Source organism: Neodiprion fabricii, chromosome 2, assembly GCF_021155785.1.
Source record: "Neodiprion fabricii isolate iyNeoFabr1 chromosome 2, iyNeoFabr1.1, whole genome shotgun sequence".
Taxonomy (NCBI): domain Eukaryota; kingdom Metazoa; phylum Arthropoda; class Insecta; order Hymenoptera; family Diprionidae; genus Neodiprion; species Neodiprion fabricii.
Genome location: NC_060240.1, coordinates 27355848 through 27605991, shown reverse-complemented (window position 1 = coordinate 27605991; position 250144 = coordinate 27355848). Strand labels below are relative to the sequence as shown.

The following is a 250144-nucleotide window of genomic DNA, read 5'->3' as shown; positions in this document are numbered from 1 at the left end:
TAAATTATTTGTGGCACTATTCCGACGTAATTTTGCGAGAGAAATCGATTGGGCACAGTCCCAATATGCTGCGATCAACGCATCGAAAGTTACAGCCAAGAAACGAAAACCTGAAATTTCGACATTTTTCAGCAGGTGCTTTTTTCCTCGTATCTTCTCTCCCGTTGATCCCACGCTCCTTTTGCTGCGTTTTCTGAGTTCCTTGGGGTCCAATTGGTCGGGTAAGAGTCATACGAATCAATTCTGAGACGAAAAATTTTTTGGTCAAAAATAAAGGAAGGTTAACCCCTTTGTATTTTTGGCGGAAATTTTCGCGATTTTCAAAAGTGCTGGAATAAATTAATTGTGGCACTATTCCGACGTAATTTTGCGAGAGAAATCGATTGGGCGCAGTTCCAATACGCTGCGATCAACGCATCGAAAGTTACAGCCAAAAAACGAAAACCTGAATTTTCGACATTTTTCAGCAGGTGCTTTTTTCCTCGTATCTTCTCTCCCGTTGATCCCACGCTCCTTTGGCTGCGTTTTCTGAGTTCCTTGTGGTCCAATTGGTCGGGAAAGAGTCATACGAATCTATTCTAAGACGGAAAATTTTTTGGTCAAAAAAAAAGGAAGGTTAACCCCTTTGTATTTTCGGCGGATATTTTCGCGATTTTCAAAAGTGCTGGAATAAATTAATTGTGGCACTATTCCGACGTAATTTTGCGAGAGAAATCGATTGGGCGCAGTTCCAATACGCTGCGATCAACGCATCGAAAGTTACAGCCAAAAAACGAAAACCTGAATTTTCGACATTTTTCAGCAGGTGCTTTTTTCCTCGTATCTTCTCTCCCGTTGATCCCACGCTCCTTTTGCTGCGTTTTCTGAGTTCCTTGGGGTCCAATTGGTTGGGAAAGAATCATACGAATCAATTCTGAGACGAGAAATTTTTTGGTCAAAAAAAAAAGGAAGGTTAACCCCTTTGTATTTTGGGCGAAAATTTACGCGATTTTCAAAAGTGCTGGAATAAATTATTTGTGGCACTATTCCGACGTAATTTTGCGAAAGAAATCGATTGGGCGCAGTCCCAATATGCTGCGATCAACGCTTCGAAGGTTACAGCCAAGAAACGAAAACCTGAAATTTCGACATTTTTCAGCAGGTGCTTTTTTCCTCGTATCTTCTCTCCCGTTGATCCCACGCTCCTTTTGCTGTGTTTTCTGAGTTCCTTGGGGTCCAATTGGTCGGGTAAGAGTCATACGAATCAATTCTGAGACGAAAAATTTTTTGGTCAAAAAAAAAGGAAGGTTAACCCCTTTGTATTTTTGGCGGAAATTTTCGCGATTTTCAAAAGTGCTGGAATAAATTAATTGTGGCACTATTCCAACGTAATTTTGCGAGAGAAATCGATTGGGCGCAGTTCCAATACGCTGCGATCAACGCATCGAAAGTTACAGCCAAAAAACGAAAACCTGAATTTTCGACATTTTTCAGCAGGTGCTTTTTTCCTCGTGTCTTCTCTCCCGTTGATCCCACGCTCCTTTTGCTGCGTTTTCTGAGTTCCTTGGGGTCCAATTGGTCGGGAGAGAATCATACGAATCAATTCTGAGACGAGAAATTTTTTGGTCAAAAAAAAAGGAAGGTTAACCCCTTTGTATTTTGGGCGAAAATTTTCGCGATTTTCAAAAGTGCTGGAATAAATTATTTGTGGCACTATTCCGACGTAATTTTGCGAGAGAAATCAATTGGGCGCAGTTCCAATACGCTGCGATCAACGCATCGAAAGTTACAGCCAAAAAACGAAAACCTGAATTTTCGACATTTTTCAGCAGGTGCTTTTTTCCTCGTATCTTCTCTCCCGTTGATCCCACGCTCCTTTTGCTGCGTTTTCTGAGTTCCTTAGGGTCCAATTGGTCGGGAAAGCGTCATACGAATCAATTCTAAGACGAAAAATTTTTTGGTCAAAAAAAAAGGAAGGTTAACCCCGTTGTATTTTTGGCGGAAATTTTCGCGATTTTCAAAAGTGCTGGAATAAATTATTTGTGGCACTATTCCGACGTAATTTTGCGAGAGAAATCGATTGGGCACAGTTCCAATACGCTGCGATCAACGCATCGAAAGTTACAGCCAAAAAACGAAAACCTGAAATTTCGACATTTTTCAGCAGGTGCTTTTTTCCTCGTATCATCTCTCCCGTTGATCCCACGCTCCTTTTGCTGCGTTTTCTGAGTTCCTTGGGGTCCAATTGGTCGGGAAAGAGTCATACGATTCAATTCCGAGACGAAAAATTTTTTGGTCAAAAAAAAAGGAAGGTTAACCCCTTTGTATTTTTGGCGGAAATTTTCGCGATTTTCAAAAGTGCTGAAATAAATTAATTGTGGCACTATTCCGACGTAATTTTGCGAGAGAAATCGATTGGGCGCAGTTCCAATACGCTGCGATCAACGCATCGAAAGTTACAGCCAAAAAACGAAAACCTGAATTTTCGACATTTTTCAGCAGGTGCTTTTTTCCTCGTATCTTCTCTCCCGTTGATCCCACGCTCCTTTTGCTGCGTTTTCTGAGTTCCTTGGGGTCCAATTGGTCGGGAAAGAGTCATACGAATCAATTCTAAGACGAAAAATTTTTTGGTCAAAAAAAAAGGAAGGTTAACCCCTTTGTATTTTTGGCGGAAATTTTCGCGATTTTCAAAAGTGCTGGAATAAATTAATTGTGGCACTATTCCGACGTAATTTTGCGAGAGAAATCGATTGGGCACAGTTCCAATACGCTGCGATCAACGCATCGAAAGTTACAGCCAAAAAACGAAAACCTGAATTTTCGACATTTTTCAGCAGGTGCTTTTTTCCTCGTATCTTCTCTCCCGTTGATCCCACGCTCCTTTTGCTGCGTTTTCTGAGTTCCTTGGGGTCCAATTGGTCGAGAAAGAGTCATACGAATCAATTCTAAGACGCAAAATTTTTTGGTCAAAAAAAAAGGAAGGTTAACCCCTTTGTATTTTTGGCGAAAATTTTCGCGATTTTCAAAAGTGCTGGAATAAATTAATTGTGGCATTATTCCGACGTAATTTTGCGAGAGAAATCGATTGGGCGCAGTCCCAATATGCTGCGATCAACGCATCGAAAGTTACAGCCAAAAAACGAAAACCTGAAATTTCGACATTTTTCAGCAGGTGCTTTTTTCCTCGTATCTTCTCTCCCGTTGATCCCACGCTCCTTTTGCTGCGTTTTCTGAGTTCCTTGGGGTCCAATTGGTCGGGAAAGAGTCATACGAATTAATTCTAAGACGGAAAATTTTTTGGTCAAAAAAAAGGAAGGTTAACCCCTTTGTATTTTTGGCGAAAATTTTCGCGATTTTCAAAGGTGCTGGAATGAATTATTTGTGGCACTATTCCGACGTAATTTTGCGAAAGAAATCGATTGGGCGCAGTTCCAATACGCTGCGATCAACGCATCGAAAATTACAGCCAAAAAACGAAAACCTGAATTTTCGACATTTTTCAGCAGGTGCTTTTTTCCTCGTGTCTTCTCTCCCGTTGATCCCACGCTCCTTTTGCTGCGTTTTCTGAGTTCCTTGGGGTCCAATTGGTCGGGAGAGAATCATACGAATCAATTCTGAGACGAGAAATTTTTTGGTCAAAAAAAAAGGAAGGTTAACCCCTTTGTATTTTGGGCGAAAATTTTCGCGATTTTCAAAAGTGCTGGAATAAATTATTTGTGGCACTATTCCGACGTAATTTTGCGAAAGAAATCGATTGGGCGCAGTTCCAATACGCTGCGATCAACGCATCGAAAGTTACAGCCAAAAAACGAAAACCTGAATTTTCGACATTTTTCAGCAGGTGCTTTTTTCCTCGTATCTTCTCTCCCGTTGATCCCACGCTCCTTTTGCTGCGTTTTCTGAGTTCCTTAGGGTCCAATTGGTCGGGAAAGCGTCATACGAATCAATTCTAAGACGAAAAATTTTTTGGTCAAAAAAAAAGGAAGGTTAACCCCTTTGTATTTGGGCGAAAATTTTCGCGATTTTCAAAAGTGCTGGAATAAATTAATTGTGGCATTATTCCGACGTAATTTTGCGAGAGAAATCGATTGGGCGCAGTCCCAATATGCTGCGATCAACGCATCGAAAGTTACAGCCAAAAAACGAAAACCTGAAATTTCGACATTTTTCAGCAGGTGCTTTTTTCCTCGTATCTTCTCTCCCGTTGATCCCACGCTCCTTTTGCTGCGTTTTCTGAGTTCCTTGGGGTCCAATTGGTCGGGAAAGAGTCATACGAATTAATTCTAAGACGGAAAATTTTTTGGTCAAAAAAAAGGAAGGTTAACCCCTTTGTATTTTTGGCGAAAATTTTCGCGATTTTCAAAAGTGCTGGAATGAATTATTTGTGGCACTATTCCGACGTAATTTTGCGAAAGAAATCGATTGGGCGCAGTTCCAATACGCTGCGATCAACGCATCGAAAATTACAGCCAAAAAACGAAAACCTGAATTTTCGACATTTTTCAGCAGGTGCTTTTTTCCTCGTGTCTTCTCTCCCGTTGATCCCACGCTCCTTTTGCTGCGTTTTCTGAGTTCCTTGGGGTCCAATTGGTCGGGAGAGAATCATACGAATCAATTCTGAGACGAGAAATTTTTTGGTCAAAAAAAAAGGAAGGTTAACCCCTTTGTATTTTGGGCGAAAATTTTCGCGATTTTCAAAAGTGCTGGAATAAATTATTTGTGGCACTATTCCGACGTAATTTTGCGAAAGAAATCGATTGGGCGCAGTTCCAATACGCTGCGATCAACGCATCGAAAGTTACAGCCAAAAAACGAAAACCTGAATTTTCGACATTTTTCAGCAGGTGCTTTTTTCCTCGTGTCTTCTCTCCCGTTGATCCCACGCTCCTTTTGCTGCGTTTTCTGAGTTCCTTGGGGTCCAATTGGTCGGGAGAGAATCATACGAATCAATTCTGAGACGAGAAATTTTTTGGTCAAAAAAAAAGGAAGGTTAACCCCTTTGTATTTTGGGCGAAAATTTTCGCGATTTTCAAAAGTGCTGGAATAAATTATTTGTGGCACTATTCCGACGTAATTTTGCGAAAGAAATCGATTGGGCGCAGTTCCAATACGCTGCGATCAACGCATCGAAAGTTACAGCCAAAAAACGAAAACCTGAATTTTCGACATTTTTCAGCAGGTGCTTTTTTCCTCGTATCTTCTCTCCCGTTGATCCCACGCTCCTTTTGCTGCGTTTTCTGAGTTCCTTAGGGTCCAATTGGTCGGGAAAGCGTCATACGAATCAATTCTAAGACGAAAAATTTTTTGGTCAAAAAAAAAGGAAGGTTAACCCCTTTGTATTTTTGGCGAAAATTTTCGCGATTTTCAAAAGTGCTGGAATGAATTATTTGTGGCACTATTCCGACGTAATTTTGCGAAAGAAATCGATTGGGCGCAGTTCCAATACGCTGCGATCAACGCATCGAAAAATACAGCCAAAAAACGAAAACCTGAATTTTCGACATTTTTCAGCAGGTGCTTTTTTCCTCGTGTCTTCTCTCCCGTTGATCCCACGCTCCTTTTGCTGCGTTTTCTGAGTTCCTTGGGGTCCAATTGGTCGGGAGAGAATCATACGAATCAATTCTGAGACGAGAAATTTTTTGGTCAAAAAAAAAGGAAGGTTAACCCCTTTGTATTTTGGGCGAAAATTTTCGCGATTTTCAAAAGTGCTGGAATAAATTATTTGTGGCACTATTCCGACGTAATTTTGCGAAAGAAATCGATTGGGCGCAGTTCCAATACGCTGCGATCAACGCATCGAAAGTTACAGCCAAAAAACGAAAACCTGAATTTTCGACATTTTTCAGCAGGTGCTTTTTTCCTCGTATCTTCTCTCCCGTTGATCCCACGCTCCTTTTGCTGCGTTTTCTGAGTTCCTGGGGGTACAATTGGTCGGGGAAGAGTCATACGAATCAATTCTGAGACGAGAAATTTTTTGGTCAAAAAAAAAGGAAGGTTAACCCCTTTGTATTTTTGGCGAAAATTTTCGCGATTTTCAAAAGTGCTGGAATAAATTAATTGTGGCATTATTCCGACGTAATTTTGCGAAAGAAATCGATTGGGCGCAGTGTCAATATGCTGCGATCAACGCATCGAAAGTTACAGCCAAAAAACGAAAACCTGAAATTTCGACATTTTTCAGCAGGTGCTTTTTTCCTCGTATCATCTCTCCCGTTGATCCCACGCTCCTTTTGCTGCGTTTTCTGAGTTCCTTGAGGTCCAATTGGTCGGGAAAGAGTCATACGAATCAATTCTGAGACGAAAAATTTTTTGGTCAAAAAAAAAGGAAGGTTAACCCCTTTGTATTTTTGGCGGAAATTTTCGCGATTTTCAAAAGTGCTGGAATAAATTAATTGTGGCACCATTCCGACGTAATTTTGCGAGAGAAATCGATTGGGCGCAGTTCCAATACGCTGCGATCAACGCATCGAAAGTTACAGCCAAAAAACGAAAACCTGAATTTTCGACATTTTTCAGCAGGTGCTTTTTTCCTCGTATCTTCTCTCCCGTTGATCCCACGCTTCTTTTGCTGCGTTTTCTGAGTTCCTTGGGGTCCAATTTGTCGGGAAAGAGTCATACGAATCAATTCTAAGACGAAAAATTTTTTGGTCAAAAAAAAAGGAAGGTTAACCCCTTTGTATTTTTGGCGGAAATTTTCGCGATTTTCAAAAGTGCTGGAATAAATTATTTGTGGCACTATTCCGACGTAATTTTGCGAGAGAAATCGATTGGGCACAGTTCCAATACGCTGCGATCAACGCATCGAAAGTTACAGCCAAAAAACGAAAACCTGAAATTTCGACATTTTTCAGCAGGTGCTTTTTTCCTCGTATCTTCTCTCCCGTTGATCCCACGCTCCTTTTGCTGCGTTTTCTGAGTTCCTTGGGGTCCAATTGGTCGGGAAAGAGTCATACGAATCAATTCTAAGACGAAAAATTTTTTGGTCAAAAAAAAAGGAAGGTTAACCCCTTTGTATTTTTGGCGGAAATTTTCGCGATTTTCGAAAGTGCTGGAATAAATTATTTGTGGCACTATTCCGACGTAATTTTGCGAGAGAAATCGATTGGGCACAGTTCCAATACGCTGCGATCAACGCATCGAAAGTTACAGCCAAAAAACGAAAACCTGAATTTTCGACATTTTTCAGCAGGTGCTTCTTTCCTCGTATCATCTCTCCCGTTGATCCCACGCTCCTTTTGCTGCGTTTTCTGAGTTCCTCGGGGTCCAATTGGTCGGGAGAGAATCATACGAATCAATTCTGAGACGAGAAATTTTTTGGTCAAAAAAAAAGGAAGGTTAACCCCTTTGTATTTTGGGCGAGAATTTTCGCGATTTTCAAAAGTGCTGGAATAAATTATTTGTGGCACTATTCCGACGTAATTTTGCGAGAGAAATCGATTGGGCACAGTTCCAATACGCTGTGATCAACGCATCAAAAGTTACAGCCAAAAAACGAAAACCTAAATTTTCGACATTTTTCAGCAGGTGCTTTTTTCCTCGTGTCTTCTCTCCCGTTGATCCCACGCTCCTTTTGCTGCGTTTTCTGAGTTCCTTGTGGTCCAATTGGTCGGGAGAGAATCATACGAATCAATTCTGAGACGAGAAATTTTTTGGTCAAAAAAAAAGGAAGGTTAACCCCTTTGTATTTTGGGCGAAAATTTTCGCGATTTTCAAAAGTGCTGGAATAAATTATTTGTGGCACTATTCCGACGTAATTTTGCGAAAGAAATCGATTGGGCGCAGTCCCAATATGCTGCGATCAACGCATCGAAAATTACAGCGTAGAAACGAAAACCTGAAATTTCGACATTTTTCGGCAGGTGCTTTTTTCCTCGTATCTTCTCTCCCGTTGATCCCACGCTCCTTTTGCTGCGTTTTCTGAGTTCCTTGGGGTCCAATTGGTCGGGAAAGCGTCATACGAATCAATTCTGAGACGGAAAATTTTTTGGTCAAAAAAAAAGGAAGGTTAACCCCTTTGTATTTTTGGCGGAAATTTTCGCGATTTTCAAAAGTGCTGGAATAAATTAATTGTGGCACTATTCCGACGTAATTTTGCGAGAGAAATCGATTGGGCGCAGTCCCAATACGCTGCGATCGACGCATCGAAAGTTACAGCCAAAAAACGAAAACCTGAATTTTCGACATTTCTCAGCAGGTGCTTTTTCGCTCGCCATTTCTCTCCTGTCGATCTCACGCTCTTTTCGCTGCGTTTTCTGAGTTCCTTGGGGTCCAATTGGTCATGAAAGAGTCATACGAATCAATTCTGAGACGAAAAATTTTTTGGTAAAAAAAAAAGGAAGGTTAACCCCTTTGTATTTTTGGCGGAAATTTTCGCGATTTTCAAAAGTGCTGGAATAAATTAATTGTGGCACTATTCCGACGTAATTTTGCGAGAGAAATCGATTGGGCGCAGTTCCAATACGCTGCGATCAACGCATCGAAAGTTACAGCCAAAACACGAAAACCTGAATTTTCGACATTTTTCAGCAGGTGCTTTTTTCCTCGTATCTTCTCTCCCGTTGATCCCACGCTCCTTTTGCTGCGTTTTCTGAGTTCCTTGGGGTCCAATTGGTCGGGAAAGAGTCATACGAATCAATTCTAAGACGGAAAATTTTTTGGTCAAAAAAAAAGGAAGGTTAACCCCTTTGTATTTTTGGCGAAAATTTTCGCGATTTTCAAAAGTGCTGGAATGAATTATTTGTGGCACTATTCCGACGTAATTTTGCGAAAGAAATCGATTGGGCGCAGTCCCAATATGCTGCGATCAACGCATCGAAAGTTACAGCCAAAAAACGAAAACCTGAAATTTCGACATTTTTCAGCAGGTGCTTTTTTCCTCGTATCATCTCTCCCGTTGATCCCACGCTCCTTTTGCTGCGTTTTCTGAGTTCCTTGAGGTCCAATTGGTCGGGAAAGAGTCATACGAATCAATTCTGAGACGAAAAATTTTTTGGTCAAAAAAAAAGGAAGGTTAACCCCTTTGTATTTTCGGCGGATATTTTCGCGATTTTCAAAAGTGCTGGAATAAATTAATTGTGGCACTATTCCGACGTAATTTTGCGAGAGAAATCGATTGGGCACAGTTCCAATACGCTGCGATCAACGCATCGAAAGTTACAGCCAAAAAACGAAAACCTGAATTTTCGACATTTTTCAGCAGGTGCTTTTTTCCTCGTATCTTCTCTCCCGTTGATCCCACGCTCCTTTTGCTGCGTTTTCTGAGTTCCTTGGGGTATAATTGGTCGGGAAAGAGTCATACGAATCAATTCTGAGACGAGAAATTTTTTGGTCAAAAAAAAAGGAAGGTTAACCCCTTTGTATTTTTGGCGGAAATTTTCGCGATTTTCAAAAGTGCTGGAATAAATTAATTAAGGCACCATTCCGACGTAATTTTGCGAGAGAAATCGATTGGGCGCAGTTCCAATACGCTGCGATCAACGCATCGAAAGTTACAGCCAAAAAACGAAAACCTGAATTTTCGACATTTTTCAGCAGGTGCTTTTTTCCTCGTATCTTCTCTCCCGTTGATCCCACGCTCCTTTTGCTGCGTTTTCTGAGTTCCTTGGGGTCCAATTGGTCGGGAAAGAGTCATACGAATCAATTCTAAGACGAAAAATTTTTTGGTCAAAAAAAAAGGAAGGTTAACCCCTTTGTATTTTTGGCGGAAATTTTCGCGATTTTCAAAAGTGCTGGAATAAATTATTTGTGGCACTATTCCGACGTAATTTTGCGAGAGAAATCGATTGGGCACAGTTCCAATACGCTGCGATCAACGCATCGAAAGTTACAGCCAAAAAACGAAAACCTGGATTTTCGACATTTTTCAGCAGGTGCTTTTTTCCTCGTATCTTCTCTCCCGTCGATCCCACGCTCCTTTTGCTGCGTTTTCTGAGTTCCTTGGGGTCCAATTGGTCGAGAAAGAGTCATACGAATCAATTCTAAGACGCAAAATTTTTTGGTCAAAAAAAAAGGAAGGTTAACCCCTTTGTATTTTTGGCGAAAATTTTCGCGATTTTCAAAAGTGCTGGAATGAATTATTTGTGGCACTATTCCGACGTAATTTTGCGAAAGGAATCGATTGGGCACAGTTCCAATACGCTGCGATCAACGCATCGAAAGTTACAGCCAAAAAACGAAAACCTGAATTTTCGACATTTTTCAGCAGGTGCTTTTTTCCTCGTATCTTCTCTCCCGTTGATCCCACGCTCCTTTTGCTGCGTTTTCTGAGTTCCTGGGGGTACAATTGGTCGGGAAAGAGTCATACGAATCAATTCTGAGACGAGAAATTTTTTGGTCAAAAAAAAAGGAAGGTTAACCCCTTTGTATTTTTGGCGGAAATTTTCGCGATTTTCAAAAGTGCTGGAATAAATTAATTGTGGCACCATTCCGACGTAATTTTGCGAGAGAAATCGATTGGGCGCAGTTCCAATACGCTGCGATCAACGCATCGAAAGTTACAGCCAAAAAACGAAAACCTGAATTTTCGACATTTTTCAGCAGGTGCTTTTTTCCTCGTATCTTCTCTCCCGTTGATCCCACGCTCCTTTTGCTGCGTTTTCTGAGTTCCTTGGGGTCCAATTGGTCGGGAAAGAGTCATACGAATCAATTCTAAGACGAAAAATTTTTTGGTCAAAAAAAAAGGAAGGTTAACCCCTTTGTATTTTTGGCGGAAATTTTCGCGATTTTCAAAAGTGCTGGAATAAATTATTTGTGGCACTATTCCGACGTAATTTTGCGAGAGAAATCGATTGGGCACAGTTCCAATACGCTGCGATCAACGCATCGAAAGTTACAGCCAAAAAACGAAAACCTGGATTTTCGACATTTTTCAGCAGGTGCTTTTTTCCTCGTATCTTCTCTCCCGTTGATCCCACGCTCCTTTTGCTGCGTTTTCTGAGTTCCTTGGGGTCCAATTGGTCGAGAAAGAGTCATACGAATCAATTCTAAGACGCAAAATTTTTTGGTCAAAAAAAAAGGAAGGTTAACCCCTTTGTATTTTTGGCGAAAATTTTCGCGATTTACAAAAGTGCTGGAATGAATTATTTGTGGCACTATTCCGACGTAATTTTGCGAAAGAAATCGATTGGGCGCAGTTCCAATACGCTGCGATCAACGCATCGAAAGTTACAGCCAAAAAACGAAAACCTGAATTTTCGACATTTTTCAGCAGGTGCTTTCTTCCTCGTATCTTCTCTCCCGTTGATCCCACGCTCCTTTTGCTGCGTTTTCTGAGTTCCTTGGGGTCCAATTGGTCGAGAAAGAGTCATACGAATTAATTCTAAGACGGAAAATTTTTTGGTCAAAAAAAAAGGAAGGTTAACCCCTTTGTATTTTTGGCGAAAATTTTCGCGATTTTCAAAAGTGCTGGAATGAATTATTTGTGGCACTATTCCGACGTAATTTTGCGAGAGAAATCGATTGGGCACAGTTCCAATACGCTGCGATCAACGCATCGAAAGTTACAGCCAAAAAACGAAAACCTGGATTTTCGACATTTTTCAGCAGGTGCTTTTTTCCTCGTATCTTCTCTCCCGTTGATCCCACGCTCCTTTTGCTGCGTTTTCTGAGTTCCTTGGGGTCCAATTGGTCGAGAAAGAGTCATACGAATCAATTCTAAGACGCAAAATTTTTTGGTCAAAAAAAAAGGAAGGTTAACCCCTTTGTATTTTTGGCGAAAATTTTCGCGATTTACAAAAGTGCTGGAATGAATTATTTGTGGCACTATTCCGACGTAATTTTGCGAAAGAAATCGATTGGGCGCAGTTCCAATACGCTGCGATCAACGCATCGAAAGTTACAGCCAAAAAACGAAAACCTGAATTTTCGACATTTTTCAGCAGGTGCTTTCTTCCTCGTATCTTCTCTCCCGTTGATCCCACGCTCCTTTTGCTGCGTTTTCTGAGTTCCTTGGGGTCCAATTGGTCGAGAAAGAGTCATACGAATTAATTCTAAGACGGAAAATTTTTTGGTCAAAAAAAAAGGAAGGTTAACCCCTTTGTATTTTTGGCGAAAATTTTCGCGATTTTCAAAAGTGCTGGAATGAATTATTTGTGGCACTATTCCGACGTAATTATGCGAAAGGAATCGATTGGGCACAGTTCCAATACGCTGCGATCAACGCATCGAAAGTTACAGCCAAAAAACGAAAACCTGAATTTTCGACATTTTTCAGCAGGTGCTTTTTTCCTCGTATCTCCTCTCCCGTTGATCCCACTCTCCTCTTGCTGCGTTTTCTGAGTTCCTTGGGGTATAATTGGTCGGGAAAGAGTCATACGAATCAATTCTGAGACGAGAAATTTTTTGGTCAAAAAAAAAGGAAGGTTAACCCCTTTGTATTTTTGGCGAAAATTTTCGCGATTTTCAAAAGTGCTGGAATAAATTATTTGTGGCACTATTCCGACGTAATTTTGCGAGAGAAATCGATTGGGCACAGTTCCAATACGCTGCGATCAACGCATCGAAAGTTACAGCCAAAAAACGAAAACCTGAAATTTCGACATTTTTCAGCAGGTGCTTTTTTCCTCGTATCATCTCTCCCGTTGATCCCACGCTCCTTTTGCTGCGTTTTCTGAGTTCCTTGAGGTCCAATTGGTCGGGAAAGAGTCATACGAATCAATTCTGAGACGAAAAATTTTTTGGTCAAAAAAAATGGAAGGTTAACCCCTTTGTATTTTTGGCGGAAATTTTCGCGATTTTCAAAAGTGCTGGAATAAATTAATTGTGGCACCATTCCGACGTAATTTTGCGAGAGAAATCGTTTGGGCGCAGTTCCAATACGCTGCGATCAACGCATCGAAAGTTACAGCCAAAAAACGAAAACCTGAATTTTCGACATTTTTCAGCAGGTGCTTTTTTCCTCGTATCTTCTCTCCCGTTGATCCCACGCTCCTTTTGCTGCGTTTTCTGAGTTCCTTGGGGTCCAATTGGTCGGGAAAGAGTCATACGAATCAATTCTAAGACGAAAAATTTTTTGGTCAAAAAAAAAGGAAGGTTAACCCCTTTGTATTTTTGGCGGAAATTTTCGCGATTTTCAAAAGTGCTGGAATAAATTATTTGTGGCACTATTCCGACGTAATTTTGCGAGAGAAATCGATTGGGCACAGTTCCAATACGCTGCGATCAACGCATCGAAAGTTACAGCCAAAAAACGAAAACCTGAAATTTCGACATTTTTCAGCAGGTGCTTTTTTCCTCGTATCTTCTCTCCCGTTGATCCCACGCTCCTTTTGCTGCGTTTTCTGAGTTCCTTGGGGTCCAATTGGTCGGGAAAGAGTCATACGAATCAATTCTAAGACGAAAAATTTTTTGGTCAAAAAAAAAGGAAGGTTAACCCCTTTGTATTTTTGGCGGAAATTTTCGCGATTTTCGAAAGTGCTGGAATAAATTATTTGTGGCACTATTCCGACGTAATTTTGCGAGAGAAATCGATTGGGCACAGTTCCAATACGCTGCGATCAACGCATCGAAAGTTACAGCCAAAAAACGAAAACCCGAATTTTCGACATTTTTCAGCAGGTGCTTCTTTCCTCGTATCATCTCTCCCGTTGATCCCACGCTCCTTTTGCTGCGTTTTCTGAGTTCCTCGGGGTCCAATTGGTCGGGAGAGAATCATACGAATCAATTCTGAGACGAGAAATTTTTTGGTCAAAAAAAAAGGAAGGTTAACCCCTTTGTATTTTGGGCGAGAATTTTCGCGATTTTCAAAAGTGCTGGAATAAATTATTTGTGGCACTATTCCGACGTAATTTTGCGAGAGAAATCGATTGGGCACAGTTCCAATACGCTGTGATCAACGCATCAAAAGTTACAGCCAAAAAACGAAAACCTAAATTTTCGACATTTTTCAGCAGGTGCTTTTTTCCTCGTGTCTTCTCTCCCGTTGATCCCACGCTCCTTTTGCTGCGTTTTCTGAGTTCCTTGTGGGCCAATTGGTCGGGAGAGAATCATACGAATCAATTCTGAGACGAGAAATTTTTTGGTCAAAAAAAAAGGAAGGTTAACCCCTTTGTATTTTGGGCGAAAATTTTCGCGATTTTCAAAAGTGCTGGAATAAATTATTTGTGGCACTATTCCGACGTAATTTTGCGAAAGAAATCGATTGGGCGCAGTCCCAATATGCTGCGATCAACGCATCGAAAATTACAGCGTAGAAACGAAAACCTGAAATTTCGACATTTTTCGGCAGGTGCTTTTTTCCTCGTATCTTCTCTCCCGTTGATCCCACGCTCCTTTTGCTGCGTTTTCTGAGTTCCTTGAGGTCCAATTGGTCGGGAAAGAGTCATACGAATCAATTCTGAGACGAAAAATTTTTTGGTCAAAAAAAAAGGAAGGTTAACCCCTTTGTATTTTTGGCGGAAATTTTCGCGATTTTCAAAAGTGCTGGAATAAATTAATTGTGGCACTATTCCGACGTAATTTTGCGAGAGAAATCAATTGGGCGCAGTTCCAATACGCTGCGATCAACGCATCGAAAGTTACAGCCAAAACACGAAAACCTGAATTTTCGACATTTTTCAGCAGGTGCTTTTTTCCTCGTATCTTCTCTCCCGTTGATCCCACGCTCCTTTTGCTGCGTTTTCTGAGTTCCTTGGGGTCCAATTGGTCGGGAAAGAGTCATACGAATCAATTCTAAGACGGAAAATTTTTTGGTCAAAAAAAAAGGAAGGTTAACCCCTTTGTATTTTTGGCGAAAACTTTCGCGATTTTCAAAAGTGCTGGAATGAATTATTTGTGGCACTATTCCGACGTAATTTTGCGGAAGAAATCGATTGGGCGCAGTCCCAATATGCTGCGATCAACGCATCGAAAGTTACAGCCAAAAAACGAAAACCTGAAATTTCGACATTTTTCAGCAGGTGCTTTTTTCCTCGTATCATCTCTCCCGTTGATCCCACGCTCCTTTTGCTGCGTTTTCTGAGTTCCTTGAGGTCCAATTGGTCGGGAAAGAGTCATACGAATCAATTCTGAGACGAAAAATTTTTTGGTCAAAAAAAAAGGAAGGTTAACCCCTTTGTATTTTTGGCGGAAATTTTCGCGACTTTCAAAAGTGCTGGAATAAATTATTTGTGGCACTATTCCGACGTAATTTTGCGAGAGAAATCGATTGGGCACAGTTCCAATACGCTGCGATCAACGCATCGAAAGTTACAGCCAAAAAACGAAAACCTGAATTTTCGACATTTTTCAGCAGGTGCTTCTTTCCTCGTATCATCTCTCCCGTTGATCCCACGCTCCTTTTGCTGCGTTTTCTGAGTTCCTTGTGGGCCAATTGGTCGGGAGAGAATCATACGAATCAATTCTGAGACGAGAAATTTTTTGGTCAAAAAAAAAGGAAGGTTAACCCCTTTGTATTTTTGGCGGAAATTTTCGCGATTTTCAAAAGTGCTGGAATAAATTATTTGTGGCACTATTCCGACGTAATTTTGCGAAAGGAATCGATTGGGCACAGTTCCAATACGCTGCGATCAACGCATCGAAAGTTACAGCCAAAAAACGAAAACCTGAATTTTCGACATTTTTCAGCAGGTGCTTTTTTCCTCGTATCTTCTCTCCCGTTGATCCCGGGCTCCTTTTGCTGCGTTTTCTGAGTTCCTTGGGGTATAATTGGTCGGGAAAGAGTCATACGAATCAATTCTGAGACGAGAAATTTTTTGGTCAAAAAAATAGGAAGGTTAACCCCTTTGTATTTTTGGCGAAAATTTTCGCGATTTTCAAAAGTGCTGGAATAAATTATTTGTGGCACTATTCCGACGTAATTTTGCGAGAGAAATCGATTGGGCACAGTTCCAATACGCTGCGATCAACGCATCGAAAGTTACAGCCAAAAAACGAAAACCTGAATTTTCGACATTTTTCAGCAGGTGCTTTTTTCCTCGTATCTTCTCTCCCGTTGATCCCACGCTCCTTTTGCTGCGTTTTCTGAGTTCCTGGGGGTACAATTGGTCGGGAAAGAGCCATACGAATCAATTCTGAGACGAGAAATTTTTTGGTCAAAAAAAAAGGAAGGTTAACCCCTTTGTATTTTTGGCGGAAATTTTCGCGATTTTCAAAAGTGCTGGAATAAATTAATTGTGGCACCATTCCGACGTAATTTTGCGAGAGAAATCGATTGGGCGCAGTTCCAATACGCTGCGATCAACGCATCGAAAGTTACAGCCAAAAAACGAAAACCTGAATTTTCGACATTTTTCAGCAGGTGCTTTTTTCCTCGTATCTTCTCTCCCGTTGATCCCACGCTCCTTTCGCTGCGTTTTCTGAGTTCCTTGGGGTCCAATTGGTCGGGAAAGAGTCATACGAATCAATTCTAAGACGAAAAATTTTTTGTTCAAAAAAAAAGGAAGGTTAACCCCTTTGTATTTTTGGCGGAAATTTTCGCGATTTTCAAAAGTGCTGGAATAAATTAATTGTGGCACCATTCCGACGTAATTTTGCGAGAGAAATCGATTGGGCGCAGTTCCAATACGCTGCGATCAACGCATCGAAAGTTACAGCCAAAAAACGAAAACCTGAATTTTCGACATTTTTCAGCAGGTGCTTTTTTCCTCGTATCTTCTCTCCCGTTGATCCCACGCTCCTTTTGCTGCGTTTTCTGAGTTCCTTGGGGTCCAATTGGTCGGGAAAGAGTCACACGAATCAATTCTAAGACGAAAAATTTTTTGGTCAAAAAAAAAGGAAGGTTAACCCCTTTGTATTTTTGGCGGAAATTTTCGCGATTTTCAAAAGTGCTGGAATAAATTATTTGTGGCACTATTCCGACGTAATTTTGCGAGAGAAATCGATTGGGCACAGTTCCAATACGCTGCGATCAACGCATCGAAAGTTACAGCCAAAAAACGAAAACCTGGATTTTCGACATTTTTCAGCAGGTGCTTTTTTCCTCGTATCTTCTCTCCCGTTGATCCCACGCTCCTTTTGCTGCGTTTTCTGAGTTCCTTGGGGTCCAATTGGTCGAGAAAGAGTCATACGAATCAATTCTAAGACGCAAAATTTTTTGGTCAAAAAAAAAGGAAGGTTAACCCCTTTGTATTTTTGGCGAAAATTTTCGCGATTTTCAAAAGTGCTGGAATGAATTATTTGTGGCACTATTCCGACGTAATTTTGCGAAAGAAATCGATTGGGCGCAGTTCCAATACGCTGCGATCAACGCATCGAAAGTTACAGCCAAAAAACGAAAACCTGAATTTTCGACATTTTTCAGCAGGTGCTTTTTTCCTCGTATCTTCTCTCCCGTTGATCCCACGCTCCTTTTGCTGCGTTTTCTGAGTTCCTTGGGGTCCAATTGGTCGGGAAAGAGTCATACGAATTAATTCTAAGACGGAAAATTTTTTGGTCAAGAAAAAAGGAAGGTTAACCCCTTTGTATTTTTGGCGAAAATTTTCGCGATTTTCAAAAGTGCTGGAATGAATTATTTGTGGCACTATTCCGACGTAATTTTGCGAAAGGAATCGATTGGGCGCAGTTCCAATACGCTGCGATCAACGCATCGAAACTTACAGCCAAAAAACGAAAGCCTGAATTTTCGACATTTTTCAGCAGGTGCTTTTTTCCTCGTATCTTCTCTCCCGTTGATCCCACGCTCCTTTTGCTGCGTTTTCTGAGTTCCTTGGGGTCCAATTGGTCGGGAAAGAGTCATACGAATCAATTCTAAGACGAAAAATTTTTTGGTCAAAAAAAAAGGAAGGTTAACCCCTCTGTATTTTTGGCGGAAATTTTCGCGACTTTCAAAAGTGCTGGAATAAATTATTTGTGGCACTATTCCGACGTAATTTTGCGAGAGAAATCGATTGGGCACAGTTCCAATACGCTGCGATCAACGCATCGAAAGTTACAGCCAAAAAACGAAAACCTGAATTTTCGACATTTTTCAGCAGGTGCTTTTTTCCTCGTATCTTCTCTCCCGTTGATCCCACGCTCCTTTTGCTGCGTTTTCTGAGTTCCTTGGGGTATAATTGGTCGGGAAAGAGTCATACGAATCAATTCTGAGACGAGAAATTTTTTGGTCAAAAAAAAAGGAAGGTTAACCCCTTTGTATTTTTGGCGAAAATTTTCGCGATTTTCAAAAGTGCTGGAATAAATTATTTGTGGCACTATTCCGACGTAATTTTGCGAGAGAAATCGATTGGGCACAGTTCCAATACGCTGCGATCAACGCATCGAAAGTTACAGCCAAAAAACGAAAACCTGAATTTTCGACATTTTTCAGCAGGTGCTTTTTTCCTCGTATCTTCTCTCCCGTTGATCCCACGCTCCTTTTGCTGCGTTTTCTGAGTTCCTGGGGGTACAATTGGTCGGGAAAGAGTCATACGAATCAATTCTGAGACGAGAAATTTTTTGGTCAAAAAAAAAGGAAGGTTAACCCCTTTGTATTTTTGGCGGAAATTTTCGCGATTTTCAAAAGTGCTGGAATAAATTAATTGTGGCATTATTCCGACGTAATTTTGCGAAAGAAATCGATTGGGCGCAGTGTCAATATGCTGCGATCAACGCATCGAAAGTTACAGCCAAAAAACGAAAACCTGAATTTTCGACATTTTTCAGCAGGTGCTTTTTTCCTCGTATCTTCTCTCCCGTTGATCCCACGCTCCTTTTGCTGCGTTTTCTGAGTTCCTTGGGGTCCAATTGGTCGAGAAAGAGTCATACGAATCAATTCTAAGACGCAAAATTTTCTGGTCAAAAAAAAAGGAAGGTTAACCCCTTTGTATTTTTGGCGAAAATTTTCGCGATTTTCAAAAGTGCTGGAATGAATTATTTGTGGCACTATTCCGACGTAATTTTGCGAGAGAAATCGATTGGGCACAGTTCCAATACGCTGCGATCAACGCATCGAAAGTTACAGCCAAAAAACGAAAACCTGAATTTTCGACATTTTTCAGCAGGTGCTTTTTTCCTCGTATCTTCTCTCCCGTTGATCCCACGCTCCTTTTGCTGCGTTTTCTGAGTTCCTGGGGATACATCTGGTCGGGAAAGAGTCATACGAATCAATTCTGAGACGAGAAATTTTTTGGCCAAAAAAAAAGGAAGGTTAACCCCTTTGTATTTTTGGCGAAAATTTTCGCGATTTCCAAAAGTGCTGGAATAAATTAATTGTGGCACTATTCCGACGTAATTTTGCGAGAGAAATCGATTGGGCGCAGTTCCAATACGCTGCGATCAACGCATCGAAAGTTACAGCCAAAAAACGAAAACCTGAATTTTCGACATTTTTCAGCAGGTGCTTTTTTCCTCGTATCTTCTCTCCCGTTGATCCCACGCTCCTTTGGCTGCGTTTTCTGAGTTCCTTGGGGTACAATTGGTCGGGAAAGAGTCATACGAATCAATTCTGAGACGAGAAATTTTTTGGTCAAAAAAAAAGGAAGGTTAACCCCTTTGTATTTTTGGCGAAAATTTTCGCGATTTTCAAAAGTGCTGGAATAAATTATTTGTGGCACTATTCCGACGTAATTTTGCGAAAGAAATCGATTGGGCGCAGTTCCAATACGCTGCGATCAACGCATCGAAAGCTACAGCCAAAAAACGAAAACCTGAATTTTCGACATTTTTCAGCAGGTGCTTTTTTCCTCGTATCTTCTCTCCCGTTGATCCCACGCTCCTTTTGCTGCGTTTTCTGAGTTCCTTGGGGTCCAATTGGTCGGGAAAGAGTCATACGAATCAATTCTAAGACGAAAAATTTTTTGGTCAAAAAAAAAGGAAGGTTAACCCCTTTGTATTTTTGGCGGAAATTTTCGCGATTTTCAAAAGTGCTGAAATAAATTATTTGTGGCACTATTCCGACGTAATTTTGCGAAAGAAATCGATTGGGCGCAGTTCCAATACGCTGCGATCAACGCATCGAAAGCTACAGCCAAAAAACGAAAACCTGAATTTTCGACATTTTTCAGCAGGTGCTTTTTTCCTCGTATCTTCTCTCCCGTTGATCCCACGCTCCTTTTGCTGCGTTTTCTGAGTTCCTTGGGGTACAATTGGTCGGGAAAGAGTCATACGAATCAATTCTGAGACAAGAAATTTTTTGGTCAAAAAAAAAGGAAGGTTAACCCCTTTGTACTTTTGGCGAAAATTTTCGCGATTTTCAAAAGTGCTGGAATAAATTATTTGTGGCACTATTCCGACGTAATTTTGCGAGAGAAATCGATTGGGCACAGTTCCAATACGCTGCGATCAACGCATCGAAAGTTACAGCCAAAAAACGAAAACCTGAATTTTCGACATTTTTCAGCAGGTGCTTTTTTCCTCGTATCTTCTCTCCCGTTGATCCCACGCTCCTTTTGCTGCGTTTTCTGAGTTCCTGGGGATACATCTGGTCGGGAAAGAGTCATACGAATCAATTCTGAGACGAGAAATTTTTTGGCCAAAAAAAAAGGAAGGTTAACCCCTTTGTATTTTTGGCGAAAATTTTCGCGATTTCCAAAAGTGCTGGAATAAATTAATTGTGGCACTATTCCGACGTAATTTTGCGAGAGAAATCGATTGGGCGCAGTTCCAATACGCTGCGATCAACGCATCGAAAGTTACAGCCAAAAAACGAAAACCTGAATTTTCGACATTTTTCAGCAGGTGCTTTTTTCCTCGTATCTTCTCTCCCGTTGATCCCACGCTCCTTTGGCTGCGTTTTCTGAGTTCCTTGGGGTACAATTGGTCGGGAAAGAGTCATACGAATCAATTCTGAGACGAGAAATTTTTTGGTCAAAAAAAAAGGAAGGTTAACCCCTTTGTATTTTTGGCGAAAATTTTCGCGATTTTCAAAAGTGCTGGAATAAATTATTTGTGGCACTATTCCGACGTAATTTTGCGAAAGAAATCGATTGGGCGCAGTTCCAATACGCTGCGATCAACGCATCGAAAGCTACAGCCAAAAAACGAAAACCTGAATTTTCGACATTTTTCAGCAGGTGCTTTTTTCCTCGTATCTTCTCTCCCGTTGATCCCACGCTCCTTTTGCTGCGTTTTCTGAGTTCCTTGGGGTCCAATTGGTCGGGAAAGAGTCATACGAATCAATTCTAAGACGAAAAATTTTTTGGTCAAAAAAAAAGGAAGGTTAACCCCTTTGTATTTTTGGCGGAAATTTTCGCGATTTTCAAAAGTGCTGAAATAAATTATTTGTGGCACTATTCCGACGTAATTTTGCGAGAGAAATCGATTGGGCACAGTTCCAATACGCTGCGATCAACGCATCGAAAGTTACAGCCAAAAAACGAAAACCTGAATTTTCGACATTTTCAGCAGGTGCTTTTTTCCTCGTATCTTCTCTCCCGTTGATCCCACGCTCCTTTTGCTGCGTTTTCTGAGTTCCTTGGGGTACAATTGGTCGGGAAAGAGTCATACGAATCAATTCTGAGACGAGAAATTTTTTGGTCACAAAAAAAGGAAGGTTAACCCCTTTGTACTTTTGGCGAAAATTTTCGCGATTTTCAAAAGTGCTGGAATAAATTATTTGTGGCACTATTCCGACGTAATTTTGCGAGAGAAATCGATTGGGCACAGTTCCAATACGCTGCGATCAACGCATCGAAAGTTACAGCCATAAAACGAAAACCTGAATTTTCGACATTTTTCAGCAGGTGCTTTTTTCCTCGTATCTTCTCTCCCGTTGATCCCACGCTCCTTTTGCTGCGTTTTCTGAGTTCCTGGGGATACAATTGGTCGGGAAAGAGTCATACGAATCAATTCTGAGACGAGAAATTTTTTGGCCAAAAAAAAAGGAAGGTTAACCCCTTTGTATTTTTGGCGAAAATTTTCGCGATTTCCAAAAGTGCTGGAATAAATTATTTGTGGCATTATTCCGACGTAATTTTGCGAGAGAAATCGATTGGGCGCAGTGTCAATATGCTGCGATCAACGCATCGAAAGTTACAGCCAAAAAACGAAAACCTGAAATTTCGACATTTTTCAGCAGGTGCTTTTTTCCTCGTATCATCTCTCCCGTTGATCCCACGCTCCTTTTGCTGCGTTTTCTGAGTTCCTTGGGGTCCAATTGGTCGGGAAAGAGTCATACGAATCAATTCTGAGACGAAAAATTTTTTGGTCAAAAAAAAACGAAGGTTAACCCCTTTGTATTTTTGGCGGAAATTTTCGCGATTTTCAAAAGTGCTGGAATAAATTAATTGTGGCACTATTCCGACGTAATTTTGCGAGAGAAATCGATTGGGCGCAGTTCCAATACGCTGCGATCAACGCATCGAAAGTTACAGCCAAAAAACGAAAACCTGAATTTTCGACATTTTTCAGCAGGTGCTTTTTTCCTCGTATCTTCTCTCCCGTTGATCCCACGCTCCTTTTGCTGCGTTTTCTGAGTTCCTTGGGGTACAATTGGTCGGGAAAGAGTCATACGAATCAATTCTGAGACGAGAAATTTTTTGGTCAAAAAAAAAGGAAGGTTAACCCCTTTGTATTTTTGGCGAAAATTTTCGCGATTTTCAAAAGTGCTGGAATAAATTATTTGTGGCACTATTCCGACGTAATTTTGCGAAAGAAATCGATTGGGCGCAGTTCCAATACGCTGTGATCAACGCATCGAAAGTTACAGCCAAAATACGAAAACCTAAATTTTCGACATTTTTCAGCAGGTGCTTTTTTCCTCGTGTCTTCTCTCCCGTTGATCCCACGCTCCTTTTGCTGCGTTTTCTGAGTTCCTTGGGGTCCAATTGGTCGGGAAAGAGTCATACGAATCAATTCCAAGTCGAAAAATTTTTTGGTCAAAAAAAAAGGAAGGTTAACCCCTTTGTATTTTTGGCGAAAATTTTCGCGATTTTCAAAAGTGCTGGAATAAATTAATTGTGGCATTATTCCGACGTAATTTTGCGAGAGAAATCGATTGGGCGCAGTCCCAATATGCTGCGATCAACGCATCGAAAGTTACAGCCAAAAAACGAAAACCTGAAATTTCGACATTTTTCAGCAGGTGCTTTTTTCCTCGTATCTTCTCTCCCGTTGATCCCACGCTCCTTTTGCTGCGTTTTCTGAGTTTCTCGGGGTCCAATTGGTCGGGAAAGAGTCATACGAATCAATTCTAAGACGAAAAATTTTTTGGTCAAAAAAAAAGGAAGGTTAACCCCTTTGTATTTCTGGCGGAAATTTTCGCGATTTTCAAAAGTGCTGGAATAAATTATTTGTGGCACTATTCCGACGTAATTTTGCGAGAGAAATCGATTGGGCACAGTTCCAATACGCTGCGATCAACGCATCGAAAGTTACAGCCAAAAAACGAAAACCTGAAATTTCGACATTTTTCAGCAGGTGCTTTTTTCCTCGTATCATCTCTCCCGTTGATCCCACGCTCCTTTTGCTGCGTTTTCTGAGTTCCTTGGGGTCCAATTGGTCGGGAAAGAGTCATACGAATCAATTCTGAGACGAAAAATTTTTTGGTCAAAAAAAAAGGAAGGTTAACCCCGTTGTATTTTTGGCGGAAATTTTCGCGATTTTCAAAAGTGCTGGAATAAATTAATTGTGGCACTATTCCGACGTAATTTTGCGAGAGAAATCGATTGGGCGCAGTTCCAATACGCTGCGATCAACGCATCGAAAGTTACAGCCAAAAAACGAAAACCTGAATTTTCGACATTTTTCAGCAGGTGCTTTTTTCCTCGTATCTTCTCTCCCGTTGATCCCACGCTCCTTTTGCTGCGTTTTCCGAGTTCCTTGGGGTACAATTGGTCGGGAAAGAGTCATACGAATCAATTCTGAGACGAGAAATTTTTTGGTCAAAAAAAAAGGAAGGTTAACCCCTTTGTATTTTTGGCGAAAATTTTCGCGATTTTCAAAAGTGCTGGAATAAATTATTTGTGGCACTATTCCGACGTAATTTTGCGAGAGAAATCGATTGGGCACAGTTCCAATACGCTGCGATCAACGCATCGAAAGTTGCAGCCAAAAAACGAAAACCTGAATTTTCGACATTTTCAGCAGGTGCTTTTTTCCTCGTATCTTCTCTCCCGTTGATCCCACGCTCTTTTTGCTGCGTTTTGAGTTCCTTGGGGTACAATTGGTCGGGAAAGAGTCATACGAATCAATTCTGAGACGAGAAATTTTTTGGTCAAAAAAAAAGGAAGGTTAACCCCTTTGTACTTTTGGCGAAAATTTTCACGATTTTCAAAAGTGCTGGAATAAATTATTTGTGGCACTATTCCGACGTAATTTTGCGAGAGAAATCGATTGGGCACAGTTCCAATACGCTGCGATCAACGCATCGAAAGTTACAGCCAAAAAACGAAAACCTGAATTTTCGACATTTTTCAGCAGGTGCTTTTTTCCTCGTATCTTCTCTCCCGTTGATCCCACGCTCCTTTTGCTGCGTTTTCTGAGTTCCTGGGGGTACAATTGGTCGGGAAAGAGTCATACGAATCAATTCTAAGACGAAAAATTTTTTGGTCAAAAAAAAAGGAAGGTTAACCCCTTTGTATTTCTGGCGGAAATTTTCGCGATTTTCAAAAGTGCTGGAATAAATTATTTGTGGCACTATTCCGACGTAATTTTGCGAGAGAAATCGATTGGGCACAGTTCCAATACGCTGCGATCAACGCATCGAAAGTTACAGCCAAAAAACGAAAACCTGAAATTTCGACATTTTTCAGCAGGTGCTTTTTTCCTCGTATCATCTCTCCCGTTGATCCCACGCTCCTTTTGCTGCGTTTTCTGAGTTCCTTGGGGTCCAATTGGTCGGGAAAGAGTCATACGAATCAATTCTGAGACGAAAAATCTTTTGGTCAAAAAAAAAGGAAGGTTAACCCCGTTGTATTTTTGGCGGAAATTTTCGCGATTTTCAAAAGTGCTGGAATAAATTAATTGTGGCACTATTCCGACGTAATTTTGCGAGAGAAATCGATTGGGCGCAGTTCCAATACGCTGCGATCAACGCATCGAAAGTTACAGCCAAAAAACGAAAACCTGAATTTTCGACATTTTTCAGCAGGTGCTTTTTTCCTCGTATCTTCTCTCCCGTTGATCCCACGCTCCTTTTGCTGCGTTTTCCGAGTTCCTTGGGGTACAATTGGTCGGGAAAGAGTCATACGAATCAATTCTGAGACGAGAAATTTTTTGGTCAAAAAAAAAGGAAGGTTAACCCCTTTGTATTTTTGGCGAAAATTTTCGCGATTTTCAAAAGTGCTGGAATAAATTATTTGTGGCACTATTCCGACGTAATTTTGCGAGAGAAATCGATTGGGCGCAGTTCCAATACGCTGCGATCAACGCATCGAAAGTTACAGCCAAAAAACGAAAACCTGAATTTTCGACATTTTTCAGCAGGTGCTTTTTTCCTCGTATCTTCTCTCCCGTTGATCCCACGCTCCTTTTGCTGCGTTTTCTGAGTTCCTTGGGGTACAATTGGTCGGGAAAGAGTCATACGAATCAATTCTGAGACGAGAAATTTTTTGGTCAAAAAAAAAGGAAGGTTAACCCCTTTGTATTTTTGGCGGAAATTTTCGCGATTTTCAAAAGTGCTGGAATAAATTAATTGTGGCACTATTCCGACGTAATTTTGCGAGAGAAATCGATTGGGCGCAGTTCCAATACGCTGCGATCAACGCATCGAAAGTTACAGCCAAAAAACGAAAACCTGAATTTTCGACATTTTTCAGCAGGTGCTTTTTTCCTCGTATCTTCTCTCCCGTTGATCCCACGCTCCTTTTGCTGCGTTTTCTGAGTTCCTTGGGGTACAATTGGTCGGGAAAGAGTCATACGAATCAATTCTGAGACGAGAAATTTTTTGGTCAAAAAAAAAGGAAGGTTAACCCCTTTGTATTTTTGGCGAAAATTTTCGCGATTTTCAAAAGTGCTGGAATAAATTATTTGTGGCACTATTCCGACGTAATTTTGCGAAAGAAATCGATTGGGCGCAGTTCCAATACGCTGTGATCAACGCATCGAAAGTTACAGCCAAAATACGAAAACCTAAATTTTCGACATTTTTCAGCAGGTGCTTTTTTCCTCGTGTCTTCTCTCCCGTTGATCCCACGCTCCTTTTGCTGCGTTTTCTGAGTTCCTTGGGGTCCAATTGGTCGGGAAAGAGTCATACGAATCAATTCCAAGTCGAAAAATTTTTTGGTCAAAAAAAAAGGAAGGTTAACCCCTTTGTATTTTTGGCGGAAATTTTCGCGATTTTCAAAAGTGCTGGAATAAATTATTTGTGGCACTATTCCGACGTAATTTGGCGAAAGAAATCGATTGGGCGCAGTCCCAATATGCTGCGATCAACGCATCGAAAGTTACAGCCAAAAAACGAAAACCTGAAATTTCGACATTTTTCAGCAGGTGCTTTTTTTCTCGTATCTTCTCTCCCGTTGATCCCACGCTCCTTTTGCTGCGTTTTCTGAGTTCCTTGGGGTCCAATTGGTCGGGAAAGAGTCATACGAATCGATTCTGAGACGAAAAATTTTTTGGTCAAAAAAAAAGGAAGGTTTACCCCTTTGTATTTTTGGCGGAAATTTTCGCGATTTTCAAAAGCGCTGGAATAAATTAATTGTGGCACTATTCCGACGTAATTTTGCGAGAGAACTCGATTGGGCGCAGTTCCAATACGCTGCGATCAACGCATCGAAAGTTAGAGCCAAAAAACGAAAACCTGAATTTTCGACATTTTTCAGCAGGTGCTTTTTTCCTTGTATCTTCTCTCCCGTTGATCCCACGCTCCTTTTGCTGCGTTTTCTGAGTTCCTTGGGGTCCAATTGGTCGGGAAAGAGTCATACGAATCAATTCTAAGTCGAAAAATTTTTTGGTCCAAAAAAAAGGAAGGTTAACCCCTTTGTATTTTTGGCGAAAATTTTCGCGATTTTCAAAAGTGCTGGAATAAATTAATTGTGGCACTATTCCGACGTAATTTTGCGAAAGAAATCGATTTGGCGCAGTTCCAATACGCTGTGATCAACGCATCGAAAGTTACAGCCAAAATACGAAAACCTAAATTTTGGACATTTTTCAGCAGGTGCTTTTTTCCTTGTATCTTCTCTCCCGTTGATCCCACGCTCCTTTTGCTGCGTTTTCTGAGTTCCTTGGGGTCCAATTGGTCGGGAAAGAGTCATACGAATCAATTCTAAGACTAAAAATTTTTTGGTCAAAAAAAAAGGAAGGTTAACCCCTTTGTATTTTGGGCGAAAATTTTTGCGATTTTCAAAAGTGCTGGAACAAATCATTTGTGGCACTATTCTGACGTAATTTTGCGAAAGAAATCGATTGGGCGCAGTTCCAATACGCTGCGATCAACGCATCGAAAGTTACAGCCAAAAAACGAAAACCTGAATTTTCGACATTTTTCAGCAGGTGCTTTTTTCCTCGTATCTTCTCTCCCGTTGATTCCACGCTCCTTTTGCTGCGTTTTCTGAGTTCCTTGGGGTCCAATTGGTCGGGAAAGAGTCATACGAATCAATTCTAAGACGAAAAATTTTTTGGTCAAAAAAAAAGGAAGGTTAACCCCTTTGTATTTTTGGCGAAAATTTTCGCGATTTTCAAAAGTGCTGGAATAAATCATTTGTGGCACTATTCCGACGTAATTTTGCGAGAGAAATCGATTGGGCGCAGTCCCAATACGCTGCGATCAACGCATCGAAAGTTACAGCCAAAAAACGAAAACCTAAATTTCGACATTTTTTAGTAGGTGCTTTTTTCCTCGTGTCTTCTCTCCCGTTGATCCCACGCTCCTTTTGCTGCGTTTTCTGAGTTCCTTGGGGTCCAATTGGTCGGGAATGAGTCATACGAATCAATTCTGAGACGAAAAATTCTTTGGTCAAAAAAAAAAGGAAGGTTAACCCCTTTGTATTTTGGGCGAAAATTTTTGCGATTTTTAAAAGTGCTGGAACAAATTATTTGTGGCACTATTCTGACGTAATTTTGCGAAAGAAATCGATTGGGCGCAGTCCCAATACGCTGCGATCAACGCATCAAAAGTTACGGCCAAAAAACGAAAACCTGAATCTGAAATCGATTAAGGGGGAAGTCCATGTAAAAGCCCCAAAATCGGTAATTTTTTGAACATATTTTTCAAGGTGATTAAATAATACCATTGTTTTTAAACTTCAACATGACTTTATTGAAGCTTTTCAGAGTACATATGTAATTTTTTTTTTTTCATCTAAAATGACGGCTCAGCATAATGTTCTGTCTGCTGCCTCCGACGCGAGTTCCCAAACTGCTCTTTCCATCACTCGTCAACCATTGATCTGAAACAAAAAAAAATCAAAGTGTCTTTTTTTAGGAAATATCAACGGAATGGAGTAACCTATAAAATCAAAAAAAAGTATAAAATTCAGTGTAGAATAAGCCTATGAAAAAAAAGTCAGAATTTAGGTTTTTTTTTTGACGTATGTGTCCCCAAAAAAGTATTTTATCAACGCGAAATATCTGAAATTTTAGGTTTATCCTTCCGATAGTAATGCAGAGAAAGGCCGCCCCAAATTCCAGACAAATCAGTCTATAACTTTTTGATTTACAACACGAGCAGTTTTCAAAAATCGAGATAATCGCGTTGAAAGTTTCAGTACAAGAAAATGACCACTCTTAGTTACTTACCGATTAATCTGCAATCCCAGTTCCATACAATAGTCCTTAAGTCTTCCCATACTCTTCTCTCATATTTTCACTACAACTCAGGTAGACAACTCAGGTAGCAGCTTCTTTTCTACGATCAATAGAACCATTCACTCAGTGGACCGACCCTCCTACTTACTTTGGCGCCGACCTTCAATGGGCTGTAAAACTTGAAATACTGTGAATATCATTAGCAAATTTTCCACAGTATATTCTTAAGATACTATACTTTCGAAATAAGGAGAAAAAAATTTTTTTTTCAATCAATCAAAATACGATAAATTTTAAGCGAAACGTCGATTGTCGGCTATTGTTTTTAATGGGAGATAACTAACGAAGTTGTTAAAAATTCCAACTGTATTTTCACTCATATTTGGGCAGTACGAAAAAGGGGGTGGTAGGAGCTGGTAGAAGGTGCTAGGGGGTGGTTGGAGGTGGTAGGAGGTGGTAGGAGGTAGGATCGCTTGTTCCTCAAGTGGCTGTCTTCCAGGTAGCTGAACTGAAGCATAGGAACCACGGAGCGCTTGTCCTGGCAGTTAAGTTTCACCACGTAGTGGACCTTGAACGCAGAATCTTCGGAGCGCTTGTCCCTGAAGTCGAGTTCTACCAGGCTGCGGACCTGGAGCGCAGGAACCACGGAGCTCTTTTCTCGAATGTCAAGATCCACCAGGTGGAGGACCTGGACAGCCAGAACTACGGAAAATTAATCCTGAAGGCCGAAAGTCACCAGATCAAAGACCTGGATAGCCAGAACTACGGAGAGCTTGTCTTGAAAGTTGATTTTCACCGGGTAGCGGACCTAGAGCGCAGAAATTACGGAGCGCTTGTCCCTGATGTCGAGTTTCAACAGGTAGCGGACCTGGAGCGCAGAAACTACGGAGCGCTTGTTCCTGAAGTCGAGTTTCACCAGGTAGCGGACCTGGAGCGTAGAAACTACGGAGCTCTTGTTCTGGAACTCGAGTCGCACCAGGAAGCGGACTCGGAGCGCAGGATCCACGAAGTAGAGAACCCGGTACTCAAAATTTCCGGAGCGCGATTTTCATACGTCCGCTCTACTGCGCGGTTGTTTCCAGACTGAGGAATTCGGCTAGCTGATTTTAGATTGGTGCCGTCACGAGAAAAAAATTTTGGGTGACAACACTTTCTGAACGTCCGAACAATTGAACATCCAAACTTTGGTTTCGACCTTTAATACTATGTATGATGTATGAGGTATGATGTATGATGTAGGATGATATGATATGATGTATAATGATTTCAGTTTTTACATTTCAGACAAGAAATACGCACTTCATCTTTCCTGCCGATTTCAGACTCAATTGCCTAGGCCCTTCAATGGTCAGCCGTTGACCAAAGATATGTTCTCCAGTCAATGGGTCAGCCAATAACGCTGCCGTTCCGTGGCAGTTGGATGATAAAAATCCTTGCTTGTACCTTTCAAATGTGTGTTAAAATACACACGAAACTTCAAGAAGCTTTGTCCCAACTGTCCCTATCAAAAAATAAATAAAAATCGCCGACAATTACCTTTTCAGGTCTTCAAAGTCGGACACTGCGTTAAATACGCTCTCATATACGGAGCATCTGTTTCATCTCGACCAAAATTAGCGCATCCGCGATGTATTACAGTTACTCTGAATTTTTTTCCATACGCGCACGTTTCGAAACCAATTCTGCTTCTCTACCCAACGTCGATACTTCATTTGCGACTAGCTAAAACAGCGCTCCGATTCTATGCCTACGAAAATTCAAGATCGAGAGAGCAAATGAAAAGTTGTTGGACGAATTATGAATATTAATGTTATGGAATACATCGAGCGCGTGTCGAATAGAATGCCATTTCGAAATGTATAATTCTTCTTATTTCATATTATAGCCGGTTATCGTGGAAAATCTCGTTTGTCTCCTGGAAAATCATGATATTTACAGTATGCATCACGTATTAATCGTAAATGGATCATATATATTCATACCGTACATGGAACGCTTATACATATATACTTTTTGGTCTCTGCATCATTATTACATCTGATCTATTATTACCTATGATCTATGTATACATTCTTTTCTCGGGTACCTACAATTCAATTACAATTCACTGTTCATCTACGAATTTTGGAAGAATTTTATTCTCACTATTAATTTTTTGTATCGCCGACAAGTCGGTAAGTACACACAGGCCAAGTACTGGCTTGGGCTTACCATTGCAAAGACTGAGTTACTCGGAAGGTGAAAGCAGCCAGCATCATGTCGAAATCGGTAACTCTGATGTTCTGCAACAAGCTCTCGACTTTACCGTCGGAACATCTGAGGAGACGCAAGCGCGCGACGGTTTTCGGTTGTCGTACCAAAAACCCATAAGGGCAACTGTCTTTATATTCTTCAGTCAACGACCTAATCCACTACGGTGTGGGTGTATACTATATAATACACATTATTCGAAAAGGTACCTTGGGTATTGGACTCGTAGTGATTTATCTTTATGATTCGACTGCAAATAAATAAATGGCAAGGGATAGGGAAATTCCCCAAGCCGGTATACAATGGACACAGCGGTCAAGGGGACGACTACCTGACGCTCCCCAACGCACCGCTGTCTTAATGCCTCTGTGACAATTGGAGTTCCATGAATTTCAAATTATCCCAAACTATAAAGAAATGCAAGTGAACATCGAATTTCTGATGTTTCTAGATGGTAATACTCCCATAAGCCTGTGATTTTCATGAGCGATATTACTTAATCGCCGACGCTTGTCTCTACCCAAAGGTCAAATCGTGACCGCGACCGCTAGAGACCGCTACCATACACCGCATGAGCTATTCTTTGTCAATACCACGCTAATTCGCAACAATTCATTCGTGCTCAAGCGTTTGATAATAAAAGATAGTAATCATGTATTCCGAGACTGCGCAGCGGCGTGAGGCGTGTCGAACAAACGGCAGCGATCACATGGTTCCACTGGAAATTGCCACGTCCGTTTATCAAAAATATATTCATATTTCATTAGAAGATTGACGTGAACTGATAGGCGCGAGTCTGATGACTAGCCATCAGTTTGTCGATGATCCTCCGAGCGCGTTCATAACAGCTATTCGCTGCTATTGTTTTACTGGCAGATGCTGATTTTACATTCGGCAGAAGTTGACAACAACTGCCAATGTGCGCCCTTACTGATCAAAATGTACGGTAGTTTAAGAATCAAATATTCTTGTACACCGTTACTCATACCTACTATCTACAGTTATGTTTACCCAAGGTTTATGATCTTACCCTTACCGCGTCACCGTCGGCTTAGGTATTCACGGAACAATAGAGTTCTAGATAATTACTTAACGGGATACTGCTTCGAAAAATAAAGTCTTTAGATCAATGTTATCAGTTCAAGCAGTATCAACTCCAACTTCAAATTAATACTTTTCTTGACACAGTGCTTCTCTGTTTAACATAATTACCAAATTGCGACAATACGATAATCATCAAGATTTCATTACCAATCAAGTATCAGAGACTAATGGTATTGGAATAATGCATTAATTAAATTAGAATATTGCAATTAGAACACCTTTCATATTGACATATAATGGCTTAGAAGCAATACATGTATACATTTATAATTTAGTGCACTAAGATTCTGTTTTAGATTCAATTTGAAGATGACTTATTGAAAAGAAATCATGAATATACACCTTATGTTATACATTATTCACGGAACTGTAATAAAAGATATTGTAACTACATGGTAATTGTTACACAAACAGTCTGATAGTGTTTTATAATCTATCATTATACATGTATATCAAGATATTGCATTGTTGTCATTACATAGTAGAGGTTGATCCAAATTTTACAGAATTCTACAAAATGCATGGTATAACACGAATTGTTATATTTTGCACACTGACTACTGTACTGCCCGTCATGTTACTGGTAATTCCGTTGTATCTGCGTCACAGCTTATATGCCAGCGTTGTGTACACAGTAGCAGAGTCCGATGTAATCGAAATTGAAGATGGAATTTCCACAATATTTTGCTCTGTAAGATGATAAAGAAGAATTGTTTCAGACAGTGAATATGTCATTTTATGAAATTGGAATAAATAGAAAATAAGACAAATATAGTTTTTTTTTTTTATACAAACAGTATATTTTAATTACTCAGAGTTATTTTTTCACTTACAGGAGCACACTTTGACGATGAACACACCTTTTCATGCATTCCAAGTACCTGAGCGACCAGAGGTAACATCGTACCGAAAGCATTTGAGACTTAAAAAGAGCATGACATTGCCTGATGACACCTTGGAGTATTGGGGCTTCTATCTTCTCAAAGGAGCAACCGTAGTTCTATCTGTTTGTTCCAGGTACTATGAAAAAAAAAACAAAAAAACTATCAACTTATATGATCACTTAATGTACATGCAATTAATAGTTTCGACATCATGAGAGCTTCCAGTTTTAATTTGTACCTAATTCTATCGTTTTCAGATTCCCAGGTGGATCTATACTTGTTGTCAAAGGAGAAAGAAGTCTGCGAACTTGTGGTGTGATGGAACACGCTGATCAAAAAGTTTTGAATGAAGAAAATTACTTAATCATGTCGAAACAAGTTCACGTTACGGTTGAATCAAATACTCAAAAAATGAGTAGGCAATCATCAATGAAGAATAAGAAACCTAATCAAACTGTATCAATACCTCATTCCAACAGTCTACTTGATTCAAAGAATGAAAATCAGTCAACATTTCGTGGAAAAACCAATATGGGCAAAAGTAATGATCATGACCAAATGAATCCAACGAATCATCCAATTCGCAATAGTGTCTCCAGCTTAAACTTATCTCAAATTTCAAACAATACAGATCTTCAAATAGCATTGTTACAAAAAGCAGCTATTAGTCATATACAAAAACATTCTACCGTTCGTGAAAGTTCAACCCAAAAAGGTATCGATAAGCTTAGGCACATGAGAAAAAAAATGAATTATATCAACAGCAAGTGGGATAGCAAGAATGAAACTAAAATTTCAACTTCTGATGGTCAAAAAAGAAAAGAAAATGAATTACACCCAGTAGATATTGATCGCAAGAGTGTAGAGAAACGTGAAACCCATTCCCTTAATAAAGAATTGTTCTCAGAGCGTGAAGAACGTATACGCAAGCTGGAAACTGAGTTAAACTCTTATTCGCAAGGTATAAATATTGAGGATGATGGAATGGACATTGAAAACAATAATCATCATGTAAATAAAAGACAGCCAAAGGCCATCGAGCCTTCGGTATTATTAGATAGAGGAGTAGAACATGGTGGTAATGCTTTCAATTTTACGAGTACAGGCGAAGATTCATCCATTTCAAGTTTTGAAAATGACTTGCTAACGTGCTACAATGGACAAATATTGCTTACTCAGGAATTTGATCCCTCTGAATTATGTACGAACATCAGTTTCTTAGTGAACAGCAAACGGATCCATACTCAACACAATGTTGTAGAAAGTGGCTACTACTACTACATATTCTACAGTGACAATGATTATGTTTCGAACGATATGCATGCCATTTTTGATATATACAAGCCAACTTATCAATTCGAAAATGTCACTGAGTCATGTATTAACCAAACCGAATGTTCATTTAGCATTGAATTGCTTTCTGGAGATCGTGTTATTGTAGAAATACCAACTAGGAATGGAATCGATCGCGAAGACAACAACATGACGCTGCTCACTTCAACGTGTTACCCCAGAGTGGGCATGTATACCGTGTTTCCAATTGCTGTTCTACTGTTAATACTGGGGTGTGCTTTTCTATGAAACTGTATTCAAATCTTCTTTAAGGAGCTCAATACTTATGTTGATACAACAATTGACTAATTGTTATTTTCTCGTGCCACGAGCATGTGAAAAATTTTTAAATCAATATTTTCTATGCAGTCTAAGGATAAAATATCTAGGAACAATATCTTTTCCTGAATTCAGCAATTTTCGTAAACATATTCGTATGTTGGTATTTATTTTTTGAAGTTGTAACTTTGCAGAGTCACTCTGTATTTTGATAGATTCACCAAAACTATTTTAATACAACGAATTTGATACATTTTTTCCATCACAAAGGTATGCAGTAATCAAAAAATGAGGACGAGAATTTATTAATTCTGAAACGATTAAAATCCAACAATATGTGTGTGGCAGGTTGTGATAAAAGCCGTGAGCAAAGACGATGTTATGTTTATAAATATTTCTGTCATTTTTAAGCTATGTATACACTTGTTGAATAAAGATAATTATTTTACACACAGTCTCAAATCTATTGAAAATTTTCAGTCACACATTATCCATTAATTGTCAACTGCGAGATAAAAAGTCATTTGAATTCAAGTATACTATTCGACAAGAATCGGTATCACTAAATTCAGATTTGTTGAGTTGGAGCAGGGCAGCGATGGTTAAAAATATGTTTCTTCACATGTTGTACCCACAATAAAAACAAAACTGAATCTGTTGCCAAAGGCTTCTATGCCTAGCTTGTACCTCTTGAACGTAATCGATCGTTCCAGTTCTGTGACAAATAAATAAATATATAGTAGAACATTTTGGCCTCAATATTTACATCGTGAAATATCGTGTGATAATTAATTCATATACTAGCTAAAAACCGAAAAGTGAAACAAACATCTTTTAAAAGTGTACGAGTGATGTGTCTGTTGGTTTTGTGAAACGTTTAAGCATATTATTTATAAAGTGAAACAAATTATTATTCCGCATGTACGCATATATAACCATGACATCACGTAGGAAAGTTTACTGTGATATAACAACGGATGAATAACGCATAAAATGAAAATTTCTTCATCAAATTTAAAACCAACAGTTTCCGTCGAGTGAAATTGGTGGTGAGAAATTTTGAGTCTAGCGCTATTTGGTATCGTTCGTCCTCTCCCGCGCAAGGAGACCTGGGTAATGACGTATTTCCTTTTATGCGCAGAAACATTAAAGTATTATAAAAATAATCTAAAATAATAATACTCGGTATAACATATACTGAATATTTTTCAAAAATTAATCAATAAACAAATTTATTGAACCTCTAAACGGTACCACGAACGATTTTAAAGAAATTTATTAAACACAACATTGACTAGCTACAGTATCAGTACCGTTAGTTGGCGGACGGCGTGCGTGAGTAGGAAATTCCCTGTGACGCATTAAGCCTTCGTCCTTTCCGTCGCGCTACTGTGAGTGGAACATGTCGTATACGTCCGAAAGAAGGTAAGTTAAAGTTTTCAAACCGTTTCAACCCCCTGAAATCAGCACCGAATCGATTAACAATACGAAGCTAACGGGAGTGGATAAATATCTGGTTAAAATTAACACGATTCTAACCGTATTGTGCTCGATATTGTATTTTTGCAAAATGAAACTGGTGGCGGCGGCGATGATGATGCACGAGCGCAGGCCGCCTGACAACATGGCGTGCGATCAAGCTTTGGCATATTCGGATAATTTCGCTCATTAATGCTGCATTCTATTTCGACTGTTTTTACAAAATATTATTTTCGTTCGCACCTCCAAATATCAAATCATTATAGTCGATCCACCGTGCTTCGAGTCACAACGATATCCCCGTTGTTAAATTCGACAATTGTCTTACTCACGTGTCAATCGTATTTTTCCCTGCCACTTCATTTCGCATTTATTAACAAAAGACGGTTAGCTACGCTATTGCAGTTTACCTTTTAATTTATTCTTCTATTCGTATCTTGTCACTAAATCGCGTCTTAGTTGCACGACTTTTCCAATATCTTTCGAATACCTACCGTTTTTCATCTGGCATACCTATGGATGAGTTTTCATTATCTGGGGTTCATGATTCATTTGACCTTAGGTAGCAGTAGTCTGCTAGACGTGGCTAATTCTTTCTTTATGCACCATTGCTAAAGAGGAAAAATTATTTTATAGAAACGAGGATCAATGGTCGGGCGACTCTAAAAATGGTCCGAGCGAAAGCGAGCAGCCCGCCTATGATGGCCCTCCGGGAATGGATCCCGATGGCATTATTGAGTCAAACTGGGAAGTCGTAAGTTTATCAGTATTTGATTTATCTTGGAAAACTTTGTTAACAAGTTATTATTCTCATGAGCCTGTCATTTGACTATTATTTGGACAACTCAACAGGTTGTTGATAACTTTGATGACATGAATTTGAAAGAAGAGCTATTGCGTGGAATATATGCTTATGGATTCGAAAAACCATCTGCTATCCAACAGCGTGCTATCCTTCCTTGTGTGAAAGGTCATGATGTCATTGCCCAAGCCCAGTCTGGTAAGAACGAAAATTGCTTATCTGTCGAAGCAGGCGTTGGATTAATAAGTCACTGTTAAACTTGAGCATAGATAATCAAGGTCCAATCAATCAAAAATTTCAGAGCTCATTCTTTTGCAATTTTACTAACTCATTGTACCGAATTTATTCTCATTCCAAAAGCCATTGATAGGTGTACGAAATGAGTATATTCTTGCTAATTCAACATGGCTGTACCGTTAATTATGATGTCATGTCTGTGCATACAGATCAATTAGCCAAGTTGATAGAAACATGATCACTCGTTCATTTCTGACCTCTCGTATATCCTTTTGATTCATGATTGTTACTTTTTCATATCTTTTTACCAAGCAGTTGAATTTGGCCTTGCGATTCAAAAAATTGTGAATGGTGATAAACAAGATGAATATATTAATTACATCATATCTCATTTCACAGGAACTGGGAAAACGGCAACCTTTTCTATATCTATTTTACAGCAAATAGATACCAGTATTCGTGAATGCCAAGCTTTGATTTTGGCACCAACTCGAGAGCTTGCTCAACAGGTATGTAGATTTGGGAGGGTTTGTGGCCATATTCAACGTGTCGAATCTAATTACTCTATTTCATCATTGACATTTCATCATCTTTCGTTACAGATTCAGAAGGTAGTTATTGCCCTGGGCGATTTTATGCAAGCGCAATGCCATGCCTGTATTGGAGGAACGAATGTACGTGATGATATGCGTAAATTGGAGCAGGGCATTCACGTTGTTGTTGGCACTCCAGGTCGCGTCTACGACATGATCAGTCGACATTCATTGCGCGCAAACAGCATTAAGTTGTTCGTATTGGATGAAGCCGACGAGATGCTTTCCCGTGGGTTTAAAGATCAAATTCACGATGTATTCAAGCTACTCCCTACCGAAGTTCAGGTACATATTGAAAATATTTTGCTCCTTAGAAAATATCAAAGCTGTCCATAATAATCCACTCTTATTTCATTGAGTAAATATGAATAATATGTTATGCTTATCATTTCAAGTATTTTAGGATTTCTTTGATTTATATTTTCTTAGCCATTATTTCTGACAAAATTAAACGCTATCAAATCTGAAGCTCCAAACCTGTTTACACACGGATATCATGAACACAAAATTAATTCGTCATTTTTACTTATCATTCCAGGTGATACTGCTTTCGGCAACAATGCCTGCGGATGTGCTTGATGTGTCAAAGTGTTTCATGAGAAACCCAATTCGTATATTGGTGAAAAAGGAAGAATTAACACTGGAGGGTATTAAACAATTCTTCATTTATGTAGAGCGTGAAGATTGGAAATTGGAAACACTCTGCGATTTGTACGATACGTTAAGTATTACACAGGCCGTTATTTTCTGCAACACGCGGCGCAAGGTAGACTGGCTTACAGACAATATGCATCACCGTGATTTCACGGTATCTGCCATGCATGGCGATATGGAACAGAAAGAGCGTGACGTCATCATGAGACAATTCCGTACTGGATCTTCCAGAGTTCTCATTACCACTGATTTGTTAGCTCGTGGTATTGACGTCCAGCAAGTTTCTCTTGTCATTAACTACGATCTACCTTCCAACAGAGAAAACTATATTCACAGGTAATTTCGAATTCAAACATCAGTGTAAGACTTACAACCCCATATGAACTGTAACTTGATGTGCATAATTTGTTTAGTGATCAATCATATTGTTACTTGTTTCACGCATTTACAGAGTCTAAATAACTTCAAATATTTTACATACAAATAATTTTTCAGAAAAATCGGAATCCTCGGAGACTTATGTTTTACATTGAATATATTGATTCCAGAGTTTGAATATACACTACAAAATTATTGTGGTGGTTTGAGTGTAATTGAGAATTTTAGCCAAATGCTGTCATAAGCATCAGTCACTAACAAAGTGACCGTTCAGTGTAACAACCAAAAGTTTCCTATGTCATCTACTGCAATTGAAATAATTTTCTTTTTTCATAGAATTGGACGCGGTGGACGATTTGGCCGTAAGGGAGTAGCTATAAACTTTGTCACAGAGGATGACAAGCGTACTCTAAAGGATATCGAGCAATTCTATAACACCCATATCGACGAGATGCCAATGAACGTTGCAGATTTGATCTAAAAAGAACAAAATCCGACTAATTATTGGCTATAATCAATAATAATTCATTATAATACAAATAAAAAGTGGCAAAATAAGAGCTCTCAACCTTGATCTCTCTGATGGTGTGAGTATTCAGAAGCGAGTGCTTGTCTACCTGTTCATTACGGGATTTCGAGCGACTTTACATATACATAATATTGATATTTATACATTGTACGGTTTGCCGGCATTGAAAAAATAATCAATTGCAAGTAATAATAATAATAATATTGATTTAAAAAAAGAAAGAAAGAAAGTGAATTAAAAGGAGAAGAGGGATTCTGTACGCGCGCGCGCATCCGACATCCCGGCATCTCGCGATTTTTACTTTAGGGCCTGAGATAAAGTCCAATAAATAATATTCAACGTTTGTTATTTGTAATAATTGTAGAATCGTTCTTCTATATCTAGAATAGCTCTGCCAATAACTTGTGTTCTTTAACCTATTATTGGTGAGTGAATAATAATATATAAAATAATTGTTGTTTGATTTTTTTTTTTCTTTTGTTTTTATTTTCTCTTACATTCTGATTCTATTATATGCGTTTAAAAAAAAAAAAAAAAAAACTTTCAACCTGCGCGCGTGATCTGCTTAACAGTGAATTGTTCTTCACTTAATTTTTATCATTGTTATAAATTTATTTCGAATAGTATCGTGAAAGGTTACCTAATTCTACACTTGTAAACTTTAAGGATATTGAATATTAGGTGTTCACAGTAATCGCTAAATTAATCGTTCTCGCAGTTATCAACGCTGAAGTAAAATTTTAGAGCATTCAATTTTACGTAGGCCAAAAATATTTTGTTCGCTGTTGTCGTTGGTCCTGCTCTTGTCACAAAGTGTTTTCACTGTATTTGTTGGAGTGAGATATTTGACGAAATGTTCCCTACCTCCGAAAACCGATTTTTTTCCAATGCTACCCCCATAAATCGATTCCTTCTAATTTTTCCGCTCTTCGTCTCTTCTGTCAAGCGATTCACTCGCTGCAATTGGGACGGCAGTTTATATTACTGTAAAATGATATCTTCCTATCACTACGTCATTTCAATGAACCTGCTACCGCGACTCCGACTTGTTTGTCTGGGCAGAGGTTTAGTTGGGTATTGGAAAGGCTATTTTAATCACAAACGCTGCAGAAGGAGAACTTTTTTTTTGAGAATGCTTAGAATCGTATATGAATTTTTTGTATAATTCTATCTATATTAGCAATACGATATTTCAAATAAAGTACAATAAATACTTTAATCTGAATCTTTATTACGTTTACGGCAATTTTCTCATTTCTTATTTTGTGTCGTGGCTGTTCCAATAATACCATGATGAAACCCTGAATGGACAAACTGAAACTGCTGGGAATTTTTATTATATTACTCTATGATTTGTTACATATTACTATAAAACGCAAGAAGACGAAAACAAATTTCACAAATATTATTAACTGTATTTCCAGGCGGTTTTGGACAGTCCACCAGCGGAGAGATATTTTTGGAAATAAAGACCAAATTTCCAAATCAATATACTATTTATATTAAACTTTATTGTATTTGATACCTCCTAAACTTCCGCCCTCCATACAGATATCACACACTAATTTCTGTACATTTCAAATGAACTTATATCGCGTCATTTTATTTTTCTATTATCAATTATGTTATATACAGTTTCTCTTATATTTGTACAAATTTAATTTTTTGTTCGGTGCTTGGTTAGATCAAGTTTTACCTTATCTCCTGACAATGTGTAAAAAAATTCTGCAGATCGTAATTATTTTATATTTTGTCAATAAAGTTTTGTGCAAATTCCTACATACTATATTCAATTCATTTTTCCTTTTTTCATTCGTGCGTAATATTTCTTTCACAGTATTTTTCTTTAGGAAAAAAGATTTAGAAATAAGTAAAACTGGCAGTCATTCCGATCTGATGTTAGCTACAGACTGCCTAAAACCGCCAACACTTATCAATTTGCAGGCCGCGTTCTACTATATTGTACTAAATTAGTGAATCATGTTGTTACAGTCAGGTTCAGAAATCATTTGCTTACTATCTGCAGGTTCGGGCAAGATGAATTGTTTCATTAATTTATCAGGAGATAGATTGCAAAACACACGGAGTAGAACTAGCATGCGTAACTTCTGATTTTTGTTTGAATCATATGGGTTGTAATTGAATGGAATTTAAATAAAATCGATACCGAATTCTAAAAGGTGTACAAATTGAATTCTATCAATTGGAGGATTGAATTCAACTGCAACTACAGTCGGCGATCTTTCACGGGACCATCGGTCACGGTGATGATCTAAGCGTAAGTTACGGATAGTAAAAAAACTCAATTGACTGATCGGGGTCGTTCTATTTTTGGAAATTTTCTAAAACGATCGACCATCGTTGAAGAGAGCGACGTGTCCGACGGATCAGTTAGTCTACAGAAGCGCTCGGTTTTTAAAGAATGGTACGTACACATAACTTCCCTTCTGAGAAAGTCGATTTCATACGGCTATTCCGTAACATAAACGAGGCTTAACGAAACTGATGCGCCACCTGGCGTGTAGACGCGACGTGTCATGCCTGGAGGGAAGTAAGTCCGCGCAAAAAATCTAGTCCCCGGTATCGAACGTTAGGATATGAAAACCGTCCTTACAGGTGTGAATTGGTCACGAAGAGAAGCGATTTTCATACATCGATACGATAATCCAACCCCCGTGTCAGCAAATCCCGAATTGTACGGGCAAAAATCGAGGGTGAAACGAGCCGGCGGCATTGTGCTGCGGCCGCGTATGAATACAGATGTAAAAAGTACGCCGCTGGGGGACAAGGGCGTGAACGTGCGTGTGTGCGCGCATCCGAGTAAAGTGTGAGTCAGAAAGCCGCGTATCGCGACAAAGCTAGGGGAGGCCGTAGTCCGACTGCAAGGTCTGTACCGCACCAGCCAACGACAGAGTAGTCGAAGTTGAGTTTGAGTCAGTGACGGGTTGTGTCTCTCTAGTGACGTAGCGAATAGTTTTCTTTCCCCCCGTTGTGTTCAAAAATGAGCTGGCAGGATTACGTTGACAAGCAATTGCTCGCTTCGAGATGTGTTACGAAAGCAGCTATAGCTGGACACGATGGAAATCTATGGGCGAAATCGGAAGGTTTTGAAGTGAGTACAAAATTAATCCATCACATCGTTACCGCTCGTTGTCTCTCTCTCGCTCTCTCTCGTTTTTTTTTCACTCTTTTATCTCCCTCTTTCCTTCTCTCTCTCTCCACAACCGCTGCATGATCATAGCCTGCGTGCGTGTACACGACTTTTTACTATACTCTAATAACACACGCTAATATTTACTGCCGCCGCTGGTACATCTGCGTCTTATATCCTTTGGGGTTAGTCCGTACAACAGGACTAAAATGATCAGGAATAAAAAATCCCGTTCCTTCTCGACGTTTCCAATTGATTTTCATTCAATCCCATCCCGGCTATCCCGAAGGCAGACAGTTTTATTCAAATTATTCCTACATTCTTGATGAAGTAGTCATAATCGATCCGTCGCGCCTTTAACCGCGTGCGAAAGAGAAATGAAACGATCCACGACTTACTCAGGTATTTTCAAGTTATCCTCGATACATCGGAACAAAGGGTGTGGACTCGGTTCTACCAATTTATACTTTTGTTAGTAACGATGTTGCCTGAGGTTACGATTTCGCCAGATAGTTATCCGTGCCTATCCTCTACATCTCAGTTTCCTAATCGACCGTTAACCGAACGCTTTTAAGTGAAAGCCCAAGTCGTGTTCCTCGGCCGAATCGTCCTCAGAGTCAGCCGACTGCTGCTGCACTTTCCCGTAACCGAATGTCAAAATGGCGACCGCCGGCTACGTGGGATTTGTGCACGGGCGAAAGCGCGAATTATCGTTTATACGTAAAGCCGTTTCAGCAATCGATCGACGTTAATAATCATTCCATTTTTTCGTTTCATTTTCAAACGTTATTAATCAAAAGGAATATTTATTCATTAAAAACTTCCAATTTCTGGTAATCCATACCTGGTGTACGTGTTCTGTAACGCGTAGTTCTTTGTATACCGGAAAATTCCTTAGATCGATCGTTCTTCGATTCACTACTGTTATAATTACTTCCAAACATGTTAAATAATCAAATCACCGTGGTAAAGCGAACGCCTGTGCACGGCACGTGGATTATTTTTCACCATGATGATGCTGCATGGCCATGTGAATTGCATACGTGATCGAGAAGACAAGATTCGAAATAAACCTTGGGTTGGTATTTTTCTCTCTTTTTATTCCACGTTTTATTTCAACGAAAAAATCTGCCACCCTTGCGGCAGCCAAAGTCATTCCCTTTCATGTCTTTTTACCTTTTGTTTCTCTTTCTTTTTCAAACATGCATCCACCCAGGTCGCAGGATAACGTCGACTCCCGATTTCCCGCATGGCGACAGTCGGGGGGCGCCTTGAGCACCGGCCGGCCGGTTGGCTCGACGGCTCTGTAGTCGGTTGGCTAGGCTCCCGGAGCTAGTGAGCGGGATGCCAGACAAGAGATTAGGGCGACTGACTGTGTGATTCATACAACACGGTCACGACTGCACACCACTCGTCGCTCGGGTGACTCATTTTCCAGGCAGCTTACCCAGTTACCCCGGTCCTCGTATTATCACTTTCCAAGTATCTTCCGTATCGCGAAGACTTTACTCGAAATCAAAATTGTATGCTACCGGAAAATTCCCCTTTTCAGTTACAGACACTCAATTTATTATCCAACCTTGAACGTGTAGTTCGGGAAAAATTATGTGGAAAATGGGCGCATCTGTTTCCAAGGCATTAAAGCAACAAACATTTCGTGTAGACACTCTTAATTTTTTTTAACTACCGGCATTCTAGATCTGCCGTTGACCGTTACGATAAACAAGTAGGAAATTATCATTATTCTCTGCAGTGAAACAATTTTTCTTATCGATCATTTATCACTCTTGCGCGGTATACGTACCTATATGTATGTATATATTACCTACTGTACAGGTGCAATCTCAGACTGCGCGAACAATGAGATCGTTTGACTAACTGTCCTTGAACCGTATATCAGAAAACGAACTATTGTACAAAGCTGAGACTGGGATAAATTTAAAACTAAGGCGATTACGTGTACAGGTATGTCACATTTTGGTGTCATGCGCAAAAAGTAAGAAATAATATTAAAAAAATTGAACAGCATGCGCATAATTATAATTATTTTATATGTGAAGTATATTAACGTACTTGCTTTTGTCTTTGCCAAATCACATGGAGAGGACAAAAAGCTATCAATGTTGAAAAATCGCGGAAGGATAGGGACCTGGGCGGTTTTCCTCTTTCAGCGAATAGTAACAACATTGAGGAATTAAGATTACATACTTTCGCCGTATCTGTTTGATGATAAGAGAAAATAATTTAGCGCACACTTTTTTATCTGCGAAATCCGCGTCCATTAAACTGAGTATGTGTTTGTTCGATACGTTCTGCGAGGCACGTTCATGATTATTTCTACATAATTGTCTGTTAATCAGATGATTGAAAAGATTGCATTATATTTTTGAAGTTCTTTTACTACTCCATCCGCATTGAACGCGAATGCTTCTATAAAATCGATGGTAATCTTTGCAATGTATGTATCCTGCATGCATTAATAGAAGTGGTTTCCATGAGTTGTACGAAACAGGATAAAAAGATGGAACCGAATCCAATCGGCATCGTAAACGCGAAAGAAAAAACTCAGCGACTGACATCATATTGAAGATAAGAGTATAAGCGGTGGATGAGAGGACAAGGAACGTATGACGTACGTATGAAGGCGTAGAAATCGCCGAGGCTGAGTGACGAACGATACATCCTAACAGTCATTGCATATTTTGGTCTGTAATGTGCGTGTGACGCTACGCGCCTAACGACTCTGACAGTGAGATCACTTGGAAAAATGTGTACAAATTAGCTGTTCAGGTATGCCTTTTGGGTATTCGTGACTGACGTCACCTTATACCTACTAACGAGAAAGTAACAACGGTTCTTTGAAAGTGATAAATTATTCACCCGCGCGCGCCCCACACCGTCATGTTATACATGACGGAAAGTAAGTTGCGAGATTCCTGATGTCAGATGAAAAAAAAAAAAAATGACAAATCAGAAATATGAATCGAAAGAGACAATTGGTCTGAAATTCTTTTTTCTTATCCCTTTTTTTGTTTCAAACACCTATTCGCTCACGTATTTTAATTCGTATGTTAATTAATCCACATTCCCTTTGTGATGTTTTTCTATTTACGGGACGAGGAAATGAGAGACATTAGGTCGATCATAAGTTTTAATACAATTTAATAACCCAAGATTTTTCGCGCAAGTTGCGGATTAAGAAGAGACTGTATCTAAAATTAATACCATATGTGAAAATCTTACAGTTGATAAAAGTGAAGGAACTTAACTTTGTTGCAAATAGAGGGGTACCTGCGATCATTTCCGCTGGGACTGAATGTTGTTGCCTGGTGATGGCATTGATGAACCACTCGCCTGATAAATTGACAAAGACGAAAATTACGTTAAATCGGGCCTGTTATTCAAAAATTACAAATTAAAATTGACCTCTGTGATATTCGGTTCGCTGCTTCTCGCGATTCGAAGTTAGATTCGGGTGTGGGGAGTGGGGAGAAAAATACTCTGTATGCTTATTAGAAGGTGGGATGACCTATACCTAAATGTAACAGCTGATGAGCGTTCCGAGCTGACATTAATAAGCCGTATTCATATATACACGTGGAATAGGTTGTATCGTGCACCTTTGACAGATGTTACCGCACCATTATAATTCTGGCCAGATTTTTCATGGCAATCGAGAATGAAAACAAAACGCACGGTTCCCTCCTCGTATCAGTTCGAAACAGCTCTTCCTCTTCCTCTTCCTCTTCCTCTGAGTAATCGATTAATGCCGGCCTGTCTACCGTCTTTCAGTCAAGGCCAGCGGCTTACAGGGTCGAAATACACGCTGATAGTATAACAAGCGTAAATTATTACGTATAGGTATAGATGCTGCTCGGACGGCGGTCGGTTGTGGACTGATTTGTCAGACTGCTTTGACTAGATTACGATAGTTGGTGGTTCCGTTTGGCTCGTTGGATTATGTGCGCATACACACATACCTATAACGTACGAAAAATATTGCAAATTTATCGGCCGACAAGTTGCCAGCACCGTTATAACCAAGTTCAAACAAATATTGAACCACGCGATAATCGCTTTGATCATATGCCATTTTTCAATCTGTAGTTTGTAATTATTGTGCTTAAATTGTATCAATGATGTCGTTCACTTTTGGTGAATTTGGGCGCAATTGTAGATTGTTTACAATTTTCCGGTGATAAAAAGTATGATGTCAGAAATTCTAAATTCATTATCAGTAAAAGGATGAAATGTTATTTTCGTATGCGCGCGGTAGTCTGCATTCAATTCGAATGGTCGCGCTATTTTTGCATATGTGATTCTTACATCCGGAGTCGTGATTTTACTTAATAGCCTTTGATGTCTTCCGAACTCAAATTACAAGCATACTAATATGCAGTTGCAGCACAGAAATAACGAGTTAGGTATAAAATTAGGCAAATATAATTCTTGCAAAATTGTTACGTATATCGAAGTTCATTTCTCAGCACGGTGGTTGTGTTCTGACTTATTGGACATACAGAGTCTTCGACTAACGGAATAATTCGTAGTTGCGAAAATGTTAACTTTTTTCATTGGCATCGCAGTTATAATATCATGTAAATAATAATAATAATTATCATCATCATCATCGTCGTCGTCGTGGAGATATTTCCCTCATTTACTGGAGAGTATTTTTATAATACCGAATAATATATAATACCGATAACGAATCTATTGTTTCTATAAACTAAAGTATACGCGCTGTCTGATGAGATTGCTGTGATTAATTATAATTGATGGATTGCGCATTTATTTGTAATTTAAAGAATTGGTTGTAAATTCTTAAAATAGTCTGATCGGACAAACGAATAATTGTTATGAATAATGAAATTAAATGTGTATAAATTTCTTGTGTTCCAGGTGAGTAAAGACGAGCTGCTCAGGCTGGTTCAGGGCTTTGACAAACAAGACATTTTGACGTCATCGGGTGTTACCTTGGCGGGCAACAGATATATCTACTTGTCCGGTACGGACCGGGTGATCAGGGCGAAATTGAACAAGGTCGGTGTCCACTGCATGAAGACGACGCAGGCGGTTGTAGTTTCGCTATATGAAGATCCAATCCAGCCGCAACAAGCTGCCTCAGTCGTCGAGAAACTTGGCGACTACCTTGTGTCCTGTGGCTATTAGGTTCGTTGCTCTAATTAACATTTTTTTCGACGAGTGATTTTTGACAGTTATCGAAATCAAACGGAAGAAATGGCAAACATTTTTCATCAAAGTAATTAATAAACTGCAGTAGTTGATGACTCAAGTTATAAAGTATATTATAAACTCACAGTCGGGGCGTAAAGCATTCGAAAATTTGAATTGTAAAACCGAATTTTCCTTTTTGTACAGATGTGAAAATCGATTATTTCTGTCCACCGGAATATTTTCATCACATCGATTTAATACGTGCGGTTTCTATGTTGACTGAAAAATGAAAAGCAACATTTAAAATTAAATATTCAAGCGCCCTGCGAGGGTTGCTTGAATTTGTCTGTAACGTCCCTCACATGAAATAGACGTCTTTATAACACTTTGGTCGGTTATTAAATTCCAGAAACCGGAACCTGACGACTGGCGTCAGCTGTTCGCTCTATACGGATCTAGTTCTGCAATTTCTGTCAAATCAGCAGTGACGCGAGACACTTTAGATTTACGCGATGCACTTTATACTTAATGCAATAACGAAAAGAAATATAAATTGTGTTAGATTTTAGTTCCAACAGTTATAAACTAAAAGAACGCACACGACAATGATACAAATCAATTTCTTAAACTTACTTATAGTCGTCGGATAAACTCGCTAAATAAATTCACGCAATGCATAATTTCTTTCTTCAGTTTTATACGTATGTTGCATTGTAAGATATTACAAGGAAAAAGAAAAACGCAGAAAAAAACACCGATGAAACGTATGAGAAAATTTGTTGTATGTGTTTTTTTTTTGGTTTTATGTTTCAGTAACCTCTGGGACCCCAACAAAATATCTAATATTAATAATAATGATACGGTCGATTATTTTAATGACAGTGAATGAGATGCGCCAAAAGCCGTATGGTCCGCCACGAGACTGCTGCCCAGTCTGCCTCTTGATGTGACGAACAAACAGCGAGAAAAACAGCGCGAGAAAGGGGAAAAAAAAAAAATCTAAGAAGAAGAAAAAGAAGAAAAATGAGTAGGAAAAAAGATGCTGCATTACGAACTGATAGCCAAAATAATAATATTAATATTAATAATAATAATAATGATGATGATGGAAAAAAAGTTTTTAATAAATAAATGATAAAAAAAAATATGTAGAATAAAAAAAAATGCATCGCGAGTAATTTGCGTTAGCGAGTAATTACATTTTGGAGAAATATTGACGTACGCAAGCACACACGTGTCCGCGTCTGCTGCGGTATTCGGTGATTACTGTAGAAAACGTTAGGAGAAGAAGAGTCGAAGTCCCGAAATGGAAAGAGTAAAGAAAAAATTAAATGAAATGAATATGAATATCGTGTTAAGCTTGCCCTTGTTTGTATACTCCACACACCGACACATCCGGATCAAATGTCAAGCAGCAAAAGTTTATACATACCTATATAACAACACACGTATAAATGAATAAATAAATAAATGTATACTGAAACAGAAGAAGTAACAAGAACAGAAATCAATTTACCATCACTGCAATAATATTGCGACAGAATATGATGAGACACACACGACTGATTAACCGTAACCCCTTTCCCCATCCGGCCTCTTCGTATTATACACGTATAAGGTGGCAAATAATAATATCCACAGGTTTATACACGAAACTCGTAACTTTACACGTGTAAGCGGCGCTTGTTTGTTGCTTTTCATTATATATATATATATATATATATATATATATATATATACGCGTACGAATGAAGTTTAAATGCACAACGCAGAGACGAGAGAAAAGTTCTGCAATACAAATCTCCATTGCCGAGAGACATGTGCGCACTTACTTAAAATCCATACTCCGAATTTCATCCGTCTACTCCATCATTAAATAAAGTAACTAACAATCGCATACAGCTAAATCATCAATTTTACACCGCCTGTATTTTGTGCGTACGGCGCTTTTTTGCTAACCACATACACACACCTTAATTATAAACCTAATAATAACAATAATGATAAGTTAATGATGATAATAATAACAGTAATAACGACGATATTGAATAATGGTAATAATAATAATAATAATAATAATAATAATAATAATAATGTATTGCAGTCAGTCCGATAGAGTAGAGGATACGGAAAGAGAGAAAGAGAGAGCGAATGTAAAGTGAATCGGGCGACTCGGTTAAAGGTACGTCCAATCCTGAATCCGTTTCCGCCGTTTCATCACCAATATCATCTGTTCCTCTCCTTCGATGGTTTAATCATATTTGTTTATTTATTTATTTTTTTTTTTTTGGGTAAGCGCTTTCGGATGCTTCAAAGTGATTATTACTATCATTATTATTATTATTATTAATAATAATTTTGATTTTATTACTACTATTATGATCGATATTTTATAATTATTCCATTATTATCATTATTAAGAAGGTTACAGATATGCTTGTGCGATGGTTCTTTTAATATATACAATAGAATGAATTTCACCAAGAGCGTTATCGCGGCGCGGTAAGAGAGGATGTTGCGCAACGGGGATAAGCTTTGCGTGTGATTGTGGTTATTTTTGTTATTTATAACTTTTAATTTTAATTTTTAATCTTTAACTTTCAACTTTTCTTTAAATGTTCAATTTTATATAGATGAAAGAAAAGTAGAAGGAAAGAAATGAACAAAACTGACAATATGAGGCAGAAATTTACAAAGGAAACTGTTAATTATCAAACGAAAGAAAAGTGTCAAAGAGCTGCGCGCTATCCGATCGTGTCACGTGTGCGTATGTATGTGCATCCAGAGCGTCTTGTGTGGTCTTAAGAAAGGGTGGCGCGAAACAAGATAGACTGCGGAGATATTTTAAAATCTGCGCCGAGCGTGTAATAAAACAATGCTTATACGTATCCACGCTTTGATGTAGGGTTGCGAATGAGAAGCGATCGGACATAAGAGAAATTACGTCTTCGGAGTAAAGGGTAAGGGCAGGGAAGGCGAGCGAGCTTATTTTTAAGCTTGTTCGGAAAATCAATAAGTATATTATTATTCTCAAATGCTGAAATGAAAATAATTTCACACGTATAAATTTTTTCACCCTAACCCTTGCAGCTTCGCTAAACCTCTCTTCACGCCTGCAATGCTTTGTTCTTTCTCTTCTCCTTTCTTCTTTTCTTCGTTTATTTCGTTCTTTCTTTCCCTCGAGCTGAACACGTAGTAGGGGGTTTTGGTATGTTATATACATATATTGTAATAATAATAATAACAATAATAATAATTGATTATAAATATACGAATCATTATGTATGTATAACAATGCCTCACTGCACTCTGTTTGTTTGATACGGTAAGCAAGAGGAGCAGCAGTACATTAGCGGTGAGAAAAATGAAAAATGAAAAAAAAAAAAGGAATAACATCAAAGCAGCAGCAGCAGCAGCAGTAGCACCTCAACTATTATGTAACGATTTTTATTGATAATTGCTAATTAATGATAAATAAAAATAATTAATGATTGATGATTGATAATACAAGGATTAATGAATGGAGAATAAAATTCAAGTAATTGTATAACTCTCGTTGTCAGGCAACCATTATTTGTCCCTTCGGATGCGCAATCTGTGTCTTGAACTTAAAACGTGGATATTAGATATATTAGCTTTGTAAAACGTATAATTCCTTTTAAGCGTAGTGTTATTTCTTTTTTTTTTTCTTCTTTTTTTTCTATTTCCTCGATTTGCATACATCAAAATTAAGAATGTGTTAAGAATAATAATAATAATAATAATAATAATAAATTTGTATAAAGTGGTGTACATGCGTGTGTTCATCATTCGATTCAATCCCCAGTTTCTTTTACTTTTTATCCTTGGGTAGAATAACAAAAGACTGAGATTGAAGGAGCAAGTCAGCGAAAATTCCGATTGCAAACTAGAACTCGGGGAAAATAGAGCGATTTTGGTTTCAATTTGTGGCGAATGTTTGAACAAAGAGTTATATTTGATTTTCAGTCATGGCCATTTTGGCAATCATGAATAATATTGTTTCTTATGTTACTTGTTCCGTTAGACAAAATCATTTGCATATTCCCTGAAATGTTGGAAGTACGAAGCTAAATTTTGACTCGCTTTATTTTTTCGCAACCCGGACTAATGCTTCCGACGAATATCGTTGAAAGTATTCTGCTAATCAGACAAACACTGCGCGAAAACGTTTTTAATTTTCATATGTCAAGTAGAACTATGATGAAAAAGTTTTCACTTCACCGTGAGATGTATAATTGGTTCCCGATAATGGGGAAATGACTTGCTCCTATAGAACACAATCGACCTACGATAATACAACTCGAAGGTAAGTATCTGTAGTTTATCGTGGATTATTATTTGTCAAACTACGAAAATATTGGTGAATATTTATTTTAACGTGGCAAAAAAAATTGATCGGTCAGCGAATATCATCGACGGTTTGATGCTGTACGGATTTAATGTACATACGTACCTCATTTCACGATCGGCACACTGAGATCATTGACCGATTTTAGAACGGGTAAACCGGTTATATACTAGGTATACGCATAGGCATACGTACGTATGTGTAAATACTTATATAGGTTTTGTCTCGTCATATCGACTTCAATCGAGCTTGGCGCAGCCTTCTTTCAGACCAATCCGTGAAATTTAATATCGCAACGTTTACGGAACGATATAAAAGAACTGTTTTTTTAGATTTCCTAAAATTTATTCCAATTCATCGGTCGCGAGAAATTCATGGTGGTTACAGAGAAATCAACGAATGCAACAATTTCTGATAAAACTACCTAATCGTCGTAAGATTCAGAAATGAGAATATGAGTTTCACTTCGATTGTAAGGCTCTCGTAACTTTTCACGAAAGAGAATTCTCGTGCAATGAACGGGGGACTGATTTTCACAGAGAGTTAGTTGCACATGCACCGATTATTCTCAAAATGACACGATGTTTGACAAAATTTTCAAACTTTACAGATAACCAAGAATTTCACATCCGACAGAGTATCATTTGAAACAAGTCTCTCGATCTCGTTGATTGGTAAAAATAACAAGAAAAGAAATAAGGATCAAATCAAACACGAATAATTTTCATTCAAAAATCCGAAAAAATATTTATCAATAATTCGAGGAATTTTGATGTGTCGTGCGAGTATCTGTAAGCATACAACGAATTAATTCCTTCATAGATTATTGATTTATTTATTTTATTTTTGTTTCATTCTTATAAAATATCTATGCAGCATTTTAACGGCTCTACTACGGTAGGTATACAAAATTGCATAATGTGCGTATGTATTTTTTTAAATGTCTTTTCTTTGTTAATAAAGTAGTATAATGAATCTATATATCGTCTGATTGTGTGTCTGCAGTGAATTATTATAATAATACGTATTTATGCACGTGTGTTATTACATAACTACCTAGATTTTGATGATAGAAAGTGTTATTATTTTAGTGTTAATACTTTGTCCCTAAACACCAAATATACATGCAAAAGTCTAGGTCCTACTTTTATAACAATTGATTGAGTTAACGATAATTATCAGTTATTAATATTAATATTATTATTATCATTATCGTTATAATTATTATCTTGACTATTACCTCGTGGGAACTTAAAAATTGCAATCTACAAACTCGTTCGTCTTCTGTCCCGTACCTATAAAGTTACTTACGCCCAACGTATAATACTATACAACATTATATAATTATCAATGTTACTGTTATCATAATATTAGACAATAATTATACACATATATTTCTTCTTTTTTTTTTTTTTTTTTTCACCTCCGATTCACAAACTCACTTGGGCAGTAGTAAAAACGGTGCTAAACATATTGATATACACGTGATGTAGTATGGCATATGAATTGTTTTTAGTTGTTCACTTCTCCCTTATATTTTTAAACTAGATCATTCGTTTTTTTTTCAAATTAATCTCTTTATCCGATGGATAATTTATTTTTAAATTCGAAGAAACGCAGCTATGCGCCCAAATTCACGAAACGCCGCAGCATATTTTCAATTTTTACGTTTTGTTATACTAAAGTTTGAAACTATTCGATGGTTGTTCGTTCGCGAGTTTGGGCACACGGTTTAATTTTTATTCTTTACGTCGTGCAAAGTAATTTTGTTTTTCTTCGAATTGTAAACAATGATTACACAAACTATTTTCGCATAATATTAAATATACATTAGAGTGGTTATCGCGTGGTTTGTAAATGCCGATGATAAAGTTTAGCTACATGTGTGAAAAAAATTATTCGAATAACTTCGAAAATAAATTGTATGCATTCTATATTACAACCATAAATACCTAGGATCTATAATAATTAAGATTTTTTATGCAAGTATATCGTGTCAAGAATCATTGTGAATGATTTTCTTTCGTTTTTCCCCCCTCTCATCTAATGTTTTTTTCTTTATTTATTTATTTTTTTCATTTGATCTACAACCTGAGGCTGAAACGGTGTTTAGTATCTAGGAAGAATTATAGATGATGTCTATAGGTTATTCTAATGTATGATACGTGGATTAAATATATAGTATTTATTTATAAGGCATGTAGTGAAGGTGATTTTGAATTGGCTACTATTTGAGGTATTCTATATACTATAACACGACGATTGTGATTTTTTAAATAGGTAACAAGAATGAGCTCAATAAAATTTCTCTCTCTTTTGCTATCGTGTCGCCTGAAATCGGAGCAGCGTTTTTCAATGACAATTTTCCCCCCTGAAAATAAACAAGTCGTTTTTCAAGTTGTTGCTATTATTTTCTCTCTTCGCGTTTCGGCAGCCTTTAGCATGTGTGTAATATTAAACTTTGCTTCTTGTTTTGTTTCTTTGGATTTCATTTGGAAATTTGAATAGATGACAAAACTTCGCGAAAAATTCTATACTGTAATTCAATCTTAATAGAATACACGCAGCATATAAGTATACAATTCTTAAATGAAAATCTTTCGGCGTATTATGCAATTCACGTTGTACTTATTTGCATTTATATACTCGACTGAAGTTTACTCTAAAACTGATGTATCGATCTAGTACATCGTCAAAGTTGTAAGAGCTACTCCTCCAGTTTCCGGATAATTATCTCATTGTTGACAAAAAATAGTAAACTCGAAAAACTATTTAATCGTAATGCCCATTGGATAAATTCAACTGAATTTGGATTTAAAAAAGAACTTAATAAAGCATAACAGTAATTATAACGATTGGAATTAATTGAATGAAGTAAGAGTTGGCTAGCAACAACAATAGCGAAAAATGAACAAAAATAATATTATAATACTAATAGAATAAGTGTCAATAATTCATAAAAATAACTTTGGTATTTAGCTATTTACCTTGAATGTATAATGTTTAATTCCGAGACAGTATATTCGCAATTAGTGGAAGTAACGAATGTTACGAAAGTAAGCGTTGTGTTAATGAAAGTACGTGGCGCAGTACAGATTAAAATTTCAAAGCTGTTTTCAGGTTGACTACACAGTGAGTAGATTATGAGTTTGCGAAGTGCGCGGTAATTTATGAAAAAATTAAAAAAAAAAAAAATACAAATATAACAACACATTTATTCTCATACGCGCGTAAAATATAAAATTGATCATTTGGAATTTTAGAAAATAGGTGGGTATATTTCACGTATTTCAATTGTTCGAAGTTCGTAATAACGTAATATGAATTGTAATATACGAAGTCTAATCTTCATCACGGTTGTTTTACTGCATTCGACCAATTAAAACGAAAATAATATAATATTACTGCGCGAAAGTTATGTATTGATGTGGATGCATGAAGAAAATTGAAGAGAAAGAAAAAAAAAAAACAAACCAAAATTGAGAAATCGGGTCAAGGAATTATATACACAGATAATAAATTACCATAAACGGGACGACGGAATGTTCAGATGATAATAATAGATAAATGTATTGCGGTAAAAGTGTATGTATAATGTAACATACACACGTAATTCGCGGTTAACATTTTGCAATGAGCGCGGTATAAATAACTAGACAAAATCGTAACTTACCTCCTATATACATACATATAATGCGTGGATGTGAAATTTTTCCGAATTATACATATCACGTGTTACATGTGACCGGTAATTTAATTTCGTTTGAAATGTCTGACGAGAAATGATCCGGTAAAACAATTTCTATACTTAAATAAAAAAAAAAAAGAAGGGATTTGAATTATCCGTTGTACACACGGCAAAAACAGAAAAAATGACACCAACTGGTTTCGTATAATTCTGAAACACTCCGCAGCGTACATGCATTATACGTACACATATAATATGCACACATGTCTTATACGTATATATCGATTATCGATTAGTATTTGGTATTTAATATTTAATATTCAATGGTTTTTAGTATTCAAATTTGTATGTGTAATATGTGTATATGTATGGTATGTAAATAAATATACCTACGATTTAGATTTTAGCGCGCGTGCTAAAGATATCAAGGTGATTGGTGCCAGCGTCACACCACCACCTCTATTCGTTCCTTCAGCAGTGCAGAGCCTATGTCAATGATTTAATGCAACATGATATACATCTCCTCAATACGCTCATACGAGCAATTTCACGAGCGTATGTATAATAGATAATCGATTAATTCAGCAATTAATTCATTAAATCTATATTAAGTATGTCGTATGTAACGTTGTAACTTTAAATCTCGCACGTCATTGTATCGTTATATTTCATTGCGTTATACTGAATATTGTATTATAATTTATTATATAATGTACCATATTGTTCATTAGTAATATTACAACATGTTAATGATTCTATCAACTTATATATCATAATAATATCAATATAGATATATATTATCGTTAATAACGCTCTCTTCATTCGTCCATATTCGTGTATATATATATTAAATATTTCACGTATTCTACGTATAATATATATATATATATATGTATGTATGTATATATGTATATATATATATATACATATATATATACATTCACATATTATACGCGTCTATATCTCCGTTAAACGTATCCTATACAAATATATATATAATACACCGCAAGTATATATTCACTTGTACGAGTTATTAATTACAAAGAAAGAAAAAAAAATACGAAAATGAATAGAAATATCTTAGAAGAAATTTGGATTAGATTCTTTGCGAAAATTTCACCGCAACTTAGAGTGATTCAGAATCATTTTACACCAACTTTTTACTAGGTTCACTTAGACGGTGAGTGTTGAGGAAAAAAGGTATTACACAACGGAAAACATTAAGTTGAAATTTGTATTAATACTTTTTTCCATCACACCGTATAATTTTTAGATCATTCGTTTACTTTATTTTATTACAGTTTGAGAAAAAAAAAAAAAAGAAAGAAACGAGAATTCATTTATTCGTCAAAATCGGTCGATCAATTACCTGATCCAACTTTTTTTCTTCTCTAGCATGGTAACGATCTTTAATACGTGCGACATTTTTGTAGAAATTGTCGCAATCTTGTTAAATCTTTCGGTTTGTATACACGAAAAAGAAGGGGAGAAAAAACTGCAGTACATCGTGATTTAATATACAACATTATAACGCACTCGCGACATTTTATGCAAATGCGATATTAAATTCGATTTGCGTCAGTATAATTATGTAAGAAGGTGATTACTAACTTTGCAGTTTAGAACACTTTCAATTTTTTCTATTTCATCACATTACCATAGATACAATATATAATTCGGTATAGCGTTAATACTCACGTAAATGAAAACAAAATGTCATCCCAAAAGACAAAAATCTTTCCTTCACCCCCCCCCCGAATAAGATAGCTCGGCATAAAAACCTTTGGCAATTCTAACTTTTCCTTTCATATTCTTCAAGCTTCGAATGATAAGATAGATTTCGAAGTTTTAACAATCATTAAATCTTTCAAATCCTTAATAATATCCAGCAGTAGGATTATTACGTAAAATCGAAGTCAAGCGGATAAACAAACGACGAAAATATCGAAACAGTGTTGTATAATATAAAAAATCGTATCGATTCGTAAGATATTTGACGTTTGTTCGTGGTATAAAAAGGTATAAAAAAAACTCCCGTTCACTTGCACCGTTCGTCGTTTAGGGAACAACAAGAATGCAATACGATATTTGTAAATTTCGCATATTTTGAGCCGATCTAATGATAAGTACAGATGGATCGATGGCGAGATAATAGAAGAGAAACGAAACTCAACATTTGTATCCACCGTATCTTGAAGAAGGTCCGATGTATAGACACCTTGCAAGTCACGTCAGTTTAAGATCGATCGAGTGCCTCCCTCATTTGTCCGAATAATGCGATGTAGGTGTTTACAAGAAACTTCCTACGAGTAACGGAGGAGCTAGGAAATTTGAAAGGCTGAAAGACGATTGCCAAAGTATATTATACGTAAAGTCGAGGAACCGGCTTACATTCGCAGACGCGATAAAAACCTAAATAAAACCTTTCTCCGCAATCGCGTTCTTCGCGGGGACAAAAACAGGTACATTACTTTCGCGTTAGAAAAAGCACGATAAATTATTCCTATTACCACCACGGCGCTCTTCTCTCTGACAAGAATTTAAAAATAAGAAGAAATAAAACAAACAACAATAGCCCTTACCAATACCGCGTGACGGTACAAAATTGTTGTTGAAATTTGACGAAAGGGTGACATTTCGCTAAACTTGTGTTTCCGCGACGAGATGGGACACAATTTCAACGACAACAACAATAATAATGATGGTTATAATAATAACAACAACGGTAATTATGACAATAAGAAATACCGTGGAATTATCGCGGGAAATAATAAATTGGGCAACGTTTTTCATTCGAATCTTCTCGCCGCAATTCTCCTCTATGCCAGAGAGAAATTCTTTCCCCTTTACTGTACGATACAACAGCACGGATTCGAGAGAGTAGTCGAGGTATTGGCGACGTGTCCACTGCCGCGATGGTGATGATGAAGATTATTATTGGTTTGACGGCTCGTCAACCGGCCGCACCTGGGCTATTGGTTTTCAAGAGAATAATGCCTCGAACGTTTCCAGAAGCTTTTGAAAAAGCCTTTCTTTTTCGGCGCGTCGCTACTTTCGCCCCCTGGAACAAAGAAAGGGAAGAAAAAAAAGATGATAACAATCACACGCTTCAGGTTATAACGAGGACAATTATCGTCGACGAGGATCGATCGCCAGACGTGAGGATTCGAAACTTTGAAACACTCCAGTGCGGTAATCTATCAGAATTGTTCCAACTAGCGAGAAGAGCAAATAATAAAAAAAAAAAGAAACTTGTTTCGTTTCATTGATAATAATCATTTATTTCCGACAATCGTTATTTAACTGTAAATATTAATACTCACAATCGGTGTCCGTCAAATTCGGAGATGATTAATTTTTCTCGCCAGTTCTCTGCGAGATTAAGTCTTTCTAATGGGATATTTAAACTACAATCGAATCTGTGTATTTTTCGTATTTTTCGTTATTACCGGTATGAGAAACTGGACTAGAAATTTTTCTGATTAAATGTGAAAAATTCTCCGACAGGAGTTTGTTCAAAATTGCAGCATCAGAGAATGAAAGCTCCGTGTAACGAAATTGCAGGGTGTGTGTGTTCGTGTGTGTGTGTCTATAGCCATCAAGTTCCTCCCTTCCGGTTTCGCGACACCTAAACGTACAGGCATAAGTACGTTTGTGTGCAAATTTACCTGCCAGTGTGTAAGTATCGGATCAATACGCCTATAGGTTGTAGTCTCTTGTGTATATAGGTGGCCGCACGGTATATGTATACGTATACCTATAGTGAGTGGGTAGGCAGTCTGAGCAGCCCTTGCGTCAAATTATCTCGTTTAAAAAGAAAGAAAGAAAGAAAGAAAGAAATAAAGAAAGAAAGAGGTAGCGCAACTAAAGCGAGGTCCACTTCTCCCTTGAATGCATCTTTCCCCGACTCGAATATTTAAGCTTATTTCCCTTCCTCGTTATACTTTTTTACAGCCGTTCTTTACGTTCCTACGTTAATGAGGTACGACGATATTTTCACCAAGGCAGCGACCATTCAACGTCTCCGTGTGTTCGGAAATCGCGTTGCAGAGAGACTTGCATTTTTTCTTTTCTTGCCAGAGAGGCAAGGTAATTTACGCCGGTACATTCTTGTGATAAAGTAATTTTCTAATCTACTACGATTTCGGACTTTCGTCTTACGTGAAAAAAAACTGCGCGTGTATTGTTACGCTAATTGAGAACTGGCGTAGCGATAATTTCTACACACAAGTACGAGTATGTAAACGGTTACAATCTACACCATGACCGCAGGAAAATATCATATCTTATCGTATAAGGAAAACCACCGGTTTCCTTGGATGTGGTAAAAAAAATACTTTCCCTTCATCCTTGCAGCTCTTATATAATTGCAAAGAACCGTCTCCTAGTTTTTAAAACCACCTATTGAGAAACGGCGAACAGTCCAGCCGCAGGAAGAAGTTACCACCGGATATGAGTGGTCAGTTAGAAAAAAAAAAAAAAAAAAAAATTGCCTTCCCGACGGTTTTGTTACTATTAAATGCAATAATCTGAAATTTTTCGTTTCAAATCGAATTTGTATTGAAAATGTGTTTTATTCTTTTTTGTAACTTTTTCGTAATAGTAGGCGTAATATAAAAAATCAAACGAAAATCGTCGAATAGTCTAAACTTTAAAAGTCCGCAATTTTTAGCATTAACAGCATAGAGATACCGATTCTTTGACTATAACGAGTAAATTAGGGTAACCATTACGGTTACATCACATCACGCTATTGTGCAGTCATATTTTTCTTTGTTACATTGAAACGCGAGGTGCTTGATACATGGAATTGATACCGATAAAACGATATCAGAGCGGCTGCCATAATCATCGAATTTACGTCACTGCGATACATTCGCGTGGGGGGGGGGGGGGGGGGGGGGGGGTGATAAAAAAGTGAATAATACGGCACCAATAACATTGTTGTTCACCGTTGTACATGTGTAATACTCACTGTTACGTCATTAGACCACAATTCGTATCATTTGTCTTAATTGGAGTATGTATTATAAAATAAAGAAACGCCGAATTCTTTAAATCTATCCTTTACATAACTAGAACATTAATGATTTGGTTTGCTGTCACGTAAAAAAACGTATTTTCTCTCTATTATTCTTCTTCTCTTTTAGTCAAACTGTTGCGTTTTCACAAATACTTGAACTTTCGTTGAGACTGCTTTATATGTACATATAAATTCCATCGAATAAAACATGAATAAAAATAACGAATGGTTAGAGTACTGTTATTTTCAATTAGACTTTCAATCGGCATAAGTGAGAAAATTTAGCGTAGCAGCACCTCGAATAAACATGTACCGGTATAAATAAGTGAAAAAAAAAAAACATTCATCTATGAAAAAAAAAATTTTCATAATTTTTCAATTTCGAAAGTATAATACCAAAAATTGGCCAACTTATGATAGTAGACGCGAGGTGAGAGCGCGTAAAGCGTGAAGGAACACGTTGGCGTTCCTAGTAAGAGGTCCGTTACAGAAATAACTATGTAATATTAATAGTTTAGGAATTTGAGGAGGCAACTCTGTGCAGCCGGCTTCTTACCGAGAGAGAACGAGAACGACGCCGGCGTCGCGTCGCGTCGCAACATTCGAGAGAAGTCAGAGACGACCCCGATGGGAGGATTTCAAAGATATTTTCAAACGCACCGATGCCTCGTCGTCCTCGCCTTAGATGTAAATCTAATCTCTCTAACACTTACCGAGAATATGCCATCGGATTAAGAAGAAACAACGTTTCTTTTCTTTTCTTTTTTTGTTCTATCCTTTTTTTTTCTTTGTTTTTACAAGCACCCTCGTACATCCGTACGAGAAATTATAGAGTACCTACGTGCATACGAACAATGCAGGAGTAGTACATGTCGGAAGACGAAGAAGTACGATCGATATGAATTAATCGATGCGATATGTCTACGGAGCGAGATTTGAGTGAATGAAAATTGATTGTACGCGAAAGAGAGAACCGTGAAATTATGTAGTGCCGACTAACGCCGAGAAAGATGCGTAGGCATTTAACGATCTTCCAAACGGATATAGAACGCCCCGCAAACATCGGAGAGGTTTTTAACATACTAATTTTAACTCGCGCATTTTTATTCCACGAATGACGTAACGACGTTCTTGCGAATTTTCAATTCAAAACTAAATCACGTATTCGTAACGTCAATAATGAAACAATTATTTCGCACGATTAATGAGGATCGTTAGGATGAAAATTAATCGTGTAGCACGAGAATGACACGATTTTGGTTCTTTCGTCTTCTTCAAACAACGCGTGCCATACGAATATGTCATTGACTCTTAGATCTCTGAGTGCAGGGTGTTGAGAATGTGAAAACTTTACCAAATTTCCACATCTCCGAAACATAAATAGATAGTTATATACATATATACATATAATATATTAGGTTGATTCTCGTTCTCTCTCTGGGGTGCACTGGACTAAAAATACTAATATTATCACAGGAAATTCTCAAGGCACCGCACAGTCACCTTTACACAAACACGCACACGCGCACATATACATATATATAGTGTTACGAAGTAGCGATAATAATTTCCGACGCAGTGCATAAATTCATAATGGTTTTTTTCCGTCCTGCAGTAACCGGGCGTGTCTTATCAAGTGAATCCATATTAAACTTAAACTTACCAGGATAATGTCCCGACGGTGAGATATCCTTGGCTACCTTGTTGTCCTTGCTGTTACCTCCTGTAACATCGAAGAGAAAGAAACGTCGTGTTGTTCTGTAATACTTGTTACTTTTTTCAATTTTTTTTTTCTTCCTTCCATTCAAAGAAAACTATATAAATTTTTCTTTTGTTACGTGATAGAATGTTAGCGTATGGTTGTTAGAGATAGTTGAAAACGAGCAATGCAATTTTATTATCAGACAGTATGCGAAGGAGAGAAGAACCTTGACTGAAAGACGCGATAAGAAGAAGAGAGAGAAAAAAGGAATAATATGAAAATCACTGCATTAGATGGTAATTCTGTCGCACTCTCGATAACGTTATACATATATCTACGAACTGTATACCTATATATAACCGAATGAGTAAATAATGATAAGGAGAGAATAAAATAAAATAAAAACAGACGGATAAGAAGGAGTAAAAAGATTAGACTCGGGGTCCGGCGATAAGGATCAGCTTTTCGCCCGATTAAGGTATGTGTATGAATTATATCTAATCGTCAGTTAATCGTTACTCTTCGTTATCTTCACATACAGACGTTCCGGTTTTCAAAGATTACATTTTTACGCCCGAACGTTTCATCGAGTCCAAGTATTGAACTTTGGCGAAACTCTACGACGATCTGACTCAACGATCGGGGCAATTCATATTTTGTCGCTGTTTGTTGTTTTCCGGAAGGGTTCTGCGTTAATTTTTCAACCGCGTATAGTTGTATGTACACAAAGTTACGTATGTACAAAACGTGCAACAAAACACTGGCTTGTTTTTATCATATCAGAGAGCTGCCTCAGCTAAAGCGTCTCGCGGAAGCTGGCAGCGCGTCCCCCCGACTCTGATAGCAACACCAAAGTGTAATTATTTATGAACATGTGTACGCATGACGTATGAGTGCGACGCGTGTATGACATACATGTATAACCTCAACTGATAACGGTAAGAAAGAAAACATGTAAAAATGCGTCTAAACGAGAACACGCAACAGACGATCAGGCGTCACCGCGTTACCGATTACTGTATTGAAGCGTGTGTGTGTGTATATATATATATATATACAATATATATATATATATATGTGTGTGATATATATTATAAATGTGTACACACAGGCATGTACGCATTGTGCATATTGATTTGAGGCGACGAAATTTCATTTCAATTGCAGCTTTACATACGTAGACGAAATCTAAATCAAGTATTTAAACGAGAAAAAGATAAGGATGTTCGTCATATTTATACCCGAGTCGATATTTTTGGACGTCCAATTTTAGAATGTTACGGATCTGGTATGTCGGAGAGTTTTTTGAAAATGAGATGCTGATACTTGATTCATTTATTTATTTTTATTTTCTTTTTTTTTTTCTTTTTTTGTCGTTCGCCAACTTGGCAAGCGATACTGTTGTTTAATAGGACAATGATTGGACGTAGTTTAATTCGTGTAATCTTAATTAACCGTATTATAGTTGACCAATTTGTCGCCGCTATTCGTTCTCCGCTTTTAACTTTGTTTTTTGTTTTTTTTGTCTTATTTTTTCTCCACAGATGTAACCATTTACATTTTTTTTTACCCGCCAGTAAACGAATTATTTTCCAATATACGTAAGAGCCTGACGATTTTCAGCTAGTACGAAATTATAACTCGTCCTTTTTCATCTCTTTCCGCATCTTAATTATCGTGTTACAGCTTTGAAAAATGAATCACGGCAGTTTTGAATACGCTAAGTTATCGTTATTTCCGCTCTATCGCGGGACGATGCATCAACTGAGAATAATACATGTACTAGAAACTTAGCATCCGGTGTATTCGGGGAAGTACACTTGTATAACGAAATTACAACAACAACACGACCAGTAATTGTATACGGAATGATAAGAAAAGTAGATAATTGATAAAATGTCGTTATCCAAACGTTAAAACATAAATAGAAGCAGACGATATTACACAGTCATGCGATTAACGATGACAGTTTTTCAAACATTATTTTTAATATATCGTAAGAAAAAAAATATGTGATAATTTTCGGAATTTTTTCACAATCTCATCTCGTTTGCATACCTTGGCTTATTGTTAGGTCATCGCCCGGCAGTCTGCAGTCAGTCGTTCGATTAAATGCTAATAAGCACCTTTCGATCTCACACGCTAAAACGTTGACCGTCAATTGTAAAGCCATTAATTTTCCATCGATATTACATGTATTTTCCCCGACGTGATATCGAATCGACGAAAAGTGCAATGCAGGGAACATTTGATTGATTGATGATCGGTAAAAAGGGAGAGAATTTGGCAAATTCGAAAGATATTCCATAAGTATGAAATAACGAGGAGAAAATGCATTCCGGATCGGTTCTTTCTTTCGGCGTTAAACGGTTCGTTGAAATAATTTTTCAACCTTGCGATTAACTTGTGTTCAATAATATATTCGGAGATTCATAATTCTTGATGTTCAACTAGCACGAATCATAGACTGCAACAGGTATAGAGATAAACACATACAACCGGGGTACATATATACAGGTATATACGTATATCGTACACGAATGATGGAATCGTTTCAGTTACAAATACCGGTCTACCCGATTACCTACATAACGTTTTATGGAAGTATACCGAGTAACATTCATCCGCCATAAGTATGACTATGTGTGTTCACAGTCCGTTGATCGTCGAAGAAAAAACTAAAGTCTTGATCGGTAAAACTTTTGATTCGAATATCGGATTTTGGAATTGAATGTAGAGAGCTGCTTTTACGAGTCAAGGTAAAAAAAGTATTCCAATTCGGTCGCGCTGTAATTTAAATTGTGTTTCAAGAAGACAGAAGCATATTTTAGAAAGTAAAAAATCAATCAAAAAGTAAAAATAATATACAATCGTTGTAAAATTCGAACTAGTTTATCGCTTACTGCAGATAATTACGGATAAAAGGTACGTTATATAGAAATGGAAAAACTGCGTTTTTCCTGCCTGATTTCAACGGTTAAGAAATCGAATTATTTGATTTTGAGCGTGATGGGGAAATTGAAAAAAAATTTCACACCCATTGCACAACTGCGGTAACGAAATTCGCCTAATTTGGAAGGAAATGATTGACCGAATGACTGAATCATTGTCAGTTTAAAACGGAAAGCCCCGCAGCTATATTCGAATGTCTCTGACTTGCATACCTATTTATGTGTACATACGCACACATACATATACATATATACCTGTGTGTATAGCTGCGGATATCGCGAAACCGAACCATTTCTGTCAAGTCATTAGTATAGATGTGGAAAGAGATTGTTTTAGGCCAAGGACTCTACTATAGCCGAGAATACAACACGGTAGTAAACTCTTGGCGTTACTACAATATTTCTATGACCGGTTTTTCTTTTTTCGAATTTCCAAGTGGGCAGAAATTACAATTATATCACAGTTAATACAAAAAAGGGGTATATAAATCGATGTTTGTCGTGAATCGAGAAACTATACGCGGCTCTGCCACAAAGCAGACTCTGCCGAATTATATATGTATACGTATACGTATGATACAAATATTTTTAGATTACGGTAGAAACACGGGATTTCGAAGTCGTACCATTACGTTATACTCTCGACCTCACCTCTATTCATAGATTCGACAACGAAGCTGCCCCGAAACTTCTTCCGGAGGAACTTTATTCAAATCCCTGGAGCCGTGTAAAAACGAATTTCTACATCTTGCTGCACGCTTCGTTCATCCGTTGTGTATAATAAAAACACCAACAATAATACGAGTATTTAAATGATAATGCAGCGATTTGGGGAGTTAGCGATTTAATCGACCGACGACATGCACGAATTTCCAACTTCGTGCGATACTTTCACCATTAATCGTATAGTATTGTGAATAAATATGAGATAAAAAAAAAAACACTATTTTCGATTCAACACGGTGAATTTTCTACAGACATCCTTACGGATCGTTTGAGAAATAAAAATACCCATGTTTTATTTACGTCGAGGGTTCGGCGAAACCTTAACGCCACCCAAGGGCTGCTGGGGCTCCTGTTGCCCTCGACGCAAATCAATAAGATTTAACCCGGCAGCTCAACCACCAGAGGGTGTGGTTCGCCCTTAGAATAAGGGTGCCATCAAAAAGTAGGGAAATCTTGAAATTCTCACTCCTCGAAATCGTTATAGCGTATCGCACACGTACATGTATACGTTCGATGGGTTATGCCGAAGGAAAGAAACGTGAAATCATGATTTTATCTTCCACTTAATTACCCCGTGTCAAATTATTTTCGATAAAATTCAAGTATAGAAGAATTTTGTCCCGTGTCGAAAATTATATATTTCTCTTTTTGTCTTCCTCGATTTAACTTTGATACGAGATTGCGTGCAGTTGAAAAGAAAGATTCAAAAATGCTTCACTTGTAGAAAGTGTGCTCGGAGCAAAACTCGACCTCCTTAAAACGTAGCGAAGAATTTTGTCGAAAGAATTGACCGAATTTGATTCATTCAGCTGAGTGAAATAGGAACGGCGGCAGGTGATGTGCGATAATGTGTATTTATGTACGTGTTCAAAGTGGAACAGTAAGTATCAGCGTCACTGGTTCACGGTTCGAAAGAAGGACAAGGTCGGTGAACACGTTATGCTTATAAGTATGTGTTATGTGCCAAAGTAAGCAGATCCTTTGAAGCGATGATAAATCGATCGATTTCAAGATAGAGAGTTGGAGGAATTAAAAATCTCCAAGAGTGTGCACTGCGCGCGGATTCAACGGAACTCGAAACCCCGTAATTACCATTATAATGTCGCTGATACACGAACATGTGCGTTTAACAAAAATCCGCCCATTTTGGTAGATTTTAATCGAGCGAAGACACGCAAATTTCTCATGTGAAAGTATCAGTAGTAAATGATTTTCTCAGATTTTTACTTTTCACTAACTCTTCGTCACAACTGCACTGAGAAAAATTTCATTTGCTATATACTAACTAGAAAAATTCAGTAAGACAGGTTAACGATAAAAAAAACTGTTTGAGTATTGATGGAATTACGAAAAACGAGGTACGCCTAACCATTTTGCGCTATCGTCGATCCTTATTTGGTTATTGCAACGCAAAATCAGTTTTTGTGGTTTACTCTAATTTTTTAGTTAAACAAGGCTCTAACGTCAATTTATTATTGCAAAAGCATAAAATTTTCGCAACGGTTGCAAGAAAATATAGCAACAGTGATCGTAATAAGAAAGAATAGTAACGGATACTAGACTTTCCGGTAACAGCTACGAAACTAATTTTCATTTTGTACTTAGAACAATATTTTTCAATTGTGGTAAGAAATAAAAATAGTCAAGGACTGAGCGGTAACCGGAACTAAAAATTTCCGTCAGTGTACCGTCCGTACATATTTGAATGTTTTTCAATTTTCCAAGTCATCGCCGCAGGTCGGAAACGCCCCCTTGCTTCATACACTATATATCGTTCAAAACTCTAACCGCTGTCCGTAGAATAACGGAAACTCGTTAAAAAAAAAATACGGTAAGAGATAAGTTGTCAGATAATCGTCAGTGTTTAACAGCTAACTGATTAAACGTTAGTCACGAGTCGAATCATTTCGAAACATTATTGTTTGTTCTCGACGATTCCTGGACATGGTTTCGGGACGCTAATGAATTCTACAAAAATCCTTATCTCTATTACACAGAGTTGTCCAAACTGTGAATAAATCTGTACGATTTCAGGAAGTTTGGTTCTCGTCATTTACTCCGAAGAGTACGGTGTTTCAGAAAATAATAATTTTCCAGCAGAAGCCGCACATGGTTCAGGACCGATAGTACATTCCCATTTACGCGTGATAATTTAACGTCGTCTGATCGGTCCAGACTGCGTATAACTGTAAACTTACAGACGCAAGTACGAGAGTGTGAGAATCGCGGAGACGTAAACTGGTGGTAAACGACGATTGCATCTCCTGGTCGTGTACAACACGTATACGAGGTTCTTATAACCAGCGGGCACTGGTCAGCCTTATCGAGGAGTGAACGGCTGCGGCACATATATCGCGTCATATGTAAACGTTCACCTCTCGCCGCCGACAAGAACAAACTATTTGCAATTGATGTTATTCGCATCGAGACGAGGAGGTTAACGTTATACGTATGATAAACACGTGCATCATGCGTCTGCAGGCACGCGTTATACGCGCGAACAAAGTGCAAAACGATTTGTAAAAATCATTTCAATCATTTCCCACGCCCTTATGTAAATTTGAATTTCATTGAAATTAATTCTCCGTTAGATGTACGTATACCCCCGTTGACACTGACGCGAGATTCGATTTTCGTCTCGTGCACACTGTTGAAAAAAGATTCTTATGATTGGTGAAAAAGTGTACAATTCTTCGATCACCCTCGTCGAGGTGAAAAAATTTCATATCGAACAAAGCCTTCGAAGGAAATTTTCCATGTTGAAAAAAAAACATCGATGCATTAAAGCGTTCGGCAATATGTAAAAATCAAAGTGTCGCGTTGGTTAATTGATGATTTCGATTTCGTGAAAAATGTCATATCATTTTCACGATAAAGACAAAATTGTTGATAATCTTCAAACCAGCTTGTAGCTCAGTATTTGTAAAAGCCTTCGTATTCCGGACTCTGTATGACGCGTACTTTCTACATTCACGTGCCGTATTCAATCGGTTTTCGGTAGGGTACAAAGTGCGCAGTAGCAGGACGGATACTTGAAAAGAACGATATCCAGGCTTATCCTTGCCTCTCTCCAAGAAACCTCCGGCATATAACGTACATTTCGCTTGGAAAATCCCTGCGTATCCGTAGACATACGAGCACCGAGTATTCGTCGAGAGTTGGAATCCTCGAGAAAGATTGTGAGTTTGAAATCGAGTCTCCGAATGAACGCGCAAAAGCGAGAATCGGTCAGTACGGACGGCACGGACAGCCTTGTCGCCTGCATTTCGTCGTTTTAACGTCTGCTGCATGTAAGCGTCGTACGGCGCGAACAAGGAGACATATTAATGCATGCAGGAAACGTCCGCGTGTGTCGATTGCGGGTAAAACGCGTGGACGCATGCGTGTGCGTGCATGTACGTACACGCGAGTTCCGAGAATCGATATCACGTACAACGCGGGAGAACCTAGCCCGTGACGTTGGAGACGCCGCGCCGAAGGCGTCGCGACGCCCGGAGCATCGTGAACTACGCCAAGCCGTCACCTGTTGTCGTAAAACGGATGTCCGAAGGGCAAAAAGACATGGACGAATACATGTAGATGATAAATGAATAAATGCGTTAGGGAAGGGAAGAATATCGAATATTAATTGGGACGTTAACGCTCCGAAGTTCGTTATAACGTCGTCTTTAATCGGCGCTAATAGTTGACCGAGAATGGTTTTCAGAGAAAATTAAAATGACTGTTGATAGGGAAATGACACGGTATATAGAATAAGCTTTATAGAGAGCCCGAATCTCTTTTTTGTATTTTCTACACAAGGAAAATAACAATATAGATATATTATACATCTATTATATTTAATGATATATTTGATTTGTCTGCAAACTAATTACAGTCAAGTTACAAGTATGTACAATGCTTCTAACAATACTCAAGTAACAAAAATGATTGAAATTCGAAGAAATCAATGACGTGCCTTACGAAAATAAAAAATAAAAAATATCGTTTCACATCAGTTAATCCATTGTCCGGAGGTGTTGATCGATTGCCGCGAATTAAAAAGAAATAAATGAACAAATCGAAGATTAGAAAAAGAAAGAGAAAAAAAAGAAAAACTAAAATTATGATGTGTCCGTAGGTGACCGCAAGATGGCAAGTTTCGAGAGCGAGTATTAGATATCGTTCTGACATTCTATAAATAAAGCGTTGATAAGACAAGCGCATTGTGTGGTTGAAAAATATTGTTCGTACGAACAATTATGTATATCATAAGACAATACGATACGATACATAGTGCAGCGGCGAACGGTATAAATCTACATATCGATAGTACAAAAGAGACACAGAGAATCCTCCGTCTATTCTTCGCGACGTAAATTTTATTGCTACTAATCCGTAGGGACTCGTCTTTCGGCGATTTTTGTTCACGAACAAAAATACCCCTTACGTTACACATTCGTATACGATTCGTTAGGTTTGTCGATCAAACGAGCCAAGAATCTAACGAATTCAAAAAATCTTCAAATCAAAATGGAAGCAGAAAAACCCACAATATACATTTCTATAAATTGTTGTCAAACTTTACTTTTTTTTTCTCGTGATTATACACGTAGCCACAGTTATATTGGGGGAAAAAATAATGGAAATAACAAATCAAATACAAAGATAAAAAAGCACGATGCGTATTGCTTCGAACTAGGTTCAAAAACCTTGATTTGCACATGAGTACATACGACATAGGTATATTCATACACACAATCTAACGTAAGATGTTGTCAATATTTCTAAAGTCGTTTCAAAACACAGGTTCGTGTGGTGTTGTTTTTTCTACTTTTTCTTTTTTTGTGCTTCTACTTCGTAGCTTTTTTTTTTCCATCCGACGACCAACAAATATACCGGTATTTCAACTTGAGTGCCGCTATTCGCCGAAGTCGTCGTCAAGTCGGTACTTGCGCAAAGTATAATACGCATACACACGGGGAGTAAGTACCTTGGCATGCAAGAGTAACGGAGGTACCATTAAAATACAATATACCATACCAATACCAATTCTCGTCGACGAGAAAAGGACAGTTATTTACACAGCGTATGGCTTGTGTTCAATGGATACCTCAGGAACCATAAAACCGTTGTAGATACTTTTAAACGTACAACGATAAAAAACATTCCGAGCATTTTTCTACCGCGGCAGGCTCTCGTCAGGATGTGTTAACTTCCACCCGTTCCACGGGACCACGCGTTTTTCTCTCCTTTTCTGTTTTTTATCCGTTTTTATTTATTTATTTTTTTTTACTTCTCTACGACGACGCGTCAAGTACTTATTTTTCTCGTCTACTCTCTCGCGTTTTCTTCCTTTTCGTTTGCTTCGAGATAAAATTAATTCCATCGCACGGCGAGAGACCCTCGGCAGCAGCATACTGCGAAAGAGTCCTTGTCCGCTGTCGCTGTTTCAAGGTCGCTCACGGTCAGCGGAGGTTAGTTCAACAAACGATCGTCTAGATGTCGCCACCCGACGGTGGTGATAATTTCACACTGACGTCACGATAACTGCATACAAGTTAGACATTCCTAGTATAGGAATTATGCGTCATGCGGGGGATTAGATGACAAAAGTCGAAGCGACGTGTTAAGCGTTGTAAAGGGTGATAACCTAAATCTAATTAGCAACGATTAATGAATAGTGAAAAAGGTAAGAAGGACGTGTGGGTAGATCGTTGAAATACCGACTGAAAACTTGTAGCCCAGAGTAGTTTCAGGTAGATTCGTAGTACGGTGATAAGTCGGAGCATTGAGTTCATTCTACGAGCTACTGTCGATAAAAAAGATTGTTACATCATTCTTGTATACATCTATTGTTGATAATTGAAAAGAAAAAAACACATGCGGCAAGTAAGGAATTATTATCGTCATTACCTCACAAGATTTAAATATAATTCGAAAGGCCTTCTTCCGCTGTGAATCTCTTTTCAAGAAAAATAACCATCAAGTTATTAATCTTCACTCACTTTTTCCAAAAATTTTACTTTTAGCATGCAAAGTCCCGAGACCGAGCGAAATTTCCTTTCATTGTAAATACAGAAAGAAAAAGGAGGGGAAACTTACTGAATAATCAGAGGTCATGATAACTAGAAAACTTAGTAGAGGTGAAAGTGCCAGAAATTTTATAGGATAGAAAGTTGCAAAAAATAATGTAGAAATGCTGTAGCGTCGTAAGTAGTCCCGAACTCATAATCGGTGTATTAAAGCTTCATGCAGTAAATTTGTGAGTAACTGGTCCGATTACTGATACAAAACCTTGTTTCAAATTGAAAGTGAGGAGAGGCCTGTCATAGATGTTGTTAGCTCATTATCATGGGAGGCGAAAGTTCTTATTTGTTTACTGATAGTTAAATGAATGAAGAATTAGTACAGTTATGTATACTATGCATATGCCTACATATCCGTATACGTAAAGTAAGATTATGCCACGAAAGGTCACATAGGAGATAGCGAGATAGACTTATTTGTTTTTACTCATTGTCAAGAATTTACATTACGATTTGAAAATGGTCGGAAAGAGAAAAAAAAGCACACGCACATACACGCAAAGAAACAATTTATAGTTGCAATCGATATGTGACGGCTGGAATTTCGTCAGGGTCAATGTATTTCGCGGAATTGAATGTTCATATGCAAAATATGAAGTAAAGAGGAAAGCGCTGATTGAAAAAATTTTAATGTTTCGAGATATTACAGAATTACTTTTGTTTCGTTAGTAAGAATCCCATACGAAATACCCAATGATTACCTATTAAAAAAGAAGTGTTGGTAAGTTTTTTTCTTCATACTCGTATTTCTGAGCTTGTGAACGTTGTACAATTTCCAAATGAATTCAGGTCCCGAACTGACTCTGGTGTCGTAAGAAATGATTGTATGACATTCAAGTATCTCGCTTACGGTTCAGTATTGCGAAATATCGATTAGCGGAAAACTGATACATTTCACCCTGTACGAATTTCCTCAACGTCGTGATACAAGAATTGAACGAACGAATAAACGAACGAACGAACGAGGCACTCAATAATAGCGTAGACGTGTAAATAATTTCTTCGCTTTTCCTGTATCGGGAAAGAGTTCAAAAATTTATTCTAACCCATATATCGAGAAAAAGTTTCTGATTTTCTTTGTTCAGTTCTTTTTCTTTTTCATTTTTTGCTTCTTTTTTCTTCTTGTGACGGAAAATGGATACGCTGATTCAGACTGAGAATTTACAATAGTTTAGGAATAACTGTAGTCTTAAAATTCGTCGGAATACAGTGGTATTTGACTAAAATATTAAATCAAGGAGAAAGCCTTGATAAATCCAGAACAATACTAGAAATCTCTGAGGATTGGTAGTAAAATCCTCGAAAATTGAAGTTTTAATATCAATACTTGTAAAATTCTGAAGAATTCAATCAACCGTCGACGCGATTCGTAGATCAAAAAAGATCAGACGTAATTCTGTAAACTTGAATAAAGTTTCATGTAAATTAAGGGAATTCGAAGTTAAACAAATCCTGTGATTTTATTGAGACAGGAAAAGGTTCACGAACTCACGGTGAGTTTTTTTCAACGAAAACATATCAGCGATATTGAATTTTTGAAATGCTCACCGACGAGAAGTTGGAAATTTCAGAAACTGTGGTTCAATGTGGCGGGTGTAAAATGATCGCCATGTAAAAGCATAGCTCTCCGATGTTTGAACAATTTCCGGATAAAGCGATACAAGCGAGAACAAGTCGTAACGTCTAAAATAATATTGAGTATCAGATAGTAGACACGAGTCGCGAAGTTCAAATATTACTTTATACTTTTCGACTCCCGTTGAATATTTGCAACGTATACAAGTATAAAAAGAAATCGATATGATGTTCGTAAATCTTCTTTGTTTCTTTCCGTATAACTTTGAAGAGCGCACAAATATCGGCGCTTACCTTTCTTGATGAGCAAGCTAGTGACCCTCCGTAAAGCTTCGCGGGTGCTGGAGGCAGAGCTGTGCTTACTTTGGCCGAAGTATTTATTTGGCGTAATGTTCGTCGGCAGAGTAAGAGGCTTCCTCTGCTGTTCTCCACCACCCGGCAAACGAGCGTCGTAGAGGTTGTTCAGCCTTTCGAGATGCTCGATGGACGCGGGTCGCGGCTGATTTCCCTTCCTCGTAGGATACCAACCTCTGTTCGGTCCTCCGGCCAGTCTCAGCAGCTCCGTACCGATTATGGCCTGTTCGAGGCCAACGTTGTTTCTCCTGTACCTTAGAATCGAATTCCCCAATGAAATTTAGCTCACCTCTGCGTCGTAAATATAGTCAAAATCTTCGAATTTTTCCGCATCTCACCCAGTAGTCGCGGTCGTTGGGGCGTACCATCCGGGCTGACGACGCGTTTGTTGCCCAGGGTTTCCGGCGTGCTGCGGAGTCCGAGGAATGTCGCTGCCTCTGGCGAAAACCGGAGTTTCCGGGAGGGAGCACGACGTCTGCATACCGGAAACCGTCGTTCCGGCACTCGGGGAAGGACAAGACGGTTCCGCGGACGGTGAATGCCACTTTGCAAAGGGTCTCCGCCTCGACGGACCCGGCAAATCGGTGGGCAGAGTTCTCCGCTCCACAGGAACCTTCGTAAAGAAAGAGAGAAAAGGACGGAAATTAGTGAAGAAAATATCGAGCAAGTCATCTTTCGTATCTTCGTTGCGCTTATTTTCTTCCGTTCGCAAGATAAATTCGATCGAACCGGCAAGAAAGAATAAGTCTCAATCATACTGATAATAGTTAATACTGATTTACTTAAATTACTCACACCAGTATAATCTCGGTAATTACGTCGACGAGATAATTATTAAGTTAGAATAATGAAAACAGACTTGAAGATTCTTATTCGATGAGTACAACAATTACTCCAAAATTTCGAATTTTCCAACAAATCTCAACGAATAAATTTTTGAATGATGGTAATAATAATAATATAGTCACGAGATCAATTCGAAGGTAAAAAAGTAGAGAAATCCACAAGTTATCTTTTGGACGGAGAAAAAGGTGTACTCGATTCGAGTCGATTTTCCAAGTGAAATAACTCGGTGGAAATGCACAGCGGTGCGGCTTCAACTATCGACAAACTCTGGCTAGAGGTTCTGAGCCACGAAGCCGGTTTAATGTAAGCCCTGCAGTATAGTGGCTGATACAACCTCTTTCTGTAAATCTGCGACAGTTTAAACTATCAGTTTTTAACACGAGATTTTCCTCTCTTCAGTTTATTCATTCGTCCGCATCATTTCGCATAATGTACAGTATATTTGTATATCTTTATTCACGTGCCTACATTACTCGCTATTCGCGGCAAGGCAATCCCCACCTTTATGTTGCCATTAAAGTTAGAAAAATAGAACCATACTTTACGCGGATAAGCCAGGAAAATCCTCCACAGATGACAGTATTACAGCTATAGATGCCCGGACGTATCATTGCTCTTCCTCTTCATACGCGGGATGCAGGAATGCATTTCTACCGTATACACTGCACGTTGCGCGTATGGTCAATGGGCTATTCAATGTGTGTAATACGTATATGTATATATTACGTACATATACGTATATCAGTTTCATTTTGGCAAAGTTTTCCCCAGCTCGGACGGCTTTCCGTTTCTGTGTACAAGTATGGCTGTGCGTATAGCTCGTTCGCTCGCTCGGTTGGTTTAACATCAAGTTAGTACGAATTTGGTACGGGAAAAGCTTCGCCGCGCCTTGACGTAAGCGTAACTTCCATTATTGGATTAAAAATGTTAACCGAGCTCTTTGCAATATCCGATATTGCGAATGAAATAGGTGCAGCACTACCATCGCCGTCGGTAGTCGGTACGTGCATCAATATCGATTATGTATGGTTATAATGGATGGTGATGTATTATTTGCACGAGTGCGTGAGTGTGTGTCGAGGTGCAGAGGTCGAGTATAGTCAACCTATTTTTTCCATCGTTTTTCAATATTCTTTCCATTTCAATTGAACTACCATGTGCAGAGCTTTTATCCTTTTTTTCCCTCCCGTTTCCTCGATGCTTCACGTTTCACTGAAATCAACAGATGTTATTTCTGTGCGTATGATATCTCTCTTTGAGAAAGAGATACAGTATACGAATTCTATATGTTGAAACGCGCTCTTACGCGTGAATTTGTTTTCTTTTTCTTTTTTGCACACTCGTAAATTATCATATGAAACGGCTTAATCGGGCGGTAAATCGTAACAGACCAACAAAATTCTCACGGAGGTTTTATTCTTACTTGACGAATTTTCAGAAGTAGGAAAAATCCGCATTTCCATAGCAAGGTATCGTATAATAAGTACGCCAAATTTTGAAATCGATTTAACTCCAACCAAGAGAACATTTTTCTGTTTCCTTTTTCTTAAATGTTTTCCGTGTGTAATGAACGATACAATATTAGACTTCTACATGTAGCTAATAATCGTATTTTCAACAACACATATGTCGAAACTGAGTCAATATTACTTTCACATCTTCTAACTAATCTGCAACGCGATATCTAAATATAAATTTATACCCTTATACCCTTGAATAAACTACAAGGTGAATATCGCAAGTCAAATATCACTGGCAATTTTTCCAGACATCGAAAGAGAAAATGTAACTCCGTTTCCCGTTACATAAGTTTTTTCTAAGGTAAACGTTTTGGACGCTCATAAAAGTGAAAAATATAATCTTGAACGGGTAAAAAGAAATGAAAAAGAAAGAAACAATGTGCGCCGAAATAATAAAAACTTACTGTAGAACGGTTAAACTTTTCAATATAACCAATCACTCGATTTGGTATTCGTCGCAGTATGGATAATCAATGAACAACTTATAGAACGATTTTATTCTTTGTTCCAATTTGCTCTCCCGAAATCTCCTACGTTTCATTTCATCGGATATATTAGTTATAATAATAATAATAACAATAATAATTTACTACAAATGAAACGAGCCATTTTAACGAACTTACGAAAGCTTTTATACCTTTCAATGCATACTATACAAAAGGGTAGACAAGGATAAAAGTTTAGCAAAAAGGTAAAGTGGAATAGGTATAACGAGAATTGTGTAATAAAAGTTTATCTTTGTTAATTTGATTCGAAGGTACGTACGAGTACGACGATCTCTTTACGTACATACCTATATATGTACAGAGAGAGAGAGAGAGAGATATTTAATCTATTTAATTTTCTTTCGGCGCAATCTATATCTACTTATATATCTCACCCGTACACGTATAAAATCCGCTCAAGTTTACCCCCACGATAAACGATATGAATTTGATAGATTACTCAATAATTCCATCAATCTATAAAACAAACTTCAAGAGATATTTAATCGAGTTTCCCAAATCTCGGGATTAAACTTGTACCTCGAGTTCCTGAACAGTTGTAACGTTATACCCCCAAGAAGTCGGGGTTTTTTTCTTTTTTTATTCTTTTCATTGGAAAATTTTTATTCGACGAATCAATAAAATGCTTCAATATAAACGTAAAAACTCTGAAGATTACTCTCGGAGACATTTATACTGCACTCTTATATCTCTTTATACGCGAAAAATGAAGACAACAGGCGCGTCAAAACAGCAGCAGCAGCAGCAGCAGCAACGACGACGACGCGATGGTGAAACATGGATAAGTATTACATGCGTGTAGAGGGTGTATCGTAGAGGTACGATGCTAATTCATAATTTAGAAGATAGGGTGGCGTGTAGACGCAGGGCGATGTTTTATTTATCGTTACAGCCAAGCACACTCGTATCCCCCGCCCCCCTGTTTTTATCCCTCCCGAGACAATCAAGCACGCGAGCCTTCGATGCGATTTCATGTTATAACGGTAATGTTCATGAATGCATTTCCCTACCGGCTAACTTGTTTTCGGGATCCCGAACAATCAAAATGCGGGTTAAATTCTATACGAATTGTGTGACGATGCATCCTACTCTCTCACGTCAGATGCATAGCCGGTCATTGTCACGTAACTCGTATAGAATCGAACTCGCGTTTTGTTTCGTACCTAAAACAAGTTAGTCAGAAGGGGAGTGCATTAGTGAACAATACCGTACATAAATAGGTATATAAATCCGATCTAATACGACACGGGAATTTCCTGACGTCTTTCCAGGACATTTGTAGTTTATTTTTATTCTGATTTTTTCTTCATGTTAGAAAAATTAGAATGATAAGAAAAAGAAAAAGAAAATTAGATTTCCGAATGGGTCGATATATGCGACATCTTTTACATGTGTTTTATTCAGTTGTGGACGTTTCCCTTGAGCCAGCACATACATACATATATCTCTCTTCCCCTTTCTTTTTCCCAGTGTCCTACTTTGAACGTCCCTTTTCCTTCCGACTTCTGATTTAGACTCCTGCACCGAATCTCTTTTTTTGTATTCTTCTCTTTTTTTATTCCCTTTCCCAAGTATACACGTATATTCTCGGGCGTGTAAAAGTGGATCGGGGAATTGGAGAGACGGCCGTTTTGTTGCTGTATCTAGATGGCAGATACCGAGAGAAGGATCCTTCGTCGTATATACGGTACTGGAAGACTATACCCGCCGTCACACATCCAAGGGGGACGAAAAATAAATTGCCGAGGAATGATTTCTGCCTTGGTATCTATACATACACACGTACGTACGTAGGTATGTACACAACTGTGCGTACACATAAATTTATTTATTTTTCAAAACAAATCTCACTCGGCGTCGTCTTTAATTCTCGGTATTTTTGTTCTCTTTCCATTCCCGTACAACGTACGATAAATCGGAATTTCAATTTCATCATAAATAACTATGACGGTGTAATAAATTTTACGAAAATTTGCGACATCTGTCACGTTTATTAGTTTCAATATTACCCACGCTGAAGAATATGATTGGTATTACAAAAAATTAATACTTTTGATAGATTTGGCGAAGAAAATCAATCGGTGTATAAATTTTCGAAAAACTATGTCGGATTTGGTATTCGGTTTATAACTACGATCTCCCGCGAACTTTCAGACCTTGTATAATCGATCCGCGTGAATTTTTCACGACCGTAATAATCGCCGCGTTGAAATCGGGACTCACCTCTCTCCTCGATCCGCTACCGGCGGCAGTGCGTCTTCCTCTGGAGAATCCGGCGTCCATTGACCTGGTATTAAGGGACGAGACGTGGCCATCCTTAGCATCGATTGCGGCGCGATGAGGAGGAACTCTGGGTCGATAGTCGACCGTTTTGGTACCGTGGCTCTTGGCCTTGTTGATGTTGTTGTTGCTGCTGTTGCTGCTGCTACCGTTTCCGAGAGTTTTGCTGGACTTGGTTGTCACCGAGACGCCGACACCGACACCCACGTCGGAGCTCTCCTCGTCGGCTTCCTCGACCGGAGACGGAGGAAGCGGCGGAAATTCGAGAACTTCGACGCTGACCTGCGTGTCGAGGAAGAATTGATATGCGACATACGGGCGAGGAGGACGAAGGTTTAGGTGCTTCGAGGGTGAAAAAATAATAATAATAAATATAAGTAACGAGTTGTAATAAAATCTTACCTGAAATTCAGGATTCTTGGAATCCTCGAGTATGGCGTCTATCACGTTCTCGATTTGTTTCTGATCGTTACCATTCTGCCTGATCCGTCTTCCGGCACTGTAAACATCGCTGCCATTTGTTTTTCGACGATCGAACTCCGCAGCTTCCGACGAGCTAGTCTTCGACGTCTCGGAATCGGAACTATTCTGTTTCCTCGGTCTATTATCGAAGGGATTGTCGATGACTTTCTTATCATCGTTACTACTCTCGTAGCTGTTACGCTTCGAATTAGATTTAGTGTCTGAAGAAGCGGCGGCGTTTCTTCGCCTCTTTTCATACGACTCGCTGTTCCTAACATTTTCAATTTCCTTTATAGCATCGCTAACTTTTTCCAACTGTCTTCTATTCTCGTTCAGCGCCTTCTTCACTATCTGATCCTCAATAAGTAGATTCACCGGTATTTTCGCGTCCATACTTTTCGACATCGATATCGCGGATGCCGGACCGTTGCACCGTTGATCTGTTTCCAACGCGTCCAGGGTAACCAGAACGGGTCTGATTTCACCACCGAAATTACCGACGCCCAACGATTTCTTCTTAATCTCCGATTTATCCTTGTCCGATATATCGGACGACGTCTCCTCCTCCTCTACGGTCATTTCCAATTGTGCCCGACTTCCCGACTCGTTATTTATCACCGGCAATGAGACGACCCTAACTAATTCCGGGGGTAACGGTGGTGTGAAATCCGGCGGCGGTTCGTCCAGTCCTTCCAGTCTTCCTTCTATGAATAATGAAACAACAATGAACGTTAATAAAAAGGAGAAAAAGGGGCAAACAATGATCACGATGATAAAAATGCGCGGTAAGTACCCTTAAGGAGACTCTTGATGTTGTCGAAGGTACTGGAGTATCTTTTTGCGTCAGGAAGCCGAGCCTCCTCGCAGTTATCAAATGACAGACTCTTCGTTTTTGTCGGTGTTTTGGGCAAGAGTTTTCGTTCCTTTTTACGACCTCGTCTAATAACGTAAGTACCATTTTTGGTAAGATCCTGCGGGCGTATTTGATCGAGATCGTTTGTCGAAGAGTCGGAATACGGTGATACCAAATCATCCTCAGTCGCTGACAGCGGTGGGTCAGGCCAGTCGTCAAAATCACGCATTTTAGAAGCGGATCCGACGCCTGAAGCAAAGAAACTTCCGGTAAAGAACAAAGAACAAATAGCTGAGAAAAACACCAACGTTAATAAACAAAAAATACACTTAATGCATATCAAGGAGCGCGAGGGCATAGAGTTTATCATAAATGAACATTTATGCGCAAAGTTTTCATACAACAATAACATTTTCGCTGGAAATTTTTTAAAACGTACAATCAAAATTGGCAAATAGGTGTTAAAAATCGAATATTGCAAGTAATGAAACATGATATGTACCAAATTACAGAATAAGATCAATTCCATTTGCAAATCTAAGTGATAGGTTGTTTCCCTTTGCCTTGAGGAGTGCGATAAAATGAGCGATAAAATTCAACGTCAACAGAGGCAACAAATAAGAGAGGACATCGTCGGGAAGTATGTAGTAATAAATAAATAAATAAATTAAAGGTAATCATTTGACTAATGAAAGTGTGTAGAATCACGGTTTTACGTACTGGAGACGTCGCTGCTTTTTCTTCGTCTTCTACCAACGACCTTAGTGCTCCCCGGAGCGTAAAGAGGATCATCTTCGAGTGAGACCTCCCACGCGATGGAGTGTCTCTTACCGATCGGAGGTGGCGGTGGTAAAAGTTCCTCGAGCGAATCGTCGGAGAAATGTTCCTCCTCTGACTGAGTTCTAAAGTCGGTAGAATTCCTTGTCGAGAAGTCAGAGTTCCTTGTTGAGAACATGTCCGAGTATCTCTCCTGATCCGAGCATCGGTCCGATGTCCGTCCCGAGAACCTCTCGTCGCCGGCCGATTCGGCCCTTGGCAGGGAGAATGAGAAGTCCAAATTCCTAATGGAAAACGGATCCGACGTAGGTACGGACGCGTGATCGTTCGAACTTACGCTGGCAACGGCTATAGAGAAGTCGGAGTGAAACCGTTCGTTGGACGTCGAATTGGCGCGTGAAAAATCTGAGGAATCACAATTCGCCCTGACCGAGAACCTCTCTACGCTCACGGAGCTTGATCTGGGTATCGAGGATCTCTCGGACTCCGAGTTCCTCGAAAATCTTCCCTCGCTCGAGTCCGAGTTGTTCCTGCGTCTCGCCTCGCTTTCCGATCTGTTCCGGTTCATCAGAAGTCTGTCCTCGACGCTGCTGGATTTCACTATCTCGTTTTGTCGTTGTTTCCGCAACATCGACGCCCGGTCCTTGTCCTGACTACCGTGGTGGATGTTGTGCCGATTGTTCGTCAGCTGCTGGTTCAGAACCTCCTCCGACGATCGACGCCTCACTTCCCGGTGCTTTTCTATCGCCCCGGGATTCGTCCGCGGTGGTATCCAGTTGAAGGACACTTTTCCGTCGTACGGAAGACTGGCGAATTTACTCGGCGGACTCGGCGGTTCCGCAAGACGAAACGGCTCCGCGATACCGTTTTCCCATCCGTATGGCCGCTGGTGACGAGTCTTTGGCTGAAAATATATCAAAATTCAAATACCGAGTGAAATTTCATTCCGAAACGATCCTTTCGCAAGGACGTACAACGAGGAAAACGTTGGAACTGCAGAAAAAGTTGCGGTAAAGTGAGGTGAAAGAAAACTGGTACTGGGACCGGTACCTGGTATAAGGATAAACCAAGTCAAAATTTGACATTAAATTTTCGTCAAATTCGACATTTCCAAATAATCAAACTTGCACCTAAACACTCTAAACCGCAATCACATGGCTAACGAGAATATTCAAATTTCAAACTAATGGTAGCCGGTTCGGATTCTCGAAGAGCGAATAACTAAAAGGAATTAAGATCTCAAGCTCAAGGTATTTGTTCAATGGATGTGATGATCACTGTTATTATTCACTCCAACGACAAGAGAGAGACAGAGAGAGAGAGAGGGAGAGATCAAAATGCTCGGCAAATGTTTGAACGGTTCAAGATGTGATTTCTGCAGTGGAGATACGGCTTCAGGATTTGAAGGTACGAATTTGGCGAGGGCGTGATGATGATGACGATGATAGTCCTGCGGATTGAAGAGATTGTTTTAGGAGAGATTTGCATGCGTTTACTACGTACCAGAGTAGTTTGCGTCGTAGCAACGTGTCCGTGCCGTTTGTGATCTTCCATGGCAGCCATCCATTGTTGTCTTCCGTTCTTCCGGGAAGACGACTGCGAGTTCCTCTTTGCCGAGTTACTCGGTGAAACCCTGGGGGCATGGAAATACCGCGCGCGGCATGAAAATCTAGCTAGGTATGCGACTAAAAAAAAAAAAAAAATTTAAGAAAGGAAAAGGGGCCGGGGAAGAAAAATCCTTTGAAATGTGTAAAGCGACATCCGCGACCCACCCGAGTCTAGGAAAAAATAAAAAATAAACTCTTTTGACGTGACGCGTCGTACTTCGTTAAAATAACGACAAGTAGATAGTTATGTACAGGCAAGAAAAAGAAAAACAATATATTTATTGATTATATTATGTATTAACATCCTGTATAACATGTTATAAAACATTGATTATTATTGAGATTAATAATACAAATAGTTTCTTTTTAAATTTTCAGGAAAGATTATTCAAGTGAATAAACGTTATATGCCTACCCGCTTCCAAATATAGAATTTCGTTCGAGCGAAAAACTTATTAGAAGGATATAAGAGAGCAAAGTTTTCGGTCGCTATAAATACACGATGAGAAATATAATCGAAGTAGAAATTATCGGGATATCAAAGTTTCGTCGGATGAACATCCCCTTCACGCGTCAAAATTTTTTGCAGAGTCGATACGACGCTGACGTTCAAGTTTTCTGGTACATAAGAAATCGATGAGCTTTGGATTAATAATTGATGGATTACGGCATCACGGTATCTCTGCTATACGCGGTGGTTTTGTGTATGAATAATCCAACATCCTCGAAACTCGAGTAACCGCAGACGCACGCTTTTCCCGGCAGAGAGACAATCAATACCCTCAAACTTATACAGAAGCAGAATATGTATCGCAAAATTTCATGCGGCAAGGAATAATTTGTTCCGATTCAACACCGCGAAGTGGTAGAAAAAAGTTACCCAGACTCGTGCTATCGGTGTTATAATATCGCAAGCGAGTAACCAGCATCGAACATTATTTACAAGTCACGATTCTGTGATCTGACAATGAAAGAGCATTCGACAAAAGCACGATTTCGTCTCTGCCAAATTTACACCGTTCGCATGTAAATCTCGTGTAAAAAAGAAAAGTGTTCCCGGCAGCGTCTCTTTTGCGTAATTGAAATAAGGAAAGAACGAAAGGGGACACTTTCGACGGACTTGACTCTCGGCGTTCAAAGTGGAAAGAGGATCGAGCAGCAGAATTTGAACTTACATCGGAAGTAGAGTCGATATGAGACGTTCAGCTTCCTCCGGTGGTGGAGGAAATTCGGAAACGAACGATTCCCCGTTGTCCTGTGGTTCAGGGCAGTCCGGAACCGGACGCAGTGCTACAAGTGCCATTTTCGCCTTTCTTCCATTCATACTCATGTACCCGTCGTCCTCGGACTGATGCCCTGTTTCCATAGGTATACAATCCGGTTACAATTAATATATAGGTTAACTGGAGAAATTTCTCTAATAACACATTATTATTATTATTATTATTATTATATATAATCGCATTGCGTTTAACGTGCTGTTGGAGATAATTCTTCACGGAGTCGTGATTACAAGCAAGCAATTATAAAGCATACGTAGGTATATGTTTTACACACTAATTTGCAAGCCCGAGGAAAGACGATTTTTTTTACTTTTTTTTTTTTTGTTCTAGAAGAGCTCGAAACAGTTCTGTCTTTGCAATATCGACTGAATGTTGTCGACTTTTCTCTTCTTTCCAATTTATCTCATCGTCGGTGAAAATGAAAACTTCCAAGAAGATCTTGACAAACAAACCGTGAGGAAAAAAAAAATTCATTTTAGACTAAATGTAATATTATACATCAAGATCTATTATAAACCAGGCAAACATACCATTGAAATGATTTTGCACAACAATTTGAAATTTGTTTTCAACAATAATGGTGTCGCAACAAAACGTTGGAAGTGAGTTCTTTTCCTGAAATATCACATTGTTCACATCGCGTTTAGAGAAAAGAAGAATGTGGTAGATTTGGAATACAAGACTGTCAAGGGTAAGGCAAGAATTTTTAATTTTCCGATAGCTTCTGATCTTGGAGCAGTAAAATCTTTATCATGTACCGGATCTACGGTTGTTATCGTTGTAATTATTATAAATCGTTCACCTCGATGTGTCGTATTGACATTAATAAATACAACGATATGGCAGATCCTTCTCAATTCTCTGTCGTATTTGTAAAGTCTTAGTGGAATAAATAAATTATTTACGATCAAACTTTACACGTATAATGTGAAAAGTATTCGTTCCAGGTTAATCGCAGAGAGAGAAAGACAGGGAGGGAGAAAAAGACAGACAGTGAAATAAAGCCAAAGTACTACTTGAGAATATGCATAAAAATTTCTCCATCATTCGTTGCGAGTTGTTGCGTTATTTTCAACACCCTTCGAATATTCATGGTATCGCACGTTTTCCAATGTACACCCTTCTACGTGAATAATTTCATATCAAAAAGTATGAAGTACCAATTCAAGATTCGATACATACGTACAAGCTGACCTTGTTCGCGCGAATGTGGAATGGTAAAAGAAAGGTAAAAAACTAGAGAGAAAAAAAAAAATGTTGAAATAATTAAAATCAGGCGGAAAAAGATATTACGAATGAGGCTGGAGTTAGTAACATTGACGTAACGATACGTCAGGATAAAAAAAAAACAAAAATTTATTGGGTAATTTTAGGATGACTCTCAAGGAGTTGGCGTTTCCGAATCAGTGTATAACATATTTTGTTTACAATGATTGATTAAATTTTGGAAAATCACAAAGGTGGAAATAAGCGCTTTTTTCAAAACATGCATCGTTACGCTAACTTCATCCTCACTATTATGAAATACTAAGTTAAATTTTGCAACAAATGTTAAAGTGTCGAACCTAGAGATGGGCTTTCGTCGTCTGGTGTGAGGCCGATACTCGGTTCTGTGCTGCTTCCACAATTCCCTCCACCGCTCCCGGCGCCTCCGTCGCCCTCGGCCTCGTTCTCGTCGTACTCTGAGAGTACCTTGTCCAGCAGTTCAATCGACCGTTGAACATCGTCACCTCTGGAACAAACGCATTGTTCAATTCTATAGAGATTGCGGTACGATACTCCTCGTCCGAAACCGGCACGTCGTGAATAAAGACACTCCCGCCTTCTCCAAAAACGCATCGAGCGCAGCAAATGTAACGAAAAGAAAAAAGAAAAAAGAAAAGAAGAAGAAGAAACGAAAACAATAAAATGAACCGAAGGAGAATCTAATCGGGGAAAAAAGGAACAAGCCAAATATAGCAAAAAAGTGAATCATGGGTCGAAAGCTCGCGTATCGTAAAAGGGAATCAATCCGTAGAAGGTTCATTTTTATTTCCGTATTCTCTATTCCCGATGCTTCACAGGATCAAAGGAAGTAGCATGGGCATTAAATCGAGCGTGCATGGAAACCAATCGCGACTACTTTCTTTTACAACTTACAGGTAACGTCTTCTCACAGACACGCTTGTATATAAATATAGCTACGTTGATATACACATATCGTATACCTTGTGCCAAAGCCGAGACGTGTATTTGAACATCACGTAGAAAATCAATCCTGTAACCTATCAAATATCAATACGACCCTATACTCAATTCGAAGATCAATAGTTCGGTATTGGTTTTTTCCTGCTGCCGCTGCAGATTCAATTTCTTCCGGATTATAACCGAAATATCAGATTACAAACAGATGGTGGGAATCCGGGTATAACCTACCTATGATATATACCCGGCAGCAGGTAAGGGATAATGAATATGATACGATTTTGGTGATCAAATTATCAGCGAAAATCAATTTGGTACCGGACGAGATAATACAATTTTTACCAATTTCTAAATTCTTATAATCATAACGAGGATTAAGTACATTCCTTTTTCAACAAAAAATACCATTTTTCCAATTCATCCTTTAATAATAATAACAATAATTTTAACAGGGTAGATTGAAATGCCCGGGAATGAGACTGAATTCGGTAGAGACATTTCAAAGCCGTAAATATTTCATAATTTGATAAAAATCGTCGCCAGCCTAACTAACAATACACTGAGAAAAATTTCATTTGTTACAGTAACTAGAAAAATTCGGTAAGACAGGTATCGGTAAAAAAAACCGTTTAAATATTGTTAGAATTAGGAAAAACGAGGTACGCCTAACCATTTTGCGCTATCGTCGATCCTTTTTTGGTAATTGCAACGCAAAATCAGTTTCTGTGGTTTACTCTACTTTTTTAGTTAAACAAGGCTTTAAGGTCAATTTATTCTTGCACAAGCATTAAATTTTCACAACAGTCACAAAAAAATCTAGCAACAGTGATCGTAACGAGAAAGAACAGCAACGGAAACTGGACTTTCCGGTAACAGCTAGAAAACTGATCTTCATTTTCTGCCTAGAACAATATTTTTCGATTGTAGTAAAAATTGAAAATAGTCAAGGACTGAGCGGTAACCGGAACTAAAAATTTCTCTCAGTGTAAGACGGGGTCGCTCGAAACTTTACAATGAGCAAAAAGCAACAAATTAGAAACGGTGCTGACCACGTTTAATATCTCCGTGACCGTGAAGTCTTGTATAATTTCTGTATTATACCAACCGCGTTTTGATATTATCGTTACTGTACTTACAATACACAGCTAGGTCAATATCAACGACAAATTCAACATCGCTTATTTTCATTTGTTTATTTCATTTATCCAACCTTGGTAGAATCTGGGTTAGTCCGCGGTGCTTGCCTAGTGTTAAGAAAACGTCACGTTACGCGACGAAAACTCTGCGAGGTGGAGAATTTTCAGCTTCCATCATCGGTGCGGTAAGACAACTGGAAAGGAAACTTGCTCACCCATTTTCAAACACGCTTATAACGCATACTTACGCGATCCTCCTTTAAACGGGTATCGATAATCGAATCGCTATCGACGATATTTCCCCAACGTGATCTCGATTTTCGCACAAGTAGGCTACACGGGATGCAGACCCGGGATTATCGCCTCATGCGTGTATTCCTCGTGACAATCTACGACTGCAACGTTTTACCAGGTTGAAGTTGGTAACGTTATCGTAACGAAATTTTGGGAAAAAAATAACTATTTTCTTAATTTTACAACGATTTTAAAGGAACTAAAATTTCGAAATACGAGTGTGGTTTGGTTTATTACGATTTACCAAATTTCCGACAATTCCAAAATCACGAAACAACGATTTTTCCTCATCATGAATCGTTACGGTAATATTTCTAACTTCAATATGATAACGTTTTTATTTCTTACTTTCCTCGCTCTGTTCTAAGCCAACAGCTGCTACCGTATTGGCCAATTTCAAACGTCTACAACTCGCAAACGACAAATTTTTTATGAGAAATAAAAAAACGTTCCAATTACAGATATCGCGATAAATAGCCTACCCTTGGGTAGCCTATGGAGTGGATAGTCCCGAGTGACCCCACGTATAATTACAAATTCCGATACTTAGGATTGTTTATAAAATCACGAGAGGATCGAATTAAAGGTCGGTAAATGAGCGAATGAACGACGCTTCATAACGAGTTACAGTTACGAGAGGAACCCGTATTCGGTTTGCTTGATGGCCTGCCAGTCGGCATAGCGTGTTTTAGTCACGAGAGAATAAAATGAAGACGAAGAAAGAGTAAAAAAATAAAATAAAAAATATAAAGAAGAAGAAAACTCTGCTGCATGCCTCGAGGGTAATGATTAGCTCGCATCAAACTTCTTTTCTGTGTCTCGTCAGGTATAACTCGTCGGGTAAACGGCAGCGCAATAAGTACATACATATATGCATATATATATTTATATATATATATATATATATACATGTACACACACACACACACAAAAACTGTTCCCATAATAGTCTCGGCTCTCATCGCCGGGATGAAAAGCTGCATCTTTTTGACCGAGGAAATCGACTAATCAACTGATAAGCTGATCTCTATTGCCGGGATTATATTTAGGTACCTACGTTATATGTACATAAGTATACAATATACATACATATAAACATATTCCTAACCATTTGCATTCTACGAATGAAACGTGCAAACGTCGGAATAATTTCCTTTCCAAATGGAATTGAGTCGCTAATTGGTAAGATTGCGTGGACGTGTGTATGTCAGACTGTTTTAAATTAATTTTCAATTAGTATCAATTAGGTAGTTGAATTAACAGAATACGTTTCGAGACTTTCGCACACGATTTAAATTTACTTAAAATTATTTGCCTTCTCATCTTCTCATCTCTCTAATATTACGAATATTTCCGTACAAATGATATCAAAATTTTACCGCGTAAATTGGAAGAAAAAACGAGAGAGAGAGAGAGAGAGCAAGTAAATTTAAATCATTCAGCGCAGAAATGAAAATGTAAGAAAAAATCTGGAATGTATCGACAAACAAACACTCCTTTTTTTATTCTTCTTTCTCTTTTTTCTTTCAAACATTAAATTTCGCCCTGGCAACTTTAAAAAATAAGTCGGTATTCCGTAATGAGAAAAAATAAAAAATAAGAAAATAAACAATCTCCGACTCCCGTTATTATATCCTAATTACAGATCCTTGCGTAGGAAGCACTTGAGAAATAACTGTTACATCATACAAGTACAAGACAATAATATTCTTCCGGTGAGATTCAGTCACTGTTACACAGTTATGTACGACGTACGCATACACGGTGTGTTGCAATAATTTCGCTGAATCGAGGCGCGTCTATACATGCTTTTATATATATATATATATATATATATATATATATATATATATTTTTTTTTTTTCTTGGGTTAATTTTAGATTCAATATAAAATCGGATACCTATAGAATACGCTCGGAGGCACAGCGTTCACTATCTTCTTCGTGCATGTAGGACGTGGGATAGGTGAATATATATTATACATATATGCATACGCGCATGCTGGAATTAGATTTTAGCGGAGCTTTTACCGGGTCAGTTCAATTCATCAAATATCGGACGTATCCATCCCTCTATCCCAGTTCATCGGAGTTTCGCACGAATTGGGTCGTCGCCACTTCTGTTACCACCTCGAAACTATATATGCCAGAAATTGAGTTATAGTATATCGATCCTGATCAACGCCGAATACGTTTACAGGTATACACTGTTAGAAATATTTGACTAAAGAAAATGTTTCAGTAGATCGGTTTTATATTTGTGGTTTTTTTTTTTTTTTTTTTTTTTTTTTTTTTTTTTTTTTTTTTTTTTACACTTCTGTCAGTGAGTACGACGCAAATTTTTTCATTTTTAACAAACAACATGTCATATCAATATTTAATTTCTAGTATTTACTTAATAATATATGTAAAAAATTTTAAAAACGCTTCAAACGGAAATATTTTAGCGGACTTGCCGAGATATTTTTTTTTTTCCAGCCGTGTATAAAGTAGATATATTACTTTTTATACCGTAGAACATGTGGGAACCTCGAGTTTTTCTCAATTTTTTTCAACTTCGACCGGTTAATTATTTATAAATACCGAGATTGATTTTGAAGAGCACAATTATTTTCTGGACCAGGCCCACGATGGCCGAATTTTCTTTCTATTCTCTTTCAGTACTTGTAATTTTTTTCATCGACTGAAAAATTGTTTAAACGGTCTGAAAATTCCCGAAAAGTTCTCGAAACTTTTGTTTTTCACTTGGAACATTTCTAGACCGGTTTCATAACGAAATTGATAAATAAAAAACAAGTTGAATGTACCAAAAAAATAAACGAAACTCGCTCCACAATTGCAGAACGCGTATACATATACATAAAATGTATATGTATATCGTTTGCATATATATATATATATATATATATATAGGTAACGCATACCGTATGCTCTTAATGACATGCGCCGTTCGCAAGGCAACCGATTCAACTGTGCATACATATGTATAACGCGTTTTCGGAAAGCTAATCGTGTAAATATAAACCGTTGACTCATTCTACGTTTTTTTCTCCCCCCCCCCCTCCTATTTTTCTTCTTCGATTTTTTTTCTTTCTTTTAAAGACACAGGCCGCATTAGCGCAGATATAAATATAGAGTATGACGCAATGAGCACGAATCTACGATGTGAGTAGTTTTTTGGTACCGTTGATAGTGCAATCGCACGATCGCGTCGCGGAAAATTATTACCCGAGTAAGTACAAGAGACCTTAGTTACGTGGTAAAAGAAGATAGAAAAAAAAAAAAGTTTCTCTAATATCTTTCGCTGATCGCTCTCTCGTGTCTCCGAATGATCAACCTCTCAAAATAACATACCTTTTTCTTTTCTTCGACGATAGCAACGATACGTTGCAACGGCACGAATTTCCGCACTGCGAGCCAACAATAACTGGTTATAATTACTCGCGTGCCATAAATTATAGGAAATAAAAATAAATTGCGGTACCTCTTTCTGTAAAAAAAAAAAACAAAAAAAAAAAAAGATTCTCAGTCACGATCAACGTTTCACGCTTATAGTTTTCAAATTCGTAAAGCTTGAAATCTCGGAATCTGGTATCGGAAGCAACGGTTGCTGGTTTGCATGCAGTTGTTCCGCTGAAAATTCGTGTGAAATTTCACGTCTCCGCGGGCGCACTTGAATCTCGAGTGTCAGACGTAAGGTAAATTTGGGTGAGTACCCAGCCGGTCGTACCTATATGGTTCACAGAGGCTAATTGGACAAGGACAAATTGGCACGTTGTTTATACCGATGTGAAGAGATGGCCTTAATTTCACACCCCTGTTCCGGGGGGCGGGTTTGAAGTTCCGAATTTGAAAAGTTCCGAAAGGGAATAACCCCGAATTATTTGACGGCGAAACTTGAAGTAAAGAGATCAAACGTCGAAGAAACGACAATGTTTCGAATGGTCGGAAAAACCGACGGTTCAAACGTGATTCATCAAAGTTTGATCTCTTTATTTTAACTTTCGGTAGCAAAAAATTCGGAATTTCGTGCTTTCCCAACTTTTCACATTTGTAATTTCAACCCGACCTCCTGCTCTGCCGGGTTAACTCGATTCAAACGATAAAAGTGACACGAGTATTACAAGGTATTGTAAATATATAGGAGGTGCGATAGCATGTGACAATAGTGACAACAATAACAATAACAATAGAACTACACATACATTCATACGACGCCTCTCGCGCATACAGTTTGTTTAAAGATGAGTGAGAAGAGAAAAAAAATTTTTTTACAACGACGAAAGAGAGACAGTTTCCGCGATATTTAATCCGCGTTTTTGTAAATATATTTTGATAAATTACCCAGCGACTTTACTTTACGCGTACGACTAACGGGGGACAAAAGTTGTATGGAAACTCGGTGTGCAGGTTCCGTTTCTTTATACTCTGCAGCAGCTTTCTTCACGCTGCCGTCCGTGATGCGGAAGAAGAAGGTCGCCACTGTGCATGGTAGGGTATGTAGTGGTGTACAGGTATGTATAAGAAGCAGCTCGGCGGCTTGGAAGCCTGCAACAATTTTCTTCTACTTCTTCTTCTTCGAGACAGAGTTTTCCCGCGAAGATTTTTTGGCAGAAAAAAGGGGGGGGGGGGGGGGGGGGCGGGGGGCGGTGATTTATCATAAAATAAACTTTTCCCACGCCGCCTCTGCATCGGGTGGGGGTAAGAAATCAGAAAAACCGAAAATCAGAATGGCCAGAATTCCGAATTTAATAAACTCGAATAACAAATATGAGGGAACAGATACCGTCAGACATTTCAAGTCCCGAATTGCGCCCAATAGAAAGCTGCAGTTTAACTAAAACGTGTTTAGCAGAGGGTTCTATTATCCGAACCCACTTACTTCAGAAAACGTTGATCCAAGAATTCAGAGATGCGGAATTTAATAACGTACAGAGTCAATATTCTAGAGAATGAATTTTCAGAAAATTTTCATATTCTCAAATGTCCAAATATTATAAAAATAAAAGCTAGAACTTGATCGTCTAGAAACGGCAGAAAACAGATATCCAGAATGTAGAAGGGTCATTATTCAGAATCGTACAATTCGGAAAGATCGGTATTCCGAAAGTAACCGTACGGATGGCTTAACACCAGAATTTCACATTCCGAGTCTATCCAACTAATCTATTTTGACTTGTAAAACGTTTTACATACAGAATCAAACAAATTTTGCAATATTTTTGTCTCAGTAAATACCGCATCTCCGTAACGAGATCATCGTCGATAAAATTACACGAACGAAAAAAAGAAAACAAAAATAAATAAATAAACAATTGTAATATATTTCAATTAAATTTCTTGAATTAACGGAGACAACTCGACTCTGTTCTCTGTACTTCAGGTTCAAATTTTCCTCGATTACGATTAATCGATGCTCATGTACATTGTGCATGTGTAACAATGTGATTAAGATCGTCGTTAAGATTGAAATTATCTCACAGGTACAGAGTACGTGTCTCTAATTATATCCCGCCTCTCGACGCCAATAGCCAAGTAACGTACGAATGTCTGTGTCGTTATAATCAACGACTCGCGTATCTTGTACGCCGCAGACGCTAGGCTCGGATGCCTTTTACACGGGACAAGATAATAGAGTGTCTCAATTCACGGTTCACCTGGGCGCTTCCTACGGAAACAATACGAAGAAAGGATAGCGATAAGTCGAGTACGTTATACCTGCCGCACAATAGCCGTTACAACAAGGATCATTATTCGTAGTGCGGATGCGGGGAGAGAATGAAAGAAAATGAAAGGAAAAGTAAGGCGAGATTGAAGATATTTTGCACCTTCTCACCCTGGTACAAATTCGTTCGAAAGCGTGAAAGTAATCGAGAAAAATCATCGACGATCGAAAGAGACACCTTGATTCTTCTACGCTGAGAGAACGTTTGTGCGAATAAAGAGTACGATGAAAATGTAAAGATGTATCAAAGTTTGAGACTAAAGAAAACTAGATAAAAGTCATAATTGTTCGTACAGTTTTATCCAAGTTTGATATTGCCACGTTAGAATTTATCAAAACGATACGCAAAAAAATTAGTACAGTGAATATACGATACCATGATTCTTCGTTTGGTAAATTGATCGTAGAAAAAAAAAAAAAAAATGATATTCTCCTTAATAAATTTGAGAAAATATTATTATTTCACGGTTATATTACTCGCGGATTCTCTTCGAGTAAAATAATGCAGGGAAATTCTTGAAAAAAAAAAAAAAAAAAATGCCATTAAAAATATTTTCAACGTCAGTCACAACATATTAAACTTCGACGCATTTCTACCGTTTATTCCGTTGTCGGTATACCCAATTCCATTCCTGCACTGTCGTCGATGCGATAAATAATCGAGACGTCTCCTCTCTCCGTGCGCGATTGCATCGATATTTCTTCGTTGCTCCCCCGTCGAATGGCTAACTTTACGTGAGGAATATTAGTCTCTGTCCGTCCGAATCTCGCCCCGGGATCTTAGTTTGCTGCTTGCAGTTTGGCCGGCGCTTTTGGCAGGCCGTGCGGGAACTCGGTACGGCGGTATGCTTGTCGGTGCAATTTCGCAAGGTGGATGGATAGGGAACCCTTATCATCAGCGGCATTGTTTACCCACTCATTGAGACGCGCTAGCTGGCAATGCCGTTTTGTAATCAGATCATACACCATCGGTGAAACGAAGAGAAGAGAAGAGAAGATGGGAAGAGAGGAGAGGAGGGAAGGGAAGGTTTCGTTCGTTCGCCAATTCTAGTTCGAAGCTAGTTAGCAGAGCTGCTGCCTCCCAAGCCTTGCTTCCGCATTTCGTCATTGTGCGTTTGACTAGCGCATTGCCTTTGCAGAGTGTCCTCCAATGTTTGTTCACTCTTTGGAACATGACGCGAGCTTTTCTCCTCTCCTCTCTCCTCGTCGCGCCGCCGATCCATCCTGGTTGAATGAAAATTGGTTTAACGAAGCTCCGGGAAGATAATTACCCATCCACACATCCACACATCTCGATTCGTTAGAAATTTATTCGCGCAGTCCCAACTTTCTATTTCCGTAACGTTGTATGAGGTGAAAAATTTATCTGTACACTTCGCATCTTGTCGAGGGTGTTCAAAGCTTTGTTATAAAACACTGCGCGATGCCAGACTAATGAAAATGATCATTTTTCTTCGACATAATATATATATATATATATATATATATAGATACGTATTCTTCCCACCCCGATTTGGGAGTAAGTTTAACGAATCATCTTATATATCGTAGCCCATCGCCCCTCTTAACTCGGTGAAGAATTTATGTATAAAGATCGTGAAAAGATCAAGACAAGAAGATTGCGTAACGTTGCCAACTTTTCGCCTTACGCATCCTGAAAGATAAAAGAGCAGGGGGGAGGCTTTATTAACGCTCTCCGATTTTCAGCGTTGCGAATTCATCTCCGCCCTCGACGCTCGAACCAGTTATTCGGTAAATCATTTCAGAGCAGACAAATGTAAATAAACGCAAATAAGATGCGGATAAATAAATTGACGGATACAGACAAACGAGAGAGTAAAGTTTCCTTCTTTTCACATTAGGCGCGTCACACCCAAACTCGTTGCACATTGTATACGTATATATATATATACATATTACACATAGATATTGTATTTACAGTCGATATTCCGTTTAAAACAAGAATTCTTTCAAAGTTAAACGTTGCAAGAAAAAGAATAAGTTCGAGAGATATTTACGAGGCATTTCAATTTTTTTTTTTTTTTTTTTTTATACAAACTTTTCCAATATTTTTATACTGCCAGTATGAATTCTTGGCATCGGTATCTTTTATTCTCCGAATCGGAAGTATGAATAATTTTTACAGGCGCCATAAAACGAGGAGAATTTTTACATTTCTTGCGATCGTATCGAATAAAAATTAAACATCTGAAATAGAATCTTACCAGGTATAATATAATATATATATATATATAATTATGTTTAATTATATATATAACAAAGATCGATATTTAGATCCGGTTAAACGCCAAGTTTTCAACAAGTTTGATAAAAGAAAAAATTCTTTTGAATAGTCGATAAATTCGGGAACGTTGTTATATAGCAAAAGAACGAGTGGCGTGGAACCCTTCATTTTCCCCAATAAGAAAAATGGTATTCCTCTCGACCCTGAGTCAACTTACGATGCTGCAACTCTTTTCGAGCAGATAGTGGAAATTCATTTTCTTTCTTACTTTTGCAGACGCGTCAAAACAATCAAACAATTTCCCCCCGAACAGAGAGAATAGAATGAAGCAGCGTGGGTAAGAAAAGGGAAGAAAACAAAAATAAACCGTGAAGGAAAGAAAGACAGGCGAAATGATTTGGTCCAGAGCCAAGCCAATTTCATTTTTGAAATAGATAAGAAATATTTACAACAAGTATATATATAGCGACGTATATACATATATACATATATATATATATATATATATATATATATATATATATATATATACATCAGTGCCGGGGGAAAGAAGAAGCGGAGGGTAGGTAAAGAGAGAAAGAGAGAGAGCGAGAGAGAGAGAGAGAGAGAGTGAAAAGAGGGACAAGAATAATAGGAGGGCGACGAGGGAGACAAACAGTATGAACAATTCCAGGAGGAATCTTCGAACTAAAAGTTTACCGAGGCCTCTCCCTTTCTTTCCATCTCACTCGTTTTCGGGGCTATTTGCAAGTCATAGTTTTGAAACTTGTACCACGGTCATAAAAGCTGAGGGTAAATTTTATTAATTAAATATGATACCTACACCCGGGCAAAAACTCCTCTCCCTTATCTATCTCTCTCTCTCTCTCTCTCTCACTCCCCTTATATTATACTATACATCAGACGCACCCGTATATAATATCCACGGTGGGTATTATTATACGTGAAAAGTTATTAAGAAAGTTTTCGTCCCCCCTCCCCCCCCCCCTAAGTTCATTCGTTGACGATACGCGATTACAAAAACAGAACGTTCGAATCCAACCCTCGAGCTGCACGCTCATCTCTCCCATACTCGTCGAGGCGAATTCTTCGATGCTGAGAATAATTCGTCCGAATGATAATAATAAAATTTCTCCGCCTCCACCCCGTTCGGTTGCAAGAAAGAAAAAAAAAATAAATAAAAAATTCTTTTACCACGCCCCATCTTATTCTTCTTCACACAAGATTGTCAAATTGAGCAGGGATGAAAAAAAAAAAAAAGAAAAATTCCATTTCTTTCTACTATAACCGCGACTTTTTCTCGTATTGTTTAATCATCACGATTACAAGGGTGTTAAATTCCGTCGTCGTTCATTACCGTCAATCCGATTGTCTTACAAATCAATTCCTTGCTGGTAAAGCAACAAGAAGAACAAAAAAAAAAAAAAAAAACAAAGACACACGAAGATTATTCAAATACATACGCGAAAAGAAAGTAAGCAATTTGTTAACACACTTTCGTATTACAACGCTTCTTTAATATCATAATGCATATTACGAGCAAACGAAGATGAAACTTGAATTACCGGAGGATTTAGGAAAGCCGAGTTTATTTATCGAGGGTTGCACGCAGCAGGGAAAGCAAGAGAGCCGAGAAATGACGAAGCTGGGATTTGGATTGCTTCTTTTCATCGCTTATACAAATCTGATCTCCCATTCCTACCTCTATATTCCTATTCAGTTTTCACGAGTTTACAGATAATCCGCGGGTGAAGAAAAATAAAAAAAAAAAAAAAAAAAAAAAAGAAAAAAAGTTTATCGCGGGCCAAAGGATATATTTCATATAAATACCGTATACCTACGCGCGCGCGTGTGTGCGTGTGTGTGTGTGTGTATATAGGTATACAGCTTTATATACACGTGTCATTACGTATTAGAGCGTTGAAGAGCAGCCGAAGGTTTTCAATGTAAATTCCTCCTCTCATCTCGCGCGCTTCGCTATCTCTTCAGGCTTTTGGTTCGTTAACTACGAACCATACGGGCTCGTTTGTATAAAGGTGAAATTTGTAACAAACACCCCTTCATTATAGTATCTATACCTATAACGCATAACGTTGTGTGTATCTTTGATACTTTGATTCGCAGTGTCAAAATTCTACAAACGTATACGTTTGTAGAGATGAATCTTCAATTTTTTTTTTTTTTTTTTTTTTTTGGCGATCGTAAATTATTCGTTTCGTTCCGTAACTGTAAAGTAACAAATTACTGAACACAATTGTTTTTTTTTATCGTGTCGCATGATATTGATTTTTCGTTTATACATCCAATTAAATAAACATTCGGTTATACATTTACACGAAAAAAATGAGAAAACAATCCCTCTTGGAAGAAGCTTAAATGTTTTATTTTTACAAGTTACGTTACGTCAAGCGATCAAACAATATGAAAATTGGTCACGTGTTCGATTACATCGTGCAACGCGGGTATAACCGCATTTTAAATCCACATTCTTTCGACGATACTCACAATTTTAATAGAATCATAGCGTGGGAGCAGAGTTTCGTAAAATGGGGCAAAAACTGAGAAGTAAATCGAATCAAGAAACGACTAAAGCGAAGTGGCAGCCGTGAAGCGGAGTAAAAAGTTTTATCGAAAGGTAAAACGTTGCGAGGTCCTTTTCCTCCATGGATAAAGGTCGACCAACCGAGCTTCAGTCTCAACCCAGTTCGTTCGGCTCGATTCTAAGATGACGGTTGTTCAATCTTATAAGCCGAGTAATGGATTTTCTCTGCTAATACCCCGTATTAACGTAAATTAATATTGAAATGACTATACCGTCATTGCCTTGATTATAATCACGGTAATTATTATGCTTGACAATTACTCGGTGTGTAGTTAATTGAAGAAAGAATTAATAAACATTTGAATACGAAATTAAAACAAGGCGCAGTACAGAGATTGTAAAAAGCGTTTCGAAAAGATCGCTGGGGAATTTGGTATTAAGAATATTCGCAGCGATAGATTAACGTGAACGAGAAACGAGAAAAATTTCTGAATTCCGGTACTGCTGGTTTGCAGGCTGTGAGGAGCTCGTTAAACGATATAAATTTTTTTAAATTTTTTATTTTTTTTTCCACCAAAATACCGTTAATGATTCAGATTTCTATGCCGCGCTTAGCTCCAGCCGTACATACATGAATTTAAGCATATTCAAAACCGCGTTGAAAAAAATAATCATCACCGGTTTTCAAATCACCGCTAAAGCCGAAGTGAAGCTGACGGGAGGAAAAAAAGACGAAGAAAAAAAAAAAAAAACTCTTTCGTATATTCGGATTTTAATTGGCATCTATACGTGCTTATCTACGAGGTTGTTACCCGAGACTGCAATCGAGTAACGGAGAGAGAATATGAAAAAAAAAACATAGTTTGCGATTTGCGATATGCTGCGGAAATCACATCTCATGTGATTTCACCGATATCGTCAATCTAAAGACGAATAATAAAAATCTCAAGTCTTCTTTGTAAATATGTATTTACCTATTTATACATACGTTGAAACTTGTCTGTACATATGCAGGATTTAAGAAAAATTTATATATTTCGGTAAAAGTGTGAATAAAAATCGAGTGCGCTTTCCAAGTATAACACGCATCAACCGTCAGCGTCGAAATACGGAATAATAGTGAAAGACAGGTGAAAAGAGTAAGTGAAAGGGGGATGGAAAGGCTGAAGGGTATAAGATTTTCTCGAGTCGTTGCTGGGGCGGTGGAGTTATACGCAATGTGTGTTGTGTGAAAGAATTCGCGATAACTCTAGAAGAGCTTTTCGACCTATAAGAGTGTAAAAGTGCAAAAGCAAAGTCGAACGAACCAACCAGGGTAGGTGGAAGAGAGGCGATAACAGAGTGAAAAAGACGAGACGTGACGGTGACTTCGACTACAAATTTCGACAATGTTTTAAAAAAAAAATCAGTTTAGGCAACGCAATTTCCGTATTTTTTTTTTCTTTTCCAAGTATATACGCGTAACGACAAAATTCTCCCAAGAAAAATAAAAAAAAAAAATTAATCACCCGACAAAGTTCAGTCAGAGTTCGGTGAACACAAGCATCCGGGAAACCGTGTCAGGGTCGTTCGGAATCCTGTGTCCAGGGTTTTCGATCGCGCCCAACGGCGGTTGCGTGGTTGTTAAGGTACGTGCGGTGAAGGACGCAAAGCTGCAAGGACCATGTGGAGGATGGCAGGCAGGCGGCAAGGAAGGGAGGAAGGAAGGAAGGAAGGAAGGAAGGAAGGACGGGATGAAACCAGGAACTGGGTCACGCTCAGCCAAATTCAAATTCATTGCAGTCGGGACCGCTGCTTGTCACGCCGCGACATCCATGAGAGGAGAGGAGAGGAGAGGAGAGGAGGGCGCAGTTTAGGTTGGCGTGAAAGTGCACGATACCGAATTACGCGCGAAAACCAATTAACACTCGGCACAGTCGGCTATTTTAGATCCGTGTGTTGGAATACTGGGACAGAAAATGTGCACGGTGTGACATCCGACGCATCCTACACCTGCTTCACGGTGTGCAAGAACAGGAGGGTGACTTTCGGGGTTACGATGGGAAACTTTTTCAAGGGTTCCGTTCCTGGCTTTGTCCGACATGAGACCGAGTCTGTTGTTCTTTTTCCTTCTGTCGTTCAAGGAGAGAAAGAGCGAAAGAAAGCGAGAGAGAGAGAAAGAATTTTCAAGTTACACAGCAAATTCGAGCCGCTCTTCAGGCGCACATCGAGTTTCAACTTTTAAGGTCACGCTTGGTCTGCAACCCGATGCTTGAACGCACTCAAACCGAGTGTATCGACTGGACCGTACTAGTTAAAAAAAAAAAAAACGAGTCCGTTTTTCTTACACTATCGCAACGTCGAACGATTAATATTTTTTTTTCACTCTCGACAACTAGGTCAATGGTTTTGACTATGTTATGGTTTTAGACTAGTGTCCCCCCGTACTCTCTAATTGGTAGATTTGATACTCCGTGTTCATAGTACAAGACCGAAGAAGAAACTATATCTACCTACACGTATACTTCGGTCAAAGTTTTTGATCTCTCTTCTGAAGAAAAAAAAAAAAAAAAAAAAACAACTTTGTATTACATTATTGTTATTATTATTATTATTTCGACGTCGAAACTTTTGCCTCGTATAATCCGAACGGCGTCTGATTCGCCCTCTAACCGACATAGTTAACATTCCTACGCACACACACCCTCGATGCTTCCTCCCTTCGTAAAAAGGAGGGGGAAACTAACTTCTCAAACTAAAAACACTTGCGCAATTCTAGGGTCAATCCTCATTTTTATTTTCTTTTTTCTTTTTTGTTTTTTTTTTTTGCTTCCTTTTCCTACTCGGATAGATTAGATATATATATATATACATGCTCTCTATGATAAAACGCGCGCTGATCGTGAGCCACAATTTGAAAAGAAGTTAACGATTGAAAATTATTCGTCGCGATCGGTCCGTTTCTGATACGTGATATTTTGATTCGACAGACTCGTTCTGAACTATAATTTTGTTTCATACGACGCGCGATGGAAAATATTCGTTCAATTTTCCATCCAGACATATTATCTCGATCTGTCAATCGCTAGTTTACATTTATAAATAAAGGTACTTCTTTAATAATCATTGGACAGCAGTTGGAAATCAGTTACTTTTTTTTTTTTTTTTTTAAACAAACAGCAATTTGCGATTGAAACTCGTTATCCATCAAACCGTTATTTCCCTACAACCGTTGACTTCTGTAAACCTAAAAATAAAAACAATAACATTTTATAGAGCAAATAAAATACATTTTCGGCAAACAATCTACCCGTCTGACTATACGGTATGTATTTTGTTACACAGGATATGAAAATGTCCTGTTAGTTGCCAGCGCCGAAATCCCCTTTCGGACAATTTATCGTGTGGCCTAAATTCGCCCGCGGCACGATCGAGCGACGGTTTACAAATTGATTTTCGTTAAAAAGAAGCATAACAACAAGCATCTAGGCGTATATACGTTACAGACTATACACAGTAACACTGATTCCGCATGAAAGTAAAGTACATTAGCGCCGCAAAACTGGGCTAGGTTCCCATCTGCACGAGGCGTGTCAAGCTGACTAGCTATTACCGACTACGTCTGCGGTTTTATACAAACATCTATGTATATTGTATATATATGTATATATGTACATATATATATGTATACACACATGTTTATATACCTCTATATATTGGTATGTTCGAAGTTAAGATCGTCAGCGTGGAAAAAAGTCATCTTTTGCATCGCAAAAAAAAAAAAAAAAAATATTCAATATTTATTGTTAATTGGAAACTTCTCGTCGAATGACCAAATAATTATTGTTGGTAATTGCTGGAAAAAGAAAAAAAAAAAAAAAAGAAAACAAACCTCGTACCATAAAATTTAGGTTCATCGTTGCAATTTAGTTCTGCGTAATTAATATGCGTAAAAAAAAAATACGATTGCAATTGCGATCGACAACAACTCTAAGTGAGAATATATTTAAAACCGATATTTTGAAAATTAATTAGGCAGGAGTGCGTACGGTATAGCAGAAAAAGAATAATAAAGGGGGAAGAAAAACGAAAAACCAAAACGGTCAAGAGGTGCTTTTCATTACACGTTTTTTGTTCCAACAAAAATTTCATTCCTCCAGATTTCGTTCCTCGTACACGAATACATATACATGTATATATGTATATACACACGCACGTTTATACATGTTCCATACACGATGAAATGGTATGAATTTTCGTGTATAAAAAGGCTTTAAGGAAGGCGCGTCATTCATAGTCGAGGGTCGGCGATGGCAAAAAAAGGAGAGAAGGTATATAAATATGTATACCTACGCGTACCTAAATATATATACATATATACATAAAGGGTTACGCGAAGCATTTCCCAGCTGTTTTTAGGTTTACACATAACACCCGTATACCGGTATAACATAAACACGTTATTACAGGGTTTACAAATTGCGGCGAGGCAGCGAATCGCCCTAATGAATTTAAATAGTCATCGTTGCGGGTGGGCGATTCCGATTTCCTAATTTTCCTTCATCCTCAAGCACAAGCAAGAGGAAAAGAAGCAGCAGCGGCTGATTATGAGCTGAGTAATGGGCTCGCGGCGGTCCAGATGCGATGTTTACTAAATAAACTCGGGGTTCGCAAATCAGCTGCTACCGTTAACCCTTTGAGTCTAGCGGTAATTATTCTTACCACCTATTTTATATCAATTTTTCGTATACTTGGAGAACTTTGAAGATATATTTCTTTGCGGTCTTGCGCTAGTTCCGATAGTATACTAATTCTTAGAGCTTTTCAATACTCGAGAGTAATTATTGCGATATAATGTGAGTTATTGTTGTTGGAAACAAACTGATTGACAAATATCGTGAAAATTGAAGGGATGATTCATTTCCGAGAAATTTACCCCTTTACGCGTATACATTTTTTACATAAATTATAAGTTTTCTGGGTGGCTGATTACGAGTCTAAAAGTGGAATTAAAAAATTCAAGTTGGCGGATCCAACACGATCGAGGAAAATTTCAAATTCGATAGAATCCGAAGAACGAACTCTGTCCACGGGTTTTTGGGGACGCTGACTCCGAATCTGAAATCAGATTTTGATAATTCAGTATGAAGAATTCAATCATCAACCCCGAAAACATCTGCATAGAATTTTTTGACCGGATTCGATCCTCGAACTTTTCCTCCGTCACGTTGTATCCGTCGTGTTGAATTTTTGTAATCTGATATCAAATTCGGAATCAACGACCCCATAAACCATGGAATACTATCTTGTTGCAAAACTTGACTCAGCACAAAAATGTGTGACTCAAAGCGTTATGCCTCCCTCTGTGTCGTTCTCTGCGCAAATGCGTGTACCTGCAATAAAACATTCCTAATTTCGTTTAGTAATTTATACACAGCCAAAGGATATTGAACCTTGAAATCACAAAACCAGCGGCGAAGGTTAACTCGAAACCCTTAAACGCGCGGTTAAAAACAAATTTCCGCAAGTCACTCGGCACGGAGTAACGCTGACGATGAGAGTTTTTTCTCGCGATCGTTTCCTCCTCCACCTCCTCCTCCTCCTTCTCCTGCATCAATTTTCACACGCGTTTACATATTTTTTTGTGCATAGTTCTCTTGTTTTTCCGCGATTGCTGATTACACTATAGGTAGGTGGTACGTTTTACATTTAACGTTAAATTATATCGAATCGATAACTTTTAAGGTACAAACTGTTTACACGCGGTGAAAACACAAAAATTTCATCCAATCGCAATCACGGTGAAATAATTCGTACCAAAGAATTGAGGAAATTTACTCTCTTAATTTTTAATTCTTCTGTGCAATGCAAAGCAGACTTTATATTTTGTATATATACATACACACACATGTATATATACGAGTATGCACAGAAGAAATTATTCAAGCGCAAGTCGGCGAGACAAAAACCTATGGTTAAGAAATGAGAAAAGGAGCAAGAGAAAAAAAAAAAGAAACTGAAGCCAGGAAGTAAAACTGCAGTCAGAATTCTCTGTCGCATTGTGCTCGATTTTTAGACGGAACAGGGTTTACTTTCATTACATCCTATAATTCTTCTGGTTGCAAAAATTGGGCACTCGAAAAATTGGCTAAATGGGTTGCAGAGAAAAAAAGAAAAAATATAATAAAAATAAAAAAAAAAAAATAACGAAGAGAAAAACACGACAGACAGAAAAGGAACTTGTAAAAAATAATGAAACGACCTGGAAGAATTTGAAAATAAGGGGCACAGTGTTTGAGAATAAGGTTTATTCAGTTCGACGTGAATATAAGCCATTAAATAAAGACCTCAGGGACCGGCAGCAGTTTACCGTGTTTATAGACGTTAATGAATAAAGTATACAGAGTGAAAAATAATGAGCGAATTTACAGCAGCCGAGCAGATACGATATGTAATATACAATTAAATTACACGCACGCGCACGCACAAAACGGAAAATATTAATTATACACCATGGTAACTGGATGATGTTGTTACATATCTAAAAATGATGTACGAAGACTAAGTGAGAGGGAGAAGAGAAATGAAGAGAAGATAAAAAGAGGTGCGAGTATACCTCACTCACACACACACACACACACACACACACACACACACACACACACACACACACACACACACACACACACACACACACACACACACACACACACACACACACACACACACACACACACACACACACACACACACACACACACACACACACATACAATACACGAAAAGAGAAATAATATACAGAAAGAATTCGCTAGAGAGATGGAATAAGAACGGACAAAAGCAGATCATAAATCAGAACCGAAAATTTATTTTTCCCCAGCAAACCCTCTCGCGCGAAGCTATAGAGGGAGAAAAAATAAAATGGACATAGAGGGAGTAAGAGAGAAATGTAAAAGGGTTTATACGGCTGAAATTTCAGTTAACCCTGAGTCAGCTAATTAGGTAGAAGCAAAAGCGTATAAAAAGAATGCGAGAAAGCAGGAGACAAAAAAAAAAACTAAATAAATAAATTTAAAAAAAAAAAAATAAAAATAAATAAATAAACCTTGTTATTAATCCTCGGTTAAACACGAGCCATTATTTATTCATAAAAATCTTCGACCCTCATTAAGTCTGCAGTCATTTCCAGTCCTACGCGTTGTTTGCAACAAGTGAAAAACGTCTGATAAACGATAGTTGCAATTACTGTGTCGGTAGAAAATTGCGGAACTTTTAAAAAGACGAGACGAAATTTAGATCGAGTGAAAATAATGAAATAAAAATTAAATTAAATTACCTAGCAGGAAGGTTTTTCAGTTTTTTCACCGTATTTGTATTCGTAGTTTTTGGGTCGCGGTAGAAGAGACGTGTGCGTTTTTATCAAGGGGGAAAAAAAAAAAAAAAAAAAACAGCGAGAATGACGCTGGTTTTTTTACGATAACGATAGCTGCGAACTCGCCTCGCCTTGAAAGTTTACGGTTATAACCCTGTACACCAGCAGCCAGATGATCCTCCTGCAGGCGACGTCTGCGAAAAGTCTTTTTCACGCATACACAGCGGGTGTTTACGAATTACACGCGACGTTTCACGGCTCCGCTTTGCTGCAGCAAAAATACAATCGCAATTTAAAGTCCGTACATAACCTGTACCTTAAAACATCGTGGAAAAACAAAAAAACGTCGTCAAAGAATTGTTTTCACCCTTAGGTCAGGTACCCTAATTCACATTTTGCACGGATTTTCAACTTTGCGTAATAGCAATGTATACGTGGCTCGTTGAAGAACTTTTCTGCTTGTCCCTGTCTTCAATTCAGTCGACGTTTAACCAAGTAATTATTATTTTCTAATCGCCTCTTCCTTCTCCTTTTTATACGCAACGAAACTCGACGTTGCGCAATTATTGCTAACAGACGTAAAGAGAGAAAAAAAAAGAAAAAAAAAACCTTCGTGCCGTCGTCATACATGTTAAAAATGTACATATACGGAAATTATAACATCGATAGAATCATATCTCTCTACGGAGCTTTACAGGCTGAACACTGCAATTTTCGAGAGAGTGTTCATACAATGGTTAAAATTGAAGAGAGCACGGAGTGCCGGAGTCCAGACAAACGTCGTCATCACAGATCGAAAGCCTGAGTGGCAAGAGGTGGATGGTGTCCAAGGTATACCCGGAGGTAGGTCGTATTATAGTACCTAGCAATTCAATAAGGGAGCTGGAGTCGAGGGGATGGCAAACAGTCCGGTCGGACTGTCGAGTACGAGACCTGCAGAACCGACTCGACGACGCCTCGAGGTTAATTGTAATTTTCGAGGGGGTAGGAAAACTCGGATGAGATTCGCGAAAACACTCGCGCGGAATGGCGTGTGGCGGGGAAATGATTGACGATTGACCATTGACTGCGTCAGAGACAAGGGAAAAGTTGACGACGATGAGAAATATCGATATCGATCGGTATTGAGGACCAAATTTCAATCAATCGATTAAAAATAAATCATTGATTTCTAATTGAAAGGACAAGTAATACGGTCATTTGTAAATCGAGTCATTTTCACCGTAATTGATAACGTAATTGCATGAAAACGAAACGTGGTTAATGAAAAATGGTCAATTAGTGCAGAAATCGATAGACGAAGATAACGCATTGCGTAAAAAAGTAGAAACTAACGAATACCGACAATTGAAAATTGAACAATTATTCCGTAGCCGCAATAACGTTTTTCTGTAATCCTGACTTATAAATATGTATAAACACGAAACGAAATAAACGACTGGATTGATGTCAAATATGTATATGTATACTGATCAACCGTACCCCTGCGGGAACGACAATTTCCACGATATTTTTATTTTAATCGCAAAGGTAGACGAAACGGTTTTAACGAATCCTGCAGGCTTGATGGGATATTATAATTAATCTATCAAGTCTGGCGGGATTCTGGTGGTGGTGCACCACGAGGGAAATTACGAAGGGTGACTAATAATTTTCTCGCAAGCCGCGTTGACGTTCTGCTTTTACCCCGCGGAGTCGCAAAGTCCTCCTCTCTCTCGTTTCGCATGGGATTATAAAAATTGGAAACATTTCAAAATTAAAAATTTTTCCAAACGGGTGGTTTATTTGACTTTGGAGGTGGAGGAGATGCGTCGACGTTATTTGCGAAACACCCTCGTGATTCCACCTCCTCCTCCTCCTCCTCCTCCTCCTCATCCAGCTTCGCGTCTTCGTCGCCTCGTCGTCGGAAGGCGGGAAACGACGACGACGACGTCGACGACGGTGATTACGACACCCAACTCCTTGGAATATTGTTACCTACGAATGAGCGAGCTTTGCTCGGGTGTCGGGATTCGATGTCGCTGCACTCAATTCCTGCAGGCAGGGGATGACTAATTGACTGTCGTTTATACGCCCGAGGACGATTTTATAATTACAGTTAATTAACCTAATTTATAATTACCACCAGGCCGATAACAGCCGCCAGTCGTTCCCCGTATCTCGACTTATCAGCGATAAAGCCAAACTTGCTTTATCTGTGAAAATTCGTTTTTTACACGCCACCACAATTTTTTCAATAATCTTTACGCCGTACTTATTAACGTATATCATTTATTTTTATATTTTTCAATTCTCAATTGATCTTGATCGCCACTTTTGCATATTCGACGATTAATTTCTTCTGCACAATTCGACGAAACTTGTATTCTCAAAGTAAAGTAGTAATTTATTTTTTTTTTTTTTTTTTTTTTTTTTATTAATTAACCAAGGATTTTTCTTTTCACCAGTTCTTGAGACTTGACAAATTTTTGCGGGAAGAACATGAATTGTGACGACGACGACGACGATGAAGAAAGAAAGAACAACAAAACAGAGGTACGAATCAGTTGCCGTCGCAATTTCAATGTATCGTTTAAAATACAAACTGCAAGAACGACAACGACAGCAAAAACAGAAATAATGTTATCAAAACTTTAGGGAGGCAAAAAAACTGTACCCATTGGAAAATTTGGATGTTCCGGTTTAGCAATGTTTCGAAAAATTCCCAACGTATCGTCAAGTGAAAGAGAAGTAAAGACAAATACGTAATATAACGAAGGTTTAAAAGTACGACTGCAGTTGATCGAATTAAAAACTTGAAACAATACTCCGATATTCCCACAGCTTTGACAGAAAAATTATTGATTACTTCGAACGGGATCCCATTACAATGAACAAATCGCATGGTTTAATTGATGGTAAAATAATTTCTTACAAATCTGCAAAATCAGATTTTGGATAACGGTAGAGTATTTTATCTTTTTCTCAACTCGTTAATTTACATCACTTGTAATGCTTATTCATGCTTTTTCGATCAACTGAGAAGCCAAATAAAAAATATGATTTTCATGATTTGCAGAGAATTTATTCACGATCAAAATGACCCCTAATTTGTTCAAGTTGTTCAAACAATGCGATTTTTTCACCGTAGGAAATATTTAATCCTGGGTGTATTTTTAAATTTATCGATCGTTACGTTATTGTTTCTAAAACGTATGATTTCCAAGAAAAAATTTGTTTAAATTCAGTAGCACTTTCATATCTTCGCTATACGAATATTTGGTAAATCTTTGTAACGCTGTTTCACACACAAAGATCTCGCCCAAAAAGTTGAAAAATTTTCTTTCCCGATACTTCTTCAAAGTATCTCAATTTTCAACAAAACTCTGAGAATCCCGTTAAAAACGACGATACTCAACGTCATGTTTTTTCGAATTATTTGAACCGGAACCAATTATCTACGGTTACCACAGTCTGAAAGATTCAAGTGTTGTTACGATAATACGGAAGAAAACTGAGAGAAGAGTCGTTGATTAACAAGATACTCACCGTAAAAGTTCGTTACACGATATATGTATAAAAAATTTTGATGACAATCTGGCTGAGAGATTCTGTGGACAATGCGACTTGAAAAGTAAGCCAAAGGGAGAACGCGGGGAAGACTTGCCAATTTGAAACGGTTGCCGATGAATTATACAGGGTTGCCCAAAAGTCAGCACCCAGTTTTTATATTCCCGCATCCCCGATATTTACTCCAGTCAAAACAGATCTAAATTAAAAACATTCGGAGTTATGGCTGTATTTTTGTACATAAAGATTTTTCGACCCTCGGGAACTCAAATCCGAGGTCATTTTTGAACCAACGCGACAGCGGTTCGATAAAACAGCAAAATTTGACGTTTCTTGCGTTTTCCTCAAAAACCGCCATCAATCGATGAAAAAATGACTTGACCATCGTCGTGTAGAGCGGAATAAATATTCTACATCAAATCATGTCGTCGTACGTCGGAAACAAAGTCGGGTTAACAAATTAAGAAATGATAAATTATTTCACAAAAATTCCTCACTAACCTACGATATTAAAGTAAAATTTCTTTGTTCTTAATTTCTTGATCCGACTCCGTTACCGACATACGAAGACCATGATTCGATGTAAAATTTCCCGCTCTACACGATAAAACTTTTCAACGAAAACGCAAAAACCGTCAATTTTTCATATTCCCTCGAAACGCGGTTCAAAAATGACACCAGACCTGAGTTCCTGAGGTTCGAAGACCCCTTTGCACGCAAAAATCCACCCGTAAACCGAATATTTTTAATTCGTATCTATTTCGACTCAACTAATTGTAAAGCGCAGGCGTCGGACAATGTCGGAACAATAATCAACTCGGCTGTAGCCTTCATAAACAGAACAGAGAGGTTGGGGGTTGGTGGCTCGACACTGTGTAACTGGGTAAAGCGTGTCCCCGCGTCACACGATTAATCACTCGTCCTTCTCACACCCCGTCAACCCCAAAATTCTGATCCATGGGAGGCAAGCCGCGTTAAAGGGTGGAGCATGTTTCCATTCTGTGCGTGCACGCGGTGTGTTTTTCCGTGTTTCGTCCGTTTCGATGCGCATACCGAGTATTTTATTACCCTCATCAGCGCGAAACCGCGGCCGTTTATTCGTTACAGGTAGACCGTTTGTTCTAACAAAATATTAATTATAATACCGACGATGTGGTTGTGTTCGAATTTTTACCTAGTTATTCAACGTTAAACTCGCTTTTGCGTCTGTCGTTACATATTTTTATATCCTATCTATCAGTTCGATATATTTTACGTTTCATTTTTTGTTGTTTCTTTCAGAATATCACGCATACACATATATATATATATATATATATTTTCGTAAGAAATCATTAACTTGAAATTGCATCAATAATACGGATGATCTTTCAATCCTTTTTGTTGAAATGATATATTAATTTGCAATATCATATTTGTAAAAAAATAAAAAAAAAAAAAAAACAATCGAAACGATAGATTGTTTGAAATTTATACCATTCCCGTAAATCTTTTGTAGAAGTACTATTTGTGAAAAATTGTTGTTATTCGAACGATGGAAAATTTTTGAAAATAAAAAAGAAACGAATCCGGCTTCTACAATTTAATTCCCCAGCCTTAACCAAGATTCGAGTGAACTCAACGGCGGTAACGCGATAGATATTCAATACAACGTTCGTCAGCGTTCCCACAACACAAGTATTGTACCAAAACCACGGAGATGCTAAGTTTTTTCATCCTCTCTTTCCCTCCTCTATGATACACATATGAATGTACGTACAAAACCTACGGAAAGTTATTTTACAACGTCTATTCCGAACAGCTGTAGCCCGCCTCACCGCGCTTCTTCGCAGTGTTTATTCTCAGCGTGGGTTTTAGACGTTGTCTGCACAGTGTTTTTCATCCTGCAAGCAGGTGTTACGACTACCGCAGCACGAAGTTTGTCTTCGAGTATCGTGAAAAGTACACGAAGGTGAGAAATAAAAAAAAAAATAGGGATAAAAGAAAAAAAAAAAAAAAAATAGAAATGAAAAACGTGATCAAACGAACGAAATGACGTAACCTAATTGCATCCAAGGACACGTACTATTATACGTACGTACCGAAGAAATTGAAAAAGAAAAACAAAGGTACTGGTAAAAAAATTGTTTCAAAATAATTTTCACCTGCAACTTTCTAGCGCGTAATTATCTATAGGTGTATACATATATATATATATATATATATATATATATATATATATATATATCTTACTTAACTTACTTAACTTGGCCCAAACTTTGATATGTGTGTAACATATTTTGTATCAAGAGTAGCGAGAGGAGTAATTAGCACATCATACAGGACGTTTCTTGATCCCAAGTATGTAACCAGAGTAACTAACAGCTTCGTATTGCGCAGAGAGACGGAAGAAGAAGAAGAAGAAGAAGAAGGAGGAGGAGGAGGAGGAGGAGGAGGAGACAAGGTAGGTAGGTAGATAGGTGTGTAAAACAGCAGCGTCGAGGTGGGCAGACGGCGCGGCGAGGCCTTGCAAGATAAGTAATTCTACCGAAGAAGGCTTCTCCTTCCGTTGCGCTATGATACTTCAGGTAAGTGATCGTACCTAAATTACTTGTACGCAAGAGAGAGTGAGAGAGTTAAAAATCATTCGGCCGTAAATTTCACATTAGATCGTGTAGACTTCGGTGCCTGTTAATAAGTACGTTTATGGTATACGTCGTGAAGTTAAGAAAACCTTGCGCGATCGTCCGCGTTCTCGCCTATTGAATAAATTGACCCACATCGTACAAAATTAGATTTTCATTTGAATTCAAGAAAGAGAGAGAGAGAGAGGGAAACGTGAAAAGGGAGAAAATAAACATTCGTAACATTAAATAATGATTCGCGGACTTGATTGATAATAAATTATAAGCAAAACGGTATGGTAATAAATAACCGTATTCAATTATACCTCGAATAAATTAGCATACATATATACCTGTACATACGGGCTTTGTTTCGTTTTTAAATTTTTAATTACACAGGTATAAAAACTTGTATAGTAATTAAATATGAATTAATTAAAACCTGTGCAAACACCGGCACCAGCGAGAAGAAGGATTGATTGGTTCAATTATAAGACGGACGGTTTACGTACAACAAAAGAATCGATACAGGTATGTAGATAGTTCCGTTGAACGAATCCTGTGAGCGATCCGGACTGAGCAAGTAATAAAGAAACTAAAACAGAGAGAAAAAAATAAAATAAAAAAAAAATAAAATAAATAACAAAACAACGGAAAAGAAAAGAATAAAAACCAATTAGGCAGCAATTGAAGTGAGCGTAACGCGATCGAACGAACAATTACATATCTGAATGACCGCGCAATGTGTTCGTCTGTCCGCATCTAGAGATTTGAATGCAACAGTTTAAATGCAGGTAATTAATCGCGTGTATTATATCTTCTAATTAAACTTTAACGAAAATTGAAGAACAAAAACAATTTACTTTGCTAGTGGTGCAATTACATCGCCAGCAATATCTTGATTGTAACAAAGTTTTATCAACGATTGAAAAGAATATTTATGTTTAAAAGTTCAATAAAAAATAAATAAATGAGTCAAAATTATACTCCATTGACGAATCCATTTTATAAACAACATTATTTCACACACCTCGTTTCATTTTAGTTCAAGTTGTTCCATTTAGCATGGATATTTTCAATCGTAGAGCCCTAAAACTGCATATATCTGCTTTTCTTCGACTTTCACGGCCCGCAAGTACGCGAATTTTTGAGTCTAGAGAATCAACTCGCAGGTCTTATTTTTGGAGAATTTAACGCCCTGCAAGAATATGCCTTGAAATTTTTTTTTATCTCGAACGGTTCAAAAGTTATACCATTTTTAATAAAAAAAATAAATTTGTTTGCTTGTTATTTAAATGGGAAATTTAAAATGGCCAGGGACACCTTTTAAAATTGAGCTAAAAATTTTTCCAAACGGGAGAATTTCATTCTCGGTAAACAGACCCTTTTGAAACCATAGGTTCGATAGGTCAATTTATTTGGCTCACCCTACAATCCATGTTCATGCGGTACGCGTATAATGCGACGTTTACGTTAAACTATAAAAGATACATCGTAATGTATATATTGTATAATCAAAGAAGGAGACCGTCCCGTTTCGTTGCCGCAACTTCCTACGAGGATAATAACTACGCTGCTGTATTATACCTATACAGACACAGCGTTTATACGTACAATCATGCACATACAATCCTTATTGCATGCTCGGGGTAATTAGAAATAATATATTTCCTATATTAAAAGACATTAATTATATCGTCCGCCTTTGCCAAGAAGGATCAACGTATAAATCTACGACTATACGAGGTAGTCGTAATACCGTTGCACATAGATATCGTACATATGTATGATACGTACGTATCTACGATACCAGGGCAGTATATCACTCGGCGCACTCTGCGAGCACCCCGCGCAACATTGCTTGCACCTTTCAACTTCAATTTGGATCGTGTAACAACATTAGTTACTTGGTTTAATTCGGGGAAGGTATTTACACAGACGCGCTACAAGGTACACACGCATACAAGTTATGCTCGACGTGAAAATCGTGGGTAAATTACACACACACCAAAGTGCAACGCATGCGTCGAATAATATCGTTTTATCGAACACAACCGAGGACTGTCGGGTGCGCATTGTCTGGTCAAAAGTTGAAATTAACGCGTCGAGTTGTTGCGTTCCGATCGAGAAAAGTGAGGGGAAAAATATGTTTAACAAATAATCGACTGTGCTGTTCGCGTCAATGATCGTGAAATCTAATGAGACAACATCCCTTACTTACGTACGATGTGATGGAAAACGTGAAATTGCGTAAATTCGATTAACGCAAGTTACGTGTTACCGACAATTTGAAAAATGCTTTTATAATTGAAACTTAGTGTTTTTGATCAGTTGGGGTTGTTTTTTTTTTTTTTTTTCCCCCTTTTCAAGCAGAACTTTTAGATTCGACGGCCGATCGATCTTTAAACGTAAAAAATCGAAAAGCGATATCACCAATCAGCAAATACGGATCCGATCGATCGAACGCAAAAATCGTACTTTAAGCTTGCTCAGTTCAGCGAATTCCTCGATAAATAAAAATTGAAAGAAAAGATTCAGCCTAACGGCAAACGTTTTTTATCGTCAACAAAATTTTCGTTATATTACGTATAACAACAAGACATCATCAACGACTATACACGACTATATATATAATAATGGACAAGCGTGCGACACTGATATCAACGGTATAAAAGCGACTCACGTTATTTTTTTTTTCTCGTTTTTTTGTCTTTTGTGTTTGTTTGTTTGTTTGTTTGTTTTTTTTTTTTTCAAGTGATAGTGGATCCTAGATGGCAGACAACCAATTTCCCCGTATCCTGGCTTTCTTCGCTACAGGAGAACCGAGAGGCCGCAGGATCTCCAGCGAAGACATCCGGAACAGGTTACCACGAGAGCACGACGATCCTTTGGCAGGAAGCGTCCAGGACGATGACTCAATGCGCTGTTATGCAGGATCGATCTGACTAGTTTTCGGTGTACGTACAAAAAGACAAGAAGACAGTCCTACATAGGTTTAGTCGAAAAACCGCGAGTAACATTTTTTTTCTACCGTTGACATTCAGTGCCTCAAAACTTATCGACCAGTAGATTTGTTTAATTTATTTAATACATCGAAAGTCAATTTGTTCGATCACCTGCAGTTTTTTTTTTTTTTTTTATTTTACGCTCTTGATTCAGCGCGACAGGCAGCAACAAATATTCGCCAAGGTTCCTGAAGATTTGGAAAATCAGATCTCTTCTTCTCACCGATTCCCCTGATAATAATTTACCTCGATAGATATTTTTTTTTAATCCATATAACCACTCGTCTGTCTCTCGTGAGGCTTGTGCCAATAAATTTATTTTCACCGAACCGAGCAAGTTATACGAGATTTGTTTCTTTCTCGAATTCGTGATTCCTTTTTTTTTTTTTTTTTTTTAAATTAACGAATCATCGTCATTAATCTGTTATACACCTGCACACCGTCGATTGAATTAATGATGTTTGAATAAAAGTATGATTCTATACGCGTGTGTTTTATTATTAATATAGTGTGACAGTAAGAAACCCTGTTCATGGCATTTTCAAATTCTAATCAACGAGTGATTGTAAATTTAAAGAAATTAAAATTACCACAGTGTTATTATCATCCACAATTGTTAAGATATTCTACTTGCCAACATAGGTATGAGTTTAATTTCGGTAAAACGTAAATTTGTTGAAAAGTAATGTTTCAACGGATGCGGGGACTAAAAAAAATAACCACAAAAAATTTGCGGTCAATAGTAGCACGTTTCATTTCCGGTGTATACTTTTTCTTTCTAAATCAATGTCGAGTACACAAATTTAAGTTAAAATTTATCCTGTCAATGCGTAGCCGTATATACTATCAAAATTGACCCGGTTATTAAACTTCCTCATACGTACGTAAAATCCGGCTTGAATTTATCGTTCGAAACGATAAATCTGTTCAATAAATATCTATATTGTACTATATATGAAATTTGCAATGAAGGCAAGTTGAATAAATTGATTCGTGAAAGTTTCTCTCGGCATCGAACTCGTTCATTTCCATACCGTACCGACTACCTTGTTGTTCTTATTACGAATATTGATATTAGACACAGTGTGAATTCAGGTACAGTCTACGGTTTGTGCATGCGCAGCTGTTGTTGCAGTTATTATAAGAGTGTCGGCATAATTGCATCGGAAATGAAAGAGGAAAAAGAAAAATGAACACCAATTGGGAGGGGGGGGCTCGAGAAGAAGAGAATTATAAACGGGTTAGAATATTATTAAAAGACAAGAATAGTTGCAAAAACTGTGCCAAAGTTTTTCCCCGTCATTCTCTCGCTGCTCTTTTACAATATTCAATCGGTGTGGTAACCTTACGATGGCAATAATTAGCCAAATGGACGGAGATTTTCAAATTTCTAAAGAGAAGAAGAAGAAGAGGAGAAAAAAAAAAAAGAAATCGAAACCCAAATCGTTGCAATACTTACTCCGATGTGGGATTTCTCCAACGCTGTGTTCCAGCACGCGCCATCAGGCATGAAAAATCCTGTCTGCAACAGTTACAATGAAAAACGAAAAATTAAAATCAGTCTGACTCATTACATAATTATACGAAGTGAAATCAAAGGAACTGAAATTTCAAAAGTTGTACAAAATTCATGAACGTTACGAAGATAATGAACGGTAAAATTTTTTTCTAATTCCATTTAATATTGAAACGATTATCTATATCAATTGCACGTCGACAAGTAGATTACGATTGACATGAGTAGAAATTATTACAAAACGAATAAACTGTATCGCGCATGAATGATAAAAAAAAAAAAAAAATAAATAAATAAATAAAAAAACAGAAACACTTGATAAATCACCGCGACATATCGATACCTATAAGTACACTCGGATTACAATATTCATAAATAATCCGTGTCTTAGAATTATTCCGGGGAGAGATCGTGGCAGAGCTGCTGCTGTTTGCGTAATAAGCTCGTTGATTCGTGTCAAGTATCGAGATCGAAAGACACGCATCGATAAGTCTGTTAACCATCGACTGTCCGTTCGTCCCCTCGAAGCTGCTGTCTTATGTATAAATAATAACCGATCGCTACTTCGTGAAACTAAATATATATGTACATCGATCTCTGAAATTTAACGATTACCTAACAGCCACCTATATACGTGTAATACATATACGTATGTACCTACTATATACATGGGAAAACCCTGAGGTGTAATAAAATTCCTGATAAAATAAGAGAAGAAAGACAGACCGGATAAATAAAACCACCACCACCACCAGCATCGCCGATTTTGTAATACCAATCTGTAAAATTATATCTACGATCAGAGTTTACGTTTATTTCCGAGGAGGGGAAAAAGAAGATGAGGACATGGAGAAATAGAGAGGGAGAAAGAGAAGAGAAACGATTCCGGCAAAGAAATGGAATGTGAATTATACCCACGCAAGCGTAGAAGAGATTTATTTGACACATGATTTCTGTGATCCTGTGACAAGGTAATTTTTTAAATTTATTTATTCACCGCCGACGAAAAATCTTTGTAATACAAAATAATCGTTGTTTGACAAGCTTACACACATGTATATTACATTTCGTAAATTTTTGCATTAAGAAATCGCATCTTCGCAATTGCGAATAATCACCTCGAATTTGGTGAATAATTTAACACCTCTTCAAGTTACGTTACACGCGGCATCTAATAAGAGTTTCGAGTGACTGCTGCAGTACAAACACGTATATTTTGTATCTACTCTCACACTGTTCAATTTCCGCTGTAGTTGTACATAAATCATGAGATCGAGTGAAACGAAGCGCGTCCGGAAAGGTGTTCGGGGAATAAGCAGTGCGCACAAGCACCGTGGCCTGGTGGAATGAAAAAAAAAAAAAAAAGAAGAGAGAGAAAAAATAAAAAGAAATACATACTAGTTGGCGAAAATGTGGGAAAGATAAAGAAATGAGAAAGCGGAAAAAGAATCTTCCCCAGAGTATTCTTTTGCATGGATAACGACATGTAAACAGTGCGATTCAAGATACGACGTTATAAAATTTACGATAAAAACTTTTTTATTTTCACACGCAAAATGTTGGCAAAATTATAATATTTACACTGTTCTCATCGCTGTACAAATCAATGCTTGTCGATGCAAAGAAAACAGCAAACGAATTTTAATATCATCGAAACGACGAAAGTTGAAAGAAAAAATAAGCAAAACGAGTGTATTTATTCCGCGGCAAATTACCCAAAAATGTTGAAATAAAATTTGTTGTAAAATCCCGAATGACATATAATCCGCGAGTTAGGACAGACAGAACGCCTGCAACTTACATTACACAACGATACTCGTATTATAACCCGACTGTGTAACATCCGTCGAGTTTTGACTTATTTTATTTTCTCCATTTTACTCGAGTGTGATAATAACGAACCCAAAGAGTCTCAAGGGATCGGCTAACAAACCCGTGCCCTGTAAAATATAAAACAGTAACAGCAGCACCGAGAGAAACGTAACTCAGTAGATATAGAGAGGTGAATGAGAAGAATAAGAATACATGTTTAGCTGTATGTGACCAGGTATAACAATATCCACGTACGTGCGGAAAAGTTTATGATTTTTTTCAATCCAGGTAAATCCCCACGTTGGCTTCTCTCTCTCTCTCTCTCTCTCTTTCTTTCTTTTTTTTTCTCTTCTCCACCACCGCGTAGACGTGGATTTTTCCCCCGTCGTCACCCTCGCTCGTTCCGCACCAGACCCTGTACAAATATAGACATCTATCTATGCGCGGAAATGGTGAGAAGGGGGAGGGGCAGGGGGAAGAGAATTTATAGCGTAGCGTTGCGAAGCGTTGGCAATAGTACAGCTGGCAATGTCGACGTGCATTACGGGGGTGGCCAGAGCCAGAGGGATGCAGGGGAACGGAGAGGTAAGAGGGACGAGTTCTCCTATTGGTAGGTACGGAAGGTTTCCCGACCCCGGAGTCGAGAGGATTCCGTGTTCAAATACTCCAAAGTATAAACTCAAATTCAAGTATCGCAATTACTAATTTTTATCCGTTACGCAATGGCGAAGTTGAGACGTTTACGTTGTTGCGCTGAATTTTTTAAAAGGTATCATACGTCATTGCTCAAGGTTTACGAGATAGCTGATGATTCGTCGTTGCGATTGAACCTGAGTCAAAAATTGATACTCTTTTTTACCGGTGACTCAACAGCGCGACAAACAAATTCGATTCGTTTTCAAATCGTAGCAATTATTTAAAAATCGAATCATCGCTATTCGTAACTTTAATCCTTGCAGGTCGACATATTTCCGTAGAATCACACGCTTGACACACCGGGGTCGTTTTTACCCCGGCGACAAAAATCGTTGTAAAAAGTAAACTGTTCAATATTTTCACTTGAAATTTTTTTTCACGAAATTCTTGAAGGGTTACTTTTTGAAACTATTTTTTTATATATACGGAAAAACATCAAACTACCAGATGGGGGCCACAGACCAGATTGCTTTAGATTTAGGTGCCTTAAATTAACGTAGAAAAGGCTCGGGGTTTTGATTGTTATACCTGTAAAAAAATTTGTTTAAATGGCGCCAACAAATAACGGCAAAAGGGTTGTTGTTCGTTGATCTATTTTTGAATCCTACGACCCTACTTGTTATTCCCAGACGTTAATATCGTAATACCACCGAAAGTGAGACGCCTTGATTTAACGTGTCGACAAATACAGCTTGTCAACAATTTAGCAGCCTTGACAATGAGATCCCGAATAAGTGAGATGAAAGTATTCTCCAGCTTCAGTCAACTCGACGCCTGCCAGATGTCAAGGACAAGAGAGACTGGATGGGAGATTATTACGTATGCAGGGTAATTAGGTGCGAGAGGGGAAACAAGGAAGGAGGCAAGGAGTATCAGCAACACGACTTGGGGCCCCAGGTTGTGTGACCAAGACGTCTTTGTTCCCGGCTTTTCGAGTCTCCGTTGCTAGGGTCGGGCTGGTTTGGGTATAAGATCGACCGAGTACCTAAGAGGCGTTAACGTTTCAAACTTACTTAGTACCCAACGGCTGTGGAAGCTCGTAAACCTGACTAATAAGGGCGAGGGAAAGGGAAACAGAGTCTGATAGTTTATTATTGCACACTCTCTCTCTCTCTCTAGATTTCCCCAAAAACTATAAAAAATGAACGACTGAACGGCGGCATTGGTTCTGGGTTATTTTAAATGAAGCCGAAGCTATATAGCAGCCAGAGTAAGCAGTCAAACGTGTAAAATTTTTTGGAAATATAAAAATGCAGTTCAGTTTTATCCTTGTAATTCTATAAATTCTTTCACGCGAATGAACATTACAACCTTTGACGTTGAAATCTCTAATGCGAATATTTCGAACGCGCTAGTTTTCGTTTCATATCTTCATCTTGATTGCAAGTTGAATTTCAACCACATTCCTTGCTTTCGTTCAACCCTGCAATTACAAACCATCGATATGTGAAATAATCCTAGAGAAATTTCATCAAGTCAGAAGAAGGTGTGATATTTGTCTTTGATTTTTGTTCTGTACGGCCATGGCAGCGGCATCGACAGCCGTGTGGCAGCCCTCTTCTTGCAGTGAGAAGAAGCGCGTCCAGATTCCAGATGTTGTAGTTTCTCATAAAATATGCGGGAGGCAATCACGTTTCGTAAATGACGAGAAGCAGAGAGAGTGAGAGAGAGAAGAGAAGAGAAGATAGAGTGAGAGAGAGAGAGAGAGAGTGACCCGGGGGTAAAAGGGATAGACGAGGGGGTGGAAGATGATGGTGGGATAGTCACGCAAGCCTTGAATAATGCTGAATAGACATCAGAGAGAAGCTACTGTGATATTCGGCATGCTGAATTTGCAAAAAAAAAGTTCATAACTAGCTGACTACCGTATAACGTACAACGTATAACGTATAACGTATAAACCGGGCATTGCGGCGGTGTTTGGCAGTTATGTCTGCATATTCTGCTGAATAGATCGCGCGCATAGTATTCCATACCACAAAAGTTGTAAACCTGTACACGCTCATGGTGACCGGTAAAAAAAAAAGGTTGAAAAAAAAAATTCCCTGACTAAAACGATAAGTAATATCGCCAATAGGAGTAACTAATTAATAAAGTTAAAAATTGATCGGTATTTAAAAATATTGTCACAATCTATTCAATGGTGAGGGAAAGTAATTTGTATATACAAGGGTGTGTTCGGGTCGTCTAGTTTTGATTAGAAATTCTCCCTTCCTGCCCGCAAACACCGTCTTTAGACAGGCAGTTCGATGAATGTAAAATATGATGATCGTACAGATATTTGGATGTATTTTTATGGCTTTATGAGTATGAATTTATTTTATATCGCTTTGTATATTTGTTGCCCCCGTATCGGACTTGCATTTTCCATAGATTTCGTAGATCTTTTTTTTTTTTTTTTTTTGGCGTGGAAATTGGTTAACCCATACTTGCAGGGGATGCCTGAGAATTATTTTCTCATGACCACCACGTTCCCACGAGTCCCGCATCGCCGGCCGAACTCTTGGAAGGCACTCAAGAGTCGGTCTGGACAGTTTCTAGAAGGACAAATGGCAAATCCAAGAGGCCTCAGGTTTGCCTGTAACTTAGCCTAGGTCTGTAGAATCTCAAAAATAGCTTATGGTTAATATTATGTCAGAAGGGCAGGATTAGTCACATAAAAAACAAAAATCGGGTTAAAATATAAAGAAACGTGACTTGGCACGGAGCAGGGTAAACGATAATTTCTAATATATATATATATATATATATATATATCTATATATATTATATATACTTCTCACCCCTGGAATCTATAGATAAGGACGAAAAAGCAGTGCGAATGATTTCAGATTTTTAGCTTGATTGCAAAGGGTGCTGAAATCGATTGGAAATTGAAAAAAAAAAGAGAAAAACTTATTCGCCGAGTAAACAAGAAGTGAGTTCAATTCATTTTGGCTGATCGAAAAAAATGGAAAAATCTAAAATGATGAAAAAAAAAAAAAAAACAATTTCGGCAAAAAGAGGTCTGTTTCAAATAAAATGTCCATCTGTAGTATGTACAAAAGTTAATTAAAACATATCATACTACGCGTCATTGATAGGTTTAAAAATAGTTACGGTAAAGTAAAAAAAAAAAAAAGAAAAAAAGTAAATAAAAAATGCAGCATGATGGGCTCCGGAACGCTTTTCATTAGTCAAATTGATTTCGACACACTTTAACGACCACCCTAATTACATCCGATCTTAAGCACGGAAATATTTATTATTTCGTGACTTTTTTAACCAGCGCTGACAACGAAAATTCTCCAACTTATTATTTCCCAGACCAATTTTAAAATTCCTTAATTTTTCCCTGATTTTCAGATTTTCCCTGACGAGTGGGCGCCGTGTAATTACATACTGATTGATTCGACATTCCATCGTTGTTCATCATCTACGGGTAAAATGGATTAGATGTTTGACTTGCTGAAAAGCATGGAAAACACGATAAAACTGAATATTTGTGAACAGAGTAATATTTAAAGGTGTGAAAATTAATTTCTTGTTTACTTTTCCGCCAATATAATCGACAACCATTTTGAATAGGAATGTCTGTAAGCGATACTTTTGTGATTTAACAATACTGAACCTCCAAACCAAGATTCATTATACAAGATGGCCTCTGGAAGAGAAGAGGAAGGTATTCGACACTATAATCTTTTCACTACCCGGCTAAAAAATAATGGCCTCAACAACCAAAACGTCAATTTGTACCCCTGATATAACGATGAAAAATCTTCGACCGAGAGATTGATCGAACGATTGATTAATTGATTAATGGGAGAAAGGAAGAGAGAAAGAGAAAGTGAAAATTTGAAACGGTTGATTAATTTTCCCCTCTTTTTTTCTCGCATATTCATAATTCGTGACATGATTATAACAACGAAAAGGTGTTTAAAATCTATACATCGATCCTCGACAACCCGACCACCGTCACGACACGAGCAGGGAGATGAGGGTGCGGAAGTCCGGCATCGTGCGACATGATGGATTTAAGCCCGAAGGTTATGCAAGGGATGAAGAGAGGAGAGACCCTCTTTCCCGGTCAGACCTTTACGCCCATCCGTGTGGCGACCACTTGCTAACAAGATTGCCCAGCAGCCAGCGGCCAACGACCAACTTTGCAGGCAAGATGGACAAGAGACGGCGGAGCGTAGGGCAAAACCGTTGGACAGCAGGAGAGGCGTGAGTTTACATTATATGCGAGGATAGTTACATGTACGGACATACTACGATGTCGCGTGTGTGTGCAACGATAGGATAGCGGCAGTCGTCCGTCGATGGTTCTGCAAATTTCACCTTCTTCGATTTTTACCTGCATAAATAATCTCGCAGGATTGATATAGGTATAAATTTTCAGATCGGATGTTTTAATATAGCGTGTCTGATGGTACAAGAACGTTGGCGCCGTAATAAGACCTTTCACCACGCGTAAAGGTGAAGAGGCGGATGTTTTTCCCCTTTGTATTTACGCGAAAGACGTGAGGATACGTTCGAAAACGTTGAAATTGAAAAATGGATCGATTAACGGTAAAAGGTCGCAAGTGTCGTCGATTACGCTCTTTCGTCGCGGATTTTTTGAAAAATAATCACGTTCAATAACGGTGTGTAAGGTCGCGTGTACCGGGATACGAGCTTATACCCTTACGGTTCGTATTATTTTTTGCGAAAATAAACAAATGCTAAACATTATTCCCGAAATCGTCGAATATTTACGTTTCAGGGCTGTTTAAAGCGTTTGCGAAATAAAATAAAAAATGCCGGTTATGAAATACAAAACTTTAAAAATTCTTCTCGAAATCGATAAATCTTTACGTTTCGAAGATATTGTGCGTCCTTTACGCAAAAACCAAAAAATAGCGGAAGCGACCTTATCTCATTTATAAATCTGACAAATAAAAATATATTTTGGTGCAGACAGGTAATTTCCACCAAAAGTCAGGCCTTTTCACCTTCGCTTATTTTATCGGCTAATTTAGTGTAGATATGCGATTAGAGCGCTTTTGTAGCGTTAGCCTAAAAAAAAAAAAAAAAATTATACGCGTTTTACCCACCAAATTCGCCTTTTTGGCGTATAAGTCCTTATACCATCAGACAGGCTATTTATCGTCCCCGTTTTCAATAATCCAACTTGACGGGTAATAATTCCCTCATCTTGAACCAGATTCTTCTTCAATTCGTTTCAAATGCAGAACTTATCGTACGGTAGGTGCGTATCCAATAATCGTTCAAACCAAATAGTTGAAAGACGAGAAAAAAAAAAAGATTCTCCAATTCTGATTGTTTCAGCTAATACAATTTCGACGAGAAGAGGGATGTACATCAAATCCTTGTCACAAACTTCCTCTTACCGAAACTTTCGAACTTAATTCGACTAACTGCAGCAGCTCGACGTGTACGAATTGGGTTTTTCTTTCATCTTCTCAACCTATAATTTGTTTCTTTTTGTATGCCTGTATAAGTATATCGTACATGTATAGGTATACATACAGGCACGCAGTATTACATCAACAACACCGCACCTATCTATCTATTCCGTCTATTCGCGGACCGGCAAGATTGCAGTATAGCGTGGAGCTGAGGCTAAAAACAAGGCAATATCTTAAATTACACTTCCGGGTCGTTGATTTCATCGAGTCGAATGTGCTCACCGGCAGATGTATACCCCCCGCGAATGGATGGATGAACGGAAGCGAAAAGAGGGGGTGAAAAAACGAGGCACAAAGAAGACAGAGAGAGAGAGAGGGAGAGAGAGAGAGAGAAGACAGAAGAGAAAAGAGAAAAGAGAGAAAATGGACGTGAAAAGAAAGGAAAAGGAGGAGCGGATCTTTTACCGCCTTTCTACAAATGGAGCCGCCGACTTATTTCTCTTATTTGTTTCGAGTTCGCTATAAGTATCCTCCCCTCCCTCATCCCTCCCCCATCTATGCGTTCTTTCAATTCTTCTATCACATGTCATACGCTTTCTCATCTGTGTTCACAGCTCGGCTACGTAATCACAATATCTATGGTATTATACGTATTAATTACCCATTTCTTTCTAATAATAAAAACAAAAGAATTTCTTGTCACTTCGATGATGCGTTCAGAGTACATGATATTATACCTATGCTAAATAACAATTTTTGCGGCACGAAGGGAAATGCATGAAAGAAAATAAAAACGAATAGACAAAAATTCGCAAAGGTTTGCAATTTCTCACGAAAACTTTCGTGCCTCTGTATACACATACATATATATATGTATATATAGTATACTGTATAAAACGTGTTATTACGAGTATTATATCATCTTTCAAGCACGATTCACTGTGACGTCATCGGAATACCGTTAGAGTCGCTCACCTTTAAAGAGCTCGAGCAATAATCGATCGTCATTTATTCTCGAGGCAGGTAAGAAGGAAAAAAAAAATAGAAAAAAAAATAAATAAATAAATAATTGAACAAAAAAATATAACGCCCAATTTATCGCTCCTCGAGGGCAAGCAAAAAAACTTGTGCGTATGCGTATACGTATATTATTCGTACAAACGTTCGTATAATTCGTGAAAAGACGGCAATATACTTTTGTCAAATTATTATTTTTCACTAATCGCAACGAAATCGTCGAAATTTTTGCCAATACGTTGTAAGCTTGGATATTCGAAGGACGAAGAGTATCGAGAAACGTGCCAAAAGAAACAAGATTTCAAATATCGACCTCAAAGGTTCTATCGGCATAATTTCCACGTTCAGAAGACGATCCGCGATTTTATCGTGCAACGATACATATTATCGGTGAAAAGCAAAACAATGCATGAAATCGTGAAAATCCTCATCGAAAGCACACCGTGACAAACGAAACTTTCCTCATCCAGAGTAACACTTTTATCATCCTACACAGTATACGTACACCGTTATACTTTCCCACGAATGATTTTCAGGACACAAATTGAGGGCTCCGCTGGTTTATCCCCGAAAAATTAATGCGACAAACGGCGCTCGTCGTCACGGCGGCGTGACGTATGGATATTATAAATGACCGAGGGGTGGCTGCAGCAAAAGCTTATTGGACGAACGTGTGTAGAGGAGCCAAACAGGGACGTGGAGAATTTAAGAGTGGCCTCCGAGGCACTCGGGTGAAAAGTTACAAACCCTGAACGCGTGTTATGCCTTTACCTACAAAATATAGGTGCGTGTGTATATAACGCAAAGTCATGCATACCTATGCATTGTACGCATACATGTTGTATATGTATAACAACACACACACACACACATATGCATACATACACGTACAGACATGCGGGGTAAGGAAGGGATGCGTCCGTTTGTTACACCTACGCACACGCCGCGGATGAAAATAGAACTGATCCCGTAAGCACATACGGACAGATCACCGCCTAAATGCTATCGCCGTCAGCAGGGTGAAGGGAAGAGCTTAGGGTACCCTGGGGGACACGCGTTGGCTTGGCTGACGCCGTCGAGTCTTTGTAACTCGGGAAAATACACGGTGCGTAATATGCCCTACCAGATATGGCCTTACGTATGCATGCATGGATATACAAACGCACGCACACACGCACACACGCGCAGAGGGGTGCGAGGAGAACAACGGGAATTCGACCCTGGAAAAGTGCAAGGAAACAGGGAGGGATTCGTACATCCCGTCGCGTCGTCGTCGTCGTCGTCCTCGACGCCAAAAGCTGCTCGTGCGAAAAACGACTCTTTCAAATTTCCTCTCCCTCTCCCTCTTTTTATTTTTATTTTTATTTCGATCATTTATAACAATAACAACAACAACAACAATTATTATTATTATTATTATTGTTGTTGTTGCTGTTGATATTATTATCATTATCGTTATTAACGAGAGAAAATCTCGACACTGATTTCCTTCAAGAGTGCAATGAGTAAAATTCTTATTAGAGTGGCAAAAATTGAACAAGTATGTTTCGTGTTTTCGTTCGATCGTAAGGATTACATATTCTTAAACATATTTCGTAACACGGTAATTGAAATTGATTTTGAGTAAAAGGTTTCCGTTATATAATTCGAAAGAAAACTTTTCTGTGGCTAATCTTTAGAGGGTCGACATTTTTCCCTTGATATTCGATATTTTTTACAGGCATGATTTATGTGTATAAATAGTCAAAACGTACAGTGGAGTTTCCGAGTTACCTGCCGACTGTCAAAGAGCCAGGACGGCCGGTTCTCTAAGGGTTGATTAAAATAAATCGTCGTTATCATTTCGATATACCACAATTGACATTTTTTGTTACATTTTCTTCTTGTCTTCAGTTTGACTAAAAACAAAAGAAATTACTTGACAATTTTCTTCAAACTTTCTCGGCAAAGATAGTGTAATCAATGACGAGACTTTTTTAATCATTTAATCGTTATCAGCGATGTCTATATAGGAATAACGTAACAGGTGTGTCTAAATATTCCGTTGAATGATGTGTAAAAAATTAATTAAACAAGTTTTATTTCTATCCTAAAAAATCTGGAAAGCAGACTTGAAGTTTCGACGATTGTTTCGCGAAATTACATGATCACGAGGGAGAAAAAGAAGACGATACATAAAACTTATAATTATCAAAATCATTATCCGCAACAACGTGTCAAAGTTTCTTATATAACGACGAAAATCTTCCGTATCCGTGACAAAAGAGAAGAGAAGAGAAGAGAAGAGAAGAGAAGAGAAGAGAAACGAAAAGAAAAACGAAGAAATCTTGTCAGTGAACTGTAAACTGATTTGGGCACTGAACTCGTTATTTTATAACTGACAATCACAACTTTTTATTTTTTTTTTTAATTTTATTTCACCACTTATTCCCTCGCAATAGCAATTACGCGCATGGCAGCAAAGAATCACTTACAATTAAGTAAACTCGTTATATTTATATATATATTAATATAGGTATTAAATACAAATGTCTCGAAAGAAATTGTGGTTTATTATTCTTCATTCTACCTAATATTATTTTTCATAATTTTTTTTTTCCTTTTCCTTTTCCTTTTTCTTTTTTTGTTCCATGTCCGCCCCTAACCTCATTATCCGAACGTTGCGGACGGTTAAGTATTTTATTTATATTTTAAGATCGGAGAGGCGATTTCTTAGTGCATGCGCATATAATGGAGGGAGGGCGGAACGACGACGTCGACGCCAACGTGTTTATAACAAGCGTCACGTTTTTGACTCTTTTTAAGCACGGTGTATACATCGTGTGTATATATATATAAAAGTATAGACGGGCCGACGCTGATGCAGATCGTTATAAATACGTTTGTCAGGCGAATATTCGTCAAGTGATGTGAAAAAATCGGATACAACTTAGCCCGTTGTACGCGAATAACACAAATTGACATATAATGACGGCATGAGAGAGGAGGTAAAAAGGAAGAAAGAAAAAAAAAAAAAAAAAGAAGCATACGTACGTATATGACATACACGTGTACCCGTATACGTATAAAGGAAGGGAAATCGCGTGCTACGTCGAGATAATAATAATACGTGAGTACGACAATGAAACTCGACGTGCGCGCGAACGATTTCGCTGGTATTATATCTGTAATCTAAAAATCGCACCTCGCGGCATCCCCATTCTTTGTATTTTTTTTTTTTTTGTTGTTTATTTCCGCCACGCTAACAGTCGTTGATCGAGACACGGAGAAGGGCGAGGAGAAGAAAGAAAGAGAGAGAGAGAGAGAGAGAGAGAGAAAGAATGGGAGGAAATAATAATTTTCAGATGTAAATCGGATGCGAAATAACGTTTTCGGAGGATACGAGAGAACGAACGGCGCGATCCCTGAAATTTCCCGTTTCTCGAGAGCATCTAGCGAGGGGTAGAAAGAGAAAATGTAGGAAGCAGGATCGGGGGAGAAGGACGACGAGTCATGGGATATGAAATGGGAACTAATTTCAACCCTGCATCGCATCCGCTGGGGTGGATATATTATATAATCTGTACATATATATATATATATACTCGTATATATATATATACGTGTGTGTGTGTGTGTGTGTGCGTGTGTATATACAGACGATTCCCGAAGGCATATAAAAGACATTTTTCAAATTCTTTATCATCTTTCGTTGTTTCTATTACTGGGTATCAATCATTTTCTTTCTCCATGCTCGTTTTTTTTTTTTTGTTTTGTTTTGGTTATTTTTTTTTGACCTCGCAAGTCTCGCGTTATTATGTCAGACATCGTTTTCGAAGTCTCACGTTTTTCTTTTTTTACAAAAATTTATATACACATGGTAAAAATGTTATCGTTACCGAAAAAAAGGGAAAAGAGTCACGAAAATAAAAATTAATTACACTTTTTCAGGCGAAGGTTGCAAAGATGAAAAAAAAAAAATAAAAAAAAAAAATAAATAAATAAAAATGACTTGAAAAATTGTCCTTGCCCTCGCGAATGGTGAAGGGACTTGTGAGGTTTAAGGACGAGACGATTAAGCGCTTCCTCGTCTGACAGCCTCCGGAATGCCTTATCTCTTCTTTGCTCGGCGGTTTCTCTCTCAATTACCAAAAAATCGGCATTTTTTCGTTTTTTTTTTTTTCTCTTACACCGTCGCCGTTAAATTTAATCCCGACGATTTCTCTGCAGCGGCGAGATATTTCTTCAATGATCTGCAGTTTTTGTAAAGAAACCCGTCGTCGTGACGTATGGATAACCTTACACCACCTACGCAATTATTGTAAATTTTATACACATATATTACCCACGTATGGATATCCGATTATGTGCATACATAATTTGTCTGCTATTCGATTGGCGACTCGGTGGAAAGATAATTCGTGTATAGTTATACGTGTATGTAAATTCGAAACTTGACGCAGGTACGTATCGCATGCGTACTTTTTTTTTCGTCACGATTGTCAAAGTATTTTGCTTATCAGCTCCGTATAAATTTTATCGAACCCTTCATTCGGAACTTGAAATTTCGAATTTTAATCCATACCTCTATACCTGTAAGATTGGAAGAGATTAAAAACGGCGTGTCTGATGGTACAAGGACGTTTGCGCCGTTATAAGACCTTTCATCACGCGTAAAGGTGAAGAGGCGGATGTTTTTCCCCTTTATATTTACGGGAAAGACGTGAGGATACGTTCGAAAACGTTGAAATTGAAAAATGGATCGATTAACGGTAAAAGGTCGCAAGTGTCGTCGATTACGCTCTTTCGTCGCGGATTTTTTGAAAAATAATCACGTTCAATAACGGTGTGTAAGGTCGCGTGTACCGGGATACGAGCTTATACCCTTACGGTTCGTATTATTTTTTGCGAAAATAAACAAATGATAAACATTATTCCCGAAATCGTCGAATATTTACGTTTCAAAACTGTTTAAAGCGTTTGCGAAACAAAATAAAAACTGCCGGTTATGAAATATAAAACTTTGAAAATTCTTCTCGAAATCGATAAATCTTTACGTTTCGAAGGTATTGTGCGTCCTTCACGCAAAAACCAAAAAATAGCGGAAGCGACCTTATCTCATTTATAAATCTGACAAATAAAAATATATTTCGGCGCCGACTGGTTCTATCCACCAAACGTCAGGCCTTTCACCTTCGCTTATTTTTTCTACTAGTTTTAGTGTAGACATGCGTCTTGAGTGCTTTTGTAGCGAATGCGGCAGAAAAAAAAAAATATTATACGCGCTTTAACCTCGAAATTCGCCTTTTCGTTGAATACGTCCTCACACACCATCAAACACGCGATGATTTCAACATACAAAGTCAAGTTATAGAGTCTCCTCTTTCAAATCGATCGAATTTCAAATTTAATATCTGGAGAATTGTGCCATTCAGAGGACAGAGAGATTTTCGTCAAAGCGAACGAAGATTCCAAAAGTTCGACGCACGGATCACATCTGGTGGGGTTCAAAATTTTTGAGATGGCAAATACGTGGATTCATTATATCCCCGGACAACACACGAAACGATAGATCGAGTACGGTAACGAGTGAAAGAAAGATGATCCTAAACTCTTTTTCCTTCGACTCCGTCGTCGTATATCAAGCTTCGCAGTTCATCTCACGCCGCGGAAAATTGTGAGTGAGCGCAGGAAGAAGGAAGAAGGAAGAAGGAAGAAGGAGCGGCGTGGATGCAGACGGACGAGGATGGACGCGGCTAGGGTGAGACACGGATAGGTCAAGCACGAAATTGTCTAACGGTAACGTTCGAGTTAATCACGTACCGTAAAACTTGGAGAAAGTATGATTATACGAAACCGGAAACGAGAGTTCGGCCGGGCTGGGTGTCGGTGAGGATGCGATGGTATACGATAGGATAGGATAGGATAGGATGGGATAGGATAGGATGGGATGAGATGGGATATCGCACGTCCAGACGATGATTAAAGAGCTGGAACATCGCTGCCGCGTTCAATCGAGTTCCTCAAGCGATCACTGTAATTTAACAACGATGAACTTCACGGTACGAAAGAAGGCTAACTAATACTCGAGGAATTCATGGAAGTAAGGTCGACGGTTTGTTTAAATATAAACGTGACGTAACAAGGATTTAATAAGTGAAATTGAAGCTAATCCTGCAGTTAAATCTACCGTTGTAAGAAGACAAAAAAAAAAAATGTCACACAACGATTTTAAAACATCAGGCTGGAGTTGGTAACGTAACCGTATCGAAACGTTGAAACAAATAATCAGGAAATTGAATTGGTAAAAATTCCGAGTACTTACATGCTTTATTAACGATTTCCCTAATTTCACGTAATCCTCCACAGTTCCAAAATAACGACTTTTTCTAAAGCCGCATTATCACAATAACGTTTACAAACTTCAGCCTGGTTTAAAAGAAAACACTAAATTTCAATTCCAGACACTTAATTGCTGTATATATATATATTACCAACGTCGGAAAAATCATTACATTATTTTACTATTTATTCACCAAGATACGTAAACAAAGTTTGACCGAACTAAAACTATCTAGTTTACGAGACAAATATATAAGAAAAAGAAAAAAAAAATCACCATCGAAATGTCAATTCCGCAGCTATAACGTTAAGCAATAAATCCAACCCCGAACGTGACATTTTTCACAGATTAATTATTTCGTCAATGAATTTCTCTCAGATTCTCGACGTGTTTCGACAATAACAAATGAAAAAAAAAATGAAACTGGCGTACCTCTTTCGCTGCTCGTGTATCAGCGATACCTCACCATGCGACGTAATAGGAAAATATTTACTTTCCATGAAAGTCTGCACCATCTTAAACTGACTGCATAAGCGGTGCGATGCTGCAGATACGATGTCTTTGCAGCAGCAGCATCACGATTAGATGATACACGCGGCTATTGAATTATTCATCTAGGTGGCTACCTCTCGCTCTCAAAGTTGATATCCCCCCCCCTTCTTTGGCGGGTACATTTAGCTTTGAGGTGAAAATCTATCGAAGGTACGCCGAAGGCGTGTATAACGTTACATGCATTGAACAAAGTCCGCAACGTTTCGCGCCAATTTCTTACTTCGGTATTATATTATACTAGAATTACATGTCATTGTTGGTGCTATGTAGCAACCCTTTGAATTTACCATAATTAGAAATTTTTATACTATCCGGAATTTTACTATTTACTGCTAATTATTTCGGCGTTACGCAAGGTATAATATTCATATGATTCAAAAAATAATCCCACGCACACATGCAACAGGTTGTGCAAAGCGTTATCGATTAATTTACAGCTGAGCTGAAATATATTATGATCGTAATCGAGGTCTCGTGTATAAATGACACGAAGCGAAAAATTAATTGATAAACCAGTTGTTACAAGTTTATACCAATTTTCGAATTCTTTGACGAAACGTGTCACTAACATGAATTTCTATAGTAGTTTAAAAAAACAAAACTGTCCATCGTTTGTACCGCATAGTTGTACAAATGAAACAATATTTAATTAGGACTGCTTACACGTATTTCCTTTTCTTTACGAAAGGAGATATTATTTACAGATTCATCGTCACACGATTAAAAGAATAATGGATCGTTACACCATTTTTACTCTAAATGACCATAAAAATGAGTTCCATGATAATGATAATAGCGACAACAACAACAACAATAAAACGCGACAAAATGAGATCAAACAAAAATAGGTCTCGAGTACAACGCGCTACTTAACGATCCTTTAGGTATGTGCATAATGCATCGTATACGTATAATGCGAGCGAACGCGCATCTCCTTGAGCACGTGTGCGTATAGAATGACGTACAGATTAAAAGTATAAAGTGTGTATGTATATATATACATACAACATTGGGATAAAGAAGGGTTTTTTTTTTTTTTATTTTTTTGAAGCGGTTCGTCGGAGATGCGATAGCTGCAGGAGCTTCAAGGAGTAAAATAATGGAAGAAAATGGAATAGAGAGCATCGCGTTCTCACCAAACCGCCGACATCCGCATTTCACCGAGTGAATAAGTGAGTGAGTGAGTCGAGTCTAGGTTAGTGTCTGTTTGTTACGGTCATAGACGTAGATTATACACAGAGATATAATACCGAGCTGAATATGCTGACATTACTGCCTGAGTAACGCGAATGTTTTTGCAATCCCTCTACGATTTTCATGCTATTTATACTGCCGCACCAACTTTTCTCCCAGAAATTATATACACGCATACTTATGCAGATATTACATACATATATACATATATATATATATATATAGTTGTCTTTTTGATACTTTCTAACATATAATATATATATATATTATGATATTTTAGAAAAAAACATGATTTGTCTGTTTTCTTCTATGACACCCGCTAAAAAAATTGTCTAGGTTAAAAGAAACTTTCTGTCATGTACATATGTATGGAAAATCGCGCTCAATTGATTCTTCACTTTTTTACGTAAAAAATAAATAAAAAAATAAATAAATAATCATAATAATAATAATAATAATAAACAAAAAACAACTTCCGTGGCCACTGCGACGGTTCAATATCCAAACTTGCGGGCCTCCGAGTCGTAATGAAAAAAATTGTACCGCTCAAAAGTAAAAAAAAAAAAAAAAAAAAAGCCAAAAACAAAGTGACATACATTGCACGTATCGTCCGATGATACCTAAAAATTGCCAACATCTGGATTTGAAAACTTGCACACGATCCAGGGGTTCATCCATCCTGCGGTAGCTGACAAGTGAAATTTATACGACGCTGCGCGCACTTTGCTCCGTACAAACTCATGTCGTGCGGTTATAGATTTGCAGAGGAAACATAAAAAAAAAAAATTTTTTTTAAAAAAGTAAATTTTATATATTATACAGATGCCTGTCATGCATTCTCACGTACACCAAAACGTGACGTGTATATATACACACACACGTGTACGTGGTGTTTTTATTTAACCCAAGTCGATGCAGCTGGGGGGGAATGTATATGTTACATAATATCGGTCAGCGTGGAACTACAGTCTAAAAATATATCGGGTTATTGCCGAAGTCATACGTGCAGGGAGAAGCAAGCATTCGTAACCATAAATTGGTACGGATACATGTAAGCGGATACGTGCATTCCTTTGCGAATTTCAATTCCCTTCCTTGCAACCTTTGTCGTTCGAAAAATCATAAAATTCTCCAATTATTCACCGTCGCAGCCAGAGGGAATAATTACACAAACAATTTTACTTCTGCGGAAGGTATTCATTCATTTTTCTATTATTACTTTTTTTTTTTTTTTCTTCCAATGCTGGCAAAGTTCAAGTGGTCTTATTTTTTGTTATTATTTTACGTACAACCGCTGGATACGGGGTAAATCTGCATGTAAATAAACAACGATTTATTTACACACGATTTTTTTTTATTGCATATTATTACACTCCGACCGCAAGCGCGAATATCGTATTTTATAAAAAAAATTTTGCATCTCGTTATTCTTTATTATTACCAAGATTGTTTTTTAAGGCAGGAGCGTACTTTTACGTATAAATACATATCTTTGTTTAGCTGTGAAAAAAACCGCAAAGAGCTCTTTACCGTATATATATATATAGTTTTCAGAGCATGTTATTATAAAATAAATTTTTACCAAGATGAAAAGAAAGAGAGAGAGAGATATATAAGAATGAACCACAATTTTTTGCCGTCCCTTATACTACTTTTCATATTTCATTTCTTACTTGTATACGTGCAACGTAAAAAAGAATAAGACGTAAGTGGATAGAGAGAAAAAACATCATACCCCCCCCCCCCCCCCCCCGGGCACATATTGTTTCATTTTTCACACGCATACAAACTGCGCGGAAGAGAGAGAGAAAAAAATAATGAAAAAAATGCAAAAAAAAAAAAAAAAATCGTGATGAGATATATACACAAACGGTAATTTTTTGCAAATACACGGCAACACAATACCTGTCTTATATAATGAAAAAGAAATATGCATATACTTGTAAGAATCCCCCCCCCCCCCCTTTCTGCAGAGTATACGATGAAAAATGTCGCACGTACGTACCCAACTTGTCTTCTTTGGGGGTTTTTTTTTTTTTTCTTTTATCTCACCCTCTTTCGATTATCAAACAAACAAATGCGTTAGTGCCTGCAGCGTATCATATAATATATATTTACTGGTATGATACACAGAGTAGGTAATATACGAAGCAGTAAATTCAAATTTTTCCCGAGCATACTTTAACAGCAAATAACTATAACCACGCACATGTTTCGCAAAACTTAAACATCTTAGAGTCAGGTGAGAGCGAAGCTGCGGCGTGTCGGTCGTATCTCATATTATATATATATATATATATATATATATATAACATACACAAGAATGTACATTACATTATTGCATAATACAAAAAACATGGTAAAATTAGATACGTATACCTGTAACGTATGTTTTATGCAGATTAATGCGTGTGGGTCCAAACTATAAGAGGAAATTGTGCAAATGAGATACAAAAAATATAGTCAATACATATTATCGAACAACGCTAGTAGACTTTAATCATTTTTAACCTTTACGCTATACAATGCGTGTTCCTCGCAAATTCTATATGAAAAAAAAACATCCCAGCTAATTTGATTTTATCCACAATAAATAACGAAAGAAGTGAAAAGTTGTCGAAAAACATGCGACGTAAAATGGAAGTGGAAAGCAAAAGAAAGAGTATAAAAATGAAGAGAGCCATACGCGACGACATTCATATCCATTCCACTTGTGAGTGAAAATTTCGCAGATGTAGATTCTCGCGAGACGAGACAAGGTTTATAGGAGACTCTCTTTTATTTACGTTAGTTTTGTACGAAGGATAAACGCTAACAATAAGTGAGACTACTTTGCTGGTGCTGTAACATCTCACTCGCGCTTCTGCGTCATCGTTATTTGGTCCGACCGAACGAAAGAATGAAAGAACGCACGAGATGACCGTGGGCAAAAAATGATTTGGAGAAAAAGAATAAAAAATAGCAGTAACAAAAAGAAGAGGAAAGAAGATAAGCGCGTAAAAAGTGTTATAACGTTGACCTTCAACCGAGCAACTGCGAAATAAAGATGGAGGTGAAAAGAGAAGGAAAAAAAAAAACAAAAAACACACACACACAAGGAAAAAAATTAAATTCGACACCGATGGTCAAGTGCGCAGGTTATGCGTAATTGGCTTAACGTTAAAGCCACGCAAGTCAAAGAGACAATTAATGAAAAACGACAAAGTAGAGATATAAAGAAATTGAGGATTTATGAGGCGTACAGTCGGATCAAAAAAGCTATGATTAAACGTAATCGTGATATAAAATTGTAATTAACAAAGTAAAACCGAAAGACCTCGTGGCAGAAGAAGAGAAATTTTGAAACATTGGACCAAATTAATTACGCTCGTAGATATGTCTAAAATTTTTCAGAGAGATGACGTTATTCTTTAAGTGAATATTTTTTTTCACCAAAAACTTTACGTTGCTTGTTCGATTTTTATTTCTTTACACCTCTCTTTTTACACCTCTCTTTTACACTATTTGTCTGACTGTACATTCTTAAGAATAATTATATTCGTTTAAATTAATATAAGAAGACAGAGAGAGAGAGAAAGAAAATACAAGGAAGTATATTAAATGAAACAGAGAGAGAATAGAAGACGACGTACGATTTAATAAATTTCATGCATCTGTAATTGCTGCGCGTATAAATTCTATTCACGAATTTACACATCGCATTCACGTTTCGAAACAGTGTGAAATTGGGAAAGAGTTAGATGTGAGGAGGAAACATAAAAAGAACGAATCCAAAATAAACATTCAGTTTACGTACAGAATACGTGAAATTATGAAAATAAATACTAAACAAAATTTCATACGATAACGATGATGATGGTTCAAATCGAGAGAAACGTTTTACGACATAACGATGAAGAGCGGAAACGAAGCGATGCGGTTACAACTACGCGCAACGAAGAGATGTGATATCTACATCGTTTAATTTCTTCAAACGTTTATTTTCGTAATAAATTTCGTTGAAATTGGACCGATCGTCCAACAGAACACAGGGAGTCCGACCTAAATTCTAAAAACCCTGTTTCTTCTCTCGCTTTCGGTTGCGAGAAAATTTACAATATTTGGAAGAATATATATATATATAATATGTATTTATCGTATTATATATCATGTAATATATCATAAATTCATTCGGATTTATACAGGATTACGTAATAATCGCTTAAACTTTACATAGAACACGATTATGTACGATTTATGTACCTACCAAGCGTGCGTTCACAATAGTAGAAACGTATTTCAACGCCGAGGTCGGGACGATATAAAAATATCCAATATCCGCTTTGCACCATTCGTATATATCTAATAAAACTACAAAAATTTATCGTCTTATCAGTTTGGAATTCATACCGTGCTAATGTATTTTAATCCTTTTATCAAGCTTTGCAAAGTTCTTCACCCCGTACATAGTAAATTACTTTCACATCGCTACACCTTGTATATTTTCATCGAATAAAAAATGTCGATTTTTCCTTCGGAAGAAAAAGATGACACATGTATACGTATAACCGGAAACATTTCTTTGAACAATACGCGTCGTGTTAAAGCGACGTTGTGTAATAATAACGCGTACGTTAGTTTGAAAATTAACACGTGTCGTTATCGATACGAAATATTATAATATCGGGCGGAATAATAATGTTAAATACTTTTCAAGGTAGCTACGTGAAGATAAAAGAAAACAGTGGAATGGGTTAGAATAAATCTCGGTCATTTCTCACTTTTTTACATCTTCTTTTTCTATTCCTTTCGATTTTTTATCTTCTTTTCTTCTTGAAACAGGATACGTATTGGGTATAAGGTAAACCTGAAACGTATATTACCTCTGCGATAGTTCGGCCTCTTTTCGTTAAAGTAAAAAAAAAAAACTCCCTACTGTAACGAGCAAGCAAGTAGGCTGCAGGTAGCCATGCTTTTCTTATTTAAATCATTGTGTTTATAACAAACCGACAATATACGGTAAAAAATTTACACCGTAATTTGCACGAAAAAGGCAACAGCGGTTGGTACTGATAGTTTTGGGACACGTGTGATTAATTTTTTCTATCCGAATAAATGGCATTTCACGCCAGACCGACATTCGTATGATTTTTCGGGTAAAGGGTTTGATTTTCACTGCATTTTCAATTATCGAATCAACAGCCTTGGTCAATTGGCTTTAAATTTTTCTCATGAATTCTTTGTTAAACAATGAAAATTTTGAGACCAAGATGAAAGTGGGCAAGCTTTTGGTTTAAAAGCTACAGGCGAGACAAGTAATTATAAAATGAGAGATATCGAATTAAATATAAATTTAAAACGTACAAATTTATATTTTACACATTGTTTCTCATTTTTCACTTACTTGTTTCGCCTGTACCTTAGAAACCAAAAGCTTGCCCGCTTTCATCCTGGTCTCAAAATTTACATCTTTTAACAAAGATGTTCAGGACAAATAATTGAAGCCAACAATTTGGGGCTATTGATTCATCGTATATCGCTATGACTTGATTATAATACACGTAGATAGATACATACATATACACGTAGTAATGTTTGTGTGTAAAAACCATTTATCACAGCAGTTTTGTTTCGCCGAAGAATATAATAGGTACGTACAAAAATCCACGTCAACTTTGGGACTGATGGAAAATAAAATGAAAAAAAAAAAAAAAAAAAAAAACAGGGAGAACCGTGACAATTTTTTACTCACTTCCAGGGGGCGGTTTTTCAGGTTGCGCGTTCGCGATTTTATCACCCACGAACCCACGAAAGCTTTTTTTTCGGGTATCGCGAGCAGTTTGCAGTCGAATGAACATCGCACACTCCGTCTAACATACATGCATACATGCATACATAAATAACATACATAAATACTTTATACACCAAGAGTCGTTGCGTTTATGGGTGCCTAAATGTAAACGGGGTTTAAGGTCGTGAATAAGTGTTAATAAATAAATAAAAGCGTTACACCGGAAAAAGAAGTCGGTTGTTGTAACGCGGCTAAAAAAAATAAAACAAAAGAAAAAAGAAGCGATAAGTATGTATATGCATGGAGTGCGAGCGGCGTCGACGGCACGAGGAGAGAAAAGTAAGTGTGACCCAAAAGTCAATCTACGTTATATAATAATAATAATAATAATAATAATAATAATAATAATAATAATAATAATAATAAAGTATGCAGAGTGAATTGTTACGACGGTTGAATAGTCCGTCGTCTGCTACAATTTAATACGCATGCGTAAAAATTTTAGGCAGGGCGACCAACCGTCATTATCAATTCAGTCGAAAGTTAAGAGCGAGTTGTCAATTTTTAGAATTTTTCAGGTTATGTTCACGACGGTTGGTCGCCCTGCCTAGAACTTTTGCGCATGCGTATTAAATTTTAGCAGACGTCGGATCATTCAATCGTTAGAAACTTACTCTGCGCAATTTGATGATAAGCGCATGCGATATGTGTAGACACGTTACGGTAAATGCGTAGAAGCAAGACAGTAGCTGTACATTGATTAACGATTATACATGCAGATATTCGCTTGTTGTTCACCTTGGGTTATAGATTTGCAGCATCTCTCGACGCTTACAGGAACGAAAGAATTTCGTACGCATACGTGTATGTCTATATGTGTGTACGTGTTCATTGGCTCGTACAGAGGTGTACGGTACTACGTCTGTACAAGAAAATGACGAAAGACGTCTGTGCGACTACGGTATGACGCGGCATACGTTGACGGCTAAAAATAATACGAGAAATGGTAGGAAAATACGCAGCGAGAGGAGAAGGAGAGACAAGAGACGTCGCTTATAGATTCTCTGACAGAGGAATAAGAAGAAGAAGAAGAAGAAGAAGAAGAAGGAGGAGAAGAAGAGAGCGAGCAAAGCGAGCGAATGAACGGAGCAGGCAAGGCTGCTTGCTTCTTGGCTTTCCGATGTGAGGATGAGTCTCCTCTCCTCTCCACTCCTCTCCTCTCCGCTCCACTCCTTTCCTCTCCTATACGTCTCATCTCGTCTCGTCTCGTCACGCACGCAACGCTGATGCACGTACATAATCAAATTTAACAGATCCGTCTCGGCGTCGACGACGACGACACCACGCTTTTTCTCTCTCCTTCTTAAATTTTTTTTTCACTCACTTTAGAATCGCATCGTATCTGTACTCAGAGTAGGTGGGTTATAAATGTGTCTCGCCACTCCGAAAAGACACGAATACAACATGTCGTGTACAGTTTATCGCATGCTCAGCATTGCGAAATTCAAGGATTCCAACTTCAATCTCTGCGTTCGCACGACACTTGAATTATCGACAACGTAGAGGACGATTGTTCTACACACACGTATATATACATAAACACACATATTTATTTACATATATAAAAAATATGATTTTTGTCCTTACGCTCTGGAAACTTCCACGTTACTTAGACGGGATTGCACAAAATCCAGCCAACTTTGGAACGTTATTACCGTACACAACATCACGTTATGCAGCAGTTACGACTTCAACAAAATTCCGAGTAAAAATTTAACAATTTCGAAATAGACTCCAATCTTAGTTTTGGAGAAAAACGATGGAGAAATTCTTGAAGCAAAAAAAGTTAAACAATACGCAATGCGCACATGGGGTTTTTGAGGTCTTCATTTTGCTTGGAGAAACAACCCTGATTCAAGCACGCCTGACTTAAAAATCGTACGTGAAAGTCGGTTCTGGGATCAACTGGACCCTGTGTTAGCGACTAGGGTTAACTGCGTTGTTTTTTTTTTTATTTTTTCACATTTTTTTCATACAACATGCAATCGTTTGTCTCTTCAATTTTCATAAAAGAAAAGCGGTCGCATTTAATAAGCGAAACGGTCTAACCGCAGTGCTGATAGTCGTAAAGATTAGCCACATTCTACATATTGTTCCATGTGCCTATGCGTATATACTTGTATTTATAGTGTGACGGCTGGTACAATGTTGGTTTGGGTTTGGCGCGAATCGGGGTCATTACAAAACGCGGCTAACGCGTCTATAATAGTATAAGGAAGAGTAGTAAGCGTGGCCCAGCGACTCAGAGAGCTGTCTCAAAAACGAACTGATTTATTCATCCTTTCGTTTCTCTGTCATTCGTATCACTTGTAGAAAGGAGAAAAAAAAAACAGTCTAAGATCGATACGACGACGGTATTATTTTTCTAACAATAAGATAAGTGGTAACCACGGACATTGCCTGTGTTGTACGCTTATACGGAAGTTAAATATTATTCGTGTACGCTGTACACATATGCATTTATAAACGCGTCGTGACTAATTGAACAATTAAATTAGTCATCAACGTCCGCTCAATGCTCAATTCTTACTACCGCTGCAGGTGAAGAGGAGAAAAATGATCGAATAAAGTGTCTGGTGAAGTCGCAGGAGGATCTTCTGGCTGAATTTAGAAAACGAAACAACTAGTGTGAATAATTGTGACGTGTTGAGATTGATGAAAATAATGCGGAAGAGAAGGAAAGATTGTAATGATACGTACGTTGTTTGATAAGTTATTTTATTATCGTCGAAGAAAGAGCAAAGAACTACGCTATCGTGGTTGTAACTAATTGTGGTGAAGTACAATTTCGGCAAACGTAACAACGTAATCTCGTCTCTCTTTCGATTAACGAGTCGAAATCTGACGCCAATATTAAAAAAAAAACATCAAACAAATTATGTGAATTTGTCGGAAACTGAATTTCGAGATAAGAGTCAGTTTTATAATGAGAAAACAATCTGCGTCATTTTGAAGTTACACCGTTTTTTTTTTTTTTTTCGTGAATATAAACTCAAGAGTCTATACTCGGTGTCAGGATTAAGTTGAAGTAAGTTTAGCAACTTTACGATCACTGCCTGACTTGAGATTCGTCAAGCGGTGCCGACAAATAAAAAGCAACATCTACCGATATTCTAAAACCTTTGGAAGTTTCAAGTTTGTTTTAGTACGCAATAAATGAGCGTGATTTGTCTGGTAAGTTACGTTGCGTTACGTTACGTGAACGTAGCTAACTGTCTTAACCTTAGTATCTAACTAGTTGTAAGGTTCCGTTCGAAACGAATGAGAATCGGCGCAAAAAAACACACCGTGTTTTGTTTTTCGTTTCGTCTTGTTGCGCGGGCAGGCGAGAGGCGTAGGTCGGGCCTCGAGTACGCACGAAACTATACGCAGCTGCAAGACGTATGTATCAACAAACGAGAACAAGACGTGTACAATACGGAACATGTAAAACCTCAAGTTTACAGGAGCGAAAACACTCGGCTAACTTCGCGTGGGCGCGATTCTTAAAAATCGTGCGCAGTTGCTTACCGAGCGGAAAAGAAAAAGGAACGAGAGAAGAAAAGAATGAAAAAAAAAGGAACCGAGTCCTCTTACCTGACAGACGAATCCCTCCTCGTCGAATAACGCTTCGCTGCTTTGAAAAAGAATCGTTTTCGTGCTCGTCGTCGTCGTCGTCGTCGTCGTCGTTGTCGTTGTCCGGACGATGCGTTAGTAATCCAATATGGCGACGCTGCTGTTTACACATGTCAAAACAAAACACTGAATCCGAACACCGCGCGCGTTATTAGCATCGTCAAGGATAGCGATAACAACGAGAAACGTTTACAACAAATTGAATTTTTTTTTTCACGAATAACAGTTAAAAGAAAAAAAAAAACCACCGACGCGTATCCGCCACGCACTTTCTGACAACAATCGTCGATGCGTACGAGTGCGGACCGTTGAGATTGCACCCGAATTCACTCGATGTCGACAATCGGCAGCAACGACACAAGATTCGCGTCCGCGAATCGAGTAAAACGTAAACCGACGCGAACTTGCCGACGAAAAGCTGTGAGGAGGAACGACAGAAACACACCTCCGTCGGATAAAAGCCCCGGGCGGGGTGGAGGGGGAGTGAATAAAAGGGAAGGAAAGGTTGAAAGTACAGAGAGAGAGAGAGAGAGAGAGAGTGAGAGACGGGAAATAAAAGAAGAAGAAATACAGGCCCACGCTAAGCGCGACGGGCGAAAAAGAGCGACGCGGCGACTGTCGACGCGACGTACGAATGTCAACGTTCAAATCTGGCCAAACCACAAGAAATTCACGAAACGAACACCGCGAGCGTTCCTCGCCGACTGTCGCTGCCAGCCAACCGCCAGGCCAGCGCACGAGAGTCGTTTCGCGGTGGGGGAGGGGGGGGATCACTGGCCGCAGGGGGGGATACGAGGGCGGGGGATCGAGCAGCGGTTCTCAACCGTGCGCCACGCGACTTTTCGATGTGACTCTCAATTCCGGAGACGCGTTCAACGCCACGGATATCGGTGTTTACCTGCCACGCCATGGGTGATAATAATTCATTATTCATATGGAGAATTAATATTTTCACACGATCGCAAGACAGTTTCGTTTCACAGGTATAAAATGTGATATACGTGTATGTGTATTGCAATCGATTTTGATAAAACGTGAGATTGTGCATTTGTAATAAACGAAATTCGTTTAGCTTACAGGGGGGATAAATTTTTTTTTCAAATGATTTTTATCGTCTTCCCGGGAACTGTGGGTGAAAAGCGGATGAAAAAGCCTTTAGAGTTTCGTGTGTATTGTACACACCTATACTGTTTTGTATTGCGCGTGCGGTTATGATTCGGTTTAAAAATGTGTTGTACTATGTGAATTAAGAAATTTTTGATGTTTTTGATTGATGTATTGTTGAGTTTGTAAATTTGTGATTATGGATGCGTGATGGTTGAAATAAATTTATGCGATTTGACCACGTTTACCAGATCATTACACCGGTCGACGAGAATTTTGAATCTGGTATGTAGATGTGAAATTTTGATTTCTTCCACGTAACTGGTAATAGAAAAAATAACTTTATTAGATTAAGTTTGATTATTATTTCAACGTGCTGCTACCTGCTGCTTATACTATATCAATCGAAAACTTCGATATTTATTTATCATGGTAAAAAAAAGAGAAAAATAAACTTTGTAGATCTCAAATGAAGATTTTGGTTATTATACGATACATAGAATGAAAATTTATTCATCCAAATATAAGCGCGAGTCATTTTTTCTGTTTTTCTTTTTTTTTAGTGACCCGTGTTGTGTGTAATAACGGGGTATATCGAACCATACAAACCCATGTCTGTATACTTTCAGTGTATATAATCATAACGCATTCTGACCTCCGATGTACGTGTTTATAAAATTCAAATGCATCACGCGTGACGTGATTCGTGCCGGTGTCTCCCGAACGCGGCATGCGGCACACCATTAGATAACACACACCCCGTATAAATACCTGTGTGCATAATGTGATCACGTATCCTATAAAATGCTGCGAGCTGTGACGTTAGAAAATTACACGAATGGTATGGTCAGCGGTGCGTCCGTCAGCCGCCGGATCGATTTGTCCGGCAAAGTGACATATATACCTACCAATCTTACAATAATTTCAAACCACGACGAGCCACTGCAATGATTCAGAATGATATCATAAGTATTGTGCAATAGGATTAAGAGTAACGTGACTCTAGTTAGACTCCTGGAAGGTTAGTCGGTGCGCTTGCTTATAATTATCCACTCGATAGCCTCTTGTGCCTGAGTGTGCCATGTGCATGTGCATCTGCACGTAATGTTCCGCACACATGCATATATATGTATATTATATATATATATATATATATGTCGGCTATATCACTTTATACGTGACGACGACGGCAATGAAGTCGAGTTAAAATGTGAGGAGGCGGTCCAGGCACAGGTACGATGCGGTTAGGTGCGGTACAACTTCCGACTCGTTAATACCTAGGTACAACGTATAACAGTGCAGAACCATTGATGCCGGAGAGAGCCGAACGCCCTTCTACAAGATCTAAGTCACGCAGCCCGCGGGTGCGTTAGCTTTACTTTTAAAAACGTCGATATTTTCAACGCTTCTCTCGAGCGTTGCAGACAGACTCGCCTCCTCGCGTGGATTAAGAGAGAGAGAGAGAGAGAGATAAAGGGGGGATGAGGACGGGAGAGGGACAAAGGGAGAGATTGAGATTGAGAGAGAGAGAGAGAGAGAGAGAGCAGCGCCAGACGGACACTGTTTCTTGTGTGGGTGCGTGTACGTATGTGTGCATAGACATCAAGTTTAAGGGTGATTTTAGCTGCCGTGCGATTCTCCAAGGTAAGAGGGTGACTCTGCACGTTACACGAGTACAAATATGTGTGTGTGTGTGTGTACTAAACCACTTTGAAAAGCCGACGTGTGTATGAACTGTTGCTTTACGACGATTTAAATCTTTCATTAGGTACCTGCGGTATGTGTAAGGTATACGTATGCATGTATAACTTTTTATAGGATATATATATATATATATATATATTCTTTGCATAAGGTACGATCGATGATGCACAACGTTAAATTAGCGATAGAGAAACATCGCGCGCCTTATTAATAAACTAGAATTTTTCATATCCATCACGTGGAATATCGAATCTGCAGCCTGATCGAAATACGATGATCGGTTGATTTTTTTGTACATCCGTGTATATACCTCTCTGTACCGGCCGTTATTTATACGGCATTTCGAAACAACGCCTATTTTTAAATATGTCACTTTTTCGATTTACGGACGACAATATTTCCCTATACGGCAAAAAAAAAAAATCGTTATACTTATGCAGATTTAAATAGGAAATTAAACGAATACAACCCCATACGAATGACTAAGAACTATATTATACGATATTATAAATAATCGGTACAGATCCAATTGAATATCTATGCGTTTGTGTAAAAATAATTGATTCGTTATACGGCTTTTCGCTTTACGGCCAACTTTTCCGGAACGTATTCAGGCCGTAGATCGATGTATGGGAGTATTTCGTTTATTCCGGAAGCATAACGATAGATCGGATATGGATTGAATGAAAAATTTCCACTCGTACACAAATTGTGAGCCGATGAATGTGTATTTAGAAATTAAAAGAGCGCAGCCTGAATGCAGGTAGAGGTACAGATATAAGCCTAGGTAACTGTGTAAAAGGGGCAGGAATCCCTTAACAGGGTTCTGATTAATGCAGCTACCTACCTAGCCGGGGATACAGCGGGCATGGAACTCGAGACAGATCGTTGCTCACCGCGCATTTGTCGTCCATTGAAACTCCCGGGGTTGCAGGCGCGTGCGTTCGAAATGAAAAACGAACTCGAGTGAGTTCAAGCAGTCTGCCGTGGCTCCGCTCCCTCGCTGACTCCATCGTCCTGCATCCCCCGCCGGCAGGGATTCTACAATAACGCACGTTTTGCGGAAAAGCCGATAAATTGCAGCGTATGCCAACCTGCGGCCTATATCCGTATACATATAATACCCACGCCATTGCCGCATTGCCGACTGAAATGCCAATAAAGGTGAGCGATACGTGCGGTATATAACGCAAAAATTAATCCCCGTCCTACCCTAGAAAATGGAAAAGACAAAATCGTCAATTCAGACGTTTCTTCAATTATTACTATATATATTGTACCCGATTTCTTTTTTTTTTTGCGAAACTCACCGCTCAACGTTTTCAGCACTCGTACAGACAAGCGAATTTACATTCTACATCGTTGTGTTTAAATAAATATTCGTATATAGAAGAAAATAAATAAAAAATCAATTTTCTCACATCGCCTGTACCTATCGAAGTTTTTGAAAACATTTCGCAACGCAGTTTTATCCGAAATAAAGGGATTCAACTTTGCGATTCAACCGCACCGAACAAGGCTCGATCGACAAGAATCCTTGACCAATTTAGATTACAAAGGCAGCAAGGGTGTAACGAATACCTCACGGACGATGTACAGCATATGTCGTCGGTCGGCAGGGGATTCAAGTCACGAAGAATCGAATGTCGGCCACGCTGGCTCGGTTACGTATACAGGTTCGATTATTTCCCGTAAAGGGTGTTTTCGAAATAATAATAGTTGGGTGTACAGGCGGCACGGCATGCACCAGGTGCTCGGCAGGCCTCGTTCATTAATGGCTCGATATTATACGGCGAGGCCTCGCCTGGCTTTACGGAAACTCCTAATAACAATAAGCTTCGCGATTAACAATAAAAACAATCGTTAGGAAAACTCGAGCGTCCGCGTTTACACACCGATACTAAATACCCACGGCGTATTATACACGCAACACGACCGTATGTACACGGGTGGATTACATAAACTACAATGCGGACCCTGAAACAAAAGAAATCCTCGTAGGTTCGGATGATGAATTAATTTGTAAAGCGCGCCAATTGCACCCGTTACTGCAACCCCCTGACGCCGATCGTAACTTCACGAAGCACAGTTCTGTTCCTCGCATATTATACGGATGTACGCGTGATGCGTATGATACGCGCGTTTGACGAGCCATACGGAGCACAGCGAATACAAAGGAATAAAAGAAATCAATATACGATATACGCGCGTGTAACACGTAGAGATGTGTACAAGGCGCGTTTGCGTGTAACGCGAGTTCTACATATACGTATGTGTAATGCATATGGAGAACCTAGGCAAGGCTACGTCACGGATATTTACGTATAATTTATATATACCTCCGTTGCACACAACGAAATGCATGTGTGCATGTATGTATGTACGTGTGAATGTTACACGTTGCAGACGTCGGGGTGTAGAGGGTATCCGGTTTGAATTTATTCCCTCGACGGTGAAAAATACGAGATCATTGTTTTTACCGTTATCGCATCGGTCAGATTTTTCGATCGATTCTCGTTTCATCCACGATCTAGTACATTTATTATAAGAATTACGAAGATCGTATGGCGAAGTATGAAAGCGAGCTGCACGCGAACGGTGTGTTTGAAATTGAAGTGACACGGCAAGTCGAAACAAACGAATCAAATTGGTATGTTCATCCTTCGTGTGCTTCGTTCTGTAAAAGTTGCGAACTGAGAAATCGAAAATTAATATCACTTTTTGGATTTTTATAAGATTATCCCTGAAACATATTTGCGCAGTGAAAATTTTCACTAAAAGGGGGATATGAAAATTTGGTCGATGATCGCACGTTATTTTTAAGACCGAATTCAATAATAAAATCGTGACACGTCGATGTAAATTGAATAAACAAAGTCCCGAGCTGTGTACTCGATGCGTAGAATCGAGTCATTATCAGCGATATAACAGTTTGGGATGTGGAGAGATGAATGGTCTTACTGTTGGTAAATTACTTCGGGTCAGAGGGGGGTCGAGTCGTTTAGAATTCTCATCTACACGATCGATCAGGTTCACTGACAAGGTCAGGAAGAATCCGGAGCAGCCGATTGTGCCTCTCCACATATTATATTATGCTCGTACGTTGCGTGTAAGCGTCTAGAGGGACGTTAAATTGTTACACACATAGAAGACGGGGTGATGCAGCTGTCGTCGAGTAAATGCGGCAAACGTTCGAAATCACAATCATAGAACAACGACGGGCGACACGCGATCAGACCTGATGTGATATCGCTGGTAAAAAGAAGGAGAAGATAAGCTTTAAGGCGATGTAGCAGTCCTACCCTTACCGACCGAGCAAACTCACCCTATTTTCTTCCTAAATTGAATAAACAAATGAACCGAAAGAGTTCCAATTTTGAAATACCTGGTTCTTGTTTAGCAGCCTCACATATTGTACGAACAGAGTCTCACGATCGCTCATTTTACTTCTAATTCTTTCCGGAATTACGCAAAGTATCTCAACCTTGCACTTTTCGGCCCCTGAAATGCGTGAAATTTGGGAATAGGAACACGTGTCAAAAACCGCACTGAATTCCTGTACGATGGAGCGACGCATCGTCGTAATACAGAGTGAAAAAGGGGTGAGTTTGCTCGGTCGATAAAGGTAGGACCGCCGCGTGACCTTAACTTAACTACAAGATGAATCTCCTCCTCGAAAAGGGAAGTAAAAGCGTTAATTCTACTTGTCGTGTGACTTTTTTTTCGCCAATTCACTCACACGATATTTCTCACCGAGTATAACGACCCTCTTTCCTCCGAATATATCACCGTGATCCGAATTATATCCTCCCGCATCCATTGACCCAGCTTTTTTTTCAATTTTAACCTCCTGCCCCGGGTTATGCGGAATGAATTGTCGAGTTGCGGGACTCGGCAGTGTGTGGAAATGGGATTAAAGAGACGCGAAACTACGGTTAAGCCCATGGAGATGGGGCGTTGCAGACACCGAGGGAGGTCCGAGTTTTTAAAGGGTTAACGAACCTGGTGTTACTAACTACAGGTAATCGATTAACGAAGCCCCTCGAGCATCGCGCAGCGTCGGAAACCCAAGAAGGGAGGGTTTCACCCTCTCGCAAATTCGGCGCTGTTTCGGATACTGACTTTTTTTTTTTTTTTTTTGGCAATTCAAGCGCGTTCACTGACGTGCGCGGAATGTCGTCCGTGCTTCGAGCCGTCTGGTTTGAATGATTTTCGTTGATCCTAGTTCTGCAATTCTGCGCGATTTTGTATGACTCTCGTATTATGATGAAAATATAATGAAGAAAATCGAGACGATTTGAAGAGGCCACCTCTCCTCGTAGGTTCGATGCGTCGTCACTCGTTTCATGCACGAGGTTTTACTCTGCGTATATAATATTATACCTAGACACACACGCGTATATATATGGGGCATTCCATGACACCTCGATCAAGAATTCACGTCAATGTGTCAGATTGGCTTTATAATTTTTTGTATGATGGTACGTGACGAAAAAAGCAAATACGATTTTTTTTAAATTTGATTCTGCTTACCAGCGTATCTCAAGTATGATTTAAAAACTGGAAAAAAAAAAACACTTCTTACAATCTGAAAAAATTCAGAAAATTCCAACAAAATATTTAAAAAAATGTTGACACCTATTAGAAGATGGAGATTTCATAACTTTAAAAAATAACTATATGCATTTTTGACATAAGAATGAACATAAAAGCTCACTGTAATATCTCGCCGAATGAATATTTATCGGTACGTATAATAATGAGTTTCGATGTTCATTCTTATGTCAAAAATGCAACTAACTAATAATAATTTCTTTATTTTTTCATTTTTCTTAGTCATCTTTCGTAATTATGAAATCTCCATCTTCTAATGGGTGTAAAATATTTCGATATATTTTATAAGATTTTTCGGAATTTGTTCAGATTTTAGAAAGTGGGTTCATTTGAAACTTTTCAAATCGTGCTTCGTATAAATTAGGTGGGAAAATTTTGAAAAAAATTGCGATTGCGTTTTTCGTCACGTACCTACTTTCATACAAAAAAAAAAAAACAATAAAGCCAATCTGACAGATCGACGTAAAATCTTGATCGAGATGTCATGGAATGCCCCATATACGTGTATGCCTGCAATTGCAGATGCTTATTATACCTTCGTGCCACAGTCTCGCGATTCCGAGGACCGACTGATTGAAAGCTCGTGTTCAAGAGGTGTTCCGAGTTCGCGTCAATTCCCTCTCAAGCTTTCCTCCACCGGTGAATACCGTGAGACGGAAACGGAAGAGGAAAAATTATCGCATTTGACGAACAGAGGAAAGAAATGATATGACACTTATGCGGCTTGTATTATTAATCATATCACAGGTACAATAGCTTTAGAAACAAAAAATGAGATGATCGTACGTTACACGTTATCATACCTTACACAACGGGTTAATTCTGGGATTCGTCTGCAACTCGACTGTATGAAACAGAAATTCACGAGGGGTTTCGAGCATTAAACCGGTAGTGTATATTTGTTGTACACATGCTGATAATAATTCGCGGTTCCGTATCTGGATGAGCCGAGGAGAGGCAGCGCGGCTTGTTTGAGAGATAGAGAGAGAGAGAGAGTACAGCGTACGCAGGTATATAACACCGCATATACATATATGTATCAGGATTCGAGCGCACTAGGCAAGTAACGAGAGAGCCAAATTGACGACTAAAATCATAATAATTTCGCGTCGAGAGTAGGTAAACAGCTTGACTGAGAGAGGAAGGATTGCGTACCTTAAGACGTATAGACGAGCCTCCCTTCTCGCACTTGGCAATTTCAATCTCACCCGTTTGTTTTTCACTTCTGTTTGAAACAGAGAGTGAAATTTGAATGGAAATGGCAAGAAACAGGAATACGATTTATAAGAAAATTGAAATCTTGACCTCGCTGGTATCAGTGGAGTATGTAATTGATGTTGGAACCGTAGGCCGCTGAAGTACTACTGAAAGAAGATCATCGTAAGAGAAAAAATAAAAAAAAATTGTTCGTTATAAATCCATATATATCCAAAATTGGATTTTAATTCCAACTTCATTCTGTTCCTGACAGCGTAACTCGGGTCGAAACGTAAGCGACAAAAAATCACGCGAGGTACTTCAACGACCTACAGTTCGAATATCGATTACTTCCATCGAATTGTAAGAGTGTAAGAAACTGGGTGACTGCGACGCGAGAGAAAGTGAGATTCTATTCGGACGTAGTTGACGATTTTTCATCTCTTTCCTGCGTATTGCGTATCGCATGTAAGACACATACATACGTACCTCTGCGTAGATACACGTTGAAAATAAACCGCAGTCCACGCGAATGCGGGCAAAGACTGTGTAATGCTGTACAAGCTGAGTATTATTGCGGGAATTAAGAAGTCTGTAGGAGAGCCGGCGACCGCGGATACCGGAGTAGCGAAATTAACCGCAAAGTCCGCAAACTTGCGGTTGCCGGAGGCCTGAAGTCGCGGGGGGTTGAAAGAGGCAGCGGTAATTCGCCTTTCGCCAACTTTCATCCGATCCGCGATATTCTACGTGCCAATTGGAGTTTTTACCGATCCAGCAGAACGCCCACTCGAATTGAATCCACTCGCAATTAGCTACTTCCTATCTGCATGATCAGTCTCTGCGCAACGCTAACGTTGCACCATCGATGATGTCCATTTGCATGACCGTGATCCGATTCGAGGAGTAGTTTAAACTCGTTTGAATCATGTAGTTTGTAAGACGCGATTCGTAGGAGGCTTGTAGAAATTAAAAGTCTCCAACGATTGAACGGAAAACGTGAGGTTTTCCTTGTTAGTTTTTCAACTTTTACCCCAGATACGTATTTAAACGTTCATACCTTCGATACGAACTTGCCCGCTGCACAGCGGTGTGGGAAATTTTTTAACCGCGCAAATAAATTGCTGCATGAGAATTAGAACAAGGGTAAAATTGTATTTTTGACAGAAAAGAAGACAATGCGAGATATCTTTCGAGATCTGAAATTTTGTCACTTTTTCAGGTAGGTATTTCAGCTGGTAGACGTAAGCTTCAAAATGATACACCCCTGAATATAACAAATGATTTTTTTTACATGACAGTAATTTTAACACCGTCCATAACGTTATGTTATATATTTATTATCGACGTAATATAATTCTCAATATACAAGCACCGAGAAGAAGTTTCGGTGTTAAATATACGTATAATATGTACATTCTATTCAAATTAACATAAAACTTGCAGCTGATCCATTTATGCCAGGCTATAAAAGCAAGCAAACTTCCTTCCAAGGATACAAGATTCCGGTCTTATTTGCGAAATTCCTTAACTTTTCCAGGCTTTCCCTGCTCGTAATAACCACCCCTTAACACCTTGAGCCACACATTATTATATTTTATTGTGCTGAGTAAATTTTAATCACAAGATGATATTCTATGATTTTTTGGTTCACTGATTACAAATCCGTAATCAGATTTCATAAATTCCATATGGTGGATCCAAAATGGCGGACGAAAATTTCAAATTTGATCGAATCCGTTCAAAAAACTGTAGGCAGGGGTTTTCGAGGTCGCTCATTGAATTCGCCGTACTGAATTGTCAAAATATGATTTCGGATTCGTAATCGGCGACCTCAAAATCCCTGGTCAGAGTTATTTCGATCAAAGTTGAAAGTTTCGTCCTTCATATTCGATCCGCCATCTTGAAATTTTTTAATCCGAATTCAAATTCGTAATCAGCGACTCGAAAAACATAACTTATGTAAAACATGTGTAGCAGGATGAGCCAAAAAAACTAACCTATCGAATCTACGGTCTTAAAAGGACCTATTTACCGAGAAAAAAATTCTCCCGTGTGGAAAAATTTATGGCTCAATTTTAAAAGGTGTCGCTGGCCATTTCAAATTTGTCATTTAAATAACACGAAAAAAAAAGTTTGTTTTTTAACACCCTAACAACTTAATGTATAGGTATGCGTAGAGGGGTAACTTTTTCGGAAATGAATTGTTCCTACAATTTTCACGATTCTTATCGATCAATTTGTTTCCAACAACAATAACTCACACTGTATCACGGTAATTACCCTCAAGTATAGAAAAGCTATTATCGTACCGTCAGAACTAGCGTAAAATGGCAAAGAAACATGTTTTCAAACTTCTCTAAACATGCAAAAAATGGATGTAAAATATGTGGTGAGAATACCTATCACTACGACTCAAAGGGTTGACACGCTGAGAGGGATGAATAAAAATCCAGTTTTATTTTCATCGGAGTGTGAATACGGGGGGGGAAGGGGGTTAACATTGATCATCCCCATACACGTTGCGGAATCGGGGGAGTATAAAGGAATGAGGGGGGGGGGGGGGGGGGGGGGGGGCTCTCTCCGTGAAATTGGGACAAAGTTGTAATATAGTTGTATAAATAACTGGCGGCTCTCGAGCTAGACGCTGTCAGATATTGCGACAGGCGGGTATAGAAGAGGTACGAGGCGAGAAATAGGAAGGAGGCGAGGGAAGGAGCGTATAACGAGAGTAATGAGGCCTGGCAAAATGCGGAGTGGCAGGTGAGGCGGGGTATTTAAAATGACGAGGGAGGTCAAAGGGGAAACAAAGGACGGCATACTCTCCGTCTTTAACAATAAGATTAGAGGCAAACTCGAAACTCCTCCTCGAATGAAAATTCGGCTTGACGCTCTTTCAATTACAACCTCAGTAAAAGCACTTACGATCAATTAACGCTTCCAGAATCCCGTCGGATCCGATGAGGAAATACAATGAATTTTCATCGCGCCCGACGGGATACTTTTTTCACGCCCGGTCGCTTTGCAGTTACGACGAAAAAAATTAAACGACAAAAAAAAGTAAGGAGACACGATAAAAAACACGTTTGAAAAAGGCCCGATCAGAAATTTACGTCGATTCAGCACGGCTCGTGACTTATTGAGCATTGAGGAGGAAAATCGTGTTATCAGGTCGGCAGAGACTCGATATTTCACGTTCGTCACAACCGGCAGTTGCGTGTCATGCGACGCGTTTCGCAAATTCTTCGATATTTTCATTTCATGTTTATACAAAATGTTAATCTAGAAATACGATTGATGCACCGAGTTGGATATTTCACTGTAAACGTCGATCCTCGTGATTACACGAAACAATTCGATCGGATTACGGACAGAAATATCTTTATTAAAATCAAGCAAATCGTTTGTTTCTTCGATGCAGAAGGTATGCGCGGTGGATAATCTTACGAAATTAAATGGAGAATTCGATCAAATTATTTCGCGTTTAACGGTGCCAAAGTAATTGCGTTACTGTATAATACAGATATCATTTTAAACGCGTGACACAATTTTATAAAACCAATATATCTACGTGTATAAATTATACATACATACAAGAGTGATGTGAAGTACTTTTCACGTCAAACAAGACTAAACACTCGAGTAGATGTGCAAACAAAGAACGAGGGCCAAAACGGATAGTTTTTTCCTCATCTGTATGCAAAGAAAAAAGATGTTCAATCACCGCGTACGATTACAGAAAATATCCAACAATCATAACCAGCTCCCGTATCAACATGCAGACATATATTTTTTATTCAAATCATTTTCATTCCTCATTTGGTTTCCAACGTGAAGTATAATGTTTGAAGCCAGAAAATACAATTCCTATATTCCATATTTTAGATTTTTAAGTCAACAGTATACCTAAACATTTTATAATTTTTAACACACATTCATGCATCCCGTATTCGTACACAATATCGTTCGAAATGAAACATCGTCGTAAAGAGAATCGCCACATGGGCGGCTTTTATTCAACAAACGTTTTGTTTTTACTGCAACTTCTGGGATGGTGGGATGGCGGAGGGGCAGGAGGGGGGGGGGGGGGGGGCGTTAATCGCGGCGTAAAAAGGTGGGGTGGATTAAATTCATCTGAAATCTCGCGCGTGTTCTTCTCCCCCCACCCCTTCCCCCCCACCCCTTCACCCTCAGATTTCGTTGTTACGCCCGCTCTTCTCGTACTTTTACTCCTGCAGAAAACGAGCCGCCGCCTCCTCCACGCTTCTCTGTGTGTTCACCCAGGGTTTTTATACCTACGGCAACCAAGTTCGCAGAAACAGTGATATCGACCCAACGACTCGACGCAGTCAGGCTCCACCTCCGGTATAACGTTCTCTACTCTATTCCTGCGTTCAGCCACCTTAGCGCAGTCATGTATTTTCCTCTCCTCTCCTCTCCTCTCCTCTCCTCTGCTCTCTCTCTTCTCCCCTCTCACCTCTGTATCGTCGTTACAAATACGTAAACTCTCCGTTTGCACGATCATTTTTTCATCCGCTCCACTCTTTTCTTCCAGTTTGCCGCATCTCTGTTTTATTTTCTCCTCTCGTTCGTTCGTTTGTCGTCGTTGTTGTTGTTTTTTTTTATTATTTTTTTTTTTAATTTTTGTTGCAATTTTCATTACAACCGCGATTACACGCTACGAGCTTTCGCGTTCTTAAGCAGCCCCTGGCAATCCGCGTACATGACATACTCGTATGTATGCATCGTCGTAGGTAGTCGACGTTCAATTACTCTCGATAACTCTCCTTGATTCCCCTTTAGATTTACCTACTTATATTTATCGGTATATTAGAGAGCTTGAAATAATATTGCAGGAAAGTGACGAGAAGGTAACAAGTCGTTCCATTTACTCGATTCCTCAGAGCTCTACCTTGTTTTGTTTAAAGTTGATGGAATCACCGGTGATTTAATCGTAGAACTTAATTTTAATAAATCAAATATCGAATTTCTCATGAACAACCATCTGTTATACATACCTAATTCAAGTTCTCGAATCAAAAAAGAATTTTCACTCGATTCATTGCGAAAGAAACGTTTCATAAGTATTGAAACTGCATTGGGAGTTCACAGATCGAACTAATTATTCGAATTATTTAACTAGTTATTCATGTCGGTCCGTCGGTTGATCGAAAATAATATTTGATCGATCCAATTTCATTAGAAATGTATATAAGTAAGTTTTTAATGAATTCGCTTTATTCAAATAGACTTCACACGAATCGCAAATACTTGCAGCTGATAGGGAAATATGAAAGGAAAAGGAGACTGTATTTACTGTCGCGAGAACTTTTCAAAGCGCCACGAAATAAGTTTAAAAAATCAAACAATCCTCGCGTGTATACTTATAATTATACAGGTTATACCTATAACATGAAGCGTACAACACTTGACAATTATCGAGATTTAATAAAACACGAACGTCTTGAGACGTCTCTGAGAATGTGCAAAATTTTGTCGTTCAGGGTGGCTCGGAAAATTCACTTCTTGGGAAAATTCCAAAACGCTACACATTCGCGGTGAAAAAAATTTGAAACTTTGTAGTTGGATGGGTATGTGGTAAAGATACCGCGAGATTTTCATTCTCCCCAATGTATCGCAACGCATGTAGCTATCTGCATGAACACACAGATGCGGAATAAAGATATGTGAGAACTGTTGAAAGTTTATATCGAAGCGATTCGTTGCAGGAGTGGTTTTTGGCAAGGTTGATAGATACGAACATGCATATAGTGTGCCCATGAAATATGTATACATCGGTATGTATCGTTGCAGCGAATGCAGGCTGCAGCATACGTTTTTACATGTATATACCACAGATGAAAGATTTTCGGTTATAAATATTTCCGCCACGAATCTCTCAAGTTCGGTATAAATAGTGATGAATAACATTGGTCAGCAAAATTTTGTAACAAGGAAGATGCTTACTAATTTTTAAATACCTATAATTTACGCTCGTTAAAAGACTTTATTTATTTTGATTCGATCGTGTCTAGTTTTTTGTTACAACTACTATAAGTAAAATTTAATGTTTATCGTTTTAGACTTGTCTTTTTTGACTCAGGGTGTTTTCTTATTTACAACGAATACCAGTTAGTTGATTACAATAAATAAGAAAACGCTCCGAACCAAAAAAGGTAAGTCAAAACGACAAACATTTAATTTTACTCGCAGCGGTTGTAACGCAAAAACTAGACCTGATCGAATGGAAATAAATTTCGATTTATGATAACGGTAGACGGGTGTTTGAAAATTAGTTAGCACCTTCGTTGCTGCAAAACTTTGTTGACTAGTGTACCGTAACATTGAATGTAACCGCATTTTTGTTCATAAAAACTATATTTTTGGCAAAAGTAAAAAAATCGTAGTACAACAAAGCTATTCGTATCTAAAATATTCCAATATTAATTCGATTATACTAAACCTTGTTCCTAACATAATCAGTTAAAAGTTTTTCACATTGTATACGAAAAGTGAATTTTTATTGACCAATGTAATTGGAAGAAAATTTGGAATCACGGAAAATGAGACTAGCCGCAGGCTCTGTGCGCTGTTCTTATTCAAATTGTTTAAATAATGGCGAATTACAGACAGGTATTTCGGGATTTAATACGTCAGCGTTATTGCCAAGAAGCAACAGCAGCATTTATCACGCATTCCTGAGATGTCCGCACACGTTATAGTCGTAACAAGAATTACTCCTGCATACATCCATGCTTGGTAGAAAATTCCTACATATTTTATTCTATGTTGTTTTCCTTTCTCTTCTTTGCCCTCTTCTTTTTTCTCTTCGTCTTATTCTTATTCTCCGTCTTTGCTACTTTCGAGGGAAATTCTTGCCGAAAAGAAGAAAATTGCGTACATTGAAGAAAAAAAAAAATACAAAAAAAAAAAAAAAGAAAAATATGTACAAGAAGTTCGTAAAGTGAGTAGGTAAGGCAAGAGGTGTGTATACGTATAGCGTTACACGTTACAAGCCCGTGAAATAAATACATTTGAATAAAAGTAAAAGAAAGTTATGCATAATGTGTAATTACAAAAATTCCCATCGCCCAGGTATAAAAGCTAAGGGTAAAATACCTGCAGAAAAAAGTAGATGAAAATTCGAAATGGAAAATGCTATGAATGTAGAAAAGATATGCTAATACGGCACGTGTAAAAGCGTTTTCAGGGAAGGAAGAGGAAAAAATATTCAAGAATGCAGGCGGAAGTGCGTCGTAACAAAAATATGCTCTGACTTGGTTTGCAGATAATGGAAACCGTGATTGTTGCGCCGAGTGGTAACAATACTGAAACTGGAAAGTACGAAAATGGCAAATAAATGAACGGACAATTTATAGGGCTGTACAAATATATTTTGTTATAAAAAGGTAAGTAATTTTTACGTCGCTCGGCATGGTTTTATGAAAACGTAAAAAAAAGAAAATACTGACGATAATAATGTAGGTATACCTTTATCTAGATTGCAACTTTCTTTTTTTTCTCTCCCTAGTTACGTTTCGCGTTATTTCTGAAAAATACACTCCGGGTCAGAATTGTATGTTAATTATCGCACAGTATTTTGTCACTTTCGATATATATATATTATATATACCATACCGTACGCAGATTGAATTTTTTGTTAAAATACTGACCGAACCGCCGCACAAAATGTCGCGTTGACATTTGGAAAAATATTAATATACTTCATGGCTGTATTCGCGTGTAATAATATTTGGAATAATAATTATCCCATAAACTTTTTTTTACGAGCCCGCAGCTATATTCGTTTTTAAATTTATGTCTGGGGTTATGGATTTTAATCGCCGAACTCATCGCGGAGCTTCATTAATTAGGAATATTATGAATCTATTAATTATGACGTTTTTATCAGGCGTGGGTCGTCGTGTACATAAATTGTATTAACAAGGATTCAAATCAACAATCCGTGTTTTTTAATAATTTTTCACTCCCTTAGACGAGTGCAGGTACGATTATAGAATAAAAAATTTTTAAGCATCATCCTTGTTTTTTTTCCAAAACTTCGAGCTGCATTCCGAATTAACAAACAGACACGGCAATTAACGCTATTTCGGCATAGGAGGAATGCTCGTGCGTGAAATTTAAACCAGCGTGGGAGAACTGGCCACATTTATATACCATAGCACAATTCTATTTACCTCGATAAATACATTTAGTGAAAGTAAACACATCGGGTTTGTTGCTGTCCCACAAGTCGGTCGTACGTTGACATTTAGAGCGCAATTTTTTACCTCCATCTATGCATCAGCCAGCTCCATTATCACGTATGATACGATTCAGTCTTCGTTTACTCGCATGAAGTAGGTGTATTTATACCAGGAATGAATTTCACACGCAGACACCGGGGGAAAACGGCCTGTAGGTACAACAAATTATGCAACGATTTTTCACATCGTTCATTTTGTGAAGCTGGATGAAATATTTGGATAAATTTGAGAAGTGCATATCGCGAAATTTCAATTCCGTAATGCGCAGACCATGAAGAAAGGAGAAATAAAAGTGACGGAAATTTTTCAACCACCATAGCTTTTAATCACGCTGCAGCCGTTGCCCGGAAGCTGGATGTTTAATGCCGGTGCACAACAACGGTCTGCAATCAGCTAGGCCTGATCTAATCCACCCCGACCCGACAACTACTTGTTGGTTTAATTAATACAAATTGAACTTAGCGCCTAGTCCGCAAACCCCGTGCCGTTCACAGTGTACATAATACGGTATATTATTAACAGAACTGTCATTTATGTACCTACCGCGAGACGAAGCTTCGTGTATAACGATTATACGGATCCGTATATGGTTTGTCCCCGCTAATGGTGCACCACTCGCACAAACTTTCTATTTAGGTGCTTATGATACTAATAACAAGCGAAACGAACCTGTTTTAATGGGATACGCAGTGCCGTGGGTGAGTATCGTAATTAAAAATGTAAAAAATAAAATAAAAAATATGTATTTATTCTGTGTGGGATAAAACGAATATAACGAACAAGTGAACAGACGGAATCTAGGCTGTCTAGACAAGTGTATATAGGTATGCGAAGGAAAGGAGATATTGCAGACTTGCGAAGGAATACGAGAGGCGAAAATTTTTTATAAGAAAACGTGACGGGGAATTGAAAAAGTACGATTTATATCATATTTATCAAATTATTCTTCTATCGCTTTGAAGTGAATACAATCTTGATAAGACGGCGATGGCTTGCGCGTGTATCTTCGTAACTTGGAAATCAGCTGAGTAATTTTTTTTATTTTATCAAGAAACAACTTTTCTCACTGGGTTTGATGTCGCTGATTATTTAGCTACAGGACACGATACCGAGTCGTTGTAACTGACGAATTCAATATGGTTGTAAGTATAGTACATAGAGAATAAGTGAAATAGTGTAAAAAGTCTTTCGATTTTTTTCGAAGCGAAATTCAGCTTCTGGAATTATATAACAAGAACTGGAATTGACCGACATTAATATCGAGACAACGTTGTACGATTAAACATCTAACGCGTTTATTATAAATATTTACTAATGGTCATAAAAACAAAGTGTATCGGTGAATTTGTTGACAATAGTCGTCTGAATAAAACGTATCCATCGCGGAATGGAATCTAACGAATATATGCAAAATTCTCAGCTATTTTATGGGAATTTGAAACGAATTATCGATATATCTGAGTTTCTCTTTACACAATTCCGTTATTTATTTTTACACAAATATGATAATTTCATAAGTAACAAACGTGCGATTATCTTGTAACAAAATGAATGACAACTATCGACTATTGGTTAAAAATTTTTTTTAAATATCACACGAAGAGGAGAAACGTTTGCAAGTATCTTGATGCTGTTGAAAACTGACAAGGTCCGGTCTAATATCCCTAGTATACTGGTAGTTTTAAGTAATTAACTCATGGTCGTCGAGCCGAGAGTAACTCACAGAATACAAGACAGCGTCTCTAAAGGTTATCGGAAGACCTTTTCCTCTTTTCGAGAAGAGGGACGTACTTACGTCAACAGGGAGTGATCAAACAAACGTCGAGAGAATCGCAAGACTGCGGAGCACACATGGATGCTTGCACTTGCAGAAAGACCGTGTGGATTCAGAAGTGCAGAGATCAATTGTCCCAGAAACCAGGCATGTGATCGTATTTATGTCAGGCTTAACAGCGTGGCCACGAATTGGTGGGAAAGAAAAAAATCTATGACTTTTCCAGTTCTATTAATTTACTAAAACCTATGTAAATCTTTGAGCTTATTAACTCTATATTCGGTTCAAATTCGATTCGAATTGTAGAAAATTATGACGTACAAAAACGTCAGCTTGAGCCGATTTCTATCCTCCACAAAAAAAAAAAAAAAAAAGAGTAAACTTGTTACCTCAAAAAATCACGTCTAATTCCCATGATAGAAAATTGATATCTTCACTTTTTTCCATGACCAAATTAAAAATCCCCCGACATTTCCAGATGTGTGACCACCCCGTTGTATCCACCTATCCACCCACACGTACCCTACATCCGCATGGTGGACGACACCACGTCGTCTGTAATTGAAAATGTAGCGTCAGTGCCACGCTTTGCCAATTTATTTACCGAGCGACCGACAGCAAAGAGATTTTTATCGCTAGCGTAGCGGATATGCGTACGTGGAACACATCGCAGAAGCATTAGTTTCGCTCTGTTTTATCGTAATACGAGTATGTGATAAGAGTGGAATTAACAGCGTTAACTGGCACGAAATTCGACCGGTTCGAGTCATTCCTCCACCTCAGGCTAATTGTCTCGCCAGGCAATTAGCGACACGTGGAACAATCAAGAATCCGGAGAATAATTTCGCCGCTAGTTTAACCGCGTGCACTCGTTTCGTTCGCGACATGACACCTTCTGTTTATACCGAAGAAATTGTTACGGATATAATCACGGATAAAATTTTGTCGATGAAAGAAAATTAATCGCTGCGCGTGCGATTTTTATTTTCTTTTTCCTTCTTTTTGTACCTTTTATTTCACACCGAGTACAATCGTCCGTTCGTTACGGTTCTGCGGAGGTAAAATTGCAGCAGGTTATTTCCAGCAGGTAAACTGGAGTACTTGTTGAGAGATTGGTTAATTTATTATTCATCACCTGTGACACGCGTATCGTGTGTACACGACCTTGTACCTGATTACTTATGCAAAGATCATGAAAATATTTTACTACTTTTGTTTTACCGTCCCTTCGATAGAGACCGCAATCTTCTGCGCTCGCTTGGATTTAGGTGACACGTCTTCGTTCTGCTTCGACTTTATTATTACACCCAGCTGCGTAATTTAAGCCAAACGATTGGACGGGAAACTTTCGTCGTTTGGACACAGGCATTATAATACAACACTAAGTTACAAGTGTTTGCAAACAGTTTTTAACTCACATTGTTTTTTGCACTAATTTTATGTGTGAAATTGCCAAAATTCTCTGTATTATATTTGTAAAAATGTTCCGAGTTCCGATTTCACGAGGCTTTGTTTGAGGCTAAAAACTAAGTTTTCGAAAAAAATCCGTTCTAACATACATTGAATGAAAAATTGAAGCCAATGTATAAACGACATTCGTTACGATTCTTTTCCTCGACTGGTGCTTGATTATAATCGTGACGAATAGCTCAATGGAGGAAGTTTTTTCTATCTCCGTTGTGAAAATGATTTTCGTGTAAAATTATTCAGTCATTACGAAGTGTAAGAAGAAAAAAAGCAGAGTGATTCTCGGTGAAGACACCTTCGCAAAGCGGAGGCGAAGGTCTGTTTAACAGCGTCTGCACGTAGACCAAGGTGAAAAATAAAAGCGACGTGGAAATAGACGCAGGTACCCAGACTACCTGGGCTGCAAAAGCTGGGAGCTGCGGCGCGGCTGCAGCCAAGCGGTGAAAGTCATCCCAGGAGAAGACATCGCACGGACGTCAGCGTCTCTCCGCACCAGCACCGTGACGACGCCTCGTAGCGTAGGCGGCAGCCTGCACAGGATGCTTGGAGGAACGGACCGAGATATAACCAGAGCCCCTTGTGCTTGTATCCCCATAATCGTGTGGGCCTGGAGGCACCACGGGTACATATGCATATTGCATGTGTGACTCGCGTATAAGGCCACGTTCGATGCCCCGGCTCTAATCATCGTTTTGCGACAGTCGAGAGAGATTGCTACCATGACACGCCGACGAAGCGGACGAAGCGGACGAAGAGGAAGAGGCCGAGTCAATGATCATCGGGATCCTGTGATTAGTGCGTAGGAATTGCTCACGCGTTCACTACGGACAATGCATGGTTGACCCTTTGAGTCACGGCGGTAAGTTTTCTCAACAACTATTTTATGTCCATTTTTTGTATGCTTAGAGAACTTTGAAAACATACTTCTTTGCGGTTTTTTACTATTTCTGATGGCATGCTTAGAGGTTTTCAATACGCGAGTGTAATTGTTGCGATATAATGTGAATTATTATTGTTAGAAGCAAATTGATTGACAAAAATCGTGACAATTGAAGGAATAGTTCATCTCTACACGTATACATGTTTTGCACAAATCATAAGGTTTTAGGGTCGCTGATTGTGAATCCGAAATTGGATTTCGAAAATTCAAGAAAATTTGAAATTTGATCGAATCCTGAGAAAAAAACTCCGTACAGGGGTTTGCGGGTTCGGCGATTACGAATCTGACATCAGATTACGAAAATTCAGTATGGCGAATTCCATTAGCGACCTCGAAAACCTTTGCGTAGAGTTTTTTGACCGGATTCGATTAAATTTGAAATTTTCGTCCGCTATTCTGGAACCACCGTATTGAACTTTTGAAATCTGATTTCAGATTCGTAATCAGCTAGCCCAAAAACCGTAGAGTACTATCTTGTAATAAAAATCGACTCAGCACAATAATTTGTGACTCAAAGGGTTAAAACGTTCCCATCTGTTGCGAGTGCAGTTTCAAGTCGGCACCGAATTAAGGAAAGACGTTTCTTCACAGTCTCGTTCGAATGTAATTTTTGCGATTAGCCCAAGATGTAGCGGTTTCAGTACACGACTTGTCGTCCGGTGATGTCGACAAGTACTCGAACAAGTACAAGAAAAGATCGACTGACTGCAATCTGACAGGAACACTCCTAGAAATCCCAGTTATTTAAATAATAATATTGGGTAAAAAACAATTTCAGTTGCGCAAACAACTCGGAAGCGGTTACTAGTCAGGAATAACCGGGTCATCGAAATCCGTTAATTCGTCCTCGAGATATCGTCGTACGACGAAAAATCGGTGAGGTACATAAAAATGGTCGGAGACGATTCCGTACATAGGCCTCGAAGCATCGAAATCCAGTGAAACATTACCTTCCATTTCCCGGATCATTGATACAGTATAAGCCAACCTCTGCTAATATTTTCTACCGCGTGACTAACGAAGAATGAAACGCGTGCTGCGGAGATTCAAATGACCAAGTGTTAATACGTATGTGTTCAAGTATTACATATTGTGCAGGTGCTAAAAGGGAAGAGGAAGTTGTTCACTGATCTAAGAGCAGACCCGTGTGTTGGACAAGCTTCTACGTGTCATCGAGTATACAAGGTATACTTCTCGTGCCAGATCGATGATTCACCAACACTCAAGTGTGGCGCAGTTATAAGTACTCCACGTGTATAATACCAACCGCGTCACGCCTAGTAGAGGAGCGTATTCGACGCACCTCTTAAAATTGGCACGAGCTCACCTTGGGCCATTACTCGAATCACGTATACGAGTATACACGTACCTGGAACGTACGTTTCCAACGTTGTTCATATTCATCCAGGTGCAGATGTACCCGCGCGTGCAACGATCCAAGACCGATCGTCGTAACTGATTGCAGAACGGATATAAAGAAGCAGTAGTGGAATGAGAAAAGCAATATCCTCATACAGCTGCAGGCGTAGGAGATTGAGAAAAGCGTCTTTTTCTTGTACGGGTGGATTGATCTTTGTGCGATATTTTGGCGACATTCGAAACCCGCGAGGCGCCGGTTCCATCTTTTCATCGATTTCACTTAACGATTTTCAAACATCCACCAGCTAAGCACGTTTTCTCGGTTCTCATTCACCGCCGTCGTAATCGGCTTCATTCGTTCCAACGCGTGATGTTGGATACGTGGATTAAGCCACGAGACCCGGGCTGCTCCGTACACCGGAACTGCCATAATCGAGTGTGAAATTGTCGTGGGTGGGCAGTTTAAGCGCGAGGATGAACTCTTGACTAATCGTAACCTGCACGACGTACCTTTTATCACACCGTGGCCATTAGCGTCGCGCTACGACGAAAGCTGGACGAGGAAACAAAATCCTCGGACTCGTTCCGCAAGTTAAAAACGTAACGCGATGTTATTGCAATCGTGACCAGAGCCTCGCAGTATTCGTTCGCACTCTTCCGGTCCGCCTTACGCGTTTTATTCAAGCGTGGAATGGGAATGGATAATCGTCTTTTCATTGTCAGTTCGTGCCCCGTGACTGCTTCGGCACACTTCAGCTTTCAGGGCACGCGAGAATGCCGAGAGAAAATCATAGACTTGAACGTGTAAACAATAGGCCGAGTCATCTGCACGTGATACGGCAGTCCGCTGACATTGTTGTTCGCTCGGTGAAGAAGTTATTCCGCGTTATAGGCGACGGCGGCGGCTCGGAGTTTATAACACACTGTTAAAACAGCGAATCCGCCGTACATTTACCGCTCATTCAATTTACAAATCACTTCTTTCTGTGTTTGCCATAAATTTTAGAAAAATCAAAAATTTCATTTCACTATTAAGACAAATATGTATATTGTAACTTACCACGCTGCACCGAATTTTTCAATTTGTAGCCTGAATTCGTAAATTGACAACTCTTTTTTACAGTAAATATGTAGTAAATTGACAATCATATTCAACGGCGTATCGTTGGTGAATGTTACGGACGTCTTGAATGTTGCAGCGCCAGTGTTACACGTAAGCGCGGGTACGCGTCATTTTATACCCGTGTGTAGGTTGAGGGCGTGGTAGAACGGAGAGTTATCATCGAAGCGAATGGATTCGTTCTACCCTTGTTGTCGTAATTAGTAGATAATTATTAATCCGGCCAACTCCCTTCAGTCAGCGCAAACATCAATTAGGCGAAAATGTATGCGTGCAAAATATTTCCGCGCCATTCGAACCGGCGCTGCGACCGCCTCATTATCGATACACCTACTCGAATTAACACCGGCATGCCGCGAATGATGACCCGGATATAATACGCGCAGCAAGCAAGCTGATGTTTACGTATCAAATCCAATGCTGCGAATTGTGGGATTTAATGCGAACGCGAATTTTATACCTCGCCGACGCTATAGTGCAATTTTTGGCTCTATTTGTACGACCTCGATTTTCATCGCTAAATTACTCGCGCCGAAACAACGACGTTCGACGAATAAGCACAATCCATCCGACAGATTTTAATTTTCAAAATAATATTTGTTAAACCTGCATAAAGAATCGATTAACCACGTAAGTTTGAAGTTGGGGAAATGATTGTTGAAATCTTTCGCTTTCGATGGAGACGGTAGATTAGCATTTAAATAAGGCATGCCTGTGCCTTTTGTTCGTACAGTCTATGCGCGTCATGTATTTCCAGTTTCTTCAGTCGGATGGTTGGGAGGGTGCCGCCGGTACAGAGCGCGATTAAATCGAAACAATTCGCAACTCCGGGATAGGTGGAGTATTTCATCAGCAGCGTTTGAAATCGTAATTGAAATCAAAGTGTCTCGTTCCCTCCCTTTCCTGCAGCCTGCGTATTCCGGACAAACAAAGAGCGGATATCTCAAGATACAGCGATAAACCTCAAAGCTGTTCGTTTACTGACCGAATTAACGATTCATCTGTGGCAGGGCAATGATAATTGCGTTGAAAATTGAAACGGAGAAGCGTTGAATAAGAAATGACGGAAAGAACGAACTCGACGAATTAATCAACAAACAAAACGATTGTATAAATAAGCCTGAATCGCATTAGCGAAAAGTAATACAAGTGGGTGAAAATCTCGGTCAATATTCCCTTGGAAATTACTGTTATATTAAAATGTGGTCAAGACGAACCTAGCGAGGTTTCAATATCCGCCGGAAGAAGGTGACGTCGTGTCGTCAAGATGCCATAATTTCGTATCAGCTTCAGGGGTTGTCGGTCTGAAATTTAAAATGATTAGGAAAAATTTAATACAAAGATAAAAATCCTCATCAAGCATGGAACAAAACCGACATTAACATTGCCACACTTTGATAGGTATTCATTTATTTTTAACTCGAAAATCCGAAAATACCGTATAACGAGTGAAAGAATTTGAATCAAATTTAGAATCGTAGGCATAAAATATTATGAGAGAATTTCATAACGTTCTTAGGCTTGTAAGATTTTCCACTCCCGAGATTCTAAGCCTCGAGGTTTTCGGTTCGTAGGTTTGAAATAGTGAAAAAAACATAAATAAAAATTCATTCGATGATAAGCTAGCTCAGATACACTTCGTGAACTTTTAACTTTGAGTAAGAAATTTCCAAAAATTTCAGATTCGTTGATCCGTTCATTTTTAGAACTTTAAGTCCTACGTCAACTCGTCGTTGAAATTTCGAAACATCACCAGAGGCGTGCAATAAACGTTACAGAGGACTCGTTGACGATTTGAAAGCGACCCCATCCCCAAAAATAATCCCTATAAGGATTAATACCCCGGCAATCTCGAGTCCTGCAAGCACAGCCTGCGGTAACAGCTGGCAATTAGAACGAGAATCGTTCACATTTACGGTCCGACTAACGCGCCGTACTTTAGTCTAGACTCGAAAAGGTCTCGGAAATATTTGCAATAAACCCGGCGCAGTGCAGCGTACCTCTAGAGTAATTTTCCAAGCCTACACGCATTTAGCGGGAAACAAAAGAGCCCATTGTCTCGATCCAACCCCTGCTTGTCGCAGAGTCCGCGTTCCTACATCGCGGGTTGCGGAAGACGCGGAACTCGACCGGCCGATTCGACACGGATTTTATCACCGACTCGCAGTGAAAATGGAATACTGGGTTACAGTTAGGGCGTCGCAAAAGTCGGCGAAACAATTCGTCGCGCAGGGGAGTAAAAAAGACAATGCGAAATTTGTATTTCCGGATAGGAAAATGTCTCCTCGTTTGTGTGCGGCAAATACGATACAGGGTGAAAAAAATTATAGGTAAGATAAAGAATAAAAAAAAAAAAAAAAAAAGAAAAAGCACGACTCGACAGAATTCCGCGGTGGAATTCTGTTTTGAGAAAGTCGATAATTTATAGAGCAAAAGGAGGGATCGCTCGGCGTTAAGAGTATCCGTGATCAAGATTCATACTTTTTTACACGTCTTCCGAAAATTTCCCGTTCTTTCGGATTCTGGTACCAAAAATGGGGGTACCCTACTGGAACAATAAAAATTCATGTAAAAATGGCCTTGAATATGAGGTTCAAGGTCGAATGAAAGGTCACTGTTGGAATACCTTGTTAAAAATTACCCAAGATTTTTTAATACCTTGATGATTTTTTTCATTTTTTTTTTTTTTTTACCGAACTCCGCGAGATTCTTAGGGGTTTTTCAAAAGTTTTCCTCAGCCCGTGTAATACGCTTCGAGAAGAATTTGCGGGATGAGAGCGAAGTGGAATCGAAGGTTGAAATTTTTGCGAATCTAACCGCGATGTTTCTCGTTCGCTTTTGTAGGTAACAAACGGCGCGTGACGTTGCGAAATTGAAGAAACGAAAAAAATAAAAATAAGAAAAACAAAAACACAGGATATCTGGAGTGAGAGCGAAGGCTCGAAAAGATGTAAGAATCATACGATAGACTGGATTGGTATTCCGGAATGGTTGCTCGTGAGTTTGCTGAGGATAATTAATAAAGTTATACCGGATCAGTCCGTCGAAGGGGTTAGAGCAAGGCGAAACAGGGCGAATACGTGTAGGGGGGGAAGAGTGGGAGCCGAGGGAGGATGAAAGAAACACTTGAGGCAGGAAGATCTAACGAAAGCGATTCTGTAGTTACCATGACGACGACCCACATTCCCGCCGAAACTTATCAAGTTCGTGCCGCGTTATTGGTCCGTGAGATTCACGTGTGAATTTCCGGAAATCGTTACGCAGAGACACCGGAACTTCTCTCCTTCATTAAGCTCCTCGAGCTCCTTCGGTGACAAAAATATGAACGTGATAAATAAGCTCTCTAATCATTATAACGGAGCTGTGTCAATCCAACCGTTTCACTAGTCACCGATCTGCGATCGAAATTAGAAACTGTAATATTTTCATAACCGTTTTTCCGCTTTCAACATGCAAGGTCCCAGCTTTGCAATTATACGCGTGGATCTTGAAACGTAACGAAAGATTTTGATAAAATTTCTTCGTTAGAGATTTTAAGAGCGAGAATTATCAAATGATGTGATAAGAAATGAAACGTGTACAACTGTTTTTTTTTTTTTTTTTTCTTTAACACTTGATCGTACGAAAAATTGATGTATAAACCTCAAGGCAGGTAAAAATGGCTGCACCGAGTTTTGAATATTATAAGTTATACGTGTATACCGTATATCGATGATTCTAAAGCCGAAGATGCTTGAGAGAAGGACAAGACTGCTTACTGAGAAAATCTCAAGGGGATTCTCGTGGGTTCAGGACTCGGGAGGGTTTCGTGAGGTACGAAAAGATGCAAAAAAGAGGAAAAAAAAAAAGAAGAAGAAGAAAAGAATCCCACCCTGGTCAAAAAAAGGAGGGAAAAAAAGGGGCGGCGGGGTGGTAGGAGGAAAAAAAAAGCTACGAAGAAAAAGAGAGGCGAAGTAGCGGCGAGGGGGCGAGAGTGAAGACGAAGAGGGTGAAGAAGGACGGAGAAAAGTAGATGGGAAAAGTTGGTGCCAAGGCTGCACGACACTCGACGGACGGTGAATCGCCTTAAAGATGCGTACAGGACCTGCAGGGATATCGATATTCCATTGCCTTTGCTGCGTTCAACGTGCTCTCCGTATTATGCATATACCTTACACCCACGCGCCTTTATCCGCAGAAGCGTACCGAAAAAGCATTGTGCCTACAGACACTGACGCGAGGGTACGAAAGAAGATACGGACCGTCAATTCCACAATTGAAATCGTTTCGATCGAACCACCGGGTATAATCCCTTTAACAATAAGTAGCCTTGAAGTGTCAGAGTTGAAAATTGAAAGTGATCTAAGATTTTGGCAAATTTCTTTATTTTATTTTTTTTTCTCTTTCTTTTCTCAAAGACGGGGGAAGACCTTCCGTAAAGTGGTTAAAAGACGCGTTGCAATTCCCACGTTTTTCTTTCGTGAAATTGCAATTTTCCTCCTTTAGTTTTGCATTGTACGTAGACGTATGCTGGGGTGGTTATTAAGAAGGTTATTTTTAAATTTCACCCGCCAAATCGATCCCGAATAATTCAAAAATGACTGTTTAATTTTTCAGATTCTTATCTCAACTTTAACCTGTGCCGACAACAGGGTGGATTCCTCACTTGATATCGCCGCACTGGGCCCGTTATTTTAAATGAAAAAATTTCGAGTCCAGATTCGTAATCAGCGACCCAAGAATGGAATTGAAAAATCAACTCTTCGACGGCAGGAGTTATGAGTCGAGATAAAAATCTGAAAAAATGTGGTATTTATCTTAGCATTACTTGAAGCCGATTCGGGGGGTGAGAAATTCGAAATTGAAAAATAACATTTTCATGATCCACCCTAACGTATACTCTGCCTATATTAGAAACTCGGGCGATATCTCCATCCGGCAAGTTTATCAGGCGTAGCTGCAGCGTGGCCACGGACGCCCTTCCACGCCGACGAAGGCACGAAACACAAACGAAGGAAGACCCTGTGCGAATTTCAATACATACCTACGTGTAGGATGGGGTAGCGATACAGACGCGTGGAATAAATAGCAACGTATAACGCGGCAGACTGTCTGCCACCCCGAGTTCTCCCCTCTGTGTTCGCCCTCCTCGCAATCCCCATTGCCCAAACTATTCTCCGATCCTTTCCTTCAGCCCCGGCTGGCACACGCGGCGCTATAAGGGAACGCTGCTTTCTGCTTTGCAATCCTTTGTCGTATACTGTTAACAGCCAGCCAGCCAGCCAGCCAGCCAGCCAAGCCCCTCTCGCAACTCCGAAGTTAGTTTTAAGTGAAATATGTCAAAAACGCAAATCCTGGGTCGTTCCGCGTAACGTACCTACTCGGTAGAAATGTGCTTAAGGTTGTTATGTCCTTGCTATACGCGGGGCGATCAACGTCTGCGAAATCACGGCGGAGCTGCAATGCGAAAAACAATGTGGACCCTTGCTTGCCACACTGGGGTCCACTGGGTCCGTTTTAACCCCAGTGACAAATATCGTTGCAAAAAAAAAAAAAAACCTATCGATCGTTTTTAATTGAAAATTTTTTGCAGAATTTATTAAAAGCTTACTTTGAAGGATCGTGTAGGTTATATAGTCAAAAATTAAATTCAAGTATACTGTATAAATACAAAAATAAAAAAAATGAAAAAATGAGATCATTTTTAGAGAGAAATTCATAATGTTTTTATTTTTTTAATGTCAAGGGCTAAAATTTGAGCTGAGTCTTCTACCGACGTATCGCTACAATTAAGAACACAGTAGTTAAGTGGCTTTTTAAAAAAAGCTATTTGTCTTGAGAAATAAAGAAAGAAATTTTGGGAAAAAATGTACCATGTGTTTATGTCAAAATGTTTTATTTCATTAATTATTCGAAGGATATTTGTTTAAGACTTAATGAAAAAATTGGCCTGGGTTCCTTTGGACCCCAGTGTAGCAGGTAAGGGTTAATTGTTTATAGGAAAAGGGTTATAAATATTCTGCAAACTTGACGCTTTTCATACGTGTTGCGAATATTTGTATAAGCGTATGATCAAGGGAAAATTGAGTTCTAAATGAATCACATACCTACATCTAATTGCAAACTGAATAAAAAATTTTCGCAGGAGTATTTGTTCCACCAACTGAAGAGTTTAATTATCGAGTTTGACTACCAACGCTGTGGTATATTTAGCCGATACTAAAAAGTCGAAATCGAACTATGGCAACTGTGGGTGGAAAAAAAAATTGGAAACATAGCATCGAGATGTTTAAAGTTGAGTTATTAGCGTGGAAATTGGATCAAACTAATAAAACGTCCGGGAAAGTAACGTGAAAAGTTTCGATCACGTTTGATTTTTCAGTCCCGCATGCGGTGGATGAGGGGGAACTATTATCGGATACACAGATCTGGAGTTATCGAGCGATCCGTGATAAACTAGCGTGAAACGCGCTTAGAACGGGCGGTGCATGAATCCTGGAAATCAATCCTGTCCGCGTCGCGGGATATCCTATCCGACGAGGGAGGATTAAAAAATATAGACGCAGGTATTCCGAGGCCGCGGGATTATCAGGTCGGACGGAAATCGGGCGGAAAAATCTGATCGATAACGCGGGTGAATTCGAGTAGATACGTTGGAAAATATTGTGCGGTAAAAAGAGTCCGTCTGCGGTTGATTGGAAAGGCAGTGATCGAAATTTGAATCGACGCAGAGAGATTGCAGGAGTTGTTCACCTTTGCCGATACATTTCTCTCGCCGACTAACTTTTTCTCGCTTCCGAGTAGCCGCTTTGTCTAGCCAATTAAACGAGCATGCACCGCGGAACTCTTCCACTGCCGAACATAAAAAGCTCGAGATCCAAGAACTCCGTGAATGACATCTAATTGTGAGACTTTCCGACTACCTACTACGGACTCGTTTGTGCCTTGGCTCTACGCCGTGTCTCGAGGAGTCGAGGCTAAGTGTTTGCAATTTCTTCCCGGAAAATTCTTACAATTACTCGCTAAGGAATTAGGAACGAGCTACACAATTTCGGAATTAACCACACCGAGTCTTTAAAAATTAGTTGAGAAATTCGAGATCGAAGAACGTTGCGAAGTGAAGAATCAACGTTATCAAAGAAATATGTTATTTTTTAATCAGATCTGTAAAAACTTCAACATTATTATTACATTTTTTTATGGAATTTTGCCCCCCCTCCCCCTAAAAGTGCAAATTTTTTTAACCCTTGGTTACTTACGATATTTCAAACGTTGTCCGTATGAAGACTCTTCAAATTTTGTACAAATTATTGGCAAGTTCATTTGGTTGAAAAAAAATCAAAGATTTAGCACAAAGATATCAAGGTATATGGAATCCCCAATCATTTTCACTCCTCAGCCCACAAAATTAGAGAAATTTTTCTTTTTGTTCCAGAATCAATAATACAAGTAATATTGCGAAAAATCTCGAATGTGAATCGCTATAAACATTTTACTTCCCATGTAACATGTACCCTGTATATGTACTTGTACATTTTTTCCTCTGGTGGCAAAAAAATGAATTACATGTATCGAACGAGGAACTGACGGCAAAAAGAAAAAAAACTTGTGCAGAAACGCGCGAAAATAAAAATCGTTCCCGCGAGAGTAAAAAATTCTTGTCACCCACCTGCGGACCTTCGAAGAGGTGGTTATTTTCATCTCTTCGCCCGTCTTGGAAAGAGATGTACTTCGGACATGCGTGCCTTGTATGGTACGTATGTGTGTGAATTGGTATACCCAACGTTACGACTAGAGTTAGCTGCGGTTGCCCTCGGCACGGTTCATGGTCCATGGTCGACGGGTTCAGGGGGAAAAAGCGAGGAGTAGGAAAAGAGCAGGCCAGAAGCCGCAATTTATGATTTGCTGTTATTACGAAAATGTCTGCGGCAACAACACCGGAAGACCTGCTACCACGGGAGTCCCTTAACCCTCCTGAAATTGTTATAGCAACGGTGTGATCCCTTACTTTTATTTATCACATGAAGTGAGACGTTACAGTACCTCCTCCTCCTCCTCTTCCTCCTCCTTCTCATTTTCCTCCATACAGACCGGCAGACATTTCACTCGGAAGGTACGAGGGTGTAACAATAAGCAAACTCAGAGTTATCCTGCAGTTTGACCAACAATCATATCCGGATAATAATAAAAATAATAATAAGAATGATAACGATGACGATGACCACAATAGGGAGAAAAGAAGTCGAGGAATAATGGAATCTTGTGTACTAATATGTCCCTCTTATTATCCCATTGACGTTGAAGTTCCTGCAGCGGCCCTGCGGATATATACACGGGCGAGTGAAATAGTTGTTGTTTGTGGGTCACCATTAGGAAACGAGAAATATCGACGGATCGGGAGTTTCGAAAGAAAGATGGCTCAAAGTCATTCTTGAAGTATATTGTTAAACAGAATATCCTTAATCGTGACGTCGTTACAGCGATGAGATTTTTCATGACACTTTACTCGTAGTGATTTAGTCCAAACTCAGAAAAGTTCCGCGAAAATCAAAGTTCTTGGACAATTCTACTGTTTTGTTTAATTTGGACATTAAAGTCATCATTGGCACGAATATTTTTTCATCGTCGTTACCAGTAAAGACGGCACATCCTTGTTTCGTTACGTTTGTTCTTCGAAGAACTCTGAGTCGCGATAGATCCGTTCCTTCCCAATCAGACTCACGGCTAAAAATCGTAAGTATAATCTAGAGATCATATGAGCACGAAACGTTTTGTATCCGGAACGTCTTCCTAGCAGCGAACGTTCGACACGACTAAAACTGATCGACTTGGTGCTTGTACCTGGGGAGATCTGAAGAGCATCTGATGGTTTTTAGTACAGTCCGGAGTGGTATAAGGGGAGGTAACTGAAAATGGCAGCAGTTCGTGAAATGCGACCTTCGCAATCTCTCTGCAAGGGAAAAAGTTGAAGATTTATTGTGAGAGGGTCTTTCATTCCTGCTATACGATATCCCCGGACACAATGCGGAAGTCAATAATCGGAGTGAGCCTGCGAAGCTTTCGTTCAAATCTGGATCCTGCTACCCGAACCATGAAAAACTTCTAGCGAAGGTTAAGAAATGATTCCAAACTCACAAGAATCTCGTGTATAATCGTCTCGCCCATGACGGTGGTAGGACAATATACAATGGATATATTGTACATGATACATATCGCAGATGAATGACACTCGTCAAACGTTCTCCAAAATTTCTTGAGAAACTTATCGAAGATCTATTCTCGAGGAATTTGCCAGGCACGTGCAAGTGGGCAAATCTTTCGGGTGAAGTGCAGGTCTACGAAGTTCAGATTTAGGCGACGGGATCAAACTGTCGATTGTCTGCGTGACTAGCGGTGTAATAAGAGGAGGAGAATTGAGATTGATTAAACTAAGAATAAGCAGATGCGAGGAGAAGCTGCGATCGGAGAACAATCGAGGGATGTCGTGTCCACATCGCGTGGATTATCGAGGCGTGTGAGATAATCAAATCTAGCTTATGGGTCGGCCTTCGATTCGAATCGAACACCGTGTGACCTCAACCCGAAACGATTACCATAATAATTAGCAGCTTCTATTACCACAAATTTGCAAACAGTTCCGTAGAACCATGGAGGTAAATTTGCGTAGGTCTAATTGCATAAGGTTACGCCGACCCTCGGTAAAAGGGACGAGTTATTTTTCAACACCTACGAATTGGAAGTTCGTTTTTAAGCGTTAGAAGCCCAGAGGGATGAAAATTTAGGCATGTCGTTTAAAAATTTAAACTATTTAATTTATCAATACCGCGAACATCGCGATCGTTCGTCCTTTATTCTAATCCTCGTCTGCTGAGTTTTTCACAGCAAGTTTGATGAAACGTTGAAATTGGTGCTTCGTCGTTTTCTTTTCGCCATTTTCATCCACTACGACAAAAACGCAAGACGGACTCGGTGCGAAATTACGGCAAAGCTCGCGACCTTTCGCCAAAAATATCGGAAGCAATATGACAAGTAGAAAGAAAAAGTCGAGGGAAGAGTTCAGCGAGTTTGAGGAACGTGACGTGACTCAAGTCAGTGCCATTGAGAGTCTCGTCTGTGGCGACTGGCATTGCGGACTATGCGACGGTGACGAGGGGCAGACGAGAAACGTCGGTTGACAGTCTGGCGCTAGGCTCGGTAACGGCGTTAACGTAATGGAATTGCGTAGCGCTCGCTGATTGGTCCGGGTCAGATGGAGCGCGTAATAAGGACGCGGGCGCTTCCGGCATTTCCTGTTTACCCCCGCCGCCCTTGCCGACCCGTTTAACCCCTACTTCGCATCCCCCGATCCGGCAGCAGCGAACCAACCGCGGCTGATCCTGCGTCGCGGAAAAAAGCCCGCAGGAAGAGAAGCTCGGAGGGTATCGTCGGAGGCTGCGGAATCCTGGGAAAAGATGAATAGGACTTATTTCGGATGTAATCTGCCACTAGGTATCTCGGATGAGTGGTTTGAAAATGGCGTAGCTATTGTGCCGCGTGCGGTTACGGTGACCATTGATTCTCGAGGACGCGGCGAAGACACTCGTAATGAGAGAACGAGGAGATACGAGATGACAACCCTCTTACACCCTCGTTATCTGGTCTTGATTCAGGAAGCAATCTCACCCTCCGCACGCATATTGCTTCCCACCTCATTGCACCCTAATTACCTGTTCCCTCCTGCCGCATAACCGCCAAACCACCCCCCGCGTTATTACGTAACCGAAAATGTTATTACCTCGGTGAGTTGGGCGACCATGCCTGCAGTGCGCTCCGTACCTACCCCTGCAATTAAAATCTCAAAAATACGTACGTACAAAGGTAGAGGCAAGAAGAGAGGGAGAGGAGAATAAATTTCAGCATCGTAATAATTTCCCATTTGTTTCTCCCATTTTCTTTTCTTTACTTTCTTTTATACGACTTCGGCTCTGTTGAATGGGATTTAGTCATTTTTAACGCCTTTCCGATTTTCCAGAAGAGAAGTTCATTAGGCGAAAAACGATAAAGTAGATGAAGGAAAAATGGTGGGTTGTAAAGTTTTTCGCATTGCTTTTGGTAAATTCCTATCAACTCCGGTTACCGAACGGTGGTCTCATAAAAGTTAGAAAATAAACAATAACAACTCTTGGACAAATTTTTATACACCTTCGTAGAATACAGTTGCATTTCCACATTTTATCAATAAATTCCAAGTTATGTACAGAAATTTTCTTCATTCGTGGAATTCAGGGTGGCATATATACATGTATGAAATTCCGTAACTTGTGACACGAGCAAGCTTCGAAAACTTTCGTTACTGCGAATCTGAGAATTTCGACCCTTGAGAGTGAAAAAATTAATAACTTGTGCGATCTTGGGCGCAATGTCGGAGGAGAACTTTCCGTTTCTCTTCACTCGTTAGTTTCTTTTCATTTTTGTCATTTTCAATTTTTTTTTTTTCCTTAGCAGCTTGTAAAGTTTGTTTCAACCACGTCGACGGCTGTCTCGAGAGAATTCCTCCGTCGTAGATAGGATGCGGGGTCGGTTCAGAGGTCGACATTTGTTTCTTTAGCAGTCTCCGAGCGAGCAGCCAGCTTCTTAAGCGTTTGGTTCGATCAACTAAATCTCCCGGGCGGCCTAGCTCGCGGCTTTTATATATACGAGGATCGGTTATCGAGCGAATCTATTCTATAATACGGCCGCTGGAATCAATTGATCCAGGGTTGGATCTGCAGTCGCGGACTCACAGCTCGGTCCATCGATGGGTAGGTATAATAAGTGTGAAATTCAATGTCACGCAGATGAGCCGTAGGTATACAAGTAACAGTCCTTGCCTCGTCTCTGTTCTACGCATTGCGATAGGCGAATAATTTCAGGGTCGAAATATGAAAAATTTGTTGCCGATAAAAGGCGAGAGGCAAAACGCTGCAATAATAAACACAGTTTTCAGTATGAACAGAGGAATCGGCGTAAAAAAAATTGGCCCAGTTAATTTATTATCGTCAATTATTTCACGCCGATCGGCTTGCCGCATAGAGAAGGCGATAGTTTTTACACCCAGATGCTGATTACCTATCGATTGGCCGACGCGCGATGCAACCTCTTGACATCTTAATGACCCTTTTGAATTTTCCCGCCACGACACTATCGAGACGGTATAATATTACAAGCACCCTTGAAACCTAATTCAGTCGCGTCTTTCCTGCCGTCCCAAGTCTCGAGTTTTAAAGTTAACGACAAGCCTGCAACGACGATCGTCTTGTACGTAATCGTTGCAGGTTTCTTTCCATTAATTCTCTGTAAAAGATACGGAACATTCAACGGACAAGGTTTCAACAATATCGATAAAAATCAGCCGAATTTACGTATCCTTTCGGCCATCTGAATACCCGCCAGCTTTTCGTTCAATGGTTCTACAAAATCGTCGATCACTATTAGTGTCTGATCGTCCGCGCAGTGAGACGTGGTAATTAAGACAGCTATTAAATACAGAGATCCCCGCACAAAACTCACTCTTCTTCTCCTTCTTCTTCTCCTGCTCTTTCTTCATCTCGACGTTTTTTGTTGCTTTTTTTTTCCTTCGCAACCTTGTCCGAGATACGCTCCGTAGATTTCAGCCTCTCCGGTTAACTTCGAGTCATCTTTTAACTCGGTCCGCACCCCCTCGAAACGTCTACCGTCGTCTAGCCTTTCCCTCCGTCTCCTAATTCTCGGAGGTCTAATTATTGCCCGCGGTTAACTACCGTCACTCCGCTCCTGCTAATTCTTTAATATTTTTATATCTGTGTTTCGCATACAGATAATATACGTCTACGAGGAAAGTCAACTTTCATTTCGATAAATTATAACCCAATTTGCACAGCGGCTTGCTGTTTATCCCTTTTTTCTCCAACTTACATTTAATTTCATTATTTGTTAAAGAAGAAGAAGAAGAAGAAGAAGAAGAGGAAAAAATTCGGGAATGAATTTACCCTCGCAGCCGTATCGTTAACCCCCGTGGACCCGGGGCGACAACTAATTGCCCTGCGTTTGTACCTTCGCTAGTCACCGAGTGTGCGAAACTGGTCTCCGTTGTTGAGAAATCGGGTCCCCGATAGCCTCTCGTCGATCGACCTGTGCCTATACTCACGTGAAATATTTAATCGCTACGTCAAAGTCGAGATACGGGTCGACCTGAAAACCCTTTCACACAAAAACTTTCGACTGTCTACGTATCTGCCCGTCTGTCTGGCTGTCTGTCTGCCCCTTTTTCTCCTATCGAACCATCCTGCTTCAATATTCCAACAGATATCATCAGTGCTGAATTTAGTTCACGTTATATAAATAAATCTTGAACTATATCAAACCTGAATTGTTACGGGTGCCGTAAGAATAATTTATATATACTAGGCCGGTATTTTTTAAAACTTTTTTTCTCCTTCTTACATACCTTTCGAAAAGTTAGTTTTTTAGCCTCAAACGAAGCCTCGTGAAACCGGAAATCGGTAGTGAAGTTCTAAAAGGTGACTCTAATCGAAATATCTCGAAAACTGTACAAGTTGGGAAACTTTTTTTGGTTTCATTTTGTAGATAATCAAATTTTCTTCAATAAAGGTCCTGACTATTACGATGATTCGATGTTCGGTGCAACGATGAGTTATTTCAATGAAAAAATGTGTCCAACTATTACAAACACATTAATATCGCAATTGCTATAAAATTTGAAATTGACAAGTATATAATTACACGCACTAAATAGTTACTTGTACAATTGATTGTTCTCTTCGCGTAATCCCAGTAATTATACTTAAACGCTACTGTTGTAATATAATATTCATACTCTTGTACCGTAACTGACTAGCAACTATAAACGAAATGAACTCTGTATCTGCGTATTCAAACGGTAATAAACTTTGCTGTCCATCCTGGGATAGTCTCAATATTTCATTAATCACATCGACAATATTCTTTAATAAGATTGTTACAAATTAGAAAAATTCAGTCGGCTCTGTTCTGCATCTTTTCGAATTTTATGCAAATAATCAATCGATTTGTGTACACAATTACGGTTAAAAAGTTAGCATTTTTCGAACGGGGGTGAAAGCTTAGAAGGGTCAATATTTCGGGTGGCCGATACAACGAAATTTCAATCATGCGAAAATCAACGTTTCGAACAATTCATCTTTCGTTATTTTATCGGCCACTCGAAATATTGACCGTTCCAATTTTTTTGACTCCCACCCCGTTTCTCAACACGCAGACGGAATTTACAAGCTGGTAAAGAGTGGCGGGTCCGTCTGACCGCGAGGTGTCTTTGACTACTTTGCGCCGTCTGACCCAACTCCCGGCGTTATCACCGACTGCGGTTTGAAATAGGTGTAAACTTAACGTAGGTGCCATGGTCTGCAGTCGCAGTTCGTCGCGAAGCGAGGATTGCAGGTCAAGGAAAAAAAGGAAAACAGTCCACAAAGCGAACGAAGCGTTAAGGCTTTGCACATACTTGGGTAGGTGAAAAAAACATTGATTTTTAGAAAAGGTGCTCATTCGAAAGTACCATCCTTTGAGTGCTTAACCTGACAATTTCATAAAGAAATTGGCAGTAATGACGAAGTCGTAGCGTTTTGTAACCGACCGTGTAAGCAACGACTAACGTTTGGCCCGACGAAGGTATCAAAAGAAGAAAGAATGAGGTTGACACAGCAAAAAAGAAAAAAGATTTAATGGAAGCGCCGACATCTCAGGAAGATCCGTCATATGGCCCAGGAATCAACGATTTCAGCCAAGTTTGAAACAAACTCGTTATTTCAGTGTGAACTGTCCTTAAAACTTTAAACGCGTTTTTCTCGAGACAGTATTTTTAAAATCGATACCAGAAATATCTTCGCGACACGTTAAATGATGTATAATGGTTGTTCAATGTAATTCAATTTTATACACGAAAGAAACTCTTAAACATAACCTTAGTTTCAGCCGTCCCAGGTATATCTAACCCTTTAATAAACAGTTTGAAATCAGGCTTATCGAAGAGCAAACCGGATGTAGCTGTACGAGAAACAATGGCGGCTGACTAGCCACGCGGAGAAAGTCGGCTCGTACCCAACTGCATCCCTCCGAATAATTATCAAAGTTTAAAGGAAGAAGGACGGATAACGGGAGCGAGGAGAATTTAGATTTCCCGCAAGTTAATCTCGAGTCTGGAGCTTAACTTTTCACTCCGGTGTCATCCGCGAGCTGTCTGAATCGTAGGTAAGTATAATAAGAGAAGAGGAGATATCAGGCACTAATCTTGTCGCGTGTTTTGACGATAACTTTTATCCCACCACGAGCGGGATGATTAAGAGACCGCCGAATGAAGAACGGGAACTGAGAAGACGAAGAGATCGATGATAATCGATTCGAAACGCGTGATACAAAGTGACGATATCCAAACTACTTAGCAATGGAAAATGAGAGGGTTTAAATGTAGCTGAACAATTCGTATCGGGCTTAAGGATGTAGAAAATTTCGACACGCATCTCAATCCTACTGCAATAAAATTTCACGGCTGATTTCTCTCCGTTAGGATTTACGAATCGTTCTAAATCCGTCATATTTTGTGCCATTTTTCTTATTTTCCTCCGTTTTCCGTCGGGCTCGAGTCCGAGTGCGTCTCAGAGCCGCGTCTTCCGGTAACCATGGCAACCGGGCGGAAGCTACCCAGTCCCGGAATTGCTCGAGGGATAACAGGTTAGCCTCGATCCTTCAGGATTGAGGAGGCTGGCTCGAGCTGTTTCTCTCACTTTTTAACCATTTGTCCGGAGCTCTTGACTCTCGGTTTTAAATCGTGTCAACTTGTTGCCACGAATAAGAGACTCTTGACCGAGTGTCAAACACACGCGGCGCCCCGATTGAGACGAACGGAAATCATTCGGCGTAAAATCGATCCAGCGGTCCGATTGCAGAGTGAAGAAACAGGCAGAGAAACGCAGAGCAAGAATTTGCGGACACTCGACGAAACGGATAATTTGAACTTCAACGACCAGCGTTGCCAACCCATCAAATGAATATTTCTTTAAATGGCGCCAAAACAAATCTTTAAATTTTTTATTTACATCCCAGCACGATAATTCTTTAGATGTTTCAATGGAGCCACAACATGCTTTTATTTTTAATATTTAAGAGAATCGACTTGTCACGCAAATTTCAGACGCAATCTACTTGGTGCACATTTTCTCAGAAAACCTCATAATTGGTTGATTTTTGGTCCGTTGTATCGATTTCACAGACAATTTTCAAAGATTTGGTAATCAGTCTTGAGTATTCGTCTAAGATCTTCAGATTTTTATCAAATTTCCGCCTAAACGACAGTATTTCACTTTAAGAAAACAACATTTTTTTTTTCTTTTATTTCGACGGTCTCTAATTTTTTTAGGGTTCACAACATCGGAACTTCTATCTTCGTTTCAGGACGATTACAACCGCGTGAATTCCGTTCTCATTTACGTGCTGTCGGATGATTACTTACAAGTCGACTGCAGGGTCGCGAATTTAAGAGAAAATTGGTTAGAACGCGATCTAGATACGAGACCCTCCGTAAATCCCGCGGAAGCCCGGCAAAATTATGAGACTTGATGGAAAACAAATTGAACGAAATAACGGTATGAAATTCTACAGCGACATGATACATATCCATATGAATTGGGAATGGAATGATGAATTTATTGATGAAATAAAAAATGTCAAAGAGCTGATTGCGATGCGATTTCACTGTTCGGTTTATTGGAAGGAATAAAATCGAAGGCAGCGTCAATTACTTTCATACAAATCGACGTTCGAAACGTATTTTTTCATTTTTTTTCCCTTCCTTTCGTTGCATAAATTGTTTTTAATTCTGCAGAGCCGGCGGAACGGCGTCTCTTATACGCTCGACAAGGGAATTTCGAGGGCCGAGATCGCGATATGACGAAGCGGGTACTTTTCGGTTGTGAGACTCGGAAATGGGGGAGATCAGTATGCTGCGGCCCAAACTCGTAAATAATTTACCAGCCAACTTCCCGTTGGCAATAATTATGATAAATCGCAAAATTTTTATCTACCGCATCGCACGTACGCGTCTATGCGTGGTGTGTTATCGTGTTTGGAAAAAAAAAAAAAATAAAAAATGTCTTCCAAATAGGTTAGAAATTTCCATTGAGTATAAAAATATGCCCGTTTAAATTTGAGCTCTTAATATTAACATTAAGAGGTTGCGCATCGCGGTTTTCTATTTTCCGTAAGAATAACATGGGAAAAATTGTTTTTGCTCCTCCTGATTTTTATAACTAGATAACGATGCGACGTACAGAAAATTTACAGATATATTTTGATGGGAAATTGAACATTCTATAAGAATGTCGCAAGAATGGCAAAAAACCATTTTTCTCATGAATTATTCTTGCGGAAAATAGAAAAGTGCGACGATTGACCTTTAAATGTTAATATTAAGAGCTCAAATTTTAACGAGCGTATTTTTATACCTATTTTTATATAGAACTTTTGAACCTATTCGGAAGAGAAAAAATGATTATTTTTTGTTGGAAACAACCTAATGTGTATACCTACATGCATACATAAATACATGTCTAAAGTGAGTCAAGATTTTCAAGGCGAACCTCGTGTTTATAACTGCATCTTTTAACACTGGCGAAACCACCGAGGCTTCTTGCCCAGGATGAAGGTCGTCTTCATCGATCTTCCGGAATCTCTCTCTCTCTCTCTCTTCCTCTCTCTCTCTCTCTCTCTCACGAATGCCCAGAGATCAGATTTCATGGTTCCCTTCCTGTGACAGAGCCTTCGAATCTCAATTTGCTTTACGATATGGCGATCGGAGCAAATTTTAAATAAATACACTATCAACCAGACGCCGTGTTCGTGCCTGGAACGGGCTCTCGTGGATGTAGATTTTTATTTGCTTTTTTTTCTTTCTCGTTATTTCCGTTCCCTCAAAAACATCATAGCCAAAAGGAAATTGAACAACTGGAAAATTTTACTTGCTAATTTTCCACAAAGTTGAATTAGAATTTTATGTATACATGGGAAATGAATCGGTCGATGAAAAAGTACATGATATCCTGTGAAGAAATAGGTCGACATATACGTACATGGACATATCGAACATTCGAACATACACAGGTATATAAATATCTGTAGAAGCTGTGTCGCGTAGCATAAAAGAATTTTCGGAGTGCGCGCGAGGGTGAAAGAAAAAAAATGAGAAAAATGGAGGGAAAAAAATACCTCCAATAATTTGCATCTCATTCGAAGACGCGAATTTCGGTGAAAAAGAAGAGAGAAAAACACACGCACACACGCGCGCGCGATAAATAAAACGAGAAAGAAAAATAAAATGGACAGGAAAATAAAAGTGAAAAAGAACGAAAAAGAATAAAGAAAAAAAAAAACTTCAGGGTGAAGAGACGGAAAGGATGAAGAAGAAAGGAAAAGTGCGAGAAGGAGAAAACGATATGAAATAAAAGAGAGCTGTGGGATAAAACCGACTTCATCAGTACAAAAGCTGTTTATACCAGAGGAAAAAAGGTATAAAAAAAAAAAAAAAAATTCCACCCCGATCTCTGAGCTTTCCGAACCGCTGCCATTCATCATCTCGGATTGATTTCGGCGAATTTTTCACGTACTTGAATAATTACCCGAGGGGTTGTTATTGACCTTGTATTTCGAATCGTGTTCAAGTCGTTGCGAATTATAAATTCGAGAACGAAGAGGAGGTGAAAAAAGTAAACGTGGATTGAAAACAGAGGGATTCTTTCTAGCGTCATTTCAATTTGGTAGTAACAAAGCGTCTGATTACGATGGCTTCAAGTTCGGAATCGGTCAGGCGAAAAGCCTTTTGGACTTTCGAAGACTTAGCAGATACTCGCTGGAACGTTACATTTATCGAATCGTCACGACTCGATCTCTCTGATCCAATTTCTGCTGATTTTCACTCCCTTTCCCCGTTTTTCTTCTCCGATTTTTTCCTTATCTTTTCTAATCCCGACTTTCTCACTTGTCTCGCGAAGAGTTGTTCATGTATCGGAAGATTTATCGACGCCGGCTACCCGGATCAGAGTCTAATTCCGACTGGGAGCTATAAATAACAAATCAGAATCTTAATCGGACATTTCTAGATCCGCCGGCGCCATTTCACCCTGGCGTTTCTCACCCCCGCATAAACAAAATACTTTTCTCCCATGCGATTGCTGCAAGGAAAAACAGCGAGGTCGTTATATATTTCTAAACTGTACGTATATGTGTAACAATTTGACAAAATTCTCATCCGAGATTAATGTCCTGGATCAATTTATTGGAAGTATATTTTACTTATTACTGATTGCGAGCTAACGAATTGTCTTGAATTCAATTTACGCGGTGATCGCGAAGAAATTGAAATTTTTCATCAATTTTCAGCGTGATTCGTATAATACAGATTACCTACCGTCCCGGGATTAGAACGAGTATTCTCAAGGTGTGTGAAAGGATCAATGAACTCGGATGGCTGGTGCAAGAGAGAGAGAGAGAGAGAGAGAGAGAGAGAGAGAGAGAGAGCTTTTAACTTATAGATGCCGGTAGGTATGTAAGCCTCGATATAAAGCCTGCTGTAAACGCGGCAAGTTTCTACTTGTTGCTTAACATTTATCCCGGTGTATTCGACGGTTGAAATTGTCTTAGTTTGATGAATTAGATGTCTACAGAATATTTAATCATACAGATTATAAGAGAAAGATGGATCGTGCTTAAAAAGTCGGAGCGGGATTTAAATTCAGAATTTCAAGAGTTCCGAAAGCGACTTATTCCGAATTTTTTGGTGGCGAAACTTAAAGTGGAAAAATGAAACTTTGACGAAACATCAAGTTTTGAAAGGACAAAATCCAGAGAGGGGATAACTCCGATAGGTCAAAATTCCAAAAATGCGAGTAAGTGAAAATTTAAAAATCTGAAACATCAAAATTCCGAATGATCCAAGATTTTCAGTCCTGTGAATTTTTGGCTTGATAAAATTTCACCACTTTGATCTTTCTTGGTTTCAGATTTTCGATATTTTTACGTTCGTCATTCCGATGGTTCTTATCTTCGGTTTTTTTGATTTTCACACCCACTCGTTGAGTAAACTACGCTGTGTTGGTGTATTTTAATATTTGGAATTTTACTCTGTCGTGAATTCAATTTTCGGAATCTTGCACTTCGGAACATTGAGCCGTCGGGTTTCCAGTCATTCGAAACTTTGCAGTTTCGTAAAAGTAGTATTTCGTTATATCTTTCAAACAATTTGAAATTAGGCGTTTTCGGAACTTCAACCCCGCCCCCAAAACGTCTGTATTGCCTTCTATCGCAGAGAGAAAATGACAGAATTTAATACTGATGCTGTTCAGTCATGTTTCGTTCAAAGATGGAGGAAGGCAAATGGAAAGAAAACAAGTGGACAACGCGCGATACGACGGAATTGTGCCGAACCAGGCCTCCTGGCGTAATTAAGAGAATCCCGCGGACTCTCGAGATGAATAAAATTGCCTGCGGATCAAAGATCTGGCAATTTCCGCAGAGCGTGTCTACGGATATAACGGACGTAATTTATTCCCAAGAAATTAGAAATCAGCCTCGGAGTCGCTGCTCATCGGAACCGTGAAACGCGGATAGACGAGCGTAGACAATACGCTTCCAATTTCAACAACTTCAGAGCCGGCGAAGCTTAGTTGAATCCAATTTTACGCCAAACGAATGAAATCAGGTAAAAACAAAAATATACGTATACGTACGTATATTGCATGCGCATTGCCTCAAATTGGATAATTCTTTATTCTTTTCTGGTTTTTAGGATATTTTGCGTATCACGAGACATGATGTCGAACTTTTCATAACGTTAATGAAAAATTGTTATTTCACAAGTTCGGGGTGTTTAAAATGAATTTTTTCAATGATTCGTTTCAAATCCGATCACCATTTTTAGTTAAAAAATATAAAAAACATCCGCAGAACTTGAAACGATAGCCAATCGTCGCTTCAAAATTATCTTACAATTTTTATAAAATTTTTGTACAAGATTGCCCGCAAGTTTTCCCGTCGTCGATTTACAGATTTTTCAAGTATTCCACAGTTTTCCGATTTCCCAAATAGCAAAAATAACCTGATTTATTCCGGTGAAATCGGGACGAAAATTAAAGATGAGGATATAATCGAGATGAACACGTGTGACAAAAAAATTTCTCAAACCTAACAACAAGACACTTTGGGATTCAAGAAACTTTCAAGCCCGGGTATTTTAGTAACAAATTTACTAATGATTTCAATTATTTAGCCCGAATGATCAGCTTGATCGATACCCCAGTTATAGCTACTGAATGCAAAAACCCGAATCTTTAATCACGTCACGATTTCAGAATTCTTACCTAGGCAATTCTTATCACAAAATATGTGATTCGTGATTTCATCCCTTGGCTCGTTCTCAGTTTATAATTTTTCGAGGAAAAACCGCGGGCATTTCCTTAACAATGGGGCGAACCTCTCTTCAGTTTTTCGCCTCTGTCCGATCAGCTGTGAAACCGAGTCACAAGGGGCGAGAATTTTTTGGTTTTTCGATAAAAATCCAATCCTGGTGAAAAAGTCCGGGGATCGGGTCGGCGAAACGCGTGCTAAGCATCCTCGAACCTCGAGGAGCGGCACTTCTTTTCTTCATCAGGGCCTTCCGGGCCAGTGAAAACGAGTCTTTGAACGGCTCCGAAGCGCTCCTCATCCCCCGCAACACGGGATATAAATCCCAACCCATTTCTGAGAATTAATTAATTAAAACTTAAAACCTGCTTCGTCAACTCGACGGAAACCGCGTTCCGATAGTTGCGACTGTGGTGAAGATATTTCGCTAGTTTTATCGGTGCGGGAAGGATTGTCGCGATTTATAGAAAAATTTCACAGTTTCAATGACTCGGTCATTTTTCAATCGGTCGTCGACTTTGCTCGGTCCGTAATCATCGATTTCAAATTATGTACATTGTGCAAAGATCTGATCAGACGTAAGGATTTTCGTGAGACGAAATTGAATCGATACGAAGAAGATATTGTTTTATTTTCTCTGGTTGATAAATGTTTCCTTTTGCTGCCATGGATATAATCGATATCGGTGCAGCGTGGTAAGATTAAATATTCAACGATGATACCGTGATTAAAATAAAGTGCATCACCGAATTTGCAGAAACAAGTATTCCGAATATAATAGAGCCGTCGTAGAGTTAAATCGAATGAATCCTCAAGATTTTTCAACAATTTCGAAGGGATTTTATCTCATTTTCATTTTTAACCATAACCGAAGAATACGTTAGTGCATAAAAAATGATAATAATTACTCTCGTATCTCCGGCCTGAAAATCTACTACGTATAACACAGCTCTACGAAATAAATACTTTTTTTTGTTGCTCTGATTTTTATGTTATTGTAGTATTGTATTCGAGATGACTCAATGTTTATAGGCGAATTTCTCTTGAACGGTTAAAGTTAGGAAAATTCTATATCAGTAGTTTTTTATAGAGCGTGAAATTTTCTATAAGAATCTGTTAATACAGATAGTTTATTAGATGTACGTTTAGATGGTTTATACGTCAGATGTTTATGAGAAAAAAAAATTAAAAAATTTTCCTAAATTTTTTTACGTGTTATTTAAATGGAAAATGGTAAAAAACCAATATTAAGAGCTCGTATTTGGCTGAGATATTCTATTTAAGACGCTCGACAGAAATTTTGGTACGTGTTTGAGGGAAATTTTTTAATTTTTTAACACCCCAATACACCCCCTTTCGAAGAAACTTGTCGTGCCCTCTTTTTCATGGTGAGAACAACAAAGTATTATATTTCTTATATTTTTTATACTTCTGTCCGAATAAAGTAAGTAGAAATAAAGTTATTGATAGTATTTTTTTGATAAACTTTAGATATTAAAAAAAAGAAATCGAATTTTTCACCTAACATTGCTTTTTTGAGTCATATATGAAAATGTCGATAAAATAAATAACTGGAGCCAATTTCGAAAAACTACGCATCCTCCTAAGGTCGTTGACATCGAATCTTTCTAAGTAGACGACTCAAATATCAAGAGCAACAAAACCACCGTTGACCAGTGCAATGTATCAAAACTATTAATCCAACAATCACGCGTCAATAGCGTGAATTCAATACTTTATTTCACCAAAAAAAAAAAAAAAAAACATAATACACAGATTGAACAAACAGATAAACAGTGTCCAAACGTTACAACGATAAATAATATAAAATCATTCCAATTTTAAATTCAACGACCGCAGCTTTTCCGACGAAAGTAGACTCGCCGTAATTATAATACCTACAGGTACAAGACTCGTCGGGTGTGTCACCGCATATTATCCGGAACGAACAAGAGAAGTGCAAATGAGAAAGAAGTATCAAGAATCAAGTCCCGGCGTTGTTCTCGAGTGCACGAAACCCGCGAACCCCAAAGATCACGGTCTATCATTGGCTGGTCTTGCGATATTCGAGGGTGTCGAGGAAAGGGAGGCGGGGGCGGGGGCGGGGGCGGGCGGCAGGGCTGCCTGGTCGGTACTCGGAGCTAAAGAAGGAAGAAGATACTCGCGTGTATACGCCTACGCACGCACATCCGCGATACTCGTGTGAGTATTGCACGCATAAGGGGGTGGGGGTGGGGGCGGGGGTGTGGAGGGCGCGTGACAAGCCGGGGAACACTCTCAAGGTGGAAGGGCCGGCGTCCTCCCACATCACCGTCTCGTTACTCAAATACCTCCCCCACCTCTCAGCGCACCCCCTCGCAGCATTCATCCTCCCCTACCACAGCCCTTAAGGCTTCGCTCTAAGGACGGAATTACTCGTTAGGTTACCGATGTTTTTGACTGCTTTTCTTCAACCCCTCTTCCCCATTCAACGCACGTACCTGTACATGGGTGGGCGTGTACTTTGCTACATTTTTGCAACCGTATCGGCTGCATGCTTGGAAATAAACAATAGTGTATGCTCTGTTTTCTTGTAGAAAAATAATATGGATTTTTGTGTTTCTAATTACGAGAAAAACTTGCGGGAATGTAGAAATAATTTAAATCTATGTTTTCAATTCATTTTTATGTACATCCACAGAGAGAGAGAGAGAGAGTTTTTTTTTTTTTGCGTGAAACACTCGCAGCTCGTGTTCACTTATTGCATATTAGTCACATATATATATAACTTGCAAACTTGACTATACCTATATTATACTTTATAAAGCAATTTTAAAGTTTCGAAATACTGATTTAAACAGAAAAATGTTACGTCACTTTATTGCGCATAATATTTACTTTTGTGCGGTGCGTTCAATTTTTTATTTTTTTTTCTGCTCCTCCATCTTCACAGCAGACTGCTTAATTTTTATTAATTCCGGAATCTCGAGCAATCGACAAAAACCTTACAACGGGAGACAAATTTCAGTGAAATAGGGTACCTCAGACGACTTACCGCGACGTTTTGCAATTTAAATAGCACGTGAAACGTCGCGCTGTTTTTTTCCCCCTTCAATCTCGCGTAACTTTAAGTGAGGAAAGAACCGTGAAGATATTTGAAAGTCGGAGCATTCGAAAAGTTCCAGATTTTACCTTGAAAATATAACCATTTTCATTCGTTGTATTTTCTCCCCCCTTGCTTCTTGCGTCAAAGTATATTTACTCCCTTATCGTATATACTGTAAGTATATAACATACGTAACTTTGTTGGGTGAATAATTCTTTCGGTAAGAAGAATTAAAACTTGCGGGGTAAGAACGAAAAAAGTTGGAGATTCGAGTTTGCTCGCAATATCTTTGGATCAGCCTTCGTGATTTTTCGTCTCACACGTCGAAGATTAATAAAAAAAAAACGAGGCAGATCGGATATTGAAAAATATATTCACGACCAAGTTTGTCCGGTTGAAAGTTTGCAGTTAACGCTATCGAAGTTCACAGCTAGACGTGCAGGCTGTTATATCCAACGCTAATTACCCCGTAGCTTAACGTACATAAATTATAAATTCACAGCATCAGTGGTACTGCGGTAGGTCGAGCGTAACTATAATCTAGACTCTAGACTCCAGACTTCCAGAGGCAGGTATACCAACCTGCCTTCAGTTAAATTAATGAATACAGTATACGAAAATGGAAAATAAAAATTACGGAGAAATGTTATTTCATTTTTACTTTCATTTCTAGCCTTCCAAATAAATCTCGTTGCGTTTATATACAATTGGTTCTAGTCACGTATATTTTTTGGAGTCTTACTATCGTCCAGTTTGAAAAACACGAACGACAATGTGACGATACGAAAAAACGAAATAATAAATTTTTTTATACGTTATTCCGCATTTAAGCATCGCTGGGACGATGACTAGCGATTTTTTCGTTCTGCCAACAAACGACGAAAACTTATAACCCGCAAACTGCAGCGCGGTATAATCGAGTGACCATGACGAAGGTAGAAACGGGTGGTAAAAACGAGATCAGGGGTGGAGAAAATCTGACGAAAGGGTGATAATTAACGTCAAATAACGAGAATTGATTCACGATCAATACCCGTCATTGCAGAGCAGTTATTGTCTTTCTCGCATATTTGACGATGGTCTAGCCGTAATTCATAAGTATACCATACCATACGCGTGCAGGAATGAATATGCCGCACATATACACCGGGGACCAGAAACAAATTCGCGAATCTGCCGCCCATCAAATCCGGCTCGCTGCGCGCGCAGACGCGGTTTTCCCATTGCGTTGAGTATCCCGGTATGTACGCATGCATGCGTGTATGTACATAGTCACGTACACGCGTGTCAAGGCAGGTAGTTACGGCTAAAACGTATACAAACGCAAAACTTTGTGTACAGAGCGACGCAATTATGAGGCGAGCCTTAACTGAATTTCACCCCGTGAAAGCACGCCGAGCGTGAAATGTTGGTTTTTGCTTTTTTTTTTTGTTTTTTTGTTTTTTTTTTTAATAAAAATGACCAAATACGCGTCGATTGACGTGCGAAAACCGTGGGACGAAATTTCAGGACATCCGCGAGAGAGTGGCGGTCGTACAACACCCGCTAAAATACGTTTCGACGCGTTGTCACGCGAATGCAGTGATGTCAAGGTAACCGAAATCGCCCCGACCGCGGTTACTTTTTAACGAAATTTACGAGTCGCCTTTTCCTCCACCAAAAAAATTTCACTCATTTTCCCCACACGCTTCCTTCCCCATTCTCTGAATATATTCCAGGAATGAACGTAATAATAACGCGCGTTTATAGCTGTGCGTATACGTACATATATCACTGCGGACGTCGATCGTGTTCGACGATTTTTCTTGACAGTTAGGCCGAGGGTTCCGGACTACCGAGTGTAGAAGTGGGTAATAATTGAGGGGCTCGATTTATGTACAACCGTGAAATTCTTAATACACCGAATACATGAATTGCTTACTGAACAAGGATTCGTTCGGATTTTGTATTTTGATTTGATATTTTGCAGATAGGGTCGCTGGTGAATGAAGGAATAAAAAATAGGTAAATAAAACAGAAGAAATCAATGCACGCTATACTGATACAAAAAAATCGGCTATTTTTAAAAGAAATTATGCTTCTCGGAATAAAAAGGATGCTTTCAAAGTGGAATTACATACGTTACATATCGTTATTTGTAATAATTACAAAATAAATTTCCTCAAGTTGAAAATTAATTGAACGACATGATTTTATAGCGGTTGAAATGCCTTAGAAAAATAAACCGACAATATTTCGCGATAAGTCTCAGTAATTTCTCTGTTATTCTCGAAAAAAAGTGCATTTTTACATGATCTCAACTTCAACCTATCAATAACTTTTGAACGAGTTTAGTTATCAAAAAATTATAAGAGACCTTTTTTGTAGAGCATCAGGTTTCGTACAACGATATGTGTCGGAAAAATTTATCTATACAGCCTCGTTACCGACACCGAGCTACAAAATTCAGAAATAACTAAACTTATTTTCTCGTGTTGATTAAATAAATGGAAAACGGAAAATTGCGTTTAGGAACCACTAAATATCAACATCAAGAGCTCAAATTATAAAAGGATTCTTATTTTCTCTTCCTGCAACTATTAACCATGTGACCTTGAAAAAAATAAAAATAATCAATTTTCTTTGGACCAGTCCAACATGCCCCAGATAAAAAACCGAGTACACCCGTTATTTTCAGTCACCTACGCACGACGCGAGAATGCAGCCTCATGTCTTCGTAGCGCAGCAACGTGGCGTTAAATTCCTCGTCACTCTAGTAGAAAGATTTGGAATTGAAACGGACAAGCTTATACCAGCGGTGGCATCGGAGAACGGAGTGACAGCTCGCAGCGGAGCAAGGCACCATTATCTACTCCCTTAACGCTCGAGTGTATCGAGTAGCTGTCACTGTCTATACAAATCGAACTTTTATGCCCGAAAAAATCCCGCGGCACGTCAGGTTTCCCAAACCGTTTTCGATAGCTGCAAGAATCGGCTAGAATGAATAGGAGAACGAGACGATGAAGAGGAGAGGGCGAATGTCGTTTCAAGATTTTCGACTCGGTGTTGGCGGGTACGGGGTTCGCCTTCCAAAAACCGGTGCCGAAGAGATCGAAGAAGGGAAACGTGAGCCAGAAAAAGAGAAACGATTACCCTCTGTCTACACCGCCGGCTGCGGCTTGTAATTGGCCAGAATGGTTCTTCGAATCGATCCTAGCTACAAGTTGCACCCCTGTAAGCCCAGGAGGTCTGGCTGGGGCTTCGCTTTGGGTTACAATTTGGTCGGCTTAGTTTCTCCCCCGCCAATATATATATATATATATATATATGTATATATATGTGTGTGTATAGAAAGTAGAAGTGTGTACGATATATGTACATATACCCGTATCCAATACCCATACATGTGTAATTGTACGTACATGCACAGGAAAATTTCCAGAGAGTGTAGGACTCGTTGAATAGATATTTTCTCCCTCTTCCTCGGATCCTGCATCTATCTGCAGATTTACTTTTAACGATTATTTAACCCTTTGATTTACGCTGGTAAGCTCAGCGTCCCATCTTTATTCCAGTTTTTTATTTATTCAACTAATTTTCTGGTACTAACCGTCGAGTTTTTTCGTTCCACATGGTCTCTGAAATAATTCCAAGTGTAAAAAGAATAGAAGATTTACTTTAATCATTCATTCGTTTATTGCAAAAATAGCAGTTATAAACAAAGGGTTGAAATTCCTACTTTTTCACGAAAAAAAAACGATTTCTGCTAATCTATCGTGAAAATTCGAACGCCAATTTTTGCACAAACTTATTAGACACCGAAAAATTATTTTTCTTGTCGATTTTGTATGTCCAGTATATTGGAATACTCGAATTGCGAGTTCAGATTCGTAATCGGTGATCCCAAAAGCCCATGTGTGGAAAATTTCAAGTGAATAATTTACGCACAAAAGGGTTTAATAATCATCGATATTCATCGTTTCTGGCCTTTTCCCTTTTCAGATGTACAATGCAAACATGTTTCCGAATAACAAGATTTTATCTTCAAGAGAATAATAATTCTATATTGCAATTAAATACGAAGTAAAAATGTAACCTCCTGAAACGGTGTTTCCATTTGTTTGTCTGTTTCTTCTCTTCTTTCCGAGCGAGAAGGAGCGCGTATCGAAAAATCCAGCAACGTACCGTCACTTTTTACAATATAAAAAATGAAATAAATAAAAAAGACTCCACAGCTCCTGTTCCTCTCATACTTTTTTCGTCCTCTCGTGTATACGTATAGCGGAGCAGAGTTAAACGGCGGGTAAAATGAGGACCTGGGCTGAATTGAGACACTCTGTACGTTGGGTACAGAAGCGGGACGTGCCGCTTCTTAGCAGCTACGTGTAGTTGATCAATTATTTATACAGTTTTATCCACGTCGAGGAAAATACCGATTCACCTGGGCCTTCGAGGCGAGGGAAGCACGACGGCGGAGGAGGCGCCACCAGGTGCCTCGGTTGTTCCTTCTTTCTCGTCTCCTCCTTCCTCCTTCCTCCTTTCCCCTTATTCTTCATCCTCCTAAGTAAGGAAACGTGCTCGGCTCAAGACTACGTGCATCTTCCGATATCCATTCAATCGAAACGGCCAATTCTTCCTCACCCGAATCGACAAGATAAAATCTATCAACACCGAAGCGTCTGCGCTTCAGGTTCATTCCCTTTTACCTCGATTTTAAAAAATCTCGTTCGGCGCTCTACAGGGTAAACTATTTCTATACCTAATTTAAAGTTAAATTTTGACTTTGCGCCGTTCTGCGTGAATCACGGTAAATCGGATAAAAAATATCGGTAGACGTATTACGTACGAGGTTGGGATATGCGGACGAACACGAAGGAGAAAACGACTACTGTAGCAATAATAATAACGCGAGAAGGAGAGAATGGAAAGAGATAGAAAAAAAAAGATACACCACGTAAACCGACCCTCGGTATCAAGTTTTTGTTTCCACAGATACAGACCCAGAGCCCTCGTTATCCGCTAGGTAGTTGTACAAATTAAAGCGAATTCCTTTCGACTCCGACCCTCGTGATAAAGTCTTTCAATCGATTTCTCCGTCCCTTTTCTATCGCAGAAGGCTCGTTGATACCTAGATTTGTTTTTTTTTTTTTTTTTTTGTTTTTTCGACTCCTTTCCATTTCACGCTATCAAAATAAGCGGGGAAAAAATTTCAACAACACATTTCCAACCGTAATTGGTTTCTTCGTGCACATAGACGCATGCCGACTACTACAGTCGGTGTGAGTTGAGAATTTCAAGTGCCTGTTACAGGTGTACGGTACGTAAACCACCGTTCATAGGTACAGTCGTTAATTATAGCCAAAAAGATTAATCTACAAGCCTCTGTGGTGGGCCAAAGCTAGTCGAGAGAGAATTAATTATTACTGGAACAGAAAGTGAATAGTGAAGTGAGTAGTTACGTACCCGTCGACGTAATAGAATCGAGTTTATAACCCGAGTCTGTGTCGGGAAATCCGTACCCGTGTATGACGTTAGTTCAGTAGTAATATCCGCGCAGACACGAAGCTTGAGTTTTAATATCGTTTGTCAATCAATGAGAAGGTTCGTTACCCCCAAATTCACTCGTCCGACTTACTCCGAACCCAATAATTCTTCAGCGGTGGTAACGATCGGCTGTAATATCGTCACGCCGAGTGAACCGCACTCGCCTTTCACAGAAAATTAGCAGTCCGATCTTACGTACCTGTAACAATTCCTGGTCAACTTTCGACCGATCGAGACGTTAAAAGTAAATAATATCACCGTACCCAGCTGACGTGATATTCCCAATTTAAGGTTAAAAAAATCCGTTTCACCATTGGAAGAAAAATAATGCCTTCCGTTCGTTTTCGCGTTTATATTTCTTTGCAGCCTCTCGGCAAATTTCTTTGCCTTGTATTAGATCAAGTTTATTTTACTTTTTATTTTCGAAAAAATAACGAAGTAAAAAATCCACCCCACCTCCTTAAAAGTAAGTCGGGAATAAAGTCGGGAAAGCAATTCTCTCGCGTATTCACGAATTGCTGTACGCAGTAGACGTTCGGATGAAAAAGAAAGAGAAAAGAATGAAATAAGAAAGAAACGTCATCGCTCACATTCGATTTTGAAAGGTGTTTACTTTCAGCAGAGGTATTTTCCTCCACATCCACCTGCTCCCCTCCCCTTCATATCTCTCTCTCTCTCTCTCGCTCTCTCTCTCTCTCCCGTTCTCAATTACCCCTGGTTCTGGTCTCAGGGATCGAGTGACGCCAATACATCACTCTCGACATTCTAAATATGATTTTGAAGCTACGTCGCAGCCCAGACTCGACGTCTAGCCGAGGGATACAGCAGCCAAGCCCTGATGCGGAGTGTCGTCGTACGGGGTTGAAGATGGTGGATGCCACCAGGTACCTACCCGTATACCCATGTTTACATACCCACGTAGCCGACATGACGCACGTATATGCGCGTTAGGTGTGGACGAAATTGCGGGTTGAATTCTGCAGGCCTCGGGGTCGGTTATTTCAAGGCGTTTCTACGGGGTAAACATCCCCGTATATACACATTGCCGTGTACACAGAGGCTAGGTACATAATGTTACATACGCCAGAGGTTTCACCAATTTTTCCACATTCTATTCGTTTTCCATAACGTTCGCTTTTTTTACGATAGCAAATTATTACGATACACGTTACACATTTCCTCGTTATTTCCGACGCGTCCGTGTTATTTTAATCAATTTGCAATATTTATCACGATCGTCGAATAAAGTTATAACGAAATATAGCGATAATAATAATAATAATAAAAAGGAGAAGCCAAGTTATATTCGACGATAGTTTTACCTTCAAGCTTTGGATCGATACTCAATGAGAGTTCGGCTGTAGTAGAAGCGAAGCGTTTGTTTCTTATCGCATTTCAGTTTCTTCCTCAACGTTTTCTCTAGTTCTGTTCTTTATTTTTCTTTTTTTTTTTTTTTTTTTCTTTTTTTTCTTTTATTCGTCTTTTTCCCTGTTAGTTTTCTTACCTTCGCTTCGTTATTCGACTTCTTTAACTTTTTTCACATTACGCTTTGTTTTAATTAACGGTGCAGGTTCTTTTTAGTTGATTTTCTTAGAGCTCAAGATCCGTCGAATCAAAGTATCGAGCCGCGGTGGCAATTCGAGGCGACGAGTCATTGCGCTATGATTGTAAACACTGGATTCAAACGAGCAACGCACTGTAACATTTCAACCGTGCGGTGTAGGTATAAAAAAAAAAAAAAAAAAAATCAAGTTCAACTGTCGAAATATAACAGCTGCTATTATTAATTATAGACCAACGAAAATTGTATCATAGGTACTTTTATCTATCTACGGTTCGTCAGACAGACAGTGACGAAAATCCATACTGTGTTAAGCATGCGAAACGAACATCTTCAACGTTAGATTAGAAGAAACACGGTTCAGTTTTACACTATTTTTTTAACAACTGAATGCCGTTATAATTTCTAATTTCCTGAGTGTGTCCATTTGCAGTAAAATTAATTTTTGAAAATCAAGAAACTATTTTGTTTGTTTTAGTCTTGCGTACATATAACAGGCGACCATGTAAATCTTTCGAAACATTTCGATCTAGTACAGAACCATCTTCTGCAATAACCGTCCAATTAAAATTTCATTATAAAAATATGATTAATCGTAGGTTAATTTCCATGCAAGTATAACGTGAACATCGTTTACCTGTCCGCTGATTCAGCTGACTCCGTATTGAGACAGTGGTGGTATTCCAATGAACGAAAGTGCAGCAAAATTATTGCAGAATCTCATAGAAATTACAGTTCGTACACAAGTTGTGATCGATGAGGCGAAAAAATAAAAAAAATAAAAACCATTCGAATTGTGAAAAAAGAAAAAAATAACAGGAACAAAAACACGTTTCTGAAACTGAAATTTGGCGTGCAATCGCTCCCGTTTTTACGCCGTTCACTTACACGCGAACTGCGCAGCAGTCTGAATTAAAATCTAAGTACCGATTTGGCGTTTGCTTAAACGACGATTAAGCCAGGATCGAAAGCGCTTCGACACGCATCCTCCAGCTTCAAGGTTTTTCCTCCCGAATTCGCGTCTGCAGACGGAAACCTGCGACTGCGGCAAAGACTCTTCGCAGACTGAATAACGCGGGGGGTTTGAATCGAGGCGAAGAGGTTCACGGGGGTGACGGAGGTCGGGGGATGAAGAAGAGACGAGGGAAAGAGAGGGAGGGCACAAAGAGGGATGGACGGAGGGACGCAGCGCGCGCATTACTTCAAATAGTTGTACGGATACCCACCGAGATTAGACCTTTTGCAGGCCAATCGATACGTATTAACGATTAGATTAATTGGCTCGCGCGTTTGTCCGCAGGATTTTATTTACTTTAATTTACCCCGCGAATATCTCCGTCTGATCGTAAAATCCACGCGCTTCGAAATCCGCGTCTCTGTGCGTATAAGTGCAATTTATTATTTCGAGAAATTGCCATTTTTCTCGCAAATTTTCCATTCCGGCATTTCCTCGAGACGTCAGATTTACGCGGATACCCATCAAATACCAATCTTTAAGGTAGTTTTCGGTAACACGCGTACGCATATTTTATACATATATTTTATGCAACGTCTCGCGCATAATATCCTGAAAAGGTGTTTTTTCCGGGCGACGAGTTACGGGATCTCCTTTCACCCGATAAGATTTAAGCTAAACGAGCGTGAAACAAGTCTGACCTTTGACAGACGACAGTTTTTCACAAAACTCTCTGCTATTTGAACGGACTTTGAACGCCGACGGGAAAAGAATACCTACGTATAATATGTATGTTAATGCAGCTTTTATCTAATTACTTTGAGGAATGAGGTCGCACTGCAGAGACTGGCGAAAGGAGGAATCGTTGTAAATTGAAGCAAAACGCTGTGAAATGTGGAGCAATCGATTGTCTGAAAAGATAATAACGGAACGAATAATAAATTGATTGAAAACATTAAACATGCAGATATACGTACAGTGCCTCGTTACCTTTGAATCTATACTGTATATTCTGTTGTATAATCATGCTACGCTCTTAATCATTACACAACTAAACAATGGTGGGTATTGCGACCGAAAAGATGGTGGGGGGGGGGAGGGAGAATAGATTTATTTCAGTGTATGATGATTAATCCTTGAATCATTCCTTAACCGCGTTACGAAATGGAAATTATTTCTCACCAACTTTCATGTTTCACGAATGAGGTTGATGTGTTGTTTGCGTTTGTGTACATTGACTTGATTAGCTCTGAAGCTGGCGAGCCGATCAGAAGAAAGAAACGGGATGAAACGTCCTCCGCAAAAAGAAGAATAAAATTCATGTACGTATTCGAAATGTATATTACTAATTCGGTCGAGGGTTTCGACTCTGCCAAACGAAATCTCTGACAAATTTTTGAACAGTTCGAGTGTCTGATTTCTTCGTTTGAACTCTCTTGGTCTGAGTAGGCAAACTTCAAACTTTAGTATGATTAAAATCACGCTTGGTAAGATTTGATTACAGCAAGAATTGTCGTTCACTGAAGGATACGAGGAGCAGCTAAATATAGGAATTTCTGTGTTGTTGGTATGACAGTGAGCAAAGAGGAGGAGAACCGTGAAAGATAAATTGGCGAAAGGTAAGCCGCAAGAATATATGTATCGTTTTATTGTAGTTTTTTTTTTTTACTCAGCGTTGACAATTTTTTCCAACATTTCAAACCCCCGTCCAAGGAAGGAAAGAAAGGAAGGAAGGAAGAGGGTGTGAAAAATTGCCAAGATTTTCTCAACGACGAGAATGAAATTATTGTTGTTATACTTCAAAGTTGTTTTGCAACCGTACGTTCAAAATTGCCCCACTTCTTGCAACACTTATTCATATTTATCGCCGATATAAAACCCCATAAAACATACCAATAATCCAATCCCGTTATCCTTCAACATTCTCATTATGCATGCATGTACACATTTCAAACTTTGTGTTCCACAGCTTGTACAACGTACACGAAACGAAACTAAATAACCGTTCGTCCCACTTTTGTTTTCAATTTCGGCAACGGCTTAGGGAGGGATTTTATTTTAATTTTTTTAGGATACCAAAACAAGTTCGTTCCCTTCGACAAATAATGAGAAAAATGAACGTTCAAGGGCTGATGTAAATAATTATTTTCGCAAGTTTCTGTTACGTTATATCATCAAGAAAGAATGATCGCAATGATCTAATTATCGCGACTAATGATTTTCACTCACAGAAATCATCGTCGCGAGCTTGAGCAAACACAGGACTGCAAAAAAAAAAAAAAAAAAACATTTGCTTTCAGCTGCATGGCATGTTTTTGGTAAATATTATTTTTTCGAGCGTGCTGAATCCAAAAGTTACTTGAATTTCCCTCCATCACCTACGGTATTTTTGCAAAAAAAAAATGAAAATACAAGGTGTTTGCGTAAAAAAAAGCATAACAATAATGAAAAGGCCACCATTTTAATACAACGATCTAAACAATATTTCTTATAGCGTTAAGCAAACAATTTCTTTACGAAATGTATTTAACATCCCGTGTTCATTCTTTTCGCTTATGAAACCTTTTCCGCTTCTCTTTGATACAACTACGAACACGCTTCCGCTTTCCATTTTCAGTTACCCTGTTTGTATTTCTTCTCGAGTCCCACTCTAATACATATTAAATAAAAGTAAGAAATCACATTTGCATAAGATTTTTATAGTCAAAAATATGATACCAGATTTCTAATTAAACGAGATTTTCACTCTAAACGAAACCACGAACACGAGTTCAAGAAAAAACCTGGCGTGATGGAACTCTTCGAGTATTTTTCCCGGTCTCAGCGAGTGAAAATCAGTAAAAGACGGTACAAAAAACCTGAGCAGGTTTTTGATTGCAAACCTGTGTAATCGTCCTCGGTGGTAAGGCGAATTCATCCCGATTCCCCCCAAGACTGCAAAGACGAGAATTAATCGAATCACAAATCAGAACTCAAACATGATTGAAAAGTGGATAAAAAAAAATATATATATATATATATCTCGAAGAAAATTCTGCGCCGCGAGACGGTTGAGAATTTCAATTCACTCATGCAGTCGAAAACTATAAACTCAAACAGCCGGCTGCCGAAGGTGAGTCGAACTTCATGGGTTTACTCAAGTTTATCTGTGAGTTTTATCGATTAGGCACAATATCTCAAGGGTGGCTACTAGTTGGTAGATTACAGTGCTCTGTGGGCTGATTTTTCGGCTTTGTAACCGTCGAGTAGCCTTATTACTCCGTATTAGGAACAAGTGACTCTCCCGTGCCTTCCAATTATCGTTAGTACCATTTAATTAGGGAGAGTTTCGCCTTTTGGATAGTTTAACGATGAACATTGATGCCTAAAAGGTTCTTAATTAACCACCCTCGCGACTCGTGACTGTAATATCATACCGTAGAAAATTTGAAAAGAAAAAATATCTAGATCAACGAAAAAAAAAAAAAGAAAACAAAGGTTAAACGATACAAGAGACTGGGTTGAATATTTTTCGCACAAGTATGATTAGATTATCGAATTGCCGAACCATGACAGCCAAATTCAAATCATCGTTAAAGAAAAAAAAGGTTAATTGGTCTACGTAAAACTGAACGAAAATGTCAGCAAAGGTCAAGATTCGTCGAATATTCTGTCGAAAACTCGGACCAATTTTGTATGTAAGGAAACTTTTTATACACTGCTTCAACAATCCAATATTGGATTATTAACCGAAAGTATGTTACGGACAAACGTAAAGCATTGAATCAAAATGGTAACTGCCATGATTTCGAGCTGGAACTAAGACCTTTTTAGACAAGAATGACAATGAAAAAAATTGAGGGTAAAGTCTGCAATTGATGAGCACGTTTTCCACATTTTCTTTCTTATGCCGCCACCATTTCGGGCATGTGAAAACGCATAATTCGGAATTTTTTTTTCGATGTATCGCCCCGATTTTTGAAACGAGGCTGAAAAGAGGATCAATGGTGTACATTCTCCCTTTCTAAAAAAGACGTGTCACATCGAATCTCGAAATATCTCTGACTCGAAGTCACTTTTCATCCTCGTATCGTACATCGAATATATCGGATATCGAATTGAATTAAAAAAACCGGCATCGTTGCTGTTTCATAAAACCTAACGGGTATGCAGCTATTTCAAATCATATCACAGAAAATATTTACAAATTTCAGAACGTTGTGAACCACCGATAGATTCAGATATCGTATAATATACATATAGAAGAAACTTTCAAAGATAAGCGATATAAAAAAAAAAAAAAATGAACAAAGTTTTATTACTATGTTTGTTATCATTATAATCATTTGTAAAAAAGTAACGAATTATCGAGTAGAAAGGAAGTAATTGAGGAAAATGACGAGAAGCATTCGTAAATTTTCCAAAGCAAGTACCCACGTTGGTCTGTCTGCTATGAAATATTTCATCGAACCGAAAATGGTGGCCTGCAGGAATTATTCAATATCTCAGGAATTCTTTGAAGCTTCACTCCGACTCAGCCTGTTCAGGTATATATATATATATATATATGTCTATTTCGCTCGTCTCAGCTCGGCACGGCGCGAATCCCATATTATCTTCACTTTTAACGGCTTGAGTGATTCCGTTTTATTAAAAAATGAAAAGTTATTCCAACCGATCCAGGCTGCACCGGCGGCTACCTCAAAAGACGAGCGAATATTTTCCCACCTGCACAGCGGAAACTTGCCGCGATTCGCAATCTCGATATTGAGTGGTCCACTTGTTTTTTTTTTTTTATTATTATTCTCATCATTTTCACGATTCCTTCGTTTTCCTCTGTCTTTACGTCTCTTCGTTTTCTTCCACCCGACATTATAACCGTTAAGTATTCCGTCAAGTTTGACAGTTATAACAAATTTCCTCGGCAAGCTGATCGCAATGAGATTATTAGCTAATTTACAACTCAAGCAAGACGTAACTTTTTAGCACCAGTTTCTCCGGGTGTGATGATTGATGAAATTTTAATCCGCACACTGGTTAGAAATGAAATCTGCATCGTCTGTGAATATCCGTCGTCTCTAACCTCGGAAGGTGGATTTGAAATACATGTATCGAATCCGAGGAATCCTTTACCATCTATAAACAACCACTGCGAGGCAGATCTCTCATCGTCATGAAGTCCGTCTCAAGCGCAACACCACAAATCCCGGCAACTTCAACCGACCAAGAGGATAATGAAGCAGGTCCAACCAGGTAACGAATTAACTTCGGTAAATCTTCATACGATTCTTCTTCGAAACAAAGGCTTCTAATTCGCAGGGATTTTTCTCTAGGAATTATAAATAACAACCCTCGAAACGAACGACTACGTATTCTGCTGTATATAAACTTTGTTCAGTTCGGAACTTAGCTACGAGGATTTGGCATGCTGCGGCAAGGCAACGTGCTGCGTTTGCTTCCGTGACGTATCGGTGACGTCGCCGTTGGTAAAAAGATGCGAGGCGGTAACGTGGGGCACGATATTCTGGTGCGTAACGAACTCAGCAACGGTCCTTCTCTCCTGGGCACTCTTGTACTTCCTTACCGGGGATCTGGCCGTGCCAGGGGGTGCGATTTTCAATCTCCTGGTCCTCGTCGTCTGCGCCTACTGCTTGGGCTGGGGTTTGGCTTACATACCGCACCTTCACCTGCCACCGGTTTTCGGAATGCTCGTCGCCGGGGTGATCGCGCGGAACACTGGCGCCTACAACATCCGAGATACCATAAGCTCGAAGGCTATGAGCACCATAAGGAACTTCTGCCTGACCTTCGTAATGGTCAGATCCGGCGTTCAGATAAACACGACGCCCCTCCGCAATTATCCGTTATTCCTTTTGGTCCTCGCCTTGGTTCCCTGCACCGTGGAGATGGTCATCGTCACCTTGTGCTTCAAGGGGTTCCTCGACTTTCCCTGGGACTGGGCCTTTCTGGGGGGGTAATATACCCAATTTCACATTTCTGAGCCACTTGATAAAAAAAGTTACACGATTCGCAGGAGCGTCATTGCCTGCATGTCGCCAGTCGTTACGGTCAATTGCCTTTTGGCGCTCGCTGATCAGGGATTCGGCGAAGACAAGGACATTTCGGGGACATTGTGCGCGGCCTGTTCGATAGACGGTGTTCACATCGTGGCCATATTTTCAATAGCATTTTCGGTTGTTTTTGACGGTGAGTGGTTACCCTCGACAACGTTCGCAAGATCAAGGCGCTGACCGCACACTCGAGTGTTCAGTGCTCGAGTTTTCAGTAGGTGATAAAATGATCCTCGAATCAACCTTCCGTTCCATTTTCATCGCAGATTTCGAAGGCGCCAAATGGTGGTCTTACCTGCCTCGGGGGCTTCGCGACATGGCCTTTGGAATTTTTGTCGGAAGCAGTTTGGGCCTGTTTTTGGTATTTTTTCCTCACCAAAGCCACGTGAGTACTTCACCACGAAACATTTTCTAAATTTCCGGTAAAATTATCAGCGGAAAATTAGCAATTTACGACAACGAGCTGACGATAATCTCACGAGTAATACTCTGACGATTTTAATTGCGTTTAAATGAATGTTTTTAACAGAAATACGCGACGTTCTATCGCATATTGAATCTATCCCTCGGTGCGCTGTGCTTCAGCGTTGGAGCAAGCTCGTTCGTCATAACTGGCGGTGGATTTTTGGCCACGGTCATCATGAGCTTTATCGTATGCACTGGGTGGAAGATTATAGTTAATAAATTCGACGTGAGTCCCAAAAGAGATTGTATACCTGCTTAGCCCCCCTTGTCTTTTTCGTTTTATTATATTGTAGTTCGGCAAAGAGAATATCAGCGTTTAAGGAACGAATGAACAAGGGGCAGGGATCAATGTTATAATCCTTTCAACGAAAGCGCAGGTTGCTCCGATACGGAAAGTGGTGGGAATTATTTGGCACATATTGCAGCCAGTGTTATGCGGCGTGATTGGAGCTGACGTGAATTTTTCACATTGGACGGCAATCCGAACTGGTCTCTACGCAGCCTGCATTTTAACGGGTCTTTTGGTAAGTCGATATAACGAATGGTCAGGGATAAAAAATAGCAACGAACTTTCCACGACGTTGAAAAAACTCCCGTTCATAACGGTTACTCATTTTTTCAGGCTCGCCTGACTTGCGCCATATTGTCAACTATCAAAATGCCGTTCACCATCGGCGAGAGGATTTTCGTCGCCGTATCTTGGCTGCCGAAGGGCACGGTTCAGGTAATTTTGCAATGTTCAGAGATTTTCGGGTTTCAATTAGGAACGAAAATTTCCAAGCTTCGCCCCCCTGCTCTATAAATATAATTCTCTAATACGAGTAAATGCATAGATCCAAGAAAGAAGAATCGAAATTTTTGCGTCATTTGACCGCCACAGTTCATTTTTTCGAATTTACAATCGATACTATCCACCTCAAATTAATTGAGCAAGTATTTTCACTTCGGTTACCGTGATCTTCGTCTTCCCAGATCAAAATCCAAATTTAAGCCGCTTGAATTTTGGTATTTAGGCTGCCCTGGCTCCGATGGCTTACGAGCACGCTTTGGCGAAAAATAACACGAGGGAATTGGAGCTCGCTGAAGACGTTTTGAAGGTGTCCGTGCTGGCGATTTTGTTCTTGGCCCCGATCGGCGCGATGATTATGATGATGACCGGTCCTCACTTGCTCAGTCGAATTTCATCGGATGCAATGGAGGAGCGCAGATTACAGAGTTTGAGGACGTTGAGCATGAAAGTTAAAGTGAAAAAGCCGGACACTTGAAGCTCGTCGAGTGGTGCAAATAAGTTTTTTTTTCTTTTTCTTTTTTTTTTTTCTCAATCGCGTTCTCCAAAAAATGTACCGCTTCTTCGACTTCTTTCACGATTGGTCTACATAGATTCAACTTCTTACGTAACAATCGTGGCTTTTCTTTTTTTACCATTCAAGTTTCCCTCATAAAAATATCTCCGCATTTCCTGACGTACTATACCGCATTATATCTGTAATGTGAAACACAAGAGCGGTTCTCAGGCATTGAGCCTTGGGTTTCCCTTGAACTACCCTGATGGTTTCGTTACACTCGGATCTTCTCTTGACGTTTCAAAGGAAATCCTTAGCCCCGGCTTTAGCCCACTTTCAGCCGGAAGAGCAGCGAGTCTTGAAGCCAACCTCCTTTCCGCATTTTTGCATTCACATCTCGCCTGCACCTCAGCGCCGTTTCAGGTCTGCGTAATTCACAAAGCCCCTAGTCGGAACGGGAGAAAATTGATAACGGTGTATAAATCTTTTCTGGTCAAACCGAAGAAAAGAGAGGAAGGAAGCCACTTCAAGAAACACAGGAAATCCTTTGTACAACAAACAGCTTTCGATAAATTCCGTGCATCTCGACTGTATTACGTCATCGTTGTTCACCGCGATCCGCGTCGGGTGAAACAAGGTCAAAACTGGCGAACGAATCAGGAAAAAGAGAGACGAGAGAAACGTTCCGAAATAGAAAAAAAAAAAACAAAAAAAAAAATACACCCTCGAGTGGTAAAAAGAGAGAAAATAAAAAATTTCTTCTCGCGCTATTGTCTCATCGATTTTTCGTTAGTCGATATAATTTCCCCGAGTTATTTTCGTATCGCGCCGCTGTATTATGTAAGGTAGAGAAATGGTGAAATAAATGGGAAGAGACAGGCAGCTACGTGTAATATGTACGAGGCGGAATAGACCGGTTGACGACGACGCCGAAAACTTGTCGCCCCGCGTATGAAATAATAATTATTGGTGAACTGAAACTGGGGCGCGTGTAATATAAAAGCAGGTTTGCCTCCTAGCGAGGTGCTGGCGGCATTGTGCTGAAATTGAATCGATATGTATGAACATTGAACAAAGATAAGGAAATCGCATCGTCGCGTTCGTCTTCGCTACTTGCTGCGAGACGTCGCTATCGACGAGAAACAACTAATCGGAATTCTTATGCCAGTATAAACTGTGCGATTGTTACGTATAAATACGTCTGTTTCGCTCGAGTCACTGCAGGAAATTTGAAAAATTTCCTTAACAAAAATATCCATAAACGTATTTGAGGCATCCAATGTTATCTGATCCAAAATGCGTATAATCGGAAGGTGATAACTCGAAAGCTTACGGAACGTCTACTGCGTGCAGAGTATTAACTAAACGAGAAGTGGAGAAAAAAAAATATTTCTACGGGATTCCGTGCGAACCTGACCAATGTTTGACACTCGTCATTTCTGATTTTGTTTAGAAAATTTTCTGTGATCGTCCCAACTCTGAAACAGTACCCCGAATTTTTTCAGATTTCTTATTCGAGTGCTCAGTTATTCATAAATATTTAAAGTGATTTTAGAAAGATTTTTTTGACTGGGCTTACTTTCAATTTTTGTCGAAAACCAAAACATCGTTTGCACCGTCTGAAAATTCCCAAAAAATTCTCAATACTTCTATTTTTTTGGCATATTCAACCTTTCTCATCAACTTCATAATGAAACTGGTCTATAAATATTCTAAGTGAAAAATATAAGGTTTGAGAAATTTTTGTAACTTTCAGACCGTTTAAACAATGTTTTAATTGATCAATAAATTCAGTGTTAAAAAAAAATGAAAACAAAGATCGACCCATCATGGGCCAGGTTTCGAAATGTTTGGAACAGAAATTTCTGAGAAGTTTAAAAAGCGTCCTTTTCAAAGTCACTCTTAATATTTATAAATAATAACCCAGTTGGTTGAAAAATCTGAAAAAACTCAAGGTACTATTTCAGAGTGGGGACAATTGCAGAAAAAATTTTGAACTTAAAAAATGGTGAGCGTCAGACGTTGGTTGGGTTTGCATGAAATTGGAGATAAAAGTGGAGATTTTTTGAATAGTATCCGTGCGCAAACATCTCCCGTAACACGTTCTCTGTAAATTTGATCACATCCGATCGCTGTCGAAATCGACCGATCTAATATTACACACTAGATTTAGCAACACGTTAAAATTTTTCCACGCTAAGGATTTTATCAGGGATTATTTTTTTTACCATAGTTTCAATTTCAGAAGGTTAGCAGAGTGGTAAAAAAGTGAAATCGCGATACCTACCGTACCAAATGGAGTTTTACGGCATGGATATAGGCGATAAAGACAAAGATTGAAAGTCTTATTTTCGTGCCGGACCCGGAGATTGAATCTCGTACGTTCACGTCTACTTCGCAGGCATACGAGTAATATTTTATTAATCATTTTGCTAGCGGTGTTGATCAACACAAGGTTGTTAAAAGATGACGAGGTGCAGCGTACTTAGGCGAAAGAACAAAGCCCGGGTGAAGAAGGGTGGCTCACAAAGGATTAGTGAGAGGTTCTCGCTGGTTGGCCCTCGGGTTTGTTTCCCGTTGAGCTTTAGCCCTAACTAGTACATACCCACCTGCCTGCACGTGTGGATGCGCGATACGAAACATTCCTCCTTCGGCGAATCCCAGCGTCTCTACACACGTATGTTATACATACAATATAAGCTGAATGCGGCAGCTACCCTTCGCTGCAAATCTCACCCTTCCCGATCCCCGTTTTGCTAAAAGTGCTGCACCACTTCGGGAGGCGAACACTCTGCAGCCCTGATTCTTATGGAACAATGAAAGATCTGAATCAAAGGTCGGGGAGATTAGCGTTATGACTGGAAAACTTGTCCGGGAAATAAAGATGCCTGTTGGGAAAACCGGGTCTGAAAGTTTCCACTTGATTTCCTTGAGGAAAGGACATTTCGGCGTTCCGTACATAAATTTTTTCAATTAAATTTTACAGCGAAAGGCGAAGTGCTATCAATGGGACAGTTCAGACGGTAGAGACATTCTTACTGTGAAGAGGATTCGGAATGGCGGGTACATTTGAGGTGTCCACGGGGAGGAGGACTATCTTATCTCTGTCGTCAAGTTTCGTGTTACAGGATCGTAAAATCTCATAGCGGAACATTTATTTGCCATTCGGTGTCTCGAATGATTTATTCCGAGCGTTTTATCGCCCGGATTTGATCTAGCAAAGATGCGAACGTAAAGAAGTGCGCATCGTATTTACACGGCGTCATGTGCTCCTGTGCTTCGCATTATCTGTGTATGTATATGTATATGTTAAAGGTTGGAAGGCATCCAAGTCCGAAATCCCAACCATAGAAAACCTGTCGATGTCCTCTCGACTAAACATTTCCCCGAGGTCGAGAAAACTCCCGAGACTGATGCAGCGCACCGGAAGTCTACGTATAACAAAAGACAATCAGACCTGCGATTTTCCTGACACGTGACTGAATTTTTATTACTCACGAATTGCGTGAGCCAGACAGACGCGAAACGGAAAAGAGAAGAAAAAAAGTCAAAGGGAAGAATAAATAAACGAACGGAAAAGTCTACAGAGAGCTTTTCCGTATGCAGCACGGTTTCTTGTCCGTTTCTTCTTGGCCGTTTCTCAGTTTCCGCAAAAATATTCCACGGCGCGAGTCTGGTGAAAAATCGAAACACACATATATAGGGTATGCATTATGGGTATGGCTGTAACACGCGTAAATACGCACACATATCTACGTAGGGAATTATCGGTTATTCGAAACAAGTTTTCTGCCGAGAAGATTTCCAATTTCAGAAAATGAGATTCGGGTTAAGCTTTTCCACGTAAATGCTCTGCATATCGCTTACGGTGCAGAAAATCCAGCGCTGCGCGCACGTCGCGTACAAACGCACGAGCAAATTCGAATTGACCGAAGCTATTTTTGGAAGCCACGTCCCACTCATTCGTTATACAAAAGCTCGGGAGATTCGCCTTTTTGCTCTTTCAATTAATGAGTTATACGCTCGTGAACATTCTATTCAAATCAAAATCTTTCATCATGATTCTCAAGTCATTCAAATCGTTTCCAGATAATTTTTGGAATGCATAAGATTGATGAGAAAAACTGGTCATCCAAATTTCGTAAAGATTCATTAAAGATTGTATAAATTATGAAAATGTCGTAATTTTGAAAAGCAAGGCTTTCCACGATGATTGCGCACACCTCAAATACGCTCGAGATTCGTGACATTTTAATTAAAAATCGGGGGATTAATTTGATAGTACTCAAATTAAATGGACACGGTGTGCCGCCGGAAAAGAAAAACAGACAGTTCTGTCAGTTTCCGGTTTTTGTTCTCTATATAATAATTTTTCAACGTCAAGTATGAAGAGGAAAAAGTTGCGAGAGAAAGGAATCGGTGTACATTTGCGATACAAAGATTTCATGACCGTGAAGAAGAGAATGGTGAAAGTAGGTACATGCAACTATACATGCGCTGGCAATGAGAATCGTAGAAATTCACATATTTCAGCACGGTATTATGGTTTAGGTCGATAAGTTGGCTCGTCGCCAGCCAGACGCCTATCGTTTGCGTTTCCCTTTAACCGTAGTACGAACCCGCTAGTCTCAGACTAGTCTACAATGCAGTATGTAAATAGAAGATAAACACAGCAGCATCCAATCGCAGCACTCGCAGAAAACATATATATTTACCGCTTTGTTCGAGGTATCTGTATCGCATGGTCAAATAAATCTCCGGTCAACAACGGATGCAATGAAATAAAACTCGCGTCAAAAACAGCCCATTATACCTATCTCGCCCTTGTTAATGTCCCATAATTATCTAATGGTTCCGCTAATTGTCGAATTTTTTGCTTTAGGGTTGCGCACCTTACTTGCTCTGCATTTAATTGTATAAATCGACAGGTTAGCACGTGAAACATGCAACCGAGTAAAAATAGTTCGAATCCTGTTATTGAACGGGCTTGACGGGTCGGTGTTCGATGCGCCGATGAGGTATGCAACCTGGCGTACATTCCAGCCTTGCGGTAGGCTGGTTAAGATGAAAAAGTGAAGCGCTCGCGTGAATCTATCGCGGAGCTTCGTTGTACTTAACCTAAATGTGCCAATCGAAGTCTTGCGATTTTGTAATGAACAAAGAGATGTGACTAGTGGCTTTGTTGGTCAAAATTACGAGACCTAGCTGCGATAGTGAGATGTAAGATTCAATACTCACCCCGACATCTGTTGTCGATAATGCGAAGCCCTCTTGTTGTTCCTGAAACATCGTCTACAACAATCTTCAGTCAGCTTCGATAACATTGTTAATGGCGTGACTTCCATCGGTAGAATAGATCGCGATATTTCAATGTGACACAGGTTTGGTTTATTATCTGAAACTGAGATGACAATTTTTTTCATAATCTGAAACAGATTTACGCCGTTCGTTTTTTTTCTGGGGAAAATGCGACTTAAAGTAGGGGTGTTCGTCGAAATACGAAATCGATTACTCTTATCACACTGCGATACCGGCAATTTACAATTTTTCGATACTGCGTCATTATATGCACACGAATTATAGTGAAATGAATATTTCCATGTTGCAAAGGAAGCGCAGAGATGCTGAGCAATCGGCTTTTTTCGATTTAATAATCGTCAACGATCGTTTAGTAATGGGCGAAATATTTACCACGCCACGCAGCCGCCATGTTTGTGCTCGAGGCATTGCTGATATTTGGAAAATAATAATTTCTATTTCGGTCAACTTGTTCAACCCCTCGACGAGCTGCGGTAGTCCTACTCTTCACGGAGAATCTGGGCAAGGATAAACGTAAATTTCACATCTGTGTTTACAAGTTATTAGAAAACCTGTGACGAGGGTAATACCAGTCGGTCAAACGTAAGCGGGACATCGCTTTAATCGGTTCAGAAGATAGCCGAGAAGCTGTTCTGGTGACATCTGCGCGGTGCCGGAGGTACCAGTTGGAGTGAACGACTATCTCGCCTTGCCAAACAGTGACCGGCTGTTTGCCCGAAGCCCAAACGTGGATATCGTACGCGAGGAAACGTACGAGTCAAGAGCACGACACACAGCAAGGAACACGCAACACAGGGGCAGCCGAGCCGAGAGCAGAAAGTTTGCGGAATGGTTGCTAATACGATGCGTTAACTCGGACTAAACTTAATTGTAATGAAATATAACTGGCTGTTTAAAACCGTGGAACGAATTCACCTTGACCCAAAGAAGCAGGTAAAGAGTAGCTATAGATCGATCAAAAGCGGTTCTTCTCTCCTTCCCGTTTCCCGATATTCCGCCGGGCACATAATATCTCGCAAATCCAAACGTATTATGTATCTTTATAAGTCTATAACGCTCCGCGACGTCTCGCCCGTCTCTCTGCTGCCAATTTCACAACGCACGTAGGTGATAATAAAAATAAGGGACGTCGCAGCAGATCATTCGTCCATCTCGGCCAAACCTTCTACATTAACGGTCTGTCCGTTGGATTAAATTATTTGGATGACAAACCTCGTACGATACAACCGACACGACGTATATGTATGTAGTAGCCGCGGTGTCAAATTTACGTGTATACGTTCACTATCGACGGACGAATGTCCGAATGTCTTTTATCACTTTCCCCCACTTACCCCGCCGCGCCTCACCGCAAAACGTTAAATCAGTCGTAGAACGGTGCACGCAATAGCTGAGAAAATTATCTAAAAATAATAAATAAATCAAACAAATTTCGGCAATGTGAATCGAATCGGGAAACCAGAAGAAAAAAAAGATGTGCGTGGAATTACGCTGGGGTATAATTTACGAATTGTCTCGTGCTAAAATCCCATTTCTCGACCTTTTCATCCCTCCCACGACAGCAGCGACCGTGCTAATAAAATATAAATCGAAATTTAGGTATGTAATTCACGTTTTACGCAACCAGATCTTATACAATCCCAACTGGCTATGTGACCTAAGACAATTCGATTATTTGTTGCCGTCTTCGTTCATCGATCCGTTAAAAATACAATAACATTGTATTCTGGAATTCTAGAGCTAGATTGAACGGCCTTTATTTTCGTCAATAATCTTCGGTTTCTTCCCCCTTTTACTTTCATGCAGTGTAATAAGAAAACATCCCCTAAATGCAGGGTACCTCATAGTCCGAACACCACTTCAATTTGTTAACAAAGTGATATCTCTGATTTTTCATATTTATTCCCTCCTCGACACCAAGTACTTCCCTTCCAGGCATCAAAGCTTTTGTATGTATTTATATTTGCGTTCATATGCGTAAAAACTTTGAATTCGAATTGAAATTTTTTGGTTCATTTTGTTCATTCATTGATACTCGTGGGCTATGAGCGGTTTCACGATCATGCGAACGCCATCTCATAAATCAGTCGAAGCACATCCGCATACGTGCATACACTCACTGTTCATTATTACTATTTTATGTCCACACTGAAAAGCATTAATTATTATTATTTGACTGAAATCTAATGATGAATCTCTTTGAAACATTAATATGCCTGTTAATAAATACAAAAAATAAATCGTAATAGCAGTGACGAAGAGCTTGTTTTTTGTCCAACAGAGAATCAGATAAATGGGCAAGATCAAGAAGAAACCTGACCTGGTTCATTGCAGCCAATCCCAAAATGTACTCAGAAATCTTATGCTGCGAGAGTTTGGCCTTCGCACAACTCACAAGACAAGTACACGAGAATTGGAACCTAACGCAGAAACCAACCTCGTACTTAAAGATCACAAAGAGCTGGTACATAATTTTTCTTTCTCCATGTTTTATTTTATTTATTTTTCTATTCAAATCATACTTTATATTCCGCTTCTTTCTCTTATAGAAATGTGATGTTCCTGGTGTACCAAGAGCCACATTTCTAATGGTCTTTAGTCCTGATGGGTAAGTAGCCTCATTTTATTAGACAATTAGCAACAATCGAATCCTTGGATAGAATAAGTCTTTCCTAATGATTTTATAATTACTTTTTTCACTGGACTTATTTCTATTGCAACAACGTTTGTAATCGCCGCTCTTGAGCAATGGATAACGAGTTATAAATGTTTGGAAAAATCTACGTCTAACTTGGCAATTTCCTTGAACTACGATTCTCGAGGTCGGTCTAGTTTATTATTAATTGAAGCTCTACATAATCTGAGGAAAAAACGTAAAATTAATGGGACGTAGCATCTTGGGCTCGATCTAAATCTGTCCATAAAATTCAGTCTCTTGAAATTCAAATAGGCATGGAAACCAGGGAAGTTTTTCTGTTAGAATCATATCACTCATGGAAATATAATTTTTAAACCTTTCTCAGCTCTAAAGTTGCGTCTACACATGGAAATCACAACGTTTACATAACGGATCTAACTTCAGGAAAAAATATTCGAACGTTAGCTGGTCATCCTCGTACACCATGGTGCATTGCTTTTCATCCTTCTTCGAATGAGATTCTAGCGTCCGGCTGTCTGGGTGGCCAAGTTCGTGTCTGGGACCTCAGTGTAAGTATTTAATTTGCAACTTTTGAGCTACCTAACTTGGTCCTGAATTTTTAAACACAATTTTTATTCTACATTTGCTAATCAGGGAGGTAGCGAAGTATGGAATGCTGACAGTGAAACTGTTATCGCGTCACTCGCTTTTCATCCATCGGAAAGATTACTTGTTATAGCAACTTACAATGAAGTCCATTTCTGGGATTGGAGTCAATCGGAACCCTTCGCTGTAGCTACAACGAGGAATTACAAAGAGAAAGTTAGGTAAGATCGCTCTTCTATCAGTGTTTCTACTATTCCAGTTTTGTGTTCACGCAAGTCCAATTCGAGACATGATTTTTATTTCCCTGATAATCATTTTATTTTTTATATTTACGCTGGAAAAAATGATTGTTGTTGCCCTTGAAAACTTCCATATTAAATGAAAGAGCCTGTAACAGTGAACGTTTTGAAGGGTTTTTAGAATGTTGAATGAATCAACAATAGTAACAGTGATCAACATCGCATTTCAGGTACGTCGCCTTTGATAATTTGGGAAGAAAATTGATTACTGGTATCGCAAATGATCCTCAATTACAGTCACAGTGGGATCGTTCCCCAGCAGACAATGTACAGCACTCGAGATCCAATCTTCTAAGGTATGCAAGAAGCTTTGCATCATTACATAGATCAATAAAGATAAGCAACTGTTGATACTAAACGATCAAAGGTAGCTGAAAGTGATTTCTAATAACTTTTCCATTTGATTTTAGGCCATCGAGAGAGAGATCTCAAAATATGGATGGTTCGCCACCCTATCATTTATGGAATCAAGGAGTGTTTTATGGTGGAAGATGGAGGGATAATATTGGAGATCGTAATTCTCGAAATAATGACTTCAGGATGCAATATCGTAGGAATGCTGTACCTGAGGAAAATCCAGATACAAATAGAAGTAGCAGTAGCAGCAGCAGCAATAATAACACCACCACCAACACCGCAACACCAACCAGAAACAGTTATCGATACTTTGACGAGTACGTAAGAATGCGAAGAGAGCTAGAAGCTGACAGGCATCGCTTTGGTGATGAACAAATTCATAGATTACGCCTAAGTGATGAAGAACGAGATTTTCGTTTGCGTAGAAATCTTACAGATGAAGCAATTATTTTACTACGCAGCCAATACTTTCTTCACACAGTTTGCGAGAGGCTCGCCTCTTCACAACCCAGTAGTCCGCCTGATGACGGTGGTGCTGGTCCATCGCAGCCACGTGGACGCCAGTCACCACCGCCACAACTAGGAAATGTCACAATTGAAGTTCGAAGAAATAATTATCTAAATTTCGATTCCGATTCCAGACGAAATGCTATGAATGTTCTATTGGGGAATACAGACAGGACTGCCGGGAGTAACCAACAAGCTGGTGAAAGATCAAGCGAAAATAGCAATGATGAGGAGTTGACGTTTACTTTGACACGCGGAAATACCTACCCAAATTTAGCAAGCGTAGAACAGCGTCACAACAATTTAATTCGTAGATCCGAAAGCTTGGACCAACGCATAGACAATCTGTGGGAAGAAATCAATGAAAGACTTGAACGTGTGAATACCCAAGATACAGAACGACGAATAAATTTATGCTACAAGAATATCGTTGATCAGTATGAAACTCTTGCCCGAAGGTACCTCGATATCTCTAGAAATCGTGACACGGTATGTTTATTTTCATTCAATTTCGCTGAGTTTCAAATTACTGTAATTGAGATTAATTTTTTCTCATGCTGTAGTAGTGAAACTTGATTCGATGGAATTCTGCTGGAAAAATGAATATACATAATATATAGGATATAATAGCAAACATTGACGAATAATAGTTGGCATTATTTCAGATCGATCGAGGCACAGATCCGATGGATATGCCAGAAACATCGAGGGGTCGTTCATCGGAGGGGATGCAAGAATCTGATAGAAGCGAGCCAGCCACAGAAACATCTATACGAAGGTTGAGAAATGAATTAAATAATAGCGCTCAAGCCAACAACAGCAGCCTGGAGAGACTCCAGAGGTACAGACGTCTACTTATGGAACGTTGGGAGCAAGAAAGAACAGAAGAGAACAGCATACAACAATCCCTTCAAAATTTGAGAGCGGGATTAAATGCTACAGCTGAAAATAATAACTCCTGTCTAGCGAGACTTCAGCAGCTGCGAGAAAGACTTCAGGCACATGCAGCAAAGCTTTTTGCAAATTCGAATAATCGAAATCCTATACTTCAGAGATTGAGGAATGTTTTAAATATTGAAATAGAAGCTCTTAATTATATGGAGGTCCAATTTACCAACACTAGTTCCAGGATTGAACGCCTAAGGGATGAATTTCCGATGTACAGACAACACCAAAGAAATCGTAATATCGTTTCTAATCCCAGTGAAATAACGTTGAATGAGGCAGAATTATTTGCTCATAGGCATAACGCTCGGCCATACAACAGAGATTTGCTCCCTACTATCGAAGGTTCATCGTCCAGGGGTCAACAGGATAGCGAAATATTTTCATCTGACTTATTGCCTGAAACCAGCAGCTATTTAGCTCCAAGTTCCATCCCAGTTTTTGATATGAGAAGCACTTCAGAAGGGACTCAGGCTGGGATAGACAATAATCCACCTCAGGAAACTTTGGACAGACAGAATTTAACTGCAGAAACCAGTACAGTTCGAGGACCTGTGCGACCCAATAGACGAAGACTGGGTACTAGTGCTACGGGAACTGACGGGGAACCACCCCGACTGCGCCGACGTCGTGAAGGACGTTACCTCTGGTATCCTCAGTATAATACGAACACTCGTACGTGGATGGAGATACATGGTAAGTCGAAGATTGATGTGGGTGACATTGTGCAATATTTTTCAACTTTGTTTGGAGTGAAATACACGTAGTTGGAATAGTGTTTGAAAGAGCGTTCAATAGATTGCAGATATTCATGCGAAATTCAATTTTTAATAGCAGGCCACTTATATTTTGAGGATCAGAAATAAGAGAATTATTTTATTAGAAATATAGTCTTATCTGACAGAAAATTAAAAATAGAGTTTATCAAGAATGATCTCACTGTAAGTACAAAGTAATGAAGCTTCAGTGGCTCCTTTCATGTAGAGAAAATTTATTTTCAGCATCAAAAAGTAGATACTGTTATCAAAACTAAATACCATAGGAGTTCTATGAGTAGGTCTCTGAACAATGTTCCAAACCCTTATCATGCATCTTATAACAGAAAATTGTATTATTCTTAACTGAACAAATTGAAGTTTGAAGTTGACAAATTCATTTTCGTAATTCATTTTTTCTGATACCATAGGAGATAGTTCTCAATCAAGCGATGAGGCACATTCGGCGACAAGTTCTCCAGCTACTTCAAACTTCACTGTTTCATCACGATCTGCTTTCCAACCTAGCATACCTAGGGTCTTGACTCAAGATCAGCGCAGCTCAAATCCGAGTGGTCCAGATCAAACATCCGTGAATCGAAGCGGACAAGCAGTTGATACGAATAGAAATGAACAGTCCAATGATTCAATAAATGAGTTGAATGAGTCCAATATCAACAACATGAGAAACAACATGAGAATAATAAGAAGCACCCAAGAGATTTCACAAGACCTACTCAGAGTATTAGACTCTTTCCAAAGAAATTTAAACACTGATCAGCCAGAGATCGAAAGAAATCCACTGGAGGAAAGTTTACCTGACGATAATGTGCGTGAACAATCAGAAAACGGTTATTGGCTTCTTGAAGAAAATAGCAACTCTGATTCGAACCATGATGAACCAGCTGAGAACTCAAATACAAATACAAATAATAATTCTAATGCAAATACAAGGCGATGGACCAGCCGGTGGATAAACTTAGAGCGTGGTTCAGAAACCGATTATTTGTTAGATCCAAACAGACCATCCACTTCCGCAAATGAACTTCCTCTGACACCCGGCACGAGGATGAGGACATTGAGTGAAAATTTAGAGCACAGAATGAATGATTTTCCTTCCTCAGAAGAAAGTGGAACTCGGAGCGTTAGGAATAGTAGAGACCAACTCTCGCCGGTTTCGATAAACTCAACCCGCTACGAGCAGCCACCGTTGTTCCCCTTTCGGAGTCTGCGAGAAAACCTTACGAGAAGATTAGAGATGAACCAAAGCGGGGTGGCCGAAGCGAGTCAGCAAACAAATCAAGATTCTCAAGTGTTGGAGGAACAAGCAATACACTTACCTATAGGGGTACCAGAATGTACAATTGAAGTTTCATCTGCAGACAATGATATTCCACTAGAAGAATTGAGGGCAAACATTGCAAATCCAACTGAACAAGAGTCGGCAGTCTCTAAGTTGCAAAGAAGGCTTGATTTGGAACGTGCTTTTTACAACCGGCGCTTAGCTTCCAGTGCCAGGAATTCAACCAATGCTGATGACAGGGCTGTAGATGGTAGTAGAGAAGAAGAGGGCTGGAGAGGCTGGAGAGTTTGTCCTCGCAGACAAAGTCCAGGGCAAACTGATGTTCTCGGTGTTCGTCAAGGAATACAATTACTAAGCCGGCATATAGATAACATGCAACGACTGTGCAGGTAATTAATTGATTTAAGTTTTGGGAATGATACGAATCTTATGTAGTTTAAGAACATTAACAGAATTACTGTCCAATTTCAGAGCAAGATTGGAAATTGTTCAGCTTCAACAGGTGCGCAGGATGTGGGAAGATCTGCAGCGAAAAATATATTCACTTCATGTCACAGTCAGAGTAGCTATGCAAAATAGTGATGACCAATCACAGCCAAGTACCAGCGGAAGTAGATCAGCTACTCCGTCAACATCAACACAAAATCCTGCAGCATCCACTAGTGATTCGCAGAGTGAAACAGCGAAGAATTTCAAGAAAGCAATCCTTGAAAATTACAAGAGAGAGAAAAGTGAGACTGACAAAGATGCAGCGAGTACAACGGTAGACCAAAGTCAACCATCAACATCAAGAGGGGTATCGAACTTATCAACATCTACCATGAAAGATGAAAAATCAGATGACAGTGAGGCAACGCGAATTAACTTGTCCAACTTATTGCCAAGCGAATCAGAATTGAGACTTTTGAACCTACATCCTCAAAGCTTCTCAGACATATTCGGATACCTGTATTCCCAAAACGCTCAGTCTGCGAATGAGTCTTTAAACCTTGACTCACAGTCTTCGAATGCGACAAACGCTGCCAATGATCATACATATTCCAATTTAGCTACACAAAGTGGCTCCACTCAACTTCCCAGCATCTCAAGTCTTGTTTCCAACATCGCAAGCAGTTTAAACTTGCCACCATTTTCAGCCGTCACGTCTTCGTCACACCAACCCAGTGCATCTAACACCATCGATTCTACTGCCCCTTTGCCAAGTATATCCAACCTTGTCTATGCTAATAGTAACACAGCGGTGCCAAGCACTTCAAGCCAGTCTGCAACTTCTAATTCAGGAACGTCGCCCGAGTTCCCACCAAGCGGCTCGAATCCTTCTGGTAGGCAATTCACTTACGAAAGAGTTTGGAGATGTGGACGTAGAATGTATTTGAGGTTTGCATACGTTTTTTAAAGTATTGAAGCTTAAAATCACAATCTGTGTATTGTGTTGAATTAAAGTTTTATTCTTGCGTATTTTTCAGAAGGCCAAGGATGTTAAGTTTGGGGCTGCAAGGCATAAAGAGAAATGAGTCCAGACCTCATATTCCGAATAGTTTTTCCCGTCGTGAAGAACGTATTCACCTAAGACGCATAAGAAGATGCTTCCGTTCTATACATAGAAATAGAGAACAAACAACAACCGAATCCTTGCAAGCAATGATCGTCAGATTGGAATCTCTTGTTCAACAACAGCGTGCTTTAGCCAGAAATAGTAACGCTCTCAACAGAGGCTCGGATAGCGATAGCCAGCCAGAAAATGTTAGAGATAACAATAACGGCAATCAAGAAATGGAACAAATCCGAGAAATTACTAGACTTCGTGCCAGGTAACGTTCATGTGTAAGAAAGTCAATACGATCGAACCACACTTACATAAAATAATTATGAATGAGCTACTTTGCCCATAGACAAAAATTAAAGGACTTACATATTTATACAAAGTAATCCTTGTAAATAGTAATTGTCTTCACTAGGTGCAAGAATATTTGTGTGTATGAAACACGACAACATGATGCATGTGAGATTTTAAATAAGCGGGGTTCGATTGTATTTTACTATTTCACAAACTTCTGATATAATACAATAAATTTGGGTAAAATTTTTTCATACTCACCCTAACAAAAGTGTTCGTATTTTCAGACAAGTACTTAGCTTGATGGTTGAAAGTCTAACGCAATTTTTTGAAGAAAATCGTTCATGGAACGGATCGCACAGCAATGTGCTTTGTGAGCAAATTTATAGTGAGTAAATTGCACTGTAATACTTTCATATTATCGAATCGACCTATTTATTTATACTTCCAATCATAAATACTTTGTTGCAGAAATGTATATACTACTACATTTGGCATTGGAATTAACCGATCTTCTGTTAGTACAATTGGTTTCAACAAGGCGCGAACTCGAGTCAAGTCAATACGGCCCATTTAGCTCTGATTTGTCAGCTCCAAATCAAAATAGAACTGGTGAGCCCAGAATAAACAACAGCGCAGATAACAGTCTTCAAACGGAGAATAATCGAGAGAGTACTCCTAGGGCCAGTACTAGTGGAACCACAACAGAAAGGCGTCGAACTTTGAGCTTTCTGCAAGATTATACAGATGATATTCTTTCAAGTTATACAAATCGAAATTATCACAATATGGCAGAAGGATTCAAAAGATTATTTAATATATCTCTTAGAGATGCGATTTCGTCACGCAGCGATAATGCAGAGGAATCCCAAAATCAAAACAATAGTCAAAGCACGTCGACCACCTCCAACGATGTAAGCGATAATCAGAGGAGCAACTCTAGAAGCCAAGCAGGTACGAATAATAACGCAAGTAACATATCAGCTGAGAATGCTTTATCTGCTGAAGTGCAGAGTATAGTAGAAAGAATTCATAGTGGCACAATCGATGATGGTGATAATAATGATCAACGTTTGCACGGAACAGCTCCAGTTGAACCTTCTCAACAGAGTAACAACAACAATTCTAGTAACAATAATAACGATGAGCAGGAACCTGTGCAAAATCCAAGAACAAACCAAAATATAACAGATAGGTTGGAACGAGTTAGAGATTCTGAGCGAAGCAGTAGGAGACCACTTTTATATCGTTGTAGTAGGCGTACGATGAGTCTGCTTAATCTTGGAAGATCTCTAATGTCTCATCCAAGTATACGAGGGGCCGCATCGTCTCCACGGCAAGGACCTACCAGGAATTCGCCACTTCGGCGGGAGCGTCTTGTATCTGAACCCAATGACGGTAATTTCGGAAGTTCTGGTCACAATAGAGATAGAGGAGTCAGCAGACAAGAGTTCAACGTTCCTGTTGTTCAAGTGAACAACGTTCCAATCAACGATTTTTCTGCAGCGCATTACAGTCGTTCCATTAGACAAAACACACCACCTACTCCTCCGCACACTCCTCCACCGTATTTAATAAACAGCTACTTGAATAGCAGGGAAAGAGGAAGTACCAGCCATCCAAACGACTTCAACGATCAACCAGGTCCTAGCTCATCCCAACCAGGAAATAGTAGGAATCAGGTAAAACATCGTTCCCACGAAACCATAAAGTTTATTGTCAAGCTATTGCCTGAAAAAATTTGTGCAAATCATCATTTGCACGTAGTGTATTGACCTTGAGATTTAATAATGAGTGATTTATAATTTGTTTCTTCTACAAAGATAATGCTTATATATTATTTGCCTTGAGTTTCAAGTCACCTTTTGCCACATTGGTATGTAATAATAGTAATAATATATCATAACTTTCTGGCAACAAAATAATTTTCAGAGAAACCTTCGGCAAGACAGAAATCATGTAGGTATGCGTTTGATAGATTTTTGCACGTGTTCCAAGTTTTTTCCCAGTTTCTTTATTATTCCTTTTGAGATTATTTCACTCCCAAATCAATATGCTCAAATGTTTCATCGTGGAACTCAGTGTTCTATTTATATTCACATTTGGAATCTAAGCTATAGATCAGGGTGTTGCAGAGATTTAACATGGATTTTATTCTCACAGTTTCGACGGTGGTTCATAGCACAAGCAACTTGGAGAGGATCTCGTTTCTTGCATCCCCGAGTACCATACGGTTATCCATCTAGCGGTGGTGGTGGAGGAGGTGGCGGGGGTGGGAGTGGGGGAGGAGGAAGTAATGGAGGTGGAATTGGTGGTGGAGGAGGCGTAGGTGGAGGAGGAGGCGGAGGACCAGGACCAGGACCAGGACCAGGAAGACCTGGGGGACCAGGGGGACCCAGAGGACCTGGGAGAGGAAGTGGTGTAGGTGCTGACAGTGGACGAGGAGGAGGCGGACGAGGTGGTGGCGGAGGTGGAAGTGGAGGAAACGGGGGGACTGGACCAGACCCAGTAAACGACGATAGCGATGATTTAGATTTAAGGGGTAAGTTTACTGAAAGATGAAATATGAAAATATGCGTGAAAATATAGAGATAGAAAGTAATTTGAGTTGCTCGACAATCTCATGTAGTGTATCTGTTATAAGTAGTTAAAAATATATATGTTTTACCAGATCATATACCAGTCAGCCCATTTATGGCAACATTTAATGGTTTAGAAGTGCAAAGCCACCGAGTACAAGCTTGGGATTTTTCTGATGGTGATATTCCTGATATTACAGATCGTAAGTAACAAAATATTACTGTAAAATAATGCAAGATTCTCTCTTTGCTTACTATTTTATTAATCAATATTCGAAATTCACAGCTGACAAAAATGTAGTTGTTAAAGAATGTAAGATTCATAATGATGCCAGCGTCGATATATCTTCTGATGGAAAATTACTTGCCACTCTGCTGCCATCAGGTCGTCTCAGTGTGACAACAATGCTAGGTAATACGTCTACAAATGTTACTTTATCTAGGATAATTTACTTCTTAACTGCTGTATCTTACAAGTTTTGAAAATTACATAAATTTAAAAACCAATTTTTCAAACTATTCTGACACATCTCATATTTCAGGCGTGTATAGTCTTCAATGGGAAACATTAGGAGAGAGAATTTATACAACGAAAATTGAGCAAACGGCAGTATCTGTCTCAATTTCGCCAACTCGACAGCATTTGCTCGTAGGTTTAGCATCTCGACGTATTTTAGCACCTGCTCGTCCTCTACCAATGGCTCTAATATTCAAGCTAGTCGATAAAAAACCGGACAATGACCCGAAAGATTCGTCCGGGAATTCGGACAGAGGATACTATGCCAATCACTACATACCAATTGATGCCTACCGACGTCCAGGTGGAATGATAGACAGTATAAACAACTATTTGAGTATCTTGAGACAGAACAGCTCTGAAGATGTTGTGCAAAATGATCCAGTTTGGAGAGAGGAACGTCTAAGAGCCGATCCAGATATTAAAGATAACAGAAAAAGCATGGTGCTCCTAAGAGAGTTGACGCGTAGCAATAGAGAAACAACGGGCTATATGAGCTTGAATTGTATAAGATGGGCACCAGAACCCGGGCAAGGAATGGTCTATGCTACTAACACTGGACAGCTAAATATTTTACATTGATCATCATTGATATTAATGAGATTTAAGATAAGCCAAAAAATATGATGATAGCTATCGAAGTAATCAAGTTTTGAACAATCAATCGAAAATGAAATATATACCTAAATATATATACATATAATATACAAACAAAAAGTAATTTCATTATCTGCATAACTGTTCAGTAACTATTTCTCTGCTCTGTAGGATTTTAAGGCTTGAGACTTGTCAATAAGTTGTTTGAAATTTTCATATTTTTATTACAATCAATTGATTAATAAATTCAGCCCTAAGTCATCAATGCATCGCAACGCAATCCTAGATTCTGCACGATTCAAACATGGAGGGCTGTGCCTTAGGTTTCACTCTCTAAAAATATTGTTTATATGCTCTGATAAGCAATTGTAAAAAAAACATATATTAGTCTAATACGCGTTTATTTAATATATATACATATATATACACACGTATATATATATGTATATATATACACATATATGCAGATATATATACATGTATATATATATAGGTGCGTGTGTATATATATTATATATATATATAGGATATGTGCATAGTTTGTAAGATTTCCTAATTGTATTATTTAAAACAAAGCAACTAAACAGAACGTAAACCAATTATCACCATATTTTTAATACCAGGCTGAATTATTTTTATTATGATCTGAGTATTATATTTTAGTCTCTTGAACGTTTTGAAGGAAAAACAAACAGCTAATACTTACTTAATACAATTATACATACGTACATAAATACATGCAAACAAATGTGATAGAACCAAAATGATGGAATGTTTGTGCAAGGTCACTGCACTTTTTTTGTGATTTTAAAATCGAATTGTTTCAATGACGATCACGATCACGATCACGGTAATAATGATCTCGCGAGATATAAAGGAAGTTAAGGTAGAACGTGCCATTCATTGATTTCTTTTCGTTTTTGTGCTTTCTTCTCATACCAAATAAAAATCTCTGATTAAGACTTCGTGTTAATTGCAAATTGAAATATGCACGGAATTACTGTTAAGTTGATATCAATGTTGACTTACTTAAAAATAAAAATTTATTAATAACAAGCATCTCCCCGCCTGCAGCATGAAACGAAAAGTAAAATAAAAATAAATATGCAAAGAATACGGTCAACTCTTGAATGTATTTCCATATATTATTAAATATTACATGTTTGTTATATCAATTGTTTATAGATTTTTCTTTATAGAAACGAAACTAAGATGTGCACTGAAACATCAAGTGATTTCCTGGTCGGTTGATTTTCGTTTTATTTTAGTCATAACATTAAGATGTAGCATCATTCTCTTGCGTATAAACAACTTGTAATATAATTACAGCAGTGAGATCAAAAGCATGTAATCATGGAAATAAAATTATTTCATGTCGATCTGAAAAAAATTTGCTTATTGAACTCTCACATGCACTGAGTGCAAATTTTAAATTAGAGTAATGTTACAGTATAACAACTCGTATTGAAACCAATCTATTCATCATACAACAAGCTGTGCAACAACTCAGGAGTTTCAGGCTGTTTTAAACAGAGAGAAACTTTCTCTTGTTCTGAGGACCGATACTTTGAACTGTCCAACTGTTCTAAATCTTGATCTAGCATCGTTTCAATTTCCTCATCTATGTATATGGGACTTGCAAAGGATTTGCTGAGATATGAACTACCTTGATCAGTAGAATTAATTGTCTCATTGATGGTTTTTTGGATCTCACTCTCTGTGATGTAAATAGATTGAAAGTTATTTAAGGGGACATTAGAAATTTCGCAATTTCCCTCACTGCTCAAGTGCTGATGAGAATTTGAAGTTTCCGATACAATGCAATTACTGTTATGGCACTTAACTTGATGCTGCTTAAGATTACCAGTCTGTGAAAATGTCCGATTGCAATATGAACATGTATAAGGTCTATCTCCCGAGTGAGATCTACAGTGACGTTGAAGCTTATACTTTGTTGCAAATATTTTTCCACATTCGAGGCATGTCGAAGATGTATTAACAACAGAGAAACCTCTATTGCACAACATGGAAGATGACGAGGAGTCTGTATCGGTATGAAATGTAACTAGATGAGACTGGAGCGATACTTTGTACCGAAAGGACTGATGACAATTTGCACATTGAAACTGCTTCTTGTTATCATGAGTTTCTCTGTGCTTTGTTAAAATTTCTTGCTGATTAAAAGACATGTTGCAAATCTGAAAGTGAAGAAAAAATATTGTTATAATGCCTGACGCAAATGTACAAACATTTGTAACAGATCTAATCACACAAAAAGTGAGTTACAAAGAAAAGTAAAAACATCAACTCTTCAAACTTGGTGCATCATCGCGATATCGATAATTATTTTACCAAAGGAAAGTTTGATGCTTGGTTTGTCACAAAATTGTTTGCAATTCTCAGATCAAGTAATAAAATGATATTAATTGCCACTACATAATTATTGCAAACCTTGGTAATTTTTGTTTTTTTCAAATACCCTAAATTTTATTCAAAGATGTACGAACATTACAAATGAAGGGTCGAGCTCCCGTGTGAATACGTTTATGCCTATTAAGGTGTGCCTGACACCTGAAACTCTTTGAGCAAATATCACAAATAGATTTACGCTTTTCTCTATACGGTACGGTTGCTTTAGATAAAACATCATTTTCTTTCAAGTGGCACAGCATGTCCTGTAGAAATGAAAATAATTAATTTGTTAACAATAAGTTGCGTCAACTGCAATTGTACGACAATGAACATGATTAAATACAGTAAAGATTAATGGGAAAAAAGGACCTCTGCAAAATCAATTTCTAAAGCAGGTGCTGTCAGCTGTTTTTGAACGTTTGCTACCATCAAACAGAATTCGTCAAACACGTATATCTTCTGTTCACATTCAACGCAGACAAATTTCGAAAATGCATCCGACACCAAAATATTTATCACCTGCAACGAAAGTAGATTAACGTCGAATTTTCATGCATCTCATACAATTTTTACTGGTCTTTGATATGTCATTTTGTTCTTCAATATGCGTAATTACCTCTTTCGACAAGTACTTGTTGATTATTGATATCAAGACGGCACCCTTAACCTTATCTTTGAATACATCTGTACCTTGACGCGTTTCCTTCCCACATAACCGACACAATTTTAGAGGAACCTTATGAAACATCATCGCGCTATTAATATTGATATGCAGTCGTATGCTCGTTTCTGAAGTTGGGATAAGAAATGACAGTTTTTACTGCGATTACTGAGGTCCATTGACTGCCACTGACTGCTCACCAGAGATTGTCAATGATCGCTGTGACAGCCGTGAGCCGGCTAGTGTTATTCGATAACATTGGTAACAAAGATGACGACCGAAATTCGGTCGATAAAGCAACGTTCTCTATCGTGCTCCGGCTACTCTAATAGATGTCGGTAACTAGTTAGTCAATTTGAATTCAGATTGCTCAAGACAGACAGTATTCTTTTGAAGCATGCAAGTCTTTTACATTTGTCGACTCACATATAATGGGACTCCAATATTCATTGGATCGGTAACAGTAGGAAATTTACGTACTAAAGCTTCCCGCCCTTAACGGAGAAAAATTATTTTTAAACTTTATATCGCTGTGGCGGACACCGCGAAACAAACGTAACGTTTGACGACCCTCGTGATAATTCCTATTGAGGATCAGTTATGATGTCGTTGTGGATTTATTTACTGTGCCCTGAAATGAAATCGGTTCATCGATATCGACAACCGCTATTTGACCAATGGAAAATGCGAGGAAGAATTTAGGACGATGATTAATCCACTTTGGATCGAGATCCCTGCATTTATAACAATTCAATAAGACTATCATTGTAACTGGACGAGTTGAATACGCGAATTTTGATGGCTTAAACGCTTTAGCGATTTCAGTTGATCGATTATACATCACATCAACCTTACCACGAATTACAAATATAAACCAAAATACGCGCAGCTGCTTTACACATTCCGTTCACTAAGAACTCTAGGATCTTCGATTCTAGGATTCTAACCACCTGTCGTTGGCAAAATATTGATGACATATTAGAAATTGATTAAAATTTTTTCATCATTTGCTTTCAAACCCGAGGAACGCAAGTTGTTACATAATTTTCTTGACGATGAGCCGATTTTCGCATCGAATAAGTCAATTATTTATAATCATCGTCAATTACTTCCCTAGTAGTGGAGAATACCCATGCGGGTTATTTAGACCAGCCCGTACAATATCTCGTCGTCAAAATATACTTACATTTGTCGCACGATTTTTTCATAACTTCAGCCGAACTACCGTTGCAAAATATTGTGCGCGACCCTCGGCGAGGGATTGAGATTTCTGAACCACAAAAACAGCTAAAGCTAACTTCTAATCGCTGTCGCGTGATACTACTGGTATGTAAACATACAATAATGATAAATGACCTCACTTGAAAGTTGTTTTTCTTACCTAAAAGAAATCCAGATCGTTAGGGCGACGGTTTCAATTCCAAACCGCAAAAACGAAAGCTGAAGCATTAGGTAATCCTAGTGTATTAATACTTTAGTTCAGTGTTTTACGATAGTCCGAGAGGCAAGGTAAGTAAAGTGCGAGTCGATAATTCGAGGAATTTGAGTTTACTGGTCGGTAAATTAAGACTTTATCGCCGGTTAAGCCCAGTTTTTTATGGGTTGCGATGCGCATGCACCATTATCACAAGTAACTTTAAAGAACATCGCGTCGCTGTACACATGTGTGTTGTTGTCGATATGTAGTTGTATTATACTCACCGGTCGTTCTTGTGGATGTCAGAAACTCGCGATTCAAAATCGCAATGATCGAAAATTCTGATTAAAGGTTTACACCACGCTGTAGCGATATACCAACTTCATTCAAGACGCTTCATCCGGTTATTCCACTGATCTGCATATAATGTTATTCCTACATCCACACTCTCCCCAGTCACTGCTGCTGTTTGGAATGAACATAATCACGCCTCACCTGACCTAATCTAACCTTACTCAACTTGACAAGCATTTGAAAAATGCGTGGAAGGAAAGCGTGATTTGCGAAGTCCGACGCATGCGCAGCAATAAAGTCATCACTCTATAAAACGCTGTGGCGAAACAAAAGAAGGAGCATATGCCACTGTAGTTTCTCGATCGTGGCGGTAGTGGGTATTGAAAGATGGCCGACGTAATTGATTGTAATTTTCCTGTATGGGGTCTTCTGCCTAAAAAAGAGACAGGTGTCACGCAGTTCTTAACCAAATATCCCGAATACGATGGTAGAGGAATTACAATTGCTATATTTGACTCTGGAGTTGATCCTGGCGCACCAGGACTACAGGTACATTTACAGATTAAAAATATTTTTGAGGCTAGATTTTCAAAGCTTCAAGTCATCATTATTCTTGTTGGATATTTTATCTGTTCATTGTGATCGGAATCGATTGCTTCATTTCCCTGGTTATCTTGTGAATTTACTTCCTTCTTACTCATATTTTCCTCTGTTGAAATTCACCCTAATGTTTTTAATTAATAATATCGAATTCATCTTTCATATGCATATATGTATCATAAACATCTTCCTTTTGAGCAGAAATTTATTTTAATCAAAGTGTTTGAAACTAAAATCTATGCTTCATAATCTCACGCGTACTTCAGAAATTGTTTGTAAAGTCAATTACAGTTTTTTAGTTAATCACCAGTATTGTTCATTCAAGTACGAAATATTGTATAATGTCACAAGAACAGAACACATGTCTGTCATTGAGCAATATTAGATCAAACATGTGCCAACTGAGAATGTTGTTTATATCGGAAGTTGAATGTAATCTCCACATGGCTAAACGGGTTTTCCCCTCTTATCAGTTCTGCGAATTATTTCCGTCATTTAGTTTCATACATTTACGTTTCATTCATAAATTTTTATCAAGAAATATTGTGTAATAATGGTACCACAGTTCATAGACATCTTTTAACAATTAATACAGGTAACAAGCGATGGAAAACCAAAAGTCATTGAAAGGTTCGATTGTAGTGGAGCCGGTGATGTTGATACGAGCACCGTGGTTCAGAGCACGGATGGCTGTATCACTGGTCTTACTGGACGGAAATTAAAGGTAGCTTAGTAATTAATTTTTCAGCAATTTATTCATTTACTTTATATTTATTACTAAGTCTTTATAAGAAATTTGATACGGTAACAGAAATATTAGTAACCAGTCTGTGTTTTTTTGTCATGAGTAACTAGAAAACAACGATTGTAACAATTATTTTCGTCCATCGGTTGTAAATTGTGACGATTTATCAGATAAAAGAAACCGTCGTTTTTATTTTTCCCCTTTGAAATTGCTTGAATTAAAAACATATTGCATAATTTCTGTTTTTCCTGTTTATTCTTTATCTTTACACAACAAATTCAAACGTTGAAACATAACATGATATCTTGTAAACAAAATCTGATCTTATTTACAGATTCCTTCAAACTGGCATAATCCTACTGGAGATTATCACATAGGAGTGAAAAATGCGTTCTCTTTATACCCTAGTAAATTGCGAGAGAGGATCGAGGCTGATCGTAAAGGGCGACTTTGGGATAATGTTCAAAAATCAGCTCTTACCGAAGCTACGAGACAACTGCAGGTAACAAAGGTTTATTATTTCATTTTATAGCATATATCATATTTTATGTAAAATTACAAGTATAATAGTGGTATTGATTTACTGGTATGGTAATATGGTTCAAGGAAATATTTGTAAGAATACTATATATTAATATTAATATTTTGTCGACTCCGTATATCTAATTGTCAGCTTGAATTGAAAATGGTTATGAATGTGACATATTGTTTTATGCAAGGTGTTCGTATCTTCTTTTAATGACCTTTCTCTACTATAATTAGATATAATTTTAGATCATGAGATCCAAATATAGTCTGTGAGTATTACAGCGGTCAAATTATGTCAGATGTTATCAAACCAGGCCGATTATTTAGCAATACTTTTTCATTGATCGGCATTTTATGCTATATTTATATTTGGCACATGGCAAAACAATTCAGTCAATCAATTGCTATGTGGCGTAACTTGTCGATGGATGTGACCTCATTACAAATTGAAGTATTCAGGTATAGAGAATATATGTATTGTAGAAACAAATTTAATGCGCTGCAATATGTTAACAGGAATTTGAAGCTAAGAACCCTCAGCCCACTACACCTGAGGATAAACAGCAGAAAGAAGAACTTGAAGCTAGAGTTGAGATTTTAAATAATCTGGAAAAAAAGTATCATGATCTTGGACCTACCTATGATTGTGTAGTTTTCAATGATGGAAAAATATGGAGGTACTACTTTAATTACAAAAATTATCCATAATGAACCAGCCAATTTCATTACTTATATTTGCGATAAGCTTCAAAATATTTAACATACCGGTATTGTTCAAGAACCAATTAATTACCAAATACAATTTACAATTATTTGAACAGAGCTTGCATTGATACGTCGGAAGAGGGCAATTTACAAGCAGGTGTTTTCCTTGGAGAATACTCAATCACAAGAAATTATGCTCCTCTTACTCCAGAAGATCAGCTGAACATAACAATAAATGTCCACGACGATGGGAATACGCTAGAAATTGTATCTATGTGTTGTGAGTGTGCATTCTTTTCAACAATAATTTTCCCCCTGATCAATTTTTACATTTCACACATGGATATTGCATTTTGTGAACATTCATTATTCTTATTTTAATGATGTTCTAATCTCATTTCATTCATTAATTTAATTACAGCAAGCCATGGGACTCATGTAGCATCTATAGCCGCAGCTCACTTCCCTGAAAGTCCAGAATTGAACGGGGTAGCTCCCGGAGCTCAAATAGTTTCGTTAACAATTGGTGATGGTCGTCTGGAGTCTATGGAAACTGGAACTGCTCTGGTAAGAGCAATGATTAGAGTGATGCAGCGGAAAGAAAAAATACACGTTATTAACACAAGCTATGGGGAACATGCTCATTGGTCAAGTGCCGGAAGAGTAGGGGAGCTCATGAATGAAGTCATCGACAAATACGGAGTTGTATGGGTGTCATCAGCTGGAAATCACGGTCCTGCATTGTGCACTATTGGTAAATTATAACGATTTTGTCTTCTTTCTATGAAAATTTAATCATAAAATTATTAACAGGTGTAACCCTGTCTAACACATTAATTTTACTTAGGATCTCCTCCTGACATAAGCTCAAATAACATAATCGGCGTTGGAGCTTACGTTTCCCCGGATATGATGGTTGCTGAATATTCACTGAGGCAGAAAATGCCTGGAATGCCATACACGTGGTCTTCCAGAGGACCAACAATTGACGGGGATGTCGGCATCACGGTTTGCGCTCCAGGAGGTGCCATTACGAGTGTGCCTAACTTTACCCTCAGAAAAAGTCAGCTCATGAATGGAACGAGCATGTCTAGTCCCCATGTTACTGGTGCTATAGGTAAGATTGTTTTCAAATGACATATCAGCCGTAATCTGTATCTCTTTCTTCACCTGCTTATGAATTCTTTTCATTTTTCAGCTATTTTGCTGTCAGGTCTTATAGCCAAGAAAATACCATTTTCACCATACAGTATGAAGAGGGCGCTTCAAAATTCTGCAATGTATGTAGACACTATGGATCATTTTGCTCAAGGCTCAGGTCTCTTGCAAGTAGAACGTGCGTTCGATCATTTAGTTGCCTACTCTGGTGCTCCCGAAAGAGACGTTAGATTCTCCATTACGTGCAGCTTAAATAATGCAAAAGGAATTCATCTTAGAGGTGGTGTTCTTGATCGGCCAAAAGATTGCCCAATCACTGTTGAGCCAATATTTTTGGACAGCGACAATGTTGGTATGTTCTAAATCTATTGAGCTAAATCTTATATAATAGTTCAATTTTTCAATTTGATTTATCGTTAAATTTTCATATTCCTGAACTTATGGACTGACAAAAAATCATGATTTCGGCCAGAATCACTTGCAAAAAATTAAAACCTCTTCTATACAATTCTGATTAGATGATTATAGATTCAGTACTTTATCACCAATTTTTCCTACAGAGCCAACTCGAAAGATAAACTTCAACCTGAGATTATCCCTGGTCTCCGATGCCTCTTGGATACAATTCCCAACTCATTTAGATCTCATGCATATGCCCCGTGCTTTTGCCGTCCGAGTGGAATCTGGTTTATTACCTGAAGGTGTGCACGCGACAAGGTTAGTAAAATCTGGTTAGAAGCTTTTGAAAATGTTTTATCTCACACCCAAAAGCAAATGTGCAGTCTCGTGCAACTAACATGTATCTATGTTTTTGTTTTGCAGCATTCGAGCCTATGATGTAACTTGTGTAGAGAAGGGACCAGTCTTCCAAGTCCCTGTGACCGTTGTCCAACCAATGGCACTACCAAAGACAGCTGTTCTTCCTGATGTTCATTTTACAAACGTTCTTTTCAAACCTAATACTATTCGTAGGCATTTCATACTTGTGCCTGATGATGCCACGTGGGCTGGTGAGATATCAAAACTAAATGAAAATATTCTATAATTATCACTCGGAATTTTCAAGTCTCGTAAATGGAGATCATGGATATATCAATGTATCATTCTGAAATGGTGTATAAAATGGTGAAATACCAATCAAAAACGTAAATTTGTCACGATTGTTGGATATAATCGTATTTCATACAAATCATGTTTTTTTTTAAGATTTTAAAATTGCTCTTCATGTGTACTTGTCTTTACAGTTCTCAGATTGAAAGGTACGGAGAAGGATAAAAATGGTAGATTTGTCATCCATACTGTTCAGCTAAAACCTAAATTAGTTTGCAAGACTCTTGAATCCAATAAAATGACGAATGTTACATCTCAGTCGGAAACGAGCCATGGATTTTCCGTCGAGGTAAGAACATTAAAATGAATAAATTTTCTTTTATCCAAATAATGACATCATCTAATACTTGTATTCCTATAAATCCATATTTTTCTACATTTAGGGAAATATTATCCTGGAAGTTGTTGTCGCAAAGTATTGGGCAAATTTGGGTGACATGCTAGTTGATTATTCAATCGAATTCCACGGGGTACACATGATATCTGGAAACCTTACCATGCAGGCTGGCGATGGTATAAATCGCATGGAAGTACGTACTTCTCTAAGATATGAAGAGATCGTACCAGTTGTGTCTCTCAAATCTTCTGTTCAAGTTCTCAGGTAGATATTAATTTTTTATATCTGTGGTCCAGTTTTTAAAGTCAAGAGTAATGAAGAAATGACAACTTTCTTAGTGCATAATTTGGAAAAAATAAGAAACAAATTCAACAGTCGTAATTATTCTATTTCAATTATTTTGTTTATCCTTCATCCTAGACCTATCGAATCAAAGATAAGTCCGCTTCGATCACGCGACGTCATTCCCCCTGCCCGACAAATCTACGAACTGCAATTGTCTTACAATTTTCATGTTGCTAAAGCTACTGAAGTAACGCCAAATGCAGCGTTGCTTAGTGATTTGCTTTACGAAAGCGAATATGAGAGTCAGCTGTGGATGATATATGATTGCAACAAGCAACTCCTTAGTTGTGGAGATGCTTATCCGTCCAAGGTTAGCGGTTGTAGACATTTTGTTGGTTCAATTAATGTGCTCCCTAATCCCATCACTTTTGTTAAACAATTTAGTATCAGTGTTCTTCTAAAAATAATTACATTTGTAGTACACGATGCAAAAAATGGAAAAAGGTGACTATACCCTAAAGATGCATGTCCGACACGAAAAGAAAGAATTGTTGGAAAGGCTTTCAGACATGACTATATTATTAAACCAAAAACTCAGCTCTCCGATTACTTTGGACGTCTTTGCCAGCCAATCGCAGGCTATTACTGGTGGTAAAAAAATGATGGCAGCTACTGTACCACCGGGACTAACACTACCTTTGTACATAGCGCCTCTCGCGAATGAAAGCAAGTAAGTATCATTTCCTTTGATTAATGTATCAAATGCAGTGTAATTAAAACTTATTTTCGTAAGCTATTATACCTACTTTCAACTTTTCAGAGTATCGAAGTGTGCAACACTTGGTACATATCTTCAAGGTACTTTGACCTTCTGCAAGGATGATATTGGCAAAAAAGTCAATAACCATCAGTTCAAATATGTTTTATCCGAACCTGCGAAAAAAGCTAATGGACCTTCAACTAAGCAAGAGAAAGACAAAGTTTCAAAATGGGATGAGTACAACGAAGCTGCTCGGGACCTTAAATGCAGTTGGCTAGCAAAATTAGGTAAGATCACATCATTTCCAAGATCAATCATAAATTTCTAATTCTTACTGCCATTGCTGCGGTTTATTTTAATTAAATTGCTACCAAATGCTCAGGCTTCCAAACATTTTTTTTTTTTGTCGCATAATGCTTTAAAGATGTTCACTTGCAAAATAATAATTACATTGTCTCAATTTGATCGATCAATTATTTTTCCATTCTGGGTACTCTGCAATCCAATAGCTCCATCCATAAGTAAGTTTGCTTCTAATTCTGGCTGCTGTATCATGTTATTGTAATTGTTTTGTCTATAGATGTTCCATTAAACACTATGAGATGTAATTTGCATACCTGTACGTTCGTTTCCCCCAAAACTTTTGTTTGTCTAATTGTTATAAAATAATCTTTGATGTCTTATGTCAAAAGTAACTAAAACTATGACTTTTCGTAATCTATTCCAATCAGTCGTTTGAGGTGTCAAATGTGTAGAACATCAATCAATTAGCCTAAATTTCTAACTATTGTCCTCGTTTTTTCGTCAATAAATTCAAACTAGTTTGAGATATCTGTGATTTAAGTATGTCGAATGCATGGAAATAGCAGTATCTTGTCGACTCTGTTTAATTGAGAGAGAAGTTTAAATGTAAACTAATTCTGTGTTCATTGGAATTTTTGTTCATCTATTTTAAAAATGAGAATTAACATTTTTTTAAATCGCATTTCCATTTCGGTTCAGTGGCATCTGAAATCTTTATTGTTTTCATTGACACCCATGGCTGCAGGTTCCTCCTAGTACATTCGTGAACCATTATTATGTCGTATGCCCATTAGTTGTTTTTCGCTTCATATAAATCGTCTGTTTCTTTCAACAGAACCTGGTGAACATGCAGCTAGTTTATATGACGAGCTGAAGAGTGCCTTCCCAGATCATCTTCCTGTTCACACCGCCATGTTAGTTTCTCTCGACTCACCAGAGGCTCGTCATCATGTGCCGCACGACAACCTATCAGATAATGCAATTTTCCACGCAAACCAAATAGTTGCTGTGGCCGATCATGTCATTAACTCCATTGATCAAGAGAAGCTTTTAGCATACTATGGAATGAAAAGTGATCAGCGACCAGACGCAGCTAAAATCAAAACAACAATGGAAAAACAAAAGACTGGTTTAATCGAAGCTTTAGTAAAAAAAGGCTGTGCTTTAGGCAGGCTTTATGTTCACAGCATTAAAAATGGTGAAGGCGATGGACAGTGCAAGAATTTACTTGACAGTATGGTGGCGACATGGAGAGATGTGCTAAAGTTTTCAGAAGCTACAGACAGCAAGGTAATAACGATTCTTGTTCTTAATTGTCATATTCCTATTCGATATATTATTTTACTATGATTTGATTTGTTTTTTAGGTCATCATCCTTTCCTTGTGGCATGCTCACGTTCATAAACACTACGGCCGATATTTGAAACTGTTGACACGTTACTACGAAGATAAACCATTGAAAGAAATAGACGAAAAATGTATAGATCTGGCTAAAACGTTGGGATGGAATCACTGGGCTTGTCATTTAAATACATTTATACCAACACGCTATCCTAATTCTTACAAACCATTTTGGTGAGTGAAAATATTGTAAAGTAGGTAGTTTGACTGCAGATGAGGTGTGTTTTTCATGGAGCGTGTTATTTCTTGACCTAAACATTCCAGATTTATACTGAAAAACTTTTAATACGCTTATACACCAATTTCTTATTATTCATTATTTTCCATTACAGATCTGCTGACATTTCTATGTAACGAAGATTGCTGACACCATGGTTGCTATTGCGCAACTTATCATCCCTGAACTATATATTTGAAAGAATAGCCCACCCCAAACGATATACACATCAATATAACAAGAAACGAATGGCTAACATGAATACAGGAAGTTAATAATTGAAGATTATTAAATGAAACAACTGGATGTCAAGTAGTTTCATCATTGGATTATAGGGGCACTCACACGGAAACAGCAGTATGCAACAATTAGAATTCATTTAATTTTATTTGTTCATTCTGATTATATCATGAGAATTACTTAGCTAAATATTATACATATTCTATTTATACAAATTTTAAATAATTTTATCGGACCAAGCACGAGAAGAAATTCACAGACAAGCGTTTGTTTTTATATTTTCTTCGCGCTAGGTCAAAATTAAAAAAATTAAATTTTAGTTCGAAACAACGTTCTCTTACAAAGTGGATTTCGTCGAATTAAGTATATGTCAGTTCTTTGTTTCGCCTCGTTTTTGTCCAATCTATTAATACTAAACCCTAATTACTAGAACGAATTGAAAAAATATCAATGATTCAAAATGCAAATGGAAAACAATTTTAGCCATTTCGACGTCTTTTTGCGGCAAATGAAATTCGCAAAAATGTATTAAAATATAAAAATCTCTTAACAACAATTCGTAAGGTGATCATTATATTTGATTATCAATAACATTGTCGTTTTTATTTTAAAGACATCGCAAAAATCACAATCTAATATTTATTGTAATGCGTCTGCGTGATATATTTATACGTATAATAAATAATAAGATGCACAATCTACCAAGTTATACGTAATTACATAATATTTAAATAGGCTGCGTTCATTTTCACTAATTAATAATAACCATTATCGCGCGGCGTGTTGTATTATAAATATTACGCACTCGTATGCATGTTATTAAAACAATAGAGCTCATTATGAAGTTTATATTACTGAATTGTTTATTTTATGCGATACAGTTGATTACGAATCTGTTACAACCCGTTCCACTATCTTCACAATCTCTTGTCTGCAATTTTAAATTAGCATTAGCTTATCTACATCTTGTGATGAGCTGAGCGAATATTTGTTCTTATTGCTCCAAATGACTGATAAATTGAAATATCGATAATAAAACTAATAAATGCAAAACCATTTTTGTATGTCAATGTTATTATTCTACTGCTCGTTCATACGGTGTGTGTTGCTTTCAAAAATAACGTATCTAACACTAATTTACATCGGTTTTATGTTTTACATAGCATTACGTAACGTAACTTTTTAATAATACGGATAAGGAAACGGTTAGTACACGATATATTGTAAAGAAACACATTTTCTACGTAAAATAGTTTTATTTTGTTATTTTTCTGTATTATGACATAACATGATCGTGCATTTTTTGAAGACAGATTATACAAATGTCATGTTACAAATAACTTTTACAAATTATTCTATTTATTTTATGAATTTTCTTGAATATCTTATTTTTCTTCTTACTAAGATAAATTTATGTATATTAGACTGCCCCGTAACACAATTTTTTTCCCATTCGCCCCTAAATTTGGTTCCAAATGAATATAAAAAAATTGTGAGCCCAACTGGCGCCCTCTATTCCAAGGGAAAGGAATGCCTGTAACCATGAACCTTTGCCCATTGCAATAGCATTGGATTTCAGCATATTCTGGTTTCGAATTTTTTTTTTAATTCCAGAGACATTCAAAAAAATTTGGTAATCACAATCTATTCTGTGTTAGTAACAAACATGGGAAAAATTTTTGAGTGGCTCCTCGTGCAGTATTTCATATGATTTGACACACATGTGTAAAATCGAAAAAAAATTTGGTCAAAAACAAGGTTTTTTCTTAACTGGAGGAAAATTTTTATTATGAGACTCAAGTAGTATAGGAATTTAGGAAAAAACGTCGTATCGGTTGAAAACGTTAAGGATATAATAAAAATTCTGCCCCAGTTAAGAAAAATCTTGATTTTGACCAAATTGTTTTTTTGATTTTATACACGCCTTTAGAATCACACAAAACATTACACGAGAGTCACTCAAAATTTTTTCCATGTCTATTACTAATATAGATTAGATTGTGATGACTGTCAGATTTTTTTGAATGTCTCTGGGATACGAAAAAGAAATTGAAACTAGAATATGTCAAATTTCCATGGCGTTGTAATGGGCAAAGGTCATGCGAACAGGCACCGTTTATCCGTGGAATAGAGGACTCCGGTTGGGCTCATAACATTTTTCTATTCATTTGGAAACAAATTAGGGGGCGAATGAAAAATAAGTTTTGTTAAGGGGAAGTCTAATGTATACATACATATATATATATATATATATATATATTTCTCTTAATAATCTTATCAGCTAACAAGACATGTTGCACAGAATTGTAGTAATAGATTACCCTTTGCAACTGCGTTAATGCCACTTATAATATTTTACTGCACCGTAAATTGGATATTTCATCCTACACGTTTAGGTGATTTTTGAATCACTTGGAGTTGATTAAAAGTGCAAGGTGTCCACGTCTTGTTAACAAATTGGTGTGAAGCATGCTACTTGCTACTACCACAGACCGGCTTTAAAAATTAATCAACTTTCTTAACATAAGGGACACAAGTTAACAATTTTCCTTAGCCCACTATACAAGGCACGATATGACACAAATTCCACATTAATTTAGCTTAGTTAATTAGAGTGATCGAAATATGTCGTTAGCTTTGAACATTGATTATAATGTAAAAAGCTGGACCTCTGAACTTGCTAAGTGTGTACTAATTTTTCCTATAAACGAACATATCTATAAGAAGAAAAACAGAATTGGAATTTTCTGAACTTTTAATTTCTTTTTTATAATCATTATTAATTTTATATTCGGTGCCAATATCTTTCGTTTTATAGTGGACTATATTCTTATAGATGGTATCTTCTTGCTGTTGTTTTCCGGAGGACTATTCTTACAAACATACAACAACGCTATATTTTCATCATAGAAAAAAATTAATCCTTTAGATTGCAGATCTTGTAAATAGAGATGTAATTAAAGAATTGTTTCCTAATTGTATTTACTGTCCCGTCAATTAATTGCAACCGTATTTTCAACTTGATGCCTGGATGTAATTCTATTTTCAGGATGTCACATTGCAGTTTAGAAGCTTGTAAAAATTTATCGTGATGTTTCTAATTCAAACAAAAGTTGTGTTCTCTCAAAACATTTCATAATAACATACTCTACAATTACTAAAAACACCAATTGTTAGTGATTTTGTACTAATTCTTGAAAGAGATAATCTTATTTTTATGTTCTGTTGAATTTTCATCAACTCAATTAGACAAGACAACACTTTTTAAAAACCGCGGGCATTCATCCATTGCTAAGATCTCAACAAATTTTACCCTAAAAATATAATCTACAAGTCTTTGATATAAAGTAGCGTTTTATACAATGATAAATCTAAATATTTTCATTATTTTTTATTTACAACAGGTATGTATAACTAAGATACCTAAACATTAGGTATAGTAGATGATTATTTTGGACCATGTAGAAAAATTGATTTACCAAATAATATTCCCGAGCCAACCATCATGTTTCTCCTCTTAACAAATCCTCAACTCCAGTTTCATTGTACTTCTTTCATTGAAAGTTAATCCCGAGGCTAAATTTCAATAAAAATTATCGATGAGTTATGAAGCTAATTGGCTATGACAGCTAAAGTTCATCCTTATATATATGTACACTATTATTTTCCTCTAATCAGCTACACCTGATTTTCATGTCGTCATTTCTAATTTTACATATTTCGCTAATATCATTATTTCGTATGTAATAATAGTTTATAATAACGTATAATATACACTTTCACTTTTTCATACTGATTTTTCTAAAAGCTTTGATGAAAGTAATGCTGGAGACTCTTGATTGCGCTATAAAAATTAGAGGATTGCACTTTATATTCAATGTTGTTGAAACACTTTCGTCGATGTTCCAGAATTACTCGAAGATCGTAGAACCAAACGCTTCGACAGTTTCACTACAGTGTGCTCAAAATATTTTTACCTCCCATTTTCAACAGCATACTCATATTAAGTATAATGAATTAATTTAATAGAACGTAGTGTATTCTATTTTTGATGAGATGACTTATTTGTTTACATAGTTGCGAAACTTCATTGCCAAATATTATTAATAGTTTTTTTTTTTTAATATAAAAGTTGGAAAGATACTTTGTCCGTTTTGCTTCAGTGCTTGTTTGATTTAGAAATCAATGATTATCAAAAAAGTTTAGTAATCCATAACATTTGTTCCTTAAAAATGAAAATCTCGTGCTGTAAAATTTCTTGTATTCATTGATCGTAGAGAGGAATGTATGAAAAAGCAAGCTTTTTTCTGCAAATACTTTCATTTGAAACATGACAGTCACGAAGATAAATTTATTCACAGTATGACGATAGATGACTTAAAAACGGTGACTTACAATCCTACATGAAGCAAAATGGACGAGTTATTGAAAAATTGTTTGATCCTTTTATTAGTTTCTGTTATTTTTTTTCTTCAAATTAAAATCCCTACTCATTTTGTCATATTTATCAAAACGTAATAATAGACTTTTTACAAAAGCGACTAACACGACGCCACCAATGCGTCTTCACATGTATCGTCACACATCGATTTGTACGTCGCTATCATCAGCTTCGCTTTCTGTACTGACCATCGCATCTTCTCCAACTAGGAGTGCAGCTGGTAAATTTTGAGGTACATTATCTATATCTAGTCTAGGCGTAGAATAAACATTCAATACTTGAATAGTTGTTGGAGAAGTAGAGAGACACTGCTGAACTGAACTCAATGGATCTGAGGATAAAGAATCACAATCTACAGGCGTTGATAACTGCAATTGAAGATTATGCAGCTCTGGTATATGAGGACGAATCTGTAAACATAGTGACAGTCGATTAGACAAACTAACAGTAATTGCAGCTTTATAGGATATTTTTTAGTTACTGTACCAACTTGAAAATATACCTTTAACCCGTCGGCTGTGTGAGGATTTCGACAACCTCTACACCTGCACTCGACACACGGTTTGCTTTCAACATAACATGGACATCTCTGTCCGCAACATGTTAATTTCCCAGGTATTGCGGTTGCATTGCCGCATCTGCATCCTTTTCTTTTACTCCGTGTTGAACTCGATCTTGGTTTTTTAAAATTACCTGCCGACTGAAATGAAATAGCAGCGGTATGAAAAAATTGTTCCATCTCTTCCTTTCTCTTGTTCTTTTGTTCTCGTCGTAGATACGGTATATCTTACTTTGCTGATCTTCGATGACTTTTTCTGAGACGAAGTTCCATAGGTAAGGTGAGAGCTTGGAATGCATTTAACAGCCCCGATGGAGCTCTGCGATGTACCATCAACTTCTTGCTGGCCCAGTTCGACCTCATCCGCAGCCGCAGCCTTTCTTTTAATTGTTATTTTATTACCCGAGCCGGCATACATTACTGAATAAATTGAGGAGCCATTAGAGACGGTTCGTATCGCTGGGGACTCTGTAATTAACAGAAAGTGTATGTTTTTTCTAGCGTCGAAGAGTAGAAACTGCACTTCTGCAGAAGTTCTAAACAAGGAAACAAATATACTTGAAATAACTGACCAGGTATAACTGGGGATATACTCTCCGTAGTTTGTATTGAATTCCCTTGAGTCTGGGTCGACGTTGTACTTGTATAAATACAGGGCAGTATACTGTAAGCCGATTTAGAGAGTCCTGCATTGCTCTTGAATTCATCTTTGAATCCTGCGCCTTCTTGAATTAATTCCATAAGACTAGACGCTCCCATTGTAGACGCTCCGTTGTTAGAATTGTTAGACGATATGGATATAATTAAGTTGCGGTATATGTTGGTGCTCGACAGATATTCGCATAGTTTCTTGTAACACTGTAACAGTATTCGGAGTTGAACGTTCTCCACGTACTTGTCATAGTCCTTGCACCAACTGCACGATGGTTTTAATTTCTTACGACCACCCTTACAGCTCTTGCACACATGGTGCTGACAGTTTGTTTCGGTGGGTGTGTGCGGTTCGATTAATAAATTTGAGCATACCGTACAGCTTAAACTTTGCCTTAGGTAAGGAACTAGCCTATACAAATCTGTCCATGAATTAGCATCTTCAGCATCAGCTTGCAAAACTAATCTGCAGGTTGACACATATAAACTTGTAGCGTTCATTTTCTATTGTTGTACACCTTTCGCATTCACTCGCACCACGTTAAATATAAACGTGTAAACATTGCTATTTTAGCGGCAATACATCCCGAGTGCACACAAACAAAACATCCGCCATATTTCATGTCCTTCCCCTCTCGCTCTTTTCTTTTTCTTCACAAACCCATCTATCGCCCTTTCATTATTTTCAAGCTTCAAGCAATCTCCGTAAGCGATTGCAACGCTACTTCGGTAATTTAGTTGATCGCGCATCCGTTAGTAGCGCTGCTGACCCTCATCACCGTATTTTCAATTGTTTAATATCGTGATTCGTGATGGAATATTGATGAATTGTATAAATTCAACGCCTCAAACTGCCTGAAACGCTACTATTGCTGTTATTTTTCTACCCGACTTATTGCCCGATCAAAAATTCAAACGAATCGAATAGTTGGCCTCGATTCAGCTGTATTCGTCGCATTCGGAATTGAAAAAACACCAAAAATTTTGATATAACAACTTTGCTTCTCTAATAACATGGCATTCAATAACCTCAAATCTAATGATAACGTTTTAACTTATTTTAACATTGATTGTAATATATTTCCTACACGTCGAAGTAATTTAAAACGAAATTGGTAAAGTTTCTGTCCAAATTAAGAATGCCTTTGTGTTCAAGTTTATTCGATTCGAATTCGCGTCGAAACCGACGTGGTTAGGTCAGCGGATCTCAATTACATTTTTCTTCGAAGAATTGAAAAATCTAGGATTGTTAATTGAAAGTGTGAAAAAATTAAGAAAATGAAGAAACAAAACGAAGTAGATGATAATGTATTCGGACTACGCGCAGTCGATTCCTCTTGCAAAATTACGTCGATATGCTGCATCAGAGAATTGATTCAAGTAGTTCTCAAAATCGGTCAATTTTCGATCAAAAAATTGCAAAGGGTTAACCTTCCTTTGTTTGCTATTCTCGGAGCTCGGAAACTTTTGGTCTCAGGCTCGTTTTTTCAGGACTCTTTCCACTAATTGGACTCTTAGGAATGTCAGAATCCATCTTCGGTCGACGTATTTTATTCGCCTGGAAGTCGCCAGAAAATTTCAATTGACGCCTGACGCCACGTGAAACGGCAATTTTTCAAACATCTGACCGCGTTCTACGCAGCTCGCATGGAGTTTCCGTATCTGAGCGCAGTGCGGTGTCAGTCGCTTCCGAGCAGCCGTAGTGAAGCTACGCAAGCCGTACGTCGAGAATTCAGATCGCTATGTATGTAGATACAGACTTTGACTATGCGGGATATAACCTTATGGTAAAAAAAAAGGCTGTGCAATGTTGTTCGATCAGTGTAGGTATTGCATGCAACGTATAGCCCATAAAAGAACCGAGTTACCGAAATAAAAACAGCCTACGACATCGAAGGTGAGTTTCGTGTATCAAATTTTCATCCTTTTGTACAGCTTCAGCTTTTAGCGAAATTAGTTCGGAAATTCGGAATCGCTTCGAATTTTCCATAAGTATCAAAAAGTTAGATATCTCAGCCCAAAAGGGGGTAGAGAAATGTTCCAGGTCGCATTTAAAAGTAGGAAGAATCGGCTTTGTTATCATTTTTCACCTAATTACAGAATTGAACTGCTGCGAGAATGTGCGAGTATCCGCATCAAGTGACCCCAGTAATACGATGTTGGAAAACAAATGCAGATGGTGAACAAGCCGCAATTTTGTGAAAGACTAGGAAACAGGTACACATTTGAGATCATTCTTGGTTATACTTTTGGGCTTGCTTTAATTTGAGAAATTTGTCAGTTAGTTGAAATTGATTGGTATTCGATGCTTCATTATATTTACAAAAAACAGAGTAATTTTTCGACGTATTATATATTAATTTTGCAAAACAAATACTAATAAAATGTTGATATTTCTTGCCTGTTAACAGGAGTATACTCTATTGCAGCACTATTAACCACATGCAGCGATGATCCGAAGGACGTGACCCAATCAATCTATCTCTGACAACAAACTAAAAATTAAATCACACGATATGCAGTGATTAAAACTGAAAGGTACATATTCGATATGATTTTTAATTACCATGTCCTTTTTCATCGTAAATGATTTTAGCTGCTCACTAATTTTATGCATTTATTCAATATCTGTGCTTATTTTCTTAGCCTTCTAGTATTAATTAATTTCTGCAGTTCATTTATAAATAAATCAGGAACCACTGAAATATCATGCAAGTAACTTATTTTGACACAACGGTCTGTAGTGACTTGAAATGTGATCCAAATACATTGTGCAAGTAATATTTTACTATGTTCTTGTTGCAGTGTGACAAGTTTATCACCATTGCTCTATACAACCGGAAATGCTACGAGAACTACTGCATGTAAAGGGTGGAGCAGCCCGGAGGAGGTAAGAAAACTTATTTTAATTATTGTTTGATAATTCAGTGTGATATATTTGAAACCTAATTTTTGTCATCGAGTAACATGCGGCGAATAAATATAGAACTAGACTACTGTAATAATTTATCTGCGAGCTGAAAATCCAGTTTGCTAAATTAATTCGAGCTTCCTTTTTCGCTTTTTCAGAGTCAAGTTATATCCGCAGGAACTGCAGAACGAACGCGATTTTTTACACTTTCAGGCCATACGTAAGTGCGAAACCCCTGAAATGAATTGAACATTTTTCGTTGTGTGTAACAGTAGTCACTTTGGTGTACATCCAAACGTTTTTAAAGTTGAATGAAAATGGGTTTTTGTTTAATTCGATACGATTGGGCGAAAGTTGGTAGATTATCCCATACACGAAAGAATGCACAAGGTCAGCCCTGGTCCACTAAGGGATTAGGTTTTTTTGCCTTATTATTAATTTCTTATTCTAAATTATGTGAAATCAAAGATGTTGCAGTAAATTGTGGCGTAAATACTAAAAAATAAGAACAATCAAACGTTGTTTGAACAACCTCATCGTTTGAACAGCAAAAACCACTGGAAAAATTGGTTATAATGATCTTAGAATTTCCGATTGATGGTAACAACAAAGATACGAATCGTGTCATCTGATATGCGTACGGGTATGTGCATTACACATGTTCCTATGCCAGTATGCACTTAAAAAAATCATTGCATGATAGTCCCTTGGATTGGTACTGCAGATTATTTACGACTTGACTGATAGACTATTTTTCATTTCCACGGGATGGAATATTGGTTTAAATTACAGAATTTTACGCTATAGAGCATAATCGATTCATTTTTTCTGACAAACTTTGTATCTTCCGGTTAATATGATATCAACAACATTGTACCAACGACAATCCGAATGCAGTTTTAGATTTGACGACATTTGACAAATAATAATACATACACCGTTGATTATGAGTAGTCATCGGTTAATAGATCACGGGCGAAAGTCTAGAAAAAGATTAATTTTTTCAATGTTCTTCATTTCGCGTTGTGGCCGTTAGAATAATTCAGGTAAATTGCGTTAGCTTGCAATTTGTATGCCCGTTCTTACATTTTATAACATGTCGTTGTCTACGCGTTTACGTAAACTAGCTCACCTATTATCCGATAGTAATTTGTGAGCGATGAGCGTTTTTGCCGTCTCTTGTAATTGCACTTCATAATTTCGCAATACGCAATGATTGTACGTGTGATCCACTTTGTGAACGTCCGCGATAACCTGAAAATGGAAATAACTCCTATTCACAAACCTATTTAGATAAAATGAAACTTTAATTACATAGTGGCAAAAAGTCAAGAAACAGCTCTTGAATTTTCGGATGGATACTTTAATTTAGGCGACTCGATAGACACTTGATTTATAATCACCTACACCAACTCATACTAGCCTTCTTTTCAATTTGTTTGAGACCGGAGGTGATTGATATTAAACATTTTCTGTATATTTATTTCGCCTAAGCGAACAAACTTACAAGCTTGAGAATTTCATGGTCAATTCGTTGAATGTTGCGAAAAAAATCGAGGAAAAAAAGTTTAGTTTCTAAATTATCAACTTTACAGCTCCCATTTGAAGTTATTCCGATTGTCAGAGTCAATTAACATTTTTCAGCTCTATTTAAGACGCATTATTGTCTACTACTTTGGAAAACGTGTAGCTATATTCGTATAAATTATTCGTTTAGCTGCCTGGTTTGAATAGTGCGCTACATACGGTCCGATACCGGAAGTAAATGTCATTATGTATTGTATACCCATATTCGCGGTGGCAAAAAAAAAAATAAATAAATAAAAAAAAAATGACAGGTGAAATAGTGTCGCGCTATCTGCAAGTTCCGAGTGGATAACACAAACGTCCAATAAATTTCACGCCTTACGTGATGTTTTTGAACGAAATATTGCGACTTTGTGTAAAACATAAATACGAATGTAGTAAAAAATTCTCTCCAGATCAGAAAGCTCGATTTATTTTACCGACAGTCTCTTCGTTGACTGTTTGGCTTCTGATCTCGACTCGCAATTGCGAGATCAGTGTTTCGCCGCGGAGCAATGATGCGGAATCAGCGGTCACGACAAGCGTGATATGGAAATTCACCAGACAGAGAGAAAGGTCTTCAACGACGATATTTGCAAAGCGTCAATGATCGAATTCACGGACGTGTGTAGGAAGGAATTGATTTTTGCCAAACGGATTTGAATCGCAATAATTACATAGGTGTGATTTAATGTAATACCGGCCGATTCGAGATTCGACACTGTACTATAACAAGGTGAAAGATCGTTAGCGGAGGATTTAGAAAGAGCTAAATACGTCGATCGCCTTTGAATCACCGAACACGTTTTGTAAATGTTGATTAGTTATGCACGTAATACTGTGAACGAGTGAAATAAAGTTGTTGTAAAAAATTAACGATCAACACCCACCGTGTCGATATACACGTTACATACCGAAGCACGTACTTCGTACTTCGTGACTGTTATAAAAAATTTGAAATTCCGAAAAAATGTATTTACTCAAAGCGTGCTCCAAACAGAAACTAGATCGAAGATCGCGAATTCGCTTTCAAAGAACGTAGTCAAGGTTTCTTCAACCGCGTCGAGCCACAGAATTATACCGATTAGTAAAAAATTGGAAATCGTCATCGTTTTCCGCGCCACTGTCGAAATACGTCTCGCAGCCGATGATTGTACCTCCGAAGTCTCCAAAGAGGCCGCAATCCACTATTTACCGAGCATCCACGTATTCAAGCGTAACGCCGCATGTGTAGGTCGTAGTCGGCGTGTCAGCCGCAATTATCCACCTTGTACGTATATCAGAGCGAGCCTCGAGCCCGCGAAGCTCAGAATCGCGGCGAGACTCGAGCCGTCAGGGTATCGTGGTCAGGCGTTAAAAAGTATCGCGTATAGACCGACGGGCAAGTTTTTAAATAACATTCGGTATCCCGGATAACGATGCGCAGGGTGGAATCGAGCGCAACGCCTGTCCGAATTCCGAAATCATATTGCGTATACGTATATCGGTGACTAATATTATGGGAAGAAACTGCGGGCAACGAGATAAGCGGAAATACACGTTAAATACGAGGATTGAAAATCAAAGTGCCAAAGTACCAAAGTAGCTGTTCAAATTTCCCATACATTTTTCCTCCCCTTTCTTACCGGGAAGGTATTTTTCTGGTTGGAAAAATTGTGCGAGTGGATTGACGACGTGAATGTATTTATCTACAAGTAGTAAAAATCTCGCTTATTGTCCGAAGTCTACTATAAACGATAATTTTATTCAAACGAATATTTCTACGTGTCAGAAGTGCCGAGCTGCAATTCCAGTTATTAATACACACTGATATTCGAAGATAGTTGAAGTGATACCGAAAGTTTTGACAATTGTCAATATCTCCGGTCATTTGCGCGCTTACTACTCGACGCGTTGCATATAAATTCAGCAGCATACTTATCACGTTTAAAAATTGAAATCATTAGTGCAAACCGGCGCGCGAAGTTAATAATAATAAGAACAATGACAACGATAACAACAACAACAACAACAAAGTATTAAAAGTAAAACGCAGAGGCGATCCGATCGGGATCCGTCATAGCTTGAAAATAAACCCAGGGAAAGACGACGACGACGACGACGTCGGTTTGTCAACTGTCATAACGAAGGTGCGCACTTATGTGTAGGCGTGTGTATACGTTGTAC

The 250144-nt window shown here is 38.7% G+C and overlaps 10 protein-coding genes and 1 long non-coding RNA gene across 35 annotated transcripts in view; 8 read left to right on the top strand and 3 right to left on the bottom strand.

The window, feature by feature from the left end:
* Positions 1 to 31507: 31507 nt before the first annotated feature.
* LOC124175208 lies at positions 31508 to 34829 on the top strand. 4 transcript variants are annotated; one of them, XM_046555221.1, is made up of 4 exons: positions 31508 to 31709; positions 32592 to 32594; positions 32708 to 32889; positions 33014 to 34829. In XM_046555221.1, the coding sequence occupies exons 1-4, from the start codon at positions 31686 to 31688 to the stop codon at positions 34335 to 34337; spliced, it is 1533 nt and encodes a 510-aa protein (XP_046411177.1). In that variant the 5' UTR covers positions 31508 to 31685; the 3' UTR covers positions 34338 to 34829. The 4 variants fall into 4 exon arrangements, with proteins under 4 accessions (XP_046411177.1, XP_046411178.1, XP_046411179.1 ...); XM_046555222.1 differs by lacking the exon at positions 32592 to 32594; XM_046555223.1 differs by lacking the exon at positions 32592 to 32594 and having other exon boundaries at positions 31508 to 32042.
* On the bottom strand, positions 32761 to 212435 carry LOC124175206. Of its 11 annotated transcripts, XM_046555210.1 has the most exons (16): positions 212306 to 212435; positions 212109 to 212233; positions 211656 to 211818; positions 167296 to 167382; positions 116051 to 116113; positions 85524 to 85690; positions 83851 to 84031; positions 82572 to 82701; positions 81012 to 81972; positions 80232 to 80540; positions 79379 to 80142; positions 78920 to 79258; positions 74163 to 74437; positions 73765 to 74078; positions 62112 to 62171; positions 56108 to 58486 (listed from the first exon to the last, which is right to left on the bottom strand). In XM_046555210.1, the coding sequence occupies exons 5-16, from the start codon at positions 116092 to 116094 to the stop codon at positions 58398 to 58400; spliced, it is 3633 nt and encodes a 1210-aa protein (XP_046411166.1). In that variant the 5' UTR covers positions 116095 to 116113; positions 167296 to 167382; positions 211656 to 211818; positions 212109 to 212233; positions 212306 to 212435; the 3' UTR covers positions 56108 to 58397. The 11 variants fall into 11 exon arrangements, with proteins under 11 accessions (XP_046411173.1, XP_046411170.1, XP_046411174.1 ...); XM_046555211.1 differs by lacking the exons at positions 211656 to 211818; positions 212109 to 212233; positions 212306 to 212435 and adding an exon at positions 198302 to 198409; XM_046555217.1 differs by lacking the exons at positions 56108 to 58486; positions 167296 to 167382; positions 211656 to 211818; positions 212109 to 212233; positions 212306 to 212435 and adding exons at positions 32761 to 32892; positions 142497 to 143255 and having other exon boundaries at positions 73834 to 74078.
* LOC124175211 (eukaryotic initiation factor 4A-I) lies at positions 35663 to 40528 on the top strand. Of its 2 annotated transcripts, XR_006869121.1 has the most exons (8): positions 35663 to 35792; positions 36483 to 36600; positions 36699 to 36846; positions 37285 to 37394; positions 37488 to 37763; positions 38017 to 38468; positions 38847 to 39097; positions 40464 to 40528. XR_006869121.1 is itself a non-coding variant. In XM_046555225.1 (7 exons), the coding sequence occupies exons 1-7, from the start codon at positions 35770 to 35772 to the stop codon at positions 38989 to 38991; spliced, it is 1272 nt and encodes a 423-aa protein (XP_046411181.1). In that variant the 5' UTR covers positions 35663 to 35769; the 3' UTR covers positions 38992 to 40528. The 2 variants fall into 2 exon arrangements, 1 of the variants encoding a protein (XP_046411181.1); XM_046555225.1 differs by having other exon boundaries at positions 38847 to 40528.
* Positions 41858 to 50790, top strand: LOC124175213 (profilin). 3 transcript variants are annotated; one of them, XM_046555232.1, is made up of 3 exons: positions 41858 to 42151; positions 47093 to 47362; positions 48251 to 50790. In XM_046555232.1, the coding sequence occupies exons 1-2, from the start codon at positions 42041 to 42043 to the stop codon at positions 47360 to 47362; spliced, it is 381 nt and encodes a 126-aa protein (XP_046411188.1). In that variant the 5' UTR covers positions 41858 to 42040; the 3' UTR covers positions 48251 to 50790. The 3 variants fall into 3 exon arrangements, with proteins under 3 accessions (XP_046411188.1, XP_046411189.1, XP_046411187.1); XM_046555233.1 differs by having other exon boundaries at positions 47778 to 48280; XM_046555231.1 differs by having other exon boundaries at positions 41859 to 42151; positions 48182 to 50790.
* LOC124175214 lies at positions 163222 to 171599 on the top strand. Its single transcript, XR_006869122.1, has 2 exons — positions 163222 to 163518; positions 170675 to 171599. It is a non-coding gene; the product is annotated as an uncharacterized LOC124175214 (long non-coding RNA).
* On the top strand, positions 203673 to 206406 carry LOC124175609 (putative SLC9B1-like protein SLC9B1P1). The gene is made up of 8 exons (XM_046556010.1): positions 203673 to 203851; positions 203997 to 204125; positions 204633 to 204805; positions 204936 to 205054; positions 205199 to 205360; positions 205512 to 205658; positions 205757 to 205858; positions 206148 to 206406. Exons 1-8 carry the CDS (start codon positions 203772 to 203774, stop codon positions 206397 to 206399), a joined length of 1164 nt encoding a protein of 387 aa, XP_046411966.1. The 5' UTR covers positions 203673 to 203771; the 3' UTR covers positions 206400 to 206406.
* A 29-nt stretch (positions 212436 to 212464) lies between the features above and the next one.
* On the top strand, positions 212465 to 225087 carry LOC124175203 (probable serine/threonine-protein kinase DDB_G0282963). 3 transcript variants are annotated; one of them, XM_046555206.1, is made up of 19 exons: positions 212466 to 212669; positions 214018 to 214200; positions 214286 to 214344; positions 214760 to 214943; positions 215029 to 215201; positions 215450 to 215575; positions 215690 to 215953; positions 216278 to 216632; positions 216809 to 217784; positions 218275 to 219535; positions 219618 to 220523; positions 220613 to 220957; positions 221271 to 221371; positions 221455 to 222665; positions 223147 to 223312; positions 223343 to 223525; positions 223655 to 223765; positions 223849 to 223974; positions 224105 to 225087. In XM_046555206.1, the coding sequence occupies exons 2-19, from the start codon at positions 214030 to 214032 to the stop codon at positions 224659 to 224661; spliced, it is 7275 nt and encodes a 2424-aa protein (XP_046411162.1). In that variant the 5' UTR covers positions 212466 to 212669; positions 214018 to 214029; the 3' UTR covers positions 224662 to 225087. The 3 variants fall into 3 exon arrangements, with proteins under 3 accessions (XP_046411160.1, XP_046411162.1, XP_046411161.1); XM_046555204.1 differs by having other exon boundaries at positions 212465 to 212669; positions 215690 to 216632; XM_046555205.1 differs by lacking the exon at positions 212466 to 212669 and adding an exon at positions 212916 to 213335 and having other exon boundaries at positions 215690 to 216632.
* Positions 225088 to 225160: 73 nt separating this feature from the next.
* On the bottom strand, positions 225161 to 229662 carry LOC124175212 (zinc finger and BTB domain-containing protein 49-like). Of its 3 annotated transcripts, none has more exons than XM_046555229.1 (5): positions 229451 to 229662; positions 227705 to 227824; positions 227458 to 227607; positions 227184 to 227351; positions 225161 to 226874 (listed from the first exon to the last, which is right to left on the bottom strand). In XM_046555229.1, the coding sequence occupies exons 3-5, from the start codon at positions 227515 to 227517 to the stop codon at positions 226152 to 226154; spliced, it is 951 nt and encodes a 316-aa protein (XP_046411185.1). In that variant the 5' UTR covers positions 227518 to 227607; positions 227705 to 227824; positions 229451 to 229662; the 3' UTR covers positions 225161 to 226151. The 3 variants fall into 3 exon arrangements, with proteins under 3 accessions (XP_046411185.1, XP_046411186.1, XP_046411182.1); XM_046555230.1 differs by lacking the exon at positions 229451 to 229662 and adding an exon at positions 229131 to 229147; XM_046555226.1 differs by lacking the exon at positions 229451 to 229662 and having other exon boundaries at positions 227705 to 228046.
* A 152-nt stretch (positions 229663 to 229814) lies between these two features.
* Positions 229815 to 238906, top strand: LOC124175205 (tripeptidyl-peptidase 2). 2 transcript variants are annotated; one of them, XM_046555207.1, is made up of 19 exons: positions 229815 to 230009; positions 230656 to 230784; positions 231140 to 231307; positions 231850 to 232010; positions 232155 to 232318; positions 232460 to 232792; positions 232886 to 233155; positions 233237 to 233548; positions 233757 to 233913; positions 234019 to 234206; positions 234441 to 234595; positions 234690 to 234907; positions 235064 to 235298; positions 235408 to 235658; positions 235749 to 235975; positions 236198 to 236209; positions 236827 to 237281; positions 237359 to 237567; positions 237726 to 238906. In XM_046555207.1, coding segments are annotated over exons 1-19 (3807 nt in total). In that variant the 5' UTR covers positions 229815 to 229847; the 3' UTR covers positions 237727 to 238906. The 2 variants fall into 2 exon arrangements, with proteins under 2 accessions (XP_046411163.1, XP_046411164.1); XM_046555208.1 differs by lacking the exon at positions 236198 to 236209.
* Positions 238907 to 240110: 1204 nt separating this feature from the next.
* Positions 240111 to 244131, bottom strand: LOC124175210 (E3 ubiquitin-protein ligase MSL2). Its single transcript, XM_046555224.1, has 4 exons — positions 243423 to 244131; positions 243083 to 243318; positions 242794 to 242991; positions 240111 to 242701 (listed from the first exon to the last, which is right to left on the bottom strand). Exons 1-4 carry the CDS (start codon positions 244000 to 244002, stop codon positions 242429 to 242431), a joined length of 1287 nt encoding a protein of 428 aa, XP_046411180.1. The 5' UTR covers positions 244003 to 244131; the 3' UTR covers positions 240111 to 242428.
* Positions 244132 to 245175: 1044 nt separating this feature from the next.
* The window catches only part of LOC124175339 (uncharacterized protein DDB_G0285291-like), a 17063-nt gene continuing 12094 nt past the window's right edge, over positions 245176 to 250144 (top strand). Inside the window, exons 1-6 of one of the 4 annotated variants that reach the window (XM_046555468.1) lie at positions 245222 to 245245; positions 245329 to 245398; positions 245602 to 245718; positions 245913 to 246039; positions 246307 to 246391; positions 246571 to 246632. In XM_046555468.1, coding sequence (XP_046411424.1) covers positions 246345 to 246391; positions 246571 to 246632 — 109 coding nt within the window. In that variant the 5' untranslated portion in view covers positions 245222 to 245245; positions 245329 to 245398; positions 245602 to 245718; positions 245913 to 246039; positions 246307 to 246344. Of the gene's footprint in view, positions 245399 to 245601; positions 245719 to 245912; positions 246040 to 246306; positions 246392 to 246570; positions 246633 to 249897 lie in introns of those variants that run through there. The other 3 variants (XM_046555469.1, XM_046555467.1, XM_046555466.1) reach the window with 3 other exon arrangements.

Excerpts from the sequence above, each read along its gene's own strand:
- LOC124175208 (XM_046555220.1), top strand. The coding sequence starts at position 32,318 with ATGTATATCAAGATATTGCATTGTTGTCATTACATAGTAGAGGTTGAT. Across the intron at positions 32,564-32,707 it reads TTTCCACAATATTTTGCTCT|GAGCACACTTTGACGATGAA; the intron begins GTAAGATGATAA and ends TTTCACTTACAG. Across the intron at positions 32,890-33,013 it reads GTTCTATCTGTTTGTTCCAG|ATTCCCAGGTGGATCTATAC; the intron begins GTACTATGAAAA and ends TATCGTTTTCAG.
- LOC124175211 (XM_046555225.1), top strand. The coding sequence starts at position 35,770 with ATGTCGTATACGTCCGAAAGAAG. Across the intron at positions 35,793-36,482 it reads TCGTATACGTCCGAAAGAAG|AAACGAGGATCAATGGTCGG; the intron begins GTAAGTTAAAGT and ends ATTATTTTATAG. Across the intron at positions 37,764-38,016 it reads TACTCCCTACCGAAGTTCAG|GTGATACTGCTTTCGGCAAC; the intron begins GTACATATTGAA and ends TTATCATTCCAG.
- LOC124175213 (XM_046555232.1), top strand. The coding sequence starts at position 42,041 with ATGAGCTGGCAGGATTACGTTGACAAGCAATTGCTCGCTTCGAGATGT. Across the intron at positions 42,152-47,092 it reads CGAAATCGGAAGGTTTTGAA|GTGAGTAAAGACGAGCTGCT; the intron begins GTGAGTACAAAA and ends CTTGTGTTCCAG.
- LOC124175206 (XM_046555210.1), bottom strand. The coding sequence starts at position 116,094 with ATGGCGCGTGCTGGAACACAGCGTTGGAGAAATCCCACATCGGA. Across the intron at positions 81,973-82,571 it reads CTACGACGCAAACTACTCTG|CCAAAGACTCGTCACCAGCG; the intron begins GTACGTAGTAAA and ends ATATATTTTCAG. Across the intron at positions 80,143-80,231 it reads CATCAAGAGTCTCCTTAAGG|AAGGAAGACTGGAAGGACTG; the intron begins GTACTTACCGCG and ends CATTATTCATAG.
- LOC124175609 (XM_046556010.1), top strand. The coding sequence starts at position 203,772 with ATGAAGTCCGTCTCAAGCGCAACACCACAAATCCCGGCAACTTCAACC. Across the intron at positions 205,361-205,511 it reads TTATAGTTAATAAATTCGAC|GTTGCTCCGATACGGAAAGT; the intron begins GTGAGTCCCAAA and ends ACGAAAGCGCAG. Across the intron at positions 205,659-205,756 it reads GCATTTTAACGGGTCTTTTG|GCTCGCCTGACTTGCGCCAT; the intron begins GTAAGTCGATAT and ends TCATTTTTTCAG.
- LOC124175203 (XM_046555204.1), top strand. The coding sequence starts at position 214,030 with ATGGGCAAGATCAAGAAGAAACCTGACCTGGTTCATTGCAGCCAATCC. Across the intron at positions 220,524-220,612 it reads GGACGTAGAATGTATTTGAG|AAGGCCAAGGATGTTAAGTT; the intron begins GTTTGCATACGT and ends CGTATTTTTCAG. Across the intron at positions 223,975-224,104 it reads CAGTGTGACAACAATGCTAG|GCGTGTATAGTCTTCAATGG; the intron begins GTAATACGTCTA and ends CTCATATTTCAG.
- LOC124175212 (XM_046555226.1), bottom strand. The coding sequence starts at position 227,839 with ATGATGTTTCATAAGGTTCCTCTAAAATTGTGTCGGTTATGTGGGAAG. Across the intron at positions 227,608-227,704 it reads ACAAGTACTTGTCGAAAGAG|GTGATAAATATTTTGGTGTC; the intron begins GTAATTACGCAT and ends CTTTCGTTGCAG. Across the intron at positions 227,352-227,457 it reads TAGAAATTGATTTTGCAGAG|GACATGCTGTGCCACTTGAA; the intron begins GTCCTTTTTTCC and ends TCATTTCTACAG.
- LOC124175205 (XM_046555207.1), top strand. The coding sequence starts at position 229,848 with ATGGCCGACGTAATTGATTGTAATTTTCCTGTATGGGGTCTTCTGCCT. Across the intron at positions 233,549-233,756 it reads TTTGGACAGCGACAATGTTG|AGCCAACTCGAAAGATAAAC; the intron begins GTATGTTCTAAA and ends TTTTTCCTACAG. Across the intron at positions 234,908-235,063 it reads TCTTCTGTTCAAGTTCTCAG|ACCTATCGAATCAAAGATAA; the intron begins GTAGATATTAAT and ends CCTTCATCCTAG.
- LOC124175210 (XM_046555224.1), bottom strand. The coding sequence starts at position 244,002 with ATGAACGCTACAAGTTTATATGTGTCAACCTGCAGATTAGTTTTGCAA. Across the intron at positions 243,319-243,422 it reads TATATCCCCAGTTATACCTG|AGTCCCCAGCGATACGAACC; the intron begins GTCAGTTATTTC and ends TGTTAATTACAG. Across the intron at positions 242,702-242,793 it reads ACACAGCCGACGGGTTAAAG|ATTCGTCCTCATATACCAGA; the intron begins GTATATTTTCAA and ends CTATGTTTACAG.